The sequence below is a fragment of the Salmo salar genome, chromosome ssa22, assembly GCF_905237065.1.
Source record: "Salmo salar chromosome ssa22, Ssal_v3.1, whole genome shotgun sequence".
NCBI lineage: Eukaryota > Metazoa > Chordata > Actinopteri > Salmoniformes > Salmonidae > Salmo > Salmo salar.
Genome location: NC_059463.1, coordinates 37,716,289 through 37,969,072, shown reverse-complemented (window position 1 = coordinate 37,969,072; position 252,784 = coordinate 37,716,289). Strand labels below are relative to the sequence as shown.

The 252,784-nt window shown below is 42.5% G+C and overlaps 9 protein-coding genes, 1 long non-coding RNA gene and 1 pseudogene across 29 annotated transcripts; 6 read left to right on the top strand and 5 right to left on the bottom strand.

Annotated features, from left to right (window-relative positions):
• Window positions 1–25,289: 25,289 nt before the first annotated feature.
• LOC106583545 (serine/arginine-rich splicing factor 3-like) lies at window positions 25,290–35,228 on the top strand. Of its 2 annotated transcripts, none has more exons than XR_001323548.2 (7): window positions 25,290–25,537; window positions 25,998–26,056; window positions 26,226–26,436; window positions 26,548–26,694; window positions 27,198–28,315; window positions 34,559–34,645; window positions 34,796–35,228. XR_001323548.2 is itself a non-coding variant. In XM_014167849.2 (7 exons), exons 1-7 carry the CDS (start codon window positions 25,428–25,430, stop codon window positions 34,821–34,823), a joined length of 681 nt encoding a protein of 226 aa, XP_014023324.1. In that variant the 5' UTR covers window positions 25,290–25,427; the 3' UTR covers window positions 34,824–35,228. The 2 variants fall into 2 exon arrangements, 1 of the variants encoding a protein (XP_014023324.1); XM_014167849.2 differs by having other exon boundaries at window positions 28,277–28,315.
• Window positions 35,229–38,005: 2,777 nt separating this feature from the next.
• Window positions 38,006–74,034, top strand: LOC106583546 (uncharacterized). Of its 9 annotated transcripts, none has more exons than XM_045705221.1 (10): window positions 38,006–38,154; window positions 44,231–46,672; window positions 46,706–71,518; window positions 71,869–71,989; window positions 72,217–72,351; window positions 72,504–72,585; window positions 72,730–72,844; window positions 72,980–73,084; window positions 73,281–73,357; window positions 73,520–74,034. In XM_045705221.1, the coding sequence occupies exons 2-10, from the start codon at window positions 44,249–44,251 to the stop codon at window positions 73,611–73,613; spliced, it is 27,966 nt and encodes a 9,321-aa protein (XP_045561177.1). In that variant the 5' UTR covers window positions 38,006–38,154; window positions 44,231–44,248; the 3' UTR covers window positions 73,614–74,034. The 9 variants fall into 9 exon arrangements, with proteins under 9 accessions (XP_045561177.1, XP_045561175.1, XP_045561180.1 ...); XM_045705219.1 differs by having other exon boundaries at window positions 44,231–49,909; window positions 49,943–71,518; XM_045705224.1 differs by having other exon boundaries at window positions 44,231–53,146; window positions 53,180–71,518.
• entpd8 (ectonucleoside triphosphate diphosphohydrolase 8) lies at window positions 73,905–86,584 on the bottom strand. 6 transcript variants are annotated; one of them, XM_045705226.1, is made up of 10 exons: window positions 86,224–86,579; window positions 85,131–85,283; window positions 84,552–84,669; window positions 83,956–84,106; window positions 83,360–83,519; window positions 82,392–82,622; window positions 81,541–81,807; window positions 81,293–81,403; window positions 77,707–77,838; window positions 73,905–74,432 (listed from the first exon to the last, which is right to left on the bottom strand). In XM_045705226.1, the coding sequence occupies exons 2-10, from the start codon at window positions 85,251–85,253 to the stop codon at window positions 74,211–74,213; spliced, it is 1,515 nt and encodes a 504-aa protein (XP_045561182.1). In that variant the 5' UTR covers window positions 85,254–85,283; window positions 86,224–86,579; the 3' UTR covers window positions 73,905–74,210. The 6 variants fall into 6 exon arrangements, with proteins under 6 accessions (XP_045561182.1, XP_014023328.1, XP_014023330.1 ...); XM_014167853.2 differs by having other exon boundaries at window positions 85,131–85,270; window positions 86,224–86,577; XM_045705227.1 differs by lacking the exon at window positions 73,905–74,432 and adding an exon at window positions 77,212–77,266 and having other exon boundaries at window positions 85,131–85,270.
• A 3,130-nt stretch (window positions 86,585–89,714) lies between these two features.
• On the bottom strand, window positions 89,715–92,345 carry LOC106583394 (uncharacterized). The gene is made up of 3 exons (XR_001323502.2): window positions 91,374–92,345; window positions 90,899–90,952; window positions 89,715–90,350 (listed from the first exon to the last, which is right to left on the bottom strand). It is a non-coding gene; the product is annotated as an uncharacterized lncRNA (long non-coding RNA).
• Window positions 92,346–100,965: 8,620 nt separating this feature from the next.
• On the top strand, window positions 100,966–104,753 carry trub2 (TruB pseudouridine (psi) synthase family member 2). The gene is made up of 8 exons (XM_014167856.2): window positions 100,966–101,250; window positions 101,896–102,033; window positions 102,196–102,270; window positions 102,437–102,498; window positions 102,639–102,720; window positions 102,831–102,903; window positions 103,163–103,299; window positions 104,144–104,753. The coding sequence occupies exons 1-8, from the start codon at window positions 101,133–101,135 to the stop codon at window positions 104,485–104,487; spliced, it is 1,029 nt and encodes a 342-aa protein (XP_014023331.1). The 5' UTR covers window positions 100,966–101,132; the 3' UTR covers window positions 104,488–104,753.
• Window positions 104,754–105,683: 930 nt separating this feature from the next.
• Window positions 105,684–124,435, top strand: hdhd3 (haloacid dehalogenase-like hydrolase domain containing 3). Its single transcript, XM_014167857.2, has 3 exons — window positions 105,684–105,798; window positions 122,817–123,154; window positions 123,366–124,435. The coding sequence occupies exons 2-3, from the start codon at window positions 122,822–122,824 to the stop codon at window positions 123,759–123,761; spliced, it is 729 nt and encodes a 242-aa protein (XP_014023332.1). The 5' UTR covers window positions 105,684–105,798; window positions 122,817–122,821; the 3' UTR covers window positions 123,762–124,435.
• Window positions 124,436–132,319: 7,884 nt separating this feature from the next.
• On the bottom strand, window positions 132,320–144,779 carry LOC106583550 (protransforming growth factor alpha). The gene is made up of 6 exons (XM_014167861.2): window positions 144,279–144,779; window positions 141,773–141,928; window positions 139,795–139,909; window positions 136,578–136,727; window positions 136,092–136,201; window positions 132,320–134,896 (listed from the first exon to the last, which is right to left on the bottom strand). Exons 1-6 carry the CDS (start codon window positions 144,319–144,321, stop codon window positions 134,889–134,891), a joined length of 582 nt encoding a protein of 193 aa, XP_014023336.1. The 5' UTR covers window positions 144,322–144,779; the 3' UTR covers window positions 132,320–134,888.
• Window positions 144,780–147,380: 2,601 nt separating this feature from the next.
• On the top strand, window positions 147,381–185,717 carry LOC106583373 (solute carrier family 2, facilitated glucose transporter member 11-like; annotated as a pseudogene).
• A 4,668-nt stretch (window positions 185,718–190,385) lies between these two features.
• On the bottom strand, window positions 190,386–200,128 carry patz1 (POZ/BTB and AT hook containing zinc finger 1). Of its 3 annotated transcripts, XM_014167866.2 has the most exons (5): window positions 197,855–200,128; window positions 197,620–197,683; window positions 197,208–197,379; window positions 192,931–193,131; window positions 190,386–191,980 (listed from the first exon to the last, which is right to left on the bottom strand). In XM_014167866.2, the coding sequence occupies exons 1-5, from the start codon at window positions 199,096–199,098 to the stop codon at window positions 191,466–191,468; spliced, it is 2,196 nt and encodes a 731-aa protein (XP_014023341.1). In that variant the 5' UTR covers window positions 199,099–200,128; the 3' UTR covers window positions 190,386–191,465. The 3 variants fall into 3 exon arrangements, with proteins under 3 accessions (XP_014023341.1, XP_014023342.1, XP_045561756.1); XM_014167867.2 differs by lacking the exon at window positions 192,931–193,131; XM_045705800.1 differs by lacking the exons at window positions 190,386–191,980; window positions 192,931–193,131 and adding an exon at window positions 193,138–195,062.
• Window positions 200,129–200,354: 226 nt separating this feature from the next.
• eif4enif1 (eukaryotic translation initiation factor 4E nuclear import factor 1) lies at window positions 200,355–225,000 on the bottom strand. 2 transcript variants are annotated; one of them, XM_014167862.2, is made up of 19 exons: window positions 224,705–225,000; window positions 223,555–223,706; window positions 223,392–223,465; window positions 223,155–223,279; window positions 222,657–222,922; window positions 222,199–222,391; window positions 221,206–221,402; window positions 220,483–220,621; window positions 219,921–220,100; window positions 219,394–219,725; window positions 214,267–214,347; window positions 213,896–214,097; window positions 213,624–213,730; window positions 203,690–203,829; window positions 203,435–203,516; window positions 202,985–203,111; window positions 202,373–202,723; window positions 201,755–201,928; window positions 200,355–201,561 (listed from the first exon to the last, which is right to left on the bottom strand). In XM_014167862.2, exons 2-19 carry the CDS (start codon window positions 223,645–223,647, stop codon window positions 201,332–201,334), a joined length of 3,093 nt encoding a protein of 1,030 aa, XP_014023337.1. In that variant the 5' UTR covers window positions 223,648–223,706; window positions 224,705–225,000; the 3' UTR covers window positions 200,355–201,331. The 2 variants fall into 2 exon arrangements, with proteins under 2 accessions (XP_014023337.1, XP_014023338.1); XM_014167863.2 differs by having other exon boundaries at window positions 221,236–221,402.
• Window positions 225,001–228,088: 3,088 nt separating this feature from the next.
• On the top strand, window positions 228,089–250,658 carry sfi1 (SFI1 centrin binding protein). Of its 3 annotated transcripts, none has more exons than XM_014167871.2 (29): window positions 228,089–228,563; window positions 229,464–229,535; window positions 229,910–230,020; window positions 233,104–233,198; window positions 233,335–233,452; window positions 233,662–233,764; window positions 234,579–234,735; window positions 234,982–235,143; window positions 235,302–235,372; window positions 235,662–235,754; window positions 235,893–235,990; window positions 236,146–236,212; window positions 236,300–236,430; window positions 245,137–245,218; window positions 245,323–245,501; window positions 246,009–246,084; window positions 246,193–246,288; window positions 246,490–246,566; window positions 246,674–246,776; window positions 246,886–246,982; window positions 247,179–247,339; window positions 247,454–247,528; window positions 247,793–247,867; window positions 248,291–248,467; window positions 248,576–248,805; window positions 249,022–249,316; window positions 249,482–249,609; window positions 249,684–249,786; window positions 250,096–250,658. In XM_014167871.2, exons 1-29 carry the CDS (start codon window positions 228,430–228,432, stop codon window positions 250,273–250,275), a joined length of 3,546 nt encoding a protein of 1,181 aa, XP_014023346.1. In that variant the 5' UTR covers window positions 228,089–228,429; the 3' UTR covers window positions 250,276–250,658. The 3 variants fall into 3 exon arrangements, with proteins under 3 accessions (XP_014023346.1, XP_014023343.1, XP_014023345.1); XM_014167868.2 differs by having other exon boundaries at window positions 249,404–249,609; XM_014167870.2 differs by lacking the exon at window positions 229,464–229,535 and having other exon boundaries at window positions 249,404–249,609.
• Window positions 250,659–252,784: the final 2,126 nt, after the last annotated feature.

Below are 252,784 nucleotides of genomic sequence, written 5' to 3'. Positions count from 1 at the left end.
TGGGGATGTTGTTCTCGGGGTGATGTGAGATGTTGGGTATGCGCCAGACATAGCGTTTACCTTGATAGCCAAAAAGCTCAATTTTAGTCTCATCTGACCAGAGTACCTTCTGCTTCCAAACATGTTTGCTTATTTTTTTCTTTAAGCAATGGCTTTTTTCTGGTCACTCTTCTGTAAAGCCCAGCTCTGTGGAGTGTAAGGCTTCAAGTGGTCCTATGGACATATAGTCCAATTTCCGCTGTGGAGCTTTGCAGCTCCTTCAGGTTTATCTTTGGTCTCTTTGTTGCCTCTCTGGTTAATGACCTCCTTGCCTGGTCCGTGAGTTTTGGTGGGCGGCCCTCTCTTGACAGGTTTGTTGTGGTGCCATATTCTTTCTATTTTTTAATAATGGATTAAATGGTGCTCCGTGGGATGTTCAAAGTTTTATAACCCAACTTTGATCTGTACTTCTCCACAACTTTGTCCCTGACCTGTTTGGAGAGCTCCTTGGTCTTCATGGTGCTGCTTGCTTGGTGGTGCCCCGTAATTAGTGGAGACTCTGGGGCCTTTCGGAACAGGTGTATACAGTTGAAGTCGGAAGTTTACATACACCTTAGCCAAATACATTTAATCTCAGTTTTTCACAATTCCTGACATTTAATCCTAGTAAAAATCCCAGTCTTAGGTCAGTTAGGATCACCACTTTCTTTTAAGAATGTGAAATAACAGTAGAGAGAATGATTTATTTCAGCTTTTATTCCTTTCATCACATTCCCAGTGGGTCAGAAGTTTACATACAAGCAATTAGTATTTGGTAGCATTGCCTTTAAATTGTTTAACTTGGGTCAAACGTTTCGGGTAGCCTTCCACAAGCTTCCCACAATAAATTGGGTGAATTTTGTCCCATTCCTCCTAACAGAGCTGGTATAACTGAGTCAGGTTTGTCGGCCTCCTTGCTTGCACACACTTTTTCAGTTCTGCCCACAAATGTTCTATAGGATTGAGGTCAGGGCTTTGTGATGGCCACTCCAATACCTTGACTTTGTTGTCCTTAAGCCATTTTGTTACAACTTTGGAAGTATGCTTGGGGTCATTGTCCATTTGGATGACCCATTTGCGACCAAGCTTTAACTTCCTGACTGATGTCTTGAGATGTTGCTTCAATATATCCACATAATTTTCCTGTCTCATGATGCCAACTATTTTGTGAAATGCACCAGTCCCTGCTGCAGCAAAGCACCCTCACAACATGATGCTGCCACCCCCATGCTTCACAGTTGGGATGGTTTTCTTCGGCTTGCAAGCCCTTCTCCTTTTTCCTCCAAACATAACGATGGTCATTATGGCCAAACAGTTCTATTTTTCTTTCGTCAGACCAGAGGACATTTCTCCAAAAAGTACGATCTTTGTCCCCATGTGCAGTTGCAAACCGTAGTCTGGATTTTTTATGCTGGTTTTGGAGTAGTGGCTTCTTCCTTGCTGAGCGGCCTTTCAGGTTATGTTGATGTAGGACTCGTTTTACTGTGGATATAGATACTTTTGTACCCGTTTCCTCCAGCATCTTCACAAGGTTCTTTGCTGTTGTTCTGGGATTGATTTGCACTTTTCGCACCAAAGTACATTCATCTCTAGTAGACAGAACGCGTCTCCTTCCTGAGCGGTATGACGGCTGCGTGGTCCCATGGTGTTTATACTTGTGTACTATTGTTTGTACAGATGAACGTGGTACCTTCAGGCATTTGGAAATTGCTCCCAAGTATTAACCAGACTTGTGGAGGTCTACAATTTTTTTCTGAGGTCTTGGCTGATTTCTTTTGATTTTCCCATGATGTTAAGCAGAGGCACTGAGTTTGAAGGTAGGCCTTGAAATACCTCCACAGGTACATCTCCAATTGACTCAAATGATGTCAATTAGCCTATCAGAAGCTTCTAAAGGCATGACATCATTTTCCGGAATTTTCCTAGCTGTTTAAAGGCACAGTCAACTTAGTGTATGTAAACTTCTGACCCACTGGATTTGTGATACAGTGAATTATAACTGAAATAATCTGCCTGTAAACAATTGTTGGAAAAATTATGTGTCATGCACAAAGTAGATGTCCTAACCGACTTGCCAAAACTATAGTTTGTTAACAAGAAATTTGTGGAGTGGTTGAAAAACGAGTTTAATGACTCCAACCTAAGTGTATGTAAACTTCCGACTTCATCTGTATATATTGAGATCATGTGACAGATCATGGTGACACTTAGATTGCACACAGGTGGACTTTATTTAACTAATAATGTGACTTCTGAAGGTAATTGGTTGCACCAGATCTTATTTAGCTTCCTAGCAAAGGGGTGAACATATGCACGCACCACTTTTCTGTTTAAAACCAAAAAAAATTAAACAAGTTATTTTTTTCACTACACTAATTTGGACTATTCTGTGTATGTCCATTACATGAAATCCAAATTAAAATCAATTTAAATTACAGGTTGTAATGCAACAAAATAGGAAAAAACACCAAGGGGGATGAATACTTTTGCAAGGCACTGTAAATTCTTATTTACAATGACGGCCTACACCAGCCAAACCAGGACGACACTGGGCCAATTGTGTGCCGCCCTATGGGACTCCCAATCATGGCCGGTTGTGATACAGCCTGGATTTGAACCAGAGTGTCTGTAGTGACGCCTCTAGCACTGAGATGAGATGCAATGCCTTAGACCGCTGCGCCACTCGGGAGCATCCTCTCTAGCATTGTTTGGTTAGCAGTGTTTCTGTACAGTTTGCAAAAATAAATGTCTACTGGATTGATGCAAATAATCATGATATCATTCTGACGGGTAGGCATAGGCCACTTTGTAGGTACTTTAGTTAACATTTAATAGAGGAGGTTTTTGGGAAAGCCTTTCAATCTACCAGGAGATCGTTAGGCCTACCATTAGCATCTATTCCTTAATTGTTTGAAACCTGGGCGTTTTACTTCACATTTTGAGGCATGTCTTACCTTACTTGAAAGTAGCCTATAGCCAAAATCCCACCATAGAAACATGGAGGCAGTTATTTTTATAAAGACTTGCTCATACGCTTTCACCTGTTCTATTGATTTTCTTTCAACTTTATTTCATTGTCTAGCAGCCAAAGGCATAATCCAAGCCATGATAGTTGTTGCATTTTGGAACATTCACACGAAGGCCTACAGCCGTCTGTACATTGCTGCACCTAAAATGTGAAGAAATAATTGTTTATCAACATTTTAAGCTAAACATTCTGATCTGTTCATCCAACTTTATTAATTTAAACTGCCTATACTTCCACCATACTACTTTGGTACGTATCAGTGGAGATTAAGAAGTGAGTATACGCAATGCCCATGGAAAAATAAGTGGGTATACCGCGTATACCTGCGTATACCCTCCACTACACTACTGGCTTTCGTCACCACCAGTATAGAATTAAGCTAAATTACACCGGAATTGCTGAATTGTGTATTAAGGCTAAATAGCACTATTAACACTAATAACACAGTAACTACATCATATTCAAATGATAATGTAATGTGATTAACAGGCCAATGTTTACAAAGTGAAACAAAACTCTTATGAAAGGGTAAATTTGTCATGTGGGAATGTGGGAATTACTGTCGGTTATTTTGTATTTTATAAAATTCCCATGACATGAATCTGATAGAGAAAGCGATGTGTATGTAGGCTAAACTCCAAGCAGCAGGATAGCAGCTCATTGACCTTTGGCAACGTCAGGGGTGTGAGGCCTTCTAGCTTTATCTCGTGCAAGAATTTCCCTCTCAAGTGATGTACACTTTTTTTTTAGGGGGTCGATCACCTTTAATATTGCAAAAAGATTGTGGTTTCCATCAATGTAATTGTCTGCATCATTTCCAATACCCCATATATATTTTTTGTAAATATATACAGTAAATAAAATATATATATTTTTATAATTTTACTTTATTATTTTACCCCCAACCCTGCCACCCCTCCCCTAATTGGAGTAAACTAATGGACAACAACACGTAGGCTTCTACTTCCAGGTTATACATACTATATATATATTTTATGGACACAGTATAGTTTACAATAATTATCTTTTGTTTGTTTTAAGTCCCATCCTTCAGCTCCACTCAACCCCTCCCACCTATCTCTGAACACCACCCAGTTTTGATTTCTATTGTTGTTCAACTGTTACTTGAAAGCATGGAGGCATGTTATTTAGCTATAGCCATATCAATTCATAGTATAGTGAGGTGCCATTTTCCTCCCTTTGTAAACCATCACAGAAACTGTTTCTTTTTCAGAGTGGCTGCGGGTCCGAATTCAATTGGCAACATTGGTAACGTTCTTGTTCAGAGTGCCCCGAGGCAAACAAAGAACTGCCTGTGGATTATAGCAACTGGAATCCTATACTTAGACAATATACACATCCTCACCTTCCTATTTCACTGAGAACTGGAGTTGATTTTGGCACACTAAACATTGGCAGGACCATATTTGTTTGAACTCCCAAAGACAAGATTCACAAATTATGAAGTTAAGGTGATATATACCTTTAAATCACACCTGAAATGATTGATGTTTAATTGGATTATATAGCCTAGTTGAGGAAAACCTGACATGATATATACTAAAATGTACCTACATGACATACATGCAGTATAAACTAGCAACAAATGTCAGTTACAGTTGAATCACAGGTCATTCTGTAGTTCCTCAAACAGCCTACTTATTTCACTTCTAATAACGTATTGGAGTTTTCTCTGGTAATGGGCTCTATTCTGTGGGTTTTCCTAAAATATAGTGTATGGCAATTCATCTTTAAGACATTTGTTTTTAAAACATTGGTTAAGACATGTTGTTATAATACTTGAGGAACATAGTGATTGATTCTCATTTTTCCATATTAGACTGATATTTTGTTGATCCCTAGAGTCTTGCTTATCAGTATTTAGGCAAATTGAAACAATGATCTCATCCTTAAAAAGGCCAATTGTGATCAGCAATAAATATATTTAACAGGGCACACATTGGAAAACAACCAAAAGGGCTGTGATTCACTTATTGTGTTTCTAAAGAGGGGACAAACAATGCAATAACGATATAAGAAAACAACAATACCATGTTAAACATTAGCAAAAAAAACCTACATAGAAATGGTCTTCATCATTTGGCAAATGTTTACAAGGCTACTGGAGGTTAGCCCATAACATACGTTTAGGCTATGGTCTAGGCCTAATAGACCTAATGTCACGACTTCCTCCGAAGTCGGTCCCTTTCCTTGTTCGGGCGACGTTCAGCGGTCGACGTCACCGGTCTTCTAGCCATCGCCGATCCACCTTTCATTTTCCATTTGTTTTGTCTCGTCTTCCCACACACACCTGGTTTCAATTCCATCAATTACATGTTGTGTATTGTGCTTGTGCATGTTATGTCTGGTGTGCGTCGGGTTTTGTACCCATTTATTGATTGTTCTGTTTTCCGGTGGGTTTTTATTATTAAACTGCGCTGTTGGAAACACAGTTTTTGCTCTCCTGCGTCTGACTTCTCTGCCGCCAGTACGCACCCCTTACACCTAAGCCTCAGTATGGATGAAATATAAAGGCTAAATATATGTTAAATATATAAGCTACAGTGCCTTGCAAAAGTATTCATCCCCCTTGCCGTTTTTCCTATTTTGTTGCATTACAACCTGTAATTTAAATAATTTTGGGCGGATTTCATGTAATGGACATACACAAAATAGTCCAAATTGGTGAAGTGAAAAAAAAAAAACTTATTTCAGAAAATTCTAAAAAAATTAAAAATGAAAAAGTGGTGCATGCATGTGTATTCGCCCCCTTTGCTATGAAGCCCCTAAATAAGATCTTGTGCAACCAAATACCTTCAGAAGTCACATAATTAGTTAGATTGCACACAGGTGGACTTTATTTAAGTGTCACATGATCTGTCACATGATCTCAATATAAACTCAGCAAAAAAAGAAACGTCCTCACTGTCAACTGCGTTTATTTTCAGCAAACTTAACATGTGTAAATATTTGTATGAACATAGCAAGATTCAACAACAGACATGAACTGAACAAGTTCCGCAGACATGTGACTAACAGAAATTGAATAATATATCCCTGAACAAAAGGGGGGGGGTCAAAATCAAAAGTAACAGTCAGTATCTGGTGTGACCACCAGCTGCATTAAGTAATGCAGTGCATCTCGTCCTCATGGACTGCTCAGATTTGCCAATTCTTGCTGTGAGATGTTACCCCACTCTTCCACCAAGGCACATGCAAGTTCCTGGACATTTCTGGGGGGAATGGCCCTAGCCCTCACCCTCCAATCCAACAGGTCCCAGACGTGCTCAATGGGATTGAGATCCGGGCTCTTCGCTGGCCATGGCAGAACACTGACATTCCTGTCTTGCAGGAAATCATGCACAGAACGAGCAGTATGGATGGTGGCATTGTCATGCTGGAGGGTCATGTCAGGATGAGCCTGCAGGAAGGGTACCACATGAGGGAGGAGGATGTCTTCCCTCTAACGCACAGCGTTGAGATTGCCAGCAATGACAACAAGCTTAGTCCAATGATGCTGTGGCACACCGCCCCAGACCATGACGGACCCTCCACCTCCAAATCGATCCCGCTCCATAGTACAGGCCTCGGTGTAATGCTCACTCCTTCTACGATAAACGCAAATCCGACCATCACCCCTGGTGAGACAAAACCGCGAGTTGTCAGTGAAGAGCACTTTTTGCAAGTCCGGTCAGGTCCAGCAAAGGTGAGTTATTGCCCATAGGCAATGTTGTTGCTGGTGCTGTCTGGTGAGGACCTGCCTTACAACAGGCCTACAAGCCCTCAGTCCAGCCTCTCTCAGCCTATTGCTGACAGTCTGAGCACTGATGGAGGGATTGTTGGTTCCTGGTATAACTCGGGCAGTTGTTGTTGCCATCCTGTACCTGTCCTGCATGTGTGATGTTCGGACGTACCGATCCTGTGCAGGTGTTGTTACACATGGTCTGCCACTGCGAGGACGATCAGCTGTCCGTCCTGTCTCCCTGTAGAGCTGTCTTAGGCGTCTCACAGTACGGACATTGCAATTTATTGCCCTGGCCACATCTGCAGTCCTCATGCTTCCTTGCAACATGCCTAAGCATGCACGTTCACGCAGATGAGCAGGTACCCTGGACATCTTTCTTTTGGTGTTTTTCAGAGTCAGGAGAAAGGCCTGTTTAGTGTCCTACGTTTTCATAACTGTGACCTTAATTACCTACCGTCTGTAAGCTGTTAATGCCTTAACGACTGTTCCACAGGTGTATGTTCATTAATTGTTTATGGTTCATTGAACAAGCATGGGAAACAGTGTTTAAACCCTTTACAATGAAGATCTGTGAAGTTATTTGGATTTTTACAAATTATCTTTGAAAGACAGGTTCCTGAAAAAGTGACGTTTCTTTTTTTGCTGAGTTTATATACACCTGTTCTGAAAGGCCCCAGAGTCTGAAACACCACTAAGCAAGGGGCACCACCAAGCAAGCAGCACCATGAAGACCAATGAGCTCTCCAAACAGGTCAGGGACAAAGTTGTGGAGAAGTACAGATCAGGGTTGGGATATAAAAAAATATCTGAAACTTTGAACATGCCACGGAGCACCATTCAATCCATTATTAAAGAATGGAAAGAATATGGCACCACAACAAACCTGCCAAGAGAGGGCCGCCCACCAAACTCACAGACCAGGCAAGGAGGGCATTAACTAGAGAGGCAACAAAGAGACCAAAGATAACCCTGAAGGAGCTGCAAAGCTCCACAGCGGAGATTGGAGTATCTGTCCATAAGACCACTTGAAGCCATACACTCAACAGAGCTGGGCTTTATAGAAGAGTGACCAGAAAAAAGCCATTGCTTAAAGAAAGAAATAAGCAAACATGTTTGGTGTTCGCCAAAAGGCATGTGGTAGACTCCCCAAACATATGGAAGAAGGTACTCTTGTCAGATGAGACTAAAATTGAGCTTTTTGGCCATCAAGGCAAACCCAACATCTCTCATCACCCCGAGAACACCAACTCCACAGTGAAGCATGGTGGTTGCAGCATCATGCCATAGGGATGTTTTTCATTGGCAGGGACTGGGAAACTGGTCAGAATTGAAGGAATGATGGATGGCGCTAAATACAGGGAAATTCTTGAGGGAAACCTGTTTCAGTCTTCCAGAGATTTCAGTCTGGGACGGAGGTTCACCTTCCAGCAGGACAATGACCCTAAGCATACTGTTAAAGTAACACTCGAGTATATCCACTTCTCCAGGCACTACTACACCACTGACGAAAGCTGTCTGTCTAAACAAATCCTGGTCTGGCAGAGAGTCACAAGTTATTGGATGGAACATTATGTTGTTGTTAATTATAACAGTGACATAGCACTGGGGATTTTCACTAAATTTCATCCATAGAAAGGTCCTTTGGAAAAATAATTTTCAACATATATTACATTTTTTTTAGCTTAAAGTATAATTAAGAAATCATTCATTGAAGTTAGAATATTTGTGACATTTTGGGCTTACCCAGGCCTCCTTTAACTTCTTATGGATCCCTTTGCGCGCCAATCCCGTTAGCGATTTCGATTTGAAATCCCAGTGAAATTGCAGCGCGCCAAATTCAAAAACAGAAATACTCATAATAAGAATTCATAAAGCATACAAGTGTTATACATCGGTTTAAAGATGAACTTCTTGTTAATCCAGCCGCAGTGTCAGATTTCAAAAAGGCTTTACGGCGAAAGCAGACTATGTGATTATCTGAGGACAGCGCCCAGCATACCAACACATGAAAATCAGATTTCAACCAGGCAGGTGCTACACCAAAGTCAGAAATAACGATATAATTCACGCCTTACCTTTGAAGATCTTCTTCTGTTGGCACTCCAAAATGTCCCATAAACATCACAAATGGTCCTTTTGTTTGATAAATTGCTTCTTTATATCCCCAAAATGTAAATTTATTTGGCGCGTTTGATTCAGAAAAACACTGGTTCCAACTTGCCCAACATGCCTACAAAGTATCTAATAAGTTACCTGTAAACTTTGTCCAAACATTTCAAACAACTTTCCTAATCCAACTTTAGGTATTTTAAAACGTAAATAATCGATACAATTTAAGACGGAATATACTGTGTTCAATAGCGGATAAAATGAAAGTGGAGCGAGTTCCAGGTCGCGGGCACCAAACAAAAAAATACACTTGGCTTGACACAGAAAGGAAAGGGCTACTTCTTCATTTCTCAAAGGAAAAACATCAACGAATTTCTAAAGACTGTTCACATCTAGTGTAAGCCATAGGAACTGCAAGCATATTTCTATTAAAAAGGGATTGCCATAGAAATATAATGGAAAACAGATTGAGCTCAATTTTCTTTGTTGCCCTGGATGGATTGTGCTCGGGGTTTTGCCTGCCAAATCAGTTCTGTTATACTCACAGGCATTATTCAAACAGTTTTAGAAACTTCAGAGTGTTTTCTGTCCAAATCTACTAATCATATGCATTTCCTAGCTTCGGAGCCTGAGTAGCAGGCAGTTTACTTTGGGCACGCTTTTCATCCAGACGTGAAAATACTGCCCCCTAGCCCAAAGAGGTTTTAAGTTGGTGCTATAAAAGTTGGTGTCATATGAAGCTTTACCGCTTTCTCTGAAATATGAGTAGTATTTTGATTTCAATAACCATTTTTTTTTCAATAGTAATAAATGTTTGTTTATTATTATTATTTTTTTTATGAAATGTTAACAGAAATAAGGAAGCCTAATTTCATGGGCATGTCTCAGTGCCTTCAATTATATTATTTTTTTTACTGCTTCTATCAATTCGTATAGGTCATACTGATTACACAGTACCCCAGAGCAAGTAAAGCGTCACATGACACCAACTACTGCTCAATAACACCTACATTATGGAGTCTTAGCATGAAACACACCGAGAATCTCACTGCCGATAGGTACTTATCATAGTGGCAGACCGTTCCTTCTTTTGCTAGAACAAAAGTAGTACCTGCTGCATGCCGACCCGGTAGTGACAAACCTGATCTTTCTACTTGTGGAATGGCAATGCTCCTCAGTGGCCAACAACTTGAATTTGAGCCAATCAAAGAGCACGAGCCTCCACTTGGGGGAGCCAACAGGAGTGACAACAAAAAGGAAAAAAGAGTGCATTTTCCATGTAAATCCATGTAAAATGTCATGAGCCAGTCACACTTCATATGGAATGTAAGCTATGGGATGGTAGTGCACAGATCCAATTCACACAACACTAGGCTACTTCCTCCAAGCTAGCTAACCACTGTAGCTAGTATTGACATTATAATTCAATCACAATGGATCAGTTTCCATGAAACAGCTAACCTGGTTAGTGCAGTGTCCTTAACTAGCTAGCTGTGTTGTGCTAACTAGCGAATATGCTAACGTTAGCTTGCTAGCTATCTAGCAAAACATTTGGCTATGGCTGGCACTGGGAGTATGGGATAATGGAGAGTGAATAAAAAAATGTCTTCGTCATCTTGCTATGTATTTATCTGGCTGTGGCTAGGGCTGTGGGTGTCATGCAATTTTGTCAGACGGCGATTGTCACTCAATTGAAACAAAAAGGCATCGGAAGAAATAGCAGCAGTTTTAAGGGCGCCCAACCAATTGTGCTATTATGTGGTTTTTTTCACGTTATTTGTAAATTATTTTAAAACGTATCTTACGGCAAAAAAGAGCTTCTGGATATCAGGACAGCGATCACTCACCTCTGATTAGACAAAGATTTTTTTCTTCAACAAGCAAGACGCACACGACATTCACCAAACACCCGACAGGGCCAACATCCCTGTTATTCGCAAGAGGAAGCGACGCAGGTACAGAGGACAACGAGTCGGATGCCTGGTCAGGACCCAGAAAAGGCGGGTGGGAAAGCTGCCGTTACCATCAATACTACTCGCCAACGTGCAATCATTGGACAATAAACTAGACGAGGTACGATCACGAATATCCTACCAACGGGACATCAAAAACGGTAATATCCTATGTTCACGGAATTGTGGCTGAATGACGACATGGATAATCAGCAAGCGGGATATACGCTGCACCAGCAAGATAGAACAGCACACTCCGGTAAGACGAGGAGGGGAGGTCTGTGCATATTTGTAAACAACAGCTGGAAGGAAGTCTCTAGATTTTGCACGCCTGAAGTAGAGTATATTGTGATAAATTGAGGGCACACTACTTGCCTAGAGAGTTTTCAGCTATACTTTTCGTGGCTGTTTATTTACCACCACAGTCAGCTGTATAAGGAAATAAGCAAACAGGAAACCACTCACCCAGAGGCGGTGCTCCTAGTGGCCGGAGACTTTAATGCAGGAAAACTTAAATCAGTTCTACCAAATTTCCATCAACATGTTAAATGTGCAACCAGAGGGAAAGAAATTCTACATCACCTGTACTCCACACACAGAGATGCGTACAAAGCTCTCCCTCGCCCTCCATTTGGTAAATCCGACCACAACTCTATCCTCCTGATTCCTGCTTACAAGCAAAAATTAAATCAGGAAGCACCAGTAGGTCGGTCAGAGAAGAGATGCTAAACTACAGGACTGTTGCTTCACAGACTCGAAATTTGTTCCGAGGCAGAGAGAACCAAAGTCATGGTTATAAAAGTTATCGAGGACGGCTAGTACTGCAACCCCAACCAGAAGCCATGGATTACAGGCAACATTGCACGCGCTAAAGGGTAGAGCTGCCGCTTTCAATGTGCGGGACGCTAACCCGGAAGCTTACATGAAATCCTGCTATGCCCTGCGACAAACCATCAAACAGGCAAAGCGTCAATACAGGGCTAAGATTGAATCATACTACACCGGCTCCGACGCTCGTCTTATGTGGCAGGGCTTGCAAACTATTACAGACTACAAAGGGAAGCACAGCTGCGAGCTGCCCAGTAACACGAGCATACCAGACGAACTAAATCACTTCTATGCTCACTTCGAGGCAAGCAACACCGAGGCATGCATGAGAGCATCAGCTGTTCCGGACGACTGTGTGATCACGCTCTCCGTAGCCGACGTGAATAAGACCTTTAAACAGGTCAACATACACAAGGCTGTGGGGCAAGACGGAATACCAGGACGTGTGCTCCGGGCATGTGCTGACCAACTGGCAGGTGTCTTCACTGACATTTTCAACATGCCCCTGATTGAGTCTGTAATACCAATCAGGAACATATCAAGACTGTTTCAAGGACAGCTTTTTTCCATCTACGTAACATTGCAAAAATCAGAAACTTTCTGTCGAAAAATGACGCAGAAAAATGAATCCATGCCTTTGCTACTTCTAGGTTGGACTACTGCAATGCTCTACTTTCCGGCTACCCGGATAAAGCACTAAATAAACTTCAGTTAGTGCTAAATACGGCTGCTAGGATCCTGACTAGAACCAAAAAATTTGATCATATTACTCCAGTGCTAGCCTCCCTACACTGGCTTCCTGTTAAGGCATTACATGGGCTTGCTCCTACCTATCTTTCCGATTTGGTCCTGCTGTACATACCTACACGTTCGCTACTGTCACAAGACGCGGGCCTCCTAATTGTTCCTAGAATTTCTAAGCAAACAGCTGGAGGCAGGGCTTTCTCCTATAGAGCTCCATTTTTATGGAACAGTCTGCCTACCCATGTGAGAGACGCAGACTCAGTCTCAACCTTTAAGTCTTTACTGAAGACATATCTCTTCAGTAGGTCCTATGATTAAGTGTAGTCTGGCCCAGGGGTGTGAAGGTGAACGGAAAGGCTGGAACAACGAACCGCCCTTGCTGTCTCTGCCTGGCCGGTTTCCCCTCTTTCCACTGGGATTCTCTGCCTCTACCCCTATTACGGGGCTGAGTCACTGGCTTACTGGTGTTCTTCCATGCCGTCCCTGGGAGGGGTGCGTCACTTGAGTGGGTTGAGTCACTGACGTGGTCTTCCTGTCTGGGTTGGCGCCCCCCCTTGGGCTGTGCCGTGGCGGAGATCTTTGTGGGCTATACTCGGCCTTGTCCCGGGATGGTATGTTGGTGGTTGGAGATATCCCTCCAGTGGTGTGGGGGCTGTGCTTTGGCAAAGTGGGTGGGGTTATATCCTACCCGTTTGGCCCTGTCCGGGGGTTTCATCGGATGGGGCCACAGTGTCTCCTGACCCCTCCTGTCTCAGCCTCCAGTATTTATGCTGCAGTAGTTTATGTGTCGGGGGGCTAGGGTCAGTCTGTCACATCTGGAGTATTTCTCTTGTCTTTTCCGGTGTCCTGTGTGAATTTAAATATGCTCTCTCTAATTCTCTCTGTCTCTTTCTTTCTCTCCCTCGGAGGACCTGAGCCCTAGGACCATGCCTCAGGACTACCTGGCTTGATGACTCCTTGCTGTCCCCAGTTCACCTGGCCGTGCTGCTGCTCCAGTTCCAACTGTTCTGCCTGCAGCTATGGAACCCTGACCTGTTTGCCGGACGTGCTACCTGTCCCAGACCTGCTGTTTTCAACTCTCTAGAGACAACAGGAGCGGTAGAGATACTCTCAAAGATCGGCTATGAAAAATCCAACTGACATTTACTCTTGTGTTACTGACTTGTTGCACCCTCGACAACTACTATGATTATTATTATTTGACAATGCTGGTCATTTATGAACATTTGAACATCTAGGCCATGTGCTGTTATAATCTCCACCCGGCACAGCCAGAAGAGGACTGGCCACCCCTCATAGCCTGGTTCCTCTCTAGGTTTCTTCCGAGGTTTTGGCCTTTCTAGGGAGTTTTTCCTAGCCACCGTGCTTCTACACCTGCATTGCTTGCTGTTTGGGGTTTTAGGCTGGGTTTCTGTACAGCACTTTGTGATATCAGCTGATGTAAGAAGGGCTATATAAATAAATTTGATTTGATTTGATGATGATGTTTCAAGCAGACCACCATAGTCCCTGCGCCCAAGAACACAAAGGCAACCTGCCTAAAATGACTACAGACCCGTAGCATGTCCGTAGTCATGAAGTGCTTTGAAAGGTTGGTCATGGCTCACATCAACACCCTAGACCCACTCCAATTTGCATACCGCCCAAACAGATCCACAGATGATGCAATCTCTATTGCACTCCACACTGCCCTTTCCCACCTGGACAAAAGGAACACTTATGTGAGAATGCTATTCATTGACTACATCTCAGCATTCAACACCATAGTACCCTCAAAGCTCTTCACTAAGCTAAGGATCCTGGGACTAAACACCTCCCTCTGCAACTGGATCCTGGACTTCCTGACGGGCCGCCCCCAGATGGTGAGGGTAGGTAGCAATACATCTGCCACGCTGATCCCCAACACTGGAGCTCCCCAGGAGTGCGTGCTCAGTCCCCTCCTGTACTCCCTGATCACCCACGACTGCATAGCCAGGCACGACTCCAACACCATCATTAAGTTTGCAGACGACAACAGTGATCACCGACAATGACGAGACAGCCTATAGGGATGAGGTCAGAGACCTGGCCGGGTGGTGTCAGAATAACAACCTATCCCTCAACGTAACCAAGACTAAGGAGATGATTGTGGACTACAGGAAAAGGAGGACCGAGCACGCCCCCATTTTAATCGACGGGGCTGTAGTGGAGCAGGTTGAGAGCTTCAAGATCCTCGGTGTCCACATCAACAACAAACTGGAATGGTCTAAACACACCAAGACAGTCGTGAAGAGGGCACGACAAAGCCTATTCCCCCTTAGGAAACTAAAAAGATTTGGCATGGGTCCTGAGATCCTCAAAAGGTTCTACAGCTGCAACATCGAGAGCATCCTGACTGGTTGCATCACTACCTGGTACGGCAATTGCTCAGCCTCTGACCGCAAGGCACTTCAGAGGGTAATGCGTACGGCCCAGTACATCACTGGGGCTGAGCTGCCTGCCATCCAGGACCTCTACACCAGGCGGTGTCAGAGGAAGGCCCTAAAAATTGTCAAAGACCCCAGCCATCCCAGTCATAGATTGTTCTCTCTACTACCACATGGCAAGCGGTACCGGAGTGCCAAGTCTAGGACAAAAAGGCTTCAACAGTTTTTACCCCCAAGCCATAAGACTCCTGAACAGGTAATCAAATCGCTACCCGGACTATTTGCATTGTGTGCCCCCCCCAACCCCTCTTTTTACACTGCTGCTACTCTGTTTATCATATATGCATAGTCACTTTAACTATACATGTACATACTACCTCAGTTGGCCCGACCAACCAGTGCTCCCGCACATTGGCTAACCGGGCTATCTGCATTGTGTCCCACCTACCACCCGCTAATCCCCTCTTTTACACTACTGCTACTCTCTGTTCATCATATATGCATAGTCCCTTTAATCATATCTACATACTACCTCAATCAGCCTGACTAACCGGTGTCTGTATGTAGCCTCGCTACTTTTATAGCCTGTCTTTTTACTGTTGTTTTATTTCTTTACCTACCTATTGTTCACCTAATACCTTTTTTGCACTATTTCTTAGAGCCTGTAAGTAAGCATTTCACTGTAAGTTCTACACCTGTTGTATTCGGCGCACGTGACAAATAAACTTTGATTTGATTTAAAATAACTGCTTGTTTCATGGTAATTAACCATTAATTAACGTAAACACATTTAGCATGTCAGGCTCCCATGCATAGCCTACAAGCCAATGATGCGGACCTTTGGAACATCTACATTTTTAAAAGTGTAATAAATCATTTTAATATAGCCTACACCATCACAATAAATCCATTATTTATTTTAGGCAGGTCTTAAGAAACATGATATGATGAAAATGTAGCCTATTTCAGATGAACAGAATAGCATATTCTGAGTTATCCTTTTGTTAGGCCCTGATCTGGCTATGCCATATGGCTGTGGGCTACACTAGTTCATTTAGCAAGCAAGATTTGCTTATAATTCCGGTGGCATTATTTTATAGTAAGAACAATACAATTGAGCTGAATAAAATAGAAAGGATATTTTTCACCCAACGATTTCAGGGAGTGCGCAATGGCGACTATTTTTTTGAGCGGTCAACAAAGAAACAGGTCCTCCTATATGCTTAATTTAGAGTTATTCGTGCAACTTTAGTTGTGATTCAAACTTTAGGCTATATGTTTGGATTTCTTAGACATTCTACGCTGCATGATGCGACAAATTATGATTTTTTTAAAGTTGCGTGGAAGGGAAGCGCTCTGCTCTTCTTGCACAGGCTGCACCAGCTTAATCAGTCTTTCATTCACAATTTGACAAACACTTGATAATATTCTCAAGCTGTCACGTCCTGACCAATATTTAGGTATTATTTGTATTATATTTTGGTCAGGACGTGGCAGAGGTATATTTGTTTTGTATTTTTGAGTTTTGTGTGTGGTGTAGTGGGGTGTTAGTTGTTGGTATAGGTTCTAGGTTTGTTTTTCTATGTATAGTTAATTGGGGTTGGACTCCCAATTGAAGGCAGGTGTGTTGAGTTGCCTTTGATTGGGAGTCCTATATAATAGGGTGTGTTTGTCTTTGTGTTTTGTGGGTAGTTGTATTTTGCACTGCGTTATTTATGCCTGTAAAACTGTCACTAGTCTTATTTTGTTTTCTTGTTTTTCCTCCGTGTTCGCATTCTTTTAATAAATTAAGATGATGAGCACTAACTCCTCTGCGTATTGGTCCACGTTCTCCGACGACGATTTCGCTATATCGTCTGACGACCAAGAAATCCGTGACACAAGCCATATCCTCAATTTAATCTGGTCTTTACATATAGCCTACAAATATATTATTTTTGATTTAGAATGGCCCACACAAAAAATAAAAACATTCATAGGCTGCAAAATAGCTAATGGAGGTTATGTGCAGTTACTTTTTTAATATGCCAGGTAGGCTACATCGTTTGTAAAGCGGATTAATGTGCTTTTTTAAGAATTTACCAATAAACACAGCAGCACGAGAAAGCTGAGATCCACTTTTAAAAAGTGGGCAGTCAAAACTCTGTTTTCACACGTGATTGCACAATGACTGGGTTTATAAAAACACATTTCACTAGGCTCTGTAGGCTATGGGCTCTCCAACCATGTTCCAAGGGTCTTTTGCCTATAGGCTACTTTTGGAGTTATTTGGCCACTTTATTTGTGTTACAAACCTTAGCTAAACATATAGAGTTGAATTCGGAAGTTTACATACACCTTAGCCAAATACATTTAAATTCAGTTTTTCACAATTCCTGACATTTAATCCGAGTAAAAATTCCCTGTTTTAGGTCAGTTAGGATCACCACTTTACTTTAAGTGAAATTTCCGAATAATAATAGAAAGAATTATATATTTCAGCTTTTTTCTTTCATCACATTCCAAGTGGGTCAGAGGTTTACATACACTCAATTTGTATTTGGTAGCATTGCCTTTAAATTGTTTAACTTGGGTCAATTTGATTTGATTTGAAACATTTCAGGTAGCCTTCCACAAGCTTCCCACAATAAGTTGGGTGAATTTTGGCCCATTCCTCCTGACAGAGCTGGTGTAAATGAGTCAGGTTTGTAGGCCTCCTTGCTCGCACACGCTTTTTCAGTTCTGCCCACAAATGTTCTATAGGATTGAGGTCAGGGCTTTGTGATGGCCACTCCAATACCTTGACTTTGTTGTCCTTAAGCCATTTTGTCACAACTTTGGAAGTATGCTTGGGGTCATTGTCCATTTGGAAGACCCATTTGCGACCAAGCTTTAACTTCCTGACTGAGGTCTTGAGATGTTGCTTCAATATATCCACATCATTTTCCTGCCTCATGATGCCATCTATTTTGTGAAGTGCACCAGTCCCTCCTGCAGCAAAGCAGCCCCACCCCCTCATGGTTGGGATGGTGTTTTTCAGCTTGCAAGCCTCCCCCTTTTTCCTCCAAACATAACGATGGTCATTATGGCCAAACAGTTCTATTTTTGTTTCATCAGACCAGAGGACTTTTCTCCAAAAAGTACGATCTTTGTCCCCATGTGCAGTTGCAAACTGTAGTCTGGCTTTTTAATGGCGGTTTTGGAGCGGTACCTTCTTCCTTGCTGAGCGGCCTTTCAGGTAATGTCGATATAGGACTTGTTTTACTGTGGATATAGATACTTTTGTACCCGTTTCCTCCAGCATCTTCACAAGGTCCTTTGCTGTTGTTCTGGGATTGATTTGCACTTTTAGCACCAAAGTTTTTTATAAATTGTATTTCACCTTTATTTAACCAGGTAGGCTAGTTGAGAACAAGTTCTCATTTACAACTGCGACCTGGCCAAGATAAAGCAAAGCAGTTCGACACATACAACAACACAGAGTTACACATGGAATAAACAAACATACAGTCAATAATACAGTAGAAAAAGTCTATATACAGTGTGTGGAAATGAGGTAGGATAAGGGAGGTAAGGCAATAAATAGGCCATGGTGGCGAAGTAATTACAACAAAGCAATTAAACACTATAATGGTAGATGTGCAGAAGATGAATGTGCAAGTAGAAACACTGGGGTGCAAAGGAGCAAGATAAATAAATAAATACAGGAGGGTGATGAGGTAGTTGGATGGGCTATTTACAGATGGGCTATGTACAGGTGCAGTGATCTGTGAGCTGCTCTGACAGCTGGTGCTTAAAGCTAGAGAGGGAGATAGGAGACTCCAGCTTCAGTGATTTTTGCAGTTCATTCCAGTCATTGGCAGCAGAGAACTGTAAGGAAAGGCGGCCAAAGGAAGAATGGGCTTTGGGGGTGACCAGTGAGATATACTTGCTGGAGCGCGTGCTGCTATGGTGACCAGTGAGCTGAGATAAGGTGGGGATTTACCTAGCAGAGACTTGTAGATGACCTGGAGCCAGTGGGTTTGGCGACGAGTATGAAGCGAGGGCCAGCCAACGAGAGCGTACAGGTCGCAGTGGTGGGTAGTATATGGGGCTTTGGTGACAAAACGGATAGCACTGTGATAGACTGCATCCAATTTGTTGAGTAGAGTGTTGGAGGCTATTTTGTAAGTGACATTGCCAAAGTCAAGGATCGGTAGGATGATCAGTTTTACGCGGGTATGTTTGGCAGCATGAGTTTAGGATACTTTGTTGCGAAATAGGAATCCGATTCTAGATTTAATTTTGGATTGGAGATGCTTAATGTGAGTCTGGAAGGAAAGTTTACAGTCTAACCAGACACCTAGGTATTTATAGTTGTCCACATATTCTAAGTCAGAACCGTCCAGAGTAGTGATGCTGGACGGGCGGGCAGTTGCGGGTAGCGATCGGTTGAATATCATGCATTTAGTTTTACTTGCATTTAAGAGCAGTTGGAGGCCACGGAAGGAGAGTTGTGGGGCATTGAAGCTCGTCTGGAGGTAGTTAACACAGTGTCCAAAGAAGGGCCAGAGGTATACAGAATGGTGTCGTCTGCGTAGAAGTGGATCAGAGCATCACCAGCAGCAAGAGCGACATCATTGATGAATACAGAGAAGAGAGTCGGAAAGTACGTTCATCTCTAGGAGACAGAACGCGTCTCCTTCCTGAGCTGTATGACGGCTGCGTGGTCTCATGGTGTTTATACTTGCGTAGTATTGTTTGTACAGATGAACGTGGTACCTTCAGGCGTTTGGATATTGCTCCCAAGGATGAACCAGACTTGTGGAGGTCTACAATTTTTTTCTTTTGATTTCCCATGATGTCAAGCAAAGATGCAATGAGTTTGAAGGTAGGCCTTGAAATACATCCACAGGTACACCTCCAATTGACTCAAATTATGTCAATTAGCCTATCAGAAACTTCTAAAGCCATTACATAATTTTCTAGAATTTTCCAAGCTGTTTAAAGGCACAGTCAACTTAGTGTATGTAAACTTCTGACCCACTGGAATTGTGATAGTGAATTATAAGTGAAATAATTTTTCTGTAAACAATTCTTGGAAAAATGACTTGTGTCATCCACAAAGTAGATGTCCTAACCGACTTGCCAAAACTATAGTTTGTTAACAAGAAATGTGTGGAGTGGTTGAAAAACGAGTTTTAATGTCTCCAAAATAAGTGTATGTAAATGTCCGACTTCAACGGTAGGGCTATGGGTTAGGCTACATGATGCATGCGACTATGATTTGCGCTGTCTTGTTTTTGCATATACTAAATAATATGTGTGAAATTAGTTTTGATTTAGAATGGGCCAGTATCATGCACCTGTCGGAACAGGGGTAAATAAAGACGCCATCCATTTGCACTTGAATAGCAAAAGGAGGACGCTTTTCCCACGGTTAATTTTCATGCCAGCCAGTAGGCTCCTCTATAGGCCTAGCCTATAGAAAGCTCATGGGATCCTCCTCTTTTCGATAGAGGTCATCAAAACTGTTTTCTCACGCAATTGCATAGCTTAGCCTATATAAATGTTGCACTTATTTTATTACATGCATCAACCAGCTATGAGGAGTTGGCTCTCACTGCTCAACAGGTAATCGATCCTATTTCAATCAAACTCTGAATGCCAGGGCTCTCATGAAGATTTTGATTAGATTTTCGATTGTATTTGCATTGATATCAGAGTGATCATAAATGACTGGCCGTTAGCAAATTTGGTAGGCTACTAATGGCCATCAGAGGCATCAGAGCACAGTTTTGGAGAAGCCTAGTTACCGTGACTCAATGGTCACGTGGAATTTGACTGCGGTCATGACTCCTGACTGCTGGTGTGGCAGTAATAAGGTCACCATAACAATACTGAGCTATTAAAGAAGGCCTGGGTAAGGCCAAAATGTCACAAATATTCCATCTTCAATTCATTATTTCTCAATTATGCTTTAATATATAAATATCAAATATTTGTCGACAATCCTTCCACCAAAGGATTACATTTAGTGAAAATAAATATATATATATTTATTGTTCTAGTTTCATGAGGAATCACTAGGCTACATGCTATCCTATTATGAGCACATTTAGGTTTCTGATTTAAAAAAAGGGTTGATATCATTTATTATGAGTATTAATCATAATCCTCTGGCACTAATTCTGCAAGTTTTTCCCATCCATCATAGTCACTGTCACTTCATATGTTGGAAAGTAAGTTAATCGAGCATGATCATATTCTGTTGCTCTACTAGGACACATTCAACAATTTACTGGACTAGGTAACATCAGGAAAGCCTAATTCTAAGGGCTATACTTGATCTGTTTCATATCCCTCAGGTAAAAGGAGTCAGGGCATTAGTCAGTCAGTCCAATAAAGTAAGTGCTTTATTTCCCCTGTCCTGTTTTTGTTTTTGTTCTGCAATGCCTACTGCTGGTTTAGTTTCTTAGGTATCCAGGCTGTATCACAACCGGCTGTGATTGGGAGTCCCATAGGGCGGCTCACAATTGGCCCATCGTTGTCTGGCTTTGGTCAGTGTAGGCCGTCATTGTAAAAAATAATTTGTTCTTAACTGACTTGCCTAGTTAAATAAAGATTACTAACACTACACATATACACAAATGGTGACATTGGGCATTGCTCACCAGAACTCATTCCAAAAAAGTACTATGATGCTCACGCAGTTCTGGGGTGTTTGGTAGTTTTGGGGTGTTCGGTTGTTTTTTACCAACACAGCAGAAATGCATTTTTTAGTATGTGCAATTGTGAATATATACACTACTGTTCAAAAGTTGAACAATACTTGTTAACTTTTCTATTTATGTTGGTAACCAGTTTATAATAGCAATAAGGCACCTTGGGGGTTTGTGGTATATGGCCAATATGCCACCAAGTTCGTGGTATATTAGGCCTCTGTACGCCTATGTAGATATTCCATTAAAAATCAGCCGTTTCCACCTACAATAGTCATTTACAACATTAACAATGTCTACACTGTATTTCTGATCAATTTGATGTTATTTTAATGGACAAAAAATGTGCTCTTCTTTCAAAAACAAGGAAATGTCTAAGTGACCCCAAACTTTTGAACGGTAGTGTATGTATTTATACAAAAGTGTAATTATACTTATTTTTTTGATTTTTAGGAATTATTGTATTATTGCTGAACTATCATTTTGCTTATCTTCCACAACAATACTTGTTCTGAAAATAATATATGTTCTCCTCCAAACAGACTCTAGAATTCAATGCCACTATTATCAGAAAGAGAGAGAGAGTGTGTTTGTGTGTGCGAGCGTGTGTGTGTGTGCGGTAACTGCAAGCACGAGGGCGGGTTCATGCAAGGATACTGAGTCATCAGGAAGTGAAACAGAACAGAATGTGCTGCACTAATCTGATTGAAAAACACTGCCCTGAGTGGTCGGAAGAAAAAAAATAAGATGTTTTATTTAAGCTAAAAGAGAATTCTGTGTCACAGGCGAAGAAGAGCAACAACATCGAAAACAACAAAATATTTGAACCACAGACACAAGACATTTTGTTGGATTTTGTTAGCCCATAGTGTGAGAAAAGTTGCCTAGTGCACTCTCACTCAAACATGAACACCGCAACAAAATAAAAGCTGAGCAACATAATGCTCTTTGTTTGTTAGCGAGGCATGTGTGTTATGCAACCCCATAAATTTAATCTCCTGTCCTAATCCTTTTTAGCTGTGGACTTTTGGCCTCCGGGGGTCAGAGGGGGTGATAGTTGAGGAACATGGAAGTCGTCTGGCTGAACCGCGCTGTGCTCTAATTCATACATTCCGTTAGATATTATCTCAAAGCTTAGAGCTCTGAGCTGGGGGCCAGAGTCAACTACTAATCCCTGTTTGTTTAATGAATAGGGCAAAGCTAAGCACAGTGTTTGTGGTTTAAATAAGGTAGACGGAGGGACCTGGCTGTAGGAGAGGGGGATGAGTGTAAAGAAGAAAGGGAGTATGTTTTATTGGAAGGCAAAGACAGAGGAATGTTTGTAATTAGAAACTAGGTCAAACAGTCTGAACTTAACCAAAGCCTATAGGCTACAAGTGGTGACGCTTGTTGGGATTCCATGACTCCTAATAGTCCCATGCGATGAAATCGGGAGGGATACTATGGATCTGTCTCCATCCATATGTTAATACGTCTGTCACACGCTATACCTCAGACACTGCTGACCTGATTTTGACAAAACTTGGTTGAATGATGCGTCTTGACATCAAGAATCTGCATTTACAAAATTACACTGATTGGCCCAAGGGGGCTCTATAGTAATCAACTGAAATTCCAAACTTTTAACAAGCATATCTCCTGTCCGGTTTGAGCTACAGTCATTACATGTTGTACATACAGTAAATGGAGTCCCTCATGAGGAAGAACTTTCCCATAAGGACCTATAAGCTCCGGACATTAGATTTTCTACAAAGTTGACCTTTTGTCCCCCACCAAATTTTGAACAAGCATATATCATGCCCTGTTTTCCCATATTGACGAATCTTGCATGAATGATGCTTCTTGCCGTCAACATCCGGCATTTATAAAATTACACCAATTGGACCAAGGGTGGAGCTATAGTAACAGCAACACTTGATTGTTTGTTTCTCTCTCTCATTAATCTACCCAACATAAATTAAAATAATTGTCACTAATTGGCCCAAGGGGGAGTGCTCTATCATTCGTGGGGGATGACATGTTTATGGTTGCCTTGTTCTATTTTATAGCCATTACATTGGAAGCTGAGAAATGCCATTTGGTGTGAGGCTTAGTCCCTCTGAGAAAACATTGCAGTGTTTCCTCTGTAAACATTGAATTACATTCAGGTGTGAAAGTAGATACTGTTTATTGCCAGTATGGGACCCACTATGTGTGCACGCACTTGGTGGTATATTGGCCATATACCACAAACACCCAAGGTGCCTTATTGCTATTATAAACTGGTTACCAACATAAATAGAAAAGTTAACAAGTATTGTTGGGTCATACCAGATGTATATTGTCTGATATTCACACGGCTGAAATGCTGTTTCAGCCAATCAACATCCAGGACCCAAACTACCGGGTTTATAATTTGCATTATCAAATATAATCTCATATTACTGTGTTAAAATAACTGTTCAGTGAAAATCACACTTTTAATCACACCCTGTCATAAATGCTGGATAAACAATACTAATGAATTATACATTACATACCCTGCAATAGAAGGAAATCAGTCAATTGGGCTGGCGTGGTTACCTGTTGTTACATGTCCTGTGTGGCTCAGTTGGTAGAGCATGGTGTTTGCAACGCCAGGGTTGTGGGTTCAATTCCCACGGGGGACCAGTACGGAGAAAAAATATATGAAATGTATGCATTCACTACTGTAAGTCGCTCTGGATAAGAGTGTCTGCTAAATGACTAAAATGTAAATGTAATGTGTTTGTGAGGCCGGTTGGACATATTGCCGAATTCTCTAAAATGACGTTGGGTGTGGCTTATGGTAGAGAAATTAACATTAAATTATCTGGAAACCGCTCTGATGGGCATTCCTACAGTCAGCATGCCAATTGCACAGTCCCTCAAAACTTGTGGCATTGTGTTGTGTGACAAAATTTAGTTGTTTGGTCCCCAGCACAAGGTGCACCTGTGTAATGATCATGTTGTTTAATCAGCTTCTTGATATGCCACACCTGTCAAGTAGATGGATTACCTTGGTAAAGGACGAATGCTCACCAACAGGGATGTAAACAAATTTGTGCACAACATTTTAGAGAAATAAGCTTTTTGTGCATATGGAACATTTCTGGGATATTTCATTTCAGCTCATGAAACATGGGACCAACACTTTACATGTTGCGTTACAATTTTTGCTCAGTATACATCATTGGTCTCTCTACACAGCGCTTTTTATTGAAGAAAAAATACTTGTTCATGTAGTCATACCAGAGACGGTATAGTCATACTACTCCACTCCAGTAGACGACGATAGGCTAGGGGTAGAGCACTTTCTTTACAAACCCCAGCAGATATACTTTTGAAGAAATGGGAAAACTCCATTGGAACTCCATTAACGCCAATTATGTTCGTTGCCCAAGCATCGTCAATGGGCTATATTATGTGTATATATATACTTAATATGACATTTTACATGTCTTTATTCTTTTGGAACTTCTGTGAGTGTAATGTTTACTGTTCATTTTTATTGTTTATTTCACTTTTGTTTATTACCTACTTCGGTAATGTTAACATGTGTTTCCCATGCCAATAAAGCCCTTGAACTGATAGTACATTGTGGGCGACTATGAGGCAAAGAAAGCTCTCATTCAAGTAGTGAATGGGAGTCAATTGGGTGCTAGCTCGAAAACCCAACATTAGTATACATTTTGTCAACAAGAAGTACAACATTACACATATTTTCCGACATGTGAGATAATTAACTTGTTCTCTGTACTATCATATAGCTTTGGAATCGTGACTGCCCGTACTTTTGAGGAAAACGGGCAGGTTTCTCGACTCGTTCCCTTACATTGAGAAGGGATTGCGTGACGATTAGTTTAGAAACCGCGTGACGCAGCATGACAACGTCAACGCGATTGGTCGACAGTATGCTGGATGAGTCCTGTCTCTAATATTTCTGCCACAAGCTGGCTACCAAGACTTCTTCTGCTGCTAGCAAAGATTCTTCGGAGCTGTAATCGGAGACTTTGGCCAATACATAACTGGTAACATTTCGATTCATGGAACTGGGAATGAAAACAATTTAAGATTTAACAACATGCACTGTAAAATAGTTTATCTTCAGTCGAACAGTTAAATTGAACCGTCAACAAAAGCCAGCTAGCTAGCTTGCTAACTCCGATGCGCCTCCACGTCTAATGTGGCTGCTAGCTAATGGAAACTAACAATGAACGTCATTGGCTAACTAGAGTGATACAATTAATAATCTTTTTTTTTTTACTAACTGTCTGTAATTAATAAATGAATGTAACAATGCACTTTTTACTTAAAGGTGTAACTATCAATCGTATTAAGCTGCATTTAATTAATCTCATTGTTTCGTTAACTACTTAGTTAGCAAAGTAGCAAGGTCGAAACCTAACGTTAATATTAGCTAACGTTGGCTATGCACTATATCTTGTCCGGTACCTAGCTAACTAATCAAGACTCCCTCTTTTGTTCCAGTTGTATTTATTATTTCGTCAGCCCTTCAAAGGAAACCAGGATCCGTCGAGAGATGGGAGGTAATTAGCTATGCATCGTCTTTTCCGGTCTCCTGAAAAGAACTGCTTGGCACTAACACCGTTGTCACAAATCACGATATGGATTTCATAATATATTAATGAATGTAATTGTGCATGACTGGATCTCGTCTAGATTATTTAATTTTCCTCTTTAACCTTTAACTCTCAGAACCTGCTCATCTCAGAGATTGTCCTCTGGATTGCAAGGTGTATGTAGGGAACTTGGGCAACAGTGGAAACAAGACTGAGTTGGAGAGGGCGTTTGGGTACTATGGCCCTCTGCGGAGTGTGTGGGTGGCCAGGAACCCCCCAGGTTTTGCCTTTGTCGAGTTTGAGGATCCCAGAGATGCAACCGATGCTGTGAGAGAACTGGATGGACGGTAGGCCTCAAGGGGAAATTCACTTGATTATTTGAGTCATAGCTCATGACACAAACATTGAAAGAATATTCCAGTTTAACTTGTGATTCTGCAATTGCTCCATGTGAACAGGACGCTGTGTGGCTGCAGAGTGAGAGTTGAATTGTCCAATGGGGAGAAACGCTCGAGGAGCCGTGGCCCTCCTCCCTCCTGGAGCCGTCGCCCTGGACGTGAAGACTACAGCAGCAGGCGCCGTGGGAGCCCGCCTGTCAGACGCCGGTATAATACATCACCTCTCATCTACACTTATTCTCACCCACTTTTAACATGTAGTCCTACAAGTGTTTATCACCTACCTTGCCAGTCAACCCCACACCCTTCCATCACATCTCCCTCACTTCCAACTGTTCCATATGTACTATAATTTCAATTTAAATGCTTGGACCTGACACACGATCCTGCACTGTAGGTTGGTTAGTGCCGTGATACGTTATAACCTTTTTTACTATGGACACAATCAGAGCTGGGAAATGTTAATTTACTCATCACAAGGGTTGGGTCCCCTTTTAACAGTGACAATTCAGGTGATTTTGAAAGGTTTAATTCAGGCATCATTTGTTTAGATCTAGGCAATACATTTTTTTAAATGACATTTTAGATAATTGGAACAATTAGGGGGCACTTGTTTGATCATTTGATTGCTATATGGATGTTAGTTTTGTTTCACTTTTCTCAGTTTGATTTTTTTCTATCTATATTAATAAAAATAAACCCCATTGCAGAGTCATCACCATCCCTCTTCTCACCACCCTCTCAGACAGTCAACTAGTCCTCTTACAGCATCATGTGACCCCTGACCAGCGCCAGCACCGTGCCCCACCCAATCAGCTTGGCTGGTGTCGTGTCACATGACCCAGGCATGGCCAGTCATGTTCCAGCCTATTGGTTCCTGAGCATGCAGCTCTCAGCCTCCTCCAACCTTAACCCAATCGGCATCGTCGCAGCCCACCTCACAATTCCGACCAATCAGCGATTTTAACTCCTTTCCCCAATTATCAACACAACTACCTACAAGCAGCACAGCAGCCCTCGGCTAACCCCAAAAAGACAGGGAAAATCTACAACTACTGTACCCCCTCCAGCCAACCAACTTCATATCTCCAACACTTGCAACTTGTGGCAAATCCTCTCTGCAAATTCTACCTCCCTCGCCATCAGTCTGGCTTCCTTGCGTCATTTCTATCTTGTGTCCAAACCTGAAAAAATAGTAAGTTCCTTTTCTCCTGCTTTTTGTAGTGTCATGCTTACCACAGGTTTGGTTTTACAGCTGCTTGATGGTATGAAATTGGCGGTCATGGAAATTGTCGTTTGAATTTAGTTTCAAACATCAACTTGTGAGTACAATAATAAGAATCTTGAATCTCCCTCCCATATTTCACAAATGAAAAGCTTTTATCCTTAAACTCAAAAGTTCTGTGGTCTTGGAGCTGCCCTGGTTAGCATGAACTGTATGAGGTCCAATATTGGTAGTGTGCCCTATGTACATCTATGCAACAAAACAGTACAGTATGTAGCTTAAGTCTGCATACCTGTACTTAAAAAATGTTCTCTCTAATTCATTCTCACTTGGTTTTATAAGCGGTCTCATTTTGACCTCAGTTGGTTGTCCAAGCATTCTGTCCTCTAGCAGGGGTGCAGAGAGGATGTCCTATTCTGATCTGTCTGCAGAAAGAGGAAGGCTGTGTGGTATTGTTAAATGATTGGAATGGTGTTTCTTCAGGGATAAGGAATGCCATATTTGATTGGAGTTGATGCCTTTATGCACTGTATAAACTGTTTTTCCTGCTCCATCCACCTCCAGCTCTCCTAGGAGGAGGAGCTTCAGCCGCAGTCGCAGCAGGTGAGCCTAAATGCCTTTTTACCCCAGCCTCCAACTTAATCAGTGTTCTGGTAACTAACTATAGTCTTCCTAACAAATATGAATATCTGTACCCAATAGTAGATCGGTCTAGTACAGATTAGGGGTGTAACGGTACACCAAACCCATGGGGTCACGGTTCTGTTTCGGTACAGCGGGAAAATTAAATGCCAACAGTTTCTGTAGTAAATGTTTATTTAATAAACTACAAAGTGGTGCTATTCCTTATTTACATGTATGATCATGAGTCCTGTAATGCCTGATCAAAGCACAATTAGGAATACCAACCCATTACTCAACACTAAAATAAATCAAAAAGAATTGTCACATGCACCGAATACAACAGGGGTAGACCTTACAATGAAATTCTTAGTTGAAGTTTACATACACCTTAGCCAAATACATTTAAACTCAGTTTTTCACAATTCCTGAAATTTAACCCTAGTAAAAATTCCCTGTCTTAGGTCAGTTAGGATCACCACTTCATTTTAAGAATGTGTAATGTCAGAATAGCAGTAGAGAATGATTTATTTCAGCTTTTTTTTCATCACATTCCCAGTTGGTCAGAAGTTTACATACACTCAATTAGTATTTGGCAGCATTGCCTTTAAATTGTTTAATTTGGGTCAAATGTTTCAGGTAGCCTTCCACAAGCTTCCCACAATAAGTTGGGTGAATTTTGGCCCATTCCTCCTGACAGAGCTGGTGTAACTGAGTCAGGTTTGAAGGCATCCTTGCTCGCACACGCTTTTTCAGTCCAGCCGACAAATTTTCTATTGGATTGAGGTCAGGGCTTTGTGATGGCCACTCCAATACCTTGGCTTTGTTGTCCTTAAGCCATTTTGCCACAACTTTGGAAGTATGCTTGGGGTGATTATCCATTTGGAAGACCCATTTGCGACCAAGCTTTAACTTTCCGACTGATGTCTTCAGATGTTGCTCCAATATATCCACATCATTTTCCTGTCTCATAATGCCATCTATTTTGTGAAGTGCACCAGTCCCTCCTGCAGCAAAGCACCCCCACAACATGATGCTGCCACCCCCGTGCTTCACGGTTGGGATGGTGTTCTTCGGCTTGCAAGCCTCCTCCTTTTTCCTCCAAACATAACGGTCATTATGGCCAAACAGTTCTATTTTTGTTTCATCAGACCAGAGGACATTTCTCCAAAAAGTACGATCTTTGTCCCCATGTGCAGTTGCAAACTGTAGTCTGGCTTTTTTATGGCGGTTTTGGAGCAGTGGCTTCTTCCTTGCTGAGCGGCCTTTCAGGTTATGTCAATATAGGACTTGTTTTACTGTGGATATAGATACTTTTGTACCCGTTTCCTCCAGCATCTTCACAAGGTCCTTTGCTGTTCTGTGATTGATTTGTATTTTTCGCACCAAAGTACGTTCACCTCTAGGAGACAGAACGCGTCTCCTTCCTGAGCGGTATGACGGCTGTGTGGTCCCATGATGTTGTGTACTATTGTTTGTACAGAAGAACGTGGTACCTTCAGGCGTTTGGAAATTGCTCCCAAGGATGAGCCAGACTTGTGGAGGTCTACCATTTTTTTTCTGAGATCTTGGCTGATTTCTTTTGATTTTCCCGTGATGTCAAGCAAAGAGGCACTGAGTGAAGGTAGGCCTTGAAATGCATCCACAGGTACACTTCCAATTGACTCGAATGATGTCATGGCTTTAGAAGCTTCTGATAGGCTAATTGACATCATTTTCTGGTATTTTCCAAGCTGTTTAAAGGCAGTCAACTTAGTGTATGTAAACTTCTGACCCTCTGGAATTGTGATAGTGAAATAATCTGTCTGTAAACAATTGTTGTTAAAATGACTTCTGTCATGCACAAAGTAGATGTCCTAACCGACTTGCCAAAACTATAGTTTGTTAACAAGACATTTGTGGCGTGGTTGATAAACAAGTTTTAAATGTCTCCAACCTAAGTGCATGTAAACTTCCAACTTCAACTGTACTTACAGGCCCCTAACCAACAATGCTGTTTAAAAAGTACAAATTAGAAATAAAAGTAACAAGACGTTAAAGAGCAACAGTAAAATAACAATGGCGAGACTTTATAAAGGGGGTACCAGTACAGAGTCAAAGTGCGGGGGCACCTGTTAATCAATGTAATTTGTACACTACCGTTCAAAAGTTTGGGGTCACTTCAAATTGTCCTTGTTATTGAAAAAGCACATTTTTGTCCAATAAAATGACAAATTGATCACAAATGCAGTGTAGACATTGTTAATGTTATGACTATTGTTGCTGGAAATGGCAAATTTTGTGGAATATCTACATAGGCGTACAGAGGCCTATTAACAGAAACCATCACTCCTGTGTTCCAATGACATGTTAGCTAATCCAAGTTTATCATTTTAAAAAGGCTAATTGATCATTAGAAAACGCTTTTGCAATTATTTTAGCACAGCTGAAAACTGTTGTGATTTAAAGAAGCAATAAAACTGGCCTTTAGACTAGTTGAGTATCTGGAGGATCAGCATTTACGGGTTCGATATCAGGCTCAAAATAGTCAGTCATTTACAACATTAGAAATACAGTATAGAACATTGTTAAACAATTTAATGGACAAAAAAATGTATAAAGACATTTAAGTGACCTCAAACTTTTGAACGGTAGTGTACATGTAGAGTTAGTGACTATGCATAGAAAAGAGTAGCAGTGGTGTAAAAGGGGGGGAATGCAAATAGTCTGGGTAGCTATTTGATTAGATGTTCAGGAGTCTTATGGCTTGGGGGTAGAAGCTGTTTAGAAGCCTCTTGGACCTAGCCATGGCGCTCCGGTACCGCCTGCCGTGCAGTAGCCGAGAGAACAGTCTGACTAGGGTGGCTGGAGTCTTTGACAATTTTTAGGGCCTTCCTCTTACACCATCTGGTATAGAGGTCCTGGATGGCAGGGAGCTTGGCTCCAGTGATGTACTGGGCCGTCAGCACTACCCTCTGTAGTGTCTTGCGGTCGGAGGCCGAGCAGTTGTCATACCAGGCAGTGATGCAACCAGTCAGGATGCTCTCGATGGTGCAGCTGTAGAACCTTTTGAGGATCTGAGGACCCATGCCAAATATTTTCAGTCTCCTGAAGGGGAATAGGTTCTTCACAACTGTCTTGGTGTGCATGGACCATGTTAGTTTGTTGGTGATGTGGATACCAAGGAACTTGACACACTCAACCTGCTCCACTACAGCCCTGTTGAGTGGGTGTGTGCTCGGTCCTCCTTTTTCTGTAGTCCACAATCATCTCCTTTTGTCTTGATCACGTTGAGGGAGAGTTTGTTGTCCTGACACCACACGGCCAGGTATCTGACCACCTCCCTATAGGCTGTCTCGTTGTTGTCGGTAATCAGGCCTACCGCTGTTGTCATCGGAAACTTAATGGTGTTGGAGTCGTGCCTGGCTGTGCAGTTGTGGGTGAACAGGGAGTATAGGAGGGGACTGAGCACGCACCCCTGAGTAGCCCCTGTGGTGAGGATCAGCGTGGCAGATGTGTTGTTGCCTACCCTTACCACCTGGGGGAAGGCCCGTCAGGAAGTCCAGGATCCAGTTGCAGGGGGAGGTGCTTAGTCTCAAGGTCCTTAGCTTATTGATGAGCTTTGAGGGCACTGTGGTGTTGAACGCTGAGCTGTAGTCAATGAATAGCATTCTAACATGCAGTGAGGGGGAAAAAAGCATTTGATCCCCTGCTGATTTTGTACATTTGCCCACGGACAAAGAAATGATCAGTCTATAATTTTAATGGTAGGTTTATTTGAACAGTGAGAGACAGAATAACAACAAAAAAATCCAGAAAAACGCATGTCAAAAATGTTATAAATTGATTTGCATTTTAATGAGGGAAATAAGTATTTGACCCCTCTGCAAAACATGACTTAGTACTTGGTGGCAAAACCCTTGTTGGCAATCACAGAGGTCAGACGTTTCTTGTAGTTGCCCACCAGGTTTGCACACATCTCAGGAGGGATTTTTGTCCCACTCTTTGCAGATCTTCTCCAAGTCATTAAGGTTTCGAGGCTGACATTTGGCAACTCCAACTTTCAGCTCCCTCCAGACTTTCTATAGGATTAAGGTCTGGAGACTGGCTAGGTCACTCCAGGACCTTAATGTGCTTCTTCTTGAGCCACTCCTTTGTTGCCTTGGTTGTGTGTTTTGGGTCATTGTCATGCTGGAATACCCATCCACGACCCATTTTCAATGCCCTGGCTGAGGGAAGGAGGTTCTCACCCAAGATTTGACGGTACATGGCCCCGTTCATCATCCCTTTGATGCGGTGAAGTTGTCCTGTCCCCTTAGCAGAAAAACACCGCCAAAGCATAATGTTTCCACCTCCATGTTTGACGGTTGGAATGTTGTTCTTGGGGTTATAGGCAGCATTCCTCCTCCTCCAAACACGTTGAGTTGATGCCAAAGAGCTCCATTTGTCTCATCTGACTACAACACTTTCACCCAGTTGTCCTCTGAGTCATTCAGATGTTCATTGGCAAACTTCAGACGGGCGTGTATATGTGCTTTCTTGAGCAGGGGGACCTTGCGGGTGCTGCAGGATTTCAGTCCTTCACGGCGTAGTGTTACCAATTGTTTTCTTGGTGACTATGGTCCCAGCTGCCTTGAGATCATTGACAAGATCCTCCCGTGTAGTTCTGGGCTGATTCCTCACCGTTCATGATCATTGCAACTCCACGAGGTGAGATCTTGCATGGAGCCCCAGGCCGAGGGAGATTGACAGTTCTTTCGTTTCTTCCATTTGCGAATAATCGCACCAACTGTTGTCACCTTCTCTCCAAGCTGCTTGGCGATGGTCTTGTAGCCCATTCCAGCCGTGTGTAGGTCTACAATCTTGTCCCTGACATCCTTGGAGAGCTCTTTGGTCTTGGCCATGATGGAGAGTTTGGAATCTGATTGATTGCTTCTGTGGACAGGTGTCTTTTTTACAGGTAACAAGCTGCGGTTAGGAGCACTCCCTTTAAGAGTGTGCTCCTAATCTCAGCTCGTTACCTGTATAAAAGAAACCTGGGAGCCAGAAATCTTTCTGATTGAGAGGGGGTCAAATACTTATTTCCCTCATTAAAATGCAAATCAATGTATAACATTTTTGACATGTGTTTTTCTGGAATTTTTTGTTATTCTGTCCTTCACTGTTCAAATAAACCTACCATTTAAAATTTTGGACTGATCATTTCTTTGTCAGTGGGCAAATGTACAAAATCAGCAGGGGATCAAATACTTTCTCCCCTCACTGTAGGTGTTCCTTTTGTCCAGGTGGGAAAGGGCAGTGTGGATACAATCTCTATTGTACTCATCTGTGGATCTGTTAGGGCGGTGTGCAAATTGGAGTGGGTCTAGGGTTTCTGGGATAATGGTGTTGATGTGAGCCACAGACGTGAGTGCTACGGGTCGGTAGTCATTTAGGCAGGTTACCTTAGTGTTCTTGGGCACAGGGACTATGGTGGTCTGCTTAAAACATGTTGGTATTACAGACTCGGACAGGGAGAGGTTGAAAATATCAGTGAAGACACTTGCCAGTTGGTCAGCGCATGCTCGCAGTACACATCCTGGTAATCCGTCTGGCCTTATCCAATTACGATATTGTCTCATTGCTGCAATTCCCCAACAGGCTCGGGAGAGGCGACGGTCGAGCCATGTGTTCTCCGAAACATGACCCGCCAAACCGTGCTTAACACATGCTTGCTTAACCCGGAAGCCAGCTGCACCAATGTGTCGCAGAAAACAGTTAAGCTGATGACCGAAGTCAGCCTACAGGCGCCCGGCCTGCCACAAGGAGTCGCTAGAGCACGATGAGCTAAGTAATGCCAAACCCTCCCCTAACCCGGACGACGCGGGCCAATTGTGTGCTGCCCTATGGGACTCACGGTTGTGACCTGGGATCAAACCCAGGTTTGTAGTGACGCTTCAAGCACTGCGATGCAGTGCCTTATACCGCTGTGCAGCCCCATAGGGTCTAGTTATCGTAAGCCATAGCTATTTACTCGAGGTGCATAGGCCTACAATGCGGTGTTTATTTTCTGTATTCAGGTTCACAGGGTTGACCGAACAGAGCTTCCGCGCTACGTGTACCGTTACACCCCTAGTACACATGGTTCTCACATTAATACTAATTGGGGCTGTCTAGTTTCAAGTGACCGTTCTTCAAATGTAATAATCCTGATGGATATCTGAATACATGTCAGTACATTGGAAACACTAACTTGTTCTTCTCTAGGTCTCTGTCAAGAGATCGAAGAAGAGAGAGGTCTATCTCCAGAGACAGGAACCATAAACCTTCAAGATCCTTCTCAAGGTCTCGGAGGTAAGTGTGCGTGTGTTCGCTGGCGTCTGTATTGACAGGCATCTTCCTATATAGACTTGTATTTTTTAGGCCTATGGATTGTAGTAATGCATTGTGCAAGTTATTCTTGTTTCTGACAACTTCTGTTTTTTTTTTTCTGTTTTTTTTCAGCCGCTCCAGGACCGCTGAGAGAAAGTGAGTGTCTGACAGTCTGAACTCAGTCCAAACCTGAGGATGTCTTGTATAGAATCAGGTTCTGGATGAGTGCATTTCATTTTTAAATGATTAACCTTTTTAGATTTGTGTTTAGGTGAGACAGCCATGTCTGTCCATCTGTGAAACGACTTTTTTGGAAAGCTGTATAGTTCAATTTACTGTCTTTATTGTACCAAAATGTCTCATTTTCACTTGTTTAAGCATACAGATGACTGACTTACTGTCCAACTACACCTAACACATTGTCCAATAGGGGCAGGGGTTGGTTTTGAACATTCAGTCCAGCCTTAATATAGGGAGTATCTGTCAATGTGGGAATAACATAACTACATTATTTGTTTCTGTTAAACTGTTTGAAGAGATTGAATTAAACATTTGGTAACATGTTTCACTGGGCATAACTCTTTGCATTATTGAATGATGTAGAATTTTGATTGTGACACTGTACGTTCTTGGATGGGAGATGGAACGGATAAAGTGTAACTCAAAAGCTTTGTCATTAAATTGTTCTTCAAATGGAAATTTGTCTAACTCAGCTTGAGTACATCCCATTTTAACTTCTCCATATTTAATTGATTGACTGATTTGTTGAGCTCTACCCACATTGCAAGTACAGTGCATTTGAAAAATGTATTTAGACCCATTTACTTTCTCCATTTTGTTACTTTACAGCCTTATTCTAAAACGAAGTACCCTTTTCTCAATCTACACACAATACCCCAAAATGACAAAGCAAAAACAGGTTTTTAGAAATGTTTGCAAATGTATTGAACGTTAAATTAATAAATAAAATCATTTACTTAGGGTCGTTGTGCTGTTGGAAGGTGAACCTTCACCCCAGTCTGTTGTCCTGAGCACTCTGGAGCATGTTTTCATCAAGGATCTCTGTACCTTCCGCTTTAATCTTTCCCTCGATCCTGACTAGTCTCCCAGTCCCTGCCACTGAAAAACATCCACACAGTATGATGCTGCCACCCATGCTTCACCATAGGGATGGTGCCAGGTTTCCTCTAGACCTGACGCTTAGCATTCAGGCCGTCGTGTTCAATCTTGGATTCATCAGACCAGATAATCTTGTTTCTCATGGTCAGTCCTTTAAGTGCCCTTTGGCAAACTTCAAGCAGGCTGTCGTGCCTTTTACTGAGGAGTGGCTTCTGTCTGGCCACTACCATAAAGGCCTGATTGGTGGAATGCTGCAGAGTTGGTTGTCCTTCTGGAAGGTTCTATCTCCACAGAGGAACTCTGGAGCTCTGTCAGTGTGGCCATCAGGTTCTTGGTCACGTCCCTGACCAAGGCCCTTCTCCCGATTTGCTCAGTTTGGCCGGGCAGCCAGCTCTAGGAAGAGTCTTGGTGGTTCCAAACCTTTTTTCATTTTAAGAATGATGGCGATCACTGTGTTCTTTGGGGAACTTCAATGCTGCAGGCTTTTTTTTTTTTTAGTACCCTTCCTCAGATCTGTGCATTGACACACAATCCAGTCTCGGAGCTTTATGGACAATTCCTTCAACCTCATGGCTTGGTTTTGCTCTGACATGCACTGTCAACTGTGGGACCTTTTTATATAGACAGGTGTGCCTTTTCCAAATCATGTCCAATCAATTGAATTTACCACAGGTGGACTCCCAAGTTTTAGAAACATCTCAAGGATGATCAATGGAAACAGGATGCACCTGAGCTCAATTTGGTCTCATAGCAAAGGGTCTGAAATACTTATGTAAATGTAATTCTGTTTTAATTTTTTTTAATTTTCAGACATTAACATGTTCTTGCTTTGTCATTATGGGGTATTGTGTGTAGCTTGATGAGGAGCAGAAAATGTATTTAATCCATTTTAGAATAAGGCTGTAACGTAACCAATGGGAAGGGGTCTGAATACTTTCCCGATGCACTGTATATACCTTAATGTAATATTTAAATTGCGTAAGAGTTTTAACTTGCAATCCCTTTAACTAAGTCATAGTTAGGTAAGGCTGCGAAACGATGGCAACTGCTAATTCAGTCGTGTGTGTGTGTGTATTATATAGCAGGCAGGCTCCGGTTGGTATTTCCTTTTAGTTAGGAACATATTTCACCCATCCAGGATTGACTATAAACATGATACCAGTTAACATGAAGGGTAATGGACCCAAATATATATATATATATTGAAGGGGCTTTTTGCCTTCAGAAAGTATTCAAAATTGATTCAATATTTTTGTTCTCACCCATCTACACACAATACCCCATAATAACATGTTTTTACGACTGTATTAAATGAAATACAGCAATATTCCATTTAAATAAATATTCACACCCCTGAGTCAGTATGTGTTAGAATTGCCTTTGGCAGAGATTACAGCTGTGAGTCTTTCTGGGTAAGTCTAAGAGCTTTGGACACCTGGATTGTACAATATTTGCACATTTCTCTTTTTAAAATTATTCCAGCTCTGTCAAGTTGGTTGTTGATCATTGCTAGATAGCCATTTTCAAGTTTTGCCGTAGATTCTAAAGCAGATTTAAGTAAACTGTGACTAGCCCACTCAGGAACATTGTGTTGTCTTGGTAAGAAACTACAGTGTGTATTTGGCCTTTGTGTTTTAGGTTATTGGCCTGCTGAAAGTTGAATTTGTCTTTTGGAAAGCAGACTTAACCTGGTTTCCCTCTAGGATTTTGCCTGTGCTTAGCTCTATTCCAGTTATTTTAAAATTTGAAGTGGTACTCTGTGATGTGTTGTTGGATTTGCCCCAAGAATAATGCTTTGTATTCAAGACATAAAGTTCTTTGACACATTTTTGGCACTTTTACTTTAGTGCGTTATTGCAAACAGGATGCATGTTTTGTGTGTATAGTGTATTGTGTATTTGTGTGTAGGCCAGTGACACATCTACATTTAATACATTTCATACATGGAAAAAGTAAAGGGGTGTGAAGTCACTGAACATCACAATATTGGTTGCACAATCCCAGATAGCAACAGTTATGTTGTTGGTAAAGATTTTGGGGGGAAATTGTTGAGTTTTACCTTCCGTATATCATATTTACAGTGACGTTCTCATGCCCAGAGATGTCTCAAAGCTGTAAGTTAAGCATTTTCCGGGAAGGATCATTTTTGCACAGTTTGTTTCAACATAAGGGTTGGTGTTAATTGCACAGGAAGTCTTTGGTCACACAGGAAGTCTTTGGTCACGGTTACAGAAATAGGAAAATGTTTTAGAAGAATGAAACATGACATGCTATGATTCTAGCCAGCACTTGACATCATACAGTGTATTGGGAGGAGGTAAATGATTTCCTGAACATTTTATATGAAAGTTTGTCACAAGTGGACTCTGGAGGTGAGTACATAAATGTAATATGGTTAGAGCAAGGCATATGTCATGTCAAGGGTTTGTGTATTGCATTGGAATCTGCACAATATTAGATATTACAGCAATGACATGGTTTCTTTTTAAAATATATTTTTATTTGGGTTTTACTACAAGACTGCTACATTATAATACATAGAATTTGTAATGACATGGTTTCAGCAACAAACTCCAGCATATACTTTTATTGGTTAAATAAAAAACCCTCACCTTTAAAAAGCAAGATTTGATTGAGAATTGAGGGAGGTGCCGAGTAACTTCAGAAATTACACAGCTCAAAAAAATAAAGGGAACACTTAAACAACACAATGTAACTCCAAGTCAATCACACTTCTGTGAAATCAAACTGTCCACTTAGGAAGCAACACTGATTGACAATAAATTTCACATGCTGTTGTGCAAATGGAATAGACAACAGGTGGAAATTATAGGCAATTAGCAAGACACCCCCAATAAAGGAGTGGTTCTGCAGGTGGGGACCACAGACCACTTCTCAGTTCCTATGCTTCCTGGCTGATGTTTTGGTCACTTTTGAATGCTGCCGGTGCTTTCACTCTAGTGGTAGCATGAGACGGAGTCTACAACCCACACAAGTGGCTCAGGTAGTGCAGCTCATCCAGGATGGCACATCAATGCGAGCTGTGGCAAGAAGGTTTGCTGTGTCTGTCAGCGTAGTGTCCAGAGCATGGAGGCGCTACCAGGAGACAAGCCAGTACATCAGGAGATGTGGAGGAGGCCGTAGGAGGGCAACAACCCAGCAGCAGGACCGCTACCTCCGCCTTTGTGCAAGGAGGAGCAGGAGGAGCACTGCCAGAGCCCTGCAAAATGACCTCCAGCAGACCACAAATGTGCATGTGTCTGCTCAAACGGTCAGAAACAGACTCCATGAAGGTGGTATGAGGGCCCGACGTCCACAGGTGGGGGTTGTGCTTACAGCCCAACACCGTGCAGGACGTTTGGCATTTGCCAGAGAACACCAAGATTGGCAAATTCGCCACTGGCGCCCTGTGCTCTTCACAGATGAAAGCAGGTTCACACTGAGCACGTGACAGACGTGACAGAGTCTGGAGACGCCGTGGAGAACGTTCTGCTGCCTGCAACATCCTCCAGCATGACCGGTTTGGCGGTGGGTCAGTCATGGTGTGGGGTGGCATTTCTTTGGGGGGCCGCACAGCCCTCCATGTGCTCACCAGAGGTATCCTGACTGCCATTAGGTACCGAGATGAGATCCTCAGACCCCTTGTGAGACCATATGCTGGTGCGGTTGGCCCTGGGTTCCTCCTAATGCAAGACAATGCTAGACCTCATGTGGCTGGAGTGAGTCAGCAGTTCCTGCAAGAGGAAGGCATTGATGCTATGGACTGGCCCGCCCGCTCCCCAGACCTGAATCCAATTGAGCACATCTGGGACATCATGTCGCGCTCCATCCACCAACGCCACGTTGCACCACAGACTGTCCAGGAGTTGGCGGATGCTTTAGTCCAGGTCTGGGAGGAGATCCCTCAGGAGACCATCCGCCACCTCATCAGGAGCATGCCCAGGCGTTGTAGGGAGGTCATACAGGCACGTGGAGGCCACACACACTACTGAGCCTCATTTGGACTTGTTTTAAGGACATTACATCAAAGTTGGATCAGCCTGTAGTGTGGTTTTCCACTTTAATTTTGAGTGTGACTCCAAAGCCAGACCTCCATGGGTTGATAAATTGGATTTCCATTGATTATTTTTGTGTGATTTTGTTGTCAGCACATTCAACTATGTAAAGAAAAAAGTATTTAATAAGTTTATTTCATTCATTCAGATCTAGGATGTGTTATTTTAGTGTTCCCTTTATTTTTTTGAGCAGTGTAGTTTCTTGAACATAAAAAAAAATTCTTATAAGTGTCATGTTCTGTGTGTGTGATACTCTGGGGGTTTTCATATGGAAACAGGAAACAGGAAATGATGAATCAGACAGAGGTGTTTAAAATTGTGTTGTTGCAAACCTTTGTTTGCATCACTTACATTGATAACTCCCCTGACTATTAGTTGGTGCATTTAATGTAAATGTTTTATATTCTCCATAGCTTTTGTGGACATCATGTAATCCAGGTATCCTCATGAAATGGCACAAGTGCCCGGCTTTCCTCCCTTACAAAAATGTACCATGGTAGTACAATGAAAACAAAACAACAACATTGTTTTGTACTAGCAGCATGTAGTGAAACATGAAAGCATGGTAGTTGTTTACAATGTATTATGGTGGTCTGTGCCCCACAGTTTTTTTCGGGTAAAGTGACCAAAAATGTAATTTATGGACAACATTGACTACTAGCTCTGCAATTGCAAAGCGTAGGCCTAGTACCTTCTTAATTAAACCTCTAGCTCATAGTGAAAAACCACAACATACATGGGAGCTGGATAGGGTATGGTGAGAAGAATGAAGGCAATCTGAAACCTTGAAGTGCAGTTCCATAGTAAGGTCAACCTGAGCATGAAAAAACTACTTTCATATTTACCTTGAATGTGTGTATTTTGAGGTAAAGACTACATTTGGCCTTTATATTTGACAAGTGTAATGTTATACAAAGTCTCAAAATAGGTATTTTTAGTCATCCAGATTTCATAGCTTTTGGCTACGGCTCACAGAACTTATTTTGGTACTCACATCTGTCCCCCTGTGTTTCTGACCAAATCGGAAGGTTAATGAAACAATAGCAAACAAATTGTTGTACATTGAGTGCTAGTATATAATTCTACAATCTAGTGAAGATAGAATCTGATTTGGACAGGCAGTTTCACATCCGTAACGTTTTTGAGGAAAGGTGGTTATTGTGGACCCATTTCGAGTATGATTGTATGCAAACTTTCTGTGCAAAGTTAACTTTCATCAAGGGCTTAGGTGATGTATAATTGGTTTCCTTTCTCTATTTGTCAGTACTCATTCTAAGCGTATCGGATGTGACCGTTACGGACACTTCATAACATGATCAATGACTCACTAGTTAGCATCACTGCATAACGCGATCATGATAAAATGTTCATGCCCTTATTAATGCTTCCGAAGTGTGTTTATGTTAGCAAACAAGCTAGCGGGCAATCTTTCTCTGTGTGTGTGATCTATTTCGGGTGTCCTCGTTCTCATATGAACTGCAATCATGCATTGTTCTGCTAACTGGAGTATTGCATGTGATCACATGGCATGATAAAGGTCTTAAATTCAAATTGTCAGGTCCCTGTGTCCTTTTGTGGACAACAGGGGGAGGCGGTACCATTTCATTGAGCCTGTGCTGGCAGATTAAAGGGTGTGAGATTAATACAAAGCATGAGTTTATAAAACATGTACTTTGAATGTAGTTTTTGTATGTTTATTCTGTTACTCAGTAGGTGATTCAAAATAACATTTAATATTTTAAATAAAACATCAGTCTAGAATGAAATTACTAAAACATTGTACATTTGAAATGGAGTGCAGTCATAATTTGCTGTCTATCTTTTGGGACCCTGTCACATCGATAACGCAGAATGTCACATCCATAACAACATTTTCCTTTAGTGTTATGAAAGTGCAAATATTTCTGTAATTGTTGAGGTATGCAGCACTCTAATTTGCAATGAAATAGTTTTTCAAATAAAGAATTGCAAATGTATTTTTTTGCACATTTGTGCACTTATCCATAACGGTACATTTTCCTCTCTAGAGTACATATGACAATTTTTATATTTTCATCGTTGTTTTTGTGTGTACCCATGCCTTACTTTCAAAGTGGCTATTAATATTTGTAAGTTTTGTTGTTCTTTTACGTTACAGTGGTATTAGTTTTGTAATTGTGTCTACATTTCCCCTGGCCTATAGGGGTTTACAAATATACACATTAACATTTACATTTATGCCTGATAAATCATTTCTGTTTTGTGTCCTAATGTCAAATCCGTAACGCTGGAATTGCCCTGAAGATTTAAAATAGTTTTATGTGGTGCTTCTCTCTTCTTTACAGTTTTCAGTTGGCTCTCTCGTTCAACGGATTTGGCTACTCTTATACAATTCTAAATAGACGACATACAAAAAAAAAAAAACGATTTGTAAAAAGGTAGGAATTACCATAATATCTCAAAGATACATTTTCATAATGTAATTCTCAACATATCACTAAAAACAGCATGTAACGATGTTTCACTTTGTGTAAGAAAGTTCGATGGTCCTTTCGCCTTAACTTTAACTCCAGTCAAGCTAGCCTGACATAGTTAACTTTTTACGCTAACGGACATTTATAAATTAATTAAACTATCAAAACATCATACAAATAACAATTATATTGTAAGGAAACAGGCAGGTAGCAGGCCTCGACCCCTCGACCTTCTAGCCCGAAGTCCAGCACGCTATCGACTGTGCCCCTAAAGCATCCACGAACGGCCGAGTCGATATCCGCACTTATAAACCCAGGGTCGTTACACAATAATTACACTACGCTTAACTTAGTGTTTCATATCCTATGCTTTATAACTTGCTCATCGTGATGATAAGGTTAAAAATAGTTCGTTTATATGGTGCGTCTCTTCAGTTTTCAGTTGGCTTTCTCATTCAACTGACTCAGTGACTTCCAGGCAGGCCAGCGCGAGAACCACTTTAGAGTGAGAGTGCGTGAAGAAACCACAAGAGCGAGCGGGCCCAAACAAGTACAACTGGAAACCTGGTTACAGGCTAGGTTTCCATCCAATTGGCGACAGATTTTCATGCGATTATTCAAAAATCCGCATAAAAACAATATTCATATTTTCCCATAAGGGATGTGTTTCCATCAAATTGACTAGTTGCAGATACAAGGCTGTGCACAATGACGTAGTGCACAATTTCCATGTACCAAATAAAATTTTTTAATTGGGTTTCCATTCCATTTTCAACTCTACTGATGATTGGGTAGAGCCCAGATACAGTATTGCCAACATGATGAGATTATTATTATGGACAATAGAGCGAGATTAACGGCTGCCAAGCATCGATTATCATGTCACCAGAATAAAACCCTTAGAATAAGACCCTGGATATTTATTGGAAAGGAGCATCAAGCACCTTGCACTTTCACCCTGTGACATAGCGGAGGGAAGTTGGGTTCTTTCTTTTTTTCTCTCACAAAAGCACTGCGCTGGGCCTTTAATAGTCCTTCTGTATTAGCCGAACTATATAACAATTTATTTTTTGTCAACATTTATTTAACTAGGCAAGTCAGTTAAGAACAAATTCTTATTTACAATGACAGCCTAGGAACAGTGGGTTAACAGCCTTGTTCAGGGGCAGAAGTACAGATCTTTACCTTGTCAGCTCGGGGACTCGATCTAGCAACCTATCGGTTACTGGCCCAACACTCTAACCACTAGGCTACCTGCCGCCCCAGCAGGCACCTAAAGTTTACTGATTTTTTTTTCCATCAGGCCTGTAATGACATTGTTTATCTGACATACTTCACTTGCATAAAAATGTTGGATGGAAACCTAGTAACAGTTATAAAACATTTGTGCACTGCAAATTGACCACAAGAATCCCTAACAGATATACTATTTGACAAAAATAGAATCATTTCAAACATTGATTACATTTGGATACAATCACATATGATTTATATTTATGTGTGGTAATACTTGGGAACATATTTCCTAAATTAAAATCACTTTGAGCTCATTTCCTTTTTTTGTTTTGTTGCTCAGACAACTTGGGGTGAAAATAAAATCAATTCGACCCACGGGCCACCTATTGGGGAAACCTGCCCTACTGCATGAAGTTTGCACTTGTGTCTATAAAACACTATTTTGCTCAAAACCATTTTTCTACCCTAAAATGTGTGTACATTACTGTATTTATATGTGGGATATTGTTTTTCAACAGAAAAAGTTCAAAAATAGCTGGAGTGCATCTTAAAAAAGGACTAGTGATCACAACATTCTTTTAGTGGTGCCTTCACAGTGAGTCATTTTATTGTGTAAAAAATGCAAGGAGCATATAATACCCAGAAGCCTTTTAATTTCAGCGGGGTTTAGTGATTAACAATCTACTGTCTGTGTCGTGATATAGGAGGGACTTTGAAGAACCATGTCTGGCAAGAAGTCAAGAAAAGTGAGAATGGGATCATCACGTCAACCCCGTCAGAATCAAGATGAACATGAGACTAACAAAGATGATGATGATGGGTCCCAAATGTTGTCAAAGGAAAGGAAAGTACTTGAAGTTGGGGCTGATTCAGTTTCAGTGATACTCCAGACGGACCTTGTCTCATCAGATAACTTATCAAACATAACACAACAACACACAGAAGAAAATAATCCACCATTAAATGACGTCACAGAGTCAAATCTCTCTCAACCTGTAAACCCATATCTTCTAAAATCACTTGACACTGCAGGGAAGAGAAGGAAAATGGGGTCTACTCGTCAGAATAAAAGAAAACCAGAGGAGACCGACTTTGGGGTGATACAAGACACCAAAACTGGAGACACAGAAAAATCCCTAGAAATTCAGGCATCCATTTCAGTTGTGGAATCTGAGTCCCACAGCAACAGAGAAGAGTGCGTGGGTCAAAAAGAAAGTGAAATGAACACTGAGAGCAGAAGTCAAAGGGAGTTTCTTTTGATTACTTCTAACACACTCGACCAACCGGATGACAGATGTAAAGAGGAAGTTGGTGAGGATATTGAACCTAGTAGTGAAGCTGTGGTTAGTTTTGGCAGTGAATTGCTTCAAGATACTCTTGGAACCAAATCACTCTTGCATCTGCCCCTAGACCTTGCATTGCAAGTTGTTCATGGAGTCGCTGCTGAACCAATAACAGAGGAGTTGAAGAAAGAGGAAGAGAGGAGGCAGGAAAGTGAGCATGCCGAGGTGGAGTCCTCCACATTTCTCAGCTCTAGGCATTCATTAGATCAATCCCTTGAGTCAGACACTTTAACCAACACAGAAGAGTTTGAGTCATTCAATAACACAATAATCCTCCAAAGTGGAGAAGGTGAAGAGAAACTTGAACTTGTTGTAAATGAGTCAGAATTGCAAGATGACATTAACTCTACTGGTCCAGGCAGTCAGGAAACATTGCACCACAGAGATGAAGATGAGAACTTTGTTGATCTGATAGTTGAGGAAAATATAATACTGGCAAATATAACTCATTTTAGACAACCAGACCATGTAGAAAGCTATCAACCTGAACAAAGTGAGGATATTACCTGCTTTTTACAATCGACCCCTTCAGACAGCTCTTTGGGTCATGACAAAAGTGCTCAATCAGAATCCAGGAGAAGAAAGATGGGTTCCACTCGCAGGAATCCTAGAGGTAGACATGAGGAGGAAGAACACGGAGAGAGTAAGATGCATAGATATCGTTATCTTGAAAATGAGGGAGAAGAGGTCATATTGGGAAAAGAAGAAATGTTTGGCATCAAAGAGGCTGAGTTTGAAATATCTATGGAGCCTAAAGATAGCACCAGTGTCGACGAGAAAGAAGGAGAGCAGATGGAAAAGGACAATTTCCAAACAGAGAAAGACACAGAAAACATAGAAGAGACAGGAAGGAGGTTAGACTGGGACATGGGAACAGTGGAAGGATCTGGTGTTGAAACATCAGAAGAGTCTCTGGTGTTATTGGAACCAGAGCATGGAGCAGATGAGGAGAAGAAAGGAATGGAAGAAGAAAGTCTGATTGAACCCACCCCTTTTGATCAATACATCGATTCAGTTGGTATTGCAGATCAATTATATACCCAAGAGAAAGGCAACAGATTCACTGTAGACTCTGTCAATACAGAAACTGAGAGCAACAATGAAGCAAGCATGGCCCACATAGTTGACCCAATAGAACCCTTCAGCGTTGGACTGGACCAATCAGGAGACACTTTACTCAGGGAGGAAGAAGTTAGTGATTTCACACTGCTTGTGAATCATTCTGAAGTGAGCAAGAGCAGCCAAATAGCATATGATTGTGCTCTTACACTAGAGTCAGATGACACTTTCAGCACTGATCCCAAAATCTCTCCTAGTCAACTCATCCAAACTCCATGTATGGAAATCACTAACCCCTTTCTCAACCCATTATTACCGCAGAGTATTCAGGGGAATGAGGAGGATGCAAACACTGACCCCAATACAACAGGGGGACTGGACACATCAGAGGTCATTTTACTCAGCGAGGAAGAAATGAGTGATCATGTGCCGCTTGTAAATGAAGTGAGTGTCAGTAGCCAAATGACGTATGATGATAAAACTCTCACAACAGAGCCCTGCCAAACAGATGAGGCTTTGAGCACTGATCCCAATATCTCTGCTAGTCAACTCAACCAAACTCCATACTCGGATGAAAGCCGTAACTCTTTTCCCAATTCACTCTTACTGCAGAGTGTTCAGGACCAAGGTGATAATGCAGCAAACACAGACTCCAATCAGAGTCCTTCTCCAAGCAGGAGGAGAAAGATGGGGTCGACTCGTAGGCATCCTAGAGGTGTACAAAGAGAAGAGGAGGGCACAGAGGAGAAACAAGAAGGGGAAATAGAAAGCACAGAGGAGATAGAAGACAAGAGAGAAAACATGGATGCAGTGGAAGGTTCTTGCATGGAGTTTGAAATGTTGATGGAATCTAAGGATGGAGCTGGTAATGAGAAGAATGAAGGAGAAGAGAGAAATGAGGAGAGTGTCCTGACTGACCTCAGCTGTTCATTTAGTACTTCAAATCAAGAGGGAAGAAACATAGAGGCTGACATTATAGAAAGTGAGAGCCAATCAATTATAAAGGAATCAATGGCAACAAAACTCTTGCTTCTACGTGAAGCAGAGTTGACTCAGATTAGTCAAACTCTTCACAACCCTTACCCTGATGTTCCTACTATAGAGTCATATGACTCCTACCTGACCGATGACACACTGAACTCAAATCCTGCCATCACTGGTTTGCAACACAAAGAAACATCATTGGAGGAAACACTTGATGAATCAAGAGGAAACACTGACTCCCCTCCAGATCCACCCTCACTGCAGAGTTCTCTTGGTCCAGAGGAAACAGCAGAGGGAGAATCCTACACTCCAGGGAGGAAAAGGAAGATCGGTTCCACTCGCAGCAAGACTCATCGAGGTAGAAAAGGAGAGGAGAGAAGAGAGGAGGGACAGGAGGAGGAGAAAGGAGAAGGCACAGATGTTATAGGAGAGGTGGGAGATGTCATTATAACAGCAGAAATGGATTCTAGCATAGAAAAGACTGAGCTTGTAGAGCTTGAGGAACTTCTAGAAAAAGTGACAGAGGAGCAGGCGATGGCAGACCCAGAGATCATAGTAGTGGAAGGAGAGGTCAACATAGTATTAGAAGGAGAATCTGGCATCGAAAAGTCTGAGCTTGTAGAACATACAGAAAAAGTTAGAGAGGCGGAGGAGATAGAAGTAGAAGTGAAAATAGTCACAGAGAGCGAGAGCAACCAAACTCCCTCTGACACAGCAGCTCTTACAGTAGAGGCCCAAGAGTCAGGTGACATGGTTTGTATAGAGCCATATATAACATCACAATACATGGAAGACAATAATCCCTCATTAAATGACCTCACAGAATTAAATCTGTCTCAAACTGAAAACCCATATCTGCTTGAATCACCTGACACTGCAAAGAAGAGAAGGAAAAGGGGTTCTACTCGTCGGAATAAAGGTAAACAAGCAGAGACAGACTTTGGGGAGAACCAAGACTCCAAAACTGGAGACGCAGAAAAATCCCTACAACTTCAGGAATCCATTGCAGTTGTGGAATCCTGGTCCTACAGCAACACAGAAGAGCTTCTGGGTCCAAAAGAAAGTGAAACGGAGGACACTGAGTGCAGCAGTCAAAGTGAGTTTCTTTTGTTTGCTTCTAACACACTCAACCAACCGGATGACAGATGTAAAGAGGAAGTTGGTGAAGACATTGAACCTAGTAGTGAAGCTGTGGTTAGTTATAGCAGTGAATTGCTTCAAGATACTCTTGGAACCAAATCACTCTTGCATCTGCCCCTAGACCTTGCGTTGCAAGTTGTTCATGGAGTCGCTGCTGAACCCATAACAGAGGAGTTGAAGAAAGAGGAAGAGAGGAGGCAGGAAAGTGAGCATGCCGAGGTGGAGTCCTCCACATTTCTCAGCTCTAGGCATTCATTAGATCAATCCCTTGAGTCAGACACTTTAACCAACACAGAAGAGTTTGAGTCATTCAATAACACAATAATCCTCCAAAGTGGAGAAGGTGAAGAGAAACTTGAACTTGTTGTAAATGAGTCAGAATTGCAAGATGACATTAACTCTACTGGTCCAGGCAGTCAGGAAACATTGCACCACAGAGATGAAGATGAGAACTTTGTTGATCTGATAGTTGAGGAAAATATAGTACTGGCAAATATATCTCATTTTAGACAACCAGACCATGTAGAAAGCTATCAACCTGAACAAAGTGAGGATATTACCTGCTTTTTACAATCAACCCCTTCAGACAGCTCTTTGGGTCATGACAAAAGTGCTCAATCACAATCCAGGAGAAGAAAGATGGGTTCCACTCGCAGGAATCCTAGAGGTAGACATGAGGAGGAAGAACACGGAGAGAGTAAGATGCATAGATATCGTTATCTTGAAAATGAGGGAGAAGAGGTCATATTGGGAAAAGAAGAAATGTTTGGCATCAAAGAGGCTGAGTTTGAAATATCTATGGAGCCTAAAGATAGCACCAGTGTCGACGAGAAAGAAGGAGAGCAGATGGAAAAGGACAATTTCCAAACAGAGAAAGACACAGAAAACATAGAAGAGACAGGAAGGAGGTTAGAGTGGGACATGGGAACAGTGGAAGGATCTGGTGTTGAAACAATGGAAGAGTCTCTGATGTTATTGGAACCGGAGCATGGAGCAGATGAGGAGAAGAAAGGAATGGAAGAAGAAAGTCTGATTGAACCCACCCCTTTTGATCAATACATCGATTCAGTTGGTATTGCAGATCAATTATATAACCAAGAGAAAGGCAACAGATTCACTGTAGACTCTGTCAATACAGAAACTGAGAGCAACAATGAAGCAAGCATGGCCCACATAGTTGACCCAATAGAACCCTTCAGCGTTGGACTGGACCAATCAGGAGACACTTTACTCAGGGAGGAAGAAGTTAGTGATTTCACACTGCTTGTGAATCATTCTGAAGTGAGCAAGAGCAGCCAAATAGCATATGATTGTGCTCTTACACTAGAGTCAGATGACACTTTCAGCACTGATCCCAAAATCTCTCCTAGTCAACTCATCCAAACTCCATGTATGGAAATCACTAACCCCTTCCTCAACCCATTATTACCGCAGAGTATTCAGGGGAATGAGGAGGATGCAAACACTGACCCCAATACAACAGGGGGACTGGACACATCAGAGGTCATTTTACTCAGCGAGGAAGAAATGAGTGATCATGTGCCGCTTGTAAATGAAGTGAGTGTCAGTAGCCAAATGACGTATGATGATAAAACTCTCACAACAGAGCCCTGCCAAACAGATGAGGCTTTGAGCACTGATCCCAATATCTCTGCTAGTCAACTCAACCAAACTCCATACTCGGATGAAAGCCGTAACTCTTTTCCCAATTCACTCTTACTGCAGAGTGTTCAGGACCAAGGTGATAATGCAGCAAACACAGACTCCAATCAGAGTCCTTCTCCAAGCAGGAGGAGAAAGATGGGGTCGACTCGTAGGCATCCTAGAGGTGTACAAAGAGAAGAGGAGGGCACAGAGGAGAAACAAGAAGGGGAAATAGAAAGCACAGAGGAGATAGAAGACAAGAGAGAAAACATGGATGCAGTGGAAGGTTCTTGCATGGAGTTTGAAATGTTGATGGAATCTAAGGATGGAGCTGGTAATGAGAAGAATGAAGGAGAAGAGAGAAATGAGGAGAGTGTCCTGACTGACCTCAGCTGTTCATTTAGTACTTCAAATCAAGAGGGAAGAAACATAGAGGCTGACATTATAGAAAGTGAGAGCCAATCAATTATAAAGGAATCAATGGCAACAAAACTCTTGCTTCTACGTGAAGCAGAGTTGACTCAGATTAGTCAAACTCTTCACAACCCTTACCCTGATGTTCCTACTATAGAGTCATATGACTCCTACCTGACCGATGACACACTGAACTCAAATCCTGCCATCACTGGTTTGCAACACAAAGAAACATCATTGGAGGAAACACTTGATGAATCAAGAGGAAACACTGACTCCCCTCCAGATCCACCCTCACTGCAGAGTTCTCTTGGTCCAGAGGAAACAGCAGAGGGAGAATCCTACACTCCAGGGAGGAAAAGGAAGATCGGTTCCACTCGCAGCAAGACTCATCGAGGTAGAAAAGGAGAGGAGAGAAGAGAGGAGGGACAGGAGGAGGAGAAAGGAGAAGGCACAGATGTTATAGGAGAGGTGGGAGATGTCATTATAACAGCAGAAATGGATTCTAGCATAGAAAAGACTGAGCTTGTAGAGCTTGAGGAACTTCTAGAAAAAGTGACAGAGGAGCAGGCGATGGCAGACCCAGAGATCATAGTAGTGGAAGGAGAGGTCAACATAGTATTAGAAGGAGAATCTGGCATCGAAAAGTCTGAGCTTGTAGAACATACAGAAAAAGTTAGAGAGGCGGAGGAGATAGAAGTAGAAGTGAAAATAGTCACAGAGAGCGAGAGCAACCAAACTCCCTCTGACACAGCAGCTCTTACAGTAGAGGCCCAAGAGTCAGGTGACATGGTTTGTATAGAGCCATATATAACATCACAATACATGGAAGACAATAATCCCTCATTAAATGACCTCACAGAATTAAATCTGTCTCAAACTGAAAACCCATATCTGCTTGAATCACCTGACACTGCAAAGAAGAGAAGGAAAAGGGGTTCTACTCGTCGGAATAAAGGTAAACAAGCAGAGACAGACTTTGGGGAGAACCAAGACTCCAAAACTGGAGACGCAGAAAAATCCCTACAACTTCAGGAATCCATTGCAGTTGTGGAATCCTGGTCCTACAGCAACACAGAAGAGCTTCTGGGTCCAAAAGAAAGTGAAACGGAGGACACTGAGTGCAGCAGTCAAAGTGAGTTTCTTTTGTTTGCTTCTAACACACTCAACCAACCGGATGACAGATGTAAAGAGGAAGTTGGTGAAGACATTGAACCTAGTAGTGAAGCTGTGGTTAGTTATAGCAGTGAATTGCTTCAAGATACTCTTGGAACCAAATCACTCTTGCATCTGCCCCTAGACCTTGCGTTGCAAGTTGTTCATGGAGTCGCTGCTGAACCCATAACAGAGGAGTTGAAGAAAGAGGAAGAGAGGAGGCAGGAAAGTGAGCATGCCGAGGTGGAGTCCTCCACATTTCTCAGCTCTAGGCATTCATTAGATCAATCCCTTGAGTCAGACACTTTAACCAACACAGAAGAGTTTGAGTCATTCAATAACACAATAATCCTCCAAAGTGGAGAAGGTGAAGAGAAACTTGAACTTGTTGTAAATGAGTCAGAATTGCAAGATGACATTAACTCTACTGGTCCAGGCAGTCAGGAAACATTGCACCACAGAGATGAAGATGAGAACTTTGTTGATCTGATAGTTGAGGAAAATATAGTACTGGCAAATATATCTCATTTTAGACAACCAGACCATGTAGAAAGCTATCAACCTGAACAAAGTGAGGATATTACCTGCTTTTTACAATCAACCCCTTCAGACAGCTCTTTGGGTCATGACAAAAGTGCTCAATCACAATCCAGGAGAAGAAAGATGGGTTCCACTCGCAGGAATCCTAGAGGTAGACATGAGGAGGAAGAACACGGAGAGAGTAAGATGCATAGATATCGTTATCTTGAAAATGAGGGAGAAGAGGTCATATTGGGAAAAGAAGAAATGTTTGGCATCAAAGAGGCTGAGTTTGAAATATCTATGGAGCCTAAAGATAGCACCAGTGTCGACGAGAAAGAAGGAGAGCAGATGGAAAAGGACAATTTCCAAACAGAGAAAGACACAGAAAACATAGAAGAGACAGGAAGGAGGTTAGAGTGGGACATGGGAACAGTGGAAGGATCTGGTGTTGAAACATCAGAAGAGTCTCTGGTGTTATTGGAACCAGAGCATGGAGCAGATGAGGAGAAGAAAGGAATGGAAGAAGAAAGTCTGATTGAACCCACCCCTTTTGATCAATACATCGATTCAGTTGGTATTGCAGATCAATTATATAACCAAGAGAAAGGCAACAGATTCACTGTAGACTCTGTCAATACAGAAACTGAGAGCAACAATGAAGCAAGCATGGCCCACATAGTTGACCCAATAGAACCCTTCAGCGTTGGACTGGACCAATCAGGAGACACTTTACTCAGGGAGGAAGAAGTTAGTGATTTCACACTGCTTGTGAATCATTCTGAAGTGAGCAAGAGCAGCCAAATAGCATATGATTGTGCTCTTACACTAGAGTCAGATGACACTTTCAGCACTGATCCCAAAATCTCTCCTAGTCAACTCATCCAAACTCCATGTATGGAAATCACTAACCCCTTCCTCAACCCATTATTACCGCAGAGTATTCAGGGGAATGAGGAGGATGCAAACACTGACCCCAATACAACAGGGGGACTGGACACATCAGAGGTCATTTTACTCAGCGAGGAAGAAATGAGTGATCATGTGCCGCTTGTAAATGAAGTGAGTGTCAGTAGCCAAATGACGTATGATGATAAAACTCTCACAACAGAGCCCTGCCAAACAGATGAGGCTTTGAGCACTGATCCCAATATCTCTGCTAGTCAACTCAACCAAACTCCATACTCGGATGAAAGCCATAACTCTTTTCCCAATTCACTCTTACTGCAGAGTGTTCAGGACCAAGGTGATAATGCAGCAAACACAGACTCCAATCAGAGTCCTTCTCCAAGCAGGAGGAGAAAGATGGGGTCGACTCGTAGGCATCCTAGAGGTGTACAAAGAGAAGAGGAGGGCACAGAGGAGAAACAAGAAGGGGAAATAGAAAGCACAGAGGAGATAGAAGACAAGAGAGAAAACATGGATGCAGTGGAAGGTTCTTGCATGGAGTTTGAAATGTTGATGGAATCTAAGGATGGAGCTGGTAATGAGAAGAATGAAGGAGAAGAGAGAAATGAGGAGAGTGTCCTGACTGACCTCAGCTGTTCATTTAGTACTTCAAATCAAGAGGGAAGAAACATAGAGGCTGACATTATAGAAAGTGAGAGCCAATCAATTATAAAGGAATCAATGGCAACAAAACTCTTGCTTCTACGTGAAGCAGAGTTGACTCAGATTAGTCAAACTCTTCACAACCCTTACCCTGATGTTCCTACTATAGAGTCATATGACTCCTACCTGACCGATGACACACTGAACTCAAATCCTGCCATCACTGGTTTGCAACACAAAGAAACATCATTGGAGGAAACACTTGATGAATCAAGAGGAAACACTGACTCCCCTCCAGATCCACCCTCACTGCAGAGTTCTCTTGGTCCAGAGGAAACAGCAGAGGGAGAATCCTACACTCCAGGGAGGAAAAGGAAGATCGGTTCCACTCGCAGCAAGACTCATCGAGGTAGAAAAGGAGAGGAGAGAAGAGAGGAGGGACAGGAGGAGGAGAAAGGAGAAGGCACAGATGTTATAGGAGAGGTGGGAGATGTCATTATAACAGCAGAAATGGATTCTAGCATAGAAAAGACTGAGCTTGTAGAGCTTGAGGAACTTCTAGAAAAAGTGACAGAGGAGCAGGCGATGGCAGACCCAGAGATCATAGTAGTGGAGGGAGAGGTCAACATAGTATTAGAAGGAGAATCTGGCATCGAAAAGTCTGAGCTTGTAGAACATACAGAAAAAGTTAGAGAGGCGGAGGAGATAGAAGTAGAAGTGAAAATAGTCACAGAGAGCGAGAGCAACCAAACTCCCTCTGACACAGCAGCTCTTACAGTAGAGGCCCAAGAGTCAGGTGACATGGTTTGTATAGAGCCATATATAACATCACAATACATGGAAGACAATAATCCCTCATTAAATGACCTCACAGAATTAAATCTGTCTCAAACTGAAAACCCATATCTGCTTGAATCACCTGACACTGCAAAGAAGAGAAGGAAAAGGGGTTCTACTCGTCGGAATAAAGGTAAACAAGCAGAGACAGACTTTGGGGAGAACCAAGACTCCAAAACTGGAGACGCAGAAAAATCCCTACAACTTCAGGAATCCATTGCAGTTGTGGAATCCTGGTCCTACAGCAACACAGAAGAGCTTCTGGGTCCAAAAGAAAGTGAAACGGAGGACACTGAGTGCAGCAGTCAAAGTGAGTTTCTTTTGTTTGCTTCTAACACACTCAACCAACCGGATGACAGATGTAAAGAGGAAGTTGGTGAAGACATTGAACCTAGTAGTGAAGCTGTGGTTAGTTATAGCAGTGAATTGCTTCAAGATACTCTTGGAACCAAATCACTCTTGCATCTGCCCCTAGACCTTGCGTTGCAAGTTGTTCATGGAGTCGCTGCTGAACCCATAACAGAGGAGTTGAAGAAAGAGGAAGAGAGGAGGCAGGAAAGTGAGCATGCCGAGGTGGAGTCCTCCACATTTCTCAGCTCTAGGCATTCATTAGATCAATCCCTTGAGTCAGACACTTTAACCAACACAGAAGAGTTTGAGTCATTCAATAACACAATAATCCTCCAAAGTGGAGAAGGTGAAGAGAAACTTGAACTTGTTGTAAATGAGTCAGAATTGCAAGATGACATTAACTCTACTGGTCCAGGCAGTCAGGAAACATTGCACCACAGAGATGAAGATGAGAACTTTGTTGATCTGATAGTTGAGGAAAATATAGTACTGGCAAATATATCTCATTTTAGACAACCAGACCATGTAGAAAGCTATCAACCTGAACAAAGTGAGGATATTACCTGCTTTTTACAATCAACCCCTTCAGACAGCTCTTTGGGTCATGACAAAAGTGCTCAATCACAATCCAGGAGAAGAAAGATGGGTTCCACTCGCAGGAATCCTAGAGGTAGACATGAGGAGGAAGAACACGGAGAGAGTAAGATGCATAGATATCGTTATCTTGAAAATGAGGGAGAAGAGGTCATATTGGGAAAAGAAGAAATGTTTGGCATCAAAGAGGCTGAGTTTGAAATATCTATGGAGCCTAAAGATAGCACCAGTGTCGACGAGAAAGAAGGAGAGCAGATGGAAAAGGACAATTTCCAAACAGAGAAAGACACAGAAAACATAGAAGAGACAGGAAGGAGGTTAGAGTGGGACATGGGAACAGTGGAAGGATCTGGTGTTGAAACATCAGAAGAGTCTCTGGTGTTATTGGAACCAGAGCATGGAGCAGATGAGGAGAAGAAAGGAATGGAAGAAGAAAGTCTGATTGAACCCACCCCTTTTGATCAATACATCGATTCAGTTGGTATTGCAGATCAATTATATAACCAAGAGAAAGGCAACAGATTCACTGTAGACTCTGTCAATACAGAAACTGAGAGCAACAATGAAGCAAGCATGGCCCACATAGTTGACCCAATAGAACCCTTCAGCGTTGGACTGGACCAATCAGGAGACACTTTACTCAGGGAGGAAGAAGTTAGTGATTTCACACTGCTTGTGAATCATTCTGAAGTGAGCAAGAGCAGCCAAATAGCATATGATTGTGCTCTTACACTAGAGTCAGATGACACTTTCAGCACTGATCCCAAAATCTCTCCTAGTCAACTCATCCAAACTCCATGTATGGAAATCACTAACCCCTTCCTCAACCCATTATTACCGCAGAGTATTCAGGGGAATGAGGAGGATGCAAACACTGACCCCAATACAACAGGGGGACTGGACACATCAGAGGTCATTTTACTCAGCGAGGAAGAAATGAGTGATCATGTGCCGCTTGTAAATGAAGTGAGTGTCAGTAGCCAAATGACGTATGATGATAAAACTCTCACAACAGAGCCCTGCCAAACAGATGAGGCTTTGAGCACTGATCCCAATATCTCTGCTAGTCAACTCAACCAAACTCCATACTCGGATGAAAGCCGTAACTCTTTTCCCAATTCACTCTTACTGCAGAGTGTTCAGGACCAAGGTGATAATGCAGCAAACACAGACTCCAATCAGAGTCCTTCTCCAAGCAGGAGGAGAAAGATGGGGTCGACTCGTAGGCATCCTAGAGGTGTACAAAGAGAAGAGGAGGGCACAGAGGAGAAACAAGAAGGGGAAATAGAAAGCACAGAGGAGATAGAAGACAAGAGAGAAAACATGGATGCAGTGGAAGGTTCTTGCATGGAGTTTGAAATGTTGATGGAATCTAAGGATGGAGCTGGTAATGAGAAGAATGAAGGAGAAGAGAGAAATGAGGAGAGTGTCCTGACTGACCTCAGCTGTTCATTTAGTACTTCAAATCAAGAGGGAAGAAACATAGAGGCTGACATTATAGAAAGTGAGAGCCAATCAATTATAAAGGAATCAATGGCAACAAAACTCTTGCTTCTACGTGAAGCAGAGTTGACTCAGATTAGTCAAACTCTTCACAACCCTTACCCTGATGTTCCTACTATAGAGTCATATGACTCCTACCTGACCGATGACACACTGAACTCAAATCCTGCCATCACTGGTTTGCAACACAAAGAAACATCATTGGAGGAAACACTTGATGAATCAAGAGGAAACACTGACTCCCCTCCAGATCCACCCTCACTGCAGAGTTCTCTTGGTCCAGAGGAAACAGCAGAGGGAGAATCCTACACTCCAGGGAGGAAAAGGAAGATCGGTTCCACTCGCAGCAAGACTCATCGAGGTAGAAAAGGAGAGGAGAGAAGAGAGGAGGGACAGGAGGAGGAGAAAGGAGAAGGCACAGATGTTATAGGAGAGGTGGGAGATGTCATTATAACAGCAGAAATGGATTCTAGCATAGAAAAGACTGAGCTTGTAGAGCTTGAGGAACTTCTAGAAAAAGTGACAGAGGAGCAGGCGATGGCAGACCCAGAGATCATAGTAGTGGAAGGAGAGGTCAACATAGTATTAGAAGGAGAATCTGGCATCGAAAAGTCTGAGCTTGTAGAACATACAGAAAAAGTTAGAGAGGCGGAGGAGATAGAAGTAGAAGTGAAAATAGTCACAGAGAGCGAGAGCAACCAAACTCCCTCTGACACAGCAGCTCTTACAGTAGAGGCCCAAGAGTCAGGTGACATGGTTTGTATAGAGCCATATATAACATCACAATACATGGAAGACAATAATCCCTCATTAAATGACCTCACAGAATTAAATCTGTCTCAAACTGAAAACCCATATCTGCTTGAATCACCTGACACTGCAAAGAAGAGAAGGAAAAGGGGTTCTACTCGTCGGAATAAAGGTAAACAAGCAGAGACAGACTTTGGGGAGAACCAAGACTCCAAAACTGGAGACGCAGAAAAATCCCTACAACTTCAGGAATCCATTGCAGTTGTGGAATCCTGGTCCTACAGCAACACAGAAGAGCTTCTGGGTCCAAAAGAAAGTGAAACGGAGGACACTGAGTGCAGCAGTCAAAGTGAGTTTCTTTTGTTTGCTTCTAACACACTCAACCAACCGGATGACAGATGTAAAGAGGAAGTTGGTGAAGACATTGAACCTAGTAGTGAAGCTGTGGTTAGTTATAGCAGTGAATTGCTTCAAGATACTCTTGGAACCAAATCACTCTTGCATCTGCCCCTAGACCTTGCGTTGCAAGTTGTTCATGGAGTCGCTGCTGAACCCATAACAGAGGAGTTGAAGAAAGAGGAAGAGAGGAGGCAGGAAAGTGAGCATGCCGAGGTGGAGTCCTCCACATTTCTCAGCTCTAGGCATTCATTAGATCAATCCCTTGAGTCAGACACTTTAACCAACACAGAAGAGTTTGAGTCATTCAATAACACAATAATCCTCCAAAGTGGAGAAGGTGAAGAGAAACTTGAACTTGTTGTAAATGAGTCAGAATTGCAAGATGACATTAACTCTACTGGTCCAGGCAGTCAGGAAACATTGCACCACAGAGATGAAGATGAGAACTTTGTTGATCTGATAGTTGAGGAAAATATAGTACTGGCAAATATATCTCATTTTAGACAACCAGACCATGTAGAAAGCTATCAACCTGAACAAAGTGAGGATATTACCTGCTTTTTACAATCAACCCCTTCAGACAGCTCTTTGGGTCATGACAAAAGTGCTCAATCACAATCCAGGAGAAGAAAGATGGGTTCCACTCGCAGGAATCCTAGAGGTAGACATGAGGAGGAAGAACACGGAGAGAGTAAGATGCATAGATATCGTTATCTTGAAAATGAGGGAGAAGAGGTCATATTGGGAAAAGAAGAAATGTTTGGCATCAAAGAGGCTGAGTTTGAAATATCTATGGAGCCTAAAGATAGCACCAGTGTCGACGAGAAAGAAGGAGAGCAGATGGAAAAGGACAATTTCCAAACAGAGAAAGACACAGAAAACATAGAAGAGACAGGAAGGAGGTTAGAGTGGGACATGGGAACAGTGGAAGGATCTGGTGTTGAAACATCAGAAGAGTCTCTGGTGTTATTGGAACCAGAGCATGGAGCAGATGAGGAGAAGAAAGGAATGGAAGAAGAAAGTCTGATTGAACCCACCCCTTTTGATCAATACATCGATTCAGTTGGTATTGCAGATCAATTATATAACCAAGAGAAAGGCAACAGATTCACTGTAGACTCTGTCAATACAGAAACTGAGAGCAACAATGAAGCAAGCATGGCCCACATAGTTGACCCAATAGAACCCTTCAGCGTTGGACTGGACCAATCAGGAGACACTTTACTCAGGGAGGAAGAAGTTAGTGATTTCACACTGCTTGTGAATCATTCTGAAGTGAGCAAGAGCAGCCAAATAGCATATGATTGTGCTCTTACACTAGAGTCAGATGACACTTTCAGCACTGATCCCAAAATCTCTCCTAGTCAACTCATCCAAACTCCATGTATGGAAATCACTAACCCCTTCCTCAACCCATTATTACCGCAGAGTATTCAGGGGAATGAGGAGGATGCAAACACTGACCCCAATACAACAGGGGGACTGGACACATCAGAGGTCATTTTACTCAGCGAGGAAGAAATGAGTGATCATGTGCCGCTTGTAAATGAAGTGAGTGTCAGTAGCCAAATGACGTATGATGATAAAACTCTCACAACAGAGCCCTGCCAAACAGATGAGGCTTTGAGCACTGATCCCAATATCTCTGCTAGTCAACTCAACCAAACTCCATACTCGGATGAAAGCCGTAACTCTTTTCCCAATTCACTCTTACTGCAGAGTGTTCAGGACCAAGGTGATAATGCAGCAAACACAGACTCCAATCAGAGTCCTTCTCCAAGCAGGAGGAGAAAGATGGGGTCGACTCGTAGGCATCCTAGAGGTGTACAAAGAGAAGAGGAGGGCACAGAGGAGAAACAAGAAGGGGAAATAGAAAGCACAGAGGAGATAGAAGACAAGAGAGAAAACATGGATGCAGTGGAAGGTTCTTGCATGGAGTTTGAAATGTTGATGGAATCTAAGGATGGAGCTGGTAATGAGAAGAATGAAGGAGAAGAGAGAAATGAGGAGAGTGTCCTGACTGACCTCAGCTGTTCATTTAGTACTTCAAATCAAGAGGGAAGAAACATAGAGGCTGACATTATAGAAAGTGAGAGCCAATCAATTATAAAGGAATCAATGGCAACAAAACTCTTGCTTCTACGTGAAGCAGAGTTGACTCAGATTAGTCAAACTCTTCACAACCCTTACCCTGATGTTCCTACTATAGAGTCATATGACTCCTACCTGACCGATGACACACTGAACTCAAATCCTGCCATCACTGGTTTGCAACACAAAGAAACATCATTGGAGGAAACACTTGATGAATCAAGAGGAAACACTGACTCCCCTCCAGATCCACCCTCACTGCAGAGTTCTCTTGGTCCAGAGGAAACAGCAGAGGGAGAATCCTACACTCCAGGGAGGAAAAGGAAGATCGGTTCCACTCGCAGCAAGACTCATCGAGGTAGAAAAGGAGAGGAGAGAAGAGAGGAGGGACAGGAGGAGGAGAAAGGAGAAGGCACAGATGTTATAGGAGAGGTGGGAGATGTCATTATAACAGCAGAAATGGATTCTAGCATAGAAAAGACTGAGCTTGTAGAGCTTGAGGAACTTCTAGAAAAAGTGACAGAGGAGCAGGCGATGGCAGACCCAGAGATCATAGTAGTGGAGGGAGAGGTCAACATAGTATTAGAAGGAGAATCTGGCATCGAAAAGTCTGAGCTTGTAGAACATACAGAAAAAGTTAGAGAGGCGGAGGAGATAGAAGTAGAAGTGAAAATAGTCACAGAGAGCGAGAGCAACCAAACTCCCTCTGACACAGCAGCTCTTACAGTAGAGGCCCAAGAGTCAGGTGACATGGTTTGTATAGAGCCATATATAACATCACAATACATGGAAGACAATAATCCCTCATTAAATGACCTCACAGAATTAAATCTGTCTCAAACTGAAAACCCATATCTGCTTGAATCACCTGACACTGCAAAGAAGAGAAGGAAAAGGGGTTCTACTCGTCGGAATAAAGGTAAACAAGCAGAGACAGACTTTGGGGAGAACCAAGACTCCAAAACTGGAGACGCAGAAAAATCCCTACAACTTCAGGAATCCATTGCAGTTGTGGAATCCTGGTCCTACAGCAACACAGAAGAGCTTCTGGGTCCAAAAGAAAGTGAAACGGAGGACACTGAGTGCAGCAGTCAAAGTGAGTTTCTTTTGTTTGCTTCTAACACACTCAACCAACCGGATGACAGATGTAAAGAGGAAGTTGGTGAAGACATTGAACCTAGTAGTGAAGCTGTGGTTAGTTATAGCAGTGAATTGCTTCAAGATACTCTTGGAACCAAATCACTCTTGCATCTGCCCCTAGACCTTGCGTTGCAAGTTGTTCATGGAGTCGCTGCTGAACCCATAACAGAGGAGTTGAAGAAAGAGGAAGAGAGGAGGCAGGAAAGTGAGCATGCCGAGGTGGAGTCCTCCACATTTCTCAGCTCTAGGCATTCATTAGATCAATCCCTTGAGTCAGACACTTTAACCAACACAGAAGAGTTTGAGTCATTCAATAACACAATAATCCTCCAAAGTGGAGAAGGTGAAGAGAAACTTGAACTTGTTGTAAATGAGTCAGAATTGCAAGATGACATTAACTCTACTGGTCCAGGCAGTCAGGAAACATTGCACCACAGAGATGAAGATGAGAACTTTGTTGATCTGATAGTTGAGGAAAATATAGTACTGGCAAATATATCTCATTTTAGACAACCAGACCATGTAGAAAGCTATCAACCTGAACAAAGTGAGGATATTACCTGCTTTTTACAATCAACCCCTTCAGACAGCTCTTTGGGTCATGACAAAAGTGCTCAATCACAATCCAGGAGAAGAAAGATGGGTTCCACTCGCAGGAATCCTAGAGGTAGACATGAGGAGGAAGAACACGGAGAGAGTAAGATGCATAGATATCGTTATCTTGAAAATGAGGGAGAAGAGGTCATATTGGGAAAAGAAGAAATGTTTGGCATCAAAGAGGCTGAGTTTGAAATATCTATGGAGCCTAAAGATAGCACCAGTGTCGACGAGAAAGAAGGAGAGCAGATGGAAAAGGACAATTTCCAAACAGAGAAAGACACAGAAAACATAGAAGAGACAGGAAGGAGGTTAGAGTGGGACATGGGAACAGTGGAAGGATCTGGTGTTGAAACATCAGAAGAGTCTCTGGTGTTATTGGAACCAGAGCATGGAGCAGATGAGGAGAAGAAAGGAATGGAAGAAGAAAGTCTGATTGAACCCACCCCTTTTGATCAATACATCGATTCAGTTGGTATTGCAGATCAATTATATAACCAAGAGAAAGGCAACAGATTCACTGTAGACTCTGTCAATACAGAAACTGAGAGCAACAATGAAGCAAGCATGGCCCACATAGTTGACCCAATAGAACCCTTCAGCGTTGGACTGGACCAATCAGGAGACACTTTACTCAGGGAGGAAGAAGTTAGTGATTTCACACTGCTTGTGAATCATTCTGAAGTGAGCAAGAGCAGCCAAATAGCATATGATTGTGCTCTTACACTAGAGTCAGATGACACTTTCAGCACTGATCCCAAAATCTCTCCTAGTCAACTCATCCAAACTCCATGTATGGAAATCACTAACCCCTTCCTCAACCCATTATTACCGCAGAGTATTCAGGGGAATGAGGAGGATGCAAACACTGACCCCAATACAACAGGGGGACTGGACACATCAGAGGTCATTTTACTCAGCGAGGAAGAAATGAGTGATCATGTGCCGCTTGTAAATGAAGTGAGTGTCAGTAGCCAAATGACGTATGATGATAAAACTCTCACAACAGAGCCCTGCCAAACAGATGAGGCTTTGAGCACTGATCCCAATATCTCTGCTAGTCAACTCAACCAAACTCCATACTCGGATGAAAGCCATAACTCTTTTCCCAATTCACTCTTACTGCAGAGTGTTCAGGACCAAGGTGATAATGCAGCAAACACAGACTCCAATCAGAGTCCTTCTCCAAGCAGGAGGAGAAAGATGGGGTCGACTCGTAGGCATCCTAGAGGTGTACAAAGAGAAGAGGAGGGCACAGAGGAGAAACAAGAAGGGGAAATAGAAAGCACAGAGGAGATAGAAGACAAGAGAGAAAACATGGATGCAGTGGAAGGTTCTTGCATGGAGTTTGAAATGTTGATGGAATCTAAGGATGGAGCTGGTAATGAGAAGAATGAAGGAGAAGAGAGAAATGAGGAGAGTGTCCTGACTGACCTCAGCTGTTCATTTAGTACTTCAAATCAAGAGGGAAGAAACATAGAGGCTGACATTATAGAAAGTGAGAGCCAATCAATTATAAAGGAATCAATGGCAACAAAACTCTTGCTTCTACGTGAAGCAGAGTTGACTCAGATTAGTCAAACTCTTCACAACCCTTACCCTGATGTTCCTACTATAGAGTCATATGACTCCTACCTGACCGATGACACACTGAACTCAAATCCTGCCATCACTGGTTTGCAACACAAAGAAACATCATTGGAGGAAACACTTGATGAATCAAGAGGAAACACTGACTCCCCTCCAGATCCACCCTCACTGCAGAGTTCTCTTGGTCCAGAGGAAACAGCAGAGGGAGAATCCTACACTCCAGGGAGGAAAAGGAAGATCGGTTCCACTCGCAGCAAGACTCATCGAGGTAGAAAAGGAGAGGAGAGAAGAGAGGAGGGACAGGAGGAGGAGAAAGGAGAAGGCACAGATGTTATAGGAGAGGTGGGAGATGTCATTATAACAGCAGAAATGGATTCTAGCATAGAAAAGACTGAGCTTGTAGAGCTTGAGGAACTTCTAGAAAAAGTGACAGAGGAGCAGGCGATGGCAGACCCAGAGATCATAGTAGTGGAGGGAGAGGTCAACATAGTATTAGAAGGAGAATCTGGCATCGAAAAGTCTGAGCTTGTAGAACATACAGAAAAAGTTAGAGAGGCGGAGGAGATAGAAGTAGAAGTGAAAATAGTCACAGAGAGCGAGAGCAACCAAACTCCCTCTGACACAGCAGCTCTTACAGTAGAGGCCCAAGAGTCAGGTGACATGGTTTGTATAGAGCCATATATAACATCACAATACATGGAAGACAATAATCCCTCATTAAATGACCTCACAGAATTAAATCTGTCTCAAACTGAAAACCCATATCTGCTTGAATCACCTGACACTGCAAAGAAGAGAAGGAAAAGGGGTTCTACTCGTCGGAATAAAGGTCAACAAGCAGAGACAGACTTTGGGGAGAACCAAGACTCCAAAACTGGAGACGCAGAAAAATCCCTACAACTTCAGGAATCCATTGCAGTTGTGGAATCCTGGTCCTACAGCAACACAGAAGAGCTTCTGGGTCCAAAAGAAAGTGAAACGGAGGACACTGAGTGCAGCAGTCAAAGTGAGTTTCTTTTGTTTGCTTCTAACACACTCAACCAACCGGATGACAGATGTAAAGAGGAAGTTGGTGAAGACATAGAACCTAGTAGTGAAGCTGTGGTTAGTTATAGCAGTGAATTGCTTCAAGATACTCTTGGAACCAAATCACTCTTGCATCTGCCCCTAGACCTTGCGTTGCAAGTTGTTCATGGAGTCGCTGCTGAACCCATAACAGAGGAGTTGAAGAAAGAGGAAGAGAGGAGGCAGGAAAGTGAGCATGCCGAGGTGGAGTCCTCCACATTTCTCAGCTCTAGGCATTCATTAGATCAATCCCTTGAGTCAGACACTTTAACCAACACAGAAGAGTTTGAGTCATTCAATAACACAATAATCCTCCAAAGTGGAGAAGGTGAAGAGAAACTTGAACTTGTTGTAAATGAGTCAGAATTGCAAGATGACATTAACTCTACTGGTCCAGGCAGTCAGGAAACATTGCACAACAGAGATAAAGATGAGAACTTTGTTGATCTGATAGTTGAGGAAAATATAGTACTGGCAAATATATCTCCTTTTAGACAACCAGACCATGTAGAAAGCTATCAACCTGAACAAAGTGAGGATATTACCTGCTTTTTACAATCAACCCCTTCAGACAGCTCTTTGGGTCATGACAAAAGTGCTCAATCAGAATCCAGGAGAAGAAAGATGGGTTCCACTCGCAGGAATCCTAGAGGTAGACATGAGGAGGAAGAACACGGAGAGAGTAAGATGCATAGATATCGTTATCTTGAAAATGAGGGAGAAGAGGTCATATTGGGAAAAGAAGAAATGTTTGGCATCAAAGAGGCTGAGTTTGAAATATCTATGGAGCCTAAAGATAGCACCAGTGTCGACGAGAAAGAAGGAGAGCAGATGGAAAAGGACAATTTCCAAACAGAGAAAGACACAGAAAACATAGAAGAGACAGGAAGGAGGTTAGAGTGGGACATGGGAACAGTGGAAGGATCTGGTGTTGAAACAATGGAAGAGTATCTGATGTTATTGGAACCGGAGCATGGAGCAGATGAGGAGAAGAAAGGAATGGAAGAAGAAAGTCTGATTGAACCCACCCCTTTTGATCAATACATCGATTCAGTTGGTATTGCAGATCAATTATATAACCAAGAGAAAGGCAACAGATTCACTGTAGACTCTGTCAATACAGAAACTGAGAGCAACAATGAAGCAAGCATGGCCCACATAGTTGACCCAATAGAACCCTTCAGCGTTGGACTGGACCAATCAGGAGACACTTTACTCAGGGAGGAAGAAGTTAGTGATTTCACACTGCTTGTGAATCATTCTGAAGTGAGCAAGAGCAGCCAAATCGCATATGATTGTGCTCTTACACTAGAGTCAGATGACACTTTCAGCACTGATCCCAAAATCTCTCCTAGTCAACTCATCCAAACTCCATGTATGGAAATCACTAACCCCTTTCTCAACCCATTATTACCGCAGAGTATTCAGGGGAATGAGGAGGATGCAAACACTGACCCCAATACAACAGGGGGACTGGACACATCAGAGGTCATTTTACTCAGCGAGGAAGAAATGAGTGATCATGTGCCGCTTGTAAATGAAGTGAGTGTCAGTAGCCAAATGACGTATGATGATAAAACTCTCACAACAGAGCCCTGCCAAACAGATGAGGCTTTGAGCACTGATCCCAATATCTCTGCTAGTCAACTCAACCAAACTCCATACTCGGATGAAAGCCATAACTCTTTTCCCAATTCACTCTTACTGCAGAGTGTTCAGGACCAAGGTGATAATGCAGCAAACACAGACTCCAATCAGAGTCCTTCTCCAAGCAGGAGGAGAAAGATGGGGTCGACTCGTAGGCATCCTAGAGGTGTACAAAGAGAAGAGGAGGGCACAGAGGAGAAACAAGAAGGGGAAATAGAAAGCACAGAGGAGATAGAAGACAAGAGAGAAAACATGGATGCAGTGGAAGGTTCTTGCATGGAGTTTGAAATGTTGATGGAATCTAAGGATGGAGCTGGTAATGAGAAGAATGAAGGAGAAGAGAGAAATGAGGAGAGTGTCCTGACTGACCTCAGCTGTTCATTTAGTACTTCAAATCAAGAGGGAAGAAACATAGAGGCTGACATTATAGAAAGTGAGAGCCAATCAATTATAAAGGAATCAATGGCAACAAAACTCTTGCTTCTACGTGAAGCAGAGTTGACTCAGATTAGTCAAACTCTTCACAACCCTTACCCTGATGTTCCTACTATAGAGTCATATGACTCCTACCTGACCGATGACACACTGAACTCAAATCCTGCCATCACTGGTTTGCAACACAAAGAAACATCATTGGAGGAAACACTTGATGAATCAAGAGGAAACACTGACTCCCCTCCAGATCCACCCTCACTGCAGAGTTCTCTTGGTCCAGAGGAAACAGCAGAGGGAGAATCCTACACTCCAGGGAGGAAAAGGAAGATCGGTTCCACTCGCAGCAAGACTCATCGAGGTAGAAAAGGAGAGGAGAGAAGAGAGGAGGGACAGGAGGAGGAGAAAGGAGAAGGCACAGATGTTATAGGAGAGGTGGGAGATGTCATTATAACAGCAGAAATGGATTCTAGCATAGAAAAGACTGAGCTTGTAGAGCTTGAGGAACTTCTAGAAAAAGTGACAGAGGAGCAGGCGATGGCAGACCCAGAGATCATAGTAGTGGAGGGAGAGGTCAACATAGTATTAGAAGGAGAATCTGGCATCGAAAAGTCTGAGCTTGTAGAACATACAGAAAAAGTTAGAGAGGCGGAGGAGATAGAAGTAGAAGTGAAAATAGTCACAGAGAGCGAGAGCAACCAAACTCCCTCTGACACAGCAGCTCTTACAGTAGAGGCCCAAGAGTCAGGTGACATGGTTTGTATAGAGCCATATATAACATCACAATACATGGAAGACAATAATCCCTCATTAAATGACCTCACAGAATTAAATCTGTCTCAAACTGAAAACCCATATCTGCTTGAATCACCTGACACTGCAAAGAAGAGAAGGAAAAGGGGTTCTACTCGTTGGAATAAAGGTAAACAAGCAGAGACAGACTTTGGGGAGAACCAAGACTCCAAAACTGGAGACGCAGAAAAATCCCTACAACTTCAGGAATCCATTGCAGTTGTGGAATCCTGGTCCTACAGCAACACAGAAGAGCTTCTGGGTCCAAAAGAAAGTGAAACGGAGGACACTGAGTGCAGCAGTCAAAGTGAGTTTCTTTTGTTTGCTTCTAACACACTCAACCAACCGGATGACAGATGTAAAGAGGAAGTTGGTGAAGACATTGAACCTAGTAGTGAAGCTGTGGTTAGTTATAGCAGTGAATTGCTTCAAGATACTCTTGGAACCAAATCACTCTTGCATCTGCCCCTAGACCTTGCGTTGCAAGTTGTTCATGGAGTCGCTGCTGAACCCATAACAGAGGAGTTGAAGAAAGAGGAAGAGAGGAGGCAGGAAAGTGAGCATGCCGAGGTGGAGTCCTCCACATTTCTCAGCTCTAGGCATTCATTAGATCAATCCCTTGAGTCAGACACTTTAACCAACACAGAAGAGTTTGAGTCATTCAATAACACAATAATCCTCCAAAGTGGAGAAGGTGAAGAGAAACTTGAACTTGTTGTAAATGAGTCAGAATTGCAAGATGACATTAACTCTACTGGTCCAGGCAGTCAGGAAACATTGCACCACAGAGATGAAGATGAGAACTTTGTTGATCTGATAGTTGAGGAAAATATAGTACTGGCAAATATATCTCATTTTAGACAACCAGACCATGTAGAAAGCTATCAACCTGAACAAAGTGAGGATATTACCTGCTTTTTACAATCAACCCCTTCAGACAGCTCTTTGGGTCATGACAAAAGTGCTCAATCACAATCCAGGAGAAGAAAGATGGGTTCCACTCGCAGGAATCCTAGAGGTAGACATGAGGAGGAAGAACACGGAGAGAGTAAGATGCATAGATATCGTTATCTTGAAAATGAGGGAGAAGAGGTCATATTGGGAAAAGAAGAAATGTTTGGCATCAAAGAGGCTGAGTTTGAAATATCTATGGAGCCTAAAGATAGCACCAGTGTCGACGAGAAAGAAGGAGAGCAGATGGAAAAGGACAATTTCCAAACAGAGAAAGACACAGAAAACATAGAAGAGACAGGAAGGAGGTTAGAGTGGGACATGGGAACAGTGGAAGGATCTGGTGTTGAAACAATGGAAGAGTCTCTGATGTTATTGGAACCGGAGCATGGAGCAGATGAGGAGAAGAAAGGAATGGAAGAAGAAAGTCTGATTGAACCCACCCCTTTTGATCAATACATCGATTCAGTTGGTATTGCAGATCAATTATATAACCAAGAGAAAGGCAACAGATTCACTGTAGACTCTGTCAATACAGAAACTGAGAGCAACAATGAAGCAAGCATGGCCCACATAGTTGACCCAATAGAACCCTTCAGCGTTGGACTGGACCAATCAGGAGACACTTTACTCAGGGAGGAAGAAGTTAGTGATTTCACACTGCTTGTGAATCATTCTGAAGTGAGCAAGAGCAGCCAAATCGCATATGATTGTGCTCTTACACTAGAGTCAGATGACACTTTCAGCACTGATCCCAAAATCTCTCCTAGTCAACTCATCCAAACTCCATGTATGGAATTCACTAACCCCTTTCTCAACCCATTATTACCGCAGAGTATTCAGGGGAATGAGGAGGATGCAAACACTGACCCCAATACAACAGGGGGACTGGACACATCAGAGGTCATTTTACTCAGCGAGGGAGAAATGAGTGATCATGTGCCGCTTGTAAATGAAGTGAGTGTCAGTAGCCAAATGACGTATGATGATAAAACTCTCACAACAGAGCCCTGCCAAACAGATGAGGCTTTGAGCACTGATCCCAATATCTCTGCTAGTCAACTCAACCAAACTCCATACTCGGATGAAAGCCGTAACTCTTTTCCCAATTCACTCTTACTGCAGAGTGTTCAGGACCAAGGTGATAATGCAGCAAACACAGACTCCAATCAGAGTCCTTCTCCAAGCAGGAGGAGAAAGATGGGGTCGACTCGTAGGCATCCTAGAGGTGTACAAAGAGAAGAGGAGGGCACAGAGGAGAAACAAGAAGGGGAAATAGAAAGCACAGAGGAGATAGAAGACAAGAGAGAAAACATGGATGCAGTGGAAGGTTCTTGCATGGAGTTTGAAATGTTGATGGAATCTAAGGATGGAGCTGGTAATGACAAGAATGAAGGAGAAGAGAGAAATGAGGAGAGTGTCCTGACTGACCTCAGCTGTTCATTTAGTACTTCAAATCAAGAGGGAAGAAACATAGAGGCTGACATTATAGAAAGTGAGAGCCAATCAATTATAAAGGAATCAATGGCAACAAAACTCTTGCTTCTACGTGAAGCAGAGTTGACTCAGATTAGTCAAACTCTTCACAACCCTTACCCTGATGTTCCTACTATAGAGTCATATGACTCCTACCTGACCGATGACACACTGAACTCAAATCCTGCCATCACTGGTTTGCAACACAAAGAAACATCATTGGAGGAAACACTTGATGAATCAAGAGGAAACACTGACTCCCCTCCAGATCCACCCTCACTGCAGAGTTCTCTTGGTCCAGAGGAAACAGCAGAGGGAGAATCCTACACTCCAGGGAGGAAAAGGAAGATCGGTTCCACTCGCAGCAAGACTCATCGAGGTAGAAAAGGAGAGGAGAGAAGAGAGGAGGGACAGGAGGAGGAGAAAGGAGAAGGCACAGATGTTATAGGAGAGGTGGGAGATGTCATTATAACAGCAGAAATGGATTCTAGCATAGAAAAGACTGAGCTTGTAGAGCTTGAGGAACTTCTAGAAAAAGTGACAGAGGAGCAGGCGATGGCAGACCCAGAGATCATAGTAGTGGAGGGAGAGGTCAACATAGTATTAGAAGGAGAATCTGGCATCGAAAAGTCTGAGCTTGTAGAACATACAGAAAAAGTTAGAGAGGCGGAGGAGATAGAAGTAGAAGTGAAAATAGTCACAGAGAGCGAGAGCAACCAAACTCCCTCTGACACAGCAGCTCTTACAGTAGAGGCCCAAGAGTCAGGTGACATGGTTTGTATAGAGCCATATATAACATCACAATACATGGAAGACAATAATCCCTCATTAAATGACCTCACAGAATTAAATCTGTCTCAAACTGAAAACCCATATCTGCTTGAATCACCTGACACTGCAAAGAAGAGAAGGAAAAGGGGTTCTACTCGTCGGAATAAAGGTAAACAAGCAGAGACAGACTTTGGGGAGAACCAAGACTCCAAAACTGGAGACGCAGAAAAATCCCTACAACTTCAGGAATCCATTGCAGTTGTGGAATCCTGGTCCTACAGCAACACAGAAGAGCTTCTGGGTCCAAAAGAAAGTGAAACGGAGGACACTGAGTGCAGCAGTCAAAGTGAGTTTCTTTTGTTTGCTTCTAACACACTCAACCAACCGGATGACAGATGTAAAGAGGAAGTTGGTGAAGACATAGAACCTAGTAGTGAAGCTGTGGTTAGTTATAGCAGTGAATTGCTTCAAGATACTCTTGGAACCAAATCACTCTTGCATCTGCCCCTCGACCTTGCGTTGCAAGTTGTTCATGGAGTCGCTGCTGAACCCATTACCGAGGAGTTGAAGAAAGAGGAAGAGAGGAGGCAGGAAAGTGAGCATGCCGAGGTGGAGTCCTCCACATTTCTCAGCTCTAGGCATTCATTAGATCAATCCCTTGAGTCAGACACTTTAACCAACACAGAAGAGTTTGAGTCATTCAATAACACAATAATCCTCCAAAGTGGAGAAGGTGAAGAGAAACAAACTCCCTCTGACACAGCAGCTCTTACAGTAGAGGCCCAAGAGTCAGGTGACATGGTTTGTATAGACCCTCATATCTCTGCTATTCAACTTACCCAACCAGCAGACATGGAACAATGTCTGTTAACACCAAGTAATAGCCCCAGTCTTCCTTCAAAATCATCTCTGTCTCTGAGTTCCCAATCTCACGAGGATGTTGGTGAATCCAAAGCTACAGGGAAGAGAAGAAAGATGGCCTCTACTCATCTGACACAAGGAGGACTCCACGCAGAGGAAGAGAAGCAGGTGACAGGAGAAAATATAACAGAGGCAGAGGTCAGAGCGGAAACCATTGGAAATCCAGAAGTCAATGCTGTTTTGGAAAGATTTCAAGAGGAGCGCAGGGCTGAAGCTGTCAGTCTGGAGGACCAACAGGAGATACAGAGCACAGAGAAGGAGACAATACTCATAGAGGTACTTTGGCTTTCCTTACAAATGTCTTCACTTATTTTATTGAACTCATAGCATTCTTGACGTATACAAACATCCCGCGGCTGAGTACTTGAGGATATTTGAGTATTCAACATTTTATGATAAAGAGCTGCAGTGATGTCACAACGGAAATTGTTCATATACTGTAAGTCTGAATTAGGCCCTAACCTTTCAATATATGTTTAACATCTGATTTGTTACTTTTAAATGTTTTAGTGCGTATACCAGACAGTATATAGAATATTGAACACACAACGATATTACACATTTCATTTTGAAGAGATGATCATATCTTGTCCTTTGTGGGAGATAATGTTTTCTATTTGTCTAAGGTGGTTGCCTCAAGCACTGTTTTGAGTGGAAAAGCGTCTGAACCAGTGGCTCCAGCTCCACAGCCACGCCCTGGGAATAAAAGAGGTCAAGAAAAGGCAGAGCGTGTGGAGAAGCCACCGGGTAAGTATCGAATGGCAACAGTGAGGAGGTACAGGTGGGATGGAAAGGTTAGTCTTGAGTAAGTAAGCCCACCAGGCAGGAATCACCTGGAATTAACTGCTGGATATGCACTGTTGAGGCCCTTTGCTCTCCACTTCTAGTGAAAAGGAATAAGTCAAGTTAGGTTTGAGTGAGATCAGAGAAGTGATATCAACTGTAATAGACCAGTCTCTTTGATCCTCCTCCAGGTACCTTTGGAAGCTCTGGCTCTAGTTCAAACCCCTACAACGTGGTGATGGTTGGAAACAGCAGTGTGGGCAAAACCTCCTTCATGAGGCGTTTCCAAAGTGGAGAGTTCTGTCTGCACCACGATGCAACCATTGGTGAGTATCATCATCCTGGTTGTATGTTTGGCATCATGCCCTTTCATGTCATGTGAAGAAACGAACACACCATGGTATTACTGTACATTACTGTGCTGCTCATTCATGTCGGGTTTCATGTTTGTTTGTTTGTGTGCTTATCATCTGAGCAGGTATTGATACCTGTATACAGTCTGTGACAGTGGATGCAAGCCCAGTGACTCTACAGTTATGGGATACTGCAGGTCAGGAAAGGTGGGTCTCTAACCTAAGTTCATCACAATTGTTCATTATATGTAATGCATCGATACAGAATCTGTTCCTTTGTCCTAATTTGAACCCTCCTTCATGTGTGTGTTTTATTTGTTAGTATATAATTACATACACTCTACTCCCCAGATTCCACAGCATCACCAGACAAGTGTTCCACAAAGCCCAGGGTCTACTGCTGATGTATGACATCACTTCCTCTCAGAGCTTCTGTGACATCTGTTACTGGGTCAATTGCATTCAGGTAGGCGGCATTTAAATCATGCCTTTAATATTATAATCAAAGAACAACTATGTAACAACACAAACAATTGTTTGCAGGATTCACAGTTGTTCCACTGGTATCTATTTTACTGTCATAAACTTTTGTATTTTGTAGGAGGGGGCCCCAGATGATGTCATCGTTATACTCCTTGGGAACAAGACTGATTGTGCTGAACTAGAACGAGAGGTTCAGACTCATGAAGGGGAGAACCTTGCAAAGGTATGTTGACGTTACTGTAACTTTAACAGCTAGAATGTGGGCGACTGGACTGTAGGATTTACAGGTGATGTAAATGATTATTTTACAGTTCTGTAGCTGGTGCTGAAATTGACAGTGGTAGCAAAGCAGGATTGAGATCATTCATAATAAATACAAATAATACTTTTATTGATGATACTTGCCCTCACTTTTAAAGGGGTACGACATGCTCTTTATGGAGTGTAGTGCTGCAACAGGTGACAATGTGACTCTGTCTATGGAAACTCTGGCAAGGTAAGACATGCCGACAGGTCTTCCAAGTACAGTAAAAGGTATTGTTTGTTTGTGTTGTTGTGTGTAGTCTGGATTTGGCTGTGTATTGTCATTATCTGCATGTGGAAGAGGACTCTGTTCTGTGAATATTCAAACATTGATTTGGTGTGTTGTTGCTTCAAGGATGCTAAAGCAGCTGGGTGAGCAGACAAAACAAGAAGAGGGAAGCTTGGTGTTGCAGAAAGAACCCCCAAAGAAGAAATCAGGCTGCTGCTGATCAAGGTGGAGAAGATTGGTACATGTCATAATCTGCAGCACATACACGCACGCACGTACGCACCCCTGTACGCACACACATACATGCATTTGTGCCCTATAAGCCCTTATGATTGTATTTTTACTTCTAAATGTTCTATATGTTATATAGCAGATTTAAATAAAAAAAACATTTGTCAATGCATGCCAAAGCATATACTGTAGTGGTAGTAATGTGACGCTTGAGATGATTCTCCCTTTTCTACTTCTTTGTGGGGGAAAAAATATATTTATTAAATTACGAAGAGATATATATATTCATACCAACACTATTTATTTACAGTAGATGGTGTCATATTACAATTTATTGTCTGAGTTTTTTTGCTTGTAAAACATCCACCTATGCAGTTTATACAAATCTAATAAATACATAATACATTCAATTGCCTCCATAATTCCAGTCATATTGACAGAAAATATTACAAATTATTGCTTTAACTATTACTGTGAGTTCCAGGAGCAACCACGCTCGTCCGATTCGTCTATCTTATTGACTCACTGCTATTATCACATTGTACCTAATCTGTATGGACTAGAAGAGACTAGAAGTCAGAGACGTTCAGAGTGTGATTGCATCACTAGTTGTGTTGCCTCCTGGGTTCCAGAGCAACAGTATGGCTAGCACCAACAGGCTGAGGAACACAGCAAACGCTATGAAGAAGACTTCTGCTGCCCACTGGCCATGCTGCACACCTGTCACCACCAGGGGGCGTTCTGAAGGGATCAGGTTGGTCAGGTTCAACATGTAGCCCAGCGTCCAGTTGATGTCTGTATCTGCCACCTGATAGACAGTGATGTATATAAACATAAACTCAGCAAAAAAAAGAAACGTCCCTTTTTCAGGACCCTGTCTTTCAAAGATAATTTGTAAAAATCCAAATAACTTTACAGATCTTCATTGTAAAGGGTTTAAACACGGTTTCCCATGCTTGTTCAATGAACCATAAACAATTAATGAACATGCACCTGTGGAACGGTCGTTAAGACACTAACAGACGGTAGGCAATTAAGTTCAGGCAGTTAAGTTCACAGAAAACTTAGGACACTAAAGAGGCCTTTCTACTGACTCTGAAAAACACCAAAAGAAAGACGCCCAGGGTCCCTGCTCATCTGCATGAACGTGCCTTAGGCGTGCTGCAAGGAAGCATGAAGACTGCAGATGTGGCCAGGGCAATAAATTGCAATGTCCGTACTGTGAGATGCCTAAGACAGCGCTACAGGGTGACAGGATGGACAGCTGATCGTCCTCACAGTGGCAGACCATGTGTAACAACACCTGCATAGGATCGGTACATCCGAACATCACACCTGCGGGACAGGTACAGGATGGCAACAACAACTGCCCGAGTTACACCAGGAATGCACAATCCCTCCATCAGTGCTCAGACTGTCCGCAATAGGCTGAGAGAGGCTGGACTGAGGACTTGTAGGCCTGGTGTAAGGCAGGTCCTCACCAGACATCACCGGCAACAACGTCGCCTTTGGGCACAAACCCACCGTTGCTGGACCCGACAGGACTGGCAAAAAGTGCTCTTCTCTGGTGAGTCATGGATTTGTCTCACCAGTGGTGATGGTCAGATTCGCGTTTATCGTCGAAGGAATGAGCATTACACCGAGGCCGTATTCTGGAGCGGGATCGATTTAGAGGTAGATGGTCCGTCATGGTCTGGGGCGGTGTGTCACAGCATCATCGGACTGATCTTGTTGTCATTGCAGGCAATCTCAACGCTGTGCGTTACAGGGAAGACATCCTCCTCCCTCATGTGGTACCCTTCCTGGAGGCTCATCCTGACATGACCCTCCAGCATGCCAATGCCACCATCCATACTGCTCGTTCTATGCATGATTTCCTGCAAGACAGGAATGTCAGTGTTCTGCCATGGTCAGCAAAGAGCACGGATCTCAATCTCATTGTGGACGTCTGGGACCTGTTGGATCGGAGGCTGAGGACTAGGGCCATTCCCTCTAGAAATGTCCAGGAACTTGCAGGTGCCTTGGTGGAAGAGTGGGGTAACATCTCACAGCAAGAACTGGCAAATCTGGTGCAATCCATGAGGAGGAGATGCACTGCAGTACTTAATGCAGCTGGTGGCCACACCAGATATTGACTGTTACTTTTGATTTTGAGCCCCCCCCCCTTTTGTTCAGGGAAACATTATTCCATTTCTGTTAGCACATGTCTGTGGAACTTGTTCAGTTTATGTCTCAGTTGTTGAATCTTGTTATGTTCATACAAATATTTACACGTGTTAAGTTTGCTGAAAGAGGACGTTGACAGTGAGAGGACGTTTCTTTTTTTGCTGAGTTTATATGTATGTACAGTCGTGGCCAAGTTTTGAGAACGACACAAATATTAATTTCCACAAATTTTGCTGCTTCAGTGTCTTTAGATATTTTTGTCAGATGTTACTATGAAATACTGAAGTATTATTACAAGCATTTCATAAGTGTCAAAGGCTTTTATTGACAATTACAAGAAGTTGATGCAAAGAGTCAATATTTGCAGTGTTCTTCCCTTCTTTTTCAAGACCTCTGCAATCCGCCCTGGCATGCTGTCAATTAACTTCTGGGCCACATCCCGACTGATGGCAGCCCATTCTTGCATAATCAATGCTTGGAGTTTGTCAGAATTTGGTTTTTTTTGTTTGTCCAGCTGCCTCTTGAGTTCTCAATGGGATTAAGGTCTGGGGAGTTTCCTGGCCATGGACCCAAAATATTGATGTTTTGTTCCCCGAGCCACTTAGTTATCACTTTTTCCTTATGGCAAGGTGCTCCATCATGCTGGAAAAGGCATTGTTCGTCACCAAACTGTTCCTGGATGGTTGGGAGTAGTTGCTCTCGGAGGATGTGTTGGTACCAATCTTTATTCATGGCTGTGTTCTTAGGCAAAATTGTGAGTGAGCCCACTCCCTTGGCTGAGAAGCAACCACACACATGAATGGTCTCAGGATGCTTTACTGTTGGCATGACACAGGACTGATGGTAGCGCTCACCTTGTCTTCTCTGGACAAGCTTTTTTCCGGAGGCCCCAAACAATCGGAAAGGGGATTCATCAGAGAAAAATACCCCAGTCCTCAGCAGTCCAATCCCTGTACCTTTTGCAGAATATCAGTCTGTCCCTGATGTTTTTCCTGGAGAGAAGTGGCTTCTTTGCTGCCCTTCTTGACACCAGGCCATCCTCCAAAAGTCTTCGCCTCACTGTGCGTGCAGATGCACTCCCACCTGCCTGCTGCCATTCCTGAGCGAGCTCTGTATTGGTGGTGCCCCGATCCCGCAGCTGAATCAACTTTAGGAGACAGTCCTGGCGCTTGCTGAACTTTCTTGGGCGCCCTGAAGCCTTCTTCACCACAATTGTACTGCTCTCCTTGAAGTTCTTGATGATCCAATAAATGGTTGATTTAGGTGCAATCTTACTGGCAGCAATATCCCTGCCTGTGAAGCCCTTTTTGTGCAAAGCAATGATGACGGCACGTGTTTCCTTGCAGGTAACCATGGTTGACAGAGGAAGAACAATGATTCCAAGCACCACCCTCCTTTTGAAGCTTCCAGTCTGTTATTCAAACTCAATCAGCATGACAGAGTGATCTCCAGCCTTGTCCTCGTCAACACTCACACCTGTGTTAACGAGAGAATCATTGACATGATGTCAGCTGGTCCTTTTGTGGCAGGGCTGAAATGCAGTTGAAATGTTTTTGGGGAATTCAGTTCATTTGCATGGCAAAGAGAGACTTTGCAATTAATTGCAATTCATCTGATCACTCTTCATAACATTCTGCTGTATTTGCAAATTGCCATCATACAAATTGAGGCAGCAGACTTTGTGAAAATGTATATTTGTGTCATTCTCAAAACTTTTGGCCACGACTGTATATGATAGACACACAGCTTCATTAAGGCAGCACAGCTATTCACATTGACTGCCATACAAGAACATTCCTTTTTTCATGAATTCTGTGGTAAAATGTCTTTCATTCTGTGTCCTGAAGCAAAATCTTTCGAATTGGATGTTGATGTTTTACATATGTCAATACACAAGTGTATAGTTAAGCACATACCTGTCTCTGGAAGTATATATTTCCCCAGGTCTGGTTGAACTTGTAGCCGTCTAGTAGTACTGTCATTATGTAGTTTGCTGAGGCACAGTAATCACGAAGGTACTTGTCCTTTTCACTATACTCTGCCTTGAGCTGCAAAAATAATTGATATTATCATAAACAAAGTTGTAGTAACATTGGGGCCGATTCTGTAAATGGAGGTGAAAGAAATGCACAGCTGGGTCTCCCGGGTGGCGCAGTGGTCTAAGGCACTGCATCGCAATGCTAGCTGTGCTACCAGAGACTCTGGGTTCGAGTCCAGGCTCTCTCGCAGCCGGCCACGACCGGGAGGCCCATGGGGCAGCGCACAATTGGCCCAGCGTCGTCCGGGTTAGGGAGGGTTTGGCCGGCAGGGATATCCTTGTCTCATTGCGCACTAGCGACTCCTGTGGGGGGCCGGGCGCAGTGCACGCTGACCAGGTCACTAGGTGTATGGTGTTTCCTCCGACACATTGGTGCCGCTGGCTTCAAGGTTGGATTCGCGCTGTGTTAAGAAGCAGCTTGGTTGGATTGTGTTTCGGAGGACGCATGGTTCTTGACCTTCGCCTCTCCCAGTCCGTGCGGGAGTTGCAGTGATGAGACAAGACAGTAACTACTAACAATTGGATACCATGAAATTGGGGAGAAAAAGGGGGTAAAAAATAAAAGAAACGCACACCTGTTTAGGTGAGGTGCTGGCTAGCGGAATAAAACACATGAAAAAGAAAAGGAGAGCCACACACTCTAGGAGCTCAGATGCAATAACTGAATAACCTAATAACCAACATTTCGACAGACAAGCTGTCTTCATCAGTGTAAATGGAACATAATTTCCTTTTTATGGACTTTTCTCTCTATGTGTATTCTGACCTTGAACTTAAGCGTGAGAATAGCATGCTATTTGTTGGGGGTGGCGATCGAATAAATGAAGGTGTGTACTTGACTTATTTCCCTAATAATTCTACCACCTTTACGTGTGAGGAAACCATGAATAATGTGGAGTCTACCTACCGGTCCCAAGTGGAAAAAGCATCAAATTAATTTTTCAGATAGAAATAACACCATTCTCCATGCACTGTAATTTACAACTTGATAAGAGCTACAGTAGGTAAATGATTAATCCGTTTGGATAAATGCATTGTAAATATATATATGACACTTGTTTTAGATCTATTAAAGTTTATGAAATGCTGTGCCATTATGCAGTATTTAAATTACAAGGCTTTTTTGCTTGCAGAGATGGGCACTCTCAAATGTTTTAATTACAGGCTACCTGTTGGGGCTAGGGGGCAGTATTTGCACAGCCGGATAAAAAAACGTACCCGATTTAAACTGGTTACTACTCTTGCCCAGAAAAATGAGAATATGCATATAATTAGTAGATTTGGATAGAAAACTCTCTAAAGTTTCTAAAACTGTTTGAATGGTGTCTGTGAGTATAACAGAATTCATATGGCAGGCCAAAACCTGAGAAGATTCCATACAGGAAGTGCCCTGTCTGACAATTTCTTGTCCTTCTGTTGCATCTCTATCGAAAATACAGCATCTCTGCTGTAACGTGACATTTTCTAAGGCTTCCATTGGCTCTCAGAAGGCGCCAGAAAGTGGAATGACGTATCTCCTGTCTCTGGGCGAAGAACAGCAGGAGATTTTTTGAGTGGTCAGGCTGGGAACAGTGACACTGGAGATGCGTGTTCATGAGAATTCTCCATTTTTTTCTTTCAGCCTTTGAATGAATACAACGTCGCCCGGTTGGAATATTATCGCTATTTTACGAGAAAAATAGCATAAAAATTTATTTTAAACAGCGTTTGACATGCTTCGAAGTACAGTAATGGAATATTTTGATTTTTTTTGTCACGAAATGCGCTCGCTTCGGATAGTGTCCTGAATGCACGAACAAAACAGAGGTATTTGAATATAACTATGGATTATTTGGAACCAAAACAACATTTGTTGTTGAAGTAGACGTCCTGGGAGTGCATTCTGACGAAGAACAGCAAAGGTAATCCAATTTTTGTTATAGTAAATCTGAGTTTGGTGAGGGCCAAACTTGGTGGGTGTCAAATTAGCTAGCCGTGATGGCCGGGCTATGTACTCAGAATATTGCAAAATGTTCTTTCGCCGAAAAGCTATTTTAAAATCTGACACCGCGATTGCATAAAGGAGTTCTGTATCTATAATTCTTAAAATAATTGTTATGTATTTTGTGAACGTTAATCATGAGTAATTTAGTAAATTCCCCGGAAGTTTGCGGTGGGTATGCTAGTTCTGAACATCACATGCTTATGTAAAAAGCTGGTTTTTGATATAAATATGAACTTGATTGAACAAAACATGCATGTATTGTATAACATAATGTCCTAGGAGTGTCATCTGATGAAGATCATCAAAGGTTAGTGCTGCATTTAGCTGTGGTTTTGGTTTTTGTGTCATATATGCTTGCTTTGAAAATGGCTGTGTGATTATTTTTGGCAGGGTACTCTCCTGACATAATCTAATGTTTCGCTTTCGCTGTAAAGCCTTTTTGAAATCGGACAATGTGGTTAGATTAACGAGAGTCTTGTCTTTAAAATGGTGTAAAATAGTTATATGTTTGAGAAATTGAAGTTATAGCATTTTTTAGGTATTTGTATTTCGCGCCACGCGATTCCACTGGCTGTTGACCTAGCCCAGGGAAGTTAACATTCTCTGTCTCCTATTTCTATCAAACCACCATTTCTATCAAACCACCTATTAAAATTGTATGTACACTAATCTCCCAACATTGCCATGTGTTGAAGAACTGAATGTGGCAATTTTCTGAATTAATCAAACCACCGTTATCTTTCTTTCATATGTATCTCCAAACCTGTTTTTTATGATTCAAAAATACTTTCCTAAACCTAAATAATCTACAAGATCAGAGTATTTTTTTATCTTTAAGTTGGGGCTGAAACGTAGACAAATATGCACACATTTATATGGATTTCTTTCAATGATCCCTAATATTCTGAACACATTCTCTCGATATTTTCTGTATATTTTCTGTTGACAAAATTTGAACTAGAAGGTACACTGTATTTAAAGGGATGGCTTAAGATAAATGTACTGAAAACCATATTGAAAGAAAAATCCACGAGAAAATCTGTTGGACAACAAGTGGGAGTGTTTTCAGCGGTTGAATGAATGTATTCAGAGCGTGCAAGGTAGGCACACCTGCAGAATGTGTTACGTTGACTAAATAAGGTAACTCTGAATACCAAATACTGAGAAGTGCGTAGGAAAGTTTGGTGATGACACGACATTAGTAGGCTTGATTGCCAACAACGACGAGATGCCCCACCCCCGCATATGGACATTACCCCATTATCTAATTAATCTCTAATCTAAAAAGAAAGGCGTGCGTATGAAAGGCAAAAATTCCAAAGTCTGAATCGGTCCCATTATGAATGAGGTTATTATGAGATATACTATAGTTTATGTTCAGCATGTGATTGAGTATGAATTTATGAATCTGTATACCGGTATACAGTTTTAGGAAGTGTACTGGTAATGTGAAAGTTCAGCAGAGGTCTCTATATCTCACCGAGTCCCAGGTCCTTTTACAGAAAGTGTCTATAGTGGTGGTAGCCTGAGACAGAGAGGACTGAGGAGCCAGACCAAGGAAGTCAAAGGTGTAATAGTATGTTGAGAAAGCCTAGGGAGAAGGAACAGTATGATGGTGACAATATATACTGTACATAGTTCAGACATCATTCAAATTGGCGTGTTTGATTGAGCCTGCCTGGAGTGCCAGTTGAGTGGGCTTTGCGTAGATATGGGATGAATACTCACAAAGAAGTTGCCACTGACTGGGGGCTGGTATACCCCGTTGAAGCCACAGTCAGGAGCCAGGGAGCAGGCAGTCAGGTTCATGATGTTCTTCATCTGGTTGAGACACCGCAGTGGCTCACTGGTCCCTGTGAAGGTGACCTCTGAGGCCGGGTTAAAGGTCACGGGTCTGGCAACGCAGGGGGAGTCATAGAGGTCACCCAGAGTCAGGGTTAGATTGTAGCCCAGGTGGTAACAGGGGTGCTTGACTGGGCGGGTAGACCCACTCATCTGAGAGAGGAGGAAGTTTGCTTGAATGAAAAGAAAAACAGCCCTTTAAACAGCCATAAAATGCTTCTGACTCAACTGAGAAGCATTCAGTCAAACAGATTTTGGGTAATTAGATTGGCCCCTAGATATTTATGATGTGCTTTAAAGCTGGAATCCATAGCGGTGAAACTGCCACGTCTGTTTGCGATATTACAGCAACAAAGTGGCTACTTTAAACAACGAACATTGTTATTCCCCTCGGACATCATTGCACGTGCAATAAAACAGCAGAGTATGTACTTTGATTATTTTTACCACGAGGCAGGATGCTCCTCTGACCTGTTACAATTTTTTTTTATCTAAAAACAATAATAAATGCACCTGAGATATCCAGTGGCGTCGTTTCAATTTATGCAGATCTTAACTTTAAAGAAGGCCTGGGTAAGGCCAAAACACTACTGCCTGTTTACACGTTTCTCTTCCTGAAAACTGGTTTTATATCTACATGTAGGGGGAGTTTACCTGGCATTTTTACAGTACCCAAAACCATTCTGCAATTTCTTTGAGTCATATCTAACAGGTGACCAGACAACTACTTACAGTACCTTCAGTAGATGAACCCGTAGCTGCCTCATGGCCTGTTCCTTGCCATAGCACAGGTAGCTGTGTGTGTACACCTCATACTGGTAACCATAGAGCTTGGGTCCCAGGGTGGAGGCAGGGTCCTGTACTGGCTGGCCGGGGGTAAAGGCTATCTGGGTAGAAGAGCCTCCCATGTCCAGGGCGCCCCAGATCTTCCTTCCTTTAGGGCTTACCCATTCTCCCTCGAAGGTGTACTGCTCAGGAGAAGTACAAATATTGTATGTTAGCTATAATGTTAAACTGCAAAGACCTGCAATCCACCATTATAACAAGCTATTACAGTGGTTATAAATGGTACTACTACTGTATATCCACAAACCTCTGTTAATTCTGCCTAAACAAGGTTGACACCATTCAGGAGTGTGTGTGTGTGTGCGGGTGCGCGTTCCCTATATTTGTATTCGTATTTATTATGGATCCCCATTAGCCAAAGCAGCAGCTACTCTTCATGGGGTCCAGCAAAATTAAGGCAGTTTAATGTTAATGTTAAAAACATTACAATACATTCACAGATTTCACAACACACTGTGTGCCCTAAGGCCCCTACTCCACCACTACCACATATCTACAGTACTAAATCCATGTGTATGTATAGTGCGTATGTTATCGTGTATGTGTGTGAATGCATGTGTCTGTGCCAATGTTTGTGTTGCTTCACAGTCCCCGCTGTTCCATAAGGTGTTTGTTTTTTTATCTGTTTTTTAAATCTAATTTTACTGCTTGCGTCAGTTACTTTATGTGGAATAGACTTCCATGTAGTCATGGCTCTATGTGGTACTGTCTGCCTCCCATAGTCTGTTCTGGACTTGGGGACTGTGAAGAGACCTCTTGTGGCATGTCTTGTGGGGTATGTATGGGTGTCCAAGCTATGTGCAAGTAGTTTAGACAGACAGCTTGGTACATTCAACATGTCAATACCTCTCATACACACCTTGATGAAGCTCTCTTGTAGATAGTTGATGGTAATCCATCCGTAAGCCCCTTCCTCCATCCCAGATAGGATCCGTGCCCCCCGGAAGTCAAAGGGATAACCCTGGATCACCTTGGTTACCTGCTCCAACACCTGATGAGACTGGGTGTGATTCTGTAGCCTGAGGAGAGGAAAATATTCAGCCACTCTTACCGGACAATGTAAGTAGTTTTCATAAATGCTACTTTATTATTAAAACCAAGTTCTGCAGCCTGAAAGAGCATACATCACCCAGTCATAATGTACAGGAGGTTAAATACACTCAGAAAAATGGGTTCCAAAAGCTTTGTGGTTCCAGGTAGAGCCCTCTGTGGAAAGGGTTTTACATGGAAGCCAAAAGGGATGTTCCTGGAACCAAAAGGGTTCTTCAAAAAGGATCTCCTATGGGGACAGCCGTTATAGGTTCTAGACAGCACCTTTTTATTCTTAGAGTGTAGTCACCACATAGATTAGTGGGAGGTTTTCCTTGCACATTCATTCATAAAGTCGTAGTATTGGGATGAGGTAAATGAAAATTATTACACCTATCAAGATAACACAGCGCAGTCTTGACTTACTGCAAGAGTCGCATGCCAGCGGTAGCACCAAGGTACACAGGAGTTTCCCTCTGCTGGTTTGCAGGGACGACTGCCAGTGCACTTTCCAGGCACTTCCTCAGACTGAGCCCTGCACCAGGTGGGTCCTGGGCATAGCTAGAGATGCCATCTCCTATGGACAAGCAGGGGACAGGGTGGTGAGTCACTGGTATATTTTTTTATGTGACAACCATTACTGGGTGGTAGATTATGATTTGTCTTGGCCCTTGCGATCAAGCTGCCATGAAAATAGGGGTAAGATGACTTAAGGGCATATTCTAACTTCTACCTTCTAGGGGCAAATCCTAACTACTCTCCCATTGACATCAATTTTGGTTGACAAATTCCGGTACCTTTGCCAAAATCCCAGATGAGGAACTCCAGGTTGGAGGCTGCCCCTGCAGCTTATTTCCTCCACATTCCAAAACCTGGGAATGTTGGGAAAGTTACTGGAATTTTGAAACCTTAACGTCATTGCATGACTAAGTGAAGATTCGCCTTACGTAGAAGTTATTCACCCCTAAGAGATCAAATAATAGAGTAGTAATAATGGTTCACTGACAGCACTCAGCACTGACCGTCAACATCACAGACCAGCATCTGTGACACCACCCCAGTGTTGTTTTCTTTGTTGCCAGGCCAACGGTACATGTAGAGAGAAGTGTGTGTTGATCCAGCATCGAACACCATCCCATACTGAAGGACACACAGAGACAGAGAAGTCAAATACCAACAGAGGGAGAGAGAGAGAAACTAAGAGCAACTTTGTCCTTACTGGGACAATCTAATAAATATACATTTTTGATAACGTCCCATATTATTGTTGGGACATTTTTGAGTACCTACTGTCCCATATTATTGTTGAATATTGTCCCATATTGGGAGCTTAACAGGGGCCCTGTCGCATCCTGTGAGGTATGTGCTTTGTGAAGTAACATTGATATCTGGGAAATGATGAAGGAAATGTCATATTCAAATGGGTCAAGGGTGGAATTAGGAGGGAACGCGTTGGAACGGCGTTCCCAAAGTTAAATGATTTCAACATGAAAAACGTAGATTTTTAAGGTGGATTTTAGGATTTTACGTGGGTGAGTTCCCAGAGTGAATTTTCCCCAATTACTGTAGTTACAACCCAGGTAACAGTTTTTCTTCATCACCTGCATGCGATGGGGGAGATCCACCAAGTGGTGCTGAACTAATGTGAGGATTAGAGCGATGATGCCCACGCATCCCATCACTACCACCACTGCAGCCAGCGCAACCTGTTTCACCATTGACATCTTAATTCCAAACACACCTGTAAGCCCACTCTCCCGGACACACACACACACACAGACACACAGAGTAAATTACACTTTGGTCTTCTTTTTATGCCACCATCGCGAAAGATAACATCTGTTTTACCAGTGACATCTTCATTCCAAACACACGTAAGCCCACTCTCCCGGACAAACATACACACACATGGCAAATTTGTTGAGAACTAACTGTCTCTCTGAAAATCAATCCTTTGATTATAAAAAAAAAAATTATACTGGAGTTTTTTTTCATGCCATCAATGTGAAATATACATTGTCATCGATCTTCATTCATAAATGTAACGTTATTTATAACACTATAACAGTACTTGTGACAGTTCATTTATTTCTATAAATAGGCAAAATGTCCACAGTCTATCCCAAAATAATGTATATCTTATCTGATGTATCTGCTTTGTTTTATCAGATTCTTATCAGACTCGTTACAGAGTTGGCAAGGGCATCATTTTATATATATATATCAAATCTGAATCAGAATATATATATGTAATCTGATATATATATATATATATAATCTGATTCAGATTTTACCACAGCAATTGTGAGTTTAATGTATTTATGCCACTTGTCTCCTATGCCACTGTCTCCTCTTCTCCAAAGGTGTAAAGAACTGACAAAGACTATTGTACATTATGTGATCTTAAAATGCTGTCTGTACATCCAAAATGTACATATCGCTTAACAGTATAGTTTTGTCTTGGTTTGCTGCGTAGTTTATAAAGATGTTAACATGAGAGCATTTTGCCTAACGTATTTAACAGATAATGCTGCCTTCGAAATAACCATGAAAGACAAATAGGAGCAGTGACTGATTAGTAGTCAACCATTAACAGAGAAAGCCCCTGAACTCTTCTATTAAAACATGAGATGACGACAGGAGTTTTCCACTTGATCCTCCATGGTCCAACATGGTCAAAACAACTGGACTTACCGTCACATAAGTTTCTTCTCTGTGATCTCTTCTCCCTGACCCCCAGGTCAAATTAGAAACAGATGCGTTACCTTAGAAATGTTTCGCAAGATCTTACACTGACCAGAGTATAGGCGTTCTCCGCCTTTCTCTTGTGCTCTCACTGACTCTCACTTACGCACTCTCTCTGTCTCTCTCACTCACCCTCTCTCTCGCTCTCTCACTCTTTCCCTCCCTACCTTACGTATCCCTAATAAACTCACACTCTCTCTCTTCCTCCCAAGATCTGATGCACTGTACAATTTGTCATCTTTCTTCCTCAAGTGGTAGGCTGAAATGTAATGTTAGAACCCTCACAACTACTCACGAATTTGATTACATTGAATATGTGAACATTTGAAGTATGTGATGTCTCATGTTTGACGTAATGCTGACAATGCTGCCTTTGAAATAACCATGAAAGACAAATGTTTGAGCATTCAACACTTATTGACTTTGCACTTGCATACAGGGCAGGACAGTATTTCCAAGAAACTGTCTCTTATCTTTACTGAAACCACTAACAAGAAACTGTCTCTTATCTTTACTGAAACCACTAAAACCAAGCCCTACCCTCAGGGTCAATACACTCTTCAATAGGGCCCAACAGTGGAGGTGTCATAATACCCATAAAACCTATCGGTCAAACAGGGAAAAGGTTCCAATCGTTTGTCCACCATTACTTTTTCCCCATAGCTAATTTATGAAACACTTAAAATAAGGGCTGTGTTTTGTGTAGGCTTACTCTGGCGTGACATTTTGATAACCATGTAAATCTCTCTCGGACAAGGTGACTTTTATCAATATATTTGCCTCTTTTTACTCTCAAATTCGAAAATGCTAATTAGAATTAAAGTAGACATTATGCAAGACTACAAATCCCTGCAAACTCCAAAGCAGACATTATGCAAGACTACAAATCCCTGCAAGCTCCTGCACGTCATCTCTAGCTGACACGTTTGCTAACAGGTATTGTGTCAACTTAAAACTTGCACAACAAAGTTCACAGAATTGTGAATTTAAAGAAATGTAGCTAGTTTATTAATTACAACATTTTGCTAATATTATATAGTTAATCCAGAGATTCTTACCTTTGCCTCAAGTTGTCAGACTCATCCAGATCATCATGGCATTCGTAGTTCTTCACATTAGCAGCTAATTAGCATTTCCTTTTTGGGTGGTAAATACAGGTGAATATATTGATAAAAGTCACTTTGTCCTAGAGAGATTTACACTGTTATCAAAACGTCACGCCAGGGTAGGCCTACATGAAACACAGCCCTTATTTTAAGTGTTTCTAAAATCCCTTATGTGAAAAATGAATGGTGGAAAAACTATTGGAACCATTTCCTTGTTTGACCACTAGGTTTTATAGGTATTATGACTCATACTGTGGTACTCTATAACTCAATAACTAACTCAAATAATTTTTTACATGCACTATAAAGGGGTTACCGTGAATTTGGAAAGTAAAATTCTGTATTTCATATTACAAAACACTGTAATATAAATATGGTATTGAAGCAAGTACTGGGTAAAGAGACACAGTACAATCCTAAAAATGTACTGTATAATACTGTAAAAAAAGTAAATGCTACCGTAATCAGAATGATTGAATGAAATTCATTGCGGGGTGGGGTTTGTATTTCAGAGTATTTTACTGTAATTACAAGGGATTGGTGTCAGCATGTTGGCTGTTAGGTAATGTGTTTACACATTACAGAATATTTATGAATATTTGGTGGCACTTCTAGAGGCCTTAACAAAGGCTTCCAAACTGGCAGCAACTACAGGGAAAATTAGAACAAAACAACATGGCAAAATGCTCAACCATATAAGGTTTAAAGGGATACTTCTGGATATTTAAAAATCTACTTCCCCGGAGTCAGATTAAGTTATCAATACCTTTTGTAGTTTCGCGAGCCAATGCTAATTCGCATTAGCACAATGACTGGACGTATATAGAATAGTTGCGAATTTGGCTTCCCTAAAATGGGAAGCCTGGGGAAGTTCCATGGCAGAAGTCAGCTATAGAGGGGTTGGAACCTGGTGTAAATCAGTGACGCCTTGCAGCACATCAAACCAATCAAGTGCCTTGCTTGGAAGGAGCTCCAAAGGTGCTCACCAGATTAGTGCCATAGGAGCAACACTGAGGACTAAAAATGTCAACAAAACAATCACAGGTGACAAAACATTTTAGATTATTTGCAGCACGTTGGTTTTCAGAGCATTTCTCTGTTATTTCGAGTTGAGCTAAACATGCAGCAAGAGGAGAGAAATGGTCTACAAAACTGGCCATATCAATATTTTTATGTTGATGTTTCTGAAATGATATTTCGCTGTAAATGCTAGCATGAGGGACAAGTATCTAGCTACAATGAGGTTTGTTTAGAGAAAAGTCAGCTAACCTTGTAAGCTACCTAGGCATAATTAACTAGCTTGCTACTAGCTAGTTTAAATCCTCTCACAATTATAAAGCCAACCTTTAATTTTACCTAAGATGTTAGCTGTGTTAGCACATAAGCTTATCCAGAGTCAGTGATACATGAAGCAGCCATGTACTATTAGTGGGAGGTTTTCTATCTATGGGAACTGCAATAATTTTGCTAGAAACATTGCTAAAATAAAGGAAATTAAATGAACCTCATAAAATGTCACCTGTAATGCTCATCCAATTTGTAAGTCGCTCTGGATAAGAGCGTCTGCTAAATGACTTAAATGTAAATGTAAATCTCCTGTAGCCTAATTCTCCTTATTTTTTCGTACTGTACCTCGATAACACAGCTTGGATTTACACTAAACAATTTTATATGTCAGCACTTATAAGGCATGTACAAAATCTAGTATATGGTTTGCCTCATATACATTGTCTACTGGTATCATTTTAAATTGAGAAAATACACTGAGTATACCAAACATTACGAACACCATCCTAATATTGAGTTTTCAATACCCCTTTCAAAGGTGCTTACATTTTTTGTCTTTCCCATTCATGCTCTGAATGGCACACATACACAATCCATGTCTCAATTGTCTCAAGCCTTAAAAATCCTTCTTGAACCTGTCTATAACAGTCTCCTCCCCTTCATCTATACTGATTGAAGTGGATTTAACAAGTGACATCAATAAGGGATCATAGCTTTCACCTGGATTTACCTGGTCAGTTTATGTCATGGAAAGAGCAGATGTTCTTAATATTTGTATACTCAGTGTATAGCTCAACATGTAAACAATGTGTGAGTTTAGCTATTCTCTGCTCCAGATGACAGATGCCCATAAGGCCAGTAATGCCATCATACTGTAGGCATATGGCTGCATTGGTGATGCATGCCATATGATAAGCTGCTAAATGGATTCACATAGCTGATATAATGAGAGAAAGTGACAATCAAATAAAACAGATTTAAGATCTTACAAATAGACAAAAAGGAAATGTTCGTTTGAGAATACAACACATAAACACAGACAAATTATAGACAGAACCCCCTCCCCTATTTATTGCAGATTGTGATATGTGATTAATCAACAGACACTGGTTCATTTTGAATAATAGTTTAACAATTAAAACAAGTTTAAACACTTTACTTCAAAGAATCAACACTTCATCACTTCAAAACACACAAATAAGCTAACTCGTATGAAAAGTTAGACATCTTAGTCTAAACAACAATAGATAATTACGTGGTAACAAGTAGGCTATAATTACTGAAGCATAATTTCAAGTGAACAGAAAAACTCCATACCAGCGGTGGCCAACCTTGCTCCACTGATCCCTGATCTACTAGGTGAGCCGACTTCTTTTCCAGCCCAGCAAAAGCACACTTGATTATCAACTCATTCAATTTGATCAGTTAAATCAGCTGCGTTATTGCTGGGCTGAAACAGAACCCTGCACACCCGGCAGACCACCAGCAGGATTGACCTGCTCCAATTGTAATAGGTTTATACATTATGTGTGATGTTTAACTATATTTTTGTATACAACATTTGCTAACAAAGGTAGGCCTACACATATAACCCATGGCATATAGGATATACCCTTAGTCTCTTGGGAGATTCATTGGGACCTCTCTCTTCATCTGCAAAAGTGCCTTCACAACTTTCCATTTCTAAGGACAGAAAACATCAAAAAGAAACAGGCTTCATTATACACAAATGAGACAGCACTCTATATTATGTTGCTATTATCTCTCTGTCCTCAAAGATTTCCCCTGTAGGGGCTGGAACTGGAGAATCTTTTCTTAATGTCCTCCCACAAAGTTACCTGCCCTATCCAGTAGCCTACACTCTCCCTTTAGTGACAATTTCACCCACTTTTCCATGGCTGTTATCTACAAATGCATTTGGAGACTGTGTTTTTAATTTACAATGATTACATCAAGATAGCTAGCTAATAGGAAGTTAGTACCTTTTTTCTAAGAGTGTAGCTGTTATTCGGCTGTCCCCATAGCAGTACCCTTTGAAAAACCCTTTTTGGTTTCATGAAGAACCCTTTCCACAGAGGGTTCCAAAAGGGTTCTACCTGAAACCAAAACTGGTTCTACCTGGAACCAAAAATGGTTATCCTATGGGGACAGCTGAAGAACCCTTTTGGAACTCTTTTTCTAAGAGTGTAGCTTGATGACATTTTTTTTATTTAAAAAAAATTGTATTTCACCTTTATTTATCCAGGTAGGCCAGTTGAGAACAAGTTCTCATTTACAACTGCGACCTGGCCAAGATAAAGCAAAGCAGTGCGACACAAACAACAACACAGAGTTACACATGGAATAAACAAACGTACAGTCAATAACACAATAGAAAAATATATATATACAGTGTGTGCAAATGAGGTAAGATTAGGGAGGTAAAGCAATAAATAGGCCATAGTGGCGAAGTAATTACAATTTAGCAATTAAACACTGGAGTGATAGATGAGCAGAAGATGAATGTGCAAGTAGAGATACTGGGGTGCAAAGGAGCAAAAAAATGAATAACAATTTAATTCACTTAGCTAAACAGTGTGTACAGTTAGTTAGCTAGCTAGCTAGCAGCTAATTTTAGTTAGCCAACAAAGTGACCTACTGGCCGACAGCTATCTAACTAGCTACTAATATATTGTCTTTTAACATTTAAAAAATGTATTTATTTACCTGAATAGTTTTTCCCACTGCCTCTGTTTTTTGTGTCAAAATAGTGGTCAATCTTCACAATATTTTCAGGGTTTACGAAGTGCAGCCAGCAGTCATGTGGACAAGCGGAGACAAGGAAAAAAGTGTTTGTCATCAGAGTGGTTTAGAACATGTTGTGACGTTTGACTTTACCAGCGTAATCCACTTTCAATTTCAATAAATATCAATCACAGACTGTTGGCCACACTTGATAACTTGAAAACTAGCACTTGAAACTAGCATAGGCAACAACTACCTGGAAGGAAAACAGTGACAAACAACACACAGCACCCCTTCTACGGGCCTGTGGGGGCAGGGTTTCTTGAAATGTAACATCCAATCAAAATCTTAATTGGATGTTACGTTGGTCCAGCGGACCATTCAACCCGTTTTTACAGTACAAAGTTCCCCAGACTTCCAAGGGAGGCGTGAGAACGATGTGATTTTGGAGGTATGACAAAGCGAGACTAGTACATCAATGGTAACAGCTATTGTGCTAACGCTAGTTCATCTGACTCTGGGGAAGTAGATAAAGGGCTTCCCTTTACAGTAAGTATCCATTTACAGTAAGACTTGATGCCACTACAATCTATCCCCTATACAGAGCTTTCAGAAAGTATTCATATCCCTTGATTTATTCCAAAGTCAAGGAGTGTGAATACTTTCTGAAGGTACTGTATTTGTTTAAAATCTATCAATTGATGGTTTCATTTCAGACAGAGAAATAATCATGTTTGTTAGCAAAATACTATATACTATATCCGCCTCACTCTCAGACAAATAAGTAGTACTGCTAGGTTTTACACAGTCAAATGTAACAAATAACTAATAAAGAAATGTACAAATTATATATTTGTGACATCAATATGTTTTTTGTGCTTGATGGTTGTTGCGACTGCACTTGAAGAAACTTTCAAAGTTCTTGACATTTTCCATGTTGACTGACCTTCATGTCTTAAAGTAATGATGGACTGTCATTTCTCTTTACTTATTTGAGCTGTTCTTGCCATAATATGGACTTTGTCTTTTACCAAATAGGGCTATCTTCTGTATACCAACCCTACCTTGCCACAACACAACTGATTGGCTCAAATGCATTAAGAAGGAAAAATTCCACAAATGTTCAATTAAATGCATTCCAGGTGATTACATCATGAAGCTGGTTGAGAGAATGCCAAGAGTGTGCAAAGCTGTCATCAGGGCAAAGGGTGGTTACTTTAAAGAATCTCAAATTAATTTTGATTTGTTTAACACTTTTTTGGTTACTACATGATACCATATGTGTTATTTCCTACTTTGATGTCTTCACTATTATTCTACAATGTAATAATAAACAAAAACCCTGGAATGCGTATGTGTGTCCAAACTTTTGACTGGTACATATATATATATATATATATATATATATATATATATATATATATATATATATACACTGCTCAAAAAAATAAAGGGAACACTTAAACAACACAATGTAACTCCAAGTCAATCACACTTCTGTGAAATCAAACTGTCCACTTAGGAAGCAACACTGATTGACAATAAATTTCACATGCTGTTGTGCAAATGGAATAGACAACAGGTGGAAATTATAGGCAATTAGCAAGACACCACCAATAAAGGAGTGGTTCTGCAGGTGGTGACCACAGACCACTTCTCAGTTCCTATGCTTCCTGGCTGATGTTTTGGTCACTTTTGAATGCTGGCGGTGCTTTCACTCTAGTGGTAGCATGAGACGGAGTCTACAACCCACACAAGTGGCTCAGATAGTGCAGCTCATCCAGGATGGCACATCAATGCGAGCTGTGGCAAGAAGGTTTGCTGTGTCTGTCAGCGTAGTGTCCAGAGCATGGAGGCGCTACCAGGAGACAGGCCAGTACATCAGGAGATGTGGAGGAGGCCGTAGGAGGGCAACTACCCAGCAGCAGCCTTTGTGCAGCCTTTGTGCAAGGAGGAGCAGGAGGAGCACTGCCAGAGCCCTGCAAAATGACCTCCAGCAGGCCACAAATGTGCATGTGTCTGCTCAAACGGTCAGAAACAGACTCCATGAGGGTGGTATGAGGGCCCGACGTCCACAGGTGGGGGTTGTGCTTACAGCCCAACACCGTGCAGGACGTTTGGCATTTGCCAGAGAACACCAAGATTGGCAAATTCGCCACTGGCGCCCTGTGCTCTTCACAGATGAAAGCAGGTTCACACTGAGCACATGTGACAGACATGACAGTCTGGAGACGCCGTGGAGAACGTTCTGCTGCCTGCAACATCCTCCAGCATGACCGGTTTGGCGGTGGGTCAGTCATGGTGTGGGGTGGCATTTCTTTGGGGGGCCGCACAGCCCTCCATGTGCTCACCAGAGGTATCCTGACTGCCATTAGGTACCGAGATGAGATCCTCAGACCCCTTGTGAGACCATATGCTGGTGCGGTTGGCCCTGGGTTCCTCCTAATGCAAGACAATGCTAGACCTCATGTGGCTGGAGTGAGTCAGCAGTTCCTGCAAGAGGAAGGCATTGATGCTATGGACTGGCCCGCCCGCTCCCCAGACCTGAATCCAATTGAGCACATCTGGGACATCATGTCGCGCTCCATCCACCAACGCCACGTTGCACCACAGACTGTCCAGGAGTTGGCGGATGCTTTAGTCCAGGTCTGGGAGGAGATCCCTCAGGAGACCATCCGCCACCTCATCAGGAGCATGCCCAGGCGTTGTAGGGAGGTCATACAGGCACGTGGAGGCCACACACACTACTGAGCCTCATTTGGACTTGTTTTAAGGACATTACATCAAAGTTGGATCAGCCTGTAGTGTGGTTTTCCACTTTAATTTTGAGTGTGACTCCAAATCCAGACCTCCATGGGTTGATAAATTGGATTTCCATTGATTATTGTTGTGTGATTTTGTTGTCAGCACATTCAACTATGTAAAGAAAAAAGTATTTAATAAGATTATTTCATTCAGATCTAGGATGTGTTATTTTAGTGTTCCCTTTATTTTTTTGAGCAGTATATATATGTATATATTTTTTTAAATAATGAATTGCAGTAATATGAGATCTGTATGAAAAACTTTTACATTTGACAGTTTTGTAATTTAGCAGAAGCTTTTATCCAGAACAACTTACAGTAAGTGCATTCATCTTAATGAATGTCTGTCTATGGAGAGTGCATGACTGTGTGCTCGAATTTATACACCTGTCAGCAACGGGTGTGGCTAAAATAGCCAAATCCACTCATTTGAAGGGGTGTCCACATACTTTTGTATATATAGTAGGCCACACAAGCTCACGGAACGGAACCTCCGAATGCTGAAGCTCGTAGCGCGTAAAAATCGTCTGTCCTCTGTTGCAACACTCACTACAGGGTTCCAAACTGCCTCTGGAAGCAACGTCAGCACAAGAACTGTTCGTCGGGAGCTTCATAAAATGGGTTTCCATGGCCGAGCAACTGCACACAAGCCTAAGATCACCATGTGCAATGCCAAGCAGCGGCTGAAGTGGTGTGAAGCTCGCCGCCATTGGACTCTGGAGCAGTGGAAACGCTCTCTCTGCCAGGAGAACGCTATCTGCCCCAATGCATAGTTCCAGCTGTAAAGTTTGGTAGAGGAGGAATAATGGTCTGGGGCTGTTGTTCATGGTTCGGGCTAGGCCCCTTAGTTCCAGTGAAGGGAAATCTTAACGCTACAGCATACAATGACATTCTAGATGATTCTGTGTTCCAACTTTGTGGCAACAGTTTGGGGAAGGCCCTTTCCTGTTTCAGCATGACAATGCCCCAGTGCACAAAGCGAGGTCGTTGTGGAAGAACTTGACTGGCCTTCAAAGAGCCCTGATAGTGTGCTTCGCAGAGCTTTACATGTTGTTTCAGAAGTCAGTGTGATGAATGAAACCTTTGTTTTCTGAGCCAAGGACAGTGATCTTGACAGCCTTCATGGGCCACACAACAAACTGTAGTAGAGGAGGCACAGACAGCACACTGTAAAAGAGGGGGCACAGACAGCACACTGTAAAAGCAGGGGCACAGACAGCACACTGTGAAAGAGGGGGCACAGAAAGCACACTGTGAAAGAGGAGGCACAGACAGCACACTGCAGAGGTGGCACAGACAGCACACTGTGAAAGAGGGGGCACAGAAAGCACACTGTGAAAGAGGGGGCACAGAAAGCACACTGTGAAAGAGGGGGCACAGAAAGCACACTGTGAAAGAGGGGGCACAGAAAGCACACTGTGAAAGAGGAGGAACAGACAGCACACTGCAGAGGTGGCACAGACAGCACACTGGGAAAGAGAGGGCACAGACAACAATTTACTTTACACTGAAAACACTCCGATATAAGTTGTATGGAGATATCAATGTTATGTAACTTGAAAAATAAATAAATGCCCCTCGTTTGTTGCTATGGCAATGGCCCTCTGGACTCTGAGCACCTGTGCACCTTGTGTGAGCACCCTCTCCCATGTCTTTTCTCCAGCACACTTTTTGCTCCCTGATTAGTCCCTTACAAAAACTTACCTCTGGCCTGTGCCTCCCACACAAAGACTGCAACCCATCAGTCAATTATAAATTAACGTTTAGGATTTATAATGTTTAGGTGTGAATAAAACCTATCAATAATCAATAATTACAGATCAGTTCACAGAATACCTATGCTCAATTAAATTGTGCGGCATTACAAAAAACGTGCTAATTTGCACAAGCATACACTCAGTAATACACGCACGTCACACACACACACAAGTTGCTTTGTAGATGGAGTGATCGGTGATTCCTTTCTTCATACCCATATGAATAATTAAGAACTATTTGCACTAAGTCTGTATCAATCACCAAATCTCAGGTCATTACCTGAAGCCTCATAGAACACTACCACTGAAGTTTCACAGAACTAGTGTTGCGAAACTGGGAATCCATAACTGGGATTTCTGGAAACCCTGAGAATTTGGGGAAAGTGACCAGATTTTTGCACCTTACATGACATAACATTACTGGACTACTGAAATTCCTCAGGACATTACCACTGAAGCTCCATGGTTAAGCTAGTGCTGGAGGCTAGTGGAGTTGACTTCTCTGACACAAGCATACAGTTTGATATTTGTGGATACAATGTCACATATAGCACTGGACACAGGGTAGGCGGTATCATCTTTATATTTTTTGTACTAATTATGCATTGAGTGTTCTGTGTGTTTTATTATAATGTTTCTAATTAAAGAGACATTGGGGGCGCGGCACTGCTGCCAGACCCTGAGCTCACCTGCATGAATTGTTTTTTTGTTTATAGTTATATCTGGGGGTGCAACTTTCACTGGGGACAGGGGGGACATGTACCCCCACATTCTGAAATACCATTTTTGTCCCCCCAGTTTTATAATTGGAATGTGATACAAAATGAGGCAAAGGTGTGCTTTAGGACCATTCGGAAGACTCTGAGTGGTCGGGTAGGCTGTGTTGAGTGTTTATCAGACTGGATAAAAAATAAAAAAAACATTAATAATACAAACAAAATGGTCGGTGAATAACATTGCAGCTTTGAAACAAGAACTTACAATTAATTACAAACACAAAGTCCGCATTTCAGGACATGCATATATGCTAAGCACAAATACTGCTGCAGCGATGCTACACTTCTAAAGCCAAAGTTGCGCACCTGGTTATATCGTTACATTTTGTTTTGTTTTGTCTCAATCCAAGTGCGTCGGAAATTAGAAAGTGTATTGTACACACTCTCTTTAATAAATGGGTCACTTTAATAACGCCATTTTAATAATGTTTGCATATCTTGCGTTAATCATCTCATATGTTTACAGTGGCGGATTTAGGTATAGGCGACATGGGCATCTTCCCAGGGGCAGCGCGGGGCGCCCGCACAAAAACATTTGGAATGGTGACATTTGCACAATCAATTTTCTATTGCTCATTTGCACATTACGTCAATGATATCATGTGACCATTTGGGACTGTGGATCAATTAACCTTGTCGGAGTGGGTGCCCTGATTCTAGTATGTGAGCTAGGCATGCTACTGCCTGGGAAGGTCTCCCACTCAGAAGTACGAGATGGGGAGGGGGGCGGGGGTAGGTTGACCTCAGGTCTCCCCACTGGAAGCCCGAGGTAGGGGGAGCGGGGAATCTATCAAATAGTGCACCTATAACTTTGTACAGTGCTAAATACATGTGTAAATCAGTCACACTATGAAATGCTACCAAATAAACCACAATTCATTCATAATACTGTGAACATAAATTTTCACAGACATTGTTGCATTTTCTTCTGGTTTGTGTAAAATCGTTAAGAATAATATAAAACCAGTCTGCACACCACCAAAGGTGAATTGGTTTAGTCTTGACTCTTGGGTGACAGTGTTGGGGGATGGGTAATGTATTGATGCTTGAGTGCCAAATCAACACAAATTTGTTTCTATTACTTATTTTTTATATTTATGAGTCTTATTTTTGTACATATTTGTATATTTATATAGTTTTAAATGTTATGATTATTTATTTATGTTGTTCCAAATATCTGAATAAAAATTACAGTTAGTGCAGAATGGTGCTTTATGGGGGGGGCTGAAGTGGGGGTTCGCTAAGGGAGCCATACAAGCTAGAACCGCCAGTATGTACAGTATATACTGTATTTTATACCATCTATTGCATTTTGCCTATGCAGCTCGGTCATTGCTCATTGATACATTTAGATGTATATATTCTTATTCCATTCCTTTATTAGGTAGTTGTTGTGGAATTGTTAGATTACTTGTTAGATATTGCTGCACTGTCGAACTAGAAGCACAAGCATTTCGCTACACTCGCAATAACATCTGCTAACCATGTGTATGTGACCAATAAAATGTGATTTGATTTGGTGTGTGACCTTCTTAATCCTAATCTCCATAATATGCAGAAAACGTTACAATCACTACAGGGGGTTGTATGGATTCAGTGAGTAAATCAACCACCATCACCTACTCCCGTGAGTTTCTGCTCACTTTCAAAAACAGCATTGCCTTAAATGATGGTTGTTCTACAAAGTCAAAAAGGGAAACTAAGAAGCGAGGCTCAAGAGATGGTGTTAGGAACAGACTACGGAGGCGGGAAAGCCTTCACCTGCTCCCGGTGATAACCCTGTCAAATGTGTGGTCACTAAATAATAAACTGGATGAGTTATCGGCAAGGGCTACATTTGAAGAGGATTTTAGGATAAGTAATTGAATCTGCTTTACAGAAACGTGGCTCAAGCAGGACAATATTGACGTGAACATTGATGGATACGCTGTTATTAGAGCAGATCGAGACAAAAGAACATCACATACTGTAAATCAATAGGTGGGGCCGTGGGGCTATGTATCTTTGTAGATAATACTTGCGCTATTTGTGTTTGGGGATTTTAATACACTCTCCCTCTGCTAGCACCTCCCCACTCTGCAACAGTATGTCACCTGTCCAACTCGCTCAACTCGCATCCTGGACCAGTGCTATGTCAAGGTAGAGGATGCATACAAGGCAGTGTGCAGAGCACTGATCGGGAAATCATACCATCATACCAACGTTATTAATCTCCTACCGAGATACAGGCAGCAGGTGAAACGTGAAAAACCCGTAGAGAAATCCATTCAGGTATGGACAGAGAGTAGAGAGAATGATTGCTTTGACGTCACAGACTGGAAGGTGTTCTTTGACTCGTGCAGGCATCCCCACGAGTTGACAGACAGCATCACATCATACATCCAGTTCTGTGAGGATACTGTCATTAACACAAAAACATTCAGAGTATTTCCGAACAACAAACCCTGGTGTCTAAGGACTTGAAAATGAGCCTCAATTAAAGGAAGTTTGCATTCCTGAAAGGAGATACTGATGCTGTAAAGGAGAAAGAAAATGAATTCAGGTCAAAATGGGGAAAGCTAAAAAGGACTTCAAGGATAACGTGGAGCAGCAGTTCTGTACAGGCAGTCCAAGACAAGCATGGGAAGGGCTTAATTCAATGATGGGAAGAGAAAGGAAAAGAGAGAACAATAAAAGTGCAGACTGTTCATCCTTTGTAAACGACTGAGGATGCTACCCTGACCTCGGTAAACACGGTGGCTTTCAACTTGCAAAATCATATGCACACATGTATTTATTGATTTTAGTTCAGCTTTCAATACAATGCAAAGACAAACACTCCTGAAACGACTACTGGACCTGAATGTCAACGGATCAAGGACTTTTTAACTGACAGCCCACAGAGGGTCCTCATGAATGGGGCCCTCTCTGATGAGCTGACCCTGAACACAGGGGCGCCCAGGGGTGTGTCCTTTCACCGCTGTTGTTTTCTATCTACACTAATGAGATGAAGAACCAATGAAATAATGTGACCCTTTTCAAGTACATGGATGACATGGCTCTGGTAGGATTCTATTTTTAAAGATGCTAAGTCAGATGGGGACAGCTAATTTAAACAGACCAACAACCTTCATGAATGGTGCCGGTCAAGTGCCCTCCACATCAATGTGGAAAAGACAAAGGATCTGATCATCAATGGCAACAACTTGCCAATGTCCCAACCACTCTCTCCGAACAACCAACCTGTGGATGTGGTTAAGTGTTTGAAATCAAGTCAAATTTTATTTATCACATGAGCCAAATAGAACAGGTGTACACCTTACAGTGAAATGCTTACTTACAAACCCTTAACCAACAATGCAGTAAAATAAAAATAGCGAGGCCATATACACGGGGTACATGGTACAGAGTCAATGTGCGGGAGCACCGGTTAGTCAAGATTAGTCAAATACCTAGGAACACAAATTGATAACAAGCTGAGTTTTGCAGACTGTATTTTTTTTTTAAAGCAAGCCAGTGCCTGTTTTTAATCAGGAAATTGAGGTCATCCAGGATGTTCTGGAGAGTGTGTACAGCAGCTTGGTGGAGAGCATCCTCACGTTCAACATGACAGTCTGATATGGTAATCAGAGCGTGAGGAGCAAAAGCAAACTGAACAGAATAGTAAATGTAGCCAGCAAAGTAATTGGTCGACCACAGGCACATTTGAGCAGTCTGTTCCACAAAGCAACCAAAAAGAAGGCACTGGCTGTCATTGGCGACCCCTCCCACCCTCTACACCCTCAGTTGGAGAGGCTTCCCTCTGGCCGGTGCTTCAGAATGCCCATGGCCAAGAAGAACGTGTTCAAGCATTCGTTCCTTGTGCAGTTGGACTACTAAATGCAAAGTAAATTGTATCAGTATATATACATATCTATCCAGTGCAGTTGAGACAGCAGTCAGTTGTGAGTGAATGTATCAGTGTCCTCTGATTTTAGTGTATGCAACATGACTGGTGTGTATGGGGTGAGAATGTATGTGTATATGATCCTTTTAATGGAAGGTGATGCCAAAGAAAAATGTCCATCCTGGACGAACAATACAGTTGTATTCTATTATTTTGATAACTCTAACATTTATTTATTTGGGTTTAGGTTTAAATAAATACAATTCAATTTAAATTCAATTCAAGGGCTTTATTGGCATGGGAAACATTTGTTAATGTGGCCAAGGCAAGTGAAGTAACTACTCCAGCTCGTTAGGTGGCAGTGTTCTGGAATATATAAGTCACATCTACGTGTGCGCATTAGTTCGACATGTTGACATTGTCGAGATGTGAAAGATTGCCACGTTGGAACTGCGTTTATGTGAAATTTGACGAAGTACAGCGTTATTTAACGTTTATGGGTAACAAATGCTGGACAATATTTGTTGAGATCTAGCGTCATGACGACGCCATCTGTTCGCGTGTTTCATAAACTAGAGGGATTGTTTTCCATTTACAAACCCCCCGGTGTCCACTGGAAACTCGTCCGGGATACCGTCAAGACAAACCTGCTCAAAGGTACTATAACGTTACTGACACTAGTATTTACTTTTGCACTACAAATGCAAAATAATCCCCCATGTTGTTATTTTGATAATTGCATGCTTAATTGTAGTTTGATTAATCCGGCTATAATACACAGTTAATTGGTATATTCAGCCTGGAAATAATGCCTGCAAAATCGTGTAAATGTACCTTACAAGCCAGAATGTTGAATAAAATTACATTTAAGCTTACTCTACCTGTTGTCTGTGCGGTTTGCACTATAGTTGCTTGTAATTTGAGACAAAATATCCACAGGAAAGTATTGTTTATCCGACATTTTAGAGAGCCGGTAATGTTTAGTAGTAACGTTATATGGTTGAGTTGCTACTGCTGTTACCTAATGGGTTTACCACTTAACAAGAAATGCCAGCAAGGGATTTCCTGTCACATGTCCAGTTCATTCACAGCAGTGCAGTTGAAGGAAATTAGAGAATAATTTTACATCTTACATTTCTAGTCATTTAGCGTACGCTCTTATCCAGAGAGCATAGATTTTCAGAAAAAATATTCGTCCTGGTCCCCCTGGGAATCGAACCCACAACCCTGGCATTTCAACCGCCATGTTCTACTAACTGAGTTGGACGGGACCGATGATGTTGATGCAATCTCTCTCCAAAGGGATAAATGCTGCCCCTCCTCCAGCCCCTCGTCAGCGGGTCCAGTTCCTGGCTGAGCCCACCGGTGTTGTGGCTGAGGGTTCCAATGAGCTCACCCTGTCTGTAGCCTCTGTCCCAACTCTGGCTCATCACCCTCTGGGTATGTTCAGGTTCACTGTACAATCACTTCCAAGTCTTTCATGACCTGTCCCTTACACAACCTATAAGTGCTTTCACTTGTATTTTAAAGGTGAGGCTCTCCATATCGTAATGATGCTGGATTTGTGTGAATTCAATAACGGTCTTACTGTTTTCATGTCAGTGAGTGGACCTGAGTTCCAGCACATAGGAGTAGGAGTGGGACATCGCCTGGACGTATTTTCCTCTGGAGTTCTAGGTGGGACTTTCTGTCATGTCCTCCAAATTACAAAAAAAAAAAATATATATATATATATATTGCTGAGGGATATGCTCATTTGAACCACATCGGGCCTGCATTACTGCACCGATATAAGTTTTCATGTTTGATCATGTACATCATCATGGCATCTGTTTCTCCTCAGTTCTTGGTGTTGGCCAGGCAAACAAGGCTCTGACTGATCTCTACAGATCTCATGTCACTAGAGTAAGCATTCATCTCTATTTATGTTACAAGTAAAAGAGCGTACAGTTTATTGGAGGTGGAAAATCCATATGGCATCGTTCTGATAGAATGCTGAGATTGCCATGATGCATTTTTTGTTCAACTTTCGATAATTTATTCAGGATTATACATTGGAAGGTGAATTGGGGATGGCCACAGATAATTTCTCTCACACAGGCCGCCTCATAGAGAGGACCACATATGGTAGGTACAGCAGCACTTTATTTTTTTCTGCCTTGCACCTTATTGTAATAAATACAGAATCTATAAAAACATTATCTTGACTGTGTAGTAACCCTTGACATGCCCTCCAGATCACATCACACGGGACAAGCTGGAGAGAGTCCTGGCCATGATGCAAGGATCCAATCAGAAGGCCCTGCTCACGTACGTCCACCATTCATTCTAGTTCTGTGGTCCACCTCTTATCCCTCTCTGTTCACCTTACTTGATCTACTCACTGAACCAAGGTTTATTGCAATTAGAGCATTCCCATAGACCTGTACCAATTCAACCCCATTACTTACCAAACTAATGCTGTGATATAAGTGCCAGTCAGTTGTTGTCAGTGCCAGTGAAAGCTTATTTATTATTTTTGCTATACCTAGTGTGTGGAGCAGTGTAGGATAACTGTTTGTTCTGGCAGGTACTCTAAGGTGGACATGAGCACCCAGGAGGCCTATGAGCTGGCTGTGAAGGGGGAACTGCATCCCGACGGGAAGTCTCCCCCTATTATGACAGGCCTGCGTTTATTACACTTCCAACCACCCCATTTTACCTTGGGTAAATGTATTGCCACCTCCAGTTTCACCTGTACTGTACAACACTTGATAGACACTTGATCACACACAGTACCAGTACACACAAAGACACAGGGACACACTCGCATGCAATAGGACTTGGCACATGGCTCTTTCTAACTGATGAACTGCAACAGACACCTTGTTGCATTAGATTCATATCCGGTATTCTTGAATAGTGGGGCAATTCCATGATGACAGAGTGACACGGAGACTGATTTTTCACTTTAAAATGTATGCCAAACCAAAACCAATGATTGCAAAGTTAAACAAACCATACAACTCTATGCACAAGAACTACAGTATAAATTGTTAAAAGTAGTTATTGTGCATAGTTGTATGGTTTGTTTAACTTTGCAATCATTGGTTTTTGTTTGACATACAGTATTATGTTACCGTGGAACTGCCCAGTGCTCAATTCAATTTATACTTCAATTTTTACACTTGACCCTCTTTCCCCAATACATGTGTAAATATTGTACTATAAATCAAATCTGTTACCGTGAAATTGCCCAGTGCTCAATTCAATGTATACACTCCCCTCCCCCTTACCCAATACATGTGTAAATATGGTACTATAAATTGTGCCTTCCTGTATTATACATATGCTCAAATGTTAATTCTATTCTACTGCCATTTATTTGATGTTCATATTCTTATTTTTTTTACTATTTCATATTGTTATTGCATTGTCAAGAAGGAACCTGCAAGTAAGCATTTCGTTGGACAATGTATACCATGCGTGTCCCATACATACGACTAATACAACTTGAAACTTGCTAGTTCAGTTTGGTACATTTCAGTATCCAGTTTTCTCCCTCTCACAGAGGTGCAGTGTTTGAATGAAACCCAGCGGTACCTGTGCAGAATCCTGCATGAAGTGGGCTTGGAGCTCCGCAGCACGGCCGTATGTAAGGGAGTGCGCCGCACTCGAGACGGACCCTTCACCCTACAACACGCCTTGACCCATCAACACTGGACTTCCCCAGATGTCATACAGGCCATCAGACAGTACTGCTCTTCCAGAAAGGCTAGCAAAGCCAAGCACACACAGCCAGGGAAGGATACAGGAACAGCCAGTCAGAGACAGGAAATGGCAGAAGAAGCAGCAGTCACAGGTGATTCCCACCGGTTACACTCTGTATTGACATCAAAAGCATTTGGCTCTTGATGTCCTTGGAATAGATATCCTTGAAAGCTACATCAGCCTCAAAACATACTGGTTTTAGTCAATGAAGATGTAGCCTCTGCCACAGGCTTTCACCTCACCTACGAGTGCGAAGCCTGGAGCCAAGGCTAATGAAGATGTGGCTGTTGGAAAGCTTTATTTTTTAAAATTTTTTCATGTGCAATGTCAGCTTTCATTATGCCAATGTAAAATGTATGACCTGTTTGTCAGTCAGTGTCTGTTCTTTTAAATTAAAATATACCAAATTATGTGATCATCTCAATCTGTAGGGGGAAATAAGCTAATAAATATTCTTAGTTCTAAGAAACACCAGTGAGTAGCTTGTGAGCCATCCCAACATTAGCCCTTGATCATGACTCTCATTTCCATTCCATTACACACAAGTCATTGGGTGAAGGCATCTTCTGTATAGGGGTTTTGTTAAGATCCCTGACGCTTGTTTTGAACATTAACACGCATTGCTTGCAGTACAGTTCTGGAAACATAAGGACCTTATCTTTCATATCAGCAAGCAATAAGTTTAAAAAAGAAAAGGTTAAATTGATACACCTTTTAGGGTTAGTGTTCCCACACGGCCATATCTCTACGTTACAGCGCGTGTTTTTGGAAGACAGACGGACCACCTCTGCTAATTAGCAATCTATCGTGCGCTGAACGCCTGTGTGTATATAATGGGAAAAGGCCACCAGAAACGTGTTGTCACGGAAAAAATACTGTCGGCTGCAACTATGATAAAGCCGGTAAATAGTGTACAGTAAGTGTATATTTTGCGTTAAATTATGTGGATGTTATATGAACGAACATAACGGGCTTTTGTTTTTAGAACCGTATCGCAATTGAGAATCGATTCACGTTTAAATAGAATATTTTGCTGCCAGAGTCAGTCTACCTCTAAAATAACATACAAGGTCCTTGAACCTTAAGGCAGGCTCCTTATTAAGAGTAAGTACATATTGGGCTATCCCAACATAAGATGGCAGCACAAGCAAAGTTATTTGTCACAATTTAGAATGTATTCACTCTATTTTGAACGTCCTGTAACTTTTTGTCCAACCTCAGTATTATAATACATTTATGTTAAGGATTTACACAAACATTACACGGTAGGCTACATGTTTGAGTGCAGGACTGAAATGGAACCCTTCCTTCTGTGCAAGAGATTCAGTGGGGATATTTGAAGTGCTGCACCCTAGGACCGACTGCCAGTAAGGGTATACCTCTCGTTGCATTGTAGCAAATATACTGGTAACTAACCCTTCTTCTGTCTGTGATTGTAGCGTCGAGAGTGATCAGGTACGATACACACCCTTCGGTTATCTTCCTTGACATAATTTAACTCCAATGTTGTCATATATGCTGCTGCTACTGTTTATCCTGTTGCTTAGTCACTTTATCCCTACCTTTAAATCAGTGGCGAACCGTAACTATGGCCCTAGTCTCCAGAGGGACCAAAAATCTTCCATTACGTTGTATCAAACTCAAATCAAGAAAATAACATAAAACATAGTATCATTTATTATATCTTCTGTAGTCGGACCATTCTAGTTCTACTGAAGGAGAAATGAAAACAGGCCTGGCCGAGCTTCGGAGACAGAAAATCATAACAATACAAAAGCACAACCATTTAATTTCCCAAATTAAATTAAAAGTTATTTTATGACCTTCATCACACTAACCAGTGATCTAAAGTTTAAATGCAACAATGTTTCATAGTCATTATTTTCAGAGATCGCAAACATCAAGTGAGCTGCAAAAAAAAGTGTCATTCACCAGATTATCATTTGTAAACAAAGATTGAAAGTTAAAAGGGTGGCGCTAACAAATTAGCAGCAACATCCACCTTGAAGTTAATAACAGCTGCTAGAGCCGCTGTAGCCATTGTCACACTACTACAACACAAGCTAGCTAGCATTTCCGTGGGAAAACTACTGCTTGCGCCTCTGATTATTTGCTCGTCTTGCGCCCTCAGTAGTGATGTGTCTAGGCCTTAGAGAAAGAGAAGGGCGCAATTTCGGCCTGCATTCTTGTATCTGCAGGACTTCTATAAGTACATTTTATACTTTTTATACCCCTTTATACTTTTATAAGTACATTTTTAGGTTAGGGAAGGCAGAAGCGATCCAGTACAGTAGGTGGCGTTATTGAACAATAACGTTGGATGCCAGCCGCCGATTCAATACCCCCCCCCCCATTAATGTTACTTACCTTACAGATCACAAAGTGAGCTCATTTCCACTACATTCATATGCAAATACGTTTGATTCATACACTGGCTTGTCTGGCTGGCATGTTTTCATTTTAAACAGGCATTCCCTTATCTAAACTCAAATAATTGTAGTCCTCAATTATGATTTAAAAAAAAAAAAGCATAGCTTATTAGTACACCTTTGTGGTTGAATATATATCTATTGTATGTCTTATGATCCAATTTAATGTTGAACTAACAAATACCATCAAGGGATACGTTACAATTTACAATAATGAACACCTTATGAAACAGCTGTGAAAACCAATCTAGCAATATTTTAGATTTAAATACATAACCATTGATATTTTTTTGGTACATGTGTGTCAATTTACTTTCAGATTTTTTTGTACACTCACATGGCAATCAGACTGAAATACAGAATTCTGGTGTGTGGAATAGAGAGGGGGTGGGTATTGTGTGGATGGGAGGTTGAATAGAGAGGGGATGGGTATTGTGTGGATGGGGTGTTGGTAAAGGATGACATCAGGTGGATCCATGTCTGGGTGTTAGGCATAACCCCTAGGTCCTGGAGAACAGGAGCAGTGTAAAGGGAATAGGGTAGGAGACAGAGGTAAACAAGCAAGCACACAGGTTAAATGATTGTCAGGTATGTAAAAATACAGTTATTGAATTATTTAATTTAAATGTTTGATTAGACATGCAATAATGTTAATGGCAGACAGAAAAGAAAGGATACCTGTCTAATTTTTGATGTCAGTGGGGTTGGTAAGGGATGGTCCCTGGAAAACATAGAGTGATGAGTTGTGAGAGAAACTCCAGGGGGGTGTCATGACCACTGGGGTCATACATACCTACCTGGAGGTGGCAGTTACTTAACGTGATCCAGTTGTTAGCCTTGAGATTGACTATTTGGAGAAACCCCTGGGCCAGTGTTGGTACTGCTGACAGCATGGTGATGCCGCCCACCACGAGGCAGCAAATAGTTATTATCTGAGATTTTTATATTCACCTTATCGGATGTCCGGGTCTCGCCTTCCTTTCGTCCTTCTTCCAAGCCAAGTCATTCGCCCAGATGTCGAAGCACTTGGTCCCCTTGATTCTTCTCAGGTGGCTCTCCTTTTTCTCATTCGCCCTGTCCATGTTCAGTCTAACCTTCATTGATAATATAAATAAATGCAATTATTACAAATATATCTCTTGTAAGGCCAGAAAATAAATTAACAGCGGACAATAATTTGTACCTGGTCAAAAACCTCCACATCCTTCTCAGTCCGTGCCTAAAGGTGGTCTTCAAAGGCATTCTGATCTGCTTCAACAACTTCCACCACATCAGGTGGAGTATCAGTGACCTCAAAGAACGTTATGCAAAAGAAAACACTAATTCAATAAAAAAAAGATATACGACAGTATATGCAATAATGTTACAATTGCATTGTTTATGTCAGTTAACTGCTGCGGCTCCCCTCCATATAGCAGGCGATAGAGTGAATACTCTGGAGGCCTGGACACTGCTGTGTTGTGTGCAAAGATAATTACCTTCAGATTGTCCTTCCACCGTTCCTGGTACCCGTCAAGGGACTTGCCCATGGCAGTCCCGTTGGTCCCTTCATCCAACATGGAGTCACCATACATCTACTCATTCACATTATATATAACTCACTGTACGATCAGTGTCAATTTATAAAACACTCTAAATTACTGGGCACCTATGCAAAACAATGCCACAACCATTACATTAAGCTGACATTGACTAAAACCAACTAGGCGAGAGCTAACTACTATTGTGCTTAGCCAAGGTAAATTTGGTTAGCATCAAGCTAGCGAACTGTTACACTATTTTCGTACAAATATTAACACTAACATTTTATCGTGACGTCACATATTTACATGTATTACCTAAAGTGAACTGAGCCTTTGTTCATAGAAAATAAAACAAATTGGATCTAAAACGTTAAAAAAAAAAGTACAGAAAGTTTGGGCGCCATGTTAATCCCTTCTCGTTCCTTTGTCTGTACATTATGCCTTGAATCTATGCTATCGTGCCCAGAAACCTGCTCCTTTTACTCTCTGTTACGAACGTGCCAGACGGCCAGTTCTTATAGCCTTGAGCCGTACTCTTATCCTACTTCTCCTCTGTTCCTCTGGTGATGTAGAGGTTAATCCAGGACCTGCAATGCCTAGTTCCACTCCTACTCAACAGGTCAATGACAGAAGTCATTTGCTGACTTCTGTAACCGTAAAAGCCTTGGTTTCATGTATGTTAACATTAGAAGCCTACTCCCTAAATTTGCTTTATTCACTGCTTTAGCACATTCTGCCAACCCGGATGTCTTAGCTGTGTCTGAATCCTGGCTTAGGAAAACCACCAAAAAAACTGAAATTTCCATCCCTAACTATTACATTTTCCGCCAAGATAGAACTACCAAAGGGGATGGTGTTGCAATCTACTGCAGAGATAGCCTGCAGAGTTATGTCTTACTATCCAGGTCTGTACCAAAACAATTTCAGCTTCTACTTCTAAAAATTCACCTTTCCAGAAACAAGTCTCTCACCGTTTCCGCTTGCTATAGACCACCCTCTGCCCCCAGCTGTGCCCTGGACACCATATGTGAATTGATTGCCCCGCCATCTATCTTCTGAGCTCGTGCTGCTAGGCTAGGCTAAACTGGGACATGCTTAACACCACGGCCATCCTACAATCTAAGCTTGATGCCCTCAATCTCACACAAATTATCAATGAGCCTACCAGGTACAACCCCAAATCCGTAAACACGGGCACCCTCATAGATATCATCCTAACTAACTCGCCCTCCAAATACACCTCTGCTGTTTTCAACCAAGATCTCAGCGATCACTGCCTCATTGCCTGCATCCGTAATGGGTCTGCGGTCAAACGACCACCCTTCATCACTGTCAAACGCTCCCTAAAACACTTCAGCGAACAGGCCTTTCTAATCAACCTGGCCCGGGTATCCTGGAATGACAGTGACCTCATCCCATCAGTAGAGGATGCCTGGTTATTCTTTAAAAGTGCCTTCCTCACCATCTTAAATAAGCATGCTCCATTCAAAAAATGTAGGACCAGGAATAGATATAGCCCTTGGTTCACTCCAGACCTGTCTGCCCTTGACCAGCACAAAAACATCCTGTGGCGTTCTGCATTAGCATCGAATAGCCCCCGTGATATGCAACTTTTCGGGGAAGTTAGGAACCAATATACACAGACAGTTACGAAAGTTAAGGCTAGCTTTTTCAAACAGAAATGTGAATCCTGTAGTACAAACTCAAAAAAGTTCTGGGACACTGTAAAGTCCATGGAGAATAAGAGCACCTCCTCCCAGCTGCCCACTGCACTGAGGCTAGAAAACACTGTCACTACCGATAAATCCACTATGATTGAGAATTTCAATAAGCATTTCTCTACGGCTGGCCATGCTTTCCACCTGGCTACCCCTACCCCGGTCAACTGCCCGGCACCCTCCACAGCAATACTTCTGGCCCTTCTTTGGACACTGTGTTAACTAACCTCCAGACGAGCTTCAATGCCATACAACTCTCCTTCCGTGGCCTCCAACTGCTCTTAAATGCAAGTAAAACTAAATGCATGATTCAACCGATCGCTGCCCGCCCGCCCAGCATCACATCTCTGGACGGTTCTGGCTTAGAATATGTGGACAACTACAAATACCTAGGTATCTGGTTAGACTGTAAACTCTCCTTCCAGACTCACATTAAGAAACTCCAATCCAAAAATAAATCTAGAATCGGCTTCCTATTTCGCAACAAAGCATCCTTCACTCATGCTGCCAAACATACCATCCTACCGATCCTCGACTTCGGCGATGTCATTTACAAAATAGCCCCCAACACTCTACTCAATAAACTGGATGCAGTCTATCACAGTGCCATCTGTTTTGTCACCAAAGCCCCATATACTACCCACCACTGCGACCTGTACGCTCTCGTTGGCTGGCCCTCGCTTCATTCTCGTCGCCAAACCCACTGGCTTCAGGTCATCGACAAGTCTCTGATAGGTAAGGCCCCGCCTTATCTCAGCTCACTGGTCACCATAGCAGCACCCACCCGTAGCACGCGCTCCAGCAGGTATATCTCTCAAGTCACCTCCAAAGCCAATTCCTACTTTGGCCGCCTTTCCTTCCAGTTCTCTGCTGCTAATGACTGGAATGAATTGCAAAAATTGCTGAAGCTGGTGACTCTTACCTCCCTCACTAGCTTTAAGCACCAGCTGTCAGAGCAGCTCACAGATCACTGCACCTGTACATAGCCCATCTTTAAATAGCCCATCCAACTACCTCATCCCCATACTGTATTTATTTATCTTGCTCCTTTGCACCCCTGTATCTCTACTTGCACATTCATCTTCTGCACATCAATCACTCGTGTCTAATTGGTATATTGTAATTACTTCGCCACCATGGCCTCTATTGCCTTACCTCCCTTTTCTTACCTCATAGAGGTAGATTTAGATTTTATTGAACTGTATTATTGACTGTATGTTTTGTTTATTCCATGTGCAACTCTGTTGTTGTATGTGTCGAACTGCTTTGCTTTATTCTTGGCCAGGTCGCAGTTGTAAATGAGAACTTGTTCTCAACTTGCCTACCTGGCTAAATAAAGGTAAAATAAAAATAAATAAATGTAAACCATTAGCAACCTAGCCTAATTCCATTAACTTACTTACAATGAGGATAATACCAACCAGTTTTTCACTCAGTTAAAACTGCCTTCAAACATCAACAAACTCATGGACTATGTAATTAACCATGTTACCTCAATATTTTGAGTTATATTGCATTTTTGCACATTACATACCTGAATTAATAGTTAAAGTGATGAGACGGAGAAACGTTCATTTTCAGAACTAGTCATTCTCCATAATGATGAAGAAATGTTAAATATCTCACTAACTCACTTCATTGATGTCACAGCTCCCCTAGTGGCAGTAATTGTATACATACATTAAATGAAAATACCTGGGAGGAAAAATGAAATATAAAAAATATGACCATACATGCAGTTGAAGTCGGAAGTTTACATACACCTTAGCCAAATACATTTAAACTTAGTTTCACAATTCCTGACATTTAATCTTAGTAAAAATTCCCTGTCTTAGGTCAGTTAGGATCACCGCTTCATTTTAAGAATGTGAAATAACAGAATAATAAACTCAGAAAAAAGAAACGTCCTCTCACTGTCAACTGTCTTTATTTTCTGCAAACTTAACATGTGTAAATATTTGTATGAACATAAGATTAAACAACTGAGATATAAACTGAACAAGTTCCACTGACATGGAATAATGTGTCCCTGAACAAAGGAGGCGTCAAAATCAAAAGAACAGTCAGTATCTGGTGTGGCCACCAGCTGCATTAAGTACTGCAGTGCATCTCCTCCTCATGGACTGCACCAGATTTGCCAGTTCTTGCTGTGAGATGTTACCCCACTCTTCCACCAAGGCACCTGCAAGTTCCCGGACATTTCTAGGGGGAATTGCCCTAGCCTTCACCCTCCGATCCAACAGGTCCCAGACGTGCTCTATGGGATTGAGATCCGGGCTCTTCGTTGGCCATGGCAGAACACTGACATTCCTGTCTTGCAGGAAATCACGCACAGAACGAGCAGTATGGCTGGTGGCATTGTCATGCTGGAGGGTCATGTCAGGATGAGCCTGCAAGAAGGGTACCACATGAGGGAGGAGGATGTCTTCCCTGTATGTCTTTCCTGTCACCCTGTAGTGCTGTCTTAGGGGTTTCACAGTACGGACATTGCAGTTTATTGCCCTGTCCACATCTGCAGTCCTCACGCCTCCTTGCAGCATGCCTGAGGCACGTTCACGCAGATTAGCAGGGACCCTGGGCATCTTTCTTCTGGTGTTTTTCAGAGTCAGTAGAAAGGCCTCTTTAGTGTCCTAAGTTTTCACAACTGTGACCTTAATTGCCTACCGTCTGTAAGCTGTTAGTGTCTTCACGACCGTTCCACAGTGGCATGTTCATTAATTATGGTTCATTGAACAAGCATGGGAAACAGTGTTTAAACCCTTTACAGTGAAGATCTGTGAAGTTATTTGGATTTTTATGAATTCTTTGAAAGACAGGGTCCTGAAAAAGGGATGTTTTTTGTTGTTGCTGAGTTTAGTAAAAGTAATGATTTATTTCAGCTTTTATTTCTTTCATCACATTCCCAGTGGGTCAGAAGTTTACATACACTCAATTAGTATTTGGTAGCATTGCCTTTACATTGTTTAACTTGGGTCAAATGTTTCGGGTAGCCTTCCACAACTTTGGAAGTGTCCTTGGGGTGATTGTCCATTTGGAAGCCCCATTTGCGACCAAGCTTTAACATCCTGACTGATGTCTTGAGATGTTGCTTCAATATATCCACATCATTTTCCATCCTCATGATGCCATCTATTTTGTGAAGCGCACCAGTCCCTCCTGCAGCAAAGCACCCCCACAACATGATGCTGCCACCCCCGTGCTTCACGGTTGGGATGGTTTTCTTCGGCTTGCAAACCTCCCCCTTTTTCCTCCAAACATAATGGTCATTATGGCCAAAGAGTTCTATTTTTGATTCATCAGACCAGAGGACATTTCTCCAAAAAGTACTATCTTTGTACCCATGTGCAGTTGCAAACCGTAGTCAGGCTTTTTTTAATGGGGGTTTTGGGGCAATGTCTTCTTCCTTGCTGAGCGGCCTTTCAGGTTATGTCGATATAGGGCTCGTTTTACTGTGGATATAGATCCTTTTGTACCTGTTTCCTCCAGCATCTTCACAAGGTCCTTTGCAGTAGTTCTGGTATTGATTTGCACTTTTCGTACCAAAGTACATTAATCTCTAGGAGACAGAACATGTCTCCTTCCTGAGCGGTATGACGGCTGCGTGGTCCCAATGTGTTTATACTTGCGTAGTATTGTTTGTACAGATGAACGTGGTACCTTCAGGTATTTGGAAATTGCTCCCAAGGATGAACCAGACTTGTGGAGGTCTACAATTTTTTTCTGAGGTTTTGGCTGATTTCTTTTGATTTTCCCGTGATGTCAAGCAAAGAGGCACTGAGTTTGAAGGTAGGCCTTGAAATACATCCACAGGTACACCTCCAATTGACTCAAATGATGTCAATTAGCCTATCAGAAGCTTCTAAAGCCATGACATCATGTTCTGGAATTTTCCAAGCTGTTTAAAGGCACAGTCAAGTTAGTGTATGTAGACTTCTGACCCACTGGAATTATGATACAGTGAAATAATCTCTGTAAACAATTGTTGTAAAAATGACTTGTAATGCACGAAGTAGATGTCCTAACTGACTTGACAAAACTATAGTTTGTTAACAAGAAATTTGTGGAGAGGTTGAGAAACGAGTTTTAATGACTCCAACCTAAGTGTATGTAAACTTCCGACTTCAATATGTGTCACATATACACATGGCATATGCTTGAGTACCACCTTGGCATCTATGATCTGCTTGCCTCAATAAATGAATACTAGAACATTGGTAGCCAGAATTAGCTCTTTCAAATAAAATCAAACTTTGTCACATGCGCCAAATACAACAATATACCTTACCGTGAAATGCTTACTTACAAGCCCTTAACCAACAGTGCAGTTCAAGAAGAGTTTAAGAAAATATTTACCAAATAAACTAAAGTAAAAAATAAAATGAACGATTACAAAAAGTAACACAATAACATAACGAGGCTATATACAGGGGGTACTGGTACCGATTCAGTGTGCGAGGATACAGGTTAGTTGAGGTAATTTGTTCATGTAGGTAGGGGTGAAGTGACTATGCATCGATAATAAACAGCGAGTAGCAGCATTGTACAAAACAAATGGAGAGGTGGGGGGCAATGCAGTAGCAGCTTTGTATCTAGTCTCATAATAATTGCATAACGGTGCAAGTTAGACATGTTATCTTTTGTTTGCATGTTTTAATTTTTTTTATTAAACCTTTATTTAACTAGGCAAGTCAGTTAAGAACAAATTCTTATTTACTATGACGACCTACCCCAGCCGAACCCGGACGACACTGGGCCAATTGTGCGCTGCCCTATGGGACTCCCAATCACGGCCGGTTGTGATACAGCCTGGAAATGAACCAGGGTCTGTAGTTATGCCTCTAACACTGAGATGCAGTGCCTTAGACCGCTGCGCCACTCGGGAGTCCCAAGCAAGTCTTTTTTTGTTGGTCCTGTCGATGTTGTGATCACACACAGGTTACTTTGCCTGCTTGCAAATGTGTTCTAAAACTGGGGATGTTTCATAGTATTTCCGATTATCTTAACTCACCACCACCACCAATTAATTTTATTTTTCACAGATATCCACAGAACCACAACTGCAATACAGGCCTACACTCAGTTAAAAAGGTGCTATCTACAAACTAACAGGACTCTTTCACTGTCCCCATAAGAGAACCCTTTTTGATTCCAGGTAGAACCCCTTCTGTGTCTAGGTAGCTCCCTTTTTGGCTCCATTCCACATAGGGTTCTACCTGGAACCAAAAAGTTCTCTCGTTTGGTGACAACCAAAGAACCCTGTTGGAACCCGTTTCTCAAAGAGTGTACTCAACAAGTTTAGCCTGATAAGTTTACACCATTTGATTCTGTACTCAAACATCTGCCTGGTATTCAAGATAACATGCAACATAGCAGCACCACCACCCTTTGAAGGTTTTTGTCAACCTGTGCTCAGACTTAAAACACAGTGTTCCAAGAACCTCCACCAGGGGTGACTGTAGTATGCTCAAACGGACAAAATGCAGGCGAGGCACCCCACACTCATTTTCGATCCCAAGGGGTCTTCATTTTCATACTGTATGCTCTCACTCTCATCACTATCTCCTTTGCCATCTTCTCATGTCTTTACTTGGAACTCCATCATCCATCCACACACACACACACACACACACACACACACACACACACACACACACACACACACACACACACACACACACAATAGCATCTTGCTTACATTTCTCACATTTTAGGCATCCAGCTGAGGCCTTGGATGGATCATGTTACACTGAGATGGGCACAGGGGTATATGTACAGTCATTTTTAGTGTGGTGGCAAAGTAGTTGAACAGGAGAAGAGGATGTGGTTACTTGTGGAGGGAGAACAGTGAGGTGGGTGGGTTGAGCACCTGCAGTGAAGCTGATTGGTTGCTCTGGCTCATCACATCTTAACTAAAAGAAAGAGATTTAGAAATGAGTTAGACATTGCCATAGTTCAACAGCTGAAAAGCAGTCATTAACATACTCCCAGAAATAGCAATGTATTCACTGAATGAAGTAGCCTACCCATCCCCATGTACAATTGTATTCATCAATGAAATAAATTATACTATAGCACATTCAATTACATTATTGTTGTAGGCTATAGACTACTCTTGTATCTACAATAACGTAATCATGGAATGAAATGGCGTACCCATCCACATTTAATTGATAAATTAGATAAATAATACTAGCACATACAGTTAGATTGTAGAATAGGCTACTACTGTATCCACACTATATTAGGATACCGTTGTGATATTGTCAGGCGTGATTTTAGGTCTTCGATCGAAGTTGCATGTTGTACCTCGTTTCCCTTCAGTGAAAAGTAGTTATTTAATTAATCCATTAAATAAATAATACTAGCACATCAAATTACGTTATTGTACACTATCCTACTCTGCTATAGACATAGTAATAATATTGCCTACGTGCTTTCGACAATGTTATCAACAAAAAATTATTATTTTCAAATAAACCAAATTTGCCTTAACACAGTAGGCCTAAATATTTCCTAACGATATCACAACTTAAGTAAAGCCTACTTACTCCTCAATTGGATCAAGTACATCTTGGTAATTATTTATCGTTTCTAATGAAACTATCTGGGGCAGACACTCAAATCGCTTCTGTTGCTTGTAAAAAAACAAGAATGAATGAATGTGTCGCCGCCGAGCTCTCAAATACCGTGCCAGTCTCTCACTGTATGAATGGTCACTGCAATCCGAATTCCGGGGAACGTCCTTACCCTAAACTAACACTAAACTTAACCAATTTACATTATTCTACTTTTTTGTGTACCTTTTAACTAGGCAAGTCAGTTAAGAAAAAAATATTATTTTCAATGATGGCCTAGGAACAGTGGGTTAACTGCCTTGTTCAGGGGCTCCCTCTGTACTTGATAGAGGGAGGGACATCCCAAGGAACCCGATTAGCACAAACCCTCTGGGGAAAGTCTGTGAAGTGCTCTATTCGACTGAAGGGACATCCCAAGGATCCCTAATAGCACCTATGAACTCATCTGAAAGCCGTTGACACAACCGTTATTGGCTGTCTGTGGAACTGGTAACAACACAGTCTGTGATTGGCTAACAACATTTAGATCTGTATACAGCGAGATAAGATAACATACCATGCCATGAGGTGTTGAGGGAAAGACAGATTGGGCATCATCTTTTCTAGGCCATTAGCGATAACAGGAAATACACAAGCCGTAGGCTACACTGTAGTTCAATGTGGTTATGTTGGAATGTCTGCTTGCACGGGAAAAATTGTACGTTTCTAACATTTAGAGTTGAGATTTAATTAATATAAACTATGCACATGACGTTAGTAAGGCGTTGGTGTCATGTCAGTCAGACACGTAACGCAGGAGTCACACAGACGTTTGTAAGGCGTTGGTATCATGTCAGGTGGTACGTTGCCAAGGCTTATGTCCCTGATCACCCCTCATAGCACACGGTGTCGCTAACTACCTCTGCACATCGACTCAGTACTGGTACCCCGTGTATATAGCCAACTTATCGTTACTCATTGTGTATTTATTCTTCTTGTTATAATTGTTCTATTATTTCTTTGTATTCTCTGCATTGCTGGAAAGGGCTCGTAAGTAAGCATTTCAATGTTAGTCTGTTGTTTACGAAGTATGTGACAAATAAAATTAGATTTGTTTCATGGTTAAAAAGTATACACCATGACGAACGTCAGCATGTAATAACGCGTGTAACGCAAGCAGTCTCGGTACACCTGCCCCTATGCGTGTTGTCAGTGGAGGGTATACGCCGTATACCCAGTTATTTTTCAATGGGCATTAAGTATACTCACTTCTTAATCCCTTCGATGCATATCAAAGTAGCCTAGTTTAGTGGTCTAGTGGAGGTATGTCATATCAATTAATAAGGTTGATGGAACATATCAGAATGTTTAGCTTAAAATGTTGATTAACTATTATTTCTAAACATTTTAGGTGCAGCAATGTGCACACGGTGCAGGCCTACATGCGAATGTTCCAAAATGCAATTTACAGGAAAAGCATTCTAAAATGTGCACCACCCATACCTGAAAATAGTTTCATAGACAGAGATGGAAATATCCATTAGACATTTTAGAAAGAAGGGAGCTCTAAAGATGCGACAACTTACAACTATCATGGGTTTATTAATATGACTAAGATCATACCTTTGGCTGCTAGACAATGAAATAAAGTTTAAAGAATACCAACAGAACAGGAGAACATTGAGGTCTTTATAAAATACTTGTCTCCATGTTTCTATGGTGGGATTTTGGCTGTAGACTACTATGAAGCAAGGCAAAACATGCCTCAATGTCATGAAGTAAAACATAAGGAAGGAAAAATATAGCGACGCTAATGGTAGGCCTAACCGTCTTCTGGTAGATGGAAAGGCTTTCCCAAAAACTCTCAATTTAAAATGTTAACTAACTACAAAGTAGTCTTTGCCTACCTGGCGGAATGATATCATAATTATTTGCATCAATCCAGTGGCCATTTGTTTTGCTAACTACATCTCAGAAACACTGCTAACCAAACAGCAGTTTTAGATGCCTGCCACTTAAATTAAACGATAACTACACAACAAAAAATACAATTCCCAGACCTTAGTGGTCTCCTGATGTGGTTTAAACATTGTTATGGACATAGAACATCCTATTTAGTTGTTTTTTCTATTAAAAAAGTGTGACTTATAGCGAAAACCAGAAAAAAAATTACCAATCAGAAACCTGCAAATTTCTGGCTTAGTTGACAGCCTCAATTTATCTGTTTCACTAGTAGGCCTACCTGCACAGTACAGCTTGGGTTGGCCTGACTGTGAAAGATAATTTTAGGTTATTTAAGAGTGCATGTCACTGTTTCTCATACATTTTCACACAGAGCATCTTTCCTTCAACGGGCAGGCCATTTGGTACAGTTTTTGCTCAATTAGAGTATACTCACTTCTCCAGGCACCACTATGTGGTAGAGGTCGGCCGATTAGGATTTTTCAATACCGATTATTGGAGGACCCAAAAAAAAGGCGATACAGATTAATCGGCCGATATTTATTTGTAATAATGACAATTACAACAATACTGAATGAACACTTATTTTAACTTAATATAATACATAAATACTATCAATTTAGCCATAAATAAATAATGAAACATGTTCAAATTTGGTTTAAATAATGCAAAAACAGTGTTGGAGAAGAAAGTAAAAGTGCAATATGTGCCATGTAAAAAAGCTAACGTTTAAGTTCCTTGCTCAGAACATGAGAACATATGAAAGCTGGTGGTTCCTTGTAACATGAGTCTTCAATATTCCCAGGTAAGAAGTTTTAGGTTGTAGTTATTATAGGACTATTTCTCTCTATACGATTTGTATTTCATATACCTTTGACTATTGGATGTTCTTATAGGCACTTTAGTATTGCCAGTGTAACAGTATAGCTTCCGTCCCTCTCCTCGCTCCTACCTGGGCTCAAACCAGGAACACATCGACACCAGCCACCCTCGAAGCAGCGTTACCCATGCAGAGCAAGGGGAACAACTACTCCAAGTCTCAGAGCGAGTGACGTTTGAAACGCTATTAGCGCGCACCCGGCTAACTAGCTAGCCATTTCACATCGGTTACATGATGTTCTAATAGGTACTTTAGTATTGCCAGCCTAATCTCGGGAGTTGACAGGCTTGAAGTCATAAACAGCGCAATGCTTGAAGAATTGCGAAGGGCTGCTGGCAAAATGCACGAAAGTGCTGTTTCAATGAATGCTTACGAGCCTGCTGGTGCCTACCACCGCTCAGTCAGACTGCTCTATCAAATCATAGACTTAATTATAATATAATAAACACACAAATATGAGCCTTAGGTCATTAATATGGTCGAATGCGGAAACTATCATTTTCGAAAACAAAACGTTTATTTTATCTAACGGGTGGCATCCCTAAGTCTAAATATTCCTTTTACATTGCACAACCTTCAATGTTATGTCATAATTACGTAAAATTCTGGCAAGTTAGTTCGCAATGAGCCAGGCGGCCCAAACTGTTGCATATACCCTGACTCTGCGTGCAATGAACTGACACAATTTCACCTGGTTAATATAGCCTGCTAACCTGGATTTCTTTTAGCTAAATATGCAGGTTTAAAAATATATACTTCTGTGTATTGATTTTAAGAAAGGCATTGATGTTTATGGACAGGTACAGTCGTGCAACGATTGTGCTTTTTTCGCAAATGCGCTTTTGTTAAATCATCCCGTTTGGCGAGGTTGGCTGTCTTTGTTAGGAAGAAATAGTATTCACACAGTTCGCAACGAGCCAGGCGGCCCAAACTGCTGCATATACCCTGACTCTGTTGCAGAGGTGACACATTTTCCCTAGTTAAAATAAATTCATGTTAGCAGGCAATATTAACTAAATATGCAGGTTTAAAAATACACTGCTCAAAAAAATTAAGGGAACACTTAAACAACACAACTCCAAGTCAATCACACTTCTGTGAAATCAAACTGTCCACTTAGGAAGCAACACTGATTGACAATAAATTTCACATGCTGTTGTGTAAATGGAATAGACAACAGGTGGAAATTATAGGCAATTAGCAAGACACCCCCAATAAAGGAGTGGTTCTGCAGGTGGGGACCACAGACCACTTCTCAGTTCCTATGCTTCCTGGCTGATGTTTTGGTCATTTTTGAATGTTGGCGGTGCTTTCACTCTAGTGGTAGCATGAGACAGAGTCTACAACCCACACAAGTGGCTCAGGTAGTGCAGCTCATCCAGGATGGCACATCAATGTGAGCTGTGGCAAGAAAGTTTGCTGTGTCTGTCAGCGTAGTGTCCAGAGCATGGAGGTGCTACCAGGAGACAGGCCAGTACATCAGGAGACGTGGAGGAGGCCGTAGGAGGGCAACAACCCAGCAGCAGGACCGCTACCTCCGCCTTTGTGCAAGGAGGAGCAGGAGAAGCAGTGCCAGAGCCCTGCAAAATGACATCCAGCAGGCCTCAAATGTGCATGTGTCTGCTCAAACGGTCAGAAACAGACTCCATGAGGGTGGTATGAGGGCCCGACGTCCACAGGTGGGGGTTGTGCTTACAGCCCAACACTGTGCAGGGCGTTTGGCATTTGCCAGAGAACGCCAAGATTGGCAAATTCGCCACTGGCGCCCTGTGCTCTTCACAGATGAAAGCAGGTTCACACTGAGCACGTGACAGACGTGACAGAGTCTGGAGACGCTGTGGAGAACGTTCTGCTGCCTGCAACATCCTCCGGCATGACCGGTTTGGCGGTGGGTCAGTCATGGTGTGGGGTGGCATTTCTTTGGGGGGCCGCACAGCCCTCCATGTGCTCGCCAGAGGTATCCTGACTGCCATTAGGTACCGAGATGAGATCCTCAGACCCCTTGTGAGTCCATATGCTGGTGCGGTTGGCCCTGGGTTCTTCCTAATGCAAGACAATGCTAGACCTCATGTGGCTGGAGTGTGTCAGCAGTTCCTGCAAGAGGAAGGCATTGACGCTATGGACTGGCCCGCCCGTTCCCCAGACCTGAATCCAATTGAGCACATCTGGGACATCATGTCTCGCTCCATCCACCAACGCCATGTTGCACCACAGACTGTCCAGGAGTTGGCAGATGCTTTAGTCCAGGTCTGGGAGGAGATCCCTCAGGAGACCATCCGCCACCTCATCAGGAGCATGCCCAGGCATTGTAGGGAGGTCATACAGGCACGTGGAGGCCACACACACTACTGAGCCTCATTTTGACTTGTTTATGGACATCACATCAAAGTTGGATCAGCCTGTAGTGTGGTTTTCCACTTTAATTTTGAGTGTGACTCCAAATCCAGACCTCCTTGGGTTGATAAATTGGATTTCCATTGATTATTTTTGTGATTTTGTTGTCAGCACATTCAACTATGTAAAGAAAAAAGTATTTAATACGATTATTTCTTTCATTCAGATCTAGGATGTGTTGTTTAAGTGTTCCCTTTATTTTTTTGAGCAGTATATATACTTGTGTATTGATTTTAAGACATTCATGTTTATGGTTGGGTACACGTTGGAGCAAGACAGTCCTTTTTCGCGAATGCGCACCGCATCGATTATATGCAACGCAGGACAGGCTAGATAAACTAGTAATATCATCAACCATGTGTAGTTAACTAGTGATTATTATTGATTTGATTGATTGTTTTTTTATAAGATAAGAGTAATGCTAGCTAGCAACTTACCTTGGCTTCTTACTGCATTCGCGTAACAGGCAGGCTCCTCGTTGAGTGCAATGTAATGCAGGTGGTTAGAGCGTTGGACTAGTTAACCGTAAGGTTGCAAGATTGAATCCCCAAGCTGACAAGGTAAAAAGCTGTCATTCTACTCCTGAGCAAGGCAGTTAGCCCACCGTTCCTAGGCCGTCATTGAAAATAAGAATGTGTTCTTAACTGACTTTTCTTATAAAAAAAATATAAAACAAATTCGGCAAATCGGTGGCCAAAAATACCGATTACCGATTGTTATGAAAACTTGAAATCGGCCCTAATTAATCGGCCATTCCGATTAATCGGTCGACCTCTACTATGTGGTGTTATCATTGAGCAACTAACAAAAAAGTCAGTGTCTTATCATTCACTTAGAAATAAAACAGTATCTGGACTTTGCACCTTCCAGAGCTTTTTTGTGCTTTATTTTGCAGCCTCAGCTATTTTGTCAAATTTTCTTTTTGTCAATGCAGTGAAAGTAACCTACCCATTTTTCATACTTTTCCTGATTTCCTCCATCTACAACATGAGATGTGTGTATTTCTGTGCCAGGTGTGATGCGTGTGCCACTGCACTGGGTGCTGTGGGATGTGAAAGACACCCTGCTGAAGGTGCGCAGGTCTGTCGGGGAGCAGTACTGCCAGGAGGTCAAGCGAACAGCAGGTTTCAGTCTTAACCCTACAGAGGTGGAGGCTGCCTTCCGCCAGTCCTTCCATCAGTACTCCAAACTCTACCCCAACTACGGTTTCGCCCAGGGCCTGGGGGGGAAGGCCTGGTGGATGGGAGTGGTTCGGGACACCTTCGCCCAGTGTAGAGTGCAGGACGCAGCCCTACTGGACACACTGGCCCACAACTTGTATCATGGCTTCTGCAGCCCTAATAACTGGGAGGTGAGTATAATAATTGTTTCTATCAGCATTACAGTATGTTGTATAATTCATGTAACATCTCCAGAAATGTGATATTATGATTGTGCAAAATGATCTTGTATACCTACATGCATTCATTGAAATAGTTTAATTGTAAACCATCCTCAATATCTATCAATTGGAACAATTGTGCCACATTGTCAAATTAATAGTCTGTATCTTCCGTACTAAGGTATTTCCAGACTCGGCGAAGACCCTGGAGAGCATATCCTCCCTGGGACTGAAGCAGGGTGTGGTGTCCAACTTTGACAATCGCCTGGAGGGGATTCTACGAGACTGTGGCCTGCTGTCTCACTTCAGCTTCCTGCTCACCTCAGAGGAGGCCGGTATAGCCAAGCCTAACCCAGCAATCTTCCACCAGGCACTAGAGAAATGTGGCGTAACAGCCGCGAGTGTAGCTCACATTGGGGACCATTATGTCAATGACTATGTGACCTCTCGGTCACTGGGCCTCCATGGGTACTTGCTGGACAGACAGGGCAGGAATAAATACCCTGATGTTCCCCCACAGCATCGATTAAAGACCCTGGAGGAGCTACCTGCACGTCTCCAGCAACATATGGACTAAATGTTATCTATTACACAAGTAAACTCAAGCCAGGATTCAAACAAACCGCACTGTGCCAACATTTCACTGCACTTGACATTAAAGTATAAAAAAATATATATAAAATCCAAGCCGTGAAACTAGCCCCAAAACTTAACACATGAAATGACCACTTTTAGATTATCTAAAGACGTACATACAGTGAGGGGAAAAAAGTATTTGATCCCCTGCTGATTTTGTACGTTTGCCCACTGACAAAGAAATGATCAGTTTGTAATTTTAATGGCAGGTCTATTTGAACAGTGAGAGACAGAATAACAACAAAAAAATCCAGAAAAACGCATGTCAAAAATGTTATAAATTGATTTGCATTTTAATGAGGGAAATAAGTATTTGACCCTCTCAATCAGAAAGATTTCTGGCTCCCAGGTGTCTTTTATACAGGTAACAAGCTGAGAATAGGAGCATAAGAATAGGAACTCTTAAAGGGAGTGTATACCTGTATAAAAGACACCTGTCCACAGAAGCAATCAGATTCCAAACTCTCCACCATGGCCAAGACCAAAGAGCTCTCCAAGGATGTCAGGGACAAGATTGTAGACCTACACAAGGCTGGAATTGGCTACAAGACCATCGCCAAGCAGCTTGGTGAGAAGGTGACAACATTTGGTGCGATTATTCGCAAATGGAAGAAACACAAAAGAACTGTCAATATCCATCGGCCTGGGGCTCCATGCAAGATCTCACCTCCTGGAGTTGCAATGATCATGAGAACAGTGAGGAATCAGCCCAGAACTACACGGGAGGATCTTGTCAATGATCTCAAGGCAGCTGGGACCATAGTCACCAAGAAAACAATTGGTAACACACTACGCCGTGAAGGACTGAAATCCTGCAGCTCCCGCAAGGTCCCCCTGGTCAAGAAAGCACATATACATGCCCGTCTGAAGTTTGCCAATGAACATCTGAATGATTCAGAGGACAACTGGGTGAAAGTGTCGTGGTCAGATGAGTCCAAATTGGAACTCTTTGGCATCAACTCAACTCGCCGTGTTTGGAGGAGGAGGAATGCTGCCTATGACCCCAAGAACACCATCCCCACCGTCAAACATGGAGGTGGAAACATTATGCTTTGGGGGTGTTTTTCTGCTAAGGGGACAGTACAAATTCACCGCATCAAAGGGACGATGGACGGGGCCATGTGCCGTCAAATATTGGGAGAGAACCTCCTTCCCTCAGCCAGGGCATTGAAAATGGGTATTCCAGCATGACAATGACCCAAAACACACAGCCAAGGCAACAAAGGAGTGGCTCAAGAAGAAGCACATTAAGGTCCTTGAGTGGCCTAGCCAGTCTCCAGACCTTAATCCCAAAGAAAATCTGTGGAGGGAGCTGAAGGTTCGAGTTGCCAAACGTCAGCCTCGAAACCATAAGAAGATCTGCAAAGAGTAGTGGGACAAAATCCCTCCTGAGATGTGTGCAAACCTGGTGGCCAACTACAAGAAACGTCTGACCTCTGATTGCCAACAAGGGTTTTGCCACCAAGTACTAAGTCATGTTTTGCAGAGGGATCAAATACTTATTTCCCTCATTAAAATGCTATAATAAATTATTTTATAACATTTTTGACTTGCGTTTTTCTGGATTTGTGTGTTATTCTGTCTCTCACTGTTCAAATAAACCTACCATTAAAATTATAGACTGATAATTTCTTTGTCAGTGGGCAAACGTACAAAATCAGCAGGGGATCAAATACTTTTTACCCCCCTCACTGTATAATTTATCTAATGTTTTCGTAACTTATTTCGCCAATACATTTTATATCACGTTGTGACACCTTCCAATTAATGGATTATGTTCAATAAATAAAAATGCCTGTTCTACAGCCATGGCTACATTCTTCTACGACTTAACTCCTCTCTTGGAAATGAATAGATTTTTTTAATACAGCATTAGATTTCACCTCACTTGAGCTGAGAAAAGGAGGAATCGGGCCGGTTATTTATGGTCGTGGCTAGATGTGATGCAGCTAATGTCAAAGTGATATCAAAAGTTGCATGTTTGAGTTGCATCAGGAAGATTTTTTTTTTGCATTTTACCTAACCTTAACCTAATTCTCCTAACCTGCAAGTCACTTCTGACATTAACTGCATCCCGTCCAGTCAAAACCGTTATCTGACATAAAAAGCTATGACTGGCTGCACATGATCGAGAGAAGCACTCCAAAGTGCATCCACTCTGAGGGCAGGAACCAGTATTTATTTGTTTGCATGGGTGGTCCGTCACGCCATTCAGTACAACCCAGTGAAAAGCATACCGCAATCCATCTTAAGCCTATTTTCAGTGTTGTGTAGTTTTGGCCTAAAAGGCATGAATTCTTTGTTCATTATAGTAGAGCTCTTTTGTTACACAGCAAATTGGCCAGTGTTACCTTTTCAATGTAACATTCTTTGTGTTGATTCAGGAGTTAACATTTTCAACACAGTGTTACTATGAGCCCATCCTCCCCAACGAACTTAAATTAAGCGTGTACCAGAATGAGGCTCACACCTCACTGCCTATTGTTCCTGCAGTGAGGAAATTCCCATCTTCAGAGAATATTTTTACAACTTCTCTACAGATAATTGTTGTCTGGAGCTGAAAAAGCAGTAGCCTAGCAGTATGCAAGTCAAGGAGCCAAATTAACGTCTCTTTAAATGTGATTAAATACTTTGTTACGTCATAGAGAACACATGGTATATAATTATAGAGTAAGATACAAGTTTCTTTGTCTATAGGTCAGCTGATTGTATACAGTGCATTCGGAAAGTACTCAGACCCCTAGTCTTTTTCAACATTTTGTTACGTTACAGCCTTATTCTAAAATTAATTACATTATTTTTTTCCTCAATCTACACACAATACCCCATAATGACAAAGTGAACAAAGGTTTAGACATTTTTGCAAATGTATTCAAACTAAAAAAACAAACCTTATTTACATAATTATTCAGACCCTTTGCTATGAGACTCGAAATAGAGCTCAGGTTCATTCTGTTTCTATTTATCATCCTTGATGTTTCTACAACTTGATTGGAGTCCACCTTTGGTAAATTCAATTGATTGGACATGGTTTGGAAAGGTGCACACATCTGTCTATATAAAAAGGTCGCACAGTTGACAGTGCATGCCAGAGCAAAAATCAAGCCATGAGGTCAAAGGAATTGTCCGTAGAGTTCCGAGACAGGATTGTGTTGAGGCACAGATCTGGGGAAGGGTACCAACACATTTATGCAGCATTGAAAGGTCCCTAAGAGCACAGTGGCTTCCATCATTCTTAAATGGAAGAAGTTTGGAACACTAAGACTCTTCCTAGAGCTGGCCACCCGGCCAAACTGAGCAATCGGGGAAGATTGGCCTTGGTCAGGGAGGTGACCAAGAACCCGATGGTCACTGATAGAGCTCCTCTGTGGAGATGGGAGAACCTTCCAGAAGGACAACCATCTCTGCAGCACTCTACCAATCAGGCCTTTATGGTAGAGTGGCCAGATGGAAGCCACTCCTCAGTAAGAGGCACATGACAGCCCGCTTGGAGTTTGCCAAAAGGCACCTAAAGGACTCTGACCATGAGAAACAAGATTCTCTGGTCTGATGAAACCAAGAGTCACGTCTGGAGGAAACCTGGCACCATCCCTACAGTGAAGCATGGTGATGGCAGCATCCTGCTGGGGGGATGTTTTTCTGCGGCAGAGACTAGGAGACTAGTCAGGATCTAGGGAAAGATGAACGGAGAAAAGTACAGAGGATCCTTGATTAAAAACCAGACTGGGGCGAAGGTTCACCTTCCAACAGGACAACGACCCTAAGCACACAGCCAAGACAACGCAGGAGTGGCTTCGGGACAATGTCCTTGAGTGGCCCAGCCAGAGCCCGGACTTGAACCCGATCGAACATCTCTGGAGAGAACTGAAAATAGCTGTGCAGCGACGCTCCCCATCAAACCTGACAGAGCTTGAGAGGATCTGCAGAGAAGAATGGGAGAAACTCCCCAAGTACAGGTGTGCCAAGCTTGTAGCGTCATACCTAAGACAAGGCTGTAATCGCTGACAAAGGTGCTTCAACAAAGTACTGAGTAAAGGGTCGGAATACTTATGTAAATGTGATTTGTTTTTCTTTTTAATACATTTGCAAAAATGTCTAAGCATGTTTTTGCTTTGTCATTGTTGGGTATTGTGTGTGTAGATTGATTCAATTGAAGAGAAAAAAAAACAATTTTAAAATAATGCTGTAACAACAAAATGGAAAAATTCAAGGGGGTCTGAGAACTTTCCGAATTCACTGTAGGTCAAATCAAATAAAAATTTGTCACATACGCTGAAATGCTTAAAAGCCCTTAACCAACTAAGTTAAGAAAAATAAGTTGAAGTATTTACTAAAACAAACCTAGGTAAAATTATAAATATTAAAGAGCAATAATGCAAATAGTCCTGGTAGCCATTTGATTAGCTGTTCAGGAGTCTTATCGCTTGGGGATAGAAGCTGTAAAGAAGCCTTTTGGACCTAGACATGCCGTGTGGGAGCAGAGAGAACAGTCTATGAGTAGGGTGGCTGGAGTCTTTGGCAATTTTTAGGGCATTCCTCTGACACCGCCTGGTATAGAAGTCCTGGATGGCAGGAAGCTTGGTCCCAGTGATGTACTCGGCCGTACACACTACCCTCTGTAGTGCCTTGCGGCCGGAGGCCGAGCAGTTGCCATACCAGACGGTGATCAGTGGGGCAAATGTGTTGTTACCTACCCTTACCACTTTAGGGCGGCCCATCAGGAAGTCCAGGATCCAGTTGCAGAGGGGTGTTTAGTCCCACGGTCCTTAGCTTATTGATGAGCTTTGAGGGCACTATGGAGTTGAACGCTGAGCTGTAGTCAATGAATAGCATTCTCATGTAGGTGTTCCTTTTGTCCAGGTGGGAAAGGGTAGTGTGGAGTGCAATAGAGATTGTGTCATCTGTTGGGGCGGTATGCAAATTGGAGTGGGTCTAGGGTTCCTGGGATAATGGTGTTGATTTCGGTAGGGAGAGGGGGGGGTACAATCCTGGGAGGGATAGTGGTTTTTTTGGGGGGGGGTCTCATTAACCTAAAGATAATGAGACCCCCCTATCCCAAGAGAGGGTAAAGGGTACATTCTCTCTTTGTATGCATAGCTGACTATTATACTGTATACTAAATGAAAAATGGTCATATCTTTGATACTGTACCACATTTCTTTTATTTGCATATAAGCAATGTAAAGATGTGCATTCTAAGGGGAAAACCCTCTAATCTTGTTCTAGTATTGTATGTTATATTGTAATGTCTAATTCAAAGACATGGCATGAATAAGAATCAAATAACTCAAGTGAGTTTTGTTGAAAAAGGTGTCCAATCAATGATAACATTAAAATGAATGTATTGTACTGGATCAAATGACAAACATAATGGGTTCAATAAAGTAAAAAAGTTGTAATATGATTCTGATTGGGGTGACAAAATCCTACAAAAAAATAAGGTTTTTTGTTTTTCTTTTCAATTTAAGACCTAGACAACCAGGAAAGGGGAGTTCCTTAATTATTAGTGACCTTAATTCATTGATCAAGTACAAGGGTGGAGAGAACCTGCAGACATTCAGCCCTCCATGGAATGAGTTTGACATCTGCTATATAACTGTCATGACGTGGCCCTTTCTGGGTATAGAGCGTGGCAAACCCCTCCCTCTCCTACACCCAGGTACTGTTATATCAGGTCGTAAATTCCTGGAGACTCCTCCTGGCCATGCAATATAGAGAGAGAGTTTCACAGTAGAACAAAGGAACTTCTTCTTCATCACAGAACTTGAGAACTGAACAATTATCCATGTTTTGGAGAATGTGTAAACAGTGGGTGGAGAAGCCAGCTACGACCGGTCCGTTTTGTTTTATGTTTGACCTCATGAAAGACAATACAGCTACATTACCATAACTCTGTTTATACAGGTGCCTCCGTTATGAGGTTTGCGTCTAATTATTGTGTAAAATGAATGAGTAAAGATTAAACTATTTGTGAAATGATGTTAATGTGAGAATTGTATTCCCTTTAAAGTTTAACTAAGTCATTGGCCTGCCCCCATGAGCACAGACATGATCTGGCGTCATGGAACAGCCCTTCTCTACTGTTACGAATAAAAACCCCACCTGAAGAATTCCTCTTCAGACCATGCTTACCTCGGTCAGCTGAGGGGGCAAAGGTTTGAGTAGAGACCACAAAAACCTCAGTATAAGCTAAGGTTGTAATGGTTGTTGAATTCCTAACCATACCACGTGGCGCATTGGCTACACGGCGGGAAATGGTTAAACTCTGAGAATATCGATCCCAACAGAATAAGAGCAAATCTTAGATACTAATTACTAGTCTGCAGCTAGAAATTGTTAACCTGGGATGCAAAGACCGACAACTGCCGAAACATCTATTCTATAAGAACATTTCTGAATGGTACTCTGAAGTATCCATTCTAACCATGAGACTTCAGGGAAGCAGAGACGCTTGGATGAACTTTCCAACAGAAAGACAGACGATTCCAACAGAGATCACGACGACACACTGAGCGTAAATATATATTGATTGCAATTATTCCCGAATGAGTGAGCGTTCATGTGCAAAGGATTAGCATTTAAATTAATATAATTATCAACTGTGTAGTGACTCATGTCTTTCCTGCCCTTCTCAGTCCACACCCACTTCCCTTTGTCCACCAAGCCGTCATATCGGTTTAGCCCACTAGGGAACCTCCCCTATCATTTCCTTGTAACCATATCTACTGTTTGTTTATGCATTTGATTATTTAGTTAGTAAATAAATGATTAAGACAATTAATGTATGGATATTTCATATTAAAGGCTGAGTTTGTGCAGATAATCAACAATGTACGACGTATGGAATGAGACAAACGTGATGGAAAAAAAAATAAATTAATTAGAAGACTAATTGATCAGATATTAAAATATCTGAAGGGTTATATTAGGAAAATTATAACTTTGTAATCTGAAGATTTTCTTCGGTGTCCATACTACCTAGTTAGTTACATTTACATAATTAGTTTAATCACGTAATAATAATTAGAGAATTGATTTGATAAAGTAAGTCTTCAATTTAATGATGCCAAAGACACGACATACCTCTTCTATTGACGCAGTGCATGGTTAAGCCGTTACTGCGAGAACAGTAGATCCCTTTTTACAAAGAAATATCCCATTGAAGAGCGTCTGCGTTTACATATGTTGAGTGCAGTGATCATGATGATGTGTATGAGCACAATCAGCGATTATATCCGAGGGGGAGAGAGGGAACGTTGGGCTGGGAGGATGGACAGCTAGGTGGGGGAGTTGGAGCTTGCTCACTTAACCATAATACTGATATTCCTAGCCATCTATGCCAAGGCAGATGCTGGGAATGTTGGGTTAGGATCAGAGAGGAGGGTCAGAAGTTCAAAACCAACACCAAAAGAAAAGGTGGCCCTGAGAGGCACCAAAGAGCTTTAGGCAAAATCATTGTCTCCAATATAGGGCCATAACAGCTGAATTAGAGCTTGGCCTTTGGTTTTTCCCCTTTTCCTCCATCTGATCATCCTCCTCTTTCTATCCATTCTTCCTCTCTATCACACAGTAAGCCTTTTGTGCATTATCACAGGAGGCTGCTGAGAGAAGGACGGCTCATAATAAGGGCTGGAATAGAGTGAATGGAATGGTATCAACCACGTGGAAACCATGTGTTTGATATCATTCCATGCCAGCCATTAGAAGAGTCCATCCTCACCAATGAAATAGCAACCAGCCTCCTGTGGTATCCATAGGGAGGGATGCCCCAAAAGAGCTTCTTAATTCAAAGCTGGTTTTAGTAGCTCAGCCAAACGGCTCTAAAGGACTCCACACAAATCCAATTCTTAACATAATGGGATTGGGAAACGAAGCACTTGGAGAGAGAAACAGGAAGGGTAGAGCAAAAGATGAATACGAGTGGTGGTGGTCAAGCAAAATACATCTGCAACAGAAAAAGCCAAATGAATGAAGATAGTGAGTCAACGTCACACAGGCTATACTCATGCACTGAACAAGTACAGGGATAGTTTCTTCAGCCCCTTGTAGCGACATCTACTCTCACCCAACAGGGGACAAGCAAACAAATAGCCATGGAAGTAAATAGAATAAAACCTTTCCTTCCCTCAGCTAAAAAAAAAAAAAAAGCACTCAGGACCGAGGCTCTTTATTCCCCAATTGTGCCTGAGGTTTAGTTTTTTTTTCATTTATTCTGCCTTTTAAAATATTCAGTAGAAGGAGGGGGGGGGACTCTGAATAAAGAGGACAACTGCCGTAAGAGGAGAGGTGACAGTAGCGAGTGAAAAGAGGCAGCACGCGATGGATAGAGTATGGAGGAAGAGAGAAAGTCAAGTGAGGATCAAAAAGTGGGTTATATAGACGGGTGTAAGTCTACACTGCGTTCCAACAATCCACTAGCTTCTCGTTGTTGACCCTTTCTCCTCTGTTAGCGAGTAGACGTCTTGCTATGTTACTGTGCAACAGAAAACAGCAGGGAGACAGCCACTTTCACAGATTTCAGTCTTCATTGAAAAAGAAAAAAACATAAGTCAAGGACATTACATCATCATCATACAACTGGTTAGTTCCAATGAGAATATCCAGTACAGATGTACTGTTGATGAATATCCAAGAGGTTAATCATTGACAAGGTCAAGTCTGAAGTTAATACTGTACAGTCCATGATCCTTATCCTCTTCAAATTAAAACATTGAGAGTACATGGATTATATTTCATTTGTATAGTTTACAACTTAACATTGTTCAGTAGGTGTGTTTTCCATGCTTACCCCTCCTACTTCGATTCTCTTTCACCATCTCTTGCAAATTTTTAATACACTTGAAAGCTCCAAACATTTATTTACTTCAAAATGTGGTTTCGGGCTGCTTTCTATTTCCACCAAATGGTAGGCTTATGGTATAATAAGCATAGACAAAATGTCTGAATTAAATACATACATTTATAAATAAATATAAAGCAGGTCACCATCCTACTTTCTTCTCCCCAAGTATTTGTTTTTCAGCAATTCGTTTTTTCCCAAAACTGTACAAAAAAATTGCCATTCATACGCTTCAGCTCTACTTTCACCATATTTTCTTATTCAGACATCTATTGTACCATATCTGTAAAGTGTGGTTTTAACAGTTTCTAAAAATGATGCTCTATAAAAAGTGTTGCACAATTTCCAGTTAATAAACAAGGCATTCCAGCTAAAAGCTGTATTTTGTGCATATTTGTGGTGTGCAATAATACAAATACTGTGTTGTCTAATATGTTTCATAAATAGAAACAGGGTCTTGTGTATGCATGGCTGGATGTGCTCTATAGAAGGGCAATTCCATGGTAACAGCGATGCTAGTACAGAGGTTTCACTTTAAATGCATGTCAAACAAAAAACTATGTTTGCAAAGTTAAACCATACAACTATGTACAAGGACTACTTTTACATTTTTTACATAAATACATTGAATAACAGTGCTGATACAAAGTTTGGTAAAAGAATGACGGCACAAAAAGCACAAACCATCATTCTGTTACAAAACTTTGCATCTGCACTGTTCTTCAATTAAATGTGCTGTAAAATTTTCTGTGGAAATTGTTCAAAGTAGATCTGTGCATATAACTGTATGGTTTGTTTAACTATTGGTTTATTGGTTTTTCCTTGACATATATTTTAAAGTGAAAAATCTTGAGTCTCAATCATTCTGTTACAGTGTTATTGCCCAGAACTGACGCTTGTCGCATGAGTCTTTCTGTGCTCTATCAGACATGTAAGATCTTCAGGTCCATTTGGCATCTCTCACATGTGAAGTAACAGCAACCTAAGTGCAGAAGTGTGCTTTGCAATAGTGAGCAAGCTTGCTATGACGTGTACCCCAAGAAAACATTACTATACAATGAAGTGTACATCTAGAATAGGTCATGATAAGAATCTCATGCATACAATGTTCCCAATAACATATGTGCATAAAACAAGTGCTAGAACACAACAACGTCTGTTTGTATGTGCATCACTCACTTGTCAATTAGAAACCTCTGAGGCAGAGGAAAACGTAATGCCGGTTTTGTGCAGGAATGGAAAGAAACAGCCAACACTACAATATCTGAGGTACAATGCAATGTGCACACTCATAGAAAGTCTGTCATATCAGGAATAATGATACATGGTGGTAGATAAGTTACTAAGGGACTATAGGTTGGCAATGTTTTTGGAGATTATAGTCCTCTAAAATCTACTCTTTTGCATGCATTTAATATCTCCCATATCTATGTCTAAGTCCCACCATTGGTCCTTAATCCACAGTGGGGTTAAAGAGTCCCAGTAGCAATCTCCCATTTTTGTCAGGTGAGGTGTGTCAATATCCCTTGCTTAAAACAGAAACTAAAATGTTCTTGCCCCACCTAAATCTCTGTGCGCTTTAAGTTTTGAAGAAACAATTGTTCATTGTGTTTTTAGCTTGTGTTTAGCTTCTTAAAAGACAAATGGAAGAATTTTGAGTTCCTCTGAGTTTGAGTGAATAAAACAAAAGTTATACCTCAAATCGAAATCTGAAATAGTTGCTTTCATGTGCCAAAAACCCCACAGGACACCAAGTTGTCAAAAGTATTTCTCTTATGTCCAGCATGTTCCTGGTCAAGTCCTTGACTTCATCATCTTTACAGTGATGATGTCACACTGAGCGCTCACAATTTAGAGGGTATCTGTTCACGAGTCCAGTTCCAGAGAGCTGTTCCGGAGAATTTGGTATTTCTGACCAGTCAGTTCACATCTCTTCTCCTCCATGCATTAAAACGGTAGTGAGATCACAGTATTCCAAGTGTGCGGAGGTTCTGAAACGACATGAAACTCTCACGTCAAATGGGCCTCCCTTGGTCTGGTAATAGAGATAGAGGGGGTCTCTCCTCCCTCTCTGTCTTATGAGGATGTTATTAGCCAGGTGTCTGATGTCCATCTTAGGTATGATCCAAATGTCCCAGCAGTCTTTAGCAGTCTTTTGAATGGACAGAGGAAGAGAGAGAAGGCAGCCCATCATGAAAATCTCTGGCGTTCCAAGCAGGAGTTCTTCTCTTACACCACTGAGGGGAAATGATAAGATAAAAAAAATAAGATTGCCATATCAACCCATTTTGTAAAAAGGACAATGTGGTATGGAGACTCAGAAGTCATGCTCAAAGTCACTACAGTCTACTCTATGCACTAAGGTTTGGAGACAATTCCATGACAATTGTCTGATCGCTGTTTTAAATGAGATGAGTTTCCAACCATTGTGTGTATAACCTCTGATCTGGACTACAATAAAAACACACTATCCCACCAAACAGAGATGGTCTGTAGTCTCGGCCACCTAAAAACAACAAAACACAATCCCAATGGTACCTTGTGAATAAGGGATGTGAGGACAAAGTACAAACAGAACATGTCATTCAATTATATCAGAAAAGTATATTATATTCTAAAATTGTGTTTCAGAAGAAGTCAAATTTCTACATGATATAGGAAACTTACATGAGGGGGCAGAAGTTAAGGAAATATTGGTCCTAGGTTTGCATAACCATCAGATAGACCCATAGCATGCCACTGCAGGGTAAGAGAGGACACTGAGAAGACCTGAGTCTTTCAAGCATCTAACTACAGTACAGTATATCTATGGAGGAAGGTGGTTTATAATTTGATTGACATTGCGGTCTGGGTGTGATGATAATGTTGTTAGTGTGTACTTCCCCCAAAACACGAGTCAAGAACATTCAAAGTTCGTACAGCATGAGAGAGTACAGTAGTAAGCATAGCCTTAATAGCATAGTCTATAGAGAACTCTGTTCTAATATGGGCATAACATTTTTTTCTCAGTATAGCGTTCTCATAACCCTGTGTGAGAGCTAGAGTAGAGACCTCAAGTTAGAGAGTTCTATGTCTATGGATGTAAAGGACAGGAAACATCAATTAGCTACAGCAGTGTCAGTAACACCTCAATGGTTCCCATACACAGCGTGAGCCTTTAATACTGTCATGATCAAACCAGATGGGTCCTATATGCACAGAGAAAGGTTCAGTATGCTTCAGCAGATTGGACACAGTAGGCCATTAAACCGACCTCTAAGGCTCATAGCCATCTACCCTCTCCAGTTGGTTACAAAAATACCCCATACCGATTACCATAATTACAACCCCTGTAGTTTCACATTTCAAACATGATGACAGTTGGGAATGTGAAACACACAAAAGACAAAACTAGGCAAAAGTACAAAATGAAAAGTAAATTGAAGTCTGTACCACTTTCAGAGTGACAGCAGGACCCTCGGCCCTTCAGCATACTGCCTTGTTTCTCTGGGGCACAGTGGAGTCTGTGCCTCCGCCCCAAACCGTCCCGCCTCCACCAGCAACTGGGAGAGAGGAGACAAACTCTTCATGACAAATGATTTCAGGTCAACACACCAAATGACTTTCTAAAGACCAGTGGAGGGTTTTTAATCTTACTTCATGGACAAACTCATCATGGTAGCATGTGCAGTATGTTTGGTTAATCACAGTGTAATTACGCAGATGTCTACACAAAGTATGTAGGCTCAGTGAATGGGCAGTGTCAGAGGGAGATTGCTGTTCTCTTGTGGACAGCACATTGAGTAGAATCACAGTGTGGTTGGTTAAGCACAATGTGATTGGTTAATCAACCACGTAGTTGTCTTTATGATATGCCATTTCAGTAAATGGGATAAGTCATGGAGAGATTTTCCTATTAAGCAGACATCATGTACTTACTGTAAAAGGGTGCAGAGCAGCATCGTCAAGACGCAACCAATCACACACAGAACTAGCACCGTGGCAACTGTCTGTTGCCTGTGATTGGTGGCCACGACAGCTAGCAGGTCGGCGTGCTCACATCGCATCCCTACGAAGCCTTGGTGACACCTGTCAAACATGAAGTGGAGAAAGGACATACAACTTCATACAGCAGCATGGACTTGATCCTTCAAGGCTGTTTGACAAACTCACTGACTCCATTTGCAATGGAGAGACCACAGCATTAAATATTACATCTATAAATATATTGTATCTCTATGGAAGAGACTAATAGAGGTAGAGATGAATGAAGTAGAACAGGTAAGTAGAACTATTAATCCTACGTTTCAGAAAGAATAGTTCAGTCTGCAAAACTATTCTGCATCATATTGCTACCCATACAATACCCTTCGTATTATGAACATGCCATAAAGTGTCTCAAGAGGTCGCTACTAAAGAGCATTTTAGTAAAGGGTTTAGGTCAAAGAGCCTAACCCTGGACAGAATTCCCTTTTCTGCTCATCTCACCCAGTGAGAAGTGAACTGTCGCGCTCCAATTCCATAGGCCAGTGTAATTCGTATCATGATCAGACCAGCTCTACGAACTGCAGCGAATCAGTGTACAAACATAGCACTGACAGAACAGATCCTAAACACACTTTGGATGCATTTGTATTTATTATGGATCCCCATTAACTCTTCCTGGGGTCCAGCAAAATTAAGGCAGTTTAACAATTTTAAAAAACATGACAATACATTCATTACAGAATTCACAACACACTAAGTGTGTGCCCTGAGGTCTATACTCCACTATCTACAACACAAAATGTGTACGTGTGTGTATAGTGCGTATGTTATCGTGTGTGTATATATATATGCATGTGTCTGTGCCTATTGCTTCACAGTCCCTGCTGTTCCATAAGGTGTATTTAAAAAAAATTACAAATATTAAAATCTTATTCTACTGCTTGCATCAGTTACCTAATGTGGAATAGAGTTCCATATAGTCATGGCTCTATGTAGTACTATGTGCCTCCCAGTCTGTTCTGGACTTGGGGACTGTGAAGAGACCTCTGGTGGTATGTCTTGTGGGGTATGCATGGGTGTCTGAGCTGTGTGCTAGTCGTTTAAAACAGACAGCTCGGTGCTTTCAACATGTCAGTACCTCTCATAAATACAAGTAGTGATGAAGTCGATCTCTCCTCTACTTTGAGCCAGGAGAGATTGACATGCATATTATTCATGTTCTGAGCCAATTGCAATTTTCCTGAGTCCCTCTGTGGCACCTGACCACACGACTGAACAGTAGTCCAGGAGTGACAAAACTAGGGCCTGTAGGACCTGCCTTGTTGATTGTGCTGTTAAGAAGGTAGAGCAACACTTTATTATGGACAGACTTATCCCCGTCTTAGCTACTGTTGTATCAATACGTTTTGACCATGACCATTACAATCTAGGGTTACTCCAAGCAGTTTAGTCACAACTTGCTCAATTTCCACATTATTTATTACAAGATTTAGTAGAGTTTAGTGAATGATTTGTCACAAATACAATGCTTTTAGTTTTTTTGTAATATTTAGGAATAACTTATTCCTTTCCACCCATTCTGAAACTAACTGCAGCTCTTTGTTAAGTGTTGCAGTCATTTCAGTTGCTGTAGTAGCTGATGTGTATAGTGTTGAGTCATCTGCTTACATAGACACACTGGCTTTACTCATACGCCGCATACATAGACACACTGTTGTTAGTAAAGATTGGCCTAGACAGCTTCCCTGGGGAATTCCTGATTCTACCTGGATTATGTTGGAGAGGCTTCCACGCCCTCTGTGTTCTGTTAGACAGATAACTCTTTATACACAATATAGCAGGGGATGTAAAGACAATAACACATACGTTTGTCCAGCAGCAGACTATGATCGATAATGTCAAAAGCCACACTGAAATCTGAACAAAACAGCCCCCCAATCTTTTTATCATCAATTTCACTCACCAATCATCAGTCATTTGTAAGTTCTGTGCTTGTTGAATGTCCTTCCCTATAAGCGTGCTGAAAGTCTGTTGTCAATTTGTTTACTGTGAAATAGCCTTGTATCGGGTCAAACACCATTTTCTCCAAAACTTTACTAAGGGTTGGTAACAGGCTGATTGGTCAGCTATTTGAGCCAGTAAAGGGGGCTTTACTATTCTTAGGTAGCAGAATGACTTTAGCTTTCCTCCAGGCCTGAGGGCACACACTTTCTAGTAGGCTTAAATTGAAGATATGGCAAATAGGAGTGGCAATATCGTCCACTATTATCCTCAGTAATTTTCCATCCAAGTTGTCAGACCCCGGTGGCTTGTCATCATTGATAGATAATACACACCACCACCACAGCACCCCCCCCTTCCACATTCACTTTACAGAATTCAAAATTACAATTCTTGTCTTTCATAATTTGGTCAGTTATACTTGGATGTGTAGTGTCAGCGTTTGTTGCTGGCATGTCATGCCTAAGTTTGCTTATCTTGCCAATGAAAAAAACATTAAAGTAGTTGGCAATATCAGTGGGTTTTGTAATGAATGAGCCATCTGATTCAATGAATGGAGGAGCTGAGTTTGTGTTTTTTCACAATATTTCATTTAAGGTGCTCCAAAGCTTTATACTATCATTCATCTTTGTTTCATAGTGTAGTTTCTTCTTATTTTTATTCAGTTTAGCCACATGATTTCTCAATTTGCAGTACATTTGCCAATTGGTTGTGCAGCCAGACTTAAATTGCCATTCCCTTTGCCTCATCCCTCTCAACCATACAATTTTTCAATTACTCATCAATCCACAGGGATTTAACAGTTTTTACAGTCATTTTCTAATGGGTGCATGATTATTAGTAACTGGGATAAGCAATTGGATGTCACAGACAGACCTAAAACTGGGTGGCTTACCCAACAAACTCTCCATAAATCCTACTAACTGGTGACCACTCAAAATAAAATAATTAAGACATATGCTAACTTTTTACAGCTTACTTGTGACAGGTCACCAGCAAGGACAGGTCACAAGTTCATTATCGAAGAACAATTTCCCATACAGACAGAGTAACACAATGATTCACCTGATTTTGAAATAATGACCACAATGCCTTACTGTAGGACGTAGCCTTATTTCAACTATGTGGGTGCGTGTATCAGCGAGAGAGAAAGAGAAGTTGAACTTACACACATGCAGGCGTCTCCTCCAGAATCAAGAAACGACAGGTGCCATGGAAACAGAAGTGGCTGTGGGAGTCAGGACAGTCATCGAAGTGGGATCGAACAGCTGCTGCAACAAACTCTGACAGAGAGAAAGAATGACATTTAAGGGTATTTCTAAAACAGCCACAGGGTCTGTACTGAAAGTCCAAACCATTGTTCAACTGGATTGCAGTCAGATTGTGCATACTCAATGATTTACAAATCACCTTGTATTCCAAATAACTACTCAATATGTGATGAAGATCAGAAATTCTGCACTTCGCTTTGCTCAAACTGATCCCCTCCAACATGCTGTTTCTCTCTTTGTAGGATTATACTGTAAAAGAGCCCAATAACCTGGCCATACGCCTTACCAAAACTCCATAGGTCAGTCAGTGTCATAGATCTAAAATAACTTAACTCTTGGAAAACAATGTCAAAATCTACTCCCACGCCTCCATCCCATGCCTCCAGTTGTGGAAGTTCCTGAGGCAGAGGAGACTTATTCTAAGCCTTTTGTTACATCTCTGAGTGACTGGGGTTTTGTCTTATATCAGGGACAGGGCCCTCCAAGGGACAAGTCTAACCCCATGTCAAATCCCACAGCAAACAAAACATCTGTCCATCATCAAACCCATTAGAGGTCTGGAGAATGCACATCCCTGAAGCCAGGAAGTAAAACTCTCACCCTTTTCACTCCGTGGTTGTGTCTGAAAAGATTACTAGCCATCATGTCCTTGCTTCCTCCTTATGGAGTGGATCAAAAGGTCCCTCCTTCCGAGCTCTACTCTATTGAGCTTTGAGAGGAATTCAGGAAACAAGGACAGAGGAGACAAGGATTTGACAGCTAGTAAGCTTTTCAGACACAGCCTCTCTCCTCTTCCCTTTACATCCAATCAAACTTGATTTATTATGGCTAGAATAACAGAATTAATCTTCTGAAATAAATGAACATTGGGATGAACTGAAGGGGTCAGAACTCAGGAAGAACACGGTAACCACATTTTTAAGTCTGGACGAATTTCTTACTCATCAACTATACAGTCAGGGTTCCAAATTCCAACCTGACTGGCCCAAACAAAAGTCTGAGTATCTTTTCTCGGGCAGCCAAAACAGATGTCACAATGTGGCATTCAGAGAGGGAGGAAGAGAGGGAGTGAGTGAGAAAGAGAGAGAGGATGAACAGACAGATAGACTGCTGCAGTACAGCCGACCATAACACGCTCCATTCCATTAGTAAATGGCTGGTTGGATTCCAGCCTACATGCATTGTTCTTTCTCCCCTCTCTCTTTCAGAGTCTGTATAAAGCTCTCTGTTCTTCCCCGAGGCATCTGCCCCAGCTACCCCTCAGCCCCTCTCTAGCAGAGTCCCAAATTGTACCCTATTCACTATAGTGCACTATTTTTGACCAGGGACCATAGGGCTCTGGTCAAACATGGAACCCTATTCCCTACATAGTGCACTATTTGGGATACAGATCCATCTCTCTCTTCATGTGATTTTGGCAGTCAGTCGAGGATAACATTTAGGAGGAATGGAAATTAGTCATTAGGGCATTTCTGGATTTTACATGGTGCCTCGCAGATAATGACGGAAATATGATAGTTGGTAACCTGGGATTTAGGCTACTTGATTATTTTTTTGCTACATTCTATCCAGGCTGAGATTTTTTATTTTTTTGCTACATTCTATCCAGGCTGAGAAACTAGATTTATGAAAAAAATAAGCCAATTAATTAATGTATAGCTTAGTATGTGTCCACTTTTGAAATACATTCTCTGTTGCCATCTGACTTCACTAGAAAAGCCTTGAATTAACATTGGCACCAGTCAATGAGTCTGAAGAGGTGAACAATTATCTGGAGCACCCTGTAGAGAGGTTTTATAAAGGCATTTATAAAATGTGTGTCACCTGCACACACAGAAACACACACAGAGACAAAACACACACACAAATACATACTTTTCACTGGAATGGTGGTTGTAGTGGTGATACTGGTGGTGGTAGTAGAAGAGGTAGTAACATTTACAGTGGTAGTTACAGGAGGTGTGGTGGTCATTGTAGAATTAGTAGCAATAGTGGAATTATCCTGGCCTATTCCATATGTAAAGAGGGAACCTATTGGAAGAAACAGATTATGAAATGATAAAGTACACACATCAGTAATAATGTCAAGAATGATCAGCAAAAGAAACAATAAACAAAATTCCAGTTGGCCTTAGTATTTGACAATCAGAGAAACAGGCCGTCTCCAGATGACTTGTTGCTCTTAAAGTAGAACTAATCTCCCACTTGGAACACAAAACAAGGTGACATTAATTAGATCCCCACTTATCATCCTGAGTACTATTCACTGAGGTGAAACTGACTGAAATGGGCTGCGCAGCCACATCAGATCTTTTCACATCATCACTTTTTCAGAGCTTATCCGATTGGTCAAAAGACCAATTAGTGAAACAAATATCAGAATTGGGCTGCCTGTGTAAACGTAGCCATGGTACTACCTAAGTACACTGATTTTTGTTTTCTGTTTCCAAACCACTACAGTACATGTTCACATATCAAACCTACTTGACTTAAACCACTTTGCCCCATTGGGAGGATAGGATTTCCACAATTGCTTTCCACCTCCCTCTTCTGTTCGATGGCTTGGCTCTTGCCAGGAGATCTTAACATATCATTGCACTGCAATCGTACTATATTATCTTATTTCTAGTAACCACTTCTCTTTTTTATATTGCACTGGGCTCATTGTGGATTGCATGCTGAGGCATGTTCTGTACTCATAACTCTCACATTTATCATTATGTTTGAAACTCCTCTTACCAGTTGAGTAGTCCAAGAGTGGCAATAGGATGAACACACTACAATGGGTCTATAATAGGACTAAGCTGGGATAGTCTTAATATTGACAGATTTGGGAGAGAGATCACACAATTAGAATACTGTAAGGCACCTAATGAGACATGATTGTTATTCAGTGATATGGAGAATTTTTTTTAAATTATTGAACCTTTATTTAACTAGGCAAATCTGTTAAGAACAAATTCTTATTTACAATGACGGCCTACCCCAGCCAAACCTTAACGATGCTGGGCAAATTGTGCGCCGCCCTATGGGACTCCCAATCAAATCAAACTTTATTTGTCCCATGCACCAAATACAACAAGTGTAGACTTTACCGTGAAATGCTTACTTACAAGCCCTTAACCAACAGTGCAGTTCAAGAATAAGTTATTTTCAAGCATAAGAGCAACATTATGTACACAATAAGTAAAAAAAAAAAAAAAAAAATAGCACAATTGGTTGGGAGAATGTAAAACGTCAGCCATGTTCTTCGGCACCATCTTGTTGTCAATCACGGCCGGTTGTGATACAGCCTGGAATCAAACCATGGTCTGTAGTGACGCCTCTAGCAATGAGATGCAGTGCCGTAGACCGTTGCGCCACTCAGACAATGAAAGTGCTGAGTACCAAATTAGCCATCACCATACTGCTCAGATAGATAAGAGATGGTTGCAGTCTGTCATAAGGGTTTCAGGAAGGGCCATTTTCTTGCAAGCTCTTCCCTTTCCGAGATTTCAAATGATGTTTAAAAAATAAAATAAAAACACTGAGCGTCAGTTAAATGGGTGACATCCCTGTGATGTTGCTAAGGACACTGTGAGCGTAACAAGGTACAAAGTCCAGAAATAGAGAGGGCAGATGAATGCTGTGTCAATTCAGGTAATATCCCCAATGGCACCCTATTCCCTACATAGTGCACTACTTTTAACCCAAGCCCTAAGACACCTGGTCAAAATTAGTACACTGTGTAGGGAATAGGGTTATATTTTGGATAGGGTTATATTTTGGACACACACCAGTGTGACTGAACAACCAATAACAGTAGCAGGGTCAAGTATTCCCTCCCTACTAAAAGGATGAGGCCATTAGAAACCTATGAATAGGTCTGAACTGGCAGTTAACGCATGCTACATCAAACACCAACAGTGGCTCATTGGTAGGCCAACCATCTTTTTTTCTCATAGAAAAGGTGAAATGTCACTGACCCTGAGGGATAGCCACAAAAATGGTTAGAATTCACAAATTGGGGCCATATTCAATCAAACCTGGAAACCAAATTCCCAGCGTATGAGTAGGCTAGGTTAGGCTATATAGGCCTGGAGTATCAACTTTGTCCTTTCTGATGCCCACGAAAATATTTGAGAGACAGAGGTTACTGTTGATATTTTGTATTTATAATTGTCGTTTCTCCCTGCTTTTTCAGGGACCCCTAGTTGAGGTTTTATTTGTAATGAATTGTATTTGTAAGGAAAAGGGTCTACAGAAGCAAAGCTAGTTTATTAGGAAATAATAAGGACCTTTTCCCTTATGGTATAGCAAATTCCAATTTACTCAAATCCATTTTTCATTTAACATTTTACACATTAAAATATTTTAAACTGTTTTTTTTCATTGAACTCACCAGTAATGAGAAATATCGCATCCCAGAAAGCCCGATTCATCATGTTGATGGTTGTCTATCAAGGTAATCCTCCGAAATTCGAATGTTCTCTGCTCAATTCCATAAATATTTGTGTAGGCCTACGCACGCATCCGTCAGTCAGGCGAGAGAAATGTATTCGTCTAAAAATAAAAAAATAAACTTTCTGCTTCTCCACTATAGGCTGCTACTGACGTTCTTCAGAAATGTCTCAAACAATGCAAGTGCGTCGCTATTCAGCAACTTCATTATTGTCCAATGCCATGTGCAAACTGAGTTGACGTGCCTGATATATCATCAATAAAGTGTATCAACCAACAAGTCTTCAAATACTTCGTTTCGATTAATATTTATTACATTTAAACGGAGACGTTAAGTCCATGCCCTAAACAATTCCACTCTCCTGTCGAAATAAACCCTTTCACGCACGGCACACGTAATCTTGTCAGTAGCGTACCCTGAGGAGCTCTATCACGGGACACATGTAATTGGAGAGAGAGAGAGCGGCGTGAGATAGTGATACATATTTATGTTGATTTATTTTCCCATTCCTACTCCAACTACTTGCACATTGTTACAACACTGTACATAGCCACAATATAACCTTTGAAATGTCTCTATTCCTTTGAAACTTTTGTGAGTAATGTTTACTGTTAATTGTTTATTTCACTTTAGTTTTTTTTACCTATTTCACTTGCTTTGGCAATGTAAACATATGTTTCCCATGTCAATAAAGCCTTTTGAATTGAATTGAGAAAGAGCAAGTCAGTATTCAATATCATTCTGTCTTTGCTCTCTCTGTCGGGCCCACTTCCAGTTACCTAAAATAGGTTGTTTTTAGGGAATGTTTTAGAGTAAAATTAAATTTATCACAAGAATCTTGTAATGATAACTCAATCTTCAAATGACCGGCTTTCATATTTCAATTTGGTGGTGTCTTTTATATGGGCAGTTATACTGAACAAAAATATAAGTGCAACATGTAAAGTGTTGACCCCATGTTTCATTAGCTGAAATAAAAGATCCCAGAGAGAAAGCGTATTTCTCTCAAATTTTGTGCACAAATTTGTTTACATCCTTGTTAGTGAGCATTTCTCCTTTGCCAAGATAATCCATCCACCTGACAGGTGTGGCATATCAAGAAGCTGATTACATAGCATGATCAATACACAGGTGCACCTTTATAATTAAGCCCTAATCTAAGTTTAAATTTGATTTTGAAACAAGAGTAAATTTGATCCTGGTTCAAAGTGAAAATTTAAACTTAGATTAGATGAAGGGTTAAATGTAACTAGGACTAATTCAATACTAGGTTTAACGTTTATGCAACATGATTAATATATCAACCTTAATTTAAGTGTTCATTCATGTTGGTGCAACCCACCCTGGTATTTTACAACTGTGTTTACTTTGAAGTATTGTATTGAAAACTCATCAAATGCAATTACTCATAAGCCTTCAATGCAGCACCATCTGCTGGCTGGACAGCAACATTTGAAGAGGCTGATCAGTATTAGCCAATAATGTTGGTAGTAGCCTATAATACTGTATGTTATACTTGTTTCTATTAACAGGGCAATTATTTAAATATGATGTTAATGGTGACTTCATGTGCCATTGGATGCACTCGTCAGTATGGCTATAACCTTGCCATAATGAATGCACCCACCATAGTAAAATTCTTCTGAAAGTAAACCGTGTGTGTGTCTATGTGCCCATGTGTGTACATACAGTATACTCACTCTACCTTTCCTCTCAGTTGATTCAGAAGTTTGTGAACAAGATGTTTCGGGAGTGTTAGGATGTTCAGCTGTTCAACAGGTCACCCTGTTCTGGACTTGCATCATGTCCATCTACTCCCTGGGAGGGCTGCCAGAGCTCTTATAGCTGGACCCATGAACATAACCTTTGGAGGGTAATTTGACTTATTTGATTAATACATTTTGGCCTACTTTGGAAGGCAATGTTATTAATGTCAATATCAGCTTTTTACACAAGGATGTCTGATAACCATGGTATGTTGTCCTCACTGAGAAGCTTATTACGTTTTATTTGTACATTGTATTTTTGAATGTTGCCAATTTTATCAATCAATCAATAAAATGTATCTATAAAACCCTTCCTACATCAGCTGATGTCACAAAGTGCTGTACAGAAACCCAGCCTAAAACCCCAAACAGCAAGCAATGCAGGTGTAGAAGCACGGTGTCTAGGAAAAACTCCCTAGAAAGGCCAGAACCTAGGAAGAAACCTAACCAGGCTATGAAGGGTGGCCAGTCCTCTTCTGGCTGTGCCGGGTGGAGATTTTAACAGAACATGGCCAAGATGTTCAAATGTTCATAGATGACCAGCAGGGTCAAATAAAAATAATCACAGTGGTTGTAGAGGGTGCAACAGGTCAGCACCTCAGGAGTAAACGTCAGTTGGCTTTTCATAGCCGATAATTCAGAGTATCTCTACCAGTCTTGCTGTCTCTAGAGAGTTGGAAACAGCAGATCTGGGACAAGGTAACACGTCCGGTGAACAGGTCAGGGTTCCATAGCCGCAGGCAGAACAGTTGAAACTGGAGCAGCAGCACGACCAGGTGGACTGGGGACAACAAGGAGTCATCAGGCCAGGTAGTCCTGAGGCATGTTCCGAGGGAGAGAGAGAGAGGGGGACAAAATACTTAAATTCACACAGGACACCGGATAAGGCAGGAGAAATACTCCAGATATAACAGACTGAACCTAGCCCCCCGACACATAAACTGTGTTCAAGCAGGCCTCCTTTGAAAAATAGGCCTTGGTCTCAATGGGACTCCCTGGTAACATAAAGGTTAAATAAAAAAATGTATGTGCTTTAAAAATCAATATTATCAGTGATATAACATCTCAAAATGAATTGTTTACTGATGAGCAAATGATCACCTATTTATGGGTCAGATGTGAAAGGAGAGGTTGCATTGAAGAGAGCATAGATACAGGATCTCTGAATACTGGGGGTGGCAGGTAGCCTAGCAGTTAGTGTTGGGCCAGTAGCTGAAAGGTCGCTAGTTTGAATCCCAGAGCAAGGCACTTAATTGTTCCAGGGTTGCCGTTGATAATGGCTGACCCTGGCCGTGACCCCACTCTCCGAGGGTGTCAGGGTGAGTTGGAATAGGCAAAAAAACACATTTCCATTTCACACGTGTATAATACACACTTGTGAAACAAATATAAGTACCCACTGAATTATTATTATGAAGACAGCAGGGCTACCTTTACTTCATGTTTCCTCCTCACAGTGGAGTCAGTCAATAAAAATGTGGAGGTGTTTGTTTCTCAAGGCTGATAGAGATCTCTGAACCTTGCAGGCTGGCGCCAGAGCATACTACGATATCTATATGAGTACTATGTGCATTAATGTAATTACTTCCTTGATATTCAGGATTTACTTAATTCTACTTGTCTCCACTCTATTCTATTCTCCTGTACTCTACTCTACTTTAAACCCACTGTGTTGCTCTCATAGGAAGAAGACTTTGCTGTTGTATAATATCTTCTTGATGCTGAGTTCACTCCTAGCGTTGACCAGCAGAGCTGCCAAGTCTTTTGAAATGATCATCATCTCCAGGGTCCTGGTTGGAATCAATGCTGATATGTACTGTTTAAGGTATGTACTGTATATGGTATGTACTGTATATTCAACCAGAGAGTTCTTAGTTGGGGGTTCTTATGTCATCAAACCATGCTCATTGTGCCACTGACTGCATTACTGTTTTGGGGTTTTACAATAGAGAAATATTTGTAATACTTGTAGTATGTTTGTTGCTTTATTAGGTCTTTAAATGTCAATGGCATAAACAGTGTATTTATACATAATTAGACAAATGAGACAAACAGCTGTACAATTACAGTATTATGTTTGATGTTGGAAAATGAAACCACCGACAGTAGAGAAATTATCCACTCCTTTCACAGGGATCAGTATGAATGTACAACCCATGTATTTTGGAGAGAGTGCTTCCAAGCACTTGCAAGGGGCTGCTTCCCTGTCGTCAGCCATCTTCACATCGCTTGGAGTGGTTTTAGGACAGGTTGTAGCATTTGGAGGCTACGAAATCAGCTTGCAGATTAGTGTTACACATCAATCTAGCTCCTACAAAAGATTGTGTGATTTGTTTGGGGAAATCATTGCAGTTTGAAACTTTGTTTATTAAGTCAGTATTTCATTTGATGGTGGTCATGTGTTTCCAGGGAGATCTTGGGTAGTGAGCCATGATGGCAATACCTACTGGCCAGTAATGCCATCCCAGGCCTCATCCAGCTCCTCACTCTCCCATTGTTCCCAGAAAGCTCTCAATACCTCCTCATAGACCAGGGGAAAAGGAGGCCTATCAATGGTAAGTAGGAGGAGAGCCAGACCATGGCCTGTGTTAGTCTGTGGCTATGTGCAGTACTTGCTTGTCTGAGCCACATGGCTCTGTTCCTCTTGTATGTGAGTTAGTGTGAGAGATATATACAGTAAAAACATGAGTAAGTTCTGCTGCTGTTATTCATTATTCTGCATCAGCAGGGATGGGCAGTCTTTGTATCAATTACATGCATCTGTGTACTTTTTTTAATCATTTGTTTGTATTTACGTAATGCATTTTGCTCGTGTGTGTGTGTGCATGCGTGTTAGCCTTGCGGTGTCTGCGTGGCTGTGAGATCCAGCGGTCAGAGTTGGATGAGATCCTCCAGGAGCAGGCTGAGGTTAAAGGCCTGAGGCCCAGCAGACCCTGGGAGCTGTTGGCTGACCGTAATGTCCGCTGGCAGGTGAACTCCATCAGCAGCACCATGCAACTCTGTGGCAATGACTCGATTCTGGAAAAATATTAGAACTCAGAACTCGGTTCGTAGAACTTATAAGAACTTTATTTTTCAACAGGGAACTTCATTTGTTCCTAATTTGTAATACATTAAGTAGGCTACATGTGTCGCATAAAATCTCAAATACTACATGACCAAAAGTATGTGGACACCTGCTCATCAAACATCTCATTCCAAAATCATGGGCATTAATATGGAGTTTGTCCACCCTTTGCTGCTATAACAGCCTCCACTTGCTGCGGGGACTCTTCCATTCAGCCAAAAGAGCATTGGTGAGGTCGGGCACTGATGTTGGGAGATTAGGCCTGGCTCGCAGTCTGCGTTCCAATTCATCCCAAAGGTGTTTGATGGGGTTCAGGTCAGGGCTCTGTGCAGGCCAGTCAAGTTCTTCCACACTGATCTCAAAGAAATCCTGTATGGACCTCGCTTTGTGCATGGGGGTATTGTCATGCTGAAACAGGAAAGGGCCTTCCCCAAAATGTTGCCACAAAGTTGGAAGCACAGAATCGTCTAGAATGTCATTGTGTGCTGTAGCGTTAAAATTTCCCTTCACTTGAACTAAGGGGCCTAGCTCGAACCATGAAAAACAGCCCCAGAACATTAATCCTTTACAGTTGACACCATGCATTGGGGCAGGTAGTGTTCTCCTGGCATCCGCCAAACCCAGATTCGTCTGTTGGACTGTCAGATGATGAAGCGTGATTCATCTCTCCAGAGAACGCGTTTCCACTGCTCCAGAGTCCAATGGCAGCGAGCTTTACACCACTCCAGCCAACGTTAGGCATTGCACATGGTGATTTTAGGCTTGTGTGCGGCTGCTCGGCCATGGAAACCCATTTCATGAAGCTCCCGATTGTCAGTTAATGTGCTGACATTGCTTCTAGAAGCAGTTTGGAACTCGGTAGTGAGTGTTGCAACCGAGGACAGATGATTTTTACACGCTATGCGCTTCAGCACTTGGTGGTCCCGTTCTGTGAGCTTGTGTGGCTCTAGCAGGGCACAATTTTACAAACTGACTTGTTGGAAAGGTGGCATCCTATGATGCTGCCACATTGAAAGTCACTGAGCTCTTCAGTAAGTCCATTCTACTGCCAATATTTGTGTTTGTCTATGGAGATTGCATGACTGTATGTTCAATTTTATACACCTGTCAGCAACGGGTGTGGCTGAAATAGCCAAATCCACACATTTGAAGTGGTGTCCATATACTTTTGTGTATATATAGTGTATCTGTGGTGAATTATGAAATGTCCTTTAACCCGCTTTCTTACAAACGATGTAAGCAGCAGACTCCTCTTGTTATTGAAGCTTGGTTTCTCCCCACATTCATTGTTTCTCAGATGTTCAGTTTTGGTTTGAGTCAGCAGGGTTCTGGTTCTCTCTGGTTCTGGCAGGGGCTTTCTTACAGAGCTCTCCATCTGGGATCAAAGTTAACTACCTCTGAAGTACATGATTGTTCTGACAGCAAAATGTACCCAGCTCAAATTAACTTCTGGACAGAGCCTGTTCCTGGCTCTTCCCTCACAACAAACTTGATTAGAAATGTGAGATCAGCTACCAATTTTGTAGCGCGAGTAGACGGGCTTACATTTCATTGTACAGTACCTTGTTAAAAATGCATTCTGGTGATGATGACATACGGTTGTACTTTACATTTGTAATGCTTGCGGGAGTTAGGGAGGAGAACATAAAGGGTTGTTTGTATTTCAGGGTTTAATGAAGAGATGTAGTCAGTCCAAGACCATGCCATTTCACTGGTGCTGCAGATTTGGTAAACTTCTTCGGGATCGCTGTCCCTTTCACAGGACGGTTGAGCTAACGCTGGCTAATGCGATTAGCATGAGGTTGTAAGTAACAAGAAAATTTCCCAGGATATAGACATATCTGATATTGGCTTAAATTCCTGTTAATCTAACTGCACTGTCCAATTTACAGTAGCTATTACAGTGAAAGGGTAACATGCTATTGTTTGAGGAGAGTGCACAATTTTGAACATAAAAAGTTATTAATAAACAAATTAGGCATATTTGGGCAGTCTTGATACAACATTTTTACAGAAATGCAATGGTTCATTGGATCAGTCTAAAACTTTGCACATACACTGCTGCCATCCAGTGGCCAAAATATATTGCACCTGGGCTGAAATAATACATTATGGCCTTTCTCTTGCATTTCAAAGATGATGGTACAAAAAAATACAGAATAACTGTTTTTTTTTCTTTGTATTATCTTTTACCAGATTTATTGTGTTATATTCTCCTACATTCCTTTCACAATTCCACAAACTGCAAAGTGTTTCCTTTCAAATGGTACCAAGAATATGCATATCCTTGCTTCAGGGCCTGAGCTACAGGCAGTTAGATTTGAGTCATTTCAGGCGAAAATTTAAAAAAAGAGGCGGATCCTTAAGCGGATCAAATTGTCTTTGTCACATACACGTGATTAGCAGATGTTATTGCGGGTATAAGAAATGCTGGTGCTTCTAGCTCCAACAGTGCAGTAATATCTAACTAATTACAACATATACACACATCTAAGTAGGAATGAATTAAGACTATATACATATGGACGAGCGATGTCAGAGCGTAACGGACTAAGATACAGTATAATAGTATAGAAAACAGTATATACATATGAAATGAGTAATGTAAGATATGTAAACATTATTAAGTAAATGAGATACCGTAGAATAGTATAGAAAACATTATACACACATGAGATGAGTAACGACATATGTAAACATTAAGTGACTAAGAGACCGTAGAATAGTATAGAATACAGTATATACATATGAGATGAGTAATGCCGGATATGTAAACATTATTAAAGTGACTAGTGTTCCTTAAAGTGGCCAGTGATTCCTAGTCTATGCCTATAGGTAGCAGCCTCTAATGTGCTAATGATGGCTGTTTAACAGTCTGATGGCCTTGAGATAGAAGCTGTTTTTCAGTCTCTCGGTCCCAGCTTTGATGCACCTGTACTGACCTCGCCTTCTGGGTGATAGCGGGGTGAACAGGCAGTGGCTCGGGTGGTTGTTGTCCTTGATGATCTTTTTGGCCTTCCTGTGACATCGGGTGCTGTAAGTGTCCTGGAGGGCGGGTAGTTTTCCCTCGGTATTGCGTTGGGCAGACCACACCACCCTCTGGAGAGCCTTGCGGTTGCGGGCGGTGCAGTTGCCGTACCAGGTGGTGATACAGCCCGACAGGATGCTCTCAATTGTGCATCTGTAAAAGTTTGTGAGGGTTTTAGGTGACAAGCCAAATTTCTTTAGCCTCCTGAGGTTGAAGAGGCTCTGTTGTGCTTTCTTCACCACACTGTCTGTGTGGGTGGTCCAGTTCAGTTTGTCAGTGATGTGTTCGCCAAGGAACTTGAAGCTTTCCACCTTCTCCACTGAGGTCCCGTCGATGTAGATAGGGGGGTGCACCATCTGCTGTTTCCTGAAGTCCACAATCATCTCCATTGTTTTGTTGACGTTGAGTGAGAGGTTGTTTTCCAGGCACCACACTCCCAGGGCCCTCACCTCCTCCCTGTAGGCTGTCTCGTCATCGTTGGTAATCAAGCCTACTACTGTTGTGTCGTCTGCAAACTTGATTATTGAGTTGGAGGCGTGCTTGGCCACGCAGTCATGGGTGAACAGGGAGTACAGGAGGGGCTGAGCACGTACCCTTGTGGGGCCCCAGTGTTGAGGATCAGCGAAGTGGAGGTGAAATTTCCTACATTCACTGCCTGGGGGGCGGCCCGTCAGGAAGTCCAGGAGCCATTTGCACAGGGTGCGGTTCAGACCTAGGGTCTCAAGCTTAATGATTAGCTTGGAGGGTACTATGGTGTTGAAGGCTGAGCTATAGTCAATGAACAGCATTCTTACATAGGTATTCCTCTTGTCCAGATGGGATAGGGCAGTGTGCAGCGTGATGGCGATTGCATCGTCTGTGGATCTATTGGGGCAGTAAGCAAATTGAAGTGGGTCTAGGGTGGCAGGTAAGGTATAGGTGATATGATCCTTGACTAGTCTCTCAAAGCACTTCATAATAACAGAAGTGAGTGCTACGGGGCGATAGTCATTAAGTTCAGTTACCTTTGCCTTCTTTGGTACAGGAACAATGGTGGCCATCTTGAAGCATTTGGGGAGGGCAGTCTGGAATAGGGAGAGATTGAATATGTCCGTAAACACTCCAGTCAGCTGGTCTGCGCATGCTCTGAGGACTCGGCAAGGGATGCCGTCTGGGCCGGCAGCCTTGCGAGGGTTAACATGTTTAAATGTTTTACTCACGTCGGCCACAGAGAAGGAGAGCCCACAGACCTTGGAAGCGGGCCGCATCGGTGGCACTGTGTTATCCTCAAAGCATGCGAAGAATGTTTTTAGTTAGTTGCTTTTATACTACATTTAACAGACCCAAACTGCTGACTGTGTAATTACAGTACCTTTCTCCAGGGGATTATTAGACCAGAAGGCTGGCAGTTGGAAGCATTAGGGGAAGAGCTGACTGGGTATTAGAGCAGTAATGTGCAAAATGCTTTGCTGCTGAATCAGCTTATTATCAACACAATTTGAATTTGACATAATGATTAGAGATGCTCAGTCAGTCTGTCTGTACTCTGACAGTAAATTATAAGGACGGGTAGCATTCTAGGAAAAACTATAGAAAAGGTATAGTCTTTGTTTTATTAAAAAATTATCATAACTGAAACAGCCGGCATTGTACTCTTTCAGTACTCTGACGTATTAGATGTTCTTTTTTTACTCCAATATATCTACTTCTATGCATATTATGTGTTTATAGAGGCCTCTCTCTGGATATGATCCAGTATATCACCATATGCACTGGTACATGTGAATTCACAGCCTGTACAATATGAGTGAATATTCCTGAGTTATAATACACATGGTTGTTATTGTCACCACTTCCGCCGAAGTCGTTCGGCAGTCGACATCACCGGCCTTCTAGCCATCGCAGCTCCACTTTTCATTGTTCCATTTGTTTTGTCTTGTTCCCCCGCACACCTGGTTTACATTCCATAATCACACTACTTATACATTCCCTCTGTTCCCCCCATGTCTTTGTGTGGAATTGTTTTTGTTACGTGATTTGTGTGACGCTCCAGGCTGGTTTTTCCCCCAGGTACCGTGTTTAACCCGAAGTATGTTTATTGTTAAACATTTGCATTATTGTGAATGTTGTCACGCTTTTCACTTTTGCTATTTGGCTGGAGGTTTTGACGCAGTTGCGTCCATCTGTTGTTGCTTCTGCCAAATAAAGTGTGCGCCTGATCAACTCTCTGCTCTTCTGCACCTGACTTATCTACCAGTAGCGCACAACCTGACAGTTATGTAACTATCGGTAGCTAACTAACCACCTCAGAGGCAAGGAGGGATTGTTTCTCTCTCTCCTTCTCTCTCGTTAAATCCTTAATCCAGACCTTTGAAATAGTCACTCTGTAAGAAGAGTTCCATTTGTAAATTTTTCCTGCATTCCGAGAAGTTAAAGCATCTATCCGACATACTGTTCGGATTAGAATGTAAAAAATAAATACATGTATTTTCACACAAGGCTAGGCGTAAAAGAAGTAAACACACCTCTATCGCGTCTATGGCTAACCTCAGGGCTGAAAATTATGTGATTTGAATTTTTATATTTTCACCCTGCTCAGAACCTGCTGATCGAGCGACAGGGCAGGAAGATTATTTTGATGGGAGGCTACATTTTCATGACAGGCTGGGCCATTGTCTTCACTATAGCTCTGTGTTTGAGGTATTATATTATCTTATGTCATCCTCTTGCCCCCCCGTCATGCCCGTGATGGGCATACATACTAGAGGTCGACCGATCATGATTTTTCAACGCCGATCCCGATTATTGGAGGACCAAAAAAAGCTGAGAGTTGATAGGCTTGAAGTCATAAACAGCGCTGTGCTTCAAGCATTGCTAAGAGCTGCTGGCAAACGCAGTAAAGTGCTGTTTGAATGATTGCTTACTAGCCTTCTGCTGCCCACCACCGCTCAGTCAGACTGCTCTATCAAATATCAAATCATAGACTTAATTATAATATAATAAACACACAGAAATATGAGCCTTGGGTCATTTATATGGTCAAATCTGGAAACTATCATTAAATCATCACCCGTTTGGCGAAGTTAAAGTAGGCTGTATTTCAATGATAAATTAATAGGCACCGCCTTGATTATATGCAACGCAGGACAAGCTAGTTAACCTAGTAATATCATCAACCATGTGTAGTTAACTAGTGATTATGTTAAGATTGATTGTTTTTTATAAGGTAAGTTTAATGCTAGCTAGCAACTTACCTTGGCTCCTTGCAGCCACAGGTCCTTTTGATGCTGCACTCGTGTAACAGGTGGTCAGCCTGCCACGCAGCCTCCTCGTGGATTGCAATGTAATTGGCCATAATCAGCGTCCAAATACGCCGATTACCGATTGTTATGAGAACTTGAAATCGGCCCTAATTAATTGGTCGACCTCTACTACATACTCATCCTAATGGAGGGACAGTAGTCAAACTTGGTGTATCATGCTTGGGTTGTCATGATGTGTACTGGGCCGTGGTGTAAAAATACTTTAAAGTACTACTTAAGTCGTTTTTGGGGTGTCTAATTTACTATTTATATTTTTTACAACTTTTACTTCACTACATTCCTAAAGAAAATAATGTACTTTTTACTCCATACATTTTCCCTGGCACCCAAAAGTACTTGTTACATTTTGAATGCTTAGCAGGACATAAAAATTGTCAAATTCACGCACTTATTGTCAGGGATTTCTTCGTCGTCAGACGATATAGCGAAATCATCGTCGGAAAAAGAGGACCAATATGCAGCAGTGTTGAGATAGTTCATTTTGAACATTTAATAAACTCAAAAATGAACTTACAAAATAACAAAACAAACTCACAATTACTCGACAATCCTGTTAGGCTCACACACGCTAAACAAGAAACAATCTCCCACAAATACACAGACAAACACACCCAACTAATATAGGACTTCCAATCAAAGGCAACACCACACAGCTGCCTTCAATTGGAAGTCCACCCCAATTAACCAAACATAGACATACAACCAGCTAGAATAACATAGAAATACATAAACAAGGAACAGTGCCCAAAAACCCCGGAATACTTAAATTAAATGCCCTTTTAGAAAAAACACCACCCCAAACCACATAAACCAAATACCCTCTGCCACGTCCTGACCAAACTACAATAACAATTAACCCTTATACTGGCCAGGACGTGACACTTATCAAGTGAACATCCCTGGTTATGCCTACTGCCTCTGATCTGGCGGACTCACTAAACACGTGCTTCGTTTGTAAATTATGTCTGAGTGTTGGAGTGTGCCCCTGGCTATCCGTCAATAAAATAAAAAATGTAATGGTGTCGTTTGCTTTGTAAGGAATTTGAAACGATTTATACTTTTGATACTTAAGTATATTTTAATCCAAATACTTTTAAACTTTTACTCAAGTAGTATTTTACTGGGTGACTTTTACTTGAGTCATTTTATATTAAGGTATCTTTACTTTTACTCAAGTATGACAATTGGGTACTTTTTCCACCACTGTGTCACATCCTGACCAGTAAAGGGGTTATTTGGTATTATAGTTTGGTCAGGACGTGGCAGGGGGTATTTGTTTTATGTGGTTCAGGGTGTGTTTGAGTGTGTGTTTATGTAGAGGGGCGTTTGATTTATGTATTTTGAGGTTTTGGTTTAGTTCTATATTGTATATTTCTATGTCGAGTCTAGGGTGTTTATTTCTATGTTTAGGTATTTGGGATTGGGGCCTTCAATTGGAGGCAGCTGTGTATCGTTGCCTCTGATTGAAGGTCCTATAATTAGGAGTATGTCTGTGTTGAGAATTATGGGAGGTTGTTTTTGCACTGCTAGGGTTAGTCTGCAAACTGTTATATTGTCGTCCATTTTCTTGTTTTGTGAAGTGTTCGTGGTTATTTAAAATAAACGTCAAAATGAGCACTCAACCCGCTGCGCCTTGGTCCATTCACTACGACGACCGTGACAGAACCTCCCACCAACAACGGACCAAGCAGCGGGGGATGGAGCAGCAAAGGAGTTATCTGGAGTCGTGGACCTGGGAGGAGATTCTAGCCGGAGAGGGCCCATGGAGGAAGGCTAAAGAGGACCGGGACTGTTACAGGGGTACACGGTTGGCATTTAAGCCTGAGGCAGCCCCAATAAAAAAAATTGGGGGGGGCACACGGGTAGTTTGGCTGGGCCAGGATTAAGCCCCAAGCCAACTCCCCGTGCTTATTGGAGGCAGCCTATTACTGGTCAGGTCCCGTGCTTTGGAGTGATGCACACAGCGTCGAGGCCAAGTATTCACAGGCCGGTGTGCGTGGTGCCAGCGCCCCGCATTTGCCAGGGGGAAGCGGGCATCCAGCCAGTAAGGGTGGAGCCAATACTGCGCTCAAGACCGCCAGTGCGTCTTCACGGCCCAGTGTATCGTGTTCCTGCTCCTCGCACTAGCCCTGAGGTGCGTGTCTCCAGTCTGGTACCTCCACTACCAGCCCCACGCATCAGGCTTCCAGTGCGTCAGCCTCGTCCCGAGCTTCCGGCGACAGTGCCTCGTCCCGAGCTTCCGGCGACAGTGCCTCGTCCCGAGCTTCCGGCGACAGTGCCTCGTCCCGAGCTTCCGGCGACAGTGCCTCGTCCCGAGCTTCCGGCGACAGTCCGGAGCTCCCAGAATCGCCCTACAGTTCGCAGCTCCCAGAATACAGTCCAGGGTCTAGAGTGACATGCTTCAGGCCGAGGTATTCAGTAGGGGTGGACTGGTCAGGTAGGGGACTAAGGCCTGAGCCTAAGCCACCTCCACTGTAGGAGGTTTGGGGAGGGGGGGGTGTAGCACGGGAGCCGTCGGCAGCCACCCTCCCTTCCCTCCCTTTAGTTTAGGGGTTTATTTTGTAGATATTTTGTTAGGTGCACCCGGGGTTTGCACCTTTGGGGGGGGTGTACTGTCACGTCCTGACCAGTAAAGGGGTTATTTGGTATTATAATTTGGTCAGGACGTGGCAGGGGGTATTTGTTTTGTGGTTCAGGGTGTGTTTGAGTGTGTGTTTATGTAGAGGGGCGTTTGATTTATGTATTCTGGGGGTTTTGGTTTAGTTCTATATTGTATATTTCTGTCGAGTCTAGGGTGTTTATTTCTATGTTTAGGTATTTGGGATTGGGGCCTTCAATTGGCGGCAGCTGTGTATCGTTACCTCTGATTGTCCTATAATTAGGAGTATGTTTGTTGGGAATTGTGGGAGGTTGTTTTTGCACTGCTAGGGTTAGCCTGCAAACTGTTATATTGTCGTCCGGTTTCTTGTTTTGTGAAGTGTTTGTGGTTATTTAAAATAAACGTCAAAATGAGCACTCAACCCGCTGCGCCATGGTCCATTCACTACGACGACCGTGACACACTGGTACTAGGCAAAAAGTAAATATACACCTTTGAACTCACTGTCTTGGTCTCCATTCAACGACCCATGTGACAAATGCTTTGCAGGTTGAGGTGAAACAGGTGGTTGGATAGGTATAGTTAGGTACAGCAACAGGACATAACTCTTAAAAAGCCCAGTCTCAAACAGTGGTATTATGTGGTGCTCAATTGAATTTCCATTGCTTTTTAGATTTAGTCAAAAGCTTTGACCAGTGATTACCTCAACCTTTGTTCTGCAAGAAAGTCAGTAATGTTCTATTCTATTGATTAAGCAAAGTAAGTAATTTTCCTGACAACTCAGTTTTTTACTTTTTAAATCTCTTTTTCAAACTTGATAAATCATGTTTGTTTTCCTGTAACAGCACAAGGTGGAGTGGATGCCCTACTTGAGAATGGCCAGTATCTTTACCTAAATACTCAGCTTTGGCATGGGCCCAGTTGAGTCAGTCTCTTCATCCCAATAGCTTAAGCATTAATAATATGAGCCCAGTCAGTTAAAAATACTAGCTTATATTGAAGGGAAGTTACGTTGGCATTAAAGTATTTTATCCTAAAGCATACACGTTATCTCCAGTTCATGTTGATTCCAAAAGTTAGACTAACACTTTATAACTTCTGTTTCTTTGGGGATAAATAAAGTACAAAGTCATCGCATTATTCAATGGCTAGGATATAGGATATTAGCCCCAGTAGGGTGACAGTATTGGGACGGTCTCTGTATCTTTGCCTACAGCTGGAGTGATGGGTCCTCCCTACAGAGATCTTCAGCCAGACTACCCATCCAGCAGCTTACATGATAGCGGGCTCTATGATGTGGATCAACCTCTTCATTATAGGGATGATCTTTCCATTCCTGGTGGTGAGTGAGACAAACTCACACACACACCATGACTTTCTCTCTGGTATAATCTTCTCATCTGCTAGTGTCTTACTTCTCCCTCTCTGACACCTTTGTCTCTTTCTCTCTTCAGAGTGATCTGGGTGTGTTCTGCTTTGTCCCGTTCGCTACTGTCTGTTCCCTGTCTGCTCTGTACGTGGGCCTGGTTCTGCCTGAGACCAAAGGGAAAAACCTTGTCAGCCATCGCCAGCGAGTACTACAGGGTCCATGACAAGCAGGCTCAGTATCAGCTGGGAGAGGTCTGCCACTCCACTGCCCTGTAGGCCTACTGCTCTCTCACCCACGACCTATGACCTCTACACTGGGCCACAGCACTATTTAAGGCGTATTAATTAACCTTAATTAAGCAAGAGATTCCATATTTTCCATACTTTTGTATTTTGGGAAAAGCAGACAGGTGTATTTGCTTTAATTCAAAATGAATTTAAGGTTGAGTTAAATGCGGAAGACGCGTTTCAGTTGTACAACTGACTAGGTGTCCCCCTTTCCCTTTCAACCATCAATAAACTCATGGAGAGAAAATGTGTGTTGAGCACAGAGATCCTAAAGTTATGTAATTATTTGTTATTGAGTTGCCCTCCCATTGTTGGACATAAAAGACTGTAAAAACACCAGAAAATCTTAATTTAAGAAAGCTGTTCTCAAGAATTCCCACCAAAATAGACACATTATCATATAAGCAAGATTTGAGATGATTATCTTTTAGTCAAACATATCTGTTTGGGCTTCATGCAGTCAATTTGCAATTATCTTCCGGGCCCCAACCATCTGCTCCAGAAAAAATGTGTTGTTGATCCATGTCATTAAGCCATGGCAAAATGTTTAGAATTACAGGAAATTAGCTTTAAAAAGCAAGGAGGGGGGGCTTGCTCGAACCTTGTGGGGGTTAATCCACATGAAGCCTTAATGGTGAATTCTATATAAACTGATCAGGGAAGTTATGATGGGGTTTTTATGACCAATATTTCTATTGCGACAAGGATTTACCAAATCCCTATGAGCCTTTTTATTCCGTATCAATCTCAATCACATTGTGTTGTGATGAAAAAGGTACACTACATGGCGAAAGGTATGTGGATTCGGCTTTTTCAGCCACATCCGTTGCTGACAGGTGTATAAAATCGAGCACACCGCCATGCAATCTCCATAGACAAACATTGTCAGTAGAATGGCCTGTACTGAAGAACTCGGTGAGGCTCAGCTGCGAAGTGGTAGGCCACACAAGCTTACAGAATGGGATTGTCGAGTGCTGAAGCACGTCGCGAGTAAAAATTGTCTGTCCTCAGTTGCAACACTCACTGAGTTCCAAACCGGCTCTGGAAGCAATTTCAGCACAATAACTGTTTGTTGGGAGCTTCATGAAATGGGTTTCCATGGCCAAGCAGCCGCACACAAACCTAAGATCGCCATTTGCAATGCCAAGCATCAGTTGGAGTGGTGTAAAGCTCGCCGCCATTGGACACTGGAGCAGTGGAAATGTGTTCTCTGGAGTAATGAATCATGCTTCACCATTTGGCAGTCCGATGGACAAATTATGGGTTTGGCAGATTCCAGGAGAACGCTATCTGCTCCAATGCATAGTGTCAACTGTAAAGTTTGGTGGAGGAGGAATAATGGTCTGGGGCTGTTTTTCATGGTTCGGTCTAGGCCCCTTAGTTCAAGTGAAGGGAAATCTTAACGCTACAGCTTACAATGATATTCTAGACGATTCTGTGCTTCCAACTTTGTTGTAACAGTTTGATAATGCCCCCATGCACAAAGTGAAGTCCATACACAAATATTTTGTCTAGATCGGTGTGGAAGAACTTGACTGGCCTGCACAAAGCCCTAACCTCAACCCCATTTGAACACCTTTGGGATGAATTAGAACTCCGACTGCGAGCCAGGTCGAATCGCCCAACATCAGTGCCCGACCTCACAAATGTTCTTGTGGCTGAATGGAAGCAAGTCCCCGCAGCAATGTTAGTGGAAAGCCAGCCCAGAAGAATGGAGGCTGTTACAGCAGCACAATATTAATGCCCATGATTTTGGAATGAGATGTTCAACGAGCAGGTGTCCACATACTTTTGGCCATGTGTATATTCATATGAAATCCCATTTTTGATAACTTTGTTCTGTTCAGGTAAAATGTACAGTTCAACTGCTGCTGCCCCATGTGTCATAGGGTTATCATAAGGATATGGTGGATTATATTGTAACAACAAGGTGAAAAAAGCTATCCAAAGCAACAGACGTGAAGAGGGCATGAACAAAACCTATTCCCCTACTGAAAAGATTTGGCATGGGTCCTCAGATCCTCAAATGATTCTACAGCTACACCATCGAGAGCATCCTGACTGGTTGCATCACTGCCTGGTATGGCAACTGCAAAGCCTCCGAACGCAAGGCACTACAGAGGGTAGTGCGGACGGCCCAGTACATCACTGGGGCCAAGCTTCCTACCATCCAGGACCTCTATACCAGGCGGTGTCAGAGGAATGCCCTAAAAATTGTCAAAGACTCCAGCCACCCTAGTCTTAAACTGTTCTCTCTGCTATCGCACGGCAAGTGGTACCAGAGCGCCAAGTCTAGGTTCAAGAGGCTTCTAAACAGCTTCTAACCCCAAGCCATACGACTCCTGAACATCTAATCAAATGGTTACCCAGACTATTTGCATTGCCCCCCCCCCCCCCCTTTACACCGCTGCTACTCTGTTGTTATCATCTATGTATAGTCACTTTAATAGCTCTACCTACATGTACATATTACCTCAACTAACCGGTGCCCCCGCACATTGACTCTGTACCGGTACCCCCCTGTATATAGTCTCACTATTGTTATTTTACTGCTGCTCTTTAATTACTTGTTACTTTTATTATCCGTATTTTTTTAAACTGCATTGTTGGTTAGGGGCTCATAAGTAAGCGTTTCACTGTAAGGTCTACACCTTTTGTATTCGGCACGTACAACTAATGTCACACGCATCGTTGTAGGGAGTGGACCAAACTGCAAAAGGTATAGTGAACATCTTCTTTTTATTAAAAGGAAAAAGCAAAATACACTTACACAAAACAAATGACGAAAAACAGTCCCGTAAGGTGCTCAGACTATACAGGGAAACAACCACCCACAAACACAAAAGAAAATTAACCCACTTAAATATGGCCTCCAATTAGAGGCAACGACAACCAGCTTCCTCTAATTGGAGGTCGTTCCAAAACCCCAACATAGAAATAGAAAACCCAGATAAACACATAGAAATAGACAATATAGAACATACACCAAAACCCCCGAAACACACAAAACCACGAAGGGAGGGTGGCTACCGTCACCGACGGCTCCCGTGCTTCACCCCCCCCCCCCAATCCTCCAACTACGGAGGTGGCTCAGGCTCCGGCTTAGGTCCCCATCCTAACCTGCCCACCCCCCTTGAAGGCTCATGGCTGTAGACCACTACTAAAGGCTCTGGGCTAAGGTGCGTCGCTGGAGACCTCGGGCCGAGGCGCGTCGCTGGAGACCTCGGTTGGCAGAGTGTGCTAAAGCAGTGAGTAAAACAAACTTAGGGAGTAGGCTTCTAATGTTAACATGCATGATACCATGGCTTTTATGGTTACAGAAGTCAACAAATGAGAGCACCTGGGGAGTGGGAGTGGAGCGAGGCACTTTAGGACCTGCTTAGCATCCACCGTTATTGCTCAGGCCGTGCTGGAAAGGACAATGTAAAAATAAAAATGTCAAACCAGCACAGTACGGTTCAGGTCACCCCTATAGTGTGAATCAAACATTAGAATGCACTGGACATACTGGAGAAAGCAATAAGCCTGCCTTATAGGATATTACTGAAAATATTACTGAAAATAGATTATTATTACTGAAAATAGATACATGCTCATGAATTGGTTCCTGAAAGGCTTACTTTTCTCTGTCATATGCTGTCTAATACATGTCCCTTGACAGATGGCCACTGTAACTCTATGGATCTGTTTGGATCTATTTGACATTAGTACTTGTGTGGACCATGTAGGATGGTTTAGGCCAGTTCTGCTTCCTGGTTTTTGTGGCATACTGCATGTTCAGCTCAGCATTCATGCTCTGCTTTATCCCAGAGACCAAAGGCAAGAGCATGGTGGAGCTCATGGAGGACTTTAACAAACTCAAATACAAGATCAAATCAAATCAATTCAAATTGTATTGGTCACATACAAATATTTAGCAGATGTTATCGCGGGTGTAGCGAAATGCTTGTGTTCCAAGCTCCAACAGTGCCGTAGTATCTAACAATTCACAACAATACACACAAGTCTAAAAGTAAAAGAATGGAATGGAATCAGCAATGTCGGAATGGTTTGAACTAAAATACAGCATATGCATATGAAATTAGTAATGTTAACATTATTAAAGTGACTATGGTTCCATTATTAAAGTGACTAGTGATTCCATGTCTATGTACATAGGGCAGCAGTCTCTAAGGTGCAGGGTTGAGTAACCGGGTGGTAGCCTGCACATGATGGCTATTTAAAAGTCTGATGGCCTTGAGATAGAAGCTGTTTTTCAGTCTCTCTTTTAAGTCTCTCTCGTCATTGTTGGTAATCAGGCCTACTGCTCTTGTCGTCTGCAAACTTGATGATTGAGTTGCAGGTGTGCATGGCCACGCAGTCATGGGTGAACAGGGAGTACAGGAGAGGACTGAGCACGTACCCCAGTGTTGAGGATCAGCGAAGTGGAGATGTTGTTTCCTACCTTCACCACCTGGGGGTGGCCCGTCAGGAAGTCCAGGAAACAGTTACACATTGCGGGGTTCAGACCCAGGGCCCCGAGCTTGATGATAAGCTTGGAGAGTACTATGGTGTTGAAGGCTGAGCTACAGTGGGGGAAAAAAGTATTTGATCCCCTGCTGATTTTGTACGTTTGCCCACTGACAAAGAAATGATCCATTTGTAATTTTAATGGTAGGTTTATTTGAACAGTGAGAGACAGAATAACAACAAAAATATCCAGAAAAACACATGTCAGAAATGTTATAAATTGCTTTGCATTTTAATGAGGGAAATAAGTATTTGACCCCCCCCTCAATCAGAAAGATTTCTGGATCCCAGGTGTCTTTTATACAGGGAACGAGCTGAGATTAGGAGCACACTCTTAAAGGGAGTGCTCCTAACCGCAGCTTGTTACCTGTAAAAAAGACACCTGTCTACAGAAGCAATCAATCAGATTCCAAACTCTCCACCATGGCCAAGACCAAAGAGCTCTCCAAGGATGTCAGGGACAAGATTGTAGACCTACACAAGGCTGGAATTGGCTACAAGACCATCGCCAAGCAGCTTGGTGAGAAGGTGACAACATTTGGTGCGATTATTCGCAAATGGAAGAAACACAAAAGAACTGTCAATATCCATCGGCCTGGGGCGCCATGCAAGATCTCACCTCCTGGAGTTGCAATGATCATGAGAACGGTGAGGAATCAGCCCAGAACTACACGGGAGGATCTTGTCAATGATCTCAAGGCAGCTGGGACCATAGTCACCAAGAAAACAATTGGTAACACACTACGCCGTGAAGGACTGAAATCCTGCAGTGCCCGCATGGTCCCCCTGCTCAAGAATACATATACAGGCCCGTCTGAAGTTTGCCAATGAACATCTGAATGATTCAGAGGACAACTGGGTGAAAGTGTTGTGGTCAGATGAGACCAAAATGGAGCTCTTTGACATCAACTCAACTCGCCGTGTTTGGAGGAGGAGGAATGCTGCCTATGACCCCAAGAACACCATCTCCACCGTCAAACATGGAGGTGGAAACATTATGCTTTGGGGGTGTTTTTCTGCTAAGGGGACAGGACAACTTCACTGCATCAAAGGGACGATGGACGGGGCCATGTACCGTCAAATCTTGGGTGAGAACCTCCTTCCCTCAGCCAGGGCATTGAAAATGGGTCGTGGATGGGTATTCCAGCATGACAATGACCCAAAACACACGGCCAAGGCAACAAAGGAGTGGCTCAAGAAGAAGCACATTAAGGTCCTGGAGTGGCCTAGCCAGTCTCCAGATCTTAATCCCATAGAACATCTGTGGAGGGAGCTGAAGGTTCGAGTTGCCAAACGTCAGCCTCGAAACCTTAATGACTTGGAGAAGATCTGCAAAGAGGAGTGGGACAAAATCCCTCCTGAGATGTGTGCAAACCTGGTGGCCAACTACAAGAAATGTCTGACCTCTGTGATTGCCAACAAGGGTTTTGCCACCAAGTACTAAGTCACGTTTTGCAGAAGGGTCAAATACTTATTTCCCTCATTAAAATGCAAATCATTTTATGACATTTTTGACATGCGTTTTTCTGGATTTTTTGTTGTTGTTATTCTGTCTCTCACTGTTCAAATAAACCTACTATTAAAATTATAGACTGATCATTTCTTTGTAAGTGGGCAAACGTACAAAATCAGCAGGGGATCAAATACTTTTTTCCACCACTGTATAGTCAATGAACAGCATTCTTACATAGGTATTCCTCTTGTCCAGATGGGATAGGGCAGTGTGCAGTGCATTGGCGATTGCATCTTCAGTGGATCTATTGGGGCAGTATGCAAATTGAAGTGGGTCTAGGGTGTCAGGTAAGGTGTAGGTGATATGATCCTTAACTAGCCTCTCAAAGCACTTCATGGTGACAGAAGTGAGTGCTACGTGGCGATAGTCATTTAGTTCAGTTATCTTTGCTTTCTTGGGTACAGGAACAATAGTGCACATCTTGAAGCAAGTGGGGACAGCAGACTGGATAGGGAGAGATTGAATATGTCCGTAAACACTCCAGTCAGCTGGTCTGCGCATGCTCTGAGGATGCGGCTAGGGATGCCGTCTAGACTGGCAGCCTTGCGAGGGTTAACATGTTTAAATGTCTTACTCATGTCGACCACGGTGAATGATAGCCCACAGTCCTTGGGAGCAGTCCGAGTCTGTGGCACTGTGTTATTCTCAAAGCGGGTGAAGGTGTTTAGCTTGTCCGGAAGCAAGACGTCGGTGTCCGCGATGAGCCTGGTTTTCCCTTTGTAGTCCGTGATTGTCTGTAGACCCTGCCACATACGTCTCCTGTCTGAGCCATTGAATTGCAACTCCACTTTGTCTCTGTACTAACTTTTTGCCTGTTTGATTGCCTTGCGAAGGGAATAGCTACACTGTTTGTATTCAACCATATTCCCAGTCACCTTGCCGTGGTTAAATGCAGTGGTTTGCATTTTCAGTTTTGCATGAAGGCTGCCATCTATCCACGGTTTTTGGTTTGGGTAGGTTTTAATGTCACAGTGGGAACAACATCCCCTATACACTACCTGATGAACTCAGTCACCGAAAAGGCTGACTTTTCTTGGAAAAGGCACCTAAAGGACACACAGACCATAAGAAACAAGATTCTCTGGTCTGATGAAACCAAGATTGAACTCTTTTGCCAGAATGTCAAGCGTCACGTCTGGAGGAAGCCTGGCACCATCCCTACGGTGAAGCATGGTGGTGGCAGTGTAACCGATGTGAAATGGCTAGCTAGTTAGCGGTGATGCGTGCTAATAGCGTTTCAATCGGTGATGTCACTCGCGCTGAGACCTTGAAGTAGTTGTTCACCTTGCTCTGCAAGGGCTGCGGCTTTTGTGGAGCGATGGGTAATGATGCTTCGAGGGTGGCTGTTGTCAATGTGTGCAGATGGTCCCTGGTTCGAGCCCAGGTAGGGGTGAGGAGAGGGACGGAAGCTAACTGTTACATTGATGCTGTTGACCCTGATCACTGGTTGCTGCGGAAAAGGAGGTCAAAAGGGGGGTGAGTGTAACCGATGTGAAATGGCTAGCTAGTTAGCGGTGGTGCGCGCTAATAGCGTTTCAATCGGTGACGTCAATCGCTCTGAGACCTTGAAGTAGTTGTTCCCCTTGTTCTGCAAGGGCCATGGCTTTTGTGGAGCGATGGGTAATGATGCTTCGAGGGTGGCTGTTGTCGATGTGTGCAGAGGGTCCCTGGTTCGAGCCCAGGTAGGGGCGAGGAGAGGGATGGAAGCTATACTGTTACAGCAGCATCATGCTGTGGGGATGTTTTTCAGCGGCAGGGACTGGGAGATTAGTCAGGATCTGGGGCGAAGGTTCAATACCTTAAGCACATAGCCACTCCTGCATTGTCTTAGCTTCGGGACAAGTCTCTGAATGTCCTTGAGTGGCCCAGCCCGGACTTGAACCCAATCAAACATCTCTGGAGAGACCTGAAAATAGTTGTACAGTGACGCTCCCCATCCAACCTGACAGAGCTTGAGAGGATCTGCTGAGAAGAATGGGAGAAACTCCCCAAATACAGTTGTGCCAAGCTTGTAGCGTCATACCCAAGAAGACCATAGGCTGTATTCACTGCCAAAGGTGCTTCAACAAAGTACTGAGTAAAGGGTCTGAATACTTATGTAAATATTATATTTTCATTATGGGGTATTGTGTGTAGATTGATGAGGGAAAAACTTTTTAATCCATTTTAGAATAAGGCTGTGACTTACATTTTTTTGGGAAAAAGTAAAGGGGTCTGAATACTTTCCGAATGCACTGTATATACATTAATAAACAAACATTACATTATATAACATTGTGTGCCCTCAGGCCACACTTGCCTGCCTGCCTGATTCTGACCTGATTACGAACCTCTGCCTTCCCTGACCCCGAGCCTGCCTGCCGTCCTGTACCTGCCTGATTCTGACCTGATCACGAACCTCTTACTGTCCTCGACCTGCCCTATGCCTGCCCCGTGTTTATAATAAATTATCTGAGAACTGTACTATCCGCCTCCTGTGTCTGCATCTTGGTCATATCCTGAGTCGTGATGAACGGAATAAAAGTGGGGATTTATTGCTCAGTCTAATTCATGTTGATAAAAAAAATCCATAGGCCTGATGGACACATGCTCAAACTTACACACTTTTGATAGACTTAAAGGGGCAATCTGTAGTTGCTACATCCACTTTTGGACTTATACATTTATATATATATATATATATATATATATATATACTGCTCAAAAAAATAAAGGGAACACTTAAACAACACAATGTAACTCCAAGTCAATCACACTTCTGTGAAATCAAACTGTCCACTTAGGAAGCAACACTGATTGACAATAAATTTCACATGCTGTTGTGCAAATGGAATAGACAACAGGTGGAAATTATAGGCAATTAGCAAGACACCCCCAATAAAGGAGTGGTTCTGCATTTACATTTACATTTTAGTCATTTATCAGACGCTCTTATCCAGAGCGACTTACAGTAGTGAATGCATACATTTCATACATTATTATAATTTAAAAAAAGAATAATAATAATATATTTTTTTTTTCTGCAGGTGGTGACCACAGACCACTTCTCAGTTCCTATGCTTCCTGGCTGATGTTTTGGTCACTTTTTTGGTGCTTTCACTCTAGTGGTAGCATGAGCCGGAGTCTACAACCCACACAAGTGGCTCAGGTAGTGCAGCTCATCCAGGATGGCACATCAATGCCAGCTGTGGCAAGAAGGTTTGCTGTGTCTGTCAGCGTAGTGTCCAGAGCATGGAGGCGCTACCAGGAGACAGGCCAGTACATCAGGAGACGTGGAGGAGGCCGTAGGAGGGCAACAACCCAGCAGCAGGACCGCTACCTCCGCCTTTGTGCAAGGAGGAGCACTGCCAGAGCCCTGCAAAATAACCTCCAGCAGGCCACAAATGTGCATGTGTCTGCTCAAACGGTCAGAAACAGACTCCATGAGGGTGGTATGAGGGCCCGACGTCCACAGGTGGGAGTTGTGCTTACAGCCCAACACCGTGCAGGACATTTGGCATTTGCCAGAGAACACCAAGATTGGCAAATTCGCCACTGGCGCCCTGTGCTCTTCACAGATGAAAGCAGATTGACACTGAGCACATGTGACAGACGTGACAGAGTCTGGAGACGCCGTGGAGAACGTTCTGCTGCCTGCAACATCCTCCAGCATGACCGGTTTGGCGGTGGGTCAGTCATGGTGTGGGGGGGGCATTTCTTTGGGGGGCCGCACAGCCCTCCATGTGCTCGCCAGAGGTAGCCTGACTGCCATTAGGTACCGAGATGAGATCCTCAGACCCCTTGTGAGACCATATGCTGGTGCGGTTGGCCCTGGGTTCCTCCTAATGCAAGACAATGCTAGACCTCATGTGGCTGGAGTGTGTCAGCAGTTCCTGCAAGAGGAAGGCATTGATGCTATGGACTGGCCTGCCCGTTCCCCAGACCTGAATCCAATTGAGCACATCTGGGACATCATGTCTCTCTCCATCCACCAACGCCACGTTGCACCACAGACTGTCCAGGAGTTGGCGGATGCTTTAGTCCAGGTCTGGGAGGAGATCCCTCAGGAGACCATCCGCCACCTCATCAGGAGCATGCCCAGGCGTTGTAGGGAGGTCATACAGGCACGTGGAGGCCACACACACTACTGAGCCTCATTTTGACTTGTTTTAAGGACATTACATCAAAGTTGGATCAGCCTGTAGTGTGGTTTTCCACTTTAATTTTGAGTGTGATTCCAAATCCAGACCTCCATGGGTTGATAAATTGGATTTCCATTGATTATTTTTGTGTGATTTTGTTGTCAGCACATTGAACTATGTAAAGAAAAAGGTATTTAATAAGATTATTTCATTCATTCAGATCTAGGATGTGTTATTTTAGTGTTCCCTTTATTTTTTTGAGCAGTGTATATATATGACCATATCTAAGTGCTCGTTTCTCAGGAAAAAAAAGGCATCATATTCTTCTTGGTAGTGTATATGAACAGATTTTAATAAGATTTCATGTTGCTAAAACATTGTCAGCCTATAGGGAGGAGGTCAGAGACCTGACAGTGTGGTACGATGACACCAACTTCTCCCTAAACGTGATCAAGACAAAGGAGTTGATTGTGGACTACAGGGAAGGAGGATCGAACATACCCCCATTCACATTGATGGGAGTGTAGTGAAGCAGGTCGAGAGCTTCAAGTTCCTTGGTGTCCACATCACCAACAAACTATCATGGTCAAAACACACCAAAAAAGTTGTGAAGAGGGCACGACAATGCCTATTCCCCCTCAGGAGACTGAAAAGATATGGCATGGGTCCTCAGATCCTCAAAAAGATCTACAGCTGCACCATCCTGACTGGTTACATCATCGCCTGGTATGGCAACTGCTCTGCATCCGACGGCAAGGTGCTACAGAGGGTACTGCTTACTGCCCAGTACATCACTGGGGCCAAGCTTCCTGACATCCAGGACCTCTATACCAGGTTGTGTCAGAAGAAGGTCCTAAAAATTGTCAAACACTCCAGCCACCTTAGTCATAGACTGTTCTCTCTGCTACCTCAAGGCAAGCGGTACCGGAACGCCAAGTCTAGGTCCAAAAGGCTCCTTTCCAGCTTCTACCTCCAAGCCATAAGAGTGTTAAACAGTTAATCAAATGGCTACCCAGACTATTTGCATTGACCCCTTCTTTTTTTACGCTGCTGCTACTAGCTGTTTATTAGCTATGCATAGTCAATTTACCCCTACCTACATGCCTCAATTACCTTGACTAACCTGTATCCCCGCACATTGACTGGGTACAGGTACCCCCTGTATACAGTATAGCCTCGTTATTGTTATTTTACTGTGTTACTTTTTTTTAAACTTTAGTTTATCCAGTAAATATTCTCTTCAATCTTATTTTCTCAACTGCATTGTTGGTTAAGGGCTTGTAAGTAAGCATTTCACGGTAAGGTCTACACATGTTGTATTCGGCGCATGCGACAAATACAATTTGATTTGATTTGGCTTTAAGAGATGTGCTCTGTTTACTTGTTAATTTGAACCATGTGGCTTTACAGCAGCTAGTATGAAATACTGTTCTTGAATTCTACTGTGACCAGTTTTTGTTAAAGAAGATACTCCAAAAAAATATGTCGCTATATTCTAGTCGGGGGTCCTATGTATCTTGAAAGGATTTTTAAAAGTTGTATCAGTCAGAAATTGCCTTGTGATGAAAATGAAGAAAAAATATATTGTTATCAAATTTGGAATGGTGAAAAAATGATGTTCAGGTAAATGTACAGTTCAACTGCTGCTGCCCCATGTATCATAGGGTTATCATAAGGATATGGTGGATGATATTTTAACAAAGTGAAACAATTCTATCCAAAGCTGCTGTATGTTCAGAGAAATATTATACTGTATATATATATATAATTTCACAAATCATTATTATCAAATGATCCAACTGTCTGTTGTTTTGAAAATGGTGTGTTCTATTTCATTGTTTAGAATAGATTGTGATAATAAATTGTGTTTGATTTATCTTCTTGTTGTTGTAATTTAATATAATTCTGTTATGTTGGAAAATAAATGATCTTGTAAGTTAATAAGTATTTACAGGCTTTCTTCTTTGGTCACAAGTGGTCTACCATTCCATAGGCATCCTTTAGACAACTCAATCAACACATTTGTTATGGCAAGAACATGATGACCCCAGATTTGTCCAAATAAACAAGACCATGCAAGGTATCTGTCTATGTGAACCATATTAGAGCCACATGGAGGACCAGCAGAGAACACTGAGTAAGATATAAACTAACTGATTACACAATATGCCAAACACTGGACATAAAGGGAGACCCCTATGTCATTGCATATTCTTTATTATGGCAGGAAATTTTACTATCGGTCAGGAACATTGGTTATTTTATCATCAACCAAATTAGCATCACAAAGGTTTTTGTAAATCATAAATAGTGCATTCATATGCCAACAATTAGAATATCAAATGATCTAATTTGGATCATTAAATAGTTATCAGTACATACAGCAATAATAACAAACATATTGTCAATATTCTTTGGTATCGCATTCGCAAGATAATAGTTATGAAAATCAACTGCTAGATACACTATATTTGTCATATCCACATGAAAATGATTGAATGATAAAGTATATGTTTTATTCTCATCTCGAGTTAGTATATCAGGTCAGAAGTACGGTACATAATTGGAGATAAGCCTTTGCCTGTTTCTTTATTCTTTTTAATGATCAATTCTCTTTTAGTTTATTGCCAATAACAATCACCAGTACAGGACAATGTTGTCAATAACAATCACCAGTACAGGACAATGTTGTCAATAACAATCACCAGTACAGGACAATGTTGTCAATAACAATTACCAGTACAGGACAATGTTGTCAATAACAATCACCAGTACGGGACAATGTTGTCAATAACAATCACCAGTACAGGACAATGTTGTCAATAACAATCATCAGTACGGGACAATGTTGTCAATAACAATCACCAGTACGGGACAATGTTGTCAATAACAATCACCAGTACAGGACAATGTTGTCAATAACAATCACCAGTACAGGACAATGTTGTCAATAACAATCACCAGTACAGGACAATGTTGTCAATAACAATCACCAGTACAGGACAATGTTGTCAATAACAATCACCAGTACAGGACAATGTTGTCAATAACAATCACCAGTACAGGACAATGTTGTCAATAACAATCACCAGTACAGGACAATGTTGTCAATAACAATCACCAGTACAGGACAATGTTGTCAATAACAATCACCAGTACAGGACAATGTTGTCAATAACAATCACCAGTACAGGACAATGTTGTCAATAACAATCACCAGTACAGGACAATGTTGTCAATAAGGCCAACGCTCGTTATCAGTGGGAAGGAATCTGGTGAGATCCAGTTTGGACCAGTAAGATGTTCCTGGTTCAGTCCTGTTCCTCTCACTGTTCAGTGATCACTAATCTGCACTCTCTCTCTACCCCCCATCTCTCTCTTTCTCTCCTCCTCCTCCTCTCCAACAAGGTTTTCTTCCACTACAACCCAGAAGATGTGATTAATAACAGTTTCGGGGATAGGACCGTGGTATCGGTGGGGTTAAATGTTCCTTGGTGTCTGTTTCCCTCCATCTCCCTCAGCAGCAGCAGGCGATCAACCAACTGTCCACCTGCTCTCCTGTTCCAGCCAGCATCCAGGGAGCCTCAGACGAAAAGATGGGAAAAGTACTCAATGATCTGGTAAGACAACAACACATCACTCACATAATTGATGATGAGGCTCATACTGAAATTATTCAATAAATAGTTTTGAAAAAAGAGACTCCGCACTCTGCCATTTCTACTCCTATGTTGTTTATACTGAGAGACATCCTACAATTACAATAAAAATTAAAAAAACACAATTGTTGAGTTAAAAACTTTGCACAACACTTTATTTGACTGTTGACTGTAATCTATCAAACTTGTATCATGTCTGTAATGTTGCTCTTTGTTTCATTGAGACGTAACTCAGTTTAGAATTCTTAGTTACTGTAAGACATCCTTGTTTATATTCTTGGTGCAGTACTGGAGGCGTTGGTTGACGTTGGTATTGACGTTGGTATTGGGAATTGGGGGATCATTTTAATATGGGATGCAAGTTTCCATCATGGCTTCTCTAGCAGAGGTAAGAAAGCTGTCTGATGATCAGCTCTAAGGAGTTGAATATAAACTTGATAATGAGGAATAGCATTGAGGGATAAAAGTGAAGATGTAATCTGATTTAAGATTGATACCTCCTTGCCTGTTGGTGTAACAGTGTAGGTTCCGTCCCTCTCTTCGCCCCAACCTGGGCTCGAACCAGGGACCCTTGCACACATCAACAAATGACACCCACGAAGCATCGTTACCCATCGCACCACAAAAGCAGCGGCCCTTGCAACGCAAGGGGAAACCCTACTTCAAGTCTGGAAGAAGCTAGCTAGCTAACGAAGAACAACAAAGAATATCTAGTTAACAGAAGAAAAGAAAGAGAAAATCAGGACAGAAGAAAAAGGATATCAAAGTGAAACAGTTCTCTAAAGACACAGGAGACAATAATACAAGAAACAACACTTCTGTAGCTTGTCAACTATGTGTCTGTCTATCCCTGTTCTCTCCTCCCTGCACAGGCCATACAAACGCTTCACACCGCGTGGCCGCTGCCACTCCAACCTGGTGGTCCCAGCGCGCACGACCCACGTGGAGTTCCAGGTCTCCGGCAGCCTCTGGAACTGCCGGTCTGCAGCCAACAAGGCTGAGTTCATCTCAGCCTATGCTACCCTCCAGTCCCTAGACTTCCTGGCGCTGACGGAAACATGGATTACCACAGATAACACTGCTACTCCTACTGCTCTCTCTTCGTCTGCCCACGTGTTCTCGCATACCCCTAGAGCATCGAGCCAGCGGGGTGGTGGCACTGGAATCCTCATCTCTCCCAAGTGGACATTCTCTCTTTCTCCCCTGACTCATCTGTCTATCTCCTCATTTGAATTCCATGCTGTCACAGTTACCAGCCCTTTCAAGCTTAACATCCTTATCATTTATCGCCCTCCAGGTTCCCTTGGAGAGTTCATCAATGAGCTTGACGCCTTGATAAGTTCCTTTCCTGAGGATGGCTCACCTCTCACAGTTCTTGGTGACTTTAACCTCCCCACGTCTACCTTTGACTCATTCCTCTCTGCCTCCTTCTTTCCACTCCTCTCCTCTTTTGACCTCACCCTCTCACCTTCCCCCCCTACTCACAAGGCAGGCAATACGCTTGACCTCATCTTTACTAGATGCTGTTCTTCCACTAATCTCATTGCAACTCCCCTCCAAATCTCCGACCACTACCTTGTATCCTTTTCCCTCTTGCTCTCATCCAACACTTCTCACTCTGCCCCTACTCGGATGGTATTGCGCCATCCCAACCTTCGCTCTCTCTCTCCCGCTACTCTCTCCTCTTCCATCCTATCATCTCTTCCCTCTGCTCAAACCTTCTCCAACCTATCTCCTGATTCTGCCTCCTCAACCCTCCTCTCCTCCCTTTCTGCATCCTTTGATTTTCTCTGTCCCCTATCCTCCAGGCCGGCTCGGTCCTCCCCTCCTGCTCCGTGGCTCGACGACTCACTACGAGCTCACAGAACAAGGCTCCGGGCAGCCGAGCGGAAATGGAGGAAAACTCGCCTCCCCTGCGGACCTGGCATCCTTTCACTCACTCCTCTCTACATTCTCCTCTTCTGTCTCTGCTGCTAAAGCCACTTTCTACCACTCTAAATTCCAAGCATCTGCCTCTAACCCTAGGAAGCTCTTTGCTACCTTCTCCTCCCTCCTGAATCCTCCTCCCCCTCCCCCCTCCTCCCTCTCTGCGGATGACTTCGTCAACCATTTTGAAAAGAAGGTTGACGATATCCGATCCTCGTTTGCTAAGTCAAACGACACCGCTGGTCCTGCTCACACTGCCCTACCCTGTGCTTTGACCTCTTTCTCCCATCTCTCTCCAGATGAAATCTCGCGTCTTGTGACGGCCGGCCGCCCAACAACCTGCCCACTTGACCCTATCCCCTCCTCTCTTCTCCAGACCATTTCCGGAGACCTTCTCCCCTTCCTCACCTCGCTCATCAACTCATCCTTGACTGCTGGCTACGTCCCTTCCGTCTTCAAGAGAGCGAGAGTTGCACCCCTTCTGAAAAAACCTACACTCGATCCCTCCGATGTCAACAACTACAGACCAGTATCCCTTCTTTCTTTTCTCTCCAAAACTCTTGAACGTGCCGTCCTTGGCCAGCTCTCCTGCTATCTGTCTCAGAATGACCTTCTTGATCCTAATCAGTCAGGTTTCAAGACTGGGCATTCAACTGAGACTGCTCTTCTCTGTGTCACGGAGGCTCTCCGCACTGCTAAAGCTAACTCTCTCTCCTCTGCTCTCATACTTCTAGACCTATCTGCTGCCTTTGATACTGTGAACCATCAGATCCTCCTCTCCACCCTCTCCGAGTTGGGCATCTCCGGCGCGGCCCACGCTTGGATTGCGTCCTACCTGACAGGTCGCTCCTACCAGGTGGCGTGGCGGGAATCTGTCTCGGCACCATGCGCTCTCACCACTGGTGTCCCCCAGGGCTCTGTTCTAGGCCCTCTCCTATTCTCGCTATACACCAAGTCACTTGGCTCTGTCATATCCTCACATGGTCTCTCCTATCATTGCTATGCAGACGACACACAATTAATCTTCTCCTTTCCCCCTTCTGATAACCAGGCGGCGAATCGCATCTCTGCATGTCTGTCAGACATATCAGTGTGGATGACGGATCACCAGCTCAAGCTGAACCTCGGCAAGACGGAGCTGCTCTTCCTCCCGGGGAAGGACTGCCCGTTCCATGATCTCGCCATCACGGTTGACAACTCCCTTGTGTCCTCCTCCCAGAGTGCTAAGAACCTTGGCGTGATCCTGGACAACACCCTGTCGTTCTCCACTAACATCAAGGCGGTGACCCGATCCTGTAGGTTCATGCTCTACAACATTCGCAGAGTACGACCCTGCCTCACACAGGAAGCGGCGCAGGTCCTAATCCAGGCACTTGTCATCTCCCGTCTGGATTACTGCAACTCGCTGTTGGCTGGGCTCCCTGCCTGTGCCATTAAACCCCTACAACTCATCCAGAACGCCGCAGCCCGTCTGGTGTTCAACCTTCCCAAGTTCTCTCACGTCACCCCGCTCCTCCGCTCTCTCCACTGGCTTCCAGTTGAAGCTCGCATCCGCTACAAGACCATGGTGATTGCCTACGGAGCTGTGAAGGGAACGGCACCTCCATACCTTCAGGCTCTGATCAGGCCCTACACCCAAACAAGGGCACTGCGTTCATCCACCACTGGCCTGCTGGCCCCCCTACCTCTGAGGAAGCACAGTTCCCGCTCAGCCCAGTCAAAACTGTTCGCTGCTCTGGCACCCCAATGGTGGAACAAGCTCCCTCACGACGCCAGGACAGCGGAGTCAATCACCACCTTCCGGAGACACCTGAAACCCCACCTCTTTAAGGAATACCTAGGATAGGATAAAGTAATCCTTCTAACCCCCCCCTTAAAATATTTAGATGCACTATTGTAAAGTGGTTGTTCCACTGGATATCATAAGGTGAATGCACCATTTTGTAAGTCGCTCTGGATAAGAGCGTCTGCTAAATGACTTAAATGTAAATGTAAATGTAAGTCTCAGAGCGAGTGACGTCACTGATTGAAACGCTATTAGCGCGCGCCACCGCTAACTAACTAGCCATTTCACATCGGTTACACTCACCCCCCTTTTGACCTCCTCCTTTTCCGCAGCAACCAATGATCCGGGTCACGGCACCAATGTAACAGTGTAGGTTCTGTCCCTCTCTTCGCCCCAACCTGGGCTCGAACCAGGGACCCTTGCACACATCAACAACTGACACCCACAAAGCATAATTTCCCATCGCGCCACAAAAGCCGCGGCCCTTGCAACGCAAGGGGAAACCCTACTTCAAGTCTCAGAGCAAGTGACGTCACTGATTGAAACGCTATTAGCGCGCACCACCGCTAACTAACTAGCCATTTCACATCGGTTACATTGGCATGTGACTGAGCCTGTAAAGATATCACAAAGAAAAACCTATATGGCCTGAGCCACATAGGAGCACAAATTAGCTTTACAGTAAGAAAATGCAATTATTATTATTGTTATTACGTTGATATGTCACAATTACACTACAGTATTACAGTATTGCAATTTTTCAATTGAGTGTGTGCCAAAAGGTGCAAACAGCAGGGTGCATACAAAGTGTGAGAGCGTAAACAAAGTGTCCAGTTTCCCAGGAGAACAGGGAGATATCGTATCACTTCCCAGCCAGAGGAGGGAGTGACCTAATCCTAATGGATAGCACTGTGATCAACAGTTCATCAGCAGCAGCTTTTTCTCCAATCCAATTTATACAGATCCGACAGAGTATTGTCATATCATGTGAGCAGACAGAAAGAAAACATGGTGGGGTTGAGGTTACAGGACTGTTGTTGGAGTATTTGAAGTATACCATGTTGCTTTAGCCATCATAAGCAGGGTCAAGTCAAACCGAAGTTTATTGGTCGCGTACACAGATTTGCATATGTTATCGCAGGTGCAGCTAAATGCTTGTGTTCCTAGCTCTGGCAGTGTAGTAATAATACCTAGAAATACAAAACAATACGCAATTAATTTTTTTTAAAGTCCAAAATTTTAAAAGTCAAATTAAGAAATATCAGAACGAGCAATGTCAGAGTCCGTAGTATGGTGTGTCTATATATCTCTATACAGTATGGACAGTACATGAATAGAAACGGTGTGTACAGCAGTAGCTAGAGATGAATGACTACACTCTCAGAAAAAAAGATGCTATTTAGAACCTAAAAGGGTTCTTCCGTTTCTTTCTAAGAGTTTACAGTATATACATATAGTGGGTTAAACAGCATGTAAACATTAAAGTGACCAGTGTTAAATGACTATGTACAGTTGTGGCCAAAGGTTTGAGAATGACACAAATATTAATTTTCACAAAGTCTGCTGCCTCAATTTGTATGATGGCAATTTGCATATACTCCAGAATGTTATGAAGAGTGATCAGATGAATTGCAATTAATTGCAAAGTCCCTCTTTGCCATGAAAATGAACTGAATCCCCCAAAAACATTTCCACTGCATTTCAGCCCTGCCACAAAAGGACCAGCTGACATCATGTCAGTGATTCTCTCGTTAACACGGGTGTGAGTGTTGACGAGGACAAGGCTGGAAATCACTCTGTCATGCTGATTGAGTTCGAATAACAGACTGGAAGCTTCAAAAGGAGGGTGGTGCTTGGCATCATTGTTCTTCCTCGGTCAACCATGGTTACCTGCAAGGAAACACGTGCCGTCATCATTGCTTTGCACAAAAAGGGCTTCACAGGCAAGGATATTGCTGCCAGTAAGATTGCACCTAAATCAACCATTTATCGGATCATGAAGAAGTTCAAGGAGAGCGGTTCAATTGTTGTGTAGAAGGATTCTGGGTGCCCAAGAAAGTCCAGCAAGCGCCAGGACCGTCTCCTAAAGTTGATTCAGCTGAGGGATCGGGGCACCACCAGTACAGAGCTTGCTCAGGAATGGCAGCAGGCAGGTGTGAGTGCATCTGCACGCACAGTGAGGCGAAGACTTTTGGAGGATGGCCTGGTGTCAAGAAGGGCAGCAAAGAAGTCACTTCTCTCCAGGAAAAACATCAGGGACAGACTGATATTCTGCAAAAGGTACCGGGATTAGAATGCTGAGGACTGGGGTAGTCATTTTCTCTGATGAATATCCTTTCTGATTGTTTGGGGCATCCAGAAAAAAGCTTGTCCAGAGAAGACAAGGTGAGCGCTACCATTAGTCCTGTGTCATGCCAACAGTAAAGCATCCTGAGACCATTCATGTGTGGGGTTGCTTCTCAGCCAAGGGAGTGGTCTCACTCACAATTTTGCCTAAGAACACAGTCATGAATAAAGAATGGTACCAACACATCCTCCGAGACCAATTTCTCCCAACCATCTAGGAACAGTTTGGTGACGAACAATGCCTTTTCCAGCATGATGGAGCACCTTGCCATAAGGCAAAAGTGATAAGTGGCTCAGGGAACAAAACATTGATATTTTGGGTCCATGGCCAGGAAACTCCCCAGACCTTAATCCCATTGAGAACTTGTGGTCAATCCTCAAGAGGTGGGTGGACAAACAAAAACCCACAAATTCTGACAAACTCCAAGCATTGATTATGCAAGAATGGGCTGCCATCAGTCAGGATGTGGCTCAGAAGTTAATTGACAGCATGCCAGGGTGGATTGCAGAGGTCTTGAAAAAGAAGGGTCAACACTGCAAATATTGACTCTTTGCATCAACTTCATGTAATTGTCAATAAAAGCCTTTGACACTTATGAAATGCTTGTAATTATACTTCAGTATTCCATAGTAACATCTGACAAAAATATCTAAAGACACTGAAGCAGCAAACTTTGTGAAAATTAATATTTATGTCATTCTCAAAACTTTTGGCCACGACTGTACATAGGGCAAAACAGTCTCTAAGGTGCAGGGTAGATTGTCAAGTTGTAGCCGGCAAGCAACAGATTTGAATGTTCATTCAACTTTTAAAACATCAAATCAAAATCAAATTCATTTTATCCGTCACATGCTTTTGTAAATGATAGGTGTAGACTAAAAGTTAAATGCTAACTTACAGGCCATTCCCAACAATGAGAGGAAGAAAATTGAGAAGTAATAACATGTAATGATAAAATTAATAATAAATACACAATGAGTAGCGATAACTTGGCTAGAGAGAGTACACAGGGTACCAGTACCGAGTCAATGTGCAGAGGTACGAGGTAACTTATACTTTTTCCACATTTAGTTGTGTTTCAAAGGGGGATTAAAATTGATTAATTGTAATTTTTTGTCAATGATCTACACAAAATACTCTGTAAAGTCAAAGTAAAAGAGTATGAAAAATAAAACTCAAATTTATCTTGATTAGATAAGTATTCAACCCCCTGAGTCAATGCATGTTAGAATCACCTTTGGCAGTAATTACAGCTGTGAGTCTTTCTGGGTAAATCTGTAAGAGCTTTGCACATCTAGATTGTGCAATATTTGCAAATTATATTTGTTTTAATTCTTCAAGCTCTGTAAAGTTGGTTGTTGATCATTGCTAGACAGACATTTTCAAGTCTTGCTATAGATTTTCAAACCGATTTAAGTCTATACTGTAACTAGCTCACTGAGGAACATTCAATGTTGTCTTGGTAAGAAACTCCAGTGTATATATAGCTTTGTGGTTAAGGTTATTGTCCTGCTGAAAGGTAAATTTGTCTCCCAGTGTCTGTTGGAAAGTAGACTGAACCAGGTTTTCCTCTAGGATTTTGTCTGTGCTTAGCTCTATTCCGTTTCTTTTTATCATAAAAAAACTCCTTAGTCCTTGCCGATGACAAGCATACCCATAACATGATGCAGCAACCACCAATATGAAGAGTTGTACTCATTGATGTATACGAAACGCTTCAGTCTGGTTTTAGACCCCATCATAGCACTGAGACTGCACTTGTGAAGGTGGTAAATTACCTTTTAATGACGTCAGACCGAGACTCTGCGTCTGTCCTCGTGCTCCTAGATCTTAGTGCTGCTTTTGATACCATCGATCACCACATTCTTTTGGAGAGATTGGAAACCCAAATTGGTCTACATGGACAAGTTCTGGCCTGGTTTAGGTGTTATCTGTCGGAAAGATATCAGTTTGTCTCTGTGAATGGTTTGTCCTCTGACAAATCAACTGTAAATTTCGGTGTTCCTCAAGGTTCCGTTTTAGGACCACTATTGTTTTCACTATATATTTTACCTCTTGGGGATGTCATTCGAAAACATAATGTTAAATTTCACTGCTATGCGGATGACACACAGCTGTACATTTCAATGAAACATGGTGAAGCCCCAAAATTGCTCTCGCTAGAAGCCTGTGTCTCAGACATAAGGAAGTGGATGGCTGCAAACGTTCTACTTTTAAACTCGGACAAAACAGAGATGCTTGTTTTAGGTCCCAAGAAACAAAGAGATCTTCTGTTGAATCTGACAATTAATCTGGATGGTTGTACAGTCGTCTCAAATAAAACTGTGAAGGACCTCAGCGTTACTCTGGACCCTGATCTCTCTTTTGAAGAACATATCAAGACTGTTTCAAGGACAGCTTTTTTCCATCTACGTAACATTGCAAAAATCAGAAACTTTCTGTCCAAAAATGACGCAGAAAAATTAATCCATACCTTTGTTACTTCTAGGTTGGACTACTGCAATGCTCTACTTTCCGGCTACCCGGATAAAGCACTAAATAAACTTCAGTTGTGAATATATAATTTCTTGTTCTCTGGTTAGTTTACCCTCTTAATTATCAGTTGTTCTAGCCTGGTCAAGCATTCTGACCTCTGTGTTGTGCTCACAGTGCAGCGGTTAGCATGGTTGACCAGGCTGCATTGGTTCATGTTCATAACACCTTAACACACATCCTCAGAACCCACAGTCACAGCACAGTTACATAGATTACATCCACCCTTCCAGAGTTCACACTGTTCAGTGAAATCCCCTTCGTGCTCAGCCCCCTCCTGTACTCCCTATTCACCCATGACTGTGTGGCCATGCACGCCTCCAACTCAATCATCAAGTTTGCAGACGACACTACAGTGGTAGGCTTGATTACCAACAATGACGAGACAACCTACAGGGAGGAGGTGAGGGCTCTGGGAGTGTGGTGCCAGGAAAATAACCTCTCACTCAACGTCAACAAAACAATGGAGATTATCGTAGACTTCAGGAAACAGCAGGGGGAGCACCCCCCTATCCACATCGACGGGACCGCAGTGGAGAAGGTGGAAAGCTTCAAGTTCCTTGGCAAACAGATCACTGACAAACTGAACTGGACCACCCACACAGACAGTGTGGTGAAGAAGGCGCATCCTGTTGGGCTATATCACCGCCTGGTATGGCAACTGCACCACCCGCAACCGCAGGGCTCTCCAGAGGGTGGTGCAGTCTGCCCAACGCATCACCGGGGACAAACTACTTGCCCTCCAGGACACCTACAGCACCCGATGTCACAGGAAGGCCAAAAAGATAATCAAGGACAACAACCACCTGAGCCACTTCCTGTTCACCCCACTATCATCCAGAAGGCTAGTACAGGTGCATCAAAGCTGGGACAGAGACTGAAAAACAGCTTCTATCTCAAGTTCTTCAGACTGTTAAATAGCCATCACTAGCACATTATAGAGGCTGCTGCCTATATACATAGACTTGAAATCACTGGCCACTTTAATAATGGATCACTAGTCACTTTAATAATGTTTACATATTTTACATTACTCATCTCATATGTATATACTGTATTCTATTCTACTGTATATTAGTCTATGAAGCTCTGACATTGCCCATCCATATATTTCTATATTCTTAATTCCATTCGTTTACTTAGTAGATTTGTGTGTATTGTGAAATTGTTAGATGTTACTTGTTAGATATTACTGCACTGTTGGCACTAGAAACACAAGCATTTCGCTACACCCGCAATAACATCTGCTAAACACGTGTATGTGACCAATAAAATGTGATTTGATTTGAATGTTCCAGTTGACCCACGCTGAGCCTCGGACCAGCCTCACTGTCATATGCACTGGATTACCCTGTCCCGGTCCAGCTGGGCAGAAGTACATATTCTGAAAAGCTCATCTGACCAATTACCAGAAATGGAATAATTCTGGAGCACAATTTACAAGTGTATGGCAAAGCTCTCTATGACAAAAAAAAAAACATTTTGACAGAAGCTGGATTTTAAAAATTATGTGAAACACAAATAATGTATTCTAATAGGGAAATTTGAGCAATATTGATGTTCAAGTATCAAAGATGGAATGAGGATGGAAGAAAGACACAGTATGGTTGAAATTAGTCATTTCTTACCAAGTCTCTCACTCTGTCTTTCTGCTCCCCCGTCTCCATCTCTCTCGCTCACTCTCTCACTGTCTGTCTGTAGGGAGGTGATGGGTACAGATGACATGTGGCCCTGGCTGATGGCCCTTAGTGGCCTCCCTGCCATCATCAAGTTTGTGACCCTGCTCTTTTTCCCAGAAGCACCTCGCTACCTGTACATCGACAAAGACGACACAGAGGGCTCAAAAAAAGGTATGCAGTTAGGCCAGGGCTATATCATAATGTGAGACATTTTTATCTGTTAAGCTGGCTTTGGGGAAAGAATGTCCCTGGATCAAATCTAGACCATACAATAATCAAACACAGAATACATTTCATAATGTACAACATAACAGTACACATACAATATAACACATCAGTACACATCATATCATCAGAGATGGCGAGAAGAGGTGTGTATATGATGTTGTATAACGTGATTTGTGTGTATGTTGTTGTCATAGTCCTGCAGTGGCTGTGGCAGGAGGATGACCTGAAGATGGAGATGGATGACATGGAGAAGGAGAGGGAGAGCATGCAGGGCCAAGTCTAAGACAGTGTGGGACGTGCTGACTTCTCGCTGTGTCAGGTGGCAAGTGCTGGCTCTGGTCATCCCCTGTGCCTGTGTTCAGTTTTGTGGTATTAACGCAGTGAGTCTGTTTTTACTCTATCTACCTTTACTGCAACATTACTGAATCTACCTTTAGTCACGAGTTCAATGTCAGTAGGTTGTATTTCCCTGATGAGGTTATTCTGCATTCTACGTAGAAGTTATGAGGTTATCCATTCCCTTCCTTTTTCATTCTCATTCTCTATATTATCTTGTCATTCTCCTTTCATCTCATCTTCTCCACATTGACCCAGACTTTGTTCTATAGATTTATTTCTACGCTTTCGACATCTTCCATGAATCTGGAGCAGCAGAGGACAAGATGCACTACCTGTCCATTGGCATCGTAGCAACAGGAACTCATCTCCATCAGTCTCTGTGTGAGTACCATAACATACTGTAGGTCATAGTGGAGAATAACATCACTGTCTGTAAGTGAACAATACAATAACATTTGTTTTAGTGGCCATATTGACCTCCTGTCCTTGTTGTGTCCCAGTCTCTGTTGATAGACCGTGCGGGCAGGAAGATACTGATGGGCTATGGCTACCTGTTGTTGGGAGTCATCATGTCCATCCTTGTTGTTATGCTGTCCATCAAGGTAAACAAAGGTCCAACATTTAGGGTTTCTGTGTCAGCTGACATGAGAACTAACACAGTCCTTTCTCTCTCAACAAGACCTGCTTTCATGGGTCCCTTATGTTAACATCGCCCTTATCTTCTCTGTCATCTGTGTTTATGGACTAGGACCATGTGAGTACTCTATGCTTATAAATGTCTTATGTATTATGTCACATTTTGGTGTGTACGATTACAGTTCGGAGTATTTGGAATTGAGTGAGCTAATGCCAGGCTGACCTGGTTGTCACAGTACTCTTATCTTTCTAGCCGGGGTGTCCATGGCCCTCCCCGCAGATCTCTTCCTGCAGGCCTGGAGACCGTCCGCTTACGTCATCAGCGGCTCCGTCAACTGGCTAGGCCTGTTCCTCATCGGGATGTTCTTCCCCTACATAGTGGTAAGATACTGCTCCAAGTCAACATACACACACTTAATATCAGTGATCCGAATGACTACTATTCCCTGACGGTTTTATATCTCTGAGATCCTACTGTCTGTCTGATCTTTAACATTATTCATGTGCCCATGTAGGATGCTCTAGGCCAGTTCTGCTTCCTGGTCTTTGTGGCATACTGCATGTTCATCCCAGAGACCAAAGGAAAGAGCATGGTGGAGATCATGGAGGACTTTAACAAACTCCACTACAAGAACAGGGGGACAGACACCGAAAAGGCTGACTTTGTTTTGGAAACAACATTTTGAGAACATTTGTATATACAGTATACACTACCGTTCAAAAGTTTGGGTAGACTTAGAAATGCCCTTGTTTTTATAATATATATATATTTTTTGGTCCATTAAAATAACATCAAATTGATCAGAAATACAATGTAGACATTGTTAATGTTGTAAATGACTATTGTAGCTGGAAATGGCAGATTCTTAACGGAATATCTACATAGGCGTACAGAGGCCCATTATCAGCAACCATCACTCTTGTGTTCCATTGGCACGTTGTGTTAGCTAATCCAAGTTTATCATTTGAAAAGGCTAATTGATCATTCGAAAACCCTTTTGCAATTATGTTAGCACAGCTGAAAACAGTTGTGCTGATTAAAGAAGCAATAAAACTGGCCTTCTTTAAACTAGTTGAGTATCTGGAGCATCAGCATTTGTGGGTTCGATTACAGGCTCAAAATGGCCAGAAACAAAGAACTTTCTTCCAAAAGTCGTTAGTCTATTCATGCTGAGAAATGAAGGCTATTCCATGCGAGAAATTGCCAAGAAACTAAAAATCTGGTACAACGCTGTGTATTAGTCCCTTCACAGAACAGCGCAAACTGGCTCTAACCATATTAGAAAGAGTGGGAGGCTCCGGTGTACAACTGAGCAAGAGGACAAGTACATTAGAGTGTCTAGTTTGAGAAACAGACGCCTCACAAGTCCTCAACTGGCAGCTTCATTAAATAGTACCTATAAAAACACCAGTCTCAACGTCAACAGTGAAGAGGCGACTCCGGGATACTGGCCTTCTAGGCAGAGTTGAAAAGAAAAAGCCATATCTCAGACGGGCCAATTAAAAGAAAAGTTGAAGATGGGCAAAATAGCATAGACACTGGACAGAGGAACTCTGCCTAGAAGACCAGCATCCCGGAGTTGCCTCTTCACTGTTGACATTGAGACTGGTGTTTTGCGGATGCTATTTAATGAAGTTGCCAGTTGAGGACTTGTGAGGCGTCTGTTTCTCAAACTAGACACTCCTCTTGCTCAGTTGTGCAGCGGGGCCTCCCACTCTTTCTATTCTCGTTAGGGCCAGTTTGCGCTGTTCTGTGAAATTTCTAAGAGACCCCAAACTTTTGAATGGTAGTGTATATTTTTTTAATGTACTATACAGTTCTTTCTGAAAGCCCAAAGCTGTTAAACAATGGACCAGTTTCCTGGAAAATGAAGCCTAGTCCTGGACTAAAAAGCATGCATGCTCTGCTTAATCTGTGTCCGGAAATGCAAGTGAAAGATATGTTTAGGTAAGGACTACTTGATATAACATGTCGATTGAATATGGTATATTATCATTGATTATATAACAAGACACTAGATTAGGGACCTCTATTTCATTTGACTGTAAACCTATTAGATCAATACCATTTCTGATGTCAGTGTGTTATTTATTAACTTATTGAAACCTGCCATGACATCAACCCCAATGACATGACACTGAAAACAAAACAATGTTCCTGGGAAAGAATGACATGTCTGTCTCTGTCCTTTCCCACACCTGAACGTCACCACCAGTATGTAGCAGATGTCTGTGCAGTTTGTCTGGAAGGGAGTAAAAATAAAGATGTATATTACACTAACCTGTTTTTCATCAATAATGTAGCCTTTACGCTACGTTTTATTCTGCACTAATCTATTCCGCACAGTGACATCATGTTGATTTTCTACTAATGGCCACATGAAGAGCTTGAATCCAGTCATAGTGACATGGCGAAATAAGTGAACCATGTGACATGAAGAGTAATTCAAAGTCAACTCATCCAAAACTATGGCACAATAACGCACTCAAACAGTTTCAAATACATATTTATTTAATCTCCAACTCTGTATCAATCAGACAGAGATGACAGACTCAAAAACAGTGTACAAAAACAGACGTCTATAGAAAAGTATGCTTATATTGAAATATGTCCAAAGGTTTTATAACAAAACATTTAACTTAAAAACGTTTAAAGTTGAAGAATCTTGACGAGTACAATGATAAAATACCAACATACATATACAAATGTACATCTTTGTGTGCATGTTATGTGTACAAAAGTGTCATTGCAAGTCACTCTGCGCATGATTGACCATTTAGAGAAATAGGTCCTTTTTCATCTCGCATTTCAAATCTACTGCTGTGCACAATCAGTATTGGGAAGGCACTTTGCAACAGACCAACATAACAATACAAGAAAACAACACAGGTAAGTATCTAAGCAATCAATCAATAAAAACATCCTATAAATTGAACTACCAAAACAGGTGCGATAAACAAACAACCAATACCACCAGATGAATTTAATAGCATGTATGGGCGATCACCAGTGTTGCATATCATATGAGCATATTTCTAAAAACAGCATTGTCTCTTACTTATCCAATAAATAACACCAACAGGCCTTTAATTGATTTTTACTCCATCCACTGTGTGAAAAGCATCACTATTCAGTGGGGATATTAAAAGCAATAATATTGATTAATATGGCCTAAACAGACTGATTGATCAAAGCCATGGGTGGCAGAAGTAAACTGGTAGAGTACACACTACCAAAACAAGGTAACAGCACAGTGAACCAGACCTGGATTCAAATAGTATTTGATTTAGCTTACCTGGCACAATAGAAGAGTCCCACAAGTGCAAAACCCACCCATCTGTCACTCAAGCCAGACTCAAGCAAATGCTTTCAAGTACTTTTTGAACCCAGGTCTACAGTGAACAGGGATACTTCTGTCACCATCCAGTGAACAACCGCATCCCAACAAACATTTATGTCCAAAACAGTACACAGCAGATCATGGGCACTCACAGTGAGGAAAATCGAACAACCACCACCAAAACTTGGCAAGGAAGGAAAAAAAAGTTATATATAGATATATCTAATGATTGATTTAATCTTTAGTCGATGAATGGGGATTTTATATAATCAATCATTCGATATATATATGCATTCGGAAAGTATTCAGACCCTTGACTTTCACCCAATTTTGTTACATTACAGCCTTATTCTAAAATTAATTAAATACAAAATGTTCCTCAATCTACACACAATACCCCATAATGACAAAGCGAAAACAGATTTAGACATTTTTGCAAATGTATTAAAAAATGTATTAAAAAAATACCTTATTTACACAAGTATTCAGACCCTTTGCTATGAGACTCGTAACTGAACTCAGGTGCATCCTGTTTCCATTGATCATCCTTGAGATGTTTCTACAACTTGGAGTCCACCTGTGGTAAATTCAATTGAGTGGACATGATTTGGAAAGGCACACAACTGTCAGTATAAGGTCCCACAGTTGAAAGTGCATGTCAGAGCAAAAACCAAGCCATGAGGTCAAAGGAATTGTCCATAGAGCTCCGAGACAGGATCATGTTGAGGCACAAATCTGGGGAAGGGTACCAAAAAATGTCTGCAGCATTCAAGGTCCCCAAGAACACAGTGGCCTCCATCATTCTTAAATGGAAGAAGTTTGTAACCACCAAGACTCTTCCTAGAGCTGGTCGCCCGGCCAAACTGAGCAATCGAGGGAGAAGGGCCTTGGTCAAGGAGGTGACCAAGAACCCGATGGTCCCTCAGACAAAGCTCCAGAGTTCCTCTGTGGAGATGGGAGAACCTTCCAGAAGGACAACCATTTCTGCAGCATTCCACCAAGCCACTCCTCAGTAAAAGGCACAACAGCCCGCTTGGAGTTTGCCAAAAGACACGTAAAGACTCTCAGACCATGAGAAACAAGATTCTCTGGTCTAATGAAACCAATATTGAACTCTTTGGCCTGAATGCCAAGTGTCATGTCTGGAGGAAAACTGTCACCATCCCTACGGTGAAGCATGGTGGTGGCAGCATCATGCTGTGGGAATTGTTTTCAGCAGCAGTTACTGGGAGACTAGTCAGGATGGAGAGAAAGATGAACAGAGCAAAGTAGAGAGATCTTTGATGAAAACCTGCTCCAGAGTACTCAGAACCTCAGACTGGGGCGAAGGGTCATCTTCCAACAGGACAACCACCCTAACACACAGCCAAGACAACGCATGAGTGGCTTCGGGACAAGTCTCTGAATGTCCTTGAGTGGCCCATCCAGAGCCCAGATTTGACCCCGATTGAACATCTCTGGACAGACCTGAAAATACCTGTGCAGCAACGCTCCCCATCCAACCTGACAGAGCTAGAGAGGATCTACAGAGAGAATGAGAGAAACTCCCCAAATACAGGTGTGCCAAGCTTGTGGCGTCATACCCAAGAAGACTCAAGGCTGTAATCGCTGCCAAAGGTGCTTCAACAAAGTACTTAGTAAAGGGTCTGAATACTTATGTAAATGTGATATTTTCATTATGGGGTATTGTGTGTAGATTGATGAGGGGAAAAAAACGATTAAATGAATTGTAGAATAAGGTTGTAACTTAACAGAATGTGGAAAAATTCAGGCAGTCTGAATACTTTCTGAATCCACTGTATATGAATGAATGTTATATACACTCGTTACAATCACAATATAACGATAAATAAAAGCCGGAATGTACTGAAAGTAATAAAGCAAAATTATCTGACAAACAATGAGACTAAAAGCCTTCTTGTTGATTAGATTCGGAGGACAAAAGCACATATCAGAGAGCACCAAACACATCCAGATATTTCAGCATACATACTCACTGTCGCTCCCTAGTTGGTCTCCTGTATCTAGCATAACTTAGACTAAAATCAGTACAACACATCGACATCTCAAACATCAACTCATTAAAAAAAAAAAAAAAAAAAACTTTGTCCACAAAGCATACAGGGCAATCAATAAATTAATAAAATATATTCTACATTTCTCACGATTTCTAATAGTCAAACCTGAACTTGGTCCCTGTTGAATATCTAGAATTGATTTCACGTGACTAACAAATACATCTGTTCTCTAAAATTCTGTAATAAGAGAATAGAACTTTCTCAAATGGAACAGCCACAGGGTTTTATCCTTGCCCTGCAGAAACTGATAGAATTGACTATGATTCTATTCAGAGTTGGACCAGAGTTCCAGAGAACTCCAGAGTTCCATTTGCAGCCTCGGCCCTTCAGGAGCTCTGTCTGAAGTAAGGGGAAGCTTGGGTTTGACGGTTTCACCGCAGCTGTGAACAACATATTGATAATAACAAAGCAATTCAAAATGACCCAGTAAACGCATGTACTAACCCATTGGTTACAAACCACACTCTGTATTTCCATTACCTGACATGATAACAACAGCATTTACTAATATATTTTTCTTATATGTGCATGTGTTTGGTAACGGATCTTAAGGGCATGGTTATGTCATAAACAACAATACAAATACAATCAAAAAGGAAGATAACTGCTTTCTAAAATCCGCTGTCTAAGTTGCTTAATGTTAAAATAATTCATGTTAATGTACATTTTATATTCTGCTCTGAAATGGTCTTCATAAAGAAATTCTGTATATAGATAGTAATAGCGAGCTCCATGACACAAAATGTAATAAAACAACAGTGAGCGATGATGCCATGAACAGCAGAGCAGTCTATAGACAACGCCAAGAGCAGTCTATAGACAACGCCAAGAGCAGTCTATAGACAACGCCAAGAGCAGTCTATAGACAATGCCATTCCCTTACATCTGATAGGCTGAACAGACCTAACTAGGGCAAATTTCCCACACAAATCTAGGTTCACTTCCCCCACATTGACCTATTGGTCACTTCCCCCCCACTGAGCTACAGGTCACTTCCCCCCCACTGAGCTACAGGTCACTTCCCCCCCAGCTCCATCCCACTATGTCCTGCCTCAGAGTCCACCAGCGACGAGGCAAAGGCAGACTGGACGATCTGGAAGCCAAATGACTCCAGCAGAGACATGTTCTGTTGAGGGGAGAAGGGTGAGCCCAGGGAAGGACCCAGCTCCCCCAGACCTGACCCTGACCCTACACCCACCACTAGACTCTTCTGGACCCCATGATGGTGCACTCTGTTGACGTGCTTATTGAGGTAAGACTTGGTGCGGAAGGTCTGGGTGCACTCGCTGCAAGGGAACTTCTTCACTGGAGAGTCCTGGCTGGTCTTGGCTTTAACGCCACCTGGTGGCGACCCTCCCACGGCCCCGGTATCGGTAGAGGTTCCGTTGCAGTCGAATGGCGTCCCAAGCTCCTCTTCCTCAGACTTGTGCGGAGACTTAATTTCGTCGCCGTTGGACAGATCCCCGAATAACGGCTCGTCTCCCTCAGATTCTCCTTGATGGGGGCATTTTCCAGCATTCTCCTGCCCGTCTGAGGTAAATACAAAGGGGGTGGGGGAGGATATGGAGGGGTGGAGGAAGGGGGGAGGAGAGGGAGAGTTGATAGGGTGGGGGTTGGGTAGAGGGAAAGGACACAGGGAGAGTCAGAGAGCAGGGGAAGTTTAAGGGGAGAGAAAACCTCAAATTAGACCATGTCCACGCAACACAAAATGTGTCTATTTAGACCAGCAGGCAGCACTGCTCTCCGGTTAGCCGCCACCACCACCTGCAACATGAACAGAGGACAGTTTACTGCTGTGTGTACTAAGCACCTGCTCCCATGAATCCCATTGGTTAAGAACAAAAAAGATTAGTATAGTACTGTTAAGTAGAATTGTACTGCAATTCTTAAAATACACGGTGTTCATTTATATTATAGGAACAGAGGGCACATTTGTTCAAATTATATAGTACACAGACATTCTGAAGCTTCATTCATTTACCCAATGGATAATACACTTTTCATTGAAAGCAAGGTCTTCCTCGTGAGTTTGTCATAATTTCTTTACACTTAAAAATGTTCAACCTGGACATAAGTGTTTATTGGTAACACTATGTGGCAGATTATTTGAGCTCAGATTGAACAATGTACAATATCGGCCCATAATATCTGATATGGAAAGGGCTATTGTATCGTCCAAATTTTTACAAAAAATGCATCATAAAAAAATAAAAACAACCGGTGTCATGTTTTAATCATGATGCCAAAACCACATCAGAACTACTTACGGGTCGACATAAACTAAGCGGCTTATTTCCAGGAAACCTTTTGCTTATGCATCCCGTCAACCAAATTTCCTTGACTCTTTATGCACATGCATCCCCTAGAGGTTGTTATCTTCTCGTCTAACCAACTCTTTACAGTGGAACTCTTGTTACTCGTCTAATCAGCAGGCCTTGTTAGAGCCGTTAGCCCCAACCCTACTGCTGGCCCATACTGACCTGGCAGAGGCCCGTGGAGGGGGTGAAACCCAGGCGGCCCGGCAGAGTGGCACTCCCAGAAATATGGAGCCCCCCCAGGCCCCGGTTTCCCCAGGAGCAGCTCGGGCTGCAGACCCAGGGAGGGAGGACCAGCCTGGGGGAGAAAGCAGTGACCATCTGCCTCTGGGAAGGTGACCAGCAGCCGGCGACTGGTGCAGAGGTCTACACCAAAGACAGACAGAGAGTAGAGAGGGGGCAGCAGAGACAACAGACAAAGCCAGCGGAAACCATATATACATCAATGTAGTCAGGATATTACCCAGACCTTACTAAGTATAATTTAGTAGCTTTACTTTGTCCAGTGATTACAATAGACAAAACAGTAAACAGTGAATGAAACTTTTTCCTGTATTACTTGCCAAGCCAGCCAACTTGATTTATTCTAAATAAAAGCAGTTTGCCAATAGATTTAGAATTCTGGCATGCCACCACATTGCAACAATTTTAGATCTGAGATAGGTAATCACTAGGAAGTCATTTTCTACAGCTAAAAAACTGAATTGAGTTCAAGGTTTTAACCTAGAATCTAAACCTCTCTCCACTAGGTTTGGGCGATATTCAGATTTTCATACTGTTTCTGTACCATACCAGGGTATACGTCATTACCGGAAGGGCACATAACGGTCGCACAAACCAATTTGGGGAACATGGATCTTGATCCAAGAGGGGATTGATTGTCTCTGCTGTAACCAAGAAGCTTGATCTTGCCATCTAGCTACTTAGGTAGCAAGTTAACAAACCAAATGCATAACTGGAGTTCGAGGCAGGGTGGCCGAGGTGGGCCCCCCCCTCCAACTAAAAAAATAAATCCAAGTACTGTTGGTATGTCTAAATACCCCGGTATACGGTATAACACCCAAGCCTACTCTCCACACAGCTTTACCTCCTTCTCGCTCTCTGCCAGAGTGAAGTACTGTACAGCCGAATCCATAGGCTGCTGCTAGTTGCCATGGCAATAATAGTTGAAAAAGGCTCCATTGAATCCAGAGGAACACTGCACAGTACTGTATGATTCAATAGACATGCAACATTATAGTGCATCATTTGGCCAATGGCCACAAGTTGATGGAGATGACAGCAAGCAACAAACAGCGTTTTCAGAAAGCGTTCACATTGCCATGCTGAACACAGACAGAATAGCATGGCACTAAGGCTATTAAGGCTAAACACAGTCTCTGTGTATGTCTGAGCCCTGACTGAAGAGCAACAAGGCCATTTGGAACATGGGGAGGCATACATGCACTTCTTTGTTGTAGCTTTTTATGAGCTGACCGAGTCCCTGACAACCTGCAGTATCCCAAAACTGACCATTGGGGGGCAGTGCCCCATTAGAGAAGATGCCAAATGCTGCAATTGCAAATGTGTCTCACCTTGATGAAGTCATGTTTTGTTTCAAGAAATAGGCCTATACATATTCTAACCCATTGAGTAAAAGTTATCCTTATTGATAGCTTAATTCACATGATCTCTGCCTAGTAAAACGCAAAAAGTGAAGTTCCCTAATTAACTTCCTCTCACTTTCCTTCTCCTCTCTTCACTATATAAACCAAGCAGAGGAGCAGACAACTACACATGCATGCTGATTTAGAAAGAAATCTTCTGCCATGGGCCTAAAATCTCTTTATATACACAATATCAGCCTGCTGTACATATGGTGCTTCTGAAGACATTGTCCCTACTGTTAGCTGATGGAGGCACAGAGGGGATGGATCCTTTAGCGTTAGCTTCACTGCGCAGGCACAGGCAGGAATGCCTATATGCTTTGTGTGCATGTTTGTGTATGCTTGTGTTTTTGCCAGGCTTTAAAAACAGATGCAGCAGGTTTTCCCCACAAGCAGCAGAGCAGATGATGATCAACACAAAGCAAGAAGAGACATAGCCTATGCTTGGAGGCAGGATGGAGCGGAACGGGGTGGGCGGCTGCTTGCCTTCCACTGTGCACTGGCGTCCCGTGTGGTAGGGGGCGCCGCTGTGCATCTGCGGCTCCCCGTGCAGCGCAGGGAAGGCACCGTGTGCTTGGGCAGTACGGGGGAGCAATGGTGAGCCATGGTGCGATTTTACGTGCACCTTAAGGTAGGATGCAGTGGAGAAACCTGGAGACCCAGAGAAGAACACAACAAAGGGCAGTGGCACTACACACCCAGCAGGGAGAGAATGGATGCGCTCTGTTATGTACCCAAAGATGACAGTGGGACAAAAAAACACCTCTTCCCCAAATCTGCCTTTCGCTGTGTAACTGTTTTATCTTCATGCAGACAATGATATATAGGAGATGGTAACAAAGGATAATAATATGATTTTTTTGAACTGAGCTGAGCTGTTGGATGTTGTAACAACCCTCAAAACCAAACTGAAGCACATCTAACTTCAAAGGCAAAGAAGAATATGAACCAACAAGAGGCAGGCTAACCACAAGCAAGAGTGAACAACATGCAACCACTGTTCTCCATTATCTAGGCCTACCACAAGAATGACACCATGTCCAGACAGGTAAATCAGGGCAAAATAAGCAAGTCAACCCAATACATTATCTTGACTTGGGGCAACATTTCTGACCAAGAGACAAACTGCATATGGGGATTGAAATAATCTACAGTAGTACACACATTAAGGTAAGACAAGTATTAAACCTTTACATACAAAATCAAGCCTTTCTAAAAAATAAAACATCAGTACTAACCACGTTTCCATGCAAGTCATACCGTATAAAAAGAAAAAGTAATGGCAGCTGTGATGGAAACAGGAAGTTTGGTTCAATTTTATAAATGCCGACTGTTAATATGTTCGTTCGACATGGTGGGATCTTTTTGTGTCTGTAAAATTAATTATGCGAGAAATGGTGGTGGAAACACCTTTATGCGCAAATATTGATATAATAACTATCATATCGAAGTAAACTTGGAGTCACATGATAGCATGGTGTGGTCCTCCCACTACGACTTAGGAAACCGTGCAGTTTATTAGGCTACAGATTAAATGAGTTATGATGAATTTCACAGGGTGGTGAAAGTGAACGGTGACCTTGATGCTCCTTTCCAATAAATATTGAGGGTTTTATTCTGGTGACATGATGATCGATGGATGACTGGCGTTTAATAAAATATTCTCGCTCTTATCCATCAGTGGCCTTGTGGTTAGTGTCTGCCCTGAGATTGGAAGGCTGTGAGTTCAATCCCCGGCCAAATCACACCAAAGGCTGTAAAAAATGGGAACTGATGCATCACTGCTTGGCACTCAGCATCAAGGAGCTAGATTGGGGGTGAGGTCCTGCGATAGACAAGCGTCCTGTTCAGGGGGTGTACTTGTACACCAAGCTGCCTCACTCTACAGGAGCAGGAGATCGGCTCATAGGACAGGAGCCGTTCTGGCTTGCACAAGCTGCAACTTACTTATCCATAATAATCTCATCATGCAGCCTACCCGCGCTGTTGGCTAAAGTTCATGTGCCAAGACCAGAGCAACGTTAGGCACATTTGTTACTTAACGCAACAATTTTTATGAGAAAACTAATCGGTAGAGTTGAAAATGATATGGAAACACATTGAACTTTAGATTTTTATTCGGTACATGAAAACTTTAGCGTGAAAAGTACATTTTCTGTGCACTGTCATCACCCACTGATTTTTATACACAACAAGTCTGTTTGGTGGAAACACACCACTGGTGGGAAAATGTGCATATCACTTTTATGCAGATTCTAGACTATTTGCATGAAATCTGTCACCAATTGGATGGAAACCTAGCTACTGTCTGCTAGCAAGTATCTGATAGGTGCAGCTGACAGCTCTATTTTGGATAATTCATTAACCAGATAAAAACATTACATTAATGAGACTACACGCATTAGCGTACAAGAGAGTCAATTAGAATGGCAGCAGGAGAATGTTCAGAGAGGCCAACAAAAATGAAGAAGAAATGGGAAAAAAACTGGACAACCCATGCTGACACTACAACTATGATCTGCAAATAGCCCATGATTGCAGTTCACAAGCTCTTCTGTAGAAAGCAACCAAAATGCTTTGCACCAGCTGATGGTTACTACAGTATTAGAATTGTAAACATTTTGGTAGATCATCCTTGTTGCAAGATGGCAATACCATGCTGGAAGAGAGGCAGGTTAACAAGAAAAACACAAAAATCTAAGACATAAGAAGATACCAGTCATAGATTGGAAGGTCCCGCCCTGATTCTCCTGACATGTATGTGGCGATGACGCTGCACCCTAGGCCTAAGGTTACCTTTGTTGCATATACCACAGTAGTTGTGAGGTCCTTCACTGTGTTTCTTGAGGTGGTCGGTCATGTATGCAGCTCGGAGGTACTTCCCACACATCTGGCAGGGGATCTTGTCCTCATGACAAGCTAGGTGGGAACGCAGGCGATCTCTTGTAGCAAAGGAAGCATTACAAATCTGAAGAACAGGTGGAAAATACAGGTAAAATAATATGCCCTCATACATGTTACGTACAGAAACAGTATTCATTTACCATCAACCTTTCAACCATATTCTAATCAACAAGAATGACAACTAAATCTTTAAAACATGCAAATACCACATTGACAGATTTGATGTGTGATGTTCATTCATTGTGACAAATATAGAATCCACATCCACTCTTCTAAGAGGATCCACTTGTTGCTGTTGTCTCACCTGGCACTTATGGGGTCTCTCTGTTGTGTGAACCTGCTTGATGTGTCCATTCAAATGGTCTGGCCTGAATAAATCAAACATAGGCATGTTGAGACAGATGCAGGCAGTAGACTACCGATTATGAATAAGACCACCATGTGTATTCATTATCCCTCCAAATCACAGAATGCTTCAGAGTAGAATAGGGAATGCACCTGGAACTAGTGGTTTTAGTATACAATTGCCCATTGCTCACCTGGAAAACCCCTTTCCACAGCTTTGACAGAGGTAGGGTTTACCCACAGATCCATCATGTGACCTGACATGGTATGACATCCTGTCCTTGCGCTTGAACCGCAGGCCACAGACATGGCAAGCATATGGCTTTTCCCCGGAATGAGACAACTTGTGTCGGTTCAGGTGGTAGACATCTCGGAACACCTTCCCACAAATGTCACAACCAACGTGACGTCTCGTCCTCTCGCGCTTACGGCTGTTTTCTAGGCCTACTCCTCCATGCAATGGCATGCCATTCTCCAACAGACCTGGCTGACCAGAGTGCGATATCGAGGTAGGGCCTCCCTCGCCAGACAAGCCGTCGCCGCTACTCGCGCCATGACTGGACGCTCCATGCTGCGCTTCGTGGTTTCTCAACCGCACAGCCTCTGTAAATGCCTTGCCACATATTCCACAAGGAAATATCTGCTCAATGTCTTCTTTAACGTCAGAGGTGCTGATGTTGTAATGAATAGGCTCCATGACTGTCCCCTTCTTTGGTCGCCCCCTGCCTCTCTTGGAACCCGAAGAGCCCTCTTCTTGGAACGGGTTGCCCGTCATCTCTGATGGAGACACGGGCTGCAGGACTGGCATGGAGGTCTGGGAGCTGCCATCCGACATGACTGTATCATTGGCCCGATTTCCATCCACATTATGCTTCTGCCCATTGTTGGTAAACAAGCCATTCCCAGTTGACATGTTGTCTACAGCCAATGTGAAACTAAATTCAGAGCCCCCCGTGGCACGGAATAAACTGACGTCGCCTCTTCTTGAGGGTGGAACAAGAATTTGTACATTGGACTGTTTGATTACTTCTTGGCATATCTCGATTACAGAACGCATTAGCAGAAATTTAGCAGCCGTCATCAACTCGGGGAAACATTCCAATCGTACCACAATCCTAGAGGTGTAGGCAAAGTCCAAAATGTCTTTAAAAACTTTGGGACTTATCGTATGCATCTCGAGCTCTTTCGCCTCCCCGTCGCCCTCCGTTTGACAACCAAAAACAGACTCGAAATACTCGCTGCACGCCGCCAGTACCGCCTTGTGGGCAGGGAAGCTCTCTTCGCCGACGCGCAAGATCACATCGCAAAACTTGCCTCCATCTTTCCTCTGAATGTTGAGGTTGTGTAGCATCTCCGCGCTATGCTTGCTCACCTGATAGGTGTATGAAGAATTCCACGACTGCTCCGCTATTCTCTCCATGCCGAATTCATGCAACATCAATTTTTGTTAGCGAGTAGGGGTGGCGAAACAAAAAAGTGTAAAGCTCAATAGTCGGGAGAAATTAAATAAAACCACGACGACCACCCCTCCCTCTCTAGCATCTAAAATGTAAGCAGCAGTGAAAAATGGTAGCCCCCCAGCTTCCTGTGAACTTTAACCTTTGGTTTCAAAGCGGGGTTATCGTTCAATTTTTTTTATTTCGCTTTGACATAAAGCAAGTGGGTCTCCGTTATGTCGAGTAAAATGTATTCGTCAAATAGACACTAGCTATTCAGGCTACATGAGGTTGAAGTTGTCAAATACATTCATACCATTTCTCTTCCTGGTTTCTCCCACACAACCCCCTCCCCCAGCCACAGGCAAGGTTGAGATGGGGTGCGTTCCTCTGCCCAGGCGTTGCTCACGCATGACAGATCTTTCAAAGCCTGGGTAGTGGCAACTAGATTCAGCCGCGCATCCGATTATAATTTTTACGCTGCAAATTGACTACACAAGCACAAAATTAGATTGTATTTGAAGATACATAATTTCATACCTTGATTACATTAAGACGATCATGACTTGTGTGGGAATACTAAAACAGATTTTTACCGAACCCCTGAAAGGTTTGACCAAAACCGTAAAAAAATAACACCCTTGAGCCAGCACCTGTTGCCGACCAGTGTTTTAGTAAGCTGTCAGTCAATGACTTTACACGCAACCATTGGGTGAGACATGCAATGTCTGGGCCCAAAGGCTACCGACTGTCCTGCGTGCAGAACAAGAGAACGGTACATATGTTAGAATAAATGGCAAACCATGCTTTAAAGAGGTTGAAACCAACCGTAGTTGATGGTGCAAATTGTTTCTATAACCAATGCCATTTTAGTGAACTAAAATAAAAATTAAAGCCTACTGTTCAAAGTTCAGATGCCTTTGGAGAATTGCACAACCATCTGCAAATAATAGCCTTGTCATGTTCTGAGTAAGGGAAAGAAAGTGAGAACCGAAACCCAATTTGATAAGATCTAAAAGTCCATGTCCATTATGTTAATTGTCAGCCCAATAGCAAAAATGTAAACAAACCATGAAGGCAATTCATTAAAACTGGGGGAAAATACCAGTCTTTAGTTGTCCGCTTTAACAAATCAGGCACCGGCCAAGATACAGTCTTTGCAACTCATTATTCCAAATACACAGCACAATACCTTGAATTTTCTAAAGGCACATGTTTAAAGTATTCAATCTTAGTTCAACAATTCTTACAAATAAAAGAAAGTTGTGAATTCTTTATTGAACATTATTTATTAATTCTATTTGTGCTTTTAACTTAATAGCACATTACCATAAACTGAATCCTTACACCCCCCCCAAAAAAAATATATATATAACATGATTCAGAGCAGTGCTTCTTTTCCAGTGACTGAAGGAGGGGGGGGTCAAGAGAGATGCAGTAAAAAAATAAAATAAAAAAAAAAAAGCTGTGGGCTCGAGACATCTTTCCTTAGATCCTCTACCTTCTCAAAACACATTGGAGAAGACTGTCCGAGATGAGGGATCTTAGACGAGCAACTGGATAGGATGCAAGGAATCACAGAAGGAAGAACTGAGTCAGAGAGCGAAAGGCACAACCAGCACTTGCTGCACCCCCTGGGTGCTTCCTGTAAGCGCCACCCACCTCTCCAGACAGAGGGCAGGCAGGTACACCGACTGACCCAGCCATAGGGAGGACATCTTTTGAAGGGAACACTCGAGATCAACTCCAATCAAACATGGGTATTGAACTTGCATTAGCCCCTTTCTCAGTGCAGTTCAAATCCATGGGGAAGGTGGGAGAAATAAAAACTACCAGGACATGACAACCCTTGCTTCGCTTGGTAGCTACTCCGTCTGACTGTGGCAGTTTTCACTTAAAAACAGCAGGATACAACCTTCCCCTTAACAAGAAAAAGAGATGTACAGGAAGAATAATAAGATCTATTCCCACGGTCTGTACAGTTTTGGGCTTATGTTACTTCATCTTTATTGCAAAAAAATACCCCAAAACAAATAAGCTGCAGAAAAGTAATCTTCCACAACTCATCCTTCCCTTTCTTTGAGTTTAGGCCTCAATACTCTACCAGTGACTTCAAGGTTTAAGACAAAACATGGACACGTACTGTTTGTTCTCCAGGATCTGTTAGTCTTAGAAATTAAAGACCACATTTTCACTAACAGGGAGGTGAAGGGAGGGGGAAAATTAAGTCTTGCTTTATCCAGAATTCTGGTTGTATGAAACTCCTGAGGGCCCAAACTCGAGTTCGTCTACACTTATGACTTTAGCAGGCATGGAAGGAAGGGGCTGCTGCAGCACATCTGAGCCAAACCACTTGGCCAGGCCAGCTCCCCCCACACCAGGAGGGCTACCCACACGTTGCTGGGAGTGGTTCGTCCGATGAGGGCCGTGGTTCTGTGACTGGTGGCCTGGGACTGTTGGATGCACTGAGAGAAAATGAAATTTGTCAGTGAATGCCATGAGGAACATTGGCAAACCCATGTCATAAAACTAGATACATTAAGTGCCCTCATCTCCTGCATCTTTTAGACTGTGCATGAACATTAGTACAACACATGCAAAATTGGTTAAAGTTGGGGTTGTTGAACAATAACAGACTTAACTGAAAATGTCACTCACTTGGTCTCTGTTGCTGCTGGAGTTGCTGCTGCATGAGCGCTAGCTGCATGGGATTGCTGGATCTGGGAAGTAAGAGAGGATGTCCCGTTGCTCCTAGGGGGTAGAGGGGTTGTCCGAGTAGGGTAGAGGGCAACCCCTGAAGCTGTGAGAGGTCAACATGTTGTGGAAATATACCTAGGATGAAGAGAGATTTCAATGAGCACCTCAGCAATCAGTAATTTCCATCCACTTCAGAGTACAAGTAGTATTAGGTTGAAAAATATATAATTGCTTGAGTACTGTGGATACCAATATCCATGTGAGCTTCCCAGACCCATGTTGCCTAGGGTTAAGAACATAAAATATAGATTAATAATCTGAATTTGTATTACCCCCTCAATTTCTCAGACCCCTTAGCCAATTTGTTTAATTTATTCATAGAAATGTAATAAAACACTTGAAATTATATTTTGGAGATCTGTCCACAGAACCCCGGTAGGACCACACCGAGAACCCCTGGCTTAGCATAGGCAATTAGAATTATTAATCTTGACCACAAATAACTAGTTATTTTGTGAACTGTGATTTGTAGACAGTTTGAAACAAATACAATGTAATCAAGAGTGGACCAGTACTAACCTGCCTGCATCAGAGCCGGGCCAAGCTGCTGTGGCTGGATGCCCTGGGCCAGCATCCTCTGCAGCACGCTGGGGTGGAGCTGGGGCAGAGCAGGGCGCACCATGGGCACATGTCCATGAGATAGCAGCGGTACCGGGTAGACTGGACGGGGGAAGGGAGAGACAGACCTGGGGGACACCAGGGTGGGGGTGTGGTGCCCAGTGGAGCCTGGCCTAGGACGCTCCTGGTGGTCCTTGGTGTGCTGGCGAGCCTGGGAGTGGGAGGACAGGGGGGTGGAGCAGGCCTTTACCCCTCCAGACTGAGAACCACAACCATCCATCCCATCCAGGAAGGAGCTGGGAGAGCTACTGTCTGTAACACAGGAGCACAAACACTACATTTGACAACACAGGAACAGGCAAGTTAAGTTGCGACGAGGGCATTCATCCACCTGACTAGAGTACTAGTTCACTACCATGTGTTTTTTAATTTATTGTGCAAAAGTTAAGCCCAATATACACAGACTTGTTTTAACCGAGAACACCTTCCCCAAACAATGTCACTACAGACATACAAACCTAAATTGACAAAACATTTTAAATACATACATGAAACAGCAGTATGTGAACATACCCTCTTGAGAGTGGCCTTGGGAGTGACCCTCCTTGCTGTCTGGACGACTACCTGGCTCATCTCGACTCTTCTCTTTCGTCTCGTACATCTTACGGATCACAGACGTGGGCACGAAAGATGGCGACAGCTGTACAACAGACAAGAACCAGTAGTTATATAACTCAAAGTAATGTGAGGGCATTAAAAAAGGTAACATGCAACAAACCATACAGTTGGTCGAAAATTCAGAGTTGTGGTTACAATACTTCAAATTATATATTTAATATACTGTGCGTAGGAGGGGAAGAGTTGGACAGTTCAACAAAAAAAGCACTTATTTCCTGAAACCACTATGTGGTTTGATTCAGCAGTGTGATTGAACAGGGTCACATTCATTAACACACAGGTAGTCCCCTACCTGTCTTTTCTTCTGTGCCTAATGAATACAACCCAGACAACCTTTTAACATACCATGCTGGTAACAGTGTTGCCAGGGGAGTTTCTGCCTGCAGGATGAGGGCCTGGACCAGGGGATCGGTTCATCCTGGTTTGTCTGGAGAACACATAGTACACAAGTGATACTTGAAACCAAGGTTGGAATTACAGGAGGGATCAAAACCCCTATAACAAAATCAAGGGCCCCCCATAATTACAAAAGATTAATGTTCGGCACCTCAAGTCATTGTATAATTCAATCCCTGCTTAAAAGCTACAAGTGAAAGTCACCTGTTGTGTTGGTAGGCCTTGTTCGGAGGCGGTTTGTTGTAACCTGTCTGGAAGGCGTGGTGGGCATGGAGAGCCAGGTCTTGCTGGATGATCAGAGCCTGCCGGTCAGCCTGGTCAACAGCCATGGACAGCGCCCTCATCTGGAGCCAGAGAAGCATTCATCTACCATCAGTTTTTACACACTCATCTCAAAAGGTTACAGTTGGCATACCTTTGTTGACAATAGCTAGGCTTCAATACAATTTGCGACAGATATGAAAATTCAGAAATTTGTAAAAGTAATACATTTTTAAAAATTTTCCCCACCAGTGGTGTTTCCATCATACTGACTTGTGGATAAAAAGCAATGTGTGATGACAGTGCCCATAAAGGTACTTTCCACTTCATGTATGTTCCAAAGTTCAGTATGTTGCCATCACATTTTCAACTCCAAATAGTGGGCACAAAAACGTTGTGTTAAATAGCAAATGTGCCCACTCTGGTCTTGGCATGTGCACGCCACCCAACAGCTCGAAGATCTAGGGCAGGTAGACTAGCCTACATGAGATTATGGATATGCGCAATAATTTGTGTCTAAACGGCAGCCAAGGATTAATCATGTCACCAGAATAAGACCCTCAATACTTATCGGAAAGGATCACTCACTGCACTTTCACCAACTTGTGAAGTTCATAACATATTTAAATCTGTAGCCTAATAAACTGCATGTTGTTTTCCCGAGTCGTAGTGGGAGAACCACACATGTAAATCCCAATACGTACATACGTGGTCACCAAATTAGTGGATTCAGCTACTTCAGCCACACTCGCTGTTGGGTGTATAAAATCGAGCACACAGCCATGCAATCTCCATAGACAAACATTGGCAGTAGAACAGCCTTACTGAAGAGCTCAGTGACTGTCAAAGTGGCAGTCATAGGATACCACCCTTCCAACTAGTCAGTCCGTCAAATTTATGGCCCGCTCGAGCTGCCCCGGTCAACTGTAAGTGCTGTTATTGTGAAGTACAAATATCTAGGAGCAATAACAGCTCACAGAACGGGACCACCGAGTGCTGAAGCGCATAAAAGTTGTCGGTCCTCGCCTGCAATGCTCACTAAAGAGTTCCAAACTGCCCCGAAGCAACTTCAGCACAAGAACTGTTCGTCTGGAGCGTCATGAAGTGGGTTTCTATGGCCAAGCAGCCACACACAAGCCTAAGATCACCATGCGCAAAGTGTCGGCTGGAGTGGTGTAAAGCTCACCGCCATTGGACTCTGGGGCAGTGGAAACGTGTTCTCTGGGAGTGATGAATCACACTTCACCATTTTGCAGTCCGACAGTCAAATCTGGGTTTGGCTACCTGCCCCAATGCATAGTGCCAACTGTAAAGTTTGGTGGAGCAGGAATAAAGGTCTGGGGCCGTTTTTTTCCCCATGGTTCAGGCTAGGTCCCTTTGTTCCAGTGAAGGGAAATTTAAACGCACAGCATACGACATTCTAGGTGGTTCTGTGCTTCCAACTTTGTGGCAACAGTTTGGGCAAGGCCCTTTCATGTTTCCACATGACAATGCCACAGTGCACAAAGACTGGTTCATACAGAAATGGTTTGTCGAGATCAGTGTAGAATAACTTGACTGGCCTGCAAAGCACTAACAACTAGTCAGCCCAAGGCGGGGATACAGGCGACAACCTTAGGCCCAAAATAAGCCCATAGAAACGTATTGGGCTTATGTCGGACAGATTTTGTCGCGTGACACATCACGCTTTGCCTCTTCCTCTGGTACTGTAAACGCATACAAGGACCGGACATTTTTCATTAAGAGCTAAAAATGGAAACTTGCAACAATAGCATTACAGTTCAAAAGGCTACAGCCTATTATTGAACATGCAACTCGTCATTTTCAAAACATTGGCCAAAATGTAATTTGTGAAAAACACTGCTCTAAACGTAATGCGAGCAGTTGTGAGAATAAAATCTGTTCGAAATTTAAAAAGAGGGGGAATCTAATAACTATGATGGGTTGCTAATATGACTAGGATTGTGCCTTCGGCTTCCGGACAATGAAAGAAAGTTGACATAAAAACCAAACAGGAGAGAAACGCTGGTTAATGGCATAATTGCCTACGTTTCTATGGATGGACTTCCACAAGGCTACTTTGAAGGTAAAATATATCTCAATATTTGAAGGAAAACATTCAGATTTCAAATAATTATACTGCCTCAAGCTCACATTTAAGTGGTGGGTGACATGCTGATAGTCAATGGTAGGCAGGCTATACCCTATACACCAGAATGACGAATGGGAGGCGCACTTTAATTACGAGTTAAGCTTGAGAAATAAAAACAGCTCGTTTTAAAATCATGGCCACCAAAGTTAATTCTAAATTCAAATCGCATGTTATTTGTTGAGGGATGACTGGGCTTACAAAAGCAGGTTTCACTCCAGCAGCCTAGACTGAGAACTACTCACACTGACAGGTGGTAGGATATTCCATTCTTCAAACTAGGCTCTGTATGCTGTGCAATAAATAAGATGCATGACAAAAAAAAAAAAAAAGCAATTTAAATTCCATAAAAGTATGCAAATTACACTAACGTATTCCAAAAGTATTCAGACCCCTTAACTTTTTACAAATCTTATGTTACAGCCTTATTCTAAAATGAATTAAATAGTTTCTCCCTCTACACACAATATCCTATAACGACAAAGAAAACAGGTTGACATTTTCGCACATTTATTAAAAATGGAAAATTAAAATGTAAATTACATAAATACTCATACCTGTTGCTCAGTACTTCGTTGAAACAACTTAGCCAATGATTACAACCTCGAGTATGACTCTACAAGCTTGGCGCACCTGTATTTGGGGAGTTTCATTCTTCTATGCAGATCCGCTCATGCGCTGTCTGGTTGGATGGGGAGCAGCAGCCATTTTCATGTCTCTCCAGAGATGTTCGATCGGGTTCAAATCTGGGCTCTGGCTGGGCCACTCTAGGACATTGAGAAACTTGTCCCGAAGCCACTCCTGCATTGTCTTAGCTGTGTGCTTAGGGTGGTTGTCCCGTTGGAAGGTGAACCGTCACCCCAGTCTGAGGTTCTGAGTGAGTACTCTGGAGCAGGTTTTCATCAAGGATCTATGTACTTTGCTCTGTTCATCTTTCCCTCAATCCTGACTAGTCTCCCAGTCCCTGCCACTGAAAAACATCCCCACAGCATGATGCCACGCTTCACCATAGGGATGGTGCCAGGTTTCCTCTAGACAGGACACTCAGCATTCAGGCAAGAGTTCAATCTTGGTTTCAGACCTGAGAATCTTGTTTCTTATGGTCTGAGAGTCTTTATGCAGGCTGTCATGTGCCTTCTGAGGACTGGCCTCCGTCTGGCCACTATCATAAAGGCCTGATTGGTGGAGTGCTGGTTGTCCTTCTGGAAAGTTCTCATCACCAGAGGAACTCTGGAGTTCTGTCAGTGTGGTCATTGGGTTCTTGGTCACCTCCCTGACCAAGGTCCTTCTCTCCCGATTGCTCAGTTTGGCTGGGCAGCCAGCTCTAGGAGTCTTCGAGTATCCAAACTTCTATTTAAGAATTATGGAGGCCAGTGTTCTTGGGGACCTTCAATGCTGCAGAAATGTTTTGGTACCATTCCCCAGATCTGGGCCTCGACATAATCCTGTCAGAGCTACAGACAATTCCGTCGACTTCATGGCTTGGTTTTTGCTCTGACATGCACTGTCAACTGTGGGACCTTATATAGACATATGCCTTTCCAAATCATGTCCAATCAATTGAATTTACCACAGGTGGATTCCAATAAAGTTGTAGCAACATCAAGGATGTTCAATGGAAACAGGACCCACCGGAGCTCAATTTCAAGTTGAATAAATATGCAAACAAATTAAAATGTTTTTGCTTTATTATGGGGTAGTGTGCAGACTGACAAATATTTTAGTCCATTTTAGAATAAGGATGTAACAAAATGTGGAAAAGTCAAGGGGTCTGAACACTAAATGCACAATTTTCAGCGACTAACAGTTAACATCCCTAGGTAGTACAGTTTAAAGTGTCCTGTACGTCTCCAACTGAATAGCATGCTAACCTGTCCACTTTTAGGTATTGAAATCAAGTAACCTACCTGGAAAATATGCTTTTTCTCAAAATGAGTTAATTCCTTATAGAAATGTTATTTTTAATGCTCATTGCTAGGACGTTCATGAAATTGTCAGCCAGCTATTGTCATGCAAAAGACTGCCGGTCTAACCGAAATTAACCATTAACAAACACTTAGCATCTCCAGGCCGCCATGCATAGAAGCCCTGATGCGCGCCGTCGGGATTATAAAAAATATATTTTTTAAATAAAAATACACCGTCAGAATAAATCCATAATTTATTTTAGGCATGTCTAACGAAACATTAATTTCAGAAGAACAGAATGTTATATGCCATAGGCTTGTTCATTTAGCAGACAAGGTAAGTCCCATGCCATTACTTAATACAAAGAAAAATATAATTCAATTTACCTGAATAAAATATTAAGGATATTTTTCCCATTCCGGAGCGAGCGCGCATATTAAGTGGCTAGGTTGAGTGTAAAAGTGATCATTTGAAACAGGGCCTTTGCTAGATTTAGAGTCATTTGCCTACTTTAGTTGTGAATGATACAATCCTTAGAATGTCTTAGAAATTAAAACATATACAATCCTTAGGCTGCATGATAAGCTATAGATGACTTGAGAAAGTAGCAAAAAAAAGCTTGCACTGTTCTTTGCCTCAGACTGCACAGCGGTTTCATCAAGTAAACATATACCATTCTAAATGTTAATCTTGTATTTACTAAAATAAGTTTAGATTTAGAATGGCCCATTATAAAACGGGAAGGAACAGGGGGGAAAAAAAACATGCATGCCAATAATGAATGGAAGCTGCTTACCTGCGGGTTAGTTTCAGGCTACTCTGGTTATTTCACTCCACAGCGTCAACCGTTTGAGGATCATGCAGCCTCTCGCTGCACTACAGATGATATTCTGCCTAAACTCTGCATGACATTGGCTCTCCAACCCAGTTACTGCATTTACCTAGTGCTTAATTTGGAAAACCTTGTGAAATCTGTTTGCGAACATTGATAGTAACATGGTTTTCACAAAAAAAACATTTAATTAAACTGGTGACAGGCCCCCTCTCTGCGTGCTGGAGGAAGGAAACTCACTAGAGATGCACCGATATAACATTTGGGCCGTAAGCAATATTTTCCTTGCCCAAAAATAAATAAACGATCATATTAAATTTTTTAGCAGCCTTAAGCATTTTAGTACAGTTAAATAGTTGAAACACCAAAGAGTTGTAAGCATTTACACTTGTCCCCATTACCAGTAAAACATTTCACTTACTTGCAGTTTCGTTGTTCAGTCTCAACCAGGATTTCATCGTACATGTCAAGCAGTGAAGTTTTAGCTCTGTTGATCCGTGGCCTCTTCCTCTGTGCGCACTGTCCATTTCCATCTGGTCCAGCGGTATCTAATTTGTCAAGTAAACCCCGTTTGTCTGCATCGAAGTAGTGGTTCTTGTACCTAGCGTCGAGCATAGTGGCGACCCAATAGAGGCTCAGAGAGAACTCTAGTAGAGTACCTTTCCAAGATATGTTAACAGACCGTCAGGTTTTGTTGAGCCGGCGTTAATGCCATGACAGGGTATCACGTCTGCTGCAGACGCAGTTGAGTTTATTTCTCGAGTCAATTGTTTGAATGGAGCGTGTGCATGTTTCAAACATATCCTCAGCAGCGGTAAGAGAACCAGCACATTCTTGAGAATGCAATACGGCTTTCCTCACTAGAAAATCCTTGTCGACCACTGTGCTGTCGGACTCGGCATGCTCATGGGGTAGACGTCGCTTGTCCAAATGTCAGTAGTGAAGCTAATAGCAGTGATGCCCATAGCAAGTAGCTCGTGTATGTGCGTTTCAACAATACTATGCGACTCTGGTAGGGCAACATTTGAAAAATAGCACCTACTTGGTAGTGTGTACCGGTGCGCGACAGGTCAGCGAAAGGTAACGTCAACCACGACAGACGGTTGATTGTCAAGTGCAATGAAATCCATTATCTCTGTGTTAATGGATTTCACCTTTGAGTTGTCTCGCTGAAATTCTCTTACTCTTTCAAATGACCACTCAATCCACACAGCAGACATTGTGGGCTAGGTTAGGAATGCTGTGTTGAACATGTATCGCTATATTTTCTGTGCCGTCATTGTCATCTACCTACGTTATATATAGTTTTAGTCGGCAGTTCACATACACGTCGGTTGAGTCATTGAAACTCGTTTTTCAACTACTCCAAATTTCTTGTTAACAAACTATAGTTTTGGCAAGTCGGTTAGGACATCTACTTGGTGCATGACAAGTCATTTTTCCAACAATTGTTTACAGACAGATTATTTCACTATCAATTCCAGTGGGTCAGAAGTTTTACACTAAGTTGAATGTGCCTTTTAACAGCTTGGAAAATTCCAGAAAATTATGTCATGGCTTTAGAAGCTTCTGATTGATGTCAATTAGCCTGAGTCAATTGGAGGTGTACCGGTGGATGAATTTCAAAGCCTACCTTCAAACAGTGCCTCTTTGCTTGACATCATGGGAAAAATCAAAAGAAATCAGCCAAGACCTCAGGAAAAAAAAAAGAAGGAAATTGCAGACCTCCACAAGTCTGGTTCATCCTTGGGAGCAATTTCCAAACGCTACCACGTTCATCTGTACAAACAATAGTATGAAAGTATAAACACCATAGGACCACGAAGCCGTCATACCGCTCAGGAAGGAGACGCGTTCTGTCTCCTAGAGAGGAACGTACTTTGGTGTGAAAAGTGCAAATCAATCCAGAACAGCAAAGGACCTTGTGAAGATGCTGGAGGAAATATGTACAAAAGTATATATCCACAGTAAAATGAGTCCGATAGACATAACCTGAAAGGCCGCTCAGCAAGGAAGAAGCCACGTCTGCTCCAAAACCGCCATAAAAAAGCCAGACTACGGTTTGCAACTGCACATGGGGACGAAGATCATACTTTTTGGAGAAATGTCTCTGGTCTGATTAAACAAAAATCGAACTGTTTGGCCATAATGACCATCATTATGTTTGGAGGTAAAAGGGGGAGTTTGCAAGCTGAAGAACATCATCCCAAACGTGACGCACAGGGGTGGCAGCATCATGTTGTGGGGGTGCTTTGCTGCAGGAGGGACTGGTGCACTTCACAAAATAGATGGCATCATGAGGATGGAAAAGGATGTGGATATATTGAAACAACATCAAGACATCAGTCAGGAAGTGGGTCTTCCAAATGGACAATGACCACAAAGCCCTGACCTCAATCCCATAGAAAATTTGTGGGCATAACTGAAAAAGCGTGCACGAGCAAGGAGGCCTACAAACCTGACTGTCAGGAGGAAATGGGCCAAAATTCACCCAACTTACTGTGGGAAGCTTGTGGAAGGCTACCTAAATTAAACAATTTAAAAAGGCAATGCTACAAAGTACTTTGAGTGCATATAAACTTCTGACCCACTGGGAATGCGATGAAAGTAAAAGCTGAAATAAATCCTTCTCTCCTATTCTGACATTTCACATTCTTAAAATAAAGTGATCCTAACTGACCAAAGACAGGGAATTTTTACTAGGATTAAATGTCAGCAATAGTGAAAAACTGAGTTGAAATGTATTTTTCTAAGGTCTATGTAAACTTCGACTTCAACTGTAGGTACGCACGGCAGCTTTGACATCGGTCCGAGGCCGGCATTTTTTGCCAATATCGGCCAATTCCGATATGCTTACCGATATATCATGCATCCCTAAGATGCACAGTGGTTAAATATTCTGTAGCAAAAGTTAGTGTCAACCTATTAATTATGAGTATAAATTCACTCTAATTGTAGACTTAGCCACCCTCCACAAGCAATGAACCAACAGCATCACCTAGGCCTAGAAGTTCTCTTCCAGACTCATGGATAGAAAGTTGGAGCGTAGCATTAGGTAATCAGTCCATCCAGTATGCATAATACAGTCCACACTCAAAGGCGAATACTCATATTGAACAAATTAGGATATGCTAGACCAATGTAACAAAGCAATCTTAAAATCAGTTTATTTTATGTTTTTCTGCCATGCGTAATATGCGGTAGGCTATGTACTGTATAATGGCACAATCATTTTAATTCAGTCTTTTTGCTACGCATGTGCATAAACTAGTATGCTTATGGTTGTTTAGAATGAATCAGAACGCACGGTCCATTTCATTATGTTAGGCTTCAAAACATCCCCAACGACCATGTTTTCCACTCAGTTTCAACCGGCTGTTAAACTCCCCTCATTGTGATCAATTTGAACGAAGGAGTTCTAAGAGCACATATTGCTTTGATAAGTGTTTCATGCGATTTTCAATTGTATTTATGTCAGATGGACTACACAGCCCCGAGAAGCAGGCCATTAGCGACCTGATGGTCATTAGCGAGTTGGGTACTACCAACGTATGTCCAGAGAGCATAAGAGATTACTGTGACTCAATGGTAACGTAGAATTTTACTGCCGTCCTGACTCATGACTGCCGATAATACCATCACCAGCCCTACTCATTGCACATTTATAAAAACAGACTACAGCTAGCACGTAACAGTATGTGGAAAATGCTGCTCGAGTCAAACTGATAGGGATGTGAATCTTTCCATTTTAAGACTATTCGATATGCATCTAGAGCAGGAAATGCTGTTGGGAGGAGCTATAGGAGGACAGGCTCATTCTAATGGCTGGAATCATGGAACTGTGTCAAACATACAGAAGCCACGTTTGACTCCATTTATTCCAATCATTACAAAGAGCTCGTCCTCCAACTCCACCCACCAGCCTCCGCTGACCTAGATACAAGAACTCCGATACAGGAACGGTACATTTTAGTCTGAAAGGATTCAGTGCGAGTCGAGAACAAATCGAAGTGATTCGTTTCTATATACTAAGATGTTGCATATACACATTCATTTTCTATTCTAAATAAAAATCTGCTGCTGGAGCTCACGAGCTGGAGGAGCTGTCAGCGGTGTGTGTACTGTAGGCCCCTAATCTAGGCACCACACTCACTTTCAGATTAGGTATTTTCAGATGGTAGAAAGAAAGTAAAATGAGGAACAACAAAAAAGTTGTGAATTCGCAATGTTTGAATGGATTTTCTGATCGATGCATGCTACATTTAGATCAGTTTGGAGTCCGCGCACCGATGCAGTCCCATCTTAAAACATTGGAATCGGGAACCGATGTGTAGCGGTGAATAGTTACAGCCCTAGAAACAGCATTCATTTTCTAGAAAACCTTTTCATTAATACTCCGGTTTTAGTAGGGTATGCTCTCAGTTGAGACAAAAAAATATATATATTACAGTAAAGTCTCAATGTTGTTTAGGTGCCTATATGAACAATTCTGTTCGACCAAACCTCAAATTGAAACTACTTGTTGTCAGAGAGGAAGTAGTTATCTTTCATATTTGTTGTTGAAAGTGGCAGAGAGAGGCTTAGTGTATGTGTGTAAAGGGACACAGTACACAAGTGGACATAAACATTCCTAAAAACCTTGAGATTACAGGCATTTGGAATTTTGCACTAAAACAAATGATATGTCGCCCAGCCCTACTTCAGAAAATCGTCCCAGTCCCAAAATTAGGGCCGGGACGATACCAGTATCACAATTTTTCCCATGACAAAAAGGAAAACAAAGCAGACTTTAGGTCCTTTAAAACCTGTTGAAAGTAAAAGCGTCCTATAGCTTTGAAAATAAAATGGCTGATAAATGTTTGTTTCAAATATTAGGGTTGTTTTCCTAAATAAGTAAACTCAGTTTGCTACTAACGAGTGTCGAGATACTGGTATCATCCTGGCCCGACCCATCATTGGGCAATTTGATAGACAAGAGTATCTCTGACCTGTTGTTGATGTTGTAGGGTGGGTCCATGTCCTGGACCAGGGCTGAAGGATCTATTTATCTCTGGGAACTGCTCCCCCATCATGGGCTGTGGACCAACAGGGTACCCTGAAAACGTCACAAGACAAATCAGTCGCTCAATCACACACACACTGTAGTTATTAGGCACCAAATGGAAGAAAAGTGCCCTGAAACACAGGCCAGGTAGAGACTTTCTACGGTGTGCCCTAATGAACACGACCTAGGTCTTGGCTTCCAAAGAGTAATGTCTACCGGCGGGAGGATGCATGCGCCCATGGAAGTAGTCAGGAGAGGGAGCCCTCTGTGGGAAGAGTGGAGGCGAGGGCCCCCTGTGCTGTAGCAGGCTGTGTTGAGGACCAGGGCAAGGGTTTGGAGGGGCGTTGGGGCTGCCCAGCAGGCTGTGGAGGAGGGAAGGGGAGCCTCTATGGGGAGGTCCCTGTGCACCCAGAAGCTCCTGTAACAGTTTTACACACTGCTCAGACAGGACCAACACAGACATCATACAAGTGCTAATCAGGGAGTCCTCCATTCATAAACAAACTGGCCAAACAAAATAACACCATCCTTTAATGCTACAGCTTACTATCAAAATCCCACATGCAAGCTAGTCCCAAACCACACACCTGGAATATGTTCTTGTGCTGTTGGGCAGGCACTGTGGCTTCAGGCAGGGGCACTACAGCAAGGTTCAAGGGCTGATTGAGCTGTAAATGGGGTGGAAGGTGGTGCAATCAGACAACTGTCCTGGCAGCGGACACTTAACCCATCCCACTGGGCATTTTCTGATGCATACATTTTTATTTAATCAGGTAGGCCAGTTGAGAACAAGTTCATTCACAACTGACCTGGCCAAGATAAAGCAAAGCAGTGCGACAAAAACAGTTAAACGTGCAGTCAATAACACAAAATAAAAAATAGATTTGTCTATGTACAGTGTGGAAGAGTAAGAAGGTAGGCAATAAATAAGCCCTAGAGGCAAAAATAACTACAATTTAGCATTAATACTGGAGTGATAGATGTGCAAGTAGATATAGGGGTGCAAAAGAGCGTAAGTAATAATATGGGGATGAGGTAGTCAGGTGTGCTATTTATAGATTTACAGATATAAGACTCCAGCTTCAGTAATTTTTTGCAATTCGTTCCAGTCATTGGCAGCAGAGAACTGGAAGGAAAGGCAGCCAAAGGAAGTGTTGGCTTTGGGGATGACCAGTGCAATATACCTCCTGGAGCGCATGCCACAGGTGGGTGTTGCTATGGTGACCAGTGAGCTGAGATAAGGCGAGGCTTTACCTAGCAAACACTTATAGATGACCTGGAGCCAGTGGGTTTGACGACGGATATGTAGTGAGGGCCAGCCAACGAGAGCATACAGGTCACAGTGGTGGGTAGTATATGGGGCTTTGGTGACAATACAGATGGCACTGTGATAGACTGCATCCAGTTTGCTGAGTAGAGTGTTGGAGGCTATTTTGTAAATGACATTGCCGAAGTCAAGGACCAGTTGGATAGTCAGTTTTACGAGTTTTTTTCTGGCAGCCTGAGTGAAGGATGCTTTGTTGCAAAATAGGAAGCCGATTCTAGATTTAATTTTGGACTGGAGATGCTTAATACGAGTCCGGAAGGAGAGTTTACAGTCTAACCAGATACCTAGGTATTTGTAGTGGTCCACATATTCTAAGTCAGAACCATCCAGAGTAGTGATGCTAGTCAGGAAGGAGGTGCGGGCAGCGATCGGGTGAAGAGCATGCATTTAATTTTACTAGCATTTAAGAGCAGTTGGAGGCGACGGAAGGAGTGTTGTATGGCATTGAAGCTCATTTGGAGGTTTGTTAACAGTGTCCAAAGAGGGGCCAGATGTATACAGAATGGTGTCGTCTGCATAGAGGTGGATCAGAGAATCACCAGCAGCAAGAAAGACATCGTTGATATATACAGAGAAGAGTCAGCCCAAGAATTGAACCCTGTGGCACCCCCATAGAGGATGCCAGAGATCCGGACAACAGGCCCTCCGATTTGGCACACTGAATTCTGAGAAGTAGTTGGTGAACCAGGCATTTGAGAAGCCAACATATGCTTTGGTTAATAGTTTGAGTTAGTATTTTGACATTGTAAAAATGGGATGTCTAAGGTCATCCAATGTAAAATATAGGTTGTTACATATAAGACATTATGGGTGGGTTGCACCAACATTGTTAAAATTAATCTAGGATTAGAGCTGATCTAGGTTTCTAATTGGAAATGTTGCACCACCTCATTTTAAATCTGGATCAGTAAATCTATGACTAACCGTTTTAAACTATGATTAGTGACATGTTACCCCAATATGAGGCATTTCATGAGATGAAATGAAGTAGCTAGCCAACTTGACAATTGAGGCCACAAAGGTGCTGTTCCATGATAAAACAACAATGTAATGTTAGAACTACTGCAACTATCGGAAAAGGTTCTCATGGGTTGGCTGATTTGAAATAAAATCTGTTATTTGCCAGTACTAGACAGAAAGCTAATTTGTTAGCTACTGTAGCTAGCTAGTTTATAAACCAAGCTAACTAGCGTACAATTTTTTTGTCATTACTTAACGCCATTTATTTGTCTGCTAGCCACCTGATCATGTCATGTCAAAGATGTTCAAATTTCTACGCTTATGAAAAAATATTGGTCGGAGCTGATGGAGGAATTTAGTAACATACTGGAGGAAAAAAAACAGACAACACGACTGTCAAAAAGTAGTAAGACACCTGGGCCATTTAATGCGACTAATGTAAATGGATTGACAGACTAAAAGGGAAGAGGGACCCAAACAAATTAAAGCGTGCTGGAATTTTTTTTAAAGCAAAAGCCAAAAAGGATGCGGCAAAGGAAAGGCGGGCTCTATTTCAGACTGGAGCCGGAGGTGGGCCTCCGTCCAAGGAAATTGATCCTATCACCCAGAAGATATGCAAGATTATTCCCCAGCAGTTTGCCCCTCTCCATAAACCCCTATGATGGACAATTTGACCCACCAATATTTAGTAGGCATAAATAACAATGCACGTTAATGCTACTTCACTAATATGTTACTGTTATCAGGCCCGTTACAGCATGTTGCATAACATCATTCGTACCAAGGCCGGGCATATCATAAACGCCAATTCAATTGTTGTACAAAATGGGCACGTAAATAGCCTACTGAATAATGAGTTAATTATCCTAAAACGCAACGGGATTCAACTGTCTCTATTCTGAGGAACAAGTTGGTCTCTCCACAGTAGATATGCTGCCATTTTATCAGTTAAAACCACCTCAAGCGGCAGTTTAGAATTAATCGCCAATCTAAGAGTATATATATATATATATATATATATCTCAAAAAAAATAAAAGGGAACACAAACAACACATCCTGGATCTGAATGAAAGAAATAATCTCATTAAATACTTTTCATTACATAGTTGAATGTGCTGACAAAATCACTCAAAAATAATCAATGGAAATCCAATTTATCAACCCATGAAGGTCTGGATTTGGAGTCACACTCAAAATTAAAGTGGAAAACCACACTACAGGCTGATCCAACTTTGATGTAATGTCCTTAAAACAAGTCAAAATGAGGCTCAGTAGTGTGTGTGGCCTCCACGTGCCTGTATGACCTCCCTACAACGCCTGGGCATGCTCCTGATGAGGTGGCGGATGGTCTCCTGAGGGATCTCCTCCCAGACCTGGACTAAAGCATCCGCCAACTCCTGGACAGTCTGTGGTGCAACGTGGCGTTGGTGGATGGAGCGAGACATGATGTCCCAGATGTGCTCAATTGGATTCAGGTCTGGGGAACGGGCAGGCCAGTCCATAGCATCAATGCCTTCCTCTTGCAGGAACTGCTGACACACTCCAGCCACATGAGGTCTAGCATTGTCTTGCATTAGGAGGAACCCAGGGCCAACGGCCCCAGCATATGGTCTCACAAGGTGTCTGAGGATCTCATCTCGGTACCTAATGGCAGTCAGGCTACCTCTGGCGAGCACATGGAGGGCTGTGTGGCCCCCCAAAGAAATGCCACCCCACACCATGACTGACCCACCGCCAAACCGGTCATGCTGGAGGATGTTGCAGGAAGCAGAACGTTCTCCACGGCGTCTCCAGACTCTGTCACATGTGCTCAGTGTGAACCTGCTTTCATCTGTGAAGAGCACAGGGGGCCAGTTGCGAATTTGCCAATCTTGGTGTTCTCTGGCAAATGCCAAACGTCCTGCACGGTGTTGGGCTGTAAGCACAACCCCCACCTGTGGACGCCGGGCCCTCATACCACCCTCATGGAGTCTGTTTCTGACCGTTTGAGCAGACACATGCACATTTGTGGCCTGCTGGAGGTCATTTTGCAGGGCTCTGGCAGTGCTTCTCCTGCTCCTCCTTGCACAAAGGTGGAGGTAGCGGTCCTGCTGCTGGGTTGTTGCCCTCCTACAGCTCCTGATGTACTGGCCTGTCTCCTGGTAGCGCCTCCATGCTCTGGACACTACGCTGACAGACACAGCAAACCTTCTTGCCACAGCTCGCATTGATGTGCCATCCTGGATGAGCTGCACTATCTGAGCCACTTGTGTGGGTTGTAGACTCCGTCTCATGCTACCACTAGAGTGAAAGCGCCGCCAGCATTCAAAAGTGACCAAAATATCAGCCAGAAAGCATAGGAACTGAGAAGTGGTCCCCACTTGCAGAACCACTCCTTTATTGGGGGTGTCTTGCTAATTGCCTATAATTTCCACCTGTTGTCTATTCCATTTGCACAACAGCATGTGAAATTTATTGTCAATCAGTGTTGCTTCCTAAGTGGACAGTTTGATTTCACAGAAGTGTGATTGACTTGGAGTTACATTGTGTTCCCTTTATTTTTTTGAGCAGTATATATATATATATATATATATATATATATAATATTTTTTTTTTCTCTCCATTGACCAACAGCCTTAAACTGTATCTAGGTTTAAACTGAAAATTAAACTTAGATTAGAGGAAGGATTTAATTTAAAATGTGGTGCAACAAGTTTAATAGCTAAACCTTGGAATAACTATTAAACTGGGTTAATACATGTTGGTGCAACCCACCGTATAACATCGTTTTGACGTGACAATTCTAACATTGTCACGACAGATTAACCTATTTCCTACAAAAAGCAACAATTGATCGTCCGATCTGAACATTTTCCCATTGGGATGGAGAAGAGCAAAATATGGCTCAGCTAGAGGCAATGAAAGTCCTGAATGTAGATATACCTCCATGCCCATAGATCAAAGTGACAGACCCTCTGACAGACATTCACCAGGGCACAAAAGTAACAGGACAATGATAATCCAGTCAAATTTGATATGAAGGATAATGTAAAGAAAATCTGTATGCAATCCTTTGATTGTCATGTTAGTGCATCGAGGTTCATGTGAATCCAGAACACCCCTCGAAAGAGGAAGTCTTCAAACTTTGCTATACAAATGTATACCCATTACTTTTCCAGATGTACTGACTTTGGTGGTTTGATTTAATGGTTAGGATGTTAGCATTCATGCATCATTTGCTTTTGAAAACCTACATGTAGCACTTACATGGGATGTAAAAAGCCACACTCACAGCAAAACACACATGGGTCAGTTTACCAGACTCTAGGTTACCTGAAGCAGCGCAACGCAGTTAGGGCTTAAACATCCAGCTTGACCTGAGAGGCAGCATGCCAACAGGACAGTCAGTGCTTTTTAAAACAGATTAGCTGAGAGTGGCACACTTACGTTGCTGTTCACTTGGTTTTCTTTGGGGTGGCTGGGCAGTGTTCCACTTGCCTTCATGCTGCTGACCAACTTGTTGAAGGCGGACATGTCAGGGTCTCTGGCCCGTGAACACGTGGGCCCTGCACTGGGGCCTGCACCGCCTGTTAGAGCCTGCTCCAGGTGTTCAGCCATGAAGGGTGTGCCACTGCTGGTGCTGCCTCCGCCGCCGATGCCTCCCTGCTGCTGATTCTGGTGGGCCTTTCGAGGCATCTGGTGGTGCAGCTCAGAGCCCACTTTCAGACCCTTCAGACCCCCCTCTACCTCCTCCAGAGAGAGAACTACGCCCGAGTGAGCTGGGGGACAAAGAAGAAGGGCAATGTAAACATGCGCATCATACGAATGCACCAAAACCTATGAACCATTACTCTCGTCTTAAATGCTGAACAAGCCCTAACCATTTTCATACAAGACACATTTTGTAGTAGACTTGCAGCTGATGTAGTTCACATGGTGGAATTTATGTACTGGTTATGTAAAGGATGACTCACTGCTCTGCTGTAGGCGTTGCTTGTTAACATTGAGGCTGGAGAGGAGGGGTTTCAAGTCTATCTTGGCCTTGTGTAACAGCTCCAGGATGTCCACCTTGTCCCTACGCTCCACTGACTGGATGGGGGTGAAGTATGGGACAGGGCCCCCCTGGCTAGGGGACGTACAGCGGGGGTCCAGCCCTGAGGGAGGGGGTAAACCAATTATTTCCCAAATTTTGACAACAGGGTGCAGTATCCTGGACAAAAATTAAGTTTATTCGTTTATTTCAGGACTAGGCTTAATCTGTGGCCAGAACAAGTGTGTGTTAGTCCTCAATGTAAAAAAAGCATTGCATATTGTTATTCAATTATGTTTTTATAATAAAATTTAACAGAAGACATAACTAAGGAGGACATGAAGTTTCCCCCCCTCCCCCGAGGATGAATTCTAGATGTTCTAGCCTGGTCCGAGATCAGTTTGTGCAGTCTTGCCAACTCCTATGTCATTGTCATGCCAATGACCACAGGAGTTGGCAAGACAGCAAACCGATCTGGGACCAGGCTAGAAGTGTCCCTTCCTTACCGGCCAGTCTCTCCAGCTCCTCGTGGGGGGTGGAGCGCAGGCTGGAGGAGTGGCTGCCTGAAGGACTCAGGTTACTGGAGAACCACCGGCTGAAACGGCTGGCCGACACAGGGCCCTCACCCAGAACATCCTCTATCATCTGCAACATAGGGACAGAGGCCGGTCAGAGGCAAGCTAGTAGTCCAGAGTGGCAAACTGCTCAAGGGTGGGTGTTACGTGGCACTTACATTTAGGGCTCTGTCCATGTGCACACTTGGGCTTTTTGTCAGTAGTGTACCCTTCATTCATTGAATCTGTGCTTTATTTCCCTATCCCATATCTATAAAATAGGGAAATGAGCTTCTTTTGCTAATAATTTGCAAGGTATTCTAATAAGTGACGTAATAAGCTGGAACACATGGGCATACATTTGCATTAGACTGAACCCTAACAAAACCACCACACTGGAGGAGAAACTGGTTGGGTCCCTTACAACTTTCACTGCAAAAAAATAAATCACAATACAGCAAGAAAATCTTTTAGAAAGTACGATGTCCTTGACAGGGTGACAATACCACCATCATCCATCCAAACAGACAAAGGAAAGTCCCAAGTGATAAAGCCATGAAACTACTAAACTCCAGTGTATGAGAAGACCATGTGTAGCCAACTACAGACCAATACACGGTAAATTTAGAGTTGATGTATAACACAGTGCACACCTTATAGCCCCCAAACACACACCTTAAACATGCAGTGCTGCCCAGGACTTACAGAGGCCAGTCCTGGCATGGTCTTCTCCAGGTTGAAGAACTCATTGAAGTCAAAGTCTCCTGATGTCTGCTCTGGTAGGACCTCTGGGTGAGGGACCTCCTGGTCTGCTGTAGAGTGAGAATCTCTCACTACTTGCTCCTCTGCCAGCCCACCATTACATTCCACTGCTGAACACATTAATGCAAACACGACAATGAATAAACACATAGCAAACAGACCATCAGGGTAGCTTGATGGCTTTAAGATAATCTGACAGCTGAATGGCTACTGTAGTTACAGACAATTACATTGATGGAAGCTACAATATTAAATCTGATGTACCCCCTAAAAAAGAAATTCTAAAAAGTTGAATCAGATATCACCCACTACAGATGCTTTATACCCCCCCCCCCAAAAAACACATTTATAACTTAACTATAAAACACTACCATGTGCATATTAATAAACGTTTATCACTTCAGTGGCCATTAGTAGAAACAAAATACACCACTATTCAAAATAAAATAGCAATGCATTACATCCATAAAACTGTAAACCAGGGGTGTCAAAATGATTTTGCCCCGGGGCAGCAGTCAGTCTTCAACAAAGTCCGGAGAGCTGCACTGAATGTGTTATACTTCTTTGCTGTCAATTTTTAAAACTAGTCCCCCATCTATCATTTTTTAAACGTCCTACGCTCCCTGACTGTCTAGCTTCCATTTCAGTGGTTATTAGGGAGCTGGACACAGTCATGAAATTGTATGAATGTAGGTCCATTACCCTTTCGATTTGGTTTTACTCATTTTAAAGTATATGGATTTTATTTTTATTTTTTTAAATTTTTTACTCAGACCACCCGCACGCCAGATTGGACCCAGGCCGCATGTTTGACACCCTTGCTGTAAACCAATGCCACCAGACAACCTTTTTGGGCAAAACCAACTCCCATGATCTCCAATGGTGATATGATGCAGCATGACTTGCCTTCTCTCACAGAGTCTGTCCTCTTCCGGGAGCGTTTTGGTCTGCGCTTGTCCTCCTCCAGGATCTTGTCATCAAAGCCAATGAGCTCAATGGTCTCTGATTGGCTGGTCGGGCCCCCTGAGAACCACTCCGGCTCCTCCTCCAGGTCATTCCTTCTCCTCTCACTGAACACACGCTTGTCCCCAAAGTCACGCTGCAGGAAAGGGAAGAAGAACTGGTATAGGCCAAATCTAACAGGCTGCTAAATACCATGGGAAATATTTAAAGAGAGCAAAGAGTGGAATGTGTACACAGCTCCTGACGATTGTCATTTAGATTTATTACTGCAGGAAGTAAGCCTCCCATTGAGGCACAAGAAATAACCATTTTGTGTGTCAGTACATACAGATAACTATGTCCCTTTAGGGTCATTATGTTTGAATTGAATGCAGCTCAGGAAGCAGCAGATAGACACTCACCCTGAACCTCTTATCCTTGAAGTCTCTCTCCTTCTCCACACGGGGTTCCCTCTCCCTTTCGAACCCTCGGGCCGCCATGATGCGCCCACTGCCGATGCGCCGCGCCACACCCAGCCGGAGACTCTCATTCTCCTTATTCTCCAGGGGGCTGACAGGGCGGCGGGTGGGTGCAGGAAAAGCGTTGCCAACGCACCCCCCTCCGAAGCTACGACGCTGTGGGCTGAGCACCACATCCAGGTCATCCTCCTTTAGTCGTTCACGGGGATCTGAGAAGTGTAAAAAAAAAAAAAAAACAGTTAGCATTCAACATTCACACTAATGCTTCATAGCTTATTCAACAAGGAATAGTAAGAGTAAGCACGGTAGCGTGTCTAAGGACAGCTGTACAAATTTGAGCTCAAAAGCCCTCAAACCCTTATGGAGCATGTTTTAAATAGGTGTATGCCACAGTCATTTGAATATCAGCTATGAAAATGATATACTACATTACTAATTTACCTGCAATTCTACGTTTCAGAGGGATCCTATCATCCACAAAGTCCTTATATCCATCCACAGGGGAGCTGCACTCCGAGGTGGGGTACAGCGAAGCATGCCACTTCTCAGGGTCCCACACACCATCACTGGACACCCCCCACCCCCAAAAAACAAGTTAAACCAGAGGGAACAACTCAACAGTTGGCATAGAACTACACATGTTGTGTGTCAAATTATTCCAATCTTAAAAACGCTCACCTGTCAAATTTGTCCAAAAGACAGTCTGGCCTTTCATTAGAGATTGGGAAATATTTTATCTCCAAAAGCTCCTCCTGTAAGAAGACAAATTATGTTACCCCACAAAGTTGTGCTGCTAGGTGCACAGCTATCTATTTATATTAGCCATGCATCTCCAAAATACCTTGGTATATCTGTAAGGGGATGTTCCAGTTGATTCCTTGACCACCTCGGTGTCACCATTCTCCTGCACCTCTACACAAGCATCCCTTTCCATGACTCCGTCAAGGGGCCAAACCAATATATAACTTCTGTTTTAAGATCTTAGTAGTATACCTGTTAAAGAATGTCATATTGTTATGAAATAACCCATACAGGTCTACTATATCTACCAAAAGTTTAAAAAAAATCTAATCCTAATAGTGAATTCTATATTGGCGAGGAAGACCACTGAAAAAGTCTTAAAAGACTGGATATTCAAACATCATTCTGGCATTATTTTACATGTAGGTTGCGTAGTAAGTACAAGAAAACAGTAAATATCAACACGCTAAGATCAAGCCTATTTCACTACTAGCTACATTAGAGAAATATATCGCCTTTCTTAGCACATTAACGTCTTCGACGTGGCCTGGAGTTAAAAGCAGACGAGACGAAATTGAAAACTAAACTGGTCTGGCAACAAGTCGTCCAGCCATACCTGAGCGGCATAGCGAAGTGGCGATTAACGTCACCAAGTTAGCTAATGGTGGCAATTAGGTAGCCAACTAACGTTCGCATACTAGGAAATTAGCGATCATTAGTTAGCAAGCTAAATAATTGAACGTTGACACGCAGTCAATCAACTGGAAGTAGCCATCTAAATAGTCAGGCAAATGTAAGCTGACTCACTAAAATGTGTAACTAACGTTAGCTAACTAATTGAAAGAAGTTGCACTGGCAGATGAAATGAATACGCTGATACTAAGACAACCGGCGTCAAATATTCGATGAATGGCTAACAATTAGCTAAATGTTAGCTAGCTACCTACCTAGTTTAAAGTTACACGACCGTTGGCGTCGTGTTTGGTTGACTTGGTAGCTAACTATCGTTATGTAGTTGGCCAACTAGTTAGCATACTCAGATGCCAAAACTTTGTTTAGTTGAGTTAGTTAGCCTGAACGCCGACTTGTTGTGGCACAATTTGATAGCCAAGTTACCCAGTCAACGCGTTAATCACAAATTAAATTGATAAATGCCGAGTACAGTCAAGTAACGTTTACAAACAAACCCACCAACATAATTCACTCTTAATAAGTTGCAGACATTTATGTAAAGGTACCCATTCACTTACAATTCTGTTCAGAAAACGTATGAAGCCAAAAGATGTTAGCTAGCTAACCTAGCTCTACGGCTAGCTAGCTGGGTATAAAGCCTTCCAATAAGTGCACGTTTTTCATACAATTAACTAGGGTAGTTTTTTAAGCAAAGAGCCAACGCCCGTGATATTTCTACGAACACAAATCCAAAAGTATACTGGCGTCTTATATTGTCGAAGTAGACTTGTCTTCGGTCTATTTTTCGTCGTAGCAGCGAATTTGCGTTCATCACCGCTTAGTTCGGAACGAGTCCTTCGTAGGCTTGATTATATAGTGCCCATCACTAATGCCTTGCTCAACTATTTCAAAATAGAATAAATAATTTCTTAAAACCATTACTGTCTTTGACAATGTATCTTTTGGCTATGAAAATAATGAATATGTATTTAGATAAAATATAAATGGCTGCTTGTCTTTTATGAGTAAGTCATTTCATATCAGGCATTCTGTATGGTCGGCTAATTGTTATCATTCCAAAGCAGAGCGATGAAAGCTGATCATTTTCACTTTCAATGCTTTTTTAAAAACAACTAGCCCGTTCCGTGCATGCTCATTTCACATGTAGGCCTGGCCAACCAAAGGGTACTCAACACATCCACATTTTTATTTCTTAGTAAATTATACCAGTACCCTGTCATGTTAGGGCAAGATGATCTGTGCTTTACAGCACCCTGAACTGAACGTACGTTTTTCGTTCATATGGTCATTGTTGGTTTGCACAGAGTAAGTTTGTAAGACAGCACGCGGTCACTGACTAACAACGGTGCCACCATAAAGATCAGCATCTTTATTTATTTTAAAGGGTATGACAGAAGCACCAAACGTTTTGTAAAAATAAATGAACTTGATCCCACAAAGCTGGCCTACTTCAACATGTCTGTAAAACTCTCTCATCCCACTGGTTTCAACTTCACCACGAAGGAAGAAGAAACTTCATGATTGGATGGACAATGAGCCTCGCAGCTGATCAAAGGGTGTGCGTGGTGCAACAGCAAAATATACACCCCTGAGAAAACCGCAAGAATAAGCAAGAACAAAGGCCGTGATCTCGGCGATTTCCCTTCAAAACAAAAGTCCCGCAATGAATATGGTAAAAACATTTATAGAAATGGTCAAATGTTATTAGGAAATGTTAGCAGACTTAGAATGTTGTTTAACAATATCAAAAAAGGTAAATTAGCTTGAATGCAGTATGTTCTTCATATTGGACATACATAATTGCCTGAACGTTGTGTCGCAGTAAAGGAGGGCGGGGCGTCCAGTCCACTCAGGAGCATTTCTAATGTCCAAATCCACAGTTTACACAGCAATGAGTGTCGCTTCTCATGTTGCGGCACTTAAAGATTGGCCAATCAGCTTAATTCAATTGTGTTTTTCATATTGGTTATACAGTGATTTCGGAAATTATTCAGAGCTCTTCACTTTTTCCACATTTTGTTACGTTACAGCCTTACTCTAAAATGTATTAAATAGTTTCCCCCCCCCATCAATCTACACACAATACCCCATAATGACAAAGCAAAAACTTTGACATTTTTGCAAATGCATAAAAAAAAAAAACCCTGAAATATCACATTTAAATAAGTATGCCGACCCTTTACTCAGTACTTTGTTGAAGCACCTTTGACAGTGATTACAGCCTCGAGTCTTCTTGGGTATGACGCTACAAGCTTGGCACCCCTGTATTTGGGGAGTTTCTCCGATTCTCCTCTGCAGATCCTCTCAAACTCTGTCAGGTTGGATGGGGAGCGTCGCTGCACATTTTTTCAGGTCTCTCCAGAGATGTTCGATCGGGTTCAAGTCCGGGCTCTGGCTGGGCCACTCCGGGACAATCAGAGACTAGTCCCGAAGCCACTCCTGCGTTGTCTTGGCTGTGTGCTTAGGGTCATTGTCCTGTTGGAAGGTGAACCTTCACCCCAGTCTGAGGTCCTGAGTGCTCTGGAGCAGGTCTTCATCAAGGATCTCTCTGTACTTTGCGCCGTTCATCTTTCCCTCAATCCTAACTAGTCTCTCAGTCCCTGAAAAAACATCCCCACAGCATGATGCTCCCACCACGATTCACCATCGGGTTCTTGGTTCCCTGCCTGACCAAGGCCCTTCTCCCTCAAGAAGGGCCTTGGTTCCAAATTTGGTGGTTCCAAACTTCTTCAATTTAAGAATGATGGAGGCCACTGTGTTCTTGGGGACCTTCAATGCTGCAGACAATTTTTGGTACCCTTTCCCAGATATGTGCCTCGACCCAATCCTGTCTCGGAGCTCTCAGGACAATTCCATCGACCTCATAACATGGTTTTTGCTCTGACATGCACTGTCAACTGTAGGACCTTATATAGACAGGTGTGTGCATTTCAAAATCATGTCCAATCAATTTAATTTACCACAGGTGGACTTTAATCAAGTTGTAGAAACATCTCAATGATGATCAATGGAAACAAGATGCACCTGAGCTCAATTTCGAGTCTCGTAGCAAAGAGTCTGAATACTTATACCTTATTTACATATCTGTTTTTTATTTTTAATACTTTTGCAAAAAATTATAAAAACACAAATACAAAAAGTTTGCATGGTGACCCTGTATCCTATATCCCTGGAGACTATATGGTACAATATAGCACTTTGCAGGAAAAAATATTGACTGTGTCCATATAACCAGAGTCCAGTCTAAACTTTTGTATTGTAACTTTAACTCTCTGCTGACTGACTAATTCAGGACTATATCTTAATTACAAAGGAATAAATGAACTATTTTAGCTTACTCTTTGTTAATTTCCAGTGTAAAATATAACACTATTCCATACCAGACTTGCACTCTTGGCTTGCCTTATAATGGGATGCCAAAACTCTACTATTAAAAAATAAATTTTGACCAAATTTCATATTCACAAATGTAAATTTACAAACAAAAAAAACACATTTTCTTACCTTGCAAAAAGAAATTGAACTGTATTTTAAGACAATTAAATACTCTACTAACAAAAAATCTGTTACAATAATGAGTGTATGTATGTCCCTTAAAGTCCTTGTGTAATGTGATATTGTACCCCCTAGTCCAATTGTCCATTGTATATTATTTATATATACTTGTGTTCCCACATGTACTTCCTGTATTGATTTGTTGTTAATAAAAATAGAAGTGCTCCTGGGTAGAATGGGCCCCCCTTTTACTGCGATACAACATACAGAAAATTGTGTACGGTGCAATAAATGATAGGACTACACACACAATAAACAGAGTTTACCATTAAAAAACAACATAATATCTCATAGAAATACTTTTTTCGACCTAATTATTAATTTACTACGGATGGAGGACGGGACTGCTATTCTGCACGATTCCCACAGATCCGTTACCCGGAAGTACTTAGTTATTTTCTTCCTATTTCACAGTAGTAAAATGAATGCGCGACAGTTGAATTTGACAAACAAAACCGTTCCTATACCTCACTGAACAAAACACTGTTTGCGTTTTCTATGGCGGTTGTAACGGTTCCGTTTGCGTTGTCGATTTGAAACTGGTTAGGGAATGAAGAAAATGTAATGCATGGTACGTTATTCATATGGAGAGAATGCTAGGGTGATTTCTGTTCGGCAATGCCAGTGTGTTCATCTAACGTAGTTGAAGAAGTTTCAAATCTTCTGATTGACGGTCAGTGGTAGTAGCTAGCTTTCTCAGGTGGTTAACTCGACAACTGTTGGGGCAATGACTTCCAGAGGTAGAGGAACCCAAAAGTCAAATTTAACTGGTGCAAAAATAACTTCACGCAAGGTTATATCTTGTTATAAAGTCGGATACACCTGGAACCGAGGTGGAAGACTCAAGGAGTTGAGAATAAGGTGAGAAGTAGCCCCTCAAATAAACCAATTGGCCAGATGTAATTATTCAATCGACCATGACTAGAACTTGAAGGCTGTAACGGTAGTCTGTGTTGACTTGTTTAACCCCAGCACTAACACACCCGTTTATACTATACTGAGCAAAAATATAAACGTAAAGTGTTGGTCCCATGTTTCATGAACTTAAATACAAGTTTCTTGAACATTTTCATACGCACAAAAAGCTTATTTCTCAAATGTTGTGCACAAGTTTGTTTACATCCCTGTTAGTGAACATTTTTCCTTTGCCTAAAGAATCCATCCACCTGACAGGAAGCTGTTAAAATAGCATGATCATTACACAGGTGCACCTTGTGTTGGAGACAATAAAAGGCCACTGTAAAATATGCAGTTTTGTCACACAACACAATGCCACAGATGTTTTGAGGGAGCGTGCAATTGGCATGCTGACTGCAGGAACAACGGGCCTCACAACCGCAGACCATGTGTAACCACACCAGCCCAGGACCTCCACATCCGGTGTCTTCACCTGCAGGATTGTCTGAGACCAGTCACCTGAGCAGCTGATAAAACTGAGGAGTATTTCTGTCTGACTGGGCCTGGCTTCCCAGTGGATGGCCGTGGCGCCCAAGTGGGTGGGCTTATGCCCACCAATGGTTGCGCCCCTGCCCGTAAATGCAAAATCCATAAATTAGGGCCTAATGAATTAATTTAAATTGACTGATTTTCTTATATGAACTGTAACTCACTAAAATCATTGAAATTGTTGCACCTTAAGTTTACATTTTTGTAAAGTATATTTAAGGTATGTTTAGTGCTGGGCTGGAATAAAAGACTGCACACACAATGCCCCTCCATGACTCGAGTTGTCCATCCCTGAGATCAAACTCTGTCTTCTAGGCACCTTGCACGGAAGTTTCTCAAACTATGGATGCAGAAGACCTTTGGACGTGTTCATCCTTACAAAGCCAGGTGCACTTTCTCAGTCCTGTGGCGGAATAGCCAGATTACATCACTGCTTGAATTTAATGGATTACAATGTCAAATAGAGGGAAAATAACATTGGTAAAGGTCTTGATGCTATGCAGTACTTGACTTAGACTGAAATAGTTGTCCGTACTCATTTTGGGTGGATGTACTGTTTACATTTAGGTGCAGGAGCGCCAAAATACTTTTTAGCTAATATTGTATAAGAGGAACAGGAGCATAAGCAGTAGAACATTTAAGGTGCTGGTACTCCGCTCTGGTGAGCTCCTGCCCAAGTCAAGCACTGATGCTGTGAATATATCCACTGTGTGTAGCCTGAGTTCTCTAACTGGAAGATTATTACCTTCTCCAATCTCTAGGTCTCACCATCGCAGAGTGGTGCTACAGCGGGCTCAGGGGGGCTGGAAGGATGAGTGGTGGACAGCCAGGAGGGAGTGGAGCCTCACAGTGAGGGCAGAGTGCCATTACAGGTCAGTGTCTGGCTCTAACCGCTGCTGCTCAGTTGTGGGGTGACGATACATGCCCATCAGTACTTACGGACAAAGTCTGTTGGTTGAAATTACGTTATTACAACCTTGAAATCTGGTTGTAATGACGTCATTGCAACCAGCTTTGCCTGCTGGGATGTACAGTGTGTTCAGAAAGTATTCATACCCCTTGACTTATTCCACATTTTGTTGTGCTAGACTGAATTCAAAATTGATTTTTTTTTAAATCGCACACATCTACACACAACACCCCATAATGACAACCTTAAAAATGTGCTTTTAGAATTTTTAGCAAATTTATTGAAAATTAAATACTTAACTCATTTACATAAATATTCACACCACGAGTCAATACTTTGTAGAAGCACCTTTGGCAGTGATTACAGCTTTGAGTCGTCTTGGGTATGTCTGTCAGCTTTGCACATCTGGATTTGGGGATTTTATCCCAGTCTTCCTTGCAGATTCTCACGCTCTGTTAAGGTAGATGGAGAGTGTCGGTGAACAGCAATCTTCATGTCTTTCCACAGATTTTCAATGCAATTCAATTCTGGGTCACTCAAGGACTTTAACATTCTTGTTCTGAAGCTATTCCAGCGTTGCTTTGGCTGCATGCTTGGGGTCATTGTCCTGTTGAAATGTAAATCTTCACCCTAGTCTAAGGTCATTTGTACTCTTTAGCAGTTTCTCATCAAGGATGTGCCTGTATTTGGAATTCATTGTTCCCTCTATCTTTAGTCTCACAGTCCCTGCCACTGAAAAGCATCCCCATAGCATGATGCTGCCACCACCATGCTTAACGGTAGAAATGATGTTAGACGGGTGATGGTCTGTGCCTGGTTTTCTCCAGACATAGCACTTTGCATTCAGGCCAAATAGTTCCATTTTTGTCTCATCAGACCACAGAATATTTTGCCTTATGATCTGAGTCTTTCACGTACCTTTTTGCAAACTACAGGTATGCAGCCCTTCCGTTTTCCTCAGGAGTGTCTCCCATCTGGCCACGCTCCCATAAAGCCCAGATTGGTGATGTGCTGTAGAGACTGTTGTCCTTCTAGCAGGTTCTCCCATCTCAGCCAAGGAACTCTGTAGTTCTGTCATTGGGTTCTTGGTCACCTCCCTGACCAAGGTCCTTCTTGCCCAGTTGCTCAGTTTGGTTTTACAGCCAGCTCTAGGCAGAGTCTAGGTAGTTCCATATTTTTTTAATTCCCTAACGATGGAAACCACTGTGCGCTTGTATACTTTCAACACTCAAATGTTTTATACCCTTCCCCAGATATGCCACATCACAATTCTATCTCGGAGATCTATGGACAGTTCCTTGGACTTCATGGTATAGTTTATGTTCTGACAACTGTGGTACCTTTATATAGACATGTGTGTTTCTAAATCATGACCAAACAATTGTATTGGCCACAGGTTGACTCCTTCACCCGTATATCTCAAGGATGATCAAAGGAAATTGGATGCACTGAGCTCAATTTGGCATGTCATAGAAAAGGGGTGTGAATACTTATGTAAATGAGACATTTCTGTATTTAATTTTCAACAAATTAGCAAACATTTTTATAAACATGTTTTCACTTTGTCATTATGGTGAATTGTGTGTGTATGGGTGATTTTTTTTTAATCCATTTTAATTCAGGCTGTAACACAACACAATGTGGAAAAGTCAAGGGTAGGTCTGTGGCAGTCATGAAATTTGTTCTGATTTAGAAAGGCCCATTATCAAAGGGGCAGGGGGAAAAATACATGTAATGCACTCGAATAGCGAATGGAAGCCGCGTGCTTTCCCACCTGTCTGTTTTGTAGGCTACTTCGGTTTTAAAGCGGGAGCATGTGCTTAATATGAGCAGCTGAGAAATATAAGAACACTTATTTCACTCCATGTATCAACCACTGTTTGAGGAGCATGCTCTCGCTGCCGGACAGGTGATATTCCACCCAAATTCTGTTTGCCATGGGCTCTTCAACCTTGTTCCTGCAGCTACCCAGTGCTTAATTTGGGAAACCAAGTGAAATCTGTTTGGGAACATCGTTAGTAACATGTTTTTGCAACAAAACATATTTCGCTAAACTGTTGACAGCCTGTCAGTACGCTCGAGAAAGGAATAAAGGAGAGAGGATTCTATATTCTGTATTGCTAAAGGTAATGTGTCACACAATAAATTATGAAAATATAATAACATTTCTATTACTAGGCTATTCAAAATCAAATACAAATTCACTAATTGTAGGCTAACTGTAAGTCGCCCTGCACAATCAATGAACAAACAGCATCGCCTAGGGCTATACGTTCTCTCCCAGACTCATGGATAGAAATGTTGGAGCGTAGCATAAGATAACCAGTCCATCCAGTATGCATAATAATATAGTCCACACTCAAAGGCTAGACCAATTATGTACCAAAGACATCTTAAATCAGTTTTGTTTTATGTTTTTCTGCCATGTGTAATATGTGGTAGGCTATGTATTGTATAATGGCACAATCATCATTTTTATTCAAAACATTTTTTGGGGGGGGAGGGGGCTTGGGCTCATAAGCCTATGCATATGCAAAAGCTCTAATATGCCTATGGGTGTTTTGAATTCATCTTTACCTTAGAAAGCGCTGTCCATTTCTTTTTGTTAGGCTTTGAAACAACATCCACAACAACCATGTTTTACACTGTTTCAACCTGCTGTTGAATTTCTTAATTCAAATTGATCATCACAGTGAGGTGAGTTTTAAAAGTATGATAGGTCTACTGTTTTGATGAGAAGTGTTTGATGTGATTTTTGATTTCATTTGCATCGATGTTAGAGGGACAATAGAGCCCCGAGTACAAGGCCAATAGGACCTCATGGTCGTTAGCAAGTTGGGTAGTACCAAAGCAAGTCCAGAGTACATAAAAGGAGCTTACCTTGACTCAATAGTCACATGGAATTTTACTGAGGTCATTACTGCCTGTGTGGCACTGCAACCTCCCTAGTCAAGGGGTATGAATACTTTCCGAAGGCGCAGTATGGCAGCCAACAATAGTTTGGCCAATGTGGAAACTAATGATGCTGTCTTTCCTGTGTTGTAGGTATTATCTGTATAACCAGGTGTTCCATGGCTGGCAGAGGTTTGTGTCTTTACAGAAGGAGGAGAGGAGGATATTCCAAAAAGCAACATGTTTTGGTATGGACTGGCTTGTGTGGTTTTGGTATTAATCTAGGTGAATGTCTCCCTCTGGAAAATGATGGACCCCAGCAGTAGTGGCTGCCAGGGCATGTTATGAGTTACAGCAGTAATTAGAGTTTCTCCTATATGCCAGCTGAGAGGTGGTGTCAGCGTGTGGCCTGGGACAGCTGGGAAGTGTACATCGAGATGAGGAGGATGAAACACAGGATGCAAGAATCTGCTCTTCAGTTCCGGAAACTCACAGCTCTACGGTGAGGCATTATGACTGATAAATGCTATTTTGTTTATTTATTTTGGATAACTTTGAATCAAGAACAATACACTGACTTGGAGGTTAGTGAACTTCCGGCATACACAGTCATTGCGTGACTGATTTATATATGATTGACCATTTGATTAAATGTAAGTGAAAGGGGAGGGGGCAGCCTGTGTTAATGCTTATGTGTTTCCCCCAATACAGTTGGATGTGGACTGTGTGGCAGACTGGGCTGCAGAGGAGATATGATGCCTGTGTTATGGAGGACCAAGCACTGCAGCACTGGGCTCTGACGCTACAGGGCAGAGTGAGTAGAGCACATCTGATACATCCCACACATATCCGTACCATTCCCCAGGTGTTGGTGAATTAAAATGTTACATTTTATTGGACTAACATCTAAGCTGGGGGTGGGGGGGAATTGTTTTAAAATGGTCATACCATGGATCATTTAGCTATTTCATTTTGAATTTTAGGACCCCTTTAGGTATCAAAAGGATATGTTAAATTATTTGATAAAATATCAAATGTGGCCTTTATAACTGTAGCCCATAGAAACGCATTGAATAACACATTCATAAATGGCAAAGACAGTCAAAAAATAAATAATAAGAAACAAGGTTTTGAAGTGTCCGTCCTATATCTAGGCGATAGAAGAAAGCTCAGGCAATATTAGTTTTTTTGACACATATTTAACCCTTTATTTTTGTTGGCACAAAACTCAAACCTCCATACTTCCATTCATTTGTATGGGTTACCTTCAGACAAGTCACGTGGAGGTCGTAGAGCAAAATGGAGAACGCCATCGTTAGAGTCTCCGCTTTCCATAGAGTGGTCCAAATAGTTTCTAGGCCGAACTATTTTCGTGAGAAGACCGATTTTCAGAATGTCTCATGGTCTGACAAACACCGCTGTAGCTCTGCCACCTTCCAACACAGATGCGGAAGGCCGACAGAGGCGGATGCAGTGGATTGAGATGCAGCCCATGTAAAAAAACCTACATCTCTAGTTTAAACTGACGGATTTTGATGGGGATTTTTTCAATTAAATTACTTAGATTGACGCATGGGTGCGTCAACAGACTCTTAAGGATTTGAACATGTATGTTTGTTGTGTCTTAGGCATGGCTTCAGTGGAGAGAAGTGTACATGCTCGCCTGTAGTTGGAGAGAGAGGGAGTCCAAGGCTTCACTGCACTACATTCATGGGATGCAAAGAAAGGCACTTTGTGGCTGGATCAGCTATGTTCACCTCCGCCAAGCTAAGAGGAAACCACAAGGTCCCATCTTCTGTTAATCTGTTTATCATATGTACTGTTGGTCTTCTGTCACAATCATTGGACATTCATGGTCTAGGATTAAACTCACACTTATTCAGAAACATACTGTATATTGACAAATTTTGATAATTTTAGATGGTCTCAAAAACAACACCAAACTCTCAAATCCTCTAGAACTTCCAGTGAAAAACACTACTTCTGTTGTCATTATCCTTCTTATATAATTGTTTACCTCCTGTGTTTCAGATGTTGCAGTGCGAGCCTGGCAACTCCAGTTGGTCAGGAGGTATTGGTTTGTGTGGAAAAGTGGACTACAGAGCAGACAGAGAGAGGTGGACAGAGGGCAGGCTTCTTATAGACTGGCACAACGCAGCACACAGCGCAGGGCACTGGAGCGCTGGAGACACTGTATCCTACTACACACACACTCATTGTAAAACACCAGGGCCTGGTGTGGAGTCACACACTACTACAAGAACAGCATAAGGCAATTCTCGACTTTTCTCATCTACTGCAACATCATACTTCTCTGAATTTATTTGAACATTTCCTGAGCTCCTGTGCAGACAGGAGGATGTGCATGCAGGAGTCTGAAAGAGACCAGGCTGCAAGTCAACACCAACACCGCCATCTACTGGTAAGATGGAGGAGCACTGATCTGATGAATACCATGTACCATAGAGCAGTGTTTCCCAACCCTGGTCCTCCAGTACTCCCAACAGTACACAGTTTCATTGTAGCCCTGGACAAACACAACTCATTGAGGGCTTGATGATTAGTTGACAAGTTGAATCAGAATCAGATGTGCATGTCCGGGGCTACAATAAAAATATGTACTGTTTGGGGTACTTGAGAACTGGAGTTGGGAACCGCTGCCAAAGAGTATTCCTTAATTCTCTCACTCCAACTTGTTCTGTCTACTACAGCTCACTGGATTGAGAAGTCTGACCCTCAATGTCACTCGGAGCAAAACTTATCGTCTCAACAAGAACATCGCTGTCCAGCATCATCATCACACTGTAACTGTTATTATACTGTAGCTAATATCTATGAAGTCACCCAGCATTAGTATCATTACAATTGTTCTAGCAGTACAGAGTAAGTATGACACCCGATTCATGTTTTTCAAACAACATTTCTGTGTGTGTTTTCTGTAGGTAACATGCAGATATTGGAGACTCTGGCAGCAACGTCTTGAGGAAGCTGAAGATCAGGGACTTCAGATGCAGATGCAGATGGCACTGACCTGCCACAGGTACACACACACACACACACACACACACACACACACACACACACACACAGACATACATATACACACAGTTATGAATTGATGATACACTCGTATATTAGTAATGCAATTTCTATGATACATGTTTTTCTGATCTCATTAATGGCTTCTTTTGACAGTATTTCACTGCAGAGGAATTTCTTGCGCCACTGGAGAGAGCAGCTTGTTGAGCACAGACACTTGCAGGTACACCCACGCGTACACATGTGCACACACACACATACACTCTTACATTCCACTCATTGGCATTGTGTGTACTGTGTGTGGTTTTAGGGGCTGGAGCGTCGTGCTGAGGCCTGGTTTGCTGACCACATCTTTCCACAGTGTCTTGACTCATGGGTTGAGTTTACCTGCCAGAGGAGACAGCATAGGGAGAGGACAGAGATGGCACAACTCCATAATCAGTGAGTTCCATCCTGTTTCTGACCTAGTGATGATCTAGGATCAGGTGTCACTTGTCTGATCCTAGATCAGCACTACTACTATAAGAGGCTTTGTGGCCGATTTAGACTGATGCACATGTGTAACAAGGTTTGTGGGTGTTGCTCTCTTGCACACATTGAATACATTTAAATCAACCCTAGAAAACTCACACTGGGTGGCATACCAATTTGATCAGGGAGTGTTTCTTCAATTGGATTTTCTGTTCATTTCTCTAAAGCAATCCCTTTAAATACGGGTAACATTCATTTGAATTTGATTGGCACAACATTAGAATGCGTTCAGAATGGAGATCAATGAAAGATAGTTATACGAACATATGCATATTTATCATAGTTTTAGAACACAATATGTATAATTAAGGAAGTTTTTATGAACCCTAGGCTACTTAATGGAAAAATAGGGTTTGGAGAGCCTTCAGGCAGGAAAGAAAAAAACGGTGGTTTGATTCATTCTGAAAATTGCCACATTCAGTTCTTCAACCCATGGTAATGTTGGAAGATGAATGTACATAGAATTATAATAGGGAGAACAGTGTACAGTAGTAGTATACCCTGGCCTGTTGCCCACGCTGACCATGGAACTGTGTGATGACACGGCCAAGCATTGCACCATGCGTCAGGTTCAAACAGTTACGGCTTGGGCTGTGCTTCATAATGATTTAATTAGCCAAAACATTTTTTACTTTAAATATGATCAACTATTATTAGTGTTCTTCAGCAACAACCACACGGACATGGCAGTGTTTACAGTGGAAGCAAATAAAGGTAAATGAAACAATGTAATGATACGAACTGTACCAACTGAAGGGAACTAACAGTAAATCGACAGTTGAATATGTGTGGCCAACTGACGGTCGATACTGATAGTGGCTAATATTTAACATGATAGAATAGTAGGAAACAGAAAGTTGGGGCATATAATTAAAACATTAGAGAGTGCGACTGTCATTGCGCAATGCTTAGGCCATACAATTAAAATTATGTATAAAGTCACAGCATTTTATACTTCACTGTGGGAAAGGGGCGGAAATATTATTATTATGCCTTTCAGTTTTCTTCCATGACTGGTTTCACATTAGTCTCCAGCAATCAGAAGGAAAAATCCTCAAACAATTGCTATTTATATGTACAATCCCCTTCCCAAACATATTACTCATTTACCTAGGTCTTATCAATAGTGATAGGCGAAAACATTTAAACAGTTACATATCTTTATATGTATTATTTTTTGTTGTTGTTGTTTGCTGTAGCTAGCGCTAATCAGCTGTACCAGCTCCAAAACTCTCGTATTTTCCATCCTATAGCTTGTTCTTCATCTTCTTTAAAAAAAAATGAGCCAACAGTTTTTCAGCACCTTTATTCCCATGACTAATAAAAATGTTATGTTTTAAGCTCTCTCTTGTGCCTCTGCAGCAAACATAGAGTAATATGTTTGGAGCATCAACTCGCAATATCAAATCACAATACATATAGAATTTTGAAAATAGGCATACATATTCTATGGGCACCTAAGTATCAATAGCTCTTATTAATTCATAAATTACAGTGCATGGAGCATGCTGTTATTTCTATCTGAAAAAGGAATGTAAGGCCTAGATGTTTTTCCACTTGGAACAGAGAGGTTCGCTAGACCTAGGGCCGTTGTGGTGACCGTATTACCACCACACAGACAGTCATGAGTCATGGCCGCAGTAAAATTCCATGTGACCGCTGTGTCATGGTAATCTCCTTTTATGCACTCTGGACATGCTTTGGTAGTACCCAACTTGCTAACTACCACGAGGTGCTAATGGCCTGGTACTCAGGGCTCTATTGTCCCTCCATCAGATCCTAATGGCCTGGTACTCAGGGCTCTGTTGTCCCTCCATCAGATCCTAATGGACTGGTACTCAGGGCTCTATTATCCCTCTAACCACTCTGACATCATTGCAAATGCCTTTGAAAATCACATCAAACACATCAGAACAGTAGGCCTATAGTACTTTTAAAACTCACCTCACTGTGATGATCAATTTGAAGAAAGAAGTTCAACAGCAGGTTGAAACATGGTTGTTGTGGATGTTGTTTCAAAGCATAACACAACAAAATCAACTGCGCTTTCTAAGGTCAGAATACCTGTAGAGAGAATTAAGTGTAACTCAGGTCTGAATTCCCCCCAATGTGAATAAGGCCCCTGGGCTACATTTAAGCAATAAGGCCCGAGGGGGTGTGGTATATGGCCAATATACCACGGGTAAGGGCTGTCCTAAGGCACGATTCAAAGCGGTGTGCCTGGAGTACCACACCCCCAAGGTGCCTTATTGCTATTATAAACTGGTTACCAATGTAATTATTATTAAAAAATAAATAATCACCTTTATTTAACCAGGTAGACTAGTTGAGAACAAGTTCTCATTTACAACTGTGACCTGGCCAAGATAAAGTAAAGCAGTTCGACACATACAACAACACAGAGTTACACATGGAATAAACAAACATACAGTCAATAATACAGTAGGAAAAAGTCTATATACAGTGTGTGCAAATGAGGTAGGATGAGGAAAGGCAATAAATAGGCCATGGTGGCGAAGTAATTACAATATGGCAATTAAACACTGGAATGGTAGATGTGCAGAAGATGAATGTGCAAGTAGAGATACTGGGGTGCAAAGGAGCAAGATGGATAAATAAATACAGTATGGGGATGAGGTAGTTGCATGGGCTATTTACAGATGTACAGGTGCAGTGATCTGTGAGCTGCTCTGACAGCTGGTGCTTAAAGCTAGTGAGGGAGATATGAGTCTCCAGCTTCAGAGATTTTTGCAGTTCGTTCCAGTCATTGGCAGCAGAGAACTGGAAGGAAAGGCGGCCAAAGGAAGAATTGGCTTTGGGGGTGACCAGTGAGATATACCTGCTGGAGCGCGTGCTACGGGTGGGTGCTGCTATGGTGACCAGTGAGCTAAGGCGGGGCTTTACCTAGCAGAGACTTGTAGATGACCTGGACCCAGTGGGTTTGGTGACAAGTATGAAGCGAGGGCCAGCCAACGAGAGGGTACAGGTCGCAGTGGTGGGTAGTATATGGGGCTTTGGTGACAAAACAGATGGCACTGTGATAGACTGCATCCAATTTGTTGAGTAGAGTGTTGGAGGCTATTTTGTAAATGACATCGCCAAAGTCGGTGATCGGTAGGATGGTCAGTTTTACGAGGGTTTGTTTGACAGCATGAGCGAAGGATGCTTTGTTGTGAAATAGGAAGCCAATTCTAGATTTAATTTTGGATTGGAGATGCTTAATGTGAGTCTGGAATGAGAGTTCACAGTCTAACCAGACACCTAGGTATTTGTAGTTGTCCACATATTCTAAGTCAGAACCGTCCAGAGTAGTGATGCTGGACGGGCGGGCAGGTGTGGGCAGCGATCGGTTGAATAGCATGCATTTTGTTTTACTTGCATTTAAGAGCAGTTGGAGGCCACGGAAGGAGAGTTGTATGGCATTGAAGCTCGTCTGGAGGTTAGTTAACTTCTATGGGCTACGTGGGACGCTAGTGTCCCACCTGCGGTACACAGCCAGTGAAATATCAGGGCGGCAAATTCAAAACAACAAAATCTCATAATTCAAATTTCTCAAACATACAACTATTTTACACCATTTTAAAGATACACTTGTCCTTAATCCAACCACATTGTCCGATTTAAAAAAGGCTTTACGGCGAAAGCATAAAGTTAGATTGTTAGGACAGAGCGTCAACAAGAAAAACCACACAGCCATTTTCCAAACAGGAGAGGGGTCGCAAAAAAACAGAAATACAGCTAAAATGAAGCACTAACCTTTGACGATCTTCATCAGATGACACTCCTAGGACTCAATGTTACACAATACATGTATGTTTTATTCGATAAAGTTCATATTTATATCCAAAAACCCCATTTTACAATATTTTGCCTCCAAAACTTCCGGTGAATAAGCACAACAATTTACAAAAATACTCATCATAAACGTTGATAAAATATTAAACTGTTATTCAAAGAATTATAGATAAACATCTCCTTAATGCAACCGCTGTGACAGATTTCAAAAAAGCTTCACGGGGAAAGCACACTTTCCAATAATCTGAGTACGGCGCTCAGAAAAATACATCAGGCAATACAGATACCCGCCATTTTGGAGTCATCTAAAATCATAAATAGCATTATAAATATTCACTTACCTTTGATGATCTTCATCAGAAGGCACTTCCAGGAATCCCAGGTCCACAATAAATGTTGTTTTGTTCGATAAAGTCCATAATTTATGTCTAAATACCTCCTTGTTGTTTGTGCGTTCAGTAAGCTACTCCAAATGTAGGAAACGCGCCGAAAATTTCACGACGAAAAGTCAAAAAAGTTCTATTTACGTTCATAGAAACATGTCAAACGTTGTATAGCATCAATCTTTAGGGCCTTTTTAACATAAAACTTCAATAATATTCCAACCGGACGATTCCAATGTCTTGAAAAACGTATGGAACACAGCTACCTCATCACGTGAATAAGCGCCAATGAACTCATGTCATTTTCTGAGTCACCAACTTCCCGGCCTTCTTGTTCGCTCTCTGTTCACTGCAAAAGCCTGTAACAAGGTTCTAAAGACTGTTGACATCTAGTGGAAGCCTTAGGAAGTGCAAAATGAACCCTAAGTCACCGTGTGTTAGATAGGCAATGACTTGAAAAGACTACAAGCATCAGATTTCCCACTTCCTGGTTGGATTTTTCTCAGGTTTTTGCCTGCCATATGAGTTCTGTTATACTCACAGACATCATTCAAACAGTTTTAGAAACTTCAGAGTGTTTTCTATCCAAATCTACTAATAATATGCAAATATTTGACCCTGGGCCCGAGTATTAGGCAGTTTACTCTGGGCACACTTTTCATCCGAAATCGAAAATACTGCCCCCTATACCCTAAAAAGTTAACACGGTGTCCAAAGGAGGGCCAGAGGTATACAGAATGGTGTCGTCTGCGTAGAGGTGGATCAGAGAATCACCAGCAGCAAGAGCGACATCATTGATGTATACAGAGAAAAGAGTCGGCCCGAGAATTGAACCCTGTGGCACCCCCATAGAGACTGCCAGAGGTCCGGACAACAGGCCCTCCGATTTGACACACTGAACTCTATCAGAGAAGTCGTTGGTGAACCAGGCGAGGCAATCGTTTGAGGAACCAATGCTGTTGAGTCTGCCGATAAGAATGTGGTGATTGACAGTCAAAAGCCTTATCCAGGTCAATGAATACGGCTGCACAGTAATGTCTCTTATCGATGGCGGTTATGATATCGTTTAGGACCTTGAGCGTGACTGAGGTGCACCCATGACCAGATTGCATAGTGGAGTGAAACCAGATTGCATAGTGCATAGTGAAACCAGATTGCATAGTGGAGAAGGTACGGTGTGATTCGAAATGGTCAGTAATCTGTTTAGCTTGCCTTTCAAAGACCTTAGAAAGGCAGGGTAGGATAGATATAGGTCTATAGCAGTTGGGGTCTAGAGTGTCTCCCCCTTTGAAGAGGGCGATGACCGCGGCAGCTTTCCAATCTTTGGGAATCGCTGACGATATGAAAGAGGGGTTGAACAGGCTAGTAATAAGGGTTGCGACAATTTCGGCAGATAATTTTAGAAAGAGAGGGTCCAGATTGTCTAGCCCGGCTGATTTGTAGGGGTCCAGATTTTGCAGCTCTTTCAGAACATCAGCTATCTGGATTTGGGTGAAGGAGAAATGAGGGAGGCTTGGGCGAGTTGCTGTGGGGGGTGCAGGGCTGTTGATCGGGGTAGGGGTAGCCAGGTGGAAAGCATGGCCAGCAATAGAAAAATGCTTATTGAAATTCTTAATTATAGTGGATTTATTGGTGGTGACAGTGTTTCCTAGCCTCAGTGCAGTGGGCAGCTGGGAGGAGGTGCTCTTATTCTCCATGGACTTTACAGTGTCCCAGAACTTTTTTGAGTTTGTGCTACAGGATGAAAATTTCTGCTTGAAAAAGATAGCCTTAGCTTTTCTAACTGCCTGTGTATATTGGTTCCTAACATCCCTGAAAAGTTGCATAACACGGGGGCTATTCGATGCTAATGCAGAACGCCACAGGATGTTTTTGTTCTGGTCAAGGGCAGTCAGGTCTGGAGAGAACCAAGGGCTATATCTGTTCCTGGTTCTACATTAGTTGGGATGTGGCATGCTTATTTAAGATAGTGAGGAAGGAACTTTTAAAGAATAACCAGGCATCCTCTACTGACGGGATGAGGTCAATGTCCTTCCAGGATACCCGGGCCAGGTCGATTAGAAAGGCATGCTCGCTGAAGTGTTTTAGGGAGCGTTTGACAGTGATGAGGGGTGGTCGTTTGACCGCAGACCCATTTCGGATGCAGGCAATGAGGCCGTGATCGCTGAGATCTTGGTTGAAAACAGCAGAGGTGTATTTGGAGGGCAAGTTGGTTAGGATGATTTCTATGAGGGTGCCCGTGTTTATGGATTTGGGGTTGTACCTGGTGGGTTCATTGATAATTTGTGTGAGATTGAGGGCATCAAGCTTAGATTGTAGGATGGCCGTGGTGTTAAGCATGTCCCAGATTAGGTCACCTAGCAGCACGAGCTCAGAAGATAGATGGCGGGGCAATCAATTCACATATGGTGTCCAGGGCACAGCTGGGGGCAGAGGGTGGTCTATAGCAAGCGGCAACGGTGAGAGACTTGTTTCTGGAAAGGTGGATTTTTTTAAACTAGAAGCTCGAATTGTTTGGGTACAGACCTGGATAGTAAGAAAGAACTCTGCAGACTATCTCTGCAGTAGATTGAAACACCGCACCCTTTGGCAGTTCTATCTTGTCGGAAGATGTTATAGTTAGGGATGGAAATTTCAGGGGTTTTGGTGGTCTTCCTAAGCCAGGATTCAGACACGGCTAGGACATCCGGGTTGGCAGAATGTGCTAAAGCAGTGAATAAAACAAACTTAGGGAGGAGGCTTCTAATGTTAACATGCATGAAACCAAGGCTTTTACGGTTACAGAAGTCAACAAATGAGAGCACCTGGGGAGTAGGAGTGGAGCTAGGCATTGCAGGTCCTGGATTAACCTCTACATCACCAGAGAAACAGAGGAGAAGTAGGATAAGGGTACGGCTAAAGGCTAACAGAACTGGTTGTCTAGTACGTTCGGAACAGAGAGTAAAAGGAGCAGGTTTCTGGGCGTGATAGAATAGATTCAAGGCATAATGTACAGACAAAGGTATGGTAGGATGTGAGTACATTGGAGGTAAACCTAGGCATTGAGTAATGTTGAGAGAGATATTGTCTCTAGAGACGTTTAAACCAGGTGATGTCACTGCATATGTGGGAGGTGGAACTAAATGGTTGGTTAAGGCATATTGAGCAGGGCTAGAGGCTCTACAGTGAAATAAGACAATAATCACTAACCAGGACAGTAATGGACAAGGCATATTGATATTAGGGAGAGGCATGCGTAGCTGAGTGATCATAGGGGTCCAGTGAGTGGTTGGGCTGGCTGGAGACACGGTGATTCAGACAGCTAGCAGGCCGGGGCTAGCAAGCTAGCAGAAGGCCCTTAGAAGGACGTCGCGACGGAGGAAAGTCTGTTTTAGCCTCCGCGTGCAGTGATGTCGATAGACCAGTCGTGATGGATTAGTAGAGTTCCGAGTCGCAGAAGGGTCCAAGTCCAATTGGCAAAATAGGTATAGTGGCCCAAGAAATTGTCCGATGGATCTATTCAGCTAACAGTCCAATATGCTTTAGACAGCTAGTGGTCCACGGCTAGCAGCTAGCGGGCCACGGCTAGCAGCTAGCGGGCCACGGCTAGCAGCTAGCAGGCCGCGCATAGCAGGCTAGCAGATGGGCATTCAGGGGACGTCGCGGCGTAGGGACCAGTTGAGTACCCCCTCGAGCAGGTTACGTCGGTAGTCCAGTCGTGAAGGATTGGCGGGGTTCCGTGCCCCATACCGGCAGTAGAAGGGGTTCTGGGTATTGTAGCCCAGGGGTGGCTGATGGGCCTCTTCAGCTAGCCGGGAGAATGGGCCTAGCATGGGCTAGCTCCAGGCTAATTGGTGCTTGCTTCGGGACAGACGTTAGCCAGGAGTAGTCACTCGGATTGCAGCTAGCTAGCTGTGATGAAAAGGTTCAGAGCTTGCGGTAGGAATCCGGGGATATGGAGCGAAAATACTTCCGGTATGCTCTGGTTTGAGTCGCATTGTACAAACTGGCGAGAGCATTCCGAGCTAAAGGTTAGCCGATGACTGCTAGCAGTGGTTAGCTGACTACTAGCTAGTAGCTAGTGAGCTGGCTAGCTTCTGTTGGGGGATTCCGATTCTGAGGTAAATAAAAATACTTTAGAAAAAACAGATCCACACCACATTGGGTGAGGCGGGTTGCAGGAGAGTATTTTGAAGTTGAGGTTTAGAAAAATAGAAAAAAGATATGCGAAGAAAAAGATATAGAAAGATATATACATGGGACACGACGAAGGACAAAGACATCTGACTGCTACGCCATCTTGGATAGAAGAGCAGTAAAAAGAAATGTTTTGTCATACCCGTGGTATACGGTCTGATATACCATGGCTGTCAGCCAGTTTATAATTATGAACAACATACAGTTAGCCTTGTGAGGATGACGTTTATGTTAGTGTGTCACCCACTCTAACCCTCTGTAGGCAGCATCAGTACACTTGGGCCTTCTATACCTGGTGGGGACGTTCAGAGGAGAGGAAGGAGCAGAGACTGGCTGAGAGGATGGTAAAATCCACAGTCACAATACACACCACTCAAAGATATACATACAACACACCGTCATGGTACAGACAAACAGCCGAAGAGGGCCCACCTGTCTTGCCCTTTAGGCCTTGCTGCATGAGGAGAGGTCGTGTTTGATGAGAGCCTGGGACCACTGGCAGCGGAGGGCGAGGCAACAACAGGAGGAGAGGGAGAAGCAGAGAGCCTCTGACATACTGTACCACCGTACTCTAGTCCACAACACACTCAGCCAGTGGAAGGACAATGTCACTGTGATCCGGGACAGGTACTGTACCACTGGCAGTTCACTGAAATATCAGTGAGGATCAATACAACTTTTATTGTAAACGCTGACTGTTTGGGACCAACCTGTTCAGAAAGAAGTAGACAAGTGTGAGGTTATTCCTCTTTTCTTTTTTTGGGGGGGGCCCATCCCCCAGCCCCCTATCCGGAGGACAAAGGTCATTTTGTTTTTCATTTGTTTTTTTAACAGCTATTTTTTTTTACATATACATTATTCATATATTTTACATGCATGGTACATTTATACACAGTATTACATGACAGAAATATCGTTTCATATACACATTAAAAGGTACTCCGACATATACGGTATACATGATATAGGATGTTTTCAGTCCTAACTATTACAGATTATGAGCTTTCTTAACAGGAGATTATTCTTAACTGGATTTGATTGACAATTGAAGACCCTTTGAGATTTTGGCTTAATCCTTCATGTATATGTGTGTTTGGTTTGTATATTTGTGTTTTTTCGTATGTATCTCATAAGGCGAAAACGAGAGGAGCAGGCAGGTCGACATGGTGATGTGCGTTGTGTGAGACGCGCCCTGAGTGGCTGGAGTGAGGTACAGCATCTTGCCATACATAATCTACCATTAGCCATGCTGTAATGTTTGGTTTGTCCAGAGTAATTAACCCACATTGTGTCTGTCTCTGTCTGTCTGATGTGTCAGTATGTCCAGCACAGAACAGAGAAGAACAGCAGGCTGGATCAGATGGACAGTTACTATGAACACAGACTTCTCAAACACACTTTACAGGCCTGGAAGGTACAACAGACCTCACATTAACTGTAATAAATTACACAAGTCTACACTTATATTGGTGTGCTTTGAAAACTGGCACAGCAACAGTTAATTTGGTAATCGTGCATCTTCTGACCTGCTTGGTACACACGGAATGGGCTCTGGTTTGTTGGTTTGTGTGTCCCCTGTGGTACGTGCTGTAATCTCTTTGCCTATCACCCGTAGGAGCATCTCCTCCAAAGACAGCAGGTCTATGAGCATGTAGAGGAGCTCTACAGTCGACATCAGAAACACTTCCTCAGGTATCAACCTACATAAGTCCGTCTCTATTCCTCTTTATCCACAGTCTCTTACTTGTAATATTGATTTTGCAATATTTCTAACTGACACTTGTATTATGTGTTCCCAGGAGGATTCTGTGTGTGTGGAAGGAGAATGTAGCCCTGTTGGCAGCAGCCAGCAGCAGAGAGAAGAGAGCAGAGAACCACTACCAGCACTGCGTTCAGGTTAAGGTATTGGAGCTGCTGTAAGACCTATCTATTGCTTCATATGTTACCAAGGCTGATTCCGTGGCTATAACTTCTGCTCACCCACAAATGTGCCTAATTTATTTTCCTATAGGTGCTGTTAGGATGGAGGAAAGCCACATCTTGTGCAGTGTCAAACCGTCACCAGCAGAGAGAGGCAGTGAGCAAGGCTCAGACTCACATGGATAAAGGTAGAGAAATACTTTACTAAGTTTGAGTTCTCATTAAACATGTGAAGTTCTAACTATGGCTCCAATTCTTAGTGAAGCAGATGGAGACAAATTGTTCATTATTCAATGCTATTTTCTGTTAGATCATTCTCCCGGCACATTGAATAAAGCCTCCATTGACATGTGTAGTCTATTGCCATCATTTTCTATGTCTCAGTGCGGCAGGAGTCGACTTTCAGGAGATGGAGGGAGCGAAGCAGAGAGGTTGTGGAGGACAGTATAGGCATGGAGAAAGCCAAAAGGCACCACCACCACTCACTTCTCTGCAGAACATTCAGATCATGGACTATGTACCAGCAGCAACAGCAGAGCTACAAGGTAGATGGATACTACATTTGGTCCTGTGTTTGAGTCTGCAGTGTGCTATTTGATACATTCTGATCCTAGGTAGGTTGGTGTTAGTATTGTGTTGTTTATGTGGTCCTTCTCTAGGTGATGAAAGGGAGAGGCCACTTGCTGCTGAGACAGAAGACATGCCAGCTCTTCTTTGCACGCTGGAAAATTGTGGTGAGCTTATTGCTGTTTTAACATGCTTATTTCAAATATTAAAGGCCTCCTTGATAAGATTTGCGTGAACTTTTGTTCAAGTCACTTTTAAATACATTGATGGAATTGAAAAAAAGTATTTTCTGATGTTTACTGTCTTAAAGGCCAGATTATTTTATTATATAAACTTTCAATGGTAAGTCTGTAAGCCTCTGATTGTCTTGGTGAACTCCTGGCTGTTATCTGACTAAGTGTGCTGTTCTCCTCTGGTCCTGGCCTGCACAGCTACAGCACAGAAGGAGAGAGGCTGAGCAGACAGAACTGGCCCTCTGGCATTGGTCCCTCAGTCTGCAGGCCAAGGTAATACCTGGACACACATACTTCACTGGCAGCTGGCCTTCAGCCCAACTTAAAACACAGGAGATATTATCCCTCTCTCTCTGTTTGTCTGTAGTGGAGGAATTCTGTCTCCTGCATGACTACTGCTGACCCTGTGGATGTATAGCCTGGGTCCCGATCTTTTTGTGCTGTCTTGCCAATGATCATTGGAGTTAGCAAGACCGCACAATCAGATCTGTGACCAGGCTGGTGCGTGTAAAGTCCTCATTGATGATATCCAGGCCACAGCTAGAATAAAGGAAATGGAAGTGAAAACATACAGTAGACTCTATAGACATAATGAATGAGACGCCCCCCCGGTGAATAGTGGAAACATATAGAAGAGTGAAGACTCATCAGACATACTGAATGAGACGTCTGATCCCTTGGTGTGTCCTGATCCAGGTGCTGGAGGCCTGGAGGCTGTGGGTCACAGAGCAGAACAGAAAGCAGGAAAGGCTGGCCCAGGCTGCCCAGTTCTATAGAGATCAGCTGCTGAGGGAAGGAGTGGCCCACGTCCTCACATACGCCGCTCACATGGGCAGCTTCAGCACCAACATAGCACTGCACAGCCAGGAGCAGGTGTGTGTGTGTGAGCACTTGCTGTGTTTGATTATCTGATAGTATGTCTGCCTGCCTGAATGTCTGTGTGTGGAACTGGATCAAGCCCGTCTTGTCTGTGATCTACAGAGCTTGCGGCGTCTCCAGAGGGTGGTGCTGCGTTGTGCCATGCAGTGGAAACAGCGGGCCCTGAGTGGACCACACAGGGCGAGACTGCCTAGAGCGACAGCAGTGTCCCCCAAGAAGAGTGTGACCTTCTGTTTACCCAGCCCTGACCCAGAGTGCCGCACCCACAGCTGTACACAGACCCAGAGTGGCATAGTGGAGCAGAGAGCAGGAGACGGCATCCTCAACCACCTGTAAGTGGGCACAGTTACTATGCAAACATCAGGCCCTAAACATTATGGGAGGGTTTTCCAGATACCAATTAAGAGTCCTGGACTAAAAAGAATGCTCTATGGAGAATCCCCATACAAATCACTTTTTTTGTCCAGAACAAGGCTTAATGTGTGCCTGGGAAACTATGTCTCTAATTCTTATGCTCAGTCTTACAGCAGCTCTATAACTGTGTGCAGGGTGGCGGTGCGTGCTTCTAGACTGCAGCCACGGCGGCCTAGAGATCTGCTTGACTCCCCGGTCAAAGAGCTGCTCCCACCTACAGCTCCTCTACATCAAAGACCCAGTCCTCTTCCACATCAAATAAAGGTCCCAGTGACAGCGAACCTTCACCCTGCTGCAGCCTCCCTCCCCATCTCTCCCATACGGTCACACCCAGCTCCCCATCTCAGTTTCCCAACAGCCCCACATCATGGATCACTAGGCCAGGAATTACTCCTGCCCCCCTCCTCATTCATGGCCACCCACACTAAGGTAAGTTACTATATTTCAAAAACACATGTAAAGTCATTTTACTGTGTGTTTTCAATGAGATTTCTTTATACAATATCTGTTTTTTAGGTGAGGCAGCCTAGTGGCTCATGGGAAAGTGACTCCTCACTACTGCCCCTCAATGAGTTCTCCACCCTCCATCAACAGCCAGAGTCTGATGGAGAAGATGTGTTAACTGAGGAGGAGAGTGTGGATCCCACTTTAGCCTGGACCAGAGAGCTGCTCAACATCCGCCTGGACATGCAGCGCTTCCAACAGGACCGCAAGCTACTTCAGTAAGGACTCACGATTAACATTTCTGATAATCTTGTTTATACATTCTAGTGGATTTAAGTGTGTGTGTGTGTAGGGCGTGGCGAAGACTTGAAGGAGTGTTGAGAAGCTGGCTGCAGACGAGTGGAAGTGAGGGAGAAACTGAGGAGAGTAATACAATCCGCAAAGAGTTGGAGCAGGTAAGACTTGAAGGTTGTGTCGTTTTACCGGCTGTTCACCAGTCCTTGAAGAAAACAAGAAGCAATATTTTTTTCATGTTTCCTATCCACTTATAGATTAATAACTAAATGGATGGCTTTGATTTAGCACGCATTCCTCTGGAGGTATCATTTCATTTGAGCCATAAATCTTCTGCTATGAAAACAAGAACATTCAAAAGTTACAACAGGTCAAGCGCATAATAACCATGCCATATCATGCAACAATTTTTCCTGTTATTTTGTGGTCATTCTAGATTAATTTCATGCTCTTTGTGTTGTCATTTACAGCTGGAGGAGCGTATTGGCAGGCTGTCTGCTGAGCTGGCAGAGCAAAAGCCTGTGATGATCCTCCACGCTGCCAGGATCCACAGGATAGAGAGTGTTCTCCTCCAAAGCAGCACAGGACAGGGTCTGGGACAGGCCATTCTCAGTAGGCCTCCAGAGCTACAGCTCATCACTCCACACTAGGTGACAGGACCAGGGCCGTCCCAGTGCCATGGAGGAGGAGGAGCACCGTAGACCTATATAAAGGAGCACAAGAACTTCTGATGAGACTACACCTGTCCATATTTTTTACATGTCATTCTCTACTGGTTGTTTTTATAGTATAAAACCATAAGAACAGAATTATTCAAAATAGATTTATGGAAATTCTTCAATTGTAGCTTTTGAATTTATTATCCTAATCTTGGTGAAAATCGGTTTGACAAAGAAAGAATGGCATGGCAAGACAGCTGTGTAAGATTTATGTTTGACTTGACTATGTTGTAATGGCCTTTATTATACTGTGAATTACATCATATGTTAGTGTGTTTTTACGTTATTTAATAAAATACTGCCTTCAGAAAGTATTCACAACCCTTGACTTTTTCTACATTCTGTTGCGTTAAAGTGGGATTAAATGGATGGGGTTTTTTTGTCAACGATCTACACAATTCTAACATTTGTAAAAAAGTCATATACAGTATCTTGATTAAATAAGTATTGAATATGTTAGAATCACCTTTGGCAGCGATTACAGCTGTGAGTCTTTCTGGGTACGTCTCTAAGAGCTTTCCACACCTGGATTGTGCAAAATCTTCCCATTTTTTAAATTTTATTTAACCTGGTAAGCGAGTTGAGAACAAGTTCTCATTTACAACTGCGACCTGGCCAAGATAAAGCAAAGCAGTGCGACACAACAACACAGAGTTACACATGGAATAAACAAGCCTACTGTCAATAACACAATCAGAAAAAAAAAGAAACTGCAAATGGCGTGAGGGAATAAATAGGCCATAGTAGCGAAGTAATTACAATTTAGCATTAACACTGGAGTGATAGATGTGCAGATGATGATGTGCAAGTAGAAATACTAGTGTGCAAATGAGCAGAAAAGTAAATAAAAACAGTATGGGGATGAGGTAGGTAGATTGGGTGGGCTATGTACAGCTGCAGCGATCGGTTACCTGCTCAGATAGCTGATGTTTAAAGTTAGAGAGGGAGATATGTCTCCAGCTTCAGCGATATTTGCAATTCGTTCCAGTCATTGGCAGCAGAGAACTGGAAGGAAAAGTGGCCATAGGAGGTGTTGGCTTTGGGGATGACCAGTGAGATATACCTGCTGGAGTGCGTGCTATGGGTGGGTGTTGTTATCGTGACCAGTGAGCTGAGATAAGGCGGAGCTTTACCTAGCATAGACTTAAACATAACACTTTGTATTCAGGACAAAAAGTGAATTGCTGTTTCACATTTTTTGTAGTGTTACTTTAGTGCCTTGATGCAAACAGGATGCATGTTTTGGAATATTTTTATTCTGTACAAGCTTCCTTCTTTTCACACTATCAATTAGGTTAGTATTGCGGAGTAACTACAATGTTGATCCATCCACAGTTTTCTCCTATCACAACCATTAAACTCATGAATTATTTTAAAGTCACCATTGACCTCATGGTGAATTCCCTGAGCAGTTTTCTTCCTCTTCGGCAACTGAGTTCAGAAGGACGCCTGTATCTTTTGTAGTGACTGGGTGTATTGATACACCATCCAAAGTGTAATTAATAACTTCACTATGCTCAAAGGGGTATTCAATGTCTGCCTTATTTTTTTACTCATCTACCAATGGGTGCCCTTCTTTGCGAGGTATGTTAAACACTATTATTCCACACAGAGTTCGTCCATGCAACTTATGTGACTTGTTAAGCAAATTCTTACACCTGAACTTATTGAGGCATACCATAACAAAGGGGTTGAATACTTATTGACTCAAGACATTTCAGCTTTTCATTTTTTGTTAATTTGTAAAAAATATAAAAATAAAAAAAACATAATTCCACTTTGACATTATGGGGTGTGTGTAGGCCAGTGACCAGAAATCTTTATGAATGCACTGTATATAAACTCAGCAAAAAAAGAAATGTCCCTTTTTCAGGACCCTGTTTTTCAAAGATAATTCGTAAAAATCCTCATTGTAAAGGGTTTAAACACTGCTTGTTCAATGAACCATAAACAATTAATGAACATGCACCCGTGGAACAGTCGTTAAGACACTAACAGCTTACAGACAGAAGGCAATTCAGGTCACAGTTATGAAAACTTAGGACACTAAAAGAGGCCTTTCTACTGACTCTGAAAAACACCAAAAGACAAATGCCCAGGGTCCCTGCTCATCTGCGTGAATGTGCCTTAGGCATGCTGCAAGGAGGCATGAGGACTGCAGATGTGGCCAGGGCAATAAATTGCAATGTCCGCACTGTGAGACGCCTAAGAGCGCTACAGGGAGACAGGACGGACAGCTGATCGTCCTCGCAGTGGCAGACCACGTGTAACAACACCTGCACAGGATCGGCACATGCAAACATCACACCTGCGGGACAGGTACAGGATGGCAACAACAACAGCCCGAGTTACACCAAGAACGCACAATCCTTGCATCCTTGCTCAGACTGTCCGCAATAGGCTAAAAGAGGCTGGACTGAGGGCTTGTAGGCCTGTTGTA

Coding starts and splice junctions, on each gene's coding strand:
- LOC106583545 (XM_014167849.2), top strand. CDS start 25,428: ATGAGTCCTGTCTCTAATATTTCTGCCACAAGCTGGCTACCAAGACTT. Junction 26,437..26,547: donor GTGAGAGAACTGGATGGACG/GTAGGCCTCAAG, acceptor CCATGTGAACAG/GACGCTGTGTGGCTGCAGAG. Junction 26,695..28,276: donor AGCCCGCCTGTCAGACGCCG/GTATAATACATC, acceptor ATCCACCTCCAG/CTCTCCTAGGAGGAGGAGCT.
- LOC106583546 (XM_014167850.2), top strand. CDS start 44,249: ATGTCTGGCAAGAAGTCAAGAAAAGTGAGAATGGGATCATCACGTCAA. Junction 71,519..71,868: donor AGGAGACAATACTCATAGAG/GTACTTTGGCTT, acceptor TATTTGTCTAAG/GTGGTTGCCTCAAGCACTGT. Junction 72,845..72,979: donor ACTGGGTCAATTGCATTCAG/GTAGGCGGCATT, acceptor TGTATTTTGTAG/GAGGGGGCCCCAGATGATGT.
- entpd8 (XM_045705226.1), bottom strand. CDS start 85,253: ATGTCAATGGTGAAACAGGTTGCGCTGGCTGCAGTGGTGGTAGTGATG. Junction 81,808..82,391: donor TACGGGTTCATCTACTGAAG/GTACTGTAAGTA, acceptor CTCCTCTCTCAG/ATGAGTGGGTCTACCCGCCC. Junction 77,839..81,292: donor GTAAAAGGACCTGGGACTCG/GTGAGATATAGA, acceptor TTATTTTTGCAG/CTCAAGGCAGAGTATAGTGA.
- trub2 (XM_014167856.2), top strand. CDS start 101,133: ATGACGACGCCATCTGTTCGCGTGTTTCATAAACTAGAGGGATTGTTT. Junction 102,271..102,436: donor ATTTTCCTCTGGAGTTCTAG/GTGGGACTTTCT, acceptor GTTTCTCCTCAG/TTCTTGGTGTTGGCCAGGCA. Junction 102,904..103,162: donor AATCAGAAGGCCCTGCTCAC/GTACGTCCACCA, acceptor TTGTTCTGGCAG/GTACTCTAAGGTGGACATGA.
- hdhd3 (XM_014167857.2), top strand. CDS start 122,822: ATGCGTGTGCCACTGCACTGGGTGCTGTGGGATGTGAAAGACACCCTG. Junction 123,155..123,365: donor GCAGCCCTAATAACTGGGAG/GTGAGTATAATA, acceptor TTCCGTACTAAG/GTATTTCCAGACTCGGCGAA.
- LOC106583550 (XM_014167861.2), bottom strand. CDS start 144,321: ATGATGAATCGGGCTTTCTGGGATGCGATATTTCTCATTACTG. Junction 139,910..141,772: donor AACCACCATTCCAGTGAAAA/GTATGTATTTGT, acceptor TCTCTCTGTCAG/AGTTTGTTGCAGCAGCTGTT. Junction 136,202..136,577: donor CTGCTCTGCACCCTTTTACA/GTAAGTACATGA, acceptor CCTCTCTCCCAG/TTGCTGGTGGAGGCGGGACG.
- patz1 (XM_014167866.2), bottom strand. CDS start 199,098: ATGTTGCATGAATTCGGCATGGAGAGAATAGCGGAGCAGTCGTGGAAT. Junction 197,684..197,854: donor TGTGGAAAGGGGTTTTCCAG/GTGAGCAATGGG, acceptor TGATTTATTCAG/GCCAGACCATTTGAATGGAC. Junction 191,981..192,930: donor CCTCCACGGGCCTCTGCCAG/GTCAGTATGGGC, acceptor TATTTACCTCAG/ACGGGCAGGAGAATGCTGGA.
- eif4enif1 (XM_014167862.2), bottom strand. CDS start 223,647: ATGGAAAGGGATGCTTGTGTAGAGGTGCAGGAGAATGGTGACACCGAG. Junction 203,830..213,623: donor CCCTACAACATCAACAACAG/GTCAGAGATACT, acceptor CTCTGGCTCCAG/ATGAGGGCGCTGTCCATGGC. Junction 203,112..203,434: donor GCAACACTGTTACCAGCATG/GTATGTTAAAAG, acceptor TCTGTTGTACAG/CTGTCGCCATCTTTCGTGCC.
- sfi1 (XM_014167868.2), top strand. CDS start 228,430: ATGACTTCCAGAGGTAGAGGAACCCAAAAGTCAAATTTAACTGGTGCA. Junction 236,213..236,299: donor TTGAGCACAGACACTTGCAG/GTACACCCACGC, acceptor GTGTGGTTTTAG/GGGCTGGAGCGTCGTGCTGA. Junction 246,983..247,178: donor TCAGACTCACATGGATAAAG/GTAGAGAAATAC, acceptor TCTATGTCTCAG/TGCGGCAGGAGTCGACTTTC.